Source organism: Phascolarctos cinereus, unplaced genomic scaffold (assembly GCF_003287225.1).
Source record: "Phascolarctos cinereus isolate Bilbo 61053 unplaced genomic scaffold, phaCin_HiC Scaffold_8;HRSCAF=390, whole genome shotgun sequence".
Lineage (NCBI taxonomy): Eukaryota > Metazoa > Chordata > Mammalia > Diprotodontia > Phascolarctidae > Phascolarctos > Phascolarctos cinereus.
In genome coordinates, this window is record NW_027556291.1 from 29484722 (window position 1) to 29773079 (window position 288358).

General features: G+C 41.6%; 3 protein-coding genes and 1 long non-coding RNA gene across 10 annotated transcripts in view; 2 read left to right on the plus strand and 2 right to left on the minus strand.

The window, feature by feature from the left end:
* The first annotated feature begins 3200 nt into the window (after positions 1 to 3200).
* Positions 3201 to 19922, plus strand: LOC110199969 (uncharacterized). The gene is made up of 4 exons (XR_013483642.1): positions 3201 to 3557; positions 7877 to 7984; positions 8808 to 9012; positions 9874 to 19922. It is a non-coding gene; the product is annotated as an uncharacterized LOC110199969 (long non-coding RNA).
* An 11663-nt stretch (positions 19923 to 31585) lies between these two features.
* Positions 31586 to 39969, minus strand: HMGB3 (high mobility group box 3). Of its 3 annotated transcripts, none has more exons than XM_020975010.2 (5): positions 39877 to 39969; positions 36613 to 36770; positions 35634 to 35773; positions 34290 to 34464; positions 31586 to 32046 (listed from the first exon to the last, which is right to left on the minus strand). In XM_020975010.2, the coding sequence occupies exons 2-5, from the start codon at positions 36760 to 36762 to the stop codon at positions 31906 to 31908; spliced, it is 606 nt and encodes a 201-aa protein (XP_020830669.1). In that variant the 5' UTR covers positions 36763 to 36770; positions 39877 to 39969; the 3' UTR covers positions 31586 to 31905. The 3 variants fall into 3 exon arrangements, with proteins under 3 accessions (XP_020830669.1, XP_020830668.1, XP_020830667.1); XM_020975009.2 differs by lacking the exon at positions 39877 to 39969 and adding an exon at positions 39540 to 39792; XM_020975008.2 differs by lacking the exon at positions 39877 to 39969 and adding an exon at positions 37813 to 37912.
* A 42891-nt stretch (positions 39970 to 82860) lies between these two features.
* On the plus strand, positions 82861 to 237207 carry CD99L2 (CD99 molecule like 2). The gene is made up of 12 exons (XM_078148039.1): positions 82861 to 82873; positions 103253 to 103747; positions 182728 to 182772; positions 187254 to 187310; positions 192563 to 192664; positions 197199 to 197255; positions 198666 to 198764; positions 207944 to 208006; positions 223662 to 223700; positions 224728 to 224847; positions 235042 to 235107; positions 235596 to 237207. Exons 1-12 carry the CDS (start codon positions 82861 to 82863, stop codon positions 235658 to 235660), a joined length of 1221 nt encoding a protein of 406 aa, XP_078004165.1. The 3' UTR covers positions 235661 to 237207.
* Positions 237208 to 241039: 3832 nt separating this feature from the next.
* The window catches only part of MTMR1 (myotubularin related protein 1), a 57851-nt gene continuing 10532 nt past the window's right edge, over positions 241040 to 288358 (minus strand). The window contains exons 3-17 of one of the 5 annotated variants that reach the window (XM_020975048.2): positions 285779 to 285802; positions 283542 to 283592; positions 280544 to 280619; positions 279046 to 279140; positions 276682 to 276789; positions 275613 to 275714; positions 275212 to 275295; positions 274131 to 274280; positions 270638 to 270826; positions 268955 to 269140; positions 266124 to 266330; positions 265359 to 265451; positions 262151 to 262264; positions 253215 to 253391; positions 241040 to 243829 (exon numbers count right to left, since the gene is read on the minus strand). In XM_020975048.2, the coding sequence (XP_020830707.1) occupies positions 243665 to 243829; positions 253215 to 253391; positions 262151 to 262264; positions 265359 to 265451; positions 266124 to 266330; positions 268955 to 269140; positions 270638 to 270826; positions 274131 to 274280; positions 275212 to 275295; positions 275613 to 275714; positions 276682 to 276789; positions 279046 to 279140; positions 280544 to 280619; positions 283542 to 283592; positions 285779 to 285802 (1821 nt within the window). In that variant the 3' untranslated portion in view covers positions 241040 to 243664. Of the gene's footprint in view, positions 243830 to 253214; positions 253392 to 262150; positions 262265 to 265358; positions 265452 to 266123; positions 266331 to 268954; positions 269141 to 270637; positions 270827 to 274130; positions 274281 to 275211; positions 275296 to 275612; positions 275715 to 276681; positions 276790 to 279045; positions 279141 to 280543; positions 280620 to 283541; positions 283596 to 285778; positions 285803 to 288358 lie in introns of all 5 variants that reach the window. The other 4 variants (XM_020975050.2, XM_020975049.2, XM_020975051.2 and 1 more) reach the window with 4 other exon arrangements.

Below are 288358 nucleotides of genomic sequence, written 5' to 3' on the forward strand. Positions count from 1 at the left end.
TTAGGGATACCTATCATGATGGAACTGGGGATCCAAAAAAATTTCAAGAGCCTAGAATGATTGGTCAAATTTAATAATAACATATATAATATAGTAAGAGGTGGTGCAGTGGATAGAGTCTTGGATCTAGGGTAAGGAGGACCTGAATTCAAATCCAGTCTCAGGTGCTTACTAGTTGTGTGATGCTGGGGGCAAATCACTTAACCTCTGTCTCAGTTTCCTCAACTTTAAAATGGGGGTAATAATAGCATATACTTCACAGAGTTGTTGTGAGGATCAAATAAGATGATATTTGTAAAAGCATTTAGCCCAGAGTCTGGCACAAAGTATGCCCTTAATTAATGCCTGTTCTCTTCCCCAAGCTTCCCCTAATAAGATGAAATTGAATAGGCATGAAGATAAAGTCCTGCACTTGAATTTTAAAAATCAACTGTGAAAATACAGGATGGGGAGCATCTATTAGGGCATAAAATCTCAACCAACAATGCAGAAACAGCAGAAATACTACATCCTTTACTGACCACAATGCAATAAAAAAATTACATTCAATAAAAGGCCTTTGAAGAAAGGATTAAAAATGAATTGAGACTAAATTAATCCTAAAGAATTGGTAGGTCAAAGAATAAAACATAAAAAACAATAGAAAATTTCATCAAAGAAAATTAGAACAATGAGACAACATACTAAAAACTGTTGGGAAGCAGCTAAAGCAGTCTGGAAGGGGAAATTTCTATATCTAACCACTTTCATCAACAAGAGAAATGAATTGGGCATACAACTAAAAAGACTTAGAAAACTAACAAAGATTTTAAACCCTCAACTAAACACCAAAATAGAAAGTCTGAGATTACCCAAACTGAAAGCCCCCAATCCACTGAACCGATATAGAAAATGAGAAGCTGACTTTGGGAAGAAAACAAAACAAAACATTGATAAACCATTAACTAGTCTGATTTTTAAAAGGGAAAGGAAAACAATCTTGCCAGCATAAAAAGTGAAAAAGGAAAAATCACAACAAATGATGAAGGAACAAAGGAAAGAATTAGAAACTATTTTCCAGATTATATGCCAACAAAATGGACAATTTAAGTGAATAAACAGCTACAAATATAAAATACCCAAATGAATAGAAGAAATGGAGAATTTCAACAACCCAATCTTTTATAAATTAATTGAACAAACCATAAAGTGAAGCCCCAAAGAAAAAACCTCCAGAACTAGATGGATTTACGAGTGAATTCTATCAAACATTCAAAGAACAAGTAATTCCAATATTGATCATCAAGTATTTATTAAATGTCTACTATGTGTTAGGCATTCAGCAGTGGGGGTGCTGTGCGTGGGTAACCTGCAGCCTCGAGGCTGAGGCCCTGAAGTACCGGCCCTTCGAATTCAAACTTTACAGAACAAATCCCCTTGATAAAGGATTTGTTCTTTAAAACTTGGACTCAGTCAGAAGGCTGCACCGGAGGACCTAGAAGGCCACAGGTTCCCCACCTCTGAGCTAGGCACTGGGGATGCAAGCACAAAAAATGAGACAATCCTCACTTGCAAGGAGCTGATACTCTAAGAGGAAACCACAAGTACATATCTTTATATAAATATAATATAAAGTGAATAAATATATACAAAATAAGTGAATACAAGGTAGCTTAGAATGGAGGGCACTAGCAATTAGAGGATCAGGAAAGGATTCATACAGAAGGTATACATCTTAAAGTTAGGAAGAAAGGAGCTGTATGACACAAAGGCAAAAAAAAAAGAATGCATTCCAGGGAAAGACATGGAAACAGGTGATGGAGTGTCAAGAGTGAGGAAGACAGAGAAGGCTAATCTGGCTGGATCACAGAATGCAGGTGGAGAAGTAATGTAGGAGAAGGCTAGAAAGATAGGTTGCATAGGGCTTTAAAAGTTAAACAGCCCAGTTTATACTTTATCATACAGGTAACAGCGGGCCAGTTGGTTGAGTTAGGGGAGGGTGTCACATGATCAGATTTGAGTTTAAGGAAAATTACTATGGTAGCAGTGAGAAGGATGGACTGGAGTGGGGAAACTTGAGGCAGGGAGATCAAAGAGGGGGCAGGGCTTTTGCAAGAATACAGATGATGGGGGGCAGCTAGGTGTAGCAGTGAGTAGAGCACCCGCCCTGAATTCAGGAGGACCTGAGTTCAAATCTGGCCTCAGACACATAACACTTACTAGCTGTGTGACCACAGGCAAGTCACTTAAGCCCAATTGCCTTAAATTAAAAAAAAAAAAAAAGAATATAGATGATGAGTGCCTGAACTAAGGTGGTAGCAGTGTGAATGAAGAAAAGTGATAAATGGAAGAGGTGTTATAAAAGTAGAAAAAGCAGGGTTTGGCAAGTGATTGGATAATGGGAGTGAGGGAGAATGAGGACTCAGGATAATGGTGAGACTATGAACCTGAGACACTGGAAAGATCGATGGTGGTGTCTTCAACAGAAATAAGGAAGTTTGGAAGAGAGGAGGGTTTGGAGGAAAAAATTATATGCTAGCTGTGTGGAAGATATTAGCAAATTTCATCTAGAGGGCGAAAAAAGTCAAGATGCTCAAGAGAAAATGAGGGGGGGGAGAAGGGGGTCCCAGTGCCCACAACTACTGGGGTACACTCACTATTCAACAAAAACTGCTGGACAAACTGGAAAACAGTCTGGCAGAAATCAGATTTAGACTGACACCTCACACCCTAAATCACCCTAACGGCCACATCATAAACAAACGAGAGGTGCAAGGAAGAAAATATTTTTCACTACTGTGGATAAGGAAAGAGTTCATGAGCAGAGGAGAGAATGAGAACAACAGGAAACATCAAACTGACAAATTTGATTACATAAGATGGAAAAGTTTTGGCACAAACGAAATCGATGGATTTAAAATTAGAAAGGAAACTGTTAAATGGGGGAATTTTTTGCCGTACGTCTCATATCATGTATCTATACATATCACATATACACATACATATTTCATACATATAAACTATATTCTATATACTATATATTGACAGAGGCACAGAGACAGAGACAGAGGGAGATATGAGTGTAACACAGCTTTGGGAATACACAGACCACCTAAGATGGAGGCACTCAGGTCTGTTCGAAATGCCAGCACCCGGCTTCTAGGAGAAGGCATTCGCCATTCTCTTACCACGTGAGCGGGAGGGGCCTCTTCCCATTGGTTAAGTAACCGGAAGTGCCTGTGTCTTGAACACTAGCAGCCGGGGACTGCCTCACCCGTATGCGCCACGCGCGTTCTCTCTCCCACAGCGCTCATGAGGTGATGGGCTGGACGGGCCTATCCACCCACGGCATAGGCACGTGACCCTCCCTTCTAGGCCCAAGACCATCCGTTTCAGGCCCCGTGACCGCCCCTTCCAGGCCCCATGACCATCCCTTCTAGGCCTCATGGTCCCAAAAGCCCGGCCTTGTTCTCTTTCATTCGTCCTTTTCAGTTCTAGGTGCAGGCAGTGGCTTCCCCAGAGCCATGTAATCTTGGAGGCCGGATTCCGGGCCAGATAGCCTTCCGCCAGCCCGGCAGGTAAGCCCAGAGAAGCCAGGGTGCCTGGACACAAAAGAGGGTGTGGGGGGGGGGTACTGGGACCTTGGTGGAACTGATATTATATGGGAACTTAATTAAGCTGAGAAACTAATTCCTCTCCCAAGAGACTAAAGTGGTATAAGGGGTCGATTATAGCCTCTAGGTATCGGGGAAACATGTTTGTACATTCTCACTGTAATCTCTAGCTGTTAAGTAGAACTGGGATGGAGAGAACCCCTAAATTTTGGGGCTTGAACTAGTGTCAGAGAGACTAGATACCCCCCAAACCCTCTTCAGGATACTGGAGAACCCTTAGAGGAGGGGTGGAATGTAATAAACCTGGAGGAGCCAAAGTAGTCACTATTACATAAGGAACTGATTCAGAGTTATAAGAATACGAGGTATTCCCCCATAGGTCAAAGGATGTGAACAGATAGTTTTCTAAGGAAGAAATCTAGGTTATCAGTAGCCATATGGGGGGGGGGGAATGCTCCAAATCACCAATAATTGGAGAAATGCAAATTTAAGAAACTTAGGTTCCACCTCACATCCATCAGATTGGCAGAGATGGCAAAAAAAAAAAAGGATGTTGGAGGAATTGAAGGAAAATAGGCACGCTGATGATCATTTGTGGAGATGGCAATGGGTCCAACATTTTTGGAAAGCAATTTGGAATCATGCCCACCTCTCCCCCCCCAATTGCTAAACTGTGCATACCCTTTGACCCAGCAATACTACAAGGTGGGTACCCTCAAAGAAAGAGGACAGGGACCTGTATGGTACAACATTGTTTATAGCAGTTCTTTTTGGAGTGGCAAAGAACTGGAAGCTAAGGGGAAATGGCTCAAAATGGTGGGTGGAATGCTATTGTGCCACAAGAAATGATGAAGTGGACAGTTTCAGAGGAACCTGGGAAGACTTGCCTAAACTGGTTCAGAGTGAAGGGACCCAAAGGGAGAACAGTTTCTATAGTGGCAACAACATTATAAAGACAAACAGTTTTAAAAGACTGAAAAACTTTGATCAAAGCAGTGACCATGAGGACCTGATGAGGCATGCTGCTCATCTCAAGGTGAAGTGGAAGATACACATTTTCAGATATAACCAATGTGGAATTGTGTTTTGCTTGATTATACATGTTTGTTACAAGGGCTTTGTTTTTTTTTTCCAAAGAGAGGGAGGGGGAATAGGGATAATTTTACTCCCCCACCCCCAAAAAAAAGAAAAGGGAAAAAAGGTTATTGGAGCATTTTTTTAATGCACAGAGGAAAATGGAAGGAAGGAATCACAAACAGGACAGCTTTGATACATATGTTGAATTTATTATATACATAGAAAAACAAGATATATGTAGTCAGTTCTACATTCCATCCACTTCTGTTATATATATATGGAAATATATGTTATATATATGGCAGCGTGCATTTTATTTGGTGTTTTTCAAGTTCAGAATAAAAAATAAAATTTGAAAGATCATGCAATTAAAATGAGAAGGAAAACAGTTAAGTGGAGGAAAGAAAATCTTTGCAGCAAGTTTATCGGATAAAGATCTGACAGCCAAGATAAATAAAGTACTAATTCAAGTACATGAGAAGTATATAAGTATAGAAATGGTGAAAGGACTTTTAACAGGCAAATCTTAAGAAAAAAAATAGAAGCTATCAACAAACGTGGGAAAATGCTCCAAATTACTAATCATTAGAGAAGTGCCTGTTTTGAAAACTCTGACATTCCACCTCAAACCTACCAGATGAGCAAAGATGACAAAAAAGGAAAATGACAGTTGTTGGAGGGCCTGAAAGAAAATGGGCACATTGGTCTACGGTTACTGGAGCTATCAATTGGAAAAATGATTTGGAACTATGCCCCAAAAGCCACTAAGCTGCACATACACTTTGATCCAGTGACACACCTGCTAGGCCTGTGCCATCGAAGAGAGAGAGATTCTGTATGTACAAAAATATTCATAGCAGTGATTTTGTTGCAGCAAAAGAGCTGGAAACAAAGAGGGTGGCTATCAGTTGGGGAACAGCTGAACAAATTATGATGTGTTGATTGTGACACAGTGTTACTGGGCTGTAAGAAATGAAGAAAGAGACTGTTTCAGAGAAACCCAGGAAGATTTATTCAGAGTAAAATGAGCAGTAGTAGGAGTTTAATTTATACAGTAACATCAACATGGCAAAGACAAACAACTTGGAAAGATTTTAGAACTCTGATCAGTGCAGTGACCAACAGAGATGATGGACCTAGGGAGCAGAGTAAGACCTACAGTGTTGGATGTCGCCAACATGGGAATTTGTTTTGCTTGACTATGCTTATTTGGAGGATTGTGTTTTTCTCTCCTTGTTGAGAGGAGTTTCGAAACAAAATAACAACCACCAGCATTTATTAAGGGCTTCCTATGTGCCAGGCACTGTGCTAAGTTCTAGAGATATAAAGGAAGAGCAAGTACAAGATGAGGAAGGTGTGGCTTCCTTTTGTTTTGTTTTTATAGAAGGAAGGCTTTAAATATCAGTCAACAGTATGGTATGATAGTCAGAAAAACTAGCATAATCTTACATAACATTAACAAGACTGTATTCAAGACTAGGGAGGTAAGAGTCCTAGCTGCTGCTCTTTTCAAATCAAATAAAACTATAGATGTAGAGCTAAAAGACTTTCGAGGCCGTCTAACTCCTGCCTTTTTACAGATGAGGAGGGAAACAGGCTTAGAGAGGGGACATGCCCCAAGGTTGCATGGCAAGTGAAAGAGATGGAATTTGAGACCTATTCTCCTAATTCCCATCTGTAGCCAGTACCACCAAACCCATGTTGCTTCTCTAGAGCAATATGTTCAGTTGGGGGTGGGGGGGGCAGTCACATTTCAGAAAGGACATTGATTAGCCTGAGTGTGAACAGCATGGTGTGGGGAGGCTTAAAGCCCTGCTTTTGTTTTCAGGTGAATCCAAAGCAGCATAGGGAGAGTTCATTTGGGGTTATTTTTGTACACAGAATGAATGAATTTTAAAATATACCACCCTATTAAATGAAATTAAATGGATTTATGTTATTCGCAGCAGAGCTGACAAGAGAAACACCATCTCTTTCTCTTCTCATTTGGTGGTTAATCATGGAACTGGAACAAGGGTAATTTTGCCTTGGAGGAGGCGGGGGAGGTTGTGCAGGGTGGGTCACTCCACAAAACATTGTTCCTGTCTGCATTGATGAAGTGCTGACACGAAAGAGCATACACTTGGGGATGAGGACTGGGGGTGTTCCTTCAGGGCTTGGACACAAAACTGCCAGGAGTGGGGGGCTCTCTTCGTTTTAATCTCTTCGACCTTCCCCCCTCCAGGCACACATGCACATGGTAAGGAAGATTCAAGCCTCTGTCTTTAATAAGCTCAGAAGACAGTAAATCTTTGTAATGAGAAAACTGCATCTGCTAGACATGACACACTGTATGTGGTCTGATAAATTACACGTGAAATTATCTTTTTGGTGTTCTTCAAGATAAATTTGTCATGCCCAATTTCCATGGTTAATTCAATTCAACTAGCCTTTATTAAGCATACCACCATTTGCTGGGCCTCAGTTTCCTGATCTATAAAATGAGGGAGTTGAGCTACACTGCCCTTAAGGACCTTTCCGACTTGAAATCTGTGAACCCAGTTAATCTTCCAGACTTTAAATATATATATATTTATAGTTATATATAATAAATGTATAATCTGTTCCTCCAACTGCCCCCTCCCTCTTGAACAAAAAAAAAAAAGCCTATTATCATAAGCATGCAGAGTCCAGCAAAACAGATACCCTTCTCTGGGAGACTGGAAGTGGAAGTTTTTCTCTGCATTTTAAGACTACTACCTCTCTGGCAGGAGGTAAGTGATGTGTTTCATCTTCAGTCCTCTGAACTAACAGTTAATCATGGCATTGATAAGAGTTCTCAAAGTCTTTCCAGGTTGTTCTCTACAGTGTTGCCTTTGTTGTACTGGTTCTGCTCACTTCACTCTTTATCAGTTCATAGAGTTCGGTCCAGTTTCCTTTAAAACTATCCATTTTGTCATATCTGGTATGGTAGTATTCCATCACATAATTTTTTCAGCCATTCCCCGATTGATGGGCACTGCCTCAATTTCTGGTTCTTTGTCACCCCAAAAGGAGCTGCTATAAATATTTTGGTACATAAGGGTCCTTTTCTTCAATCTCTGGAGTATAGGCCTAGTAGTGGTTTACTTGGGTCAAAGGGTAGGCATAGTTTAGGGATATTTTAGGCATGGTTCCAAATTGGTGCCACCGAGGTTCAAGGTTCTTAATGTATCTGTGTGTTGCAGACCCTTTGGCAGCAGTCTAATGAAGTCTATGGACCCCTTCTCAGAAAAATGTTTTTAAATCATCGAAGGAAATGGATAAATTTCAATTAGAGGCTAACAAAAATAAAGGTATGATTTTTGTTTTCCTCCTGTCCGATTTCATCAAGTCCCTGAAATATGTATATGAACCCCAGGTTAGGAACTCCTGCTCTATTCAGGCTGTGTCCTAGGAATTCCCCAAGATAAGATTTCTCTTTTTTGTTTTTGTTTTACCACCCCCAAAAAATCTGTCTTCAGAGTGGGCCTTGTTTTTGACCTGCTCCAGTTTGGGGCCAAGATGGAAAGGGAATTAAAGTTAGAATTTCCACCTGGGTACAGCCAGGGAAAGAAGAGGCCCACTCCTCAACTTTCCCCAGAGGTAACTGGCCACCTTCCTGAATAGTACATCCTTGAAATGCTGGATGGGTGCTATGAGAAAAGGACAAGGCCCCAAAGTGAGGTGCTCTCAGTAGCTCTGGCCATTGGCATCAGGAATAGGATGTGACAGCTAAGTAAGCTAATGAAATCATGGGCTTCCAAGAGTAAAGAGGAGATAGTCTTGGACTGACCACATCTGCAACATTGACTTTGACCCCAGATACCACCTCTTGGGAAGTCAGTGATAAGATGGAGAATGTCCAGAGGAAGACAACCAGGGTGGTAAAGGGTCTCAGGTCTGGTTAGTTGAAGGAACAGGTAGAGAGGGGAGTGACTAGCTCTTCATGTGTCTGAAGGGCACTTCTGTGAAAAAGGGATTAGGCTTAGCTTTGCCCTACAGGGTAGAAAGGGAGTCTCTAGTAGAAGCTACAAAGAAGCAAATTTAGGTAAGGCAGACTTCCTAATCATCCCCAGCCATTGGACACTGTCAAGTAGAGGCCAAATGATCACTTACTAGGTTCTTTCTCTGGTATAGGTTGGACAAGATGGCTGGCCTCCAAACTCTGAATTTTTGTGGTACTGTGAATTCCCAGGCCCAGCCCCAATTTTTTCCCTTCATTGAGGAGTCTGGCAAGTAGGACAGTCAGAAAGGGCAGTAGGAAGGGAAGCTGAAGAAGGGATGAAAGTCTGTGGCCTTCCCCTCGCTGAATAAAGGTCCACCCGTGCTTCACAGATTCAAGGTAACTACACCCCTAGGTTAGTCCTATCCAGCAGGAACTGGAAGATAGGTGAGGGTGAACAAGGAAGCATCCCCTAGGCCATTGCCTTTACCCCTCAGTTTACTAAGAGCAAATAGTGAGGTCCTGCTAGGGTCTCTTCTGGCCTCTGAACTTCACAAAAGAACCCCAGGAGGGATTCCCCTAAGGAGGAGAAACTCCCCCCTACCCCCACCCCAGTTCTGCAGGTAGAGAGGTGGTGATGGTTAACTTTAAACTAAGGCTGTTTACTTTTATTTTCACCCAACTGGATGTGAATTGAATGAAAAAGCATTTAAGTGCTTACAAATGCAAGCAAGCAAAACAGTTCCTGCCCTCTAGGAACTTAACTTTCTAAAGGAGGGAAGCTACACAAAAAAAGAAGCTTGGGAAGGGGGGGGGGAAGAGAAGGCCGCTTGGTGGCTTGACTTGGAAATGACCAGGAAGTGACTTTTAGGGCTAAATTAGGTGAAAGCCCTGGGTCTTTGGGCTGAATCCAGGTGGTTCCATTGGGAGGGGCTTAAAGCTGCTTGGTAATTGCTCTTAAAACAATAAAAAGAATTTAGAAGAAATTCCTTGCCCTTAGGTGAACCTTGATTGTAGACTAAGAATTAATTACTGGCACCTAGACATCTTATCACCCAGTTGAGTTAGCCATGGTTTGAGATTTAATAAACCTCCAGCTCTGATCTTTATAATCCGGTAAGGTAGGTGCTATTTTATTATCCCTTTTACAATGAAGAAACTGACTTTTAAGAGGTTAAGTGACTAGCTGAGGATCACACTGCCAGTAACTAGCAGGATTTCAGATCAGGCCTTCTTGAAAATCTCATTTATCTACTACAGACCCAAATCCTCTGGACCCAAACCAGTTTGGGTTGTAATGGAAAAATCTGCAAAAGGGAGATCGGGACAGTGGTGTGCCCTTATGGTGAGGAAAGACCAGCAGAAAGAGAGAGTGACTGAAGAGCTGAGCTGGTCCCTTCCAACATCCGTTTTTGTCATCTTTGCCATTCTGATGGTGTGGGAGGTAAGAACCTTAGAATTTTTAGTTTGCATTTCTCTGGTAATTGGTGATGTGAACAATTTTTAATATGGTGAGTGATAGCTGGAAACCTGTCTGCTCATGCTCCTTGGCCATTTATCAATTGAGGGATGCCTCTTATAAATTTGAATCAGTTCTTTGTATAGCTTGAAAATGAGACTCTGAGCAGAGAAACTTGCTACAAATATTTGGCCCCTAGACTTATCTGTTTCCTTTCTAATTTTAACTGCATCGGTTTTGTTTCTGCCAAAACTTTAATTTTATGTAATCTAAATTGTCCGTTTTATCTTCTGTGATCGTCTGTCTTTTGTTTTGTACTGAACTTCTTATTCCTCTAGCCATAGATCTGAAAGATAACTTCTTCCTTGGTGCACCAATTTGATTATATCACCCTCTGTGTCTATACCAGGTATTTGTTTGAAGCTTCTCTTTAAATAGTGACAAATGTCCATATCACTTTGAAGTCTGCTAAGCACTTTACATCCTGTATCTCATTTGATCCTCACAACAGCCTTATGAGATAGGTGCTACAGGTATTATTATCTCCATTTTACAGATGGAGCAACTGAGGCTCAGAGAGGTCAGTGACTTGGACTTGGTCACATAGCTAGAAAGTCTCAGGAAGGCCTCGATTCCAATCCCACGGCTTACTCCAGGTCCAGGTCACTTCACTGTACAACAATCCCACACTGCCTTCCCAGGGTGGAAGGGCTGGATTTCCACGTACAGATTATATGCATTATCACTCCAGGGCTGAGGAGGTCTGAGCAGGCCTACAAGAAGTGGATGGGCTTGGCGCATTGCTTTTAAGCTTGTGGGGATGCAGACTGACCCAATCTCCAGTCTGAAGACAAGATGAGTGCAAAGCTACATTCAGCTACATACAGTCACAGTCTTAAACTGGTTTGGCTCGGCCTTGGAAAGATCATTCTAACAGTTACCACTATCCCTTGCAGGGGCAAGGCAAACACAGGAATAAGAAAAAGGGCCTCTGGGTCCCTCCTCTTGAAAATCAGTACTCAACCTCAGGCTTGGCCTGGAATTTGGAGAAAAACCACTTTGGTGCTTTTCGACTTTGCCTCCTTTCTTCCGGCCTGGGAGGAAAAAGGGAGTAGCCTTGTAAAGGTAAACTCCTCCACTTCTACCCTTGATCCCATAGCCTCCTAGCTCTGGCTGTCTTTCTCATTTCCTGCATGTGTATCTCTGTGTCTGTCTCCCTAGCTAAAGGCTCCTTCCTTCCCCTGGCCAACAAAGAAGTTCAGGTCTTCCCAATCCTTAAAAAACCTGCTATCCTCTCAAGCTAATGTCCTATGCCTTTCCTCCCTTTTACTACCTAATTCTTAGAAAGGGTAGTCTCCATTCACTGCCTCTACCTCCTCAATTCAATTTAATTCAGCAGTTTATTTTAAAGCACCAGGAACTATGCTGGATGTGGGGAGATACAAAGACAAAAATGAAAACAGTCCCTGCCCTCAAGGAGCTTACATTCTACATTCTTTGTGAGCAAACTACGTGGAGATCAGTAAATGTAAAGTAGAAATGAATTGGGAGGAGGGAAGCACTGAACAACTGGGAAGATAACACTGGCCAGGCACTTGGGCTGGGGATTACCAAAGGTGAAGGTAAGGAACACATTCCAGATATGGGTGACAACCTGGGCAAAGGCAAGGAAGAAGGAAAGGCCTATTTGAGGAATAGCAAACAGTAAGGTTGGTCCAGAACAATGGAAAACCAGCGCACATGCTGTTGCTTTTAACTGCCCAGCAGAGGAGTTTGTGTTTTATCCTCAGGTTACTTACAAGGGGTCAGAAGCCATCTTTTGAAGCCACTGTTCTGTTGAAACTGCCCTCCCCAAGGTCCACTTTTGATTGGTAAATTGCCTGGCATTTGCTCAGTCTTCATCCTCTTTACCTTCTCTGTCATATTTCTATTGAGCAGCCTTTCCTCCTGGCCACTCTCGTCTCTTGGCCCTCTTCCTACCAATATGACCACTCCTCAGTCTCCTTCATGGACTCCTTGGCCTCTTCCAGTGGCGCCAGCCCTTACAGACATGGCCTTAACCCCAGGCTTCTCTTGGAAGTCCTCTACTCTGTATACGCTCTCCCTTGAAGATTTCCTCAAACCGAGAGCTCAGTTATTCACCTTTCTGCAGCTTTTTTCCCAAATTTACATATCGAGCTCTGATCACTCCCCTGACCTCTAGCTCTGAATTTCTTGCTCTGCTCTACATTCCATTGCAGACTTTATCTCTTATCTATTGATATAATCATGTGGGATCTTTTAAATATAATTAATCGTGCTAATTATTTTACTAACTCATTGCATTCCTGGAGGAAATCCAACTTGATCTTGGTAAATCAACCTGAATGTCTCATAGGCCTCTCAGAGGTAACCTGTCCAAAACTGAGCTCCATGTTTTACCTTCATTTACCCTGTCTTCCTCTACACACCAACCTCCAGTCATCCAAGATTGAGAACTCAAAATAATTTCCCCCCCTTCCTTCTCCTTCACTATGCTCCTTTGCCCACCCCACTCTACCTCCCCCTTCCCCCCATACTCATAATCAGTTGTCAGATCCTGCAATTCTACCTCCACAGCGTGCCTCAGAGCTATCCCTTGCTTTGTATCCATAGGGCCCACCACCCTAGCTTAGACCCTCACCACTGCTGACCTGAACCATTGGCAAAGCCTCCTAACTGGCCTTCCCACTTCCAGCCTCTCTCCTCCTCTGTTGCGTCTTTCATGCAGCTAGGAAAATAATCCTTACAGTGAAATTATCAAGACAAGGCAAGAACTGATTAGCTGCTCCACTTATGGTACAGAGAGGGTGCCAGAGTTTGCCATCACTACTGTATTATGCTTCCATGCCAAGCTTGTGATTGCTTTTCTGAACTCTCTTGTTCCTCCTCCCCTTTTCCAAGTGGTCTGCAGGCCCCCCACCCTTGTTCAGCCAGACCCTTACAAATAGCCTAACCAGCCTTCCTAAAGGAGTGGAAGAAATTTTAATTGACATTTTTAATTTTTACATCATTTTACTTTCCACCTATATCCCTTCTCCACCTCCTTCTTAAAACAAATAATTTTGTTAAAAGAGAAAAGAGGAAGAGAAAAAAATAAGCAAAACCTCTCAATACATCAAAAAAAAAAATCTGGTAATATATACAGTTTTCTCCATCCGTCAGAAAAGGAGTGGGAGGTAATGCAATCTCATAGTGTCATCTCCTTTGAGAAAGCTTTCCTATCTTAATTGTTCATTCTCTCTCCCTTCTCCTCAAATTGATGTGAGTATATGTAGATATTGTGTCTCTTCCCAAAGATGAATGTCATCTTCTTGAGGGTGGGAAGGGTTTCATTTTGGTACAGTGTTTAATGGATGCTTATTGATTGGGATGGGTTGAAGGCGGTTCTACCACTGCATTGCCCAAATGGGGTCACATGGCCTTTGAGCTGCCTGCCACTGGCCTTCATCTAGATTCTGGCTGCTCCCTGGCACTTTGCATGATGAGATTGGAATTTCAGATGCTGTAAGCAGCAAAAGGAGGAATCCTCAAGCAGCACCTGGAGATGGGTATGGCATGCAGTGTTGCCATTCACCAGGGATACTGGTACTGGAGAAAGAGAAAATTAGTAGAAAGGTCAGGGAATCTGAAGTTTAGTACCAGCTGTAACATAATGGCTGGGGTGTCTGGGGCAAAAACCCTTCTGTTCTCTGTGTCTGTTTCCTCTTCTGTCTGTCATATGAAAAGGGTTGATCGACATCTCTGGGGCCCCCAGTCCTCCTTGATCCTTTAATCATGCCCTCAGTGTATTTGCCTGACTAAAGTAATTTTCGTTTTTAACTGTTCTTCAGAACAAAATCCTGCAGTTGTGAATAACTCATTTCTGTGTGTGCATTTACGCTTTCCATGTGTACAAAACTCTGGCCTGGCACTGAGAAAGCCAGGGCAGGAGGTCTAGTCAACTTCCATCAGTCAGCTGTGGCCTGAAAAATGCTAGTCATTCTGCTCCTCTGTGGTAGCTCTCTTTCTAGGAGAGGACTGGGCTGTCCTGGGAAGAAGGGAGGATCTTATCCCTGAGATACTTCAAGAAAAGCTTCAGTTCAAATAAATAAGCTACTATGTACCAGGCACTATGTTAAATGGTGAGGCTACAAAGAAAAACCAAATAGTCCCTGTCCTTGATGAGCTTACATTCTATTTTTGGTTATATTTAAGTTTAGAGGGATCCTTTTACGTCTCTGCTTTTTAGAGTCTTTAATAGAAAAGAATGCTGCATTCCATTGGAGACTTTTCTTTATCTATTGGTATGACCCTGTGGTGAGGTTTTTTTTGTTGTTGTTTATATGATTAATTGTCCTAATTATTTTACTAACAGAAACCTCTTTGCATCCCTAGAGGAAATCCAACTCACTCATAGTGAATCATGGTCTATTGCTGTAATCTTGAGAGGCAGTATAACATATTGAACAAAATGCTTTCCTTGGAGTCAGAGAGGCCTGGGTTCATATCCTGCCTGATATATGCACTAGCCGCGTGACTGAGGAGATCGCTTAACTTCTCTGAGCCTCAGTTGCCTCATCTGTAAAACAGGGATACTAATTCCAATAGAACCTGCATCACGGGGTTGTGATGTTCAAATGAACTAATCTGCTTTGCAAATGTAAATGTTAGTTATTACTGTCAAGATAATTATAAGCTACAGAGAAGGCACTGTGTTGCTAGAGAAAGTTTTCTCACCTGGGAGTTTCCTGTACCAGTAAAACCCCAGCTCTGCTCCCTATCCCTGTCGCTACGATTATATTTTAAAATGTTTGCTTCAGTATTCATTAGTGAAATGGGTCTACAGTTTCTCCTTAGATCAAGCTGAAATGGGCCTCCCTACATCTCTAGAGCAGGGGTAGGGAACTTGCAGTGGCCTTCTAGGTCTTTGGGTGTGGCCTTTTGATTGAGTCCAAGTTTTACAGAACAAATCCTTTTATTAAGGGGATTTGTTCTGTGAAGTTTGGATTGAGTCAGAAGGCCACACTTGAGGACCTAGAGGGCCACATGTGGCCTGGAGGCTGCAGGTTCCTCACCCCTGGTTTAGAGGATCCCAGATCTCTGCTAGAATGGGTCTGGGACACCATCTAGTCCAGCCCCTTCATTTTCTAGATGAAGAAGCTGAGTCCCAGAGAGGTTAAGGGCCTTCTCAAAGTTGGCCAACTAGGAACGACCTAGATTTGAAGCCAGGTCGTCTGCCTTCAGAGCCAGTGCTTTATCCATTAGCCACTTCTTTCTGTGGCTTCCAGGGGTGCCCCCTGAGGCCAAGCAGAACAGTTCTCACTTCCTTCCCCTACAGGAAGGCCCTTCATACCCATGAAGACAGTTGATAAATGCCAGGACTAGAGCCCAGATTTGCTGATTCCAAGTCTAATGCCCTTGGGGTAGATGTGATAAACCAGAGAGGAAAGATGCAGCAGCTACAAGCACCAACAAGGCACCTTGGCAGCCACTGCATGAGTATGTTGTCACATGCCACCCAGGCTACCGGGGGCAGAGGAGTCAGAGAACCCCTGGCCCTTCCACCCACACATCCCCAAGTGAACCACAGCATGGGAAAGCACGCAGAGTGATTAGCTAAGCCATGCCACCGCCTCCCCCCCCCCCCAGCTCAGAGCCCATACATTGGCAGAGCCCTGGCGGAATTGCCCGTGCTCAGATTGCCTCCCCCAGTCTGGACTCTCTTGGACTCCTCTGACTTCTCTTCTCCCACCCTTTTCAATTGTCATTGGTGTGTTGTCTTCCTCTGTTAGATTGTAAGCTTCTTGAGGGCAGGGACTGTCTTTCATATTACTATCATCCCAAGTGGGCAGCTAGGCAGTTTGGAATCAGGAAGACTCATCTTCCTGAGTTCAGATCAGGCCTCTGACACTTAGTAGCTGTGTGACCCTGGGCAAGTGAACTTAGCCCTGTTTGTTCCTCATCTGTGAAATGAGCTGGAGAAGGCAATGGCGAACCATTCTAGTATCTTTGCCAAGAAAACCCCAAATGGGGTCACCAAGAGTCCACGCAACTGAAACAACTGAACAACAGCATTCGTCCTTAGTGCTTAGCCCAGTGCCTAGTACTTAGTAGGTGATTTATAAATGTTTCTTGACATTGGCCCTGAGTGGCCTGGAGAAGGTCTGCCTATAAGTTTGCATGTACCCTTCCAGCTCAGGATTTGATGCTCCAATGAAACCTGTGTTTGGCCTAGTCACTTTCTCTGTCAAAACAATCAACTTAATCCTAAAGGAGGGACTTGCCCGACATCAAGTAGTTGGCCCCCAAGTAGCTAAGCCAGGATTACTGGGGCTAGAGCAGCCAGCACCTCCCAGCTTCCAGCCAGGCTAGGCCCCTGGAGAAGATTCTCCCCAGGGCCGATAGGATTTCTCAGGAAAGACTTGGGAACGGAGCTTACAGGGAGCAGAAAGGTGGGATTGGGAGGAGAAGCATGCCTGTGTCCCCTACCTTGAGAAGCCCTTCATGGTGAACCTGCTCAACTTGATTTCTGCCAGACGATTCAGTTCAATTCAACCAACGTTTGTTAAGCTCCTGTTTGTACCAGGTGCTGTACTAGGGACAAACTGGAAAACAGACCCCTCCCTCCAGGAGTTTCTGTTCTAGGTTGAGAGACAAACAGTGAGTAAACTTTTATGAAGCACCTACTACGTGCCAGGTATTCAAGATGCAAAGAAAAGTAAAAGACAGTTCCTGCTCTTAAAGAACTCATAGACTAGTGGGGTGGTGAAAAAACCATACAAGCTATATACAAGATAAATTGGAAATAATCAACAGGAAGGGGAAGGGGAATTAAGAGGAATCAGGAATGGCTTCCTCCAGAAGGTGAGATTTTAACTGGACCTTGAAGGAAGCCAGGAGGCAGAGAGGAAAGGAGGGAGGAGGGGGTGGGCCAGCCATCAAGAATACTCTGAATCCTGAGATAGAATATCTTGTTTGAGGAACAGTAAGGAAGCTGATGTCACTAGTTCAGAGTATGTGTGGGGCTTGTGGGTGTGTGAACATTGGATCATGTGATGAGCTAGCTCACTGGTACCCTTGTGATGTCAGGCGAAATTGAGGAAGCGGGTCTCCCCCTCCCCCCCACACACACATTGGGTGGACCCCCTGTTGCATGGATAAGAATTGCATGGGATGGGCTGGTATGGATGGATACAAGCTCCAGCTATTGGTGGGAACATCTGAGTCAATGAGATTCCAGCTCCATTTGAGTGTTGAGTAATAAGGAGCCATGGAAGGTTCTTGAACAGGTGAGTGACATGGTTGGACCTATGCTTCCAGAATAGCACTTCAGCAACCATATGAAAGATGGATCACAGGGGAGGCAGTTCTGTTCTTTTGGTAAGAGAATCCCCAAGAACCTAGAACTAAGAACCCAAGAACTCAAACTAAGACAGCACTGAGGCAGTAAGCTGGAGACCTGGGTTAGGTGAGTCCCAGCTTGGCTGCATAACTTAAATGCAACTCCCTTCCCCTCTAGGTTGCTAGAAAATGAGGAGGTTAGATTACATGGCCTCTAAGGTCCCTTCTGGCTCTGACCTGCTAGAATTCTATATTTGTAGTTATAGATTTTGGCCCCATTTTTACTGCTTATATGACCTTGGACTAGTCCCTTCCCTCTTTGTGGCTTCATTTTCCTCCTTCTGTAAAATGAGGGGGTTGGACTGGACATGATCTGCTCCAAGGCCGGTCATTGCCAGTTCTGACATTTGGTGGGTCTAGAAGGATCCGCATGTGGCCAGTAGCAGCCAGGTGAAGGACTCTTCACCTTACCTGCTGGGAGAGTCCGGACTGTTAAGGGTTTCCAATAAGGGTTCTCATCCCCATCCCTTGGCTTCCATCACTGAGGCTGCCTGTCTTGGTCTACACCATAGGAAAGTTTCTCACCATCAGAACGAGTGTTGCACACTACATACCAACGGCTTACTATATGAGGATTCTGTAACATGAAAAAACATTCTTCCACTTCTCCAGGGCCTGCCATCTTAGGGTAGAGTCTCACTGGGCAGAACCAGGATGCTCCAGAGACCAGCGGGGAGAGGCCAGGGCCATTGCTAGGACTTCTACTGGAGAAAAGCATCCCAGGGGTCACACAAATGTGGCCAAAATGATGAGAAAAATTGATGGGGGAGGAGGAAAGGCTGGGGCAAAAAGGGGAAAACCAAGAGGGAGGGATTTGGCAGTAGAGGAAGAACTCTAACTTGGAGTCAGCAAGACCTGAGTTCAAGTCCTGCCCACTCTTTAAGTCACACTTATCTGAAGCAGACAGGCTTGTGTAAACACACTTGGCTTAGAAGTACATTGAACTTAACAGGGAAACAAGCAGAAATGAGGGAGAGTTGTCCCTTGGGTGTCAGGACATGAGCAAAAAAAATTTTTTTTAAGTTAAAAAATAGAATTAAAAGGGAGAAAAACAAAAGCAAACGAGTGAGATCTAAGGGCCATCAATTGGGGAATGGTTGAACAAATTCTATAGGAATGTAATGTAATATTATCGCACCATAAGGAAAGATGATTTTAGAGAATGCTGGGTTGTGTGAAGTGATTCGAGCAGAACCAGGGGAACACTGAACAAAGACAAGTCATATTTGTTCAACAAGGTTGGGTTTTTTCCCCATCTTGATTTTCTTAGTTGGGGGAAGGGCTTGGGAGGGAAGCGAGGCTAGTAACAATGATACCCAAATGTGTCACTGCTAGGCCCCATTGTTCCAAATGAATAGAATCGAATGTAGTTCAGAAGGAATCACAGACAAGCAGCATAGTTTTGAAAGTAACATCTTAAGATTTATTATATATTTTTTCAAAAAAGTGAGTGGTATGAAATGGAATTTTAGTTTCATGTGCAACCCTGTCGTGTTCTTCAGTGTGGAAATGCTCATCTGTTTGGGGTTTAAGTTTAGAAGTCTTAGATGCTATATAAATAATAACTAACATTTTGTTAACTAATAAATAGTAACATAGTATTAATAAATATTTCAAAATGCTGTACATTGTAAAGGTAGCATCCTATCTGTGGCAGGCATTTCTGAAGGAATGCCTGGGACCACAAGTGGTAAGTGACAAGACAGTATCTTTCTCCCAAACCCAACTCTCTTTGAACTTGCCTAATTACTGCTGCAGAGTCCCACCATCCTCCCAATTGTCCAAGCTCACACACCTCGATATCATTTTCCACACTCTCTTTCCACCCTCCCAAATCTGCTGCCTGTGGAGTCTACCTTCACCACATTTTTCTCCTTGGACTTGCACCACTCTGGTGCAGGCCTCAAAATCACCTTACGCCTGGACTATTGCAATAGCCTTCTGGTCTTCTGTCCAACCTCCATTTAGCTGTCAGTCTTCCTAAAGTGCAGATTTGAGATTTTCTCTCTCTGTCTCTCACTCTCACTGACTGCCCCCCCCCTTCCTGGAATACTGTCTCACCTCATTTCTGCCTCTTCCAAATCTCAGCTAAAATTAAGGAGGGTTTCCTGATACCGTTCAATGCCTTGCTTTTGTTGCTGGGCTCTAATTTCTCCTAGTTTCTACTTAGTTTCATATTGTCTTCCCACACTATGCTGTCAGCTCCCTGAGAGCATGGGCTGCCTCTTGTCTTACAGGTTTGTAGGTGCTTAATAATTGCTTATTGACAATCTAAAATGTCAAACAGTGTGATGGGAAGAACTCTAGAGTTGTGATTATGTGATCGGGGCTCAAAATACCTCCTTGGCCATTTACTAGGCTTATTAGTTATTTGCTCTCTTAAAGCCTCAGTTTTCCTATCAATAAAATGAATGAGTAGAGCTAAGAACTAATAAGTTACCTAACTCCTCTGGGCCTCCATTTCCTCATCTGTAAATAACTAAGACTAAGTTGCCTGACTTCCCAGGGCCTCAAGTTGTAAAATAAGAATTATGACCAATTTACCCAACCCTTCTGGGCCTCAGTTTCCTCTGATGTAAAAGGGGTAGAGTATGTGTGTGTGTGTGTGTGTGTGTGTGTGTGTGTGTATATATATACACTTCCATGGGAGAAAAGCATGCCAGGGGTCACACAAATGGGGCCAGAAAAATGAGAAAAAGAGATATATAAAAGTCATATATACATACATATACATATGTGTATGTTTTCCAAGCAACCACCCTATGAGATGAGCAGTGCAAATATTATTGATCCCATTTACTGGAGGAAGGCCTCAGGGCCTTGCCATGGTCCCACAAACTAGGTCCCTATTTCTCCTGACTGCAATTCAGTTATTCTGTCATTAACAAACCCCAAGATCTTCAGCATGCAAAGTAGAGTGAGGGCATCTTGGTGATGCCAGCAGTCAAGCAATTCCTCAAGGCAGCCCCCAAACACTTCCAGTCTTTTGAGCTAAGTCATAGTGAAGTAAAGGTGACTAATAATTAACAAATTAATAGTTAAAGAGTTCCCACAGGGTAGCAAAAAGACAGAAAAGGTAAGGCAGGAAAAAAGGAAAAGTTATTGGGGCATTTTTTTTTCAGTGCAGAGAAGAGAACTGGAATGGTGGAAGGAAGTAGAGACAAGCTGGACAGCTTTGAAAGGTACAGGTTTAATTTATATTTCAAAAGTGAGATGGATAGTTTCAGTTGCAATCCTCATTTCTGTCCTATGTATATGGAAATACCCATTCTATATGATATCAACTGTTTCTTCAGGAAGAGCATAGACTAGAGCATGAAGCCTGGCAGGATGTTCTAAGAGCTGTAGCATCTTGCTTAACGTCGGCAAGTGACTCTGAGTCCCAAAGACTGAACCTGTCACCCACTTTTTGAAAACACTTTAGGCATGGAGGCTTCCATAAGTGGAAGGAGGATTCACAAAGTAGATGAAATAAAAGGCTTCCCAAAACCACAAACCAATGAATCAACAAGCATTTATTGAGTGCTAGTCACCACACTACGCACTTGGAACTCAAAGAAAGACCCAAGCAGTCTCCAAGGAGCTCGGACCAAGAGTTTTCTAGTAGACCTTGGATTAGGGCATTGGAGCTGGAGGGGAAGGGCCAGGAAAGGCCTCTCTAAGAAAGTAAGATGAGATGGGAAGGAAGTCAGGGATTCAAGATGAGGGAGCACATTCCAAGGGGCATACCAGTGCAAAGGATGGGAGATGGAATAAAATGTATAAAATAAGCCAATATGTGTAGCATTTGGAAGGAAGTGACATGTAAAAGTTTTTTAGGCTTTAAAGGCTAACTAAAGGACTTCATATTTCCAATAACCAGCCCAAATTTGTTTCTTCTGCTAATGTGTCCTGTTATCAGACTTGTGTGTAAGTTGGTGGCCTGAACTCATCTTGCTGTGAGGACTGTCAGATCAACAAGCTTGCAGATTTCAGGGTCTTAAAAAGTACAAGGAAAAAAGTGTCCTCTTAAAATATGGGCTGGGGTCGCTTTTGTCACCATATCCAGGTGCATGTTTTTAAATGTAGAAGATTGGAGAATAGGAAAAGGAAGGTTTTTTTTTTATTAGTGAAATGTGTTTGTCATCCAAAGCCAAAACCAAACTAGCCTGGAAGAACAGGGCCACTTCAGCACCTCCAGAGCCAAACAAAACATTTTGGGGAGTTTCTGGTCCAATACCCCCCCCCTTAAAATTCCACGTGATTTCTCAGGACATAATGCATATGTAAAAATGCAAGAAAACAAGTAAATGTAGAAGTTAAAATGTTTATTTTTTTTTTTATATCCAGGGCCAAAGTCTATTCACTGGTCCATAGTGAAATTCCCAAATCCAAAGCCCCTACTTGGGAGTGTCTCTGCTTCAGAATACTGAAGTGTCCTGAGTTATCATGGCCTTATGAGTTGCTGTGGAATTCCAACCTCTCCCAGATTAGCAGAATCCCTGGCTTCCTTCAAAGCAGAGCTTTGTCTTTCCTAGATGAGCTTTTCCACACTCTTCCCCCACCCACCACTAAGATTAGTGCTCTCCCCATCTTGAAATTGTCATTGATAACTGAATATACTTTGTGTTCACTTCCTTGGACTAACCCAGGGTTTGTCTTTGTATCCCAAGGAATTGACTCATAATAGGCCAGGAAATCGAATCAAAAACCAACCAGAAATGGTACCATTGTCTCATTTTGGTAGAGAGACAGTTTTGAACTTTGGCCCTCTTTGGGCCACTAGGTCAGGCAGCCTTGGGCTAGTGCTTGCTCTCTGTAAAACCTTAAAATGAGGCAGCATGTTTCCTTGGACCAACTGAAGGGAGTGAATGCAGTGGAATATGCATAAGAAACTGCCAAATGCATGTCCCATTCAAGATGTTCAACTCGACTTGTCCAAAACTGAATTTGTTATCTTCCTCTTCCCCACCTCCCTGTTACTGTTGAGGGCACCACCATCCTCCCAGATACCTAGGCTCACGACCAAAATTTGTTGCTAAGCCATAGTGATTCTACAGCACCTCTCAGACGTCTGCTGCTGACGCTGACCTGAACAATAGCAATAGCAATAGCAGGAGGTTGTTTGGTCCATCCTCCCTTCAGCTGACAGAGAACAAGTGTGACAACATTCAGTTGATTCCAGGGGGCTCCCAACCACTTCCAGGAGCAAATATGAACTCTTCAGCTTGGCATCCGAAGCCCTTCATAGGCTGACCCCCCATACGCACACCTTTCCAGTCCACTTACACTTAGCTCCCTTCCACATACATCCACTGACAGTGAACAGTGACAGTTCCTCTGTTGCTGATCTCCAATTTATTCTGCCTGTATCTTATTTGTACTTAAGTTGTTTGCATATATACTGTGAGCTCCTTGAGAGGGTGCTTGAGTCTACTGCCTTACTGTATCTCCAGTAGGTGCCAATAAATGCTTTTCAGCTCAGTGACAGAATCCAGATCCTCTGAGATAACATCCTAGAGATTTGCCTGAGGCTCAGAGGCAGGATTTGAACCTCTTCTTCTCACTGGGAATCCAGTATTCTTTCCAGACCATTTAATAGATTAAGCAAATGAAGGCCGGAGAGGCTAAGAAGTGACTTACTAAAAAATCACTAAGTTTATTATTCCTTTTTCTTTCTAAGGGATGAAGTTGTTCTCTGTTGCCCATTGCCGGGATGAATCACAAGGAGGCTTGGGCAGTGGCCTAATATTTTTCCGCCCACTAGCCTTTAGAGTAGACTGGGTAGTTTTCCATAATGTCCACACTTTCAGAAGAGGCTTGTGTAACATGCAACTAGTGAGAAACTGGGTAGGTCCTAACAGCAGTTTTCATTTAGATAGTGCTTTAGAGTTCGTAATACTTTATCTTATCCGTAGCCCATTTTAGAGATGAGGAGACTGAGGTTCTGAAAAAAGTGACTTCTCCATGGTCACACAAGTAAGTTGTCAGAGGTGAAATTTGAGCCCAGGTCTGACTCCCAACCTAACCCTAATTGTGCAGCCTCCACTCACACTGACTCAGGTCTATAAACCAGAGCAATGATAAAATGAATCAAAAGGGACACATGGAAACGAAGACATTTTTGTTACTACTTTCACATAATCTCTTGGGAATTGGAACTGAAGTCCGTTTGCCCATAAGCTGTATAAAGGTAAGGCCAGATCTTCTCTTTGGTACCTCCCAAAGTACCCAGGACAATGTGTCCCACCCTGCAGCCACTTCAGCCAATGCTTGTCCAGGTCTCTAGGGAACCGCTGCCTTGCCCAACATGAGCCATCATGCACATCCTCCTCCATGTCCCAGATCACCTCCACACTTCCTTCCTTTCTACTGTGGCTATGCCTTGAAACTTGATTCCTCTGGATTCCCAGTCAAATTGATCAGCTTTTCTTATTGAGACATTCCCTTGTCACTACCAGGCAACTAGAGGCTAAAATGCAAGCATGGGACTTAACAGGCACTTTACTCGCCTATAAAATGAGGATAATGATGGCAGTTGCCTAAATGAAATAATTAGCATTTATTTGGTGACAAGTTATGCAAAGTGCTTTAATGTTATTTAATTTAGCAACTCCATGAGGTAGGTGCTATTATCCCCATTTTACAGATGAGGAAACTGAGGCTGAGTGCTTAGCCTCAGAAGGAAGAACTGGGAACAGCAGAAAGAAGTGGCAGAGGAAGATCAATGGAAATAATTTAGAGCTGTCCCCAAGTGGGATGGGCACCTGGAAAGACAAGTAGGTTCCCCTTCCCTAGAGGCTAAGCAGGGGCCAGATAACTTGTGGTTATGTCATAAAGAAGAATACTGTTTAAGCTTCTGAGGCTTCTTTGAACCCTAAAGTAAGTTCATATCCCAAAAGAAGTTCTCTCTAAACAGAATATGTGAGTATGGTATCTACCTATGTATTGGGAGGAGGTGGGGATTTATACAAGACCTCCTGCTGGATACATAGGACTAGGAGGCTTTGACCTGCCCCAGTTCCACTCTGGTTGGCAGCCTGGTGGCCTCCTGTTCCCAGGAGCTTGCCATTTTAGTGCTGGTTTAACAAGGGTACCTGAGCAGCTTTAACCCTATCACAAATCAGAACCCCTAAGCTCAAGCAGCTGGGTGGTACAATGGGTTTCAACTGAATTCAAATCCAGCCTGAGACACTAGCTGTGTGGCTCTGGGCAAGTCACTCTGCCTACCTCAATTTCTTCAACTGTAAAATGGGGATATGTTATGCTTTTCGGTGAGGCGATCAGGGTTAAGTGACTTCCCCAGGGTCGCACAGCTAGTGTCAAATATCTGAGGACAAATTTGAACTCAGGTCCTCCTGACTCCAAGGTCGGTGCTGTATCCACTGCGCCACCTAGCTTCCTCCCCCCTTTTTAGTTGTGGGATTTTTAAATTTTATTCTTTCATTATTAAGGAAACAAAAAGTGAAGGGCAAAGGGAAGAAGATAGGGTTCCAGGGGCCAGAGCCACCCCATACAACCTTCTCGGTGTCAGGCCAGCGGACATATCCCCATGACGTAATGGTACCTCTGTTTGTTATGAGGATTAAATGAGATAATGGTACAGTACTTAGCCTAGCACTGTAGGCACTATACCGTCATTTATTCCTTTCCTCCTCAAAGGATCCACTAGCCTGAGCCCAGCTGCAGATTACCAATGTGAGCCCTCCCATACCTGGCAAGGATTTTTTTAAAAAAGAAAAATATTACTCTACTAGTATGAAAACACTAGCTTAGTGTTTTCTGGTTTGTAAAGTGCTTTCTCTATCTCATCTCATTTTTTCTCTTTATAACAACCTGATGTGAAAGCGCATGATGCCAGCCCCATGTTAAAAGGCTAGATGAGAGATCGTTTGTGTAAAGCACTTTACAAACCTTAAAGCATAAACCTTAGATACCCATCAGCTAGATGATGATGATCATACAGATGAGGAGACCCGAGAAACAAAGTGATTTGCTCACAGCTCCAATCAGCAAGCTGAATGGGATGTCTAGTTCTTGCCAGTGAGGCCCATTTTTCAACCTGTCTGCCTGCTCCCACTGCCTCTTAACATTCTGCCCCACTGTTTCCCTAGGACCACACACATGCAAACAGTCCACTCCCTTCAAAGTTAACCCACACAAACACCCAGGAAGCTGTAACAACCCCCGAGAAAAAGGAAAATCACCAAAAGCCGAGAGCTACACCATTTCTAGAGCACATTGGAGTTTACAAATACCACCCATTACCCACATGACCTTGGGCAAGTCATCTCTCTCTCTTCATGTTTCCTCAGTTGTAAGGTGAGGGAGTTGGACTAGATCATCTCAGAGGCCCCTTCTAGCGCTGAATCTATTGATTCTCTAACTCATTTGGCAGGTGATGACCCTGAGGCCCAGAGAGGTAACGTCACTTGTCCTAGATCATACAGTGGGTTAGTACCAAACAGGGACTGCAGCTCACCTCTCCTGATGCCAAGTCCAGCCATGTTTCAGAATTATATTCAACTTGAAATGCCCAATTACAAACAGCTCTTATGTTGGGATGGATTCCCAGGCCAGGATCCACCCCCCACCCCCTTTTTCCCCCCCAGAAGTTGCAGCCTTGGATCTAATCCCTACCCTACGTCCAGAAAGAACATGGCTCCCTTGGATGCTGTCCCTGGGGTTTCAGGCCTAGCAGTCAGGACTGCATTGAGAGGCTCCTTAGCCAGATCTGGGGCTGTTTCCCCCACCAGAATCACTTGTACATGGTGGCCAAGTGTCAGTAAATCAACTTATTCACATTGAGCTACACTATGGACTCAGAGGGTGCTTGGGAACCTGACCACCATTTATAACCTTGTTTCTTTGGGGAAATGGGTTCAAGTAAAGGCCTTCCAACCTGAAGCAGGAGCAGGACGAGGCGAGCAATGACAAGCAGGAAGAAAACAAGCTATGGGCAGGACAGGGAAGACAGGATGAGGAATGCAATCCTGCCTTGACTGGCACAGCCTGGAGCTGGAAGGGTGCTCAGTGGCAGCTTCACCTGACCAGGAGTCCTCTCATTGTTAGGAAGTTTGTTCCTCATACCAGCCTCACAGTAACTTCCACCCCTCATTGCTAGTTCTACCCTCCCGGCCTAAGCAGAACAATGTTCTGCCACATAACAGCCCTCACTCAATCCTCATCCTACTTGAATTCTCCATAGCCTGTAACACTATTGATCACCCTTTTCTCCTTGATACTGACTCTCTAGGTTTCCATGACACTGCTTTCTTTTGGTTGGTCTCCTTTTCTGGATCATCGTCCAGGTCATGCCCACTAACTTCAGGGGTGCCTGACAAGGCTTTTGTCCTAGACCTTCACTTCTTCTCCCCTATTAGTTTAGTGATCTCCTCAGTTCTCATAGACATCACTGCTGTTGTCCATGCCCTCTATGGTCCAGCCATACTGACTCACATGCTCACCTCCCATCTCTGCCCCTTTGCACTGGGTGCCTTCCCTCTTCCCCATTCTTGGAATACACTCCCTCTTCACCTCTCAGAGTGGGAAAGTAGCATTTGAGCTTTAAGGAAGTCTCAGTATATTGTATCTATTATTCCTGGAGTAAGGAAGACCAAGTTGAAATTTGACCACAGACATTTTAACTAGCAGTGAGACCCTGGGAGAGTCTTTAACGTCTGCCTGCCTCAGTTTCCTCAGCTGTAAAATGGGGATGATAAGGGTTCTGAATGGCTTCTTCAGTTTGTATTTCAAAGGATATTAATAAGAGCTAATAACAGCATTAGCCCAAAATCCAAGAAAACTAGTTAAATAACTTTATTGAAGATCAGCTTGGCTTTCCTTTGGCTTTTCTCACCCTCCCTCCTCTGCCCCTTGGCTCCTACGTATACCTCCTTTTCCAGATGACTTCAGAAATCCTTTCCAACTCTACATCTATGATCCTATTCCTTATTTACCTTTTCATTTAATAAGGTTTGAAACCATTCAAAGTCTAACTTTAAAATTAGATGAGTACCTGTATAGGTGTCCTTCCCCTGGGTTCTTTTGAGTATGACTTTTCATGGAATGGTCACTGAGCTATAGAAAGAGCTTCATGTCAGAGGTAGGTTACCCTGCCTGTCTCAACAGGAGGAATGCAGAGTTCCCTCTCCACCACTGCCCCTGACCCCATCCCATTCCCCTCTTCTCTCATGAAAAGTCCTACCTCTTCTCCCCCTTCCCCAGTCATTCAAAGCCTACCCCTTTCTAAATCCTTGCTCTATACAAAAATGTGGTTGAACTAGGCAAGCTGAAAGCCCCCATGGTATAGTCAACTTGCTCTTTAAAAGTCCATTTTAAGTCTGATTCTAGAGAGGAAGCATGGGTTAGTGGATAAAGAGCTGGCTTGGAGTTAGGAAGACCCAGATTCAAATCCTGCTATGGAAAAAAGGTTTTCCCCTTGGGGGTAGGGGAGGTGCACACAAAGAACACATAAGTCTTCCCACCTACCTAGCGCTCTTGCCCATGGCCCAGCTCTATCCAACACCAAGGCCCCAGAGTTCACCTGTCTTTTTTGAAGGGGGTGGGCACTGAAGAATCCTAAACCTTTACTTTCAGTGACATAAATACATCAGGAAAGTTTGATTGGGGACACACACACCTCCTTCTTAAAGCAAGGGTTCTGCATTCTTCACTGTTTCCAAATGGCCATGTGATAGTACCCTCATTGAGCCAGCAGTCGATTTCAAAGTCTGTTGCTTTTTCAATTGTGTCTCTGCTCAACTGCACCATCTTCCATTTCATTATGTTGAGTCACAAATTTTTCAAAAACCTTAATTAATCACCCTCTCCCCCAATTCCAGAGTCCTGGTAAGTCAGTAACTAAAGTCCAAGCTGTCAAACCACCACCCGTGTTCCCCGTGGCACACTCACTTCAACAGATCTCTTTTTGGGAAGACTGATTAATAAACTTTATTACAGAAAATGAATGCATCCAAAAAGGTCCCTAGATAGATACACTTTTTGACAAGAACATAAACATGGGAAAGACTTTGACAACAGTTGCTACATTAAGCCCAGGTTTTTTTGAGTGTTTGTTTTCCCCCAAAGATCAGACCTCACTGAGAGGAAAGTAAAAAGAGAAAGGGAGGGAGGTGAGAAAAGCAAAACAGGGAAAGAACAGTAGAGACTGAAGTATTGGAAGTATGTATGGACAGGTTGGCACTGCAAAAAACAATCAGATCTAGCTCCACCCCAATCAAAGCATTACAGAACATAGCCCCAGTCCTAATGGGGTCAGGCAATAGAAGAATGTTCCTCTGTTAAGCAAATGTTTTTTCCTTAATGCCTAGACTAGCTTCAATTTTGAAGAAATCTTAATTAGCAAGCCCCCATCCCAACAGCCACTGCTTAGGTTCTGCCTTTTTGAAATTTATCGTCCTACTGGTCTTCAGAACCCCTCAACACGCTTCCTAAAATACCAGTTCACAGTGAGACAGTTTCCCCAAAACCTAGAGTGGGAATGGGTAGGGAATGAACCCAACTTAAGTGAGTGTTCCATTCAGATGCCCTTTACTGGTACGCCACCCTTCTGCCCTGAACATCCCCCAACAGGCTTGTAGTTTACAGCCTAAAATGACAACTCAAGGACAAGTGGAACAGTCAAAAACCCAATCAAAGGATTCAGAGTTGGAAGGGCCAGGTCATCTAGTCCAGCCCCCCCCTTCTGCAGCCCTGATGGGTACGTGGGGAACTTGCTGGTACACGATGCCTAGGCAAATACTCAGTAAACAAGACTGAAGCACAAATCACAGGGCAAGGCAGAGAGGCCTTGGCTAGCCTTCAAACTAGCTACTGCTCAGATGTTGAACCAGACATGTCGAAATGCCCACCAGGAGAGGACACCTTGTGCCAAGCTGGCGTACGCCCCGTGTCCCACTTCCAAAAAAATGCCTGTGGATACTATCCCCTTGACTTTGTCTACTCCTGAGACTTATACCTTGGGATGAGTTTAGGTCAGGCATGGAAATGGAATTGTGGTACACGGGGGAAACAAGAGACTAGCGGCTTCTTTAGCCCTACATGCCGACCCTTGGAGCTCAATGTCTGTGAGAAGGAAAAAAAAATGAGGAAGGAGTTGGCAAAGATAAAAAGGAGGGCTAAAGAATATGCCTCTAACCATGTACTTGGCACTCAAACCCCTTAATGGCCCTAGATCTGAATTTAACACAGACTGTTTTCTAACTGTTGAAGAGGCTCCACAGGTGACCCCACTGGTCAGAATGGCTCCTGTTCACAAGACAAAACAACCCTAAGCCTTTACCAGAATTGAGGATATAGGGAAATACTGCCCCAGCACAATGGAAAAACCATCAACAAAAGACCATTTGAACAATTTTGGAATAAAGGACCTGGGGGGAGGGGGGAGTGCAACACAGGACCACAGAAAACAGGCCACACCTCTATGCCCTGACTTACAGTTTTCCTGAAAAGTGACCCCCTGATCACACCTTGGAAAGCTTAAAAATTTTGTTTAAGACTCTCCTTCCTGTGAGAAAGGTTCCCTCCATACAAACAGGACACATCAGATGAACACTTCCAATTTTAACCCAATCTGCTGGACTATAGTGCCCTAAACCACAAGAATTTCACCTCTTTCCAGACACTAACATTGTCCATCACCATTCTCAAAACACTTCAGTACATATGGGCCATCCCCCTACTCAACTAACCCCCAAGTCAACTTTTATTTTTTACATATTTTTAATGGTTAGAAGAAGATGAGGGGGAAGACATTCCAATTGAGGGATGAACATGCTGCAGGGTCTCCCTCATAAGTCTTAAGTACCCCCACTTATACAGGAGGGGGTGTCATGCCACAACCCCCACTTAGTGGCCATAACTGCCCTTTCTATAAGTGGTAGCTGACCTGGGGCTTCCTCCCAGAACCCAGGAGGCTTGAGAAGAAGCCAGTGTTCAGCTATGCCATCCCTTCTCTATGACTTGGCAGAGCTGAGAAGTTTCTAGTGTTTCTCTGGACAAAAACTTGAGTACTAGACCAAAACTGAGGGGAGGTGGGAAGGAGACCCCAAAGCAAATTTTTTTTTAAAAAGGCACATTTTAGTACAGATAGCAAATGCATACCCAACTTAACCAGAGAAGGGGGAAAAAAAGTCAAAACCTGTTCAGTGGAATTAGCCTAAAATGTTACTGCCTGCTTTTCGGTATTTCTGAAAGTTCTAACTTACAGGCAGGAGAGGCCAGGAACGGTCACTTTTTCACTCGTCCACCCCATCCAAGTAAGCATAGACTTGCATACCATCTTAATGCTACTCATATATCAACAATATAAATGACAGAGTAGCTTAAAGCAGACACTCCCTTGAACTCCATCAATGCTCAGGTTTGGTTTTATTTTTTTAAACAAGTGGGGGTAGGGGATGAGACAACTAGGAAATATCTGATCTATGCTACCAGACTCATGGGGTTATGGGTCTTCCAAAGTACTGTCTTGTTTTGGGCTGTTAAGTCTGCTTCAAACCCAGAAATTTTGAATGGTGTCAAGTACAGTTTTTAAAAGTGTAATACTGTTTATTTTGCTTCAAAAGACATTTAAGCATTCTAAACATACAAAAAAAAAACCCAAACGTTCCAAATTGTGTTTAAGAACAGACTTTTTTTTTCCCTTTCCTTGCATCACTGCCCTGGCTTTCTGTTTGACTGATACAAGGCAGAACTCTACAGTTTCAATTTAAAACTACTGCACTTCAACTAAAAAGAAAACCAAAAATCCAGACACTTTTCTCATGCCAGCTGACCCCCACCCCCCTTGTGACACCTAAGAACGGGAGCTGGGTGCTATTTCACTATATATACAGAAAGACAACTTACTTTTAAGCTAAATGGACACCCAATGCAGTGTAACTGCAATCTACCCTCACAGTGTAGGCTTTGGGTTGCGGCCCCCCTAGGAAAGGCAGACGAGCCTCATGTCCCCTTCAAGCCTGGACCCCAAGAATCTGTCTAGGGGTGTGGGGTTTTTTTGTTGTTTTTACAAACTATAGATATGTACAGTTTATAACCCAGAATTTTCTAGCCAATAACCATATAGTTAAACACCACCTTACAAATTAAAAAAAAACAATGCCTGAAAACATTTGTCAATGCTTTTGTTTTACACCAACAAGAAAAGTGCACAGAGTGAGGAGAACACGAGAACGCCTTTTCAGTTTTAAAAATGTTTGGAATTATGTACAACTTTGATACAGTTTCTGGGTGCTCCGAGATACCCATGGCCACTTCATGGAAACCAGTTACAATGTCTATCTAGAAGCACTTTTGAGAAGCTACGTGATCAGAAGCCAATTAAACCTAATGAGGGCAATCGACACCATCACAAAGGAGAGGTGTTTCATTTAAAGGTGTTTCCCCTACTCTATGGTATTCACATGGAGACAGAATATGGTACAGTTTCATTCGTCATCTTCTTCATCCTCCTCCTCCTCCTCGTCTTCCTCGTCCTCCTCGTCTTCCTCCTCTACCTTTTTCCGGGCAGCTTTAGCCGCCCCCTTTGCCCCATCGAACTTCCCTTTCGACTTATAATCTGCGACATCCTAGAAGGAGCAGAGAGGGGGCGCCATTGAAATTGACAAGCTCACCACCAGTGGTCTTACTTTCATCCAAGTGTGTGTGGGCAAGGAGCTTCCGAGCTGGCCTGGACCTTAGAGGTCAGTGAGTCAGATCAACCCCCAGCCCCAAACTCACATGCTCACAGGAGCTAAGGGGTATGCCCAAGGTTACACCACAATGGAGCCAGAGCTAAGTCTCAGGCCTCTAGTCCAGGGCTCATTCCACTACACCAGACCCCTTAGGCTATAAACAATCTGGGAGTAGGAGAAAAAAAAACACAACAGTTGTGCCCAACAGCCTTGGAGGAAAAACAAAAAGGCAAACACTACAATAAACCGATTTGCTTGTTAAAGGGTTACTGAAGGATAGACCTCCTTTCCTTCTTTGTAGGGGGAGGGGGGGGGGGGAGAGAAAGACTAACTAAGAGTGTTGAACATTGCATATACTTTATGGGTTAGTTTGACTGCACTGCCTTTCCCCCCAACCCCCCATTTCTTCTTATCCTTTGGTAAAAATGGATGTCTCTCTGGGAATGGAACGGGATAGGAATAGAAACTGGACCTATACCTTCATTGGTATAAGGAACCCCCAGGTGAGGGGGCACCCTCTACCAAAGCAGACTGGTGCCTCCCCTTCAGTTTTTCATCTTTAAGAGAGCTGCCTGGGGCACGGGTTAATGAGACTTGCCCAGGGTCACACAAAAGCATGTATCAGAGACAGAACTTGAACCCCAGTCTTCCTTGCTTTAAGCCAGCTATCTACAACTACACCATACTGTCTTTCATTAGAGATGAAGACAATATGAAAGACAAACGATAGCAATAATTTTCCTAACGATATTGAAGATGACTTCTCAATACTTCAAAAGGAGCTAGGATTTCATGGTGGGCAGAGGAAGTGGGCATACTCCCTCCCTTTTCCCCTTTTTAGGAAAAAGTCTCCACGGGTTGCTGCGGTCAATCTTTGGGTATAAGCACCCCCACCCTCACCCCATACTTGCTTTGATCACTCTCTCTGCCTGTTCATGGCACTGTCTGTAGCTATGAATTTCATTTAGCCTGTCAATTTTTTTATTTGCCCAGATTTCTAATTTAATTGTAGGGAGTTTACGAGTATTAAAATATATTTGATCTCTTTTTCAGAACACGGAAAAACCAAAGCCCCTCAACAGGTGTGTGAACAGCTAGTGTACCTAGTAAATCCCCAGCTATACAGCATTTACAAAAAAGAGGAGGGGTAAAGGAAGGAGGAAGGAATCCCACAAAATCTAAATACAAGTTTCCATTAAAGATCTTATGAGGTCAACCATGTAGTGACTGTGGCTTCAGTGAACTATTTGATAGAAGGCAAGAGACAGGATCACATACTTAAGAACTGAAGGAACCTTAAAGGTCCACAATCCAACACCCCTCATTTTACAGATGAGGAAACCGAGACAGAGATTAACTGACTTGCCCAGGGTCACACAGCCAGTAAGTGTCTAAGGTTGGATTTGACTCTGGTCTTCCTACTCCCAGTCCAGTGCCCTATCCACTACACCAAGCTACGAAGGTAGACCAAGAAAATGCCCCCAAAATGCCCAATTTTGTCCCAAATTCTATCATAAGACTGCTTCCCTCCTATCAGCAGAGAGATGGAGGATACAGTGTACGTTATCAGACTTGCCCAATGTTTTGGAGGTTCTATGAGGTTTGGAGAAGGGGACAGAGGAGAGTCACTGGGAAGTGGCAGTGATTTTTTTTTTTGTAAATGAAACATTTAGGTGGTTTTTTTTAATTTAAAAAGAAAAAAAAAGATCTATGATCAGCCCTCAACTATTTGCTCATAAACACACAAAAGCCCAATTACACAATAACCAGTGAAGACTCTGGCACTGTCCAGGTAAGACCTATGGCAAGGTAACTCTTCTCACATATTGAAGGAGCTTCCAATCCGAAGTTTCTTGGCAGAATTTTTTTTTCTTTCTTTTTTTCTTTTTTGGCCCTGACCTGTGATGTCACAGGCACAAGGCATTTCCTCCATAGATGATGAAGACTGGCAACTTACCTGTAGGTCCTAGTCTCAGAGTTGCCTGGGGGGGCACTGAGATCAGGTGACTGACCCAGAATCACCCAGCTAGAATGTGTCAGGCAGGACTTGAACCCAGGTCTTCCTGACTCCAAGGCCAGCCCTTCTCCACACCCAAGTAGCCCAAGCTCTCCCTGGGCCCGCACATATAGCTTCTTACCTTCTCATATTTCTCCTTCAGTTTGGCTGCCTTATTATTATAAGGTTGCTTCTCATTGTCACTCAGATTGTTCCACATTTCACCAAGCTTCTTTGCCACATCCCCAATGGATATGCCAGGGTTTGTAGACTTGATCTTGGGACGAAATTCTGAACAGAACAGGAAGAAGCCAGACCTTGGAGAAAAAGTCAGCGTGTTTAGTGTTTAGATGAACATTCATGAAAAGCCTGAGCCTTAAAAACAAAACGAAACAAAAACATCCTGGGCTGCAGAGCTCTTGGACCCCCATAATTCAATTCACAGGGTTCATGAAGGTCTCAGGGTAAGCAAGAGATATGCACAAAACCCAAAACACTTCAAGTTGTGCCAGAATTCTCAAAAGGTTCTTTCCACCAGTTTGTTCCCCAGAAAAAAAATCCCATAGAAAGTTCACTTTCTAAATGGCTTAGTATAACTTTCTCTAAAATTGGCTCATAAATGAGAAGACATATACCCTACCTCCTTTGCAGAGGTTAGAGCTTGGGGGGGGGGGAAGGGATCCTCGGTTTTACTGAATTTTTCTCTTTTTAAAAAAATGTTTGTTTTGATTCTTTAATGATTTCATGGTTTCAATATGAAAAATAGCTTCCTGGGAGGGGGAAGATCTAGGGGGGAAAGCAAGATAATGTAAAAAGATAATAAAAATCTATAAGAGTTAGCTTAAGTAATAGCCATCTCTGTAAAATCACAGATTTAAAGTTGAGAAGATCAGCAGTCCAATCTCCTCATTTCACAGATGGGAAAATTAAGAAGCCCAGAGAGTGCCAGTGACTTGCCTAAGTTTATAGAGGTACTAAATAATTATTATGTGGCAAGGGAGTGAAAGACAGAAAAAAAAAGTTTTGCTCTCTAGGAGCTATCTAAACCTCAGGTTGTGATTTCTAAATCCAGGGCTCTCAAACCAAAGTACTGAGCTGCTCACCTGGGCTTCGGGCAGCTCACTACTGAAGTCACGCTTTATTTTTTTTAAGCATAAGAAGGAAAACAAATAGGTCTTCAAAAGTTCATTGTGAACAGTGTGGTATAATGCATGCAGTACTGAATTTGGAATCAGGAAGACCTGGGTTGAAGTTCTGAGACTCACTAGCTATGTGAGCACAGGCAAGTCACCGAATCTCAGTTTCCTTATTTGTAAGGGAAAAGACACGGGGTTGGACTAGGTAGATGACCCCCTAAATTCCTTTTAGCTCTAAACCTATGATCTGTGAACATTTATCATCCATTAACAAAATGGAATTTAAGCAGGAAAAAAAACCACCCTAAGAATTCTGGTGAACATAGGGAAGGAAGGCCAAAGTGACTTACGGTGGCCGTTTAGGTGCATTAGGATCCTTCTTCTTTTTGCCACCTTTTGCTGGTCCGTAGTCTTTCATTTCTCTATCATATCGTACCTTATCAGCTTTTGCCATCTCATCAAACTTGGATTTCTCTTTTCCTGACATAGTCTAAGAAGAAGAAATGAGACAGTCTCAAAAAGCTAGACAGCCATTCCAAGGCGATTCGTTAATCAGTCAAACAGCATTCATTAAGCATTTACTATGTGCCAGGATTGTGCTAATCACTGGAGGTACAAAGAAAGACAAAACTGATGAAGTTAAATGTGGAAATCTCTGATACCAGGTCAAAAAAAAATTGAGGGGCTGAAATTACAGATTTAGAATTGGAAGGACCCTTCAAAGTATTCTAGTTACAGTCCTAATTTTATAGAGGGAGAAAGAGAAGAAGGAATAGAAATGACTTGCCCAAGATTATCTATAGCTAAATGGCAAGATTGGAACCCAGATTGTGTGACTCCAAATTTAGTGCTCCTTTATATGACACCAACCTCTTCCTTCCAGGGAGCAGTTGCAGAAGGGAAGTACAGACCTGGGGGAGTGGATTAAATATTCCAATGGCCACATCAACAAAGTTTCCTGATGGTGTCTATTACACACTGGGGCTCTGCTTGTCAATTCAAGTCTCCTAGGCAGGCAGGCAAAAATTATTTATTAAAGCAATCCACTGTACTCTTAGCTAGAACTAACCTCAATGAAGTATAACAGAGACGCCTAGCCTTGGGGTCCAGAAGACTCAGTTTCAATTCCTGCCTCTAAGGCAGGGTGCCCCAAGGTCAAGTCACTAACCTCAGTGGCCCAGGCACCTCACAAAATAACAGGTGAGTTAACTTATCTGTATCTGTGGAGGGCGTTTCCATACCTAGAGTATATACATGAAAACACAGGTCTGGTTTAAAAAAATTTTTTTTTCTTTAAATGCATTAAAGGAAAACAGTATAATAAGGTACCTTCCACCTCTCCGAACACTTTTTAGAAAACTCTGCAAAGTTGACAGGAACCTCTGGATTCTTCTTCTTATGCTCTTCCCGGCAAGTTTGCACAAAGAAGGCGTAAGCAGACATCTTGCCCTTCGGTTTCTTGGGGTCACCTTTAGCCATGGTGAACTCTGGATAAGATAAATTTTAAAACATGCATCATTGCTGAGGAAGGAGAAACACAGACACCCACCAAAAAAGGCGAGTCAGTTCTTTCAGTTGCCAAGAAGAAAACAATTCCAAGGGAAGGCAGCAATCCTGAAAATAGGATGACTGGAAGGGTTGGGCTAAAATGGGGAACCTGAAAATCACTGCTGACAACCAGCATGGACTGTGATAGCCGGAGCTCCTACTCTGGACCGAAAGTTTCTAAAGATTGGTGAACGAGAAAAACGGGTAGGTGTTTGTGGCATCATCCACCTCGGCAAACTGACTCGACTTCAAAAATCTCCTCCCTAGCTTATTAACAGATAGGACAAAATTAGCATCCATTTGGGCTTTAGACCAAAAATAAGTAAATGAATAAATAAAACTTCTAAAAACAACCCCCTCCCCCCTTCTAAACAGTCCAGAGGAAAGCAAGATTTTAAATTAATGCCAAAAAGCATTTCATATTTTAAAAAATTCTCTACAAGAAAACTTATTTGTAAAAGCCCACAAGTATCCCTTACATTATAAGAGAAGCTTCGAAGTTAGTCACTTGATCTAAAGGGAGAAAAGTTATTTAAAAGGCTGGTTTACCGAGCCGCCCCCCCACCTCCTTTTCCATTCTGCCTCTCCATTTTTCGAACACATTCCTTCTTCAAAGTTTCCTTTAAAAAAAGTAGTGACCCACCCCTCCCCTCAACTCTAATCTTAATCTATCTCCCCTACCCCCCAAGGTTGTCATAAAAAATTAAAAATTCCTATTAGTGCACAATATGGGGGGGCTCTTTGTGGGTCCCCCCCCGTAACAGCTGGGGGCTGCCTGCTCCCCTGGCTGGATATGCCCTGACCCAGTAACGGTAAACTCTACTTGGAGGGGAAAAAAGGAAAAAAAGAGATAAAAAGAAAGAAAAAAAAAACGACAGGTCACCAAGACACCAATAATTCATCTTCCATTTTGTGAAATGCTCCTTGATGAAAGAAAGTCCCCCTGAAATCCTTCCCTCTACTCTACTGGGGTGTTCTTACCCCAAGCAAGGACGCCTGAAAAGGGGGCCCGGGTGCGAGCTCTCGCCCGATGCTCTTACTGAGGAAGTAGAGAGGCTCAGTGCTATTGAGGAATAGAGAGAAGTGGGAGCTGCTGTTCTGGCCCCAGCAGCAGCAGCAGCAGCAGCTCCAGATCCATTCGCTAAAATGGCTTCTCTGCCTGTGCAAGGCTCAGGCTCAGGCAGCAGAGGCTGCTATTCCTAACAAAGCCACAAGCATGCACCCCCAGTGGCCGGTGGCTGGCTCCGGGGCGCCAGCGTTGGGGATCCCCAACACCCTGGGGGCTCCCCAGGCGCCAGGACCCCAGAATAGGCGCCCCTCCAGCTCCCTGGGCGGGTTTGCTGCAGTGGGGATGAGGGGCTCCAGGGACAGACGCTGGTTTGCAGGGTGCCCCCCTCCCCTCCTGCCTAGCGCAATACTCTGTATAACAAAGACTCCTGTTCAGCCATTACACTCTTCCTCGCCAGGGGGAAGGGAGAAAAAAAGTGAAAATCGGCCCCCGATCACCCCCCAAAGACTCCCCAAGGGCTCAAGGCCAGCAGAGAAAGGGCTTCAAGGTGGGGAGAGAAAAGATAGGGGCCCCTTCGGGCCACTGAAAGGTCTTTTCTCCCCCTCCAGCCCTGCACACATCTACACAGACAGCGAGCCACTACACTCCCCCCCCCCATTGCTGCCTGCTTTCTCCCAACGCCAGCCATGTTAATGCCCAACAGCACAAGAAGAGAGCGCAAGGGGGGACCTCTTGGAGAGGCCACCGCGGGGCTCAGGGCTTACCACCTGGCCAGAAGGACGAGGGAAGAGGCGAGAAAGAGGAGGCGAAGCTGGGTGTGTCTGGGGGAGCTCTCCTTATGGGGAGATGAACCCGGGCTCAGGGAGAGGGCACCCCCCCCGGCTGTCCCCATTCCCCCCCACACACACTCGCCCCGACAGCGCACAAGCTTTAGCCTGTCAGATGCTCCAGTAGCGACAGCCATGTTAATGCAGAAGGCTCGGCAGAGTTCCCAGCCAGCCCCCCCCCCCAAGCCCCCAGTACTGCGCACGGCTGGCTGGAGCAAACTGTTAAGTTTCCTCCGCCGGCCAGCCGACTGCCCCGCCTGGGGACAGAGCGCCCCAACCCCAACCTGGGGTGGCCACACAAAGCTGTCCGCACTGCGCCCCAGGGGAAGGTCTGGGGGCAGCGCGGCGCCCTGATTCCGGCTCGCAGACCCAGGGCAGCCTCTTTGCAAAACAGCTCGTCCTACCCCCCGAAAAAGAGAAGGCATGAGAAGAGTTAGTCGCGGTGTAAGGAACTGCATCAGCCATATTACTAGAGGTAGAAAAATAACTCCCAAACGCTGCTCTAGCCCGCATTGACCAGAGAGGAAAGGGGCGGGGGGGACGGCGTGGAAACTGCATCGACACCCCCTCCTCCCGCGTACCCCCAAACCGAGCCTGTTAGAGAACACTCCGCAAAGCTAGACTCCGAACCTTCCCTCCCGGCGAAGCTGCCCGTCCTGTGCTGGCAAACCCTAGGAGCCTGGGGCGCTAAAGAAAACCGCTGCTACAGCTGTCGGAAAACAGCTGGATCGCAGAGCTTTCCCTAGAAATCGCCTCGGACTGCCGGGGCATCGGCCAAGGGCGGGGGACAGAGGAGGTAGGGGGGAGACACAGGAAGAAGCTGCAAGGAGAAGCCCGGAAAATAGGAATAATAATTTTAAAAGTTTAAACACCTGGATTTCTTCCCCTTGCCGATCAGTGAAGAAAGGTAGAAAGGAGAGCCGAGGAGGGGAACAGAGGAAAGTGGCAAAGCAGGGTGGAAAAGAAACGGAGAGGAGAAAAAAGGAAAAGAGAGGGCAAAGGAAGGGGGGAGGGGGAGGGAAAGGGAGGGGGATCGATGCAGCGCCGGCCGGAAAGTTGTGCAGAAGCAGCGGGGCCGGGAGGCGGCGGCAGCGGCGGTGACCGTGGTGGTGGTGGTGGCGGTGGCAGCGGCGGCGGCGGCGGCGGCGGCGGCAGTGGCAGTGGCGGCGGCGGCGGCGGCGGCGGCGGGAGCGGGCTGTGTGAACGTACCTGTATTGTTCGCTAGTCTGGGCAGCGCAGGGCACGACGCTCGGCTAAGCACTCCCCCAACCTCGCGCTAGCTGACTCCACGAGAGCCGCCTGATTGGCTAGCGGCCTCCGCCGTTTAAAACAGCCTCCTCGCCCGGCCATTGGCCGTGGTCCTTATGCATATTAATAAGGCGGAGGCGCTGATTGGGCCCAGTCACTTGGGTCATTCATTCAAAAAGAACAACCCGCCTGGGATGGAAGGCTAAGAAGGGAGTGATGGAGAATAAGATGGTGATGATCAGTAGGAAACCCTTACTGTAACCAAAGTTAGGGTGAGAAAAGTGGTGGTGGTGACTTCCCCAGCCCTCTTGTCGTCGAAGCTTCCCAGCCCCTGCTCCGGGTGAAGGACCCTTTGTCTGTCTCGTCCGGGCGTCCCACTGAGCTCACAACTAACCCGCTGCCCGGGGCCACTCGGACCCTTGGCAGCGTATCTCGAGAGCACGCGTCTTCAGTTTGCTCCGCAGGGCTCAGCTTCTCCTCTGTAGACCCACAGCGAAGAGCCGCGGCCAGCTCTGCACAGAGAAAAGTTTTCTTGCCATTCCAACACATTCGTCTTCCTCTTCTCTTACCTCTGCAGCAGTTCGGATCTGGCGCCACTTAGGGGCACGAGATAGTGAGATCTGATCCCTGGGCTTCCTGACTGCTCCACTCATAGACTTATGAGATTTTCGCACCGAGATCTGACTCGCAGACCGAGAAAGGAGCTTCTTGCCCTCTTACAAGAGCAGGACGCTAGAAAACCCAAATGCCAGCTGCGCCCCAGTATTGCCTGAACCACCTCGAATGCGAAGCACTGATTGTCCTGGTTCCTACTGATTTCCAGTGTTTTCTAAACCGAAAATCACAGTGGATCCGGGAGAAGAGACTAAGGCGTGATTTCTTTGAAAGCTGAAAAAGAAAAAGAGGAGACATTAGGAGAGGAGTGAAAAGGACAGAGTTTGGAGACAAAACGAATGTGAAGAGAGATGGGGCAATAGTTAGTCTCCCCCTTCCCCGCCCCCAAAAAATCCCTTTTCAATAGCACAGTGCAAAACCCAAGCCAGTGAGCTAATTAGGAGTCCTCTCAGTGGACAGATCCACAGAAAAGCTTGCTAAATTACTCAGTCATGGAACTAGGACTGAGTTGAGGATGTCCAAAAGAGCAGATACAGAAAGGAAAAAGCTAGCACCTGTCCCTCCTCAGGACTATTGGGCTCCATCTGCTGCAAGGGTCCTTTGCCAACCCATCTAAGTAAACTCCCGGGAACAGTAACATTTCTGAGGGAATGCAGACATCGATCGAAGTAGCAGACTACCGCGTAGCCACGAGCTAACGTACCGCAGGCCAGTTAGGGATGCCCCACGGAGCAACAACACTGGTCCTCACGTCAGAGTTCCAAGCTATCGGGACTTCAGGGTGGTCACAAGCCTCCCTCATTTCAGGGCAAGTGGTTTCCAGCCTCGTTGGCCTACTTGTGGCTCCCCCAACTCAGCCCTGAATCTCTTGCCTCTTGGGTCTTTGCACAATTGGTTCCTTCCCCCCCCCCCCCCCGCAATGCCTTTCCCTCCACACACTCTGAGAATCTCTGGTCTCTTTGACGGTTCGATTTCTATGCCATCTCGAGGGAAGCTGTTCAGTTTCCCTTATTTGTTAGTGCTTAATTTCTCTTCCTCCCAATTATCCTGAGCATCTGTTTCCCTCTTGTATCTCACTCCCCAGTAAAACATAAGCCTCTAGAGGGCAGAGAGTGGTTTTTCATTTTGCCTTTGTATCCCCAGTGCCAGTTGGATTGAATAGTAGGATTCGTGGGCTTATTCTCTTCAGTCACAGCAGTTTGGGGCATCACAGGAAACACAGTCAGGTGCCTCAGGTCCAGCTATTCTAAGGCATCTCAGCCAAATTGTTCAGCTGGTGGATTAGCAGCTGACAGACACAACAGGCTGGGAAGCCAAAGTCAGACTGGGAGACAATCAGGAAGCACATGATGAGGTCTACAAATGTGGTTCTCCAATGGGAATACTAACAGTGTTGATGAGACAAAGGGATCTTGTTAGATATAGACCGCAAGTAAACAACAAATAGAATTTTAAAAACTGCTGTTTACAGAGCTTTCCAGTCCCTGTCAGTTCAAAGAAGGGGGGAGGGGGGAGGTTAATGTGAGCTTAATTGAATTCTATGAGCAACCACATTTTGCCATAATTCAATTTTAGACTTTCTCTAATTAAGGGTGAATGACATCAGGTCACTTCCACTACTGGTGGCTAACTCTCGGATTCCTAAAGGTATAGTCCCCTTTGGGCAGTAGAGTACTTCCTGAAAGGGATGTCTAATCTCTAATGCAAATCATTTAAAACGCACTTAGGGAGCCTTGCAAATTACAGAAATCCTATAGTAAATAGCAGAGAATACTTTTTTTAAGTGACTAAATTTCCCTTCTTCTGTTTCCAAAAGTAAGATTGTGAAGTCCAAGGAGTACAAATAACCCAGACATTTACAATCTCCTTCCCCCTAGAAGATGCCAGCAAGTCAATGGGTAGCTGGCCAGGAACCCAGACTCACTGGATGAGAAAGAGGCTGCACCAGAGAGACTCTACCAGGTCTCCGGAGAGGTTTCTCCCACCCATTCCCCAATCTCCAGTAGAAGAGTGAGGTGGAATATTGAAAGTGTCTAACCACAGGTTAACTAACTGGCAAGAGGTTCAAGACAGGTAGCTTGTAAGGGGCCTGAGAGAGGTGTGGAAGCCAGAATACAGCGGTGAAAACTAGAGGGGCGGGGTGGGCAGGGAGAAGACTCCCATCCCTGGAAGGAGTGGGTGGGGAGAGCAGGGCTGGATCCAATCCTCAGGCAACTAGGTAGAAAGAACCCAGTGGAACAAGAATATAAGGTAAGAATCCAGTTAATCCCCAGGTTCCAAATCAGAGGAAGACTAAACAGCAAAGCTTCTGAGCTATATATAGCCCCTCAATCTTCCCTGCCCCAGAATTGATTGGTGGCAGGTCAGGGATGGGGTTGAGTGGCTCTAGCAGAGGGACAGGGAGGCCATGGAGTTGAGCTAGGCCAGTCATCCTATAGGGATAGGGTTCAAGAGAGCTTTAGAAACCCTTGTCAACAACAAAAGACTTTAAAGACTTTAGAACTGCTGAATATGATGACTAACTGATTCCACAGGACTCTTACATAAAGCACACTACCCATGATGGATTTAAGATGCAGAAGGAGGAGACTTACATTTTTGGAATTTGTTTGGCTTGACTTATGCATATTTATTACAAGGGCTTTGTTTTTCTTTTTCCATTGGGGAGGGGCAGGTGGGAAGGTAAGAAAATAAATTCATGTTAATTGACAATAAATATGATTGACATTTAAAAAAAAACAGATTTAAAACTTGGGAGTGGGAGAAGGGTAGTCAAGTGAGCACTGGAGCAGAAGATGAGCCCTGGCCCCAACTCTCACACTTGCCTTGTGACCTTCCACAAGTGCCTTCACCTCTCTTGACTCAGTTTCCTCACCTGTGAAAATGAGTATGGTGGGTGATCTCTAAGGTCCCTTGCAGTGTTCTAATATCTCAGAAGCAGCTGTCATTTACTGCTATTTATAGATCTCAACCATTCAGGCTGACAGTTCAAAAACTTAAGTCCTGCCTTCAAGAAGCCTCCAACTGAATCAGGCTGTATCCCCTGTCTACACACCAATTTTGGGAACCTGTAATTGCCTGTTCTCTACTGGTAATACTGGGCAATAGCAGATTTGAGTTTCTTCTCATCCTGCCCCCTGCTCAAGAAGCGGCTTTGCCAACCTCGACATGATTCTTTAAGTACTCACCTGTTGTGTTAACTAATCCCTGACTAATATGAGAGGCCCAGTAGCCCATGGGATAGAACCACATGGAAACTGACATCACCTGAAAGAAGTCTATGGTCTTCCTCCTAGGATCCTGGCTGAGGTCACTTGTGTTCTTAGAATACTCGGACTTTTCCTGGTTTTTTTCTTTTTTTTTTCTCTCCTTTTTTAAGCTCTGAGAAGTTACTTCCCTTTTATTTCACTATCCTGAATAATTCCCTTCCCCCTCCATCTCCCTCCTCCTTCCATCTCCCCTCCCTCTTTCTATCCCCATCCTATTTCCATCCCCTTCCCTCAACTCCCCACCAATGGTTACTCATCTAGTTCTGTCTGTGGTTACCTTGGCTGGCTCTCGGTGAGCACAGTGGGCTCCCAGAACCCCTGTGACTAGCTGGGAGACTCTTCCCAGGCTACTGCTACAGAATGGCCTTGCTGCAGAGCACAGGAGGACTTCCTCAGTGATAGTATTAGCGTTTCTCTGGGAGTCTAAGCTCCTCCTGGGCAAGGACAGTGGTATTCACTTTTCTCTCCCCAGCACTAGAGAATGTTTTCATTCAATTTAATTTAATAAGGTTATATTAAGTGCCTACCGTCAGCTGGGCCCAGAAAGAATGAAAGAATCCCTTGCTCTGTGAATTTACTAGGACTCTTCAGTCAGTCTTTTTCATTCTACCCCTCCCCTTCCCCTTTGTTGGGCCTTCCAGTCCAACTTAACCAATCAATCAGTCAACGCATGGTGATAAAGTACTTCCTCTGTGCCAGGCTCTCTGGTAGGGAGAAAGACAGGTAAGTGGCTCTTCTGCCTGTTCTAAAAGATCTCCCCTTTCTGCCTTATCTTCTTCGGTGCCCAAGGTTCTCCTAGTAAAGACACGACTTCACTGTCTTTACAGAGTCATAAAATGCCATTTTATGAGCATTTGGATTCCTGCTTGGGGGGTAGGAGGGGTGACCCCCCCATACAAACAGAGTCTCAAAGACTTCCCTAGTTCTCCCCAATGGCTTCCCCGGAAGCCAGTCATCCATTATTTATTTATTCGCCTTCCTTTGTACCTCTAGTGCCTGGTACATAATAAGTGCACGGAGCCTGGTATGTAATTAGCTCTTAATAGATGCTCATTGGCAGACTGACTTTGAGTACCAGTCATTCAGCCAACTTCTCAACCACACATGCAAGAATTTCTGAAGTGCTGGGCATTTTGCTAGGCCAAAAGGAAAGCAGTCTCTATCCTGGAGGAGATAGATCCTAACTGGGGAAAGGTACTATGTCCATGGGTAAGTTATTACAAAGTCATTTCTAGGGGGAGGGGGAAGAGGGATTAAGTCAGGCCTCCTGTAGGAGATGGTTTGGGTGGAGTCTTCTAGGGAGTCCAACAGAGACAAGTGAGAAGGGAGTGTTCTAATCATGAATTTTGCATCCTTATGCAAAGGGATGGAGACCAGAGATGGGGGCATCATGAGGTGTGAGTAGCTTGGAAGCCACGTTGGCCAGAACACAGAACAAAGGGGATGTACAAACGTTCATACAGTAAGCCTGGAAAAAATAGGCCAGACCCAATTGTGAAGGGCTTTAAATCCCAAACAGAGATGTTTGTATTTTTGGTAGAAGGAATGGGAAGCCACTGCAGTTTCCTGAGCAAGGAGGAGCCTGGTCAGGTCTAGGCTGTCTGTTTGACAGCTGTGTGGAAGATGGAGTGGAAAGGATAGAAATTGGAAACAGGGAAAGCAATTAGGCAGCTTCCTGACCTCTTCTTCTGCTAAAATGTGACAATGTAGAAAGAGCCATAGACATGCAGCTAGAAAGACGTGGGTTCCAGGGTTAATTCCACCCCCTTCCTGGCTGGGCTTAGATTCCTCGAATCTTAGCTGCCTATCAACAACAAGCGTGCAGAAAACTTCCTGTTTGGGTTTTTTTGTACTCTTCAATGGGGCATGGATAACAAATGTAACGAAAGGATAGTCTTGTACTGCCTCCAAGTTCAACATTGTATACAATGCTAAATTGGGCCCGTAGCAGAGGAGTTACAATATATACCTGTCTTATCTTCTCAAACTTCCTTGGACCGGGTGTAAAATGTAAAAAGAAATGTAACAAGTAACTCATTGGAAAGGCACAGCCAGAACATTAAGTACAGTAGAGTAGGACTGGGGGATAAAGACCACTGGTGGTCTGGTGGTCACAGGCCTGGGCCGGAGGCAGGAGGAACTGAGTTCAAACATGACCACAGATACTTACTAGTGTGTGACCCCAGGCAAGTCACTTAACCTCTGTTTGCCTTAGTTTTCCCAACTGTAGAATGGGGATGATAATAACAGCCCCAACCTGAGGAGGGTGGTTGTGGGAATCAAGAGAGATAATATTTGTTAAAAGTGCTTAGCATATAGTTGGTACTGTATAAATGCTTAATTCCCTTCCCTTGCACTTCTCTTCATTAAAGTAAAGATACATATTGAAAGGCAGTATAGTCTAATAGAGTCATAGATATGCCATCAGAGTACCCAGGTTTGACTCTGGGCTCTTCTTCTTGCCAGCTATGGTGACCTTGGATAAATCACTTTCCCTCTGTGAATCTCAATCTCTTCATCTGAAAAATGAGAAAGTTAGGCTAGAATCAGCGCTTCTTAAACTATGGGTCTCGACCCCATCTGGTGACCCACAGTTTAAGAAGTGCCAAAGGGGTCTCGAGTAGAAAAAGTTTAAGATGCCTTGGATTGCTAAAGCCCCACTCAGCTCTAAATCCTATGAAAAGCATTTAGTGAGTGTCTACTGTATACCCATCCCTGTGCTAGGTGTCATACAAAAGAATAAAGGACAATGCCTGCTCTCTGGAAGCTTATAGTCTAATTGAGGAGACAAAACAGAGAATAAAAGTAAAGAGTCAAGAATAATATTTCAAATGGACAGGGCTTTGAGTATTAACTTTCAAAGAATCCCAGAGGACTCGGAAGATTCGATCCAGCCTTTTCATTTTGCAGATGGGGCCCAGAGAAGGCAAATGACTTGTCCAAAGTCACGCAGCTAGCCAGTAGCAGAGGCAGGCCACCCAGGATCTCCAAACTCCCAGTCCAGGGACTTGTTTTGCTATGGCACGATGATTCCCCAGCGTGGGCTGTTGCACTGTTGCTTAAAGGATGTGTCTTTGAGCCCTTTGTGGGAGCATTTACGCTGTGGAGCTATTTATAATCTATCAGAGCAACAGATTTGGAATCTCAACAACTGACTTGCAGTACTGAATGTAACCCACTTTTCCTCTCTAGACCTGTTTCCCCAACTGCAAAATGGCCATAGGAGGTAGAGACAAGATGACGTCTAAGGACCCTTCCGGTTCTAACATTCCCCTCTACCCTACCCTGTCTCTTAAAACTGGAGGAACTCTGGAAAGAAGAGAAATTGTGGGCAGAGAATTTGGGAAAAACATGTTTTTGGTCAACCTCTTCTAAATCAGGGAACCTCAAGTCAAAAGCTACCAAAAAAACAAACAAATCCTCGTTTCCCCTGGCATTTGACTATTTATGGCACATCTAATCTGCTCCCTTTCCATTTGCCCTAATCTCCTGAATCCTTGCCACCCAACTGGATTTAGGAGGCCCTGCTGTACTCTTCTCTCTGGCACCCAGGTCCTGCTTTGGCTGTCTCCCTGGCTTCTGACCCACTGGACCCTCTAGCTCCCCATTGGCCTACCCCTCTCGCATCCCCTTCTCTGACCTCCTGTCCAGTCCGTAACCCCCTTGCTTTTGCTAGGCTCAACTCTTCAGCCAGCTCTAGTCTGCTTCTACCCAGTCCTGGTGGAGCATATGTAAAATCCACTGCTCTCCAAGGTGCAGCATTCAATGTTCAGTCTGAGTGTAGCCTGAATCCTTCACGCTACTCCTCAGGCTCACTCCTATTGGGCCTGCTTAGTTCAGATGACCAGATGGACCGGAATTTCCATTTCCTGTTCCTCCCTGCCTAACTCAGTGCCTTCTACTTAGCAAGGGTTTAACAAGTTTCTGTTCAGTTGAATTTTGGTGACATGTCCCCTAAAAAGCTTGTCATTGACCCACTTGGTTTCTTATTCAGCCCTGGTGTTTTTCCTTCTCTCCGTTTTCTTCTTGCTCTCTCTCTTATTCCCATGAACCCTTCTTTCTATTAAGTGAGAGTCATAGCTGAAGCATGGCTCATCTTTTCCTCATCCCCATTTCCCGAAAGAGTTTAAGTCCAATTGTATTAATCACTCCTGATTGGCTCTCCCTTTTCTGAGCACAGCCCCCTTCCTTTCTAACTCCTTTGACCTCTTCAACATTCTAATCTGATCAAAAAGTGCTTGCAACAAGTAAGGTACTGGAACTAGAGAGATGTTGGGAAACAACACTGGATGCCTTCACTCAGGCTACATTTTTACTGCACATAGCTACTATGCAAATCAGGAAGTATCCACATGATCATTAGAAGCAGGACAGAACACTAGAACCGAGAAAAATCAAGAAAGGGGGCACAGGGATGTGGCACACTGGATAGAGCACCAGCCCTAGGGTCAGGAGGACCTGAGTTCAAATCCAGCCTCAGACATTTGATACTTACTAGTTGTGTGACCCTGAGCAAGTCACTTAACCCTGATTGCCTCATCAAAGAAAAAGAAAAATCAAGAAAGGCTTCACAAATGAGATGGTTTTTTTGAACTAAGCCTTGACAGAAGCTGGGGATCTAAGGGGTAGAGAGAGAAGAGGGATGGCCCATGCAAAGGTACAAAGGTGGGATGGAATGCCCTGCTTGGGGGACAACATGAAGACCGGTGTGACTGGAACAGAGTAATAAATTAGTGCTGGAGCCGGATCCTGGAGGGTTTTAACTGCCAGGCTAAGGGTGAGGTTTATCCTAAAGGAAATCGTCCTTGAGCAGGGCAGTGATGTGGTCAGATCCGAGCTTCAGGAAGCTGATTTTGGAGAGGAGAGAGGCCGGACGGACGGACAAGGCAAGTCCAATTAGGAAACTGTCTGATAATGGGAATTGCTCAGGGAGGGATTGTTCAGGGAGGACTCAATTGCTCCCTCCCAGTCTATCTGAAATCTGCTCACATTAGCCAATCACAGGTTCCACTTGAGTAGGGCTTTACAGTTTATGAAACGTGTTGAATATATTAGCTCATTCAAGCCTCACAATTACCCTGTGAGGTAGGTAGCGCAGCATTATGCCCATTTTACAGGGGAGGAAGATGGAAATTTGGATAGAGTGGCTTGCCCATGACCACATAGGTAACATGTCAGAGTCAAGATAGAAACTCAGGTCCTCCTGTCTTAAAGTCAAGCATTGATTCCCCTGAGCCGAGCAATTTGCCAGTTTGCTCATTTATCTGACTCTCTGTCTAAGATATTTTCCATTGTACCTCACCAAGGTCCCTGGACAGCTTTTGAACAAAGGCTCCTGATCTTCTAAATGGCCCAAATGTCATCATCCTCCCCTTTGGGAAACTGGCCTAGGAATTTTGACCTCTTCCCTCACTCCCCCTGTTACTGGGAGCTGATTGATTCCCCAAGTAGACTCAGGTCTCCTAGCCATAGAGACGAGACAGAAGGCAGTGCAGCTGGGCTAAGGAGTTAGGCTAAGGCAACAGCTGTTCCCAGGAGTTCCAAGGAGAGCATTTGCCCTTCTTCCATGCAATGCCACCTGTGGCTGGCAGAGAAGGGCCATAGGGGCGCAGGGGTGGGGAACCTGCAGCCTCGAGGCCCCATGTGGTCCTCTAGGTCCTCAAGTGTGGCCCTTTGGCTGAATCCAAACTTACCAGAACAAATCTCCTTTAACAAAGGACTCAGTCAAAAGGCTATACCCAAGGACCTAGAAGGCCACATGGGGCCTCGAGGCCGAAGGTTCCCCACCCCTGGGCTTGGGCTTTGTTGTGGGTGAACTCCAACCGGTCTGTTCAGTGTTGCTATAGCAAAGGATGCCTTGATGGCAAAACTCTGAAGAATAAGGGCCAGGTAGGGCTCATGGGAAACATCCCAGGATTCAGCTTAGAGCTGCATGTCTGATGATGCTGGGTGAACTTCCTCTGCACTTTCCCCACCCCTGTCCCTGAGAAACAGATCTTATAGAAGCATCAGGACACAGAAGTCTGGCTCAGCACCAGCAGCTCTTGCAAAAGGAGCTCTCAGATGCCATAGGAATCCAGTAACATACGATGGAACCAATTGGAAAATGACTTGGAAAACTCTTGGGTGTGTATTAGTACCATTTGTGTATTTAAAGAAAACCAGGGGTGGCAGAAGAAGGGAATAAGCATTTATATGGCACCTACTACACACCAGGAACTGTACTAAGCACTTTACAAACATTACCTCACTTAGTCTTCACAACACCCCTGCAAGATCGATGCTATTGTTATCCTCATTTTGCTGCTGAAGAAGCTGAGGCAAACAGAGGTTAAGTGACTTGCCGAGGGTGACACAGCTCATAGGGAGGTCAAACTTGAACTTCCTGACTCCGGGCCTGTTGGGTCTTTCCACTGGGACACCTAGCAGCCTCTATACTAACACAGAAACAAAAATGAGTCTCCTCTGCATTGGCTCTTCCATTTGTTTTGGGAGAGCAGGCATTCGAGAAAGAGAATAAACAAACACTGCATTGAATTCTTGGGCCTTTCCATAGGTATTCATTGGGAGGGAAGGAAATCATGGCCAGTGCTAAGAAAGAGGCTCTTCTGATGCAATTAGCAGAGTCCCTGTTCCTGCCTTCCAGGGTTGTAAGAGGTAACACGTATATTACCATTCTTCTCACCCTCTCCCCTAAAATAATTATAACTCATGTAGATGGAAGGGCTGGAATATTGGACTTGGATTCAGGAACCCTTGGGTTCAAATTCTGCCTCAGATATTCACTAACTTCATGACCCTAGGTAAGTCATTTCACTGTCTAACCTATAAAGTGGGGTTCTTTCTCCATTAACAACTCTGGGAGGAAGGTGCTATTTTTTTTTTAGTGAGGTTGAAAAACTTAAAACTCTGTATAAATCTCAGTTGTTATTTTTAATAAGACAGAGCATTCCAGGTTACAAAATGTTTTGTGGTTATTATTTTATTTCATCCTTGCAACAACCCTGAAAGGGAGTGGCAGCATAAGTATCACTATGCCCATTTTACAGATGAGGAAGCTGAAGCTCAGAGAAGTGGGAAGTATATGAGTGGCACAATCTGGACTTGAACCCAGGTCATCTGATCTCCAGGTCCAGTGCCTCAAATCTGTGTCCCGCAGAGAAGGGATGTGTCACATGTAGTGCAAAATTCTTTAGTGTTTGACTCTGGAATATGTCTATTTGCTTATGTTTGAACATGGGTTTTCAAGCAATGACTACGAAGACCATGCTTGGAGAAGAGCTGGGAAGCTAGACCAGCTCTTCCCATTCTTTTTTTTTTTCCCATAATCAATAAGCTCCTCCTATACCTGGACAAGTTCTTCCCCATTTCCTTTTCCCCTCCACATGTAGGACAGCTAGGAAATCTCTCAAACTAATTTAAAGCAAAAGCCTTAATGGAGAAGCCCTTGGTCTATTTGGCTCAGACCTTGAGGGGAGACGGGGTTTTAAGGTAAAGGTTTCAAAGGTCTCCTCACTTACTGGACTCTTGGCTGTATGGGGAAGCATTAATTAAGCAAAGGTCCCTTCCAGTTCTCAATCTATGGTCCTACAAACTGGAAAGCAAACTTGGAAATCACCCCTGAGAGATGAGGAGATAGAGAGATTCTAATCTTACATGTATACCTTCTTCCTCTTCCCCGTTCCTGAACAAACTGGGGATGCTCTTGTAGGGAGATGAGTACAAGGACTCTGGCTTGGAGATCAAAAGGCAAGATAATGAATTCTGCCTCTAATATACTTACATGAAATAAAAGAATGATGAGGCCAGCTAGGAATGTAATTTAATTAGCCAGGCAATTAAAAAAAACTCCACAGTTGAATGATAATCCAAAGTCTGGCACAACTAAAATTGATACCTACCTTTTTAAGAGGTATGAGTAAAAAAAATAAAAACCCACATTTGTGAATTCTGTCCTCCCCCCCCACACCTACTTTATTATACCCAGACCTTCCTGAAAGCATTGGATCTGATCTTAAAGAGTCAGTTATCCAAAGTAAAAATGATTTACTTGGTCATAGTACCAGAAAGGGAAATTTTCTATGAAGAAAATTGTGTGTATATGTGTATATTTATTGATCGATCTATTTCCCAAATAATTCCAGTTGGATTTCTGACTAGGTTTCATATGTAGCGTGAAAATTTGAAGTACTTTTAAATCCTTCTTCATATATCTAGGGATTTCAGGCAAAAGCATCTTCTGACCTTTGCTCACTCAACCATCCATTTTATGATGGTGGCCATATTGCCTGATATGAGCAGTTGCTACCAAATAACCTTTCTCTTTACTGTTGGTGAGAACTTTCTGTGGTTATTAGCAGGTGTGTGAGCTATTTTTCTATTACAAATCTGTGGCAAATGCCTGGCTTCAGGGAAGGACCACCCACACTAGACCTAAGGACTTGAATGGGACTAGCCACTTGAGCTAGGAGAGATGTGAACATTCACTGAGATCAAGGCTTCAGAAGAAGCTTCTCTTAGACTAGCTTTGGTTTGGTTTTTTTTTCCCCCAAAGTGCTTTTTCAAACACTATTTCATTTGACTCTCATAACAACCCTGGGAGGTAGGTGCTGTTCTCACCATTTTACAGGTAAAAAAACTGAGGCTCAGTGGTCAGATGACTCAGCCATGGTCACACAACCAGTAAACACCTGAGGCAAGTTTAGAACCAAGGAAGTTAGTAGGAAATCAGAGAGGGAGTCTGGCTTTGGAAAGGGGAAGGTAAGTCGTCTGTCCTTGATTCTTCATCTGTGGAGCCCATGAAGATGAAAGGCAGCCTTTCCTGCCCTTGCAAAAGAGTCATCATGCATAAATCCCTTTGTGATGATCTTGTCCCAGACCTCCGGCAGCTTGGCAGGGTGGCCTTGGCACTTTTGGAAGTGCATGGCAACACTTCTCTGCCTTTTGCATCAGCTTGCTTTCCCCTGTCCATACTCCATCAGCATTATCAAGGCTGGTCGGCTACCACCTCTGCTGCTTTCCTGTGCTAGTGAAAGGCAGCTAGAGAATGGTGCACTCCTCATGGCTATTGTCCACAACTGCTGGCACCCCACCCCCACAGCTCAGCTGCCCTGCCTTCCTTGCTGAGCAGAGAGTTGCAGAGCACATCTATAGGGGAGATTAAGGAAATGATGGTGGTCACCATGGAGGCCACACAGTTCCTGGCCACTTGGGTTTGAAGAACTAGGTCTAGATGCCAGCTTAGAACAAGGAGGTGGTGAAGCCAAATTTCATAGAATGGACAGAACTGGCCTTAACAGATGAATGCCAGTCAGTGAACTTGCTTCAGGCAAACTGACCAGGACAAACAGGTGAAGGGTAAGCTAGATAAGGATAAGGCAAAGCTATCCAATGAAGATTCAATGTCTGGGAGATATGAAAGCTAGGGAAGTCTGGGAGAGTGCCTTCCTTAGCTTTTTTCCCCATTATAGCACACCACCTCCTTGTCCTCATGAGGTAGATGAGTTAGTGTTAGGGGTGGGGAAGGAGGGAGGACCATGGCCAGTCAGGGGGTGTGTTATGGCTTCCTTGTAAAACTAACAATGATAGCAGCTCATCAAAGCCCATTTCCTAGTTGGATGAGGCCCTGGACCTCATGGCTTGTAAGATGGTTATTCCTTTTTATTCCTGGGGTGAGGGGGCTTTTTGGTGAGGCAATTGGGGTTAAGTGACTTGCCCAGGGTTACACAACTAGTAAGTGTCAAGTGTCTGAGGTTGGATTTGAACTCAGGTCCTACTGACTCCAGGGCCGGAGCTCTATCCACTGCATCACCTAGCTGCCCTCATGGATGGTTATTACTTAAGGTAGAATAATGAGGTTGGGCTCTCCAGTCTTTCAAATTCTTGATGTCTTTGAAAGTCTTTGGTTCTTTGAGGAGTAGAACTTTAAGAAGTGAGTATTTGGGCCCCATGACCTCCAACACAAGTACTCCCAAGAACACAGGTATTCAGTCATGGATACAGTTTTCTCTGACCTTGTGACATAATTATCAGTCCTCAGCCTTTTGATATTCTCTGTCACACACACACACACACACACACACACACACACACACACACACACACACACAGCCACCCAGGTAATGACTCCCTAGAGCCTCACTCTCTGTTCTACCAGGAAGAGTCACATGTAGCTTTCTTGTCCTCCCTCCTTCCAAAACACGTAGCTGAGTCACCACATGGGACCACCTGCCCCATCCCAGAGGTGCAGGGTTTTTCTACTTTCATCTAATGTCTACAGAAAGCATCAGAGAGATTAGGAGAGAAGTTTCTATCCTTGTAAATGCTGTTGGTGGTGGCCTTCCTATTTCCCCAGCTTCCAACTGCTGGGCCACCCTGATTGTGGGAACAATGACTCTTAGGGGAATGAATCAAAGACTCCCCCCCAAAATCTTCCAGATGGATGGAGAGGGACCTAGGAGCTCAACTAGTCCAACCACTTTATTTTTGTAAATAAGGGGAGGAGGGAACTAAGGCTAAGGCTCAGACAGGAGAAGGTACTTGTCTAAGGTCACCCATTCACCCACTGAGTCAGTGGCTGAAGATGTCAAGGCAGAGCACCCTTTGTCCTACTCTTCCATTTTCCCTTGTTTGATTTGACTTCACCGTTGTCTCCTAAATAAGAGACTAAGAAGTCTGTATCTCTGTGATTAATTCTATACCTCACACCAGTTTGTTTCAAGAAAGGTCTGCCAACTATGTCAGATGTAGCCAAGTGCCTATGATGTATTGGTTTGCAAGGCACACAGGCTATTAAAACATCCCAGAGCTTGAAGGCCACTACATCATTCTCTCCCCCTCTCCCCACCCTTGGCCTTGGATGGTGTTGGCTTCCTGAGCCCCCTACGTGTGGACTCTCCAATTGAAGTGGCTTTTGGGATGCTCAGAAATATAGATACCCCCCCCAAAAAAAAAGAGGGCCCCAGGAAGAGAAGAGATGGTGGGGGGAGTTTCCCTTGTAACTAGATTTTTTTTTAAAGTACTCAAGGTCAGATCTGCTGAGAGGCCTTTTATGAAAAAACAAAACAAAAACATCTACTGAGCTTTTCTGAGTAAAAGCAGACCTACAAATGGCAGTAGGTTCTGCAACAGAGAAAAGGATTTCCCCTCTCCAGTCACAGCTCAGGTGTAGGCCCCAGAGCTCTCCCAGGAAGAAATTTCAAGCCCAGCCCAGAAGACAGTGGATGGAGGGTCATGTGTGCAGCAAGCCTGGGGCCCAATGGCACCGACAGCCAGCCTGCTCTGGGACAGACAATGGGAGAACAAAGGCAATCACTGGCACCTCATGATTTGGAATAGTGCCTTTCAGAACTGTGGCTCTGTTCCTCAGTTCTCCCTTGGTGGCTTTGAGGACATTGTACCCTGCTTTTCTGGGTGGGGAAATTGTTTTGATCAGGAGTTATTGACCAGAAAAAATCTGGGGGTTTCTGAGGCCTAGTCCAGGGGTGGGGAACCTGTGGACTTGAGGCCACCTGTGGCCTTCTAGGTCCTCAGGCATGGCCCTTTGACTGGATCCAAGCTTCACAGAACAAATCCCCTTAATAAAAGGATTTGTTCTGTAAAACTTGGACTTGGTCAAAAGGCTGCACCTGAGGACCTAGAAGGCCACAGGTGGCCTGGAGGCCACAGGTTCCCCACTCCTAGCCCTAGTCCATGTGGTATAGTGGAAAGAGCAGGGAGACATCTTGGACATCAACCCTTGTTGATCCTGTCTAACTCAAACCTTGGACCCTTCACCTTCTGAGCTCCTGTTTGCATATCCCTCCAAAGGGGATAATAATCCTCACCACAGCCACCCTCCTGTAGTTGGTGGGAGAAAGTGCTTCTTGAACCTTAGCATATTGGTGAAAGGAAAGGCTCTTGGTTGGGTAACCAACTGCTAAGCATGCTTGGAGTGTTCATCTGGACTAGCTGGAGATAAGAGCAGCACTGTCTTCATAACCTCCAAGGCTTTTATCAGGTTGGATCTTGCAATGTTTCAGGACTAGGATTTTTTCCCCCCAGAGATGAAACTACAGTGGAACAGCCAGGCCTTGACGTCAGATTGCTGCTGTTCCATCCAGTCCTTCAGGAAGCACAGGCATCATGGAACTTGACACACAAACAACAAGAAAAAGGCATTAAAATAGGGATCTCACCAGCTGGCAAGCCGATTTGAGCCCAGTTCACCACCTCGGGGTTCAGAGGTTGGGTGGTTTGGAAACCCTGTAGCTTACCACAGGCAGGGGTGGGCATGGAAGATTGTCTCTCTCCACTCATGACTCTCCTACCTTGAGAGCAGCAGTGAAAGGGTCTTCTCCCTGCCAGCTTGGAAGATGTACATCACTGGGACACATATGAGCAAAAGCCAGCTACTATAAGTCAGGCTCTCCGGACATATATGCGTCTATTTCCAAACCCGATGAGCCAAAGACATCTTCGGGGCACCAGGCCGTGATTCATTCCGTCATCGAGGCAGTTTGTAGGAACAAATATAGCGGCTGTCAGTCTTCCCCTTCCAAGACTCTCCATGATCTCTCCTTGTCTTGCTTTTGGTTTTCCTGTTGTCAGAGCAGAGCCAAAGACTATTAGAGCTGAGAGGAAGCTTCGAGGCAGGCCGTTCAGGCCACCAAGAGGAAGAGATGAAGGCCCCCAAAGATAACAAAACAGGGCTATCAGTGGCAGAATCAGGACTAGAACTTGAGTGTCCCAGTACAGCACTTTACCATGCTACCCCTTCTTATGGGTTGGTCCAGCAAACAAACACTCATTAAGCACTTCCTGTGTGCAGAGCCCTTCCATGTCAGGACTTTCCCCATTGTGGTTTTGATATAGCGTGGGTTGACATAAAAAAACTAAATGGGAATTTGGGGGGAGTTTTGTGGAAGCTGCAGATGACACCAAAAAAAGTTCTTTGTCATAGTCTTTTTACTTAACATTGACCTACATATAGCCTATGACCAAATACTTAACCCACATTTTCCAATAAGGTACTGTAAATACCCCATAAAAGAAAAAGAAAAAATTCAGACTTCTCTGGTATGAAGGGAGGGCCAACACATTTTCTGGGGATTTTTCAGATTGCAGGGATACCATGCTCCTAACCCCCTCGATGTAGAAGGGATAACTGTACTGGGAGTGATACAAAATGCAACAAGCATTTAAGACATTTCTAAGTGCAAGTCACATAGTGTTGGAGAAACAAAACCAATAATGAAACAGCTCTTGTCTTGAACAAATTGACATTCTCCTGGGGGAGGAGAAATGTAATGGAGAGGGGAGAGCACTAACAACTGGGGTGGAGGGTTAGGAAAGGGAGCTGAGTTTATATAAGAAAGTCCTTATAGAATTAACAATCTAGTGAGGGGAGAGGACAATGGGCTATGTGAGATCCAAGGTGGTGGTGGTGGGAGCCACAAGGGAGGGGGCATTAAGGAAGGCAGCTGAGGGAAGTGCCATTTGAACTGGGCTTGAAAGGATGAGTAAGGGATACCTAGGTGGCACAGTGAATAGAGCACTGGTCCTGGAGTCAGGAGGACCTGAGTTCAAATCCAGCCTCAGACACTTGACACTTACCAGCTATGTGACTCTGGGCAAGTCACTTAACCCCCATTGCCTCACCAAAAGAAAAAAGAAAAAGAAAAAAAGAAAGGATGAGTAAGATTTCATCAGGTAAAGGAGGTCTAAGGCACTCTAGTCATAGGAAACAGTGTGAACGAAGGTACAGAGTTGGAAAGCACATAGAGAGCCCCCCCCCACTGTATTTGGGGAGGTGCTAAGAGTAATCCCCTTCAGTGATGGTAGAGAATACTTGGAGAGTTGCCCAGGGAAACAGAAGAAAGGGTAAGCAGACATCTCTAACTAGTTCAAAACCAAATAATGCTACCATTTCCCATTGGTTTAGAGAGTCTCTGACTCTCAGTATTCTTCCACTGGTCGAAACGACTGGAAGGAAAAAGATGAGGACTGGAAGGAACAGCCGGGCGTCCTGCTGCTCACTCTGATGACACAGCCGTGACTGTGGCTTGTCAGCAGTCCAACCAACAAGAGGCCTGGAGTTAGTCTTTGCGGAGACTTTCTAAAGAACTCAATTCTCAGAGCTCTGCAGGAGTCCTCTGAGGAGATGACTCTTCTGACTTTTCATGCCCAATTTGGCTTCCCATTGTTTCCTTGAGCAGAGGCTATGGGCATAAGGCTTATCCTTGCCCCTTAGGATGACTTTAGGAGAGCCTTAAGGAATGGAATTGGTGGCTACAGCTCTAAAAAAGGTGACCCAGGCACTAGCCCCACTGGCAGGCCCAGCCCAACCTCAGGAAAAGAGGATCCCTGGCCAAGAGGACAGTGGCTGCATGTGATAGCTCTTCCTTTCCTTCCTCCATACTACTTGGCTTGGCCAGAGGAACAGAGCAGGGGTGCCTCAGAAACATCCAGCATTTTAAGAACTCTTTTGGATATCATGCAGGCTCTGGAGTTACTCTTCAAATCCCTTCCCCAATTCAAACTGGCAGGCTGAGGCCCCAGAGCAAGGCTGCTACTTCTCCCGTGAGGGTGCTAAGGGTCCCTGTGGGGTTAGGGGAATGGCTTTCTGATGCTGTAACTCAGAAGCCTCCACCAGTATGTTTTCTCTAATCTTTATCAATGAGTTAGCCAGATGTAATTAACTTTTAGAAAGGGATATTAACCAAAGTAGTATAGTAAGAACAATGAGCACAACCCCACCCCCCACCCCCCACCCCCAAAGTCTATAACACACTCTCTCACAAGGACATGGAAAATCCAGGGGAAGGCGGTCTCAGATTTAGAGGACAGCTCCTAGAAGTCTTTTTGTTGGAGTCCTTAAGACATTCCCCTTAGGTACAGCGAAGCACTTTGCTGGGCTCTTCATTAGAGTTCCAAAACACAGAGTCCTAAAATGATCTTTCCTCAGGGCATCTAGTTTGCCCTCTGCTCCCAAAGCAGGCAATGCCACCAGTTGGTGGCTGTTGGTGGGATGCTTTGAGGATGCCAATGAGAAATCCAAATCCATCAAGCCTCTGGAGTTCACAAGGTCATCCTCTGGTCAAGGTAGGGGAGAGGCTGGCTCTACCCCTTTCCCCACCCCAAGCCATTTCCTCTCAGAAGCTTTGCTGTAAGTTCTCTGTCCTTCAAGCTGCCAGACATTTGAATCCTGGGTTCTCAACTGGCTTGTTATTTTTTTAGAAGACCCACAGACTGTGACAGGGTGTACAAAAGTTTAATACCTTTGGTTGATTGATTCAGTAGACATATTCTCCCCTGATAAGGGTAGCAGGGCTAGAGTATTTTGTTAGTTACTTTAAGTGGGATGGGGTGCTTAACTGATTGATTGACTCACTTGACCCTCCTTCCACCCTTACATTGAAATCAGCTTTCTAAATCATTTCTCTCTCCATCAGAACAACTCTCACCAGCTCCTAAGAGCATCAGAGCTGATACAGAATCCAACTATATCAGCCTGATCCTTTTGCAGCAGCCCCCTCCCTGAGCAGCTCCCACCCCAGGAGCTGCCCAAGAATGAGGTCTATCTCATGGGGCATCACTAAGGCCCTAAAGGGAGGGGCTGGAGGGAGAGGTAACAGTACAGAAACAGAGCTTAGTAGCCAGCCACGCTTGGATTCCCTGCCTTCAATGCCCCTCCTCCCTACCATACCACTGCTTATTCCAGTCCTTGCCCTTATAAACCTTGAAAAAGTACAAGCTACCCCCTTGGGCTAACTGAGCAAATACCATCTGTAGTTATCTGATGTGGTACTAAGGAGAAAATGCCAATCTTGGCCCTGACATTCTGGTAATAGGCAAGGTATTAGGTGGGATGGAATACCAAGCCATAACAAGGGTGTGTGTAGCGGGGAACCTAGATTTTTGTCCCAGGGTGCCAAAATGCAGAGGCCGCAAACAGCATCTGTTTCTACCTCCTGGAGTAAAATAAACACCTGGGCCTTCCCCTCACCCCATCCCACCCCACCTCCATTTGTGTCTAGACCTATGATTTGAGCAGTGTAAGAGCACTCCAGGGATACAAACTCCTTCCACCAACACAGATTCATAGCTTGCCTATAACTTAGTCATAGAGAATTATTGGAGAGGTGAAGGGCCTTTCCCATGGTTACGTAGCTAATATGTGTCCTAGGCAGAACTTGAACCCCAATGTTCTGATCCAGAACATGCTGGTATCTTGTTAGCTAGAAGAATTCGTTAACTATGAAGCTACCAAATAGGAAGCTTCCTCTTGTCCCACTGGCAACACCCAGGTGGTCCTTTCTTGCTACCTCCACTGTCAGTAGTGACCTCACAATATCCCAGAGCAGCAGCTACCAGGAGATAACCTCTGAGGACTTTTGGATGTGAAGAGTCTTCATAATCTGAGGAGTGCCCTCTCTGGTGAGAGGAAGTGGATGGCAAAGAGATTTGGAGGTGGAGGACTTGGGCTCAAATCCCTGCTCGTGTGACCTAGGCAAATTCCTTCCCTTTTCCCAGCCTCAGTTTCCTTCTCTGTCAAATGAGGCAGGGAGGTGACCTAGCTGACCCCTAAGCTTCCTTACAGTTCTGAGTCTCTACACCTGTGATTGGTGTCCAGCCTCGGGGCTTGAAGGCACTGTTTGGGAAATCTCAGCTCAGACAGCCTATCCTATCATACCTGAGAGCCACCAACACCCCAGAGAGAGAACAGAGGCCTTCTGCCCACCTGCTGATTCGGTACTTTGCTTTAACAACTATACTTTCCTTAGCAGGGAGCCCAGGACTACTTGTAAGATTCATCAATTCCAAGCTTTCCATGAGGCCCCACACAAAAGCCAGAAACCATGTGAGGTTGCTACACTTCTTCCTCTGTCTCTTAATGCTGCATTTATCAGACTAGTGAAAATAACATGAAGAAAGTTGTTCTCAAACTCTTTACCAAGTTTCTGTCCACTTAGCAATCCCTCAATACCTATTTCCAGAGAATCTTCTCCTGACCCCACAAATCACCTAGCCTAGGTTTGGTGCATGAGGGCTGCTCTGTGCATGCCTCTCCTGAATTACAGGAGACTAGAGATTCCGCTAGGATAGTTAGGCCCCAATCACATACCTAAGTGGTATAATGTTCCCAGGATCACAAAACATTGGTTCTGACAGAGATCCTACAGATAATCTTGTCTGAGAGTCTCGTTTTCTGGATGGGGAAACTAAGGCCCATGCAGGGCACAGGATACACAACTTATAGAGGTCATGAGATGAGGGAGGCATACTCTCGGGGCAAGTTGAGAGCCCAGCCCTAGTCTCTCCACACAAACAGGCCCATATGGCCATAACATAGTGCTGGGCTGGGGTTGGTAGTGGTGGGGCTGGGGAAAGATAGGCACATGGGGGTCAAGTCCAAAGCTCCTGAGGCAGCTCTTTCCCTAGTTGGCTAGTTCTAATTGGGAGGACTTTGTTCCTTAATCAAACCTAATTGGCTTCTTGGCAAGCTCTGCCAGCGGCTCCTGCCCTCTGGGGCCAAGGAGAACCAGTTTGTTAGCCCTTTAAATACCAGAAAACAATTATCTGGTGCCTCCCAAATCCTCCTCTGGCTAAACATATCTGCTTGATTGAAATGCTTGTCAGGTGACATGAGATCTCGGGCCCTTTGACCATCCCATTTGCCCTCATGTTCTGTACTGTATAAGAGATGGCTTCCTGATAGAGGGCTCCCGTTGTTCTCACCCGGGACAAGATTTGGCCCAGAGTCTAAGGGAGTTCTGACATGAGAGAAGTTCCTGGTGGCTGACGTTTCTCTAGGTACAATGATCTCATCTGAGCCTCAACCCCATGACATGGGTACTGTGGATATTATCATTATTATTCCCAATTTACCACTTAGGAAATAGCCTCTGTTCAGAAAGGCTGACTTGTCAACAACTACTCAGTGAGGAGGCTTCAGAAGCAATAGACAAATTTTGTCTAGTCTTCCTTACCCCAAGGCCACCACTCGATCTACTTTTTTGAATCTCTGGGGTGGAAAGGGAGCAGCTGGGGGAGAAAGATCTCCCCTTTAAGTGTGAAGTACCACTGTCCTTCCCCAGGACAGAAAGCTCTGTCATTGATAAGCATCTATCAGGCACTGTACACAAAAACTAAACAATGAAACGATCCCTGCTCTCAGGGAGCTTTCATTCTAGTCTGACTCTTCCTTCTCCCTTACCCACCTGCATACCCAAAGAGTTGCCAAGTCTTGTACATTCTCTGCGTGGGTTCAATCATTTTTTAGTTGTGTTCAACTCTTCATGGCCCCATTTGGGGTTTTCTTGGTAAAGATCCTGGAATGGTTTGCCATTTCCTTCTCCAGCTCATTTTACAGATGAGGAAACTGAGGCAAACAGGCTGAAGTGACTTGCCCAGGGTCACACAGCTAGTAAGGGTCTGAAGCTGGATTTGAACTCAGAAAGACGAGTCTTCTGGGCTCCAGGCCTGGCTATCTATCCACTCCAGTGCCACCTAGCTGCCCCTTGTCCATTCTACCTCCACAATATCTCTCTCATCCATTGCCTCTTCATTTATTTAGCCTGACTTCAGTCCCAGTGCTCATCAGCTCTCGCCAGAACTACTAGAATAGCTTCCTCGTTGATCTCTTCACTTCCAGTCTCCCTCTTCTCTAATCCATCTTCCACACAGCTACCAAAATAATCTTTCCCAAACACCACATTACTCCCCTTGCTCAAGAACCTTCATCGGCTTCCTATTGCCTCTAGCACACAATAAGAACTCTTCAGCTTGGCATTTAAAACTTTCCAAAAATCCATCCAGGTGGGGGCAGATAGGTGGTACAGTGCATAACACTAGGGGGCCTTGGAATCAGGAGGGCCTGAGTTCAAATCTGGCCTCAGACACTTGACACTTACTAGCTGTGTGACCCTGGGCAAATCACTTAACCCTGATTGCCTCACCTAAATAAACAAAATCGGTCCAGCTTCCCTTCCCAGACTGACTTCAAGTTACTTCTATACGGTTCTCTCTATTCCAGAAAAAATGACCTACTTGCCTTCAGGTAGAATTGAGGAAGTTGAGGCCCTGAGGGTGGGGTGGAGGGATTTTAAAGAAAGATAAGATTTAGAGTTGGGAGGAACTTTAGAGTTCAATTTATGCCCCTCCCCTCCCCCATTTAGAAATGAGGAACTGAGGCTTGGAGAGGAAAGGACTTGTTCAAGGTCACATAGTAAGTTGGGGGCAGAGGACAGGCCCAGAACCCAGGCTCCCCAGCCAGGGCTCTTTCCCCTGTATTTTTTTAAGAGAGGCTATCTCGGGGCAGCTAGGTGGTACAGTGGATAGAGCACCAGCCCTGGAGTCAGGAGGACCTGAGTTCAAATCTGGCCTCAGACACTTGATAATTCCTAGCTGTGTGACCCTGGGCAAGTCACTTAACCCTAATTGCCTCACAAAAAAAAAGACTGGCAAGTACTTATAATAATAAACTCATTAAAAAAAAAGAGAGAGAGAAGCCACCTCCCTGAAGAATACAGCCTGATATTAATTGGTTCCAGTTGGGACAGGGACTCATTCCTTCACAAGTAGGGAGTGCAGTAGGCAGAGCTGGACCCAGAGGAGCTGAGTGCTCTGGTCTAGCCCCAGCAGCTTCCTCCAGTGTGAAAGGAAGGGGTTAATCCTAGAGATCTCAGATACCCCTTCTGAGCCCCAGGCCTAAGAATCTGTAAGTTGCCCCCAGACCGCCTACTGTCACTTCTCTTTGGCTACTGAACTCCTCCAGAAGTCAAAAGGAAATGTTCTGCTCAGGGCTGAATGAGAGAGACATGGGGAGCCTTTTTCTGGGTGTCTGATAGCCTTGTCCCTGACTCCAAAGTCTTGTAAAGAGGGGACACTGTGTTCCATCCCTGAAATAAGCCAAGCAGCAGCATTTGAAAATGGCCTTCCCTTCTGGCAAAGATCATCAGGCCGCCAGGCCAGGCCAGGCCAGGCACTGGGCCTGATCTAATGGGCCCAGCCAGAGCAGACAGCAGACTAGAGGGGACTCCAACTCAGACCTGGGTCCTTGAGCCAACCCTTTGTCTGCCCTCCCTGCCCTTCCCCCCTTCTTCCTCCTCTCCTTTTCCCTTCACTCTCTCTCCAGCCTCCAACCTCCTTCCTTTTTTCCCCTCCCCCTCCTCCTTAGGAGAGAGAAAGCTCAGCCTTTTGGTCCAGAGGAGGTGGGGGAGGGGCAGGGCAGAGGTGAAAGATGCAAAGACTCAGACCCAAACCCTATGACTATTGCTGCCATCGGAGGGCCTCTCAGGGGACTGGGGATGGGCTCTTCAGTGTAGATATTATCTTTCTAGTCTCCAGAGGGCCATGTCCTAAGATCACAGGATCGGTGATTTAGAGCTAGAAAGGACCTCAGAGGCCAAGTGACCAATTCCCTCATTTGACAGAGGAGGAAACTGAGGCTCAGAGAGGTTAATTGATTTGCCCTCGGTTTGAATCCTGCCTCTGAGGCTTACTAGCTTGTTACTCTGGGCAAATGACTCTACCTCTCTGATCTTCCATTTATCTATCTGAAGAAAGAAGGGGTTGGGTCCACAGCATTTTGAAGACAAACAGAAGCATTTTGATGAGTGCAATGATCAGCTATGATTCCAAGGGATGGATGATGAAGCCTGCTACCCAACTCCTGATCAAGAGGTGGTAGACTCAGAGTACAGAAGGAGACATACATTTTTGGACATGGCCAATGTGGGAATTTATTTTGCTTAACTATGTATCTTTGTTACGAGGGTTTTTTTCTTCTTCTTTTCTAATGGGGGAAGTGGGGAGAGAGAGAAAATAAATGCTTGTTAAAAAATTTAATTTTGAAAAGAAAGAGGGAGTTGGAATAGATGACCTCTAGGCCTCTTCCAGTTCCCAAGCCCATGAGTCCTACCTTTGTCACTGTCCTCCCATGTAAAAATGGGGATTGATAAGTCTTGCACTAGCTAGGTTGTTGTGAGGACAGCCCTCGGCAAGACCTCCTATTAGGTGGTAATGTGATATTGCTCATGCCACTACTCATGATCACTCCTGGCATCTCCCCCTCCCTTGCTTCAGTTGCCTTCCTTCCTCATGCCTGGTTTTCCATGGGGCCAATTATTGTCAGGTGGACCTCTGGCTATCACCGTCTGATCTGACCACCACGGAGCTTTGCCAGAAGACCTACCTCTATCTGCTTCCCAGTACTTAATCTGCCAAGACCCAACTAGCCGTTGTTAGCCAGGCACAAGGGGATTTGCCTCTGCCCTAGGACCGTGGGTTTTGAGTTGGAGGAGTCCTTAGAGGCCATTAATTCCAATACTTTCATTTGAAAGTGAGGGCACTGAGGCCCAGAGAAAATCGATTGGCTTAAGAAGACTCAGTAAGTTGCAGAGACAGAATTCAGACCCAGGACCTTTGCCTCTGAAGCCAACACTCTAGACCAGGAGTTCTTCACCTGGGATCCATGAACTTGGTTAAAAAAAATTGATGACTGTATTTCAATAGAATTGTTTTTCTTTGTAATCCTATGTATTTTATTTTATGTCTTTAAAATATTGTACTGAGAAGGGGTCCATAGGCTTCAGCAGACTGACAAAGGGGCCTAGAACACAATAAGTTAAGAAACATAGCTCTCCGTCGAGCCATGGCACCTCTCCCGAGCACACCCTTGTTGTGCTGCTGGGGTAGGCCTGCTCACTTATGTAGGATGCTGCTCCCAGATAGCTCGCGCTCTCTCTCTCTCTCTCTCTCTCTCTCTCTATCCTCATTCCCACCCAGGCACCTTGGTGGCCCCAAAGGGCCCTTTGAGGCCCCAGACGGGGGTGGCGCAGCAATCTGCAAGCTGGGCTTTGCCTGCTTTCTCCCTCTGGTGGGTCTTTCCTCCCTTGCCATGGACTCTGCAGTCTGCTTGCCCAGACTTGGTCCCAGGAATGTTGCAGGGTACAGAGAGCTAGGAGGGGCACCAAAGCAGAAGCTTGCTAGGGAGTGGGCTCCCTTCCATGGGTTTGGAGGGAGGGGCCCCAAGTGCTCCCCAGGTTCAATAACACAGAAGCCACCCTTCCTGCTGCAGAGGCCAGCCAGGCCCCAATCTTCTTTTTCATTTGGAAGATTTTCCTAGTTTATGGCCCTACCCATGAGAGATACTTCTCATTCCTTCCCTTTATACCTCAGGGTATTTTCAATCTGACACTGGATCTCCAAGTGCTCCCTAGTCATTTGTCTCTCCAAATTCCTGGAGAGTTCCTGACACATCATCCTGAAACAGTAAGTCCCAGTTATAGGGGCGTTCCATCCAGAAAGTTCCTGAAGCCTTGGACTCTGGAAAGAAAGACAATGTTGTCCACATTGGAAACATGTAAGCTGTACCTAGAACCAAGCTGGAAGGTCCACAAACATTTATTAAGGGAGGATCTCATACATGTGGGGCCCTATGCTTGGGGTGAGGGTTGGAGGTGAGGTGGGGGAAGGATGCAAAGATGAAATACCTGTTTACTAAACAATGGCTTTTTGGAGAACCCTTTGCTAAGCACTGGGGAAGATAGAAAGATGAAATAAAACTCAATGCCTGCCTTCCAGAAATTTGTACTATGCTAGAGGATAAGAGACAGAGACAGAGAGAGACAGACCTAGAAACAGAGAGACAGAGACAGAGACAGAGAATTTATTAAGCACTGAGTGCCGGGCATAGTGCTAGGTGCTGGAATACACAGATGAGTAAGTACTCTTAAGTACTTGCTTAAGTACTTAAGGGTACTCACTAACAACTGGAGATAACAGAAAAGTCTTCCTGGAAGAGGTGGTACCTGAGCTGGGCCTCCAAAGAAGAACAAGATCCAAGTTTGGGCAAACTGGAGGTGGGAGGTGGAGGGTTCAGTTTAGGGCCTGGCCTGGTAGTCCAGTTTGTGAAGGGAAACACAATGGTATGAGATAAGGATGGAAAAGGTAGCTGGGAGGTAGACTGTGCTGGGAAGAGCACATGAAATCCCAGGCTAAAGTAGAGTCTGTGGCCTGAGCCCAAAGACGTGTGAGACAATTGGAGGCTGGGAAGATGAGTGGCATCTCTTTTGATAGCCACTTATGGGGCTTGTCTCCAACAATCTACTACCTACTCCATGCTCGGCACAGTGCTAAGCACTTTATAAATATTATCTCATTTAATCTTTCCAACAACCCAGAGGAGGTAGGTGCTATTATTATCTCTATTTTATCGTTGAGGAAACTGAGGTGGACCGAGGGTTAAGTGACTCGCACAAGGTCATAATAACTAGTAAGTGTCTGAGACTAGATTTGAACTCGGATCTTCATAGCACTCTCTCCTCTGCCCCTTGCATCTGTCTCCTTCTCTCTACTAACATTGACACCACTCTAGAGCAAGCCCTTATCACCTCTCACTTGAACTACTGCAGTAGCCTGCTAGCTGGTCTCTCTGCCTCAAACCTCCCTTGACTTCAACCCATCATCCACTTAGCTGCCAATGTGATTTTCCTCCCATCGAGGTCTGATCATGTCACTCCCCTACTCTGTAAACTCCAGGGACTCCCTATTGATTCTAGGAGTAGATGCTATTTCACCTCTTCTTTTTTCAATTTTCTACTTGTGTACATTTTATAATGTTCAAAATTGTTAGTATAGTAGTGTGTGTGTCTATATAACTGATAAACAAGTAAATAAATACATGTGGGAGGGTTGCAAACTTTTTTATTGATATGGGCTTGCAATCAAAATTTAGAGACCAGCTCTTCAGGCAGTGGAGAGCTCTAAAGGTTAATTGGAACAGAGGAAAAAGTATCTATGCCTTTAGTAAGATGATTTTGGCAGGAGGGGGTGCTTATCCAGCAGCAATAATGTCATGACTGAGGAGGTGTTTGCCCCAGGGTGACCCAGGCCCTTTGTTCTGCAGAGCATTTCCCCAAATGTCACTAGAGGATTTCTCTGTAGTGACCACATTTGATTCATTTCACCCTTTAGGCTTCCAGAGCAGGCAAAGCCAACTGCTGAGCCCAAGTACTTAACCAAACGGTAGAGTCTTGGCCTCTTTACAAAGAGGAAGAGAGAGACACTGGGGCTGGGGCAGGCTCTGCCCCTGAGAGGCAGGGTTGGACTCCCTGGGACCTATCCCACACCTAGCTCCATGCAATCCTATAGGAATTTGATGAGTTCCTACTGTGTGTCAGGCACTGTTCTGAGTAGGAGGGTACAAAGGCCACTGAAATAGCTCTGGGGGAGACGGGTAGTGCAGCAGGTGAGCCGATAATTGAATACGAAGAAATGTGAAGGAGAGTACTAACAACTTTGGGGAATGAAGAGGCAGCACCTGAGCTGAGCCTAAAAAAAAAAAAGGATTTTGAGAGAGACACACACAGAGAATGACGTAGAGGTGGGAGGAAGGAGGGAGAGTGTGCTTGCATTCCGGGAATGGGAAGCAGATTGTTCGAATGAATACACGGAGGAGAGAGAGAGAGAGAGAAAAGGGGGGGGCAAGTTTGGGGAACAGCTGGTAGACCAGTTTGGCTGGAATGTGGAATTAATGAAGGGGAGTGACATTTATGGCTCAGTTCAAGTTGGCAAAGTTCTTTACAGGCATCATCCCATCTGAGCCTCACAACAACCATGAGAGGTAGATGCCACAGGCATTATTATGCCCATTTTACAAATGAGAAAACAGAGGCACAGACAGGTTAAATGACTTGTCTACAGTCATACAGCAAGTAATCAATCTCCAGAGGATGAATTTTTATCCATTTCGAGAGAACACTCACATGGTTTCAAATCAAATGTCTATGAGGCCGCTCACAATAATTAGTCTTTCAAAAGAGCATTTGGTATTAGAGGGCTGGGATCCAAATCCTGGCTCTGCCTGGGTGACATTGGTCAAACCACAACCTATCTTGCCTTAGTTTCCCCATCTGTAAAATGAGGGGGTTGGGTGATCCCTAAGGTCCTCTTAAACTCGAAATATATACTCCTTTGATTATATGATCTTTCAACTCACAGAGAGCTTTGGCCATAGGTCAAAAAAGCCATTGGACAGAGAGCAAGTCGCAGCAGCTTGTCAGAGCTGCATGGAGCCAGCTCCCTTGTCCCATGCCATTCCCTCCTCCTGTTAGTCATACCCATTCCTTTTTATAGCTCCCGATCATCTAGGCAGAGTAGACACGGCTGCTTCTGCCTGCAGATAATGAACTTGAGACATTTCCCCAGAATCCCAGTTTCCCCTGAAGACCCAACACAAAGGGTCAGAGAGCAGGGAAGGCAGGGAGGGATGAATTCTGAAGGCTCCCAGTTTGATGTCTTTTAAATATGTGTGCTGAAAAGATCCTTTCCAATTCCTGGAATGTTTGCAAATTCAGCCCTGGATAAAGTATTAGTTTCATTCAAAGTCATGTGTTTCCTTGGAACATTAGCACCCAGTACATACATACTGTCAGTAGATGCTCAAAAGTGTTTACTTGATAAAAATTATCATGGTCACAGCATGGAAGAATGATTAGCAAATTACCAAAAACCCAGGAAAATTCGAAGAAGACTTGGAAGCAACCAGGACATTTTTGTTACTATCAAGTTAAAAGGCATAGGTGCTTAAAAACAAAAATAAGCAAACTTTAAATAATGGGAGTTTGTGGAAAAATTGTCTATGCTTGTTTGTATATTTATAAGTTTTGTGAATGTTTAATATGTTAGAAAAAATTATTCAAAAGAAATCAAATAGTATTCAATTCATTAAATGTTCACCAAGCTCCTATCATGTGCTAGGCACCAGGCTAATTGTAGAGGATACAAAGATAAAAAATAAACTTACTTTATATTGGAGAAAACAGCATGGACACAGAAATAAATACAAAATATACACAAAGTAGTTTGGGTGAGAGACTACTAACAAATGGGGGAAAGGTTTTGTGTAGGAGATTGGGACTTGATCTGAGCCTAGAAAGGAGTGAAGGGTTCCAAAAGGCAAAAGTTAAGAGGGAGAACTTTCCAGGCACAGGAGGCATAGGAGACAGCATGTGAGAAGTCATGTAGTCAGGAGGTATATTGTAATGCATGGAAAACAGCAAGTGGGCCAATTTGGGTGAGATGTTAAATGTGAAGGAGGTATTAGAATATGGAATGGACAAGCAGGATGATTTCAGAAAAACCTGGAAAGACTTACATAAACTGATACAAAGTAAAGTGAGCAGAACCAAGAGAACATTGTACACAGTAACAGCAACATTGTACAATGAAGAATTGTGAGTGACTTAGCTATTCTTAACAATATAATGATCCAAGACAATCCCAAAGGACTCATGAGGAAAAATGTTATCCACCTCCAGAGAAAGAACTGATGTCTGAATATAGACTGAAGCATGCTGTTTTTCACTATCTTTCTTTCTTGCTTGCTTTTTTTTTTGGTTCAACTCTTCTTGCATAAAATGACTAATATAGAAATATGTTTTACATTTTTGCACGTATAACTATATCAGATTGCTTACCACCTCAGGGAGGGGGGAGATGTAGGAGGGAGAGATAGAATTTGGGAATCAAAACTTTAAAAAAATGTTAAAAATTATTTTTACTTGTAATTGGGGGGAAATATTATTAAAAAAAAAAGAATATGGAATTGATCTGAAAACAAGTTGGAGCCAGACTGTGAAGGACTTTAAAGGGCAAACAGAGTAGTTTGCATTTTATTCTAGAGGCAACAGGGTGCTAAGGAAGCTTCCTGAGCATTGGTGTGGTTTGGTCAGAGGTATGCTTTAGGAATATCACTTTGGGACTGATTTAAGCTAGCTTCCATCTGTATGATTGTAAGAGAGATAAATATCCAGAAAGAAGGAGTAAATGACTTATAAAAGATTGAAAGACAAAGCTTCTATTTAGAAGTTCATTTCCTTTATTGTTTTAGGTTATTGTGAACATTGTAATGTTTGAAAGTCATTGCTGAAATATTAGGAATTTTTAATAAGAAATTAAGAAATTCAGAAGTTTCTAGGAAATATGAATCAGGGGTAGAATCTTAAATTTTCTGCATGACATTTTCATTTTTAAATTAAATTAAATTAAAATTTTATCTTAAAAAAATAAAAAGGAATATCACTTTGGTATCTGTGTGGAGGATGCATTAGAGATAGGAGAGACTGGAAGCGTGGAAACCACTTAGGAAGCTGGATATTCCAGACAAGAGGACCTGAACTTAGATGGTTGTGACATCAGGAAAGAAATGGGGACTGAGGTAAAAGATGTTGAGCTAGAATCAATACAGTTTGGCAACTTATTAGATATGGGGATGGGATGAGTGAAAGTGAAGAGGACATGATGACTCCTAGGTTATCACCTGAATGACTGGAAAGATGGTGGTGCCTTGGATGAAAATAGGAAAGTTAGGAGGAGGAGCTAACTTTAGGGGGAAAAGATGAGTTTGGTTTCAGATATGCTGTTTTTGAGAGGCCTCCAAGTCAGATGCCCAGAAAGCAGTTAGCCAATGCAGCAAAACAGAAATTCAGGGCCTGTTTGCAATTGTTGCCAAGGCTATTGTCAGAATGAGGCTGCCTTTGTTCTTGGTAAGATCTTCTGTCTTCATTAAAGGCATCTGGGCCTATATGCAAATATCAATGCACTTGTATTCCCACAAATCAAAGCAAACCTCACCAAATGGGCACAGCCCACAAATGAAATCAGTAGCAAGTCTGAAATAGGGATTTTTTTTTTAAAGAAAAGTGTTGGAGGTAGAGCCAAGATGGTGGGGGGGGGTGAAGAAGAAAGGTAGCAGCTCCCCTGAACTCTCCCTAAAATCCCTCTGAGCACCTTCAAATAATGCCATAAAACAATTCCTGGAGTGTCAGAACCCACAAAAGGATGGTGTGAAATGAATTTACAGCCAAAGACAATTTATAAGATCGGGAGGAAAGGTCGGTCACACCAGGGTGAGAGTGGAGCACAATCTAACACAGGCTGTGCCAGCACACCAGGAGCAGGACTTGGGAGCCACTGAATCTGGAGCAACAGTAGCTGCTTCCAGAGCTCTCAGCCCACAGACAATAAGGGGGTCAAACAACTGCTCAGAAGGAAATTAAGGGGGTCTCTTTTCTGGCACTGAGACAGGACTCTGTTGCTTTGCCCATACTCGGATCCAGGTGGCAGTCCTGGGTGGCAGTCCCAAGGCAAGAAGGAGCACTAGCACAGCAGAGCTTGTGACTGCAGGGGAGCACAGACCCTTGTCAGGGCAGAAAAGAGTGCTTAAGGTCGCTCATAGACCAGAGCACAGGCCAGGAAATAGTAAACACACCTCTCCTTAGATCATACCACCTTGGAAGAAGTGAAAACTTACAGGTCCCTAAAAGTATCTCTGAAAACAACTACACAAAACCCCCTGAAGCTTGGGACAGTGTGCCCTCTACCCTGGAAACAGAGCCCCAATTTAATAAGGAGTTAAAGGTCAAGAAATAGACTAGGGAAATGAGCAAACAACAGAAAAAAAAATTCTGACCATAGAAAGTTACTGTGGTGACAAGGAAGATTAAAACACACACTCAGAAGAAGATAACAAAGTCAAAGCAAGCCTCCAAGAAAAATATGAATTGGTCTCAGGCCATAGAAGAGCTCAAAAAGGATTTTGAAAATCAAATAAGAGAGGTAGAAGGAAAATTGGGAAGAGAAATGAGAGTGATGCTAAAAAAAAATCTTGAAAAAAGAGTCAACAGCTTGGTAAAGGAGACACACACACAAAAAAATACTGAATAAAATAACACCTCAAAAGACAGACTATGCCAAATGGTAAAAGAGGTACAAAAAGTCAATGAGGAGAAGAATGCCTTGAAAAGCAGAATTGGCCAAATGGGAAAAGAGACACAAAAATTCACTGAAGAAAAAAAAAAGCTCCTTAAAAAGTAGAATTGACCAAATGAAAAAAGAGGTACAAAAACTCACCAAAGAAAATAATTGCTTAAAAATTAGAATTGAGCCAATGGAAGCTAATGACTTTATGAGAAATCAAGAAACAATTAAACAAAACCAAAAAAAGAAAAAGAAAAAAGAAGACAATGTGAAATATTTCATTGGAAAATAGATCAAGGAGAGATAATTTTAAAATTATTGGTTTACTTGAAGGCCATGAGCAAAAAAAGAGCCTAGATGTCATCTTTCAAGAAATTATCAAGGAAAACTGCCCTGATATTCTAGAACCAGAGGGCAAAATAGAAATTAAAAGAATCCACCAATTACCTCCTGTAAAAGATCCCAAAATTAAAACTCCCAGGAATATTATAGCCAAATTCCGGGTCTCCCAGGTCAAGGAGAGAATATTGCAAGCAGCCAAAAAGAAACATTTCACATATCATGGAGGCACAGTCAGAATAACACAAGATTTAGCAGCTTCTACATTAAAATATTGGAGGGCTTGGAATACAATATTCTGGAGGGCAAAGGAGCTAGGATTACAACCTAGAATCACCTACCTAGCAAAACTGAGCATAATCCTTCAGGGGAAAAAATGGATATTCAATGAAATAGAGGACTTTCAAGCATTCTTGATGAAAAGACCAGAGCTGAATAGAAAATTTGATTTTCAAATGCAAGACTCAAGAGAAGCATAAAAAGATAAAGAGGAAAGGGAAATCATAGACGTACTAAGGTTAAATTTATTACATTCTTACATGGGAAGATGATACTTGTAACTCATTAAAACTTTCTCATTTTTAGGGCAGTTAGAAGGAGTATATATAGACAGAGGGCATAGGTGTGAGTTGAATATAAAGAGATGATATCTAAAAAAAATTAAAGAGTGAGAAAGAGGAATGCACTGGGAGAAAGGGAAAAGGAAAGATAGAATGGGGTAAATTATCTCACATAAAGGAGGCAAGAAAAAGCTTTTACAGTAGAGGAGAAGATGGGGGAAGTTGGGGAAGAGTGGGTGAACCTTACTCTCATCAGAATTGGCTCAAAGAGGGAATAACATACACACTTAATTGAGTATAGAAACCTATTTTACCCTACAGGAAAGTAGGAGGGGAAAGGGGTAAGAGAAGGGGGGAGAGTGATAGAAGGGAGGGCAGATTGGGGGAGATGGTAGTCAGAAGCAAAACACTTTTGAGGAGGGACAGGGTGAAAGGAGAGAGAGAATAGAATAAACAGCATGAGGGGAATAGGATGGAGAGAAATTTAGCAATTGTAATTGTGAAAAAATTGTGAAAAAAATTTTGAAGCAAATTTTTCTGATAAAGACCTCATTTCACAAATATATAGAGAATGAGTAAAATTGATAAAAATAAGAGCCATTCTCTGAAAAATAATCAAAAGATATGAACAATTTTCAGATGAAGTAATCAAAGCTATCTATAACCATATGAAAAAATATTTTAAATCCTTATTGATTGGAGAAATGCAAATTAAGACAATTCTGAGGTACTACCACATACCTATTAGATTGGCTAATAGGATAGAAGAGGAAAATGACAAATATTGGAGGGGATGTGGGGGAAATGAGACATTAATGCACTGTTAGTGGAGTTATGAACTGATTCAACCATTATTTAGAGCAATTAGGAACTATGCCCAAAGGAGTATAAAACCATGCATACCCTTTGACCTAGCAACACCACTACTAGGTCTGTATCCAAAAAGAGATAAAAAGCAAAAAGGAAAAGGGCCTACATGTACAAAAATATTTATAGCAGCTCTTTTCTGGTGGCAAATAATTGGATATCGAAGGGATGCCAAACTATGCTATGTGATTGTGCTATTAGAAATGATGAACAGGATGCTCTCAAAAAAAAACCTGGAAAGACTTACATGAGTTGATACAAAGTGAAATGTGCTGTGTACAAAGTAACAGCAGTATTGTAAGATGATCAGCTGTGAATGACTTAGCTATTCTCAGCAATACAGTAATCCAAGACAACTCTGAACACCTGATGATGAAAAATGCTATCCATCCCCAGACAAAGAACTGATGGTGTCTGAATATAGATCAAAGTATACTTTTTTTATTTTTCTTGAGGTTTTTTCTTTTGGTCTATTTTTTCTTTCACAACATGACTAATATAGAAATATGTTTTGCATGACTACACATGTATAATCTATATCGAATTGCATGCCGTATCAATGAGAAGGGTGGGGAGGGAGGAGGGGAGAGAATTTGGAACTCAAAGTTTTAAAAATGAATGTTAAAAATGGTTTTCACATGCAATTGGGGGAAAATGAAATACTAAATGAAATTTTAAAAAATTCAAAAAAATGTTTGTTGATAAACAGAAAGAAAAAGGAAAAAAAAGAAAAGTGATTATATTCCCTCTACTGATCACTCACATTTCTATAGGACCTTTGTGTTTGCAAAGTACTTTCCTCATTTGCCAGGTAGGTCTTGCCAGGATTATCTTCAATTTACAAATGAGGAGCTTACTCAGAGAGTTTATGTGATTTGCTTAGGATCACTGGGGTAGTAAGCGTCAGAGATGGGATTCAAACTCCACTCAGCCGATTTCAAGTTGAATGCTTTTTTAGCTTCACTTCGGAGTATTTAAAAGCTTCTGATTCATTAGATGTAACTCTACCTGGTGACTAATAAAGTCTTTCCCTGTAGAGGCCCGTAAGGGACTTGCTTTGATGGGCAAGAGCAATTTGTAAGAGGTACTTCAGTCTGTATATAAATGATCTTAAAGTGGTGGAAGGGATGGTTTTCCTATACAATTTAAACATTCACCTTGCAATCTGCTTACATTATTAGTTTGTAGCATCTCTGAAGAAAGGTTTTGCTCTACAAAAGTAGACTTCAGCCTATTCCCAGGGGAATTTTCAACAGATTTCAAATGAGCGGAATGCCAATTAATGAGCTTTTATCGTATTCAGGGAAAAAATGCCTGGATGCTCAGCCTTCTAGCAAAGGATTTGATTTTTTATGGAAAGGAATGGTCTGCTGAACAGATCTGTGCCAGATAAAAGGAATGGCCCATCTCCTCGGCTTTGGGTGGTCTAAACCAATGAAACACTGGAGGTCTTTCTGTTGTCTGTTGGCTTCAGTACTAATTTAGGATTATTGCATTTCAAAGGATCCTGGTTTTCATGGTGAAAGATAAAATAAAGGCCTTAGGATGTGTGGAAAGAGTGCTAGGTTTGGAGTGAGAGGCCTGGGTCCTGATGCCAGCTCTCCTACCTGCAGGTCTTTGGAAAAATCACTTAACTCTTTGGGCCTCAGTTTTCTCCTCTTTAAAATGAGTGGGTTGAACTAGACTAGGGCTTCTTAAACTTTTTCCATTCTCAAACCCTCAGCACTCTAAATTGTGGGTCACAGACCCCATGAGATTGAGACCCACAGTTTAAGAAGTGCTGAGGGGGACAGCTAGGTGGCGCAGTGGAGAACACTGGCCCTGAAGTCAGGAGGACCTGAGTTCAAATTTGACTTTAGACACTTGATACTTACTAGCTGTGTGACCTTGGGCAAGTCACTTAACCCTATTGCCTGCCCCCCCAAAGAAAGAAGAAGTGCTGAGCTAGATGACCTTGAAGGGCCATTCCAACTACAATTCTCTGCATGATCTTGTGAGTTCCTTCCCATCTGCTCCTAATATGTTACAGTACATGAAAACATTTCATAATCGATCAAGAGCTACAAAACTCTCATTTGATCTTTTAACAGCCTTATGAAGTAGCTGGAGCAAGGAGAATTACTCTACTTTATAGAGGGGGAAACTGAGGCTCAGAAAGGGGAAGTGACTTGCCCTATGGGGAAACAGTCAACAAGTGAGGAAAAGATGAGCAGGTCATTTTCCTGTAAAACAACCTCCAAGAGACTGTCTGAATTGTTCTAATGTGCTTGGAGTTGATTGTAGATAACAGTTGGCTAAAGAAATAGACCACTCAGCACACTGAGTTGACCTCCTGTTGTAAATTTATGGTGAAACATGGATAAAAGTCAGGGTGGGCAGGCCATTGATGGGTTGCAATCTACTCTATTAGAGGGAGTACCAATATTGGTAAGATCACAGATGCACTGAAATTTGGGAGTAGAGTACAGTAATTGCCACTCAGTGCAGTAGATAGCAACGCGATTTAAACTCTATCAGTGGGTGAGATCACCTCTTGTCATTGACTTCCTTGAGGTGGAAGTCCACTAGTGGTATTTCTGGATCAAAAGGGATGAACAATTCAGTTACTTTTCTAGCATAGTTCCAAATTGTTTTCCTGAATAGTTGGACCACCTGCTGTGTATTTAGGTGCTAATCTTCTCACAGCCTCTCCAACACTGACGATTTCTACCTTTTATCTTTGATGGGGAGTAAGTGCAATCTTAGTTGTCATTTGCGTCTCTCTTATTAGTGATTGGAAGCATTTTTTATATGTCTGTTGAGAGTTTGCCTTTCTTCTTTTGAAAACTGTCGGTATTCTTTAACCACTTATCTTTGGGGGAATGGCTTTTAGTCACGTTTGTCTCAATTCTCTGTTATCGTGAATATAAGGCCTTGGTCAGAAATATTTGATAGCCTAGAGATTAGAAAAAATTATTTTGGAGATTATACTGATTAGGTGATTAAGCTAAATTATTTCTGATTTTTCTTTGTCTAGTTTGTGCCACTGATTGATTTTTTAAAATCTCTAACTAGTGCCAAATTGTTTTGATGATTACAGTTTTATACTATAGTTTAAGGTCTGGAAATGCCATTTCCCCTTCATTCCTATTTCATTGTTTCTCTTGAAATTCTTTTTATTCTCTTCAAATTCTTAACTTGATGTTGCTATATTTAATTTTGATATCATTTTATCTAGCTCCATAAAGCTATTCTTTAATAGTTTGGTATAACAGTGAATCCATAAATTAATTTAGGTAGTATTATCATTTTAAATTTATTGGAATGGTTCAACCATGAGCTGTGGATAACCTTCCAATTTGTCTTCCTCTAGTTCTTTAAAGAGTGATTACATATATATTATATAAAGTATATGTATATGTATGCACACACACATCTTGCCTGTATCTTAGTAGGTTTATTCCCAGATATTTTATGTACATTGTTATTTTGATTTAAAATTTTTTTATCCTGAACTTAAGAAATAAAACAAGCATTTCCATAACAAAGTAGAATAAAAAACATGATTGCCCATGAAACTGCAAATCTATTATGTACAACTTCTTTTCCTTTATATATATATATATATACATAAATATATATAATAAAGTTATCATGTAACTTCCTTTTTTTCCTTTCTCCCCTGCCCACAGATGGCTAGCATTAGCACAAATATGTATATATATCACACACATATGTAAAACCACACATTGATATTTTGGGTTTTTTTAATTAATTTATTTTGAATTATCAACAATCGCTTCCATAGGCTTCTGAGTTTTAAATTTTTCTCCCCCTCTCTCCCTAGGATGTTGTGCAATATGATATAGGCTATACACATACATTCCTATTAAACATATTTTCACATTAGTGATGTTGTAAGTAAGAATTAGAACCAATAGGAGGAACCATCAGAAAGAGGAAACAAAACACAACAGAAGAAAAAAAATAGTAAATAGTATGTGTCGATCTTCATTCAAACTCCATAGTTCTTTCCTCGTATGTGGATAGCATTTTCCATCACAAGGCTTTTGCAGATGTCTTAGATCCTTGTATTGTTGAGAAGGGTTAAGTCTATCAATATTAGTCATCACACAACCACACGTTGATGTTTTGAATGGAATTTCTATCTCTATCTGCTGAGTTACGTTAGTAATGTACAGAAAGGCTGAGGATTTTTATCAGTTTATTTTGTATCCTGCTACTTTACTGAAATAATTGTTTTGATTATTATTTTTTTTGAATCTCTGGGATTCTCAAAGCAAAACAGTTTTATTGTCTTATTACACAGAAAGATAATTTTGCTTTTCTCTTTACCTATGGTTATTCCTTCAATTTCTTTTTCTTGTCAGAGATGCAGCTAGCATTTCTAGCAATATATCAAGTCGTATGTTTAAATGAAAGGCAGAATGGTGTAGAAGAAATTATTTCAGAGCCAGAAAGCCCTGCCTCTGCCAGGCTGTGCAACCTGGGCAAATTCTTTTATTCCTATGCTTTTTATGGGTTTTAATATAAATAGGAATTGAACTTTTTAAAGTCTTTTTACACATCCATTGAAACCATTAGATTTTTATTATGTTTGTAATTAACATATCTCTTGTGTTTATAGTTTTTCTAATGTTTAGCTATCCTAATCCTGGTATAATTCCAATCTGGTCATAGCAAGTAATATTTTGACTATATTGCTATAGCTTCTAGGCTAATGTTTTGTTCAATAATTTTGCATCAGTATTCATTAGTGATATTTAGCAAATAACACTAGGCCCAGTTCAAGCATCATCTTTCCTGACCCCTCACCCTTTTTGTACCATCCCCCCCAATCTGAGGTGATTTCTGCCACTTGTGGGCACCCATGGCCCTGTGTTTCGGACTCTTCCGTGCCCCCCACACCCTGCTCTTCATCTCATGTCCCTCCTAGCCAGACTTGGAGCTCCTATGTCAGTGAAAGGAAGATGTGTAGTTAGGGAAATTTACTGTGACCCCTGTACTCCCTGGGCTCAGGAAAAACCACAGAGCTGAAGGCTGCTTCGTCTATGGTACTCAAACAAGGGAAATACCATTTGCAGCTTTCTCTGATCCCTGCCCCCTGCTCAATGCCTCCAGAAGCAACCTGTCTTCATCTACCACTTTGAATGCAAAGGCTTCATGGGCCTATCAAAACTGGAAGGGGAGGGGCAGCTAAGTGGTGCAGTGGATAGAGCACTGGCCCTGGATTCAGGAGGACCTGAGTTCAAATCCAGCTTCAGACATATAACACTTACTAGCTGTGTGACCCTGGGCAAGTCACTTCACTCCATTGCCTAGCCAAAAAAAAACAAAACTGGAAGGGGATATCATTCATCCAACCCTCTCATTTTTTATAACAGGAAATGAAGGACTTGCTCAAAATCACAGAGCTGGAACTTAATATGGCTTTTATCTTACCTCTCTGAGTCCCTGGCTTACTTCTACAACTTGATTATAAGCTCCCTGAGGGCAGGCACCAGGGTACCTTCATCTGTGTCTTACACAGTACCCGTCAGAGGGTACCTATCAAACAATCAATGTTCACTGAAGGAATTAATGAGTGAATGAGCTTCTTGACTGTGCATATTTGTTCCTAGGGTCTTGTTTTACATTTGTTATCAAGGGGAGGAGTCAGGAAAGAGAGAAAATTAATTTTTGCTAAATTTTTAAAAAAGTAAAACAATATTTTCTAACCATGTCTTTTGACCTGTGAGGTTGGTTTCTCTCACTATAGATGGTGCTTAGGAGACCATTTATTCAGACTCCTTTATTCCTTCCATTTCTTTTTCTTGTATTATAGCTATAGCTAGCATTTCTAGTACCACATGTCCAAATGAAATTAAAATGGCGGAGTAGTTAGATGGAGGACTGCAGGGCCACAAGGACTTTTCTCTGCCATATACTGGCTATGGGAAAGGATCCTTTTCAGTTTGGCATGGGTGGGGGCAGAGACTACAGCATTAGTTGTTTTCTCTCCTAAGGGAGTCCCTAACTGCTTCAGGAAAGGACCCTGAGGCTGAAGAGGTATTCTGATTTGGGAGAAAGCCTGCTGGACTTGGAGTCAGTAAAGACATAGTTTAAATCCCATCTCTGACACGTGTGATCATGGGCAAGTCATCTTATTGCCTTGAGCCTCAAATTTCTCATCTGCAAAATGGGGATGAATATATTTGTGCCACCTTCTTCATAGGACTATTGTGAGGAAAATATATTTATAAACATAAATATATTATAAAATATCATATAAATGTGACTAAATCCATGAGTATTTATTAAGCATCTATTAGGCACTGGAGATACAAAGCAGTTCCTATCCTCAAGGAGATTTCTCCCTTTCCTAGGGGGAAACATATAAATAAACACACACACACACACACACACACACACACACACACACACACACGCAGAGGCAGAGAGAGAGAGGTGAATAAAAACAGAATATATATAAAGTAATTGGGGGTTGAGCTTCAAAGAAGGTAGGACTTGAGTTGAGCCTAGAAGGGAACTAGGGGTTCCAAAAGGCAGAGGCGTAGAAAAGAGCTTGTGCAAATGAAATCATGAAGGTGGGAGATGCCTACAATATGGACTGCTTGGGGCAGCTAGGTGGCGCAGTGGATAGAGCACCGGCCCTGAAGTCAGGAGGACCTGAGTTCAAATCCGACCTCAGACCAAACACTTGACACTTACTAGCTGTGTGACCCTGGGCAAGTCACTTAATCCCAATTGCCCAAAAGTAAAAAAAAAAAACCCAACAACAGTATGGACTGCTTGAGAGACAATAGTAGGAAATCAATCTAGAAAGATAAGTCAGAGCCGGGTTATGAAGGGCTTTAAATGCCAAACATAGAGTTTGTGTTTTTTCTTATAGGTAATAGAGAGCCACTGAAATTTCATGAGCAGGGGAGTAACAAGGCCAGACTTGTGCTTTAGGCACTAGTATAATTACCTGTTAATCCCTTTTTTTTTTTTGAGGCACTGGGGGCTAAGTGATTTGCCCAGGATCACACAGCTAGTAAGTATATGAGGCTGAATTTGAACTCAGGTCCTCCTGACTCCAGGGTTGGAGTTCTATCCACTGTGCCATCTAGCTGCCCTGCTAATCCCTCTTTCAATGCCCTGAACCAGAAAGTTCTCTTTAATTGAGGAGCCTCCCATGAGGGCCACTCAAATTCAGAAGGTGACTGCAGCGATGGGGTGCCAGGACATACTTTAAAGCTTAATCTGCATTATTAACATTTTTTTTCCCACACGTTCTCAAGTCTAGACAACCAATAGAACAAGAAATCAAGGCCTGATCTGTAGCATTTGCTGATTTCTGAGTTGTAAATGCTTACACTGAACACTGAACAATAGGGCAGAGGCAGCTGGAGCACACCCATGCTGAATGCAGGCCACCCACTGTATTTGGTCTTAGCTTCATCTTTCTCATGTTCTCATATTCACTAAACCTAAACTGAGTAGCTCTTGGCCAGGCAGTAACCCAAAGTGCTGCCTTTCCTTGGCCTTTTAAAAATCCCACAATGATAGCACCAGAAAAGAGCTTGCAACCCAGGGGCTTCAAATCTTTTTTGTGTCCCATAGTCCTCTGGCAGTGCTGGGGAGCCTGGGGCCCCTTCTCAGAATAATGTTTTCACATGATAAAATAAAATACACAAGGCTCCAAAGGAAGTCAGTCATCCTGAAATAAAGATGTCATTTTTCCCATACAAGTTCATGGACCCCTTGAAATCTAGCTATAGATCTTTTGGGGGTCATTGGACCCCAGGCTAAGAACCTCCTCTGGAGACATCTAGGTTCATTGTTCTAGAGCCCGAAGAGAACGTACAGATGAGGGAACGGAGGCCCAGAGAGAATGAAGTGACTTTTCCAAGGTCATACAGACAGTAAATAATGGAGGCAGGCTTTGAACCCATGGTCTCTGGCTTCAAACTTGGCATTTCCTACTGTACTATGCTGTTCCACATTGCATAGAAATGGAAACTGAGGCTTAGAGAGGGGAAAGTACTTGTCCAAGGTCACACAATTAGTGGGGAAAAGCTGGGACCAAAAGCAGAGCTCTTGCACCCAGGCCACACTGCCCAAAGCCCTGGTATCCCTTTCCATAGTTAGGAGACAATGTGGTGAGGAGGGTCTTGGGCTCAGATTCTGAGAATCCTTCAGGAAAGTGACCCTGTTTGGAAGGAACTGTAGCCAGAGGCCCAAATGTCCCTCCTTTTCTTCACTCCCCACCTCCAGGCATACTCTTTTTCCCTCCCAGTCTGATCCAAAATCATTAGTGGATGAAACCTGTGCTGTTCCCTCAGAGCTATTTTCTTTGGGAAGAAAGGGAAGGGGGAGACATTTGCTGTCTCCCAGTCAGTGCATGCTTGATGAAGGGTTAGGCCTCACTAAAGTGCACCGGTAGGCAGTCCCATTTGCTAGTCTCTGGCTGGCCTTACTTTCTAAGGAGAGATAGGAAAGTGTCCAAACTCAGATCCCCTCGAGCTAGCTTCTGCTTTGATAGCAGAGTGTGAAGGGCCTCTGGCAGTATGCCGGCCTGCGGTAAAGACATAGCTGGTGATTGAGCCGCTGGCGCTAGAAGGTAACACCCTGAGAGAGGAGGGGGCCGCTAGCTGGGTTTCCTCCTTGCTTTCCAGGAAATGCCTCTTTTCTAAGAAGCTCTTCTCTCATCTACCTGCAATTCATGTTGGCTGATGCTTCATGTCCCAGAAGTTCAAAGGACCCCGGAGTTCCAACCCTGTTGATCAGTATAGACACGCCTTCATTCTGTCACTTCCTTTAGAAACTGCTTTCTGCGCCAAACCTGGTGTTTTCTATTGTACTATGCCATTCTACATTGTACAGAAATGGAAACTGAGGCCCAGAGAAGAGAAAAGACTTGTCTAAGGTCACACAATTAGTTAGGGGGGTGGGGAACGGGGAAAGAACCTGGGACCAGAAGCAGTGCTCTTGCCTATAGTAAATTAACATGGCGCTGATATAGTACCGATACCCAGAGAGTCAGATAAACACTCATCTGGTGCAAAAATGGTAAAAGAAAATTTCAAAAGGTCCCCCTCCCTCTCTGTTCTCTTCTATTCACTTTTTTCAAATGACAGAATTTTAGAGATGGAAGGAAACTTGGAGATCATCCAGACCAGCCTTCTCATTTGACTCAGAACCCTGAGTCATTTAAGTCTTAATCCCTGATACAAAAGACCAGATTCACCTTGGTGGGGGGGGGGGCATGGTCTTATTCTCTCAGTAATGATCTCTGTGGCTTCTATTGCCTACATAGGGTTTCCCCTGGGAGCATCAGTGTTTTACTTGTCTCTCTGAGGGCCTTTAGCTCTGCTGTAAGAATTCAGTCTAACAAGACAATGAATATAGAACAGATTTTATTGAATACAACCACAACAAAAACTTAAAATGTAGAACTGGCTCGTAACCAGGCTTCTACTCTCTTCCCCTCTCTGAAGGTCATAGGTCCTACTTTCTTCTAGACCTCTCTCTAGTCTGTGTGACTCATGGTACCTGAAAGGGTTTAGCTTGCTCCTTGGTCCATGTGATTCCCTGCTGTGCCAATCCCTCTTCCCTTTTAGGAGCTCTGTAGATGGTTTGGCCTCCAGGACCACCTCTTTTCCCATCCCTCTCATCAAGGATTGGCGTCTCTTTCTTTTCTTTCTCTCCTCTTCTTGCCCTCTCCTTCCATGTCATCATTTGACATTATTTCTTAGGTACATGTGGTTCCCTATAGAGGTTGCAGGAAAGTGCAGATCTCCCTCAAGGCCCACAAGCAGCCATATTTGTCCTTTTAAGGGCCAAGTCACAGGAGCCAATTCGAAAATGTGAACTTTATTATCACTTGGGCAATGAGGATTCAGAACAAAAAGACTTTGTATCTTGTTCAAGGGATGGAGACTCTGGAAAGGGGGCTTACATGACTCCTCTGCACACATCTGGTACATACTGATGAGGAAGACTGTGGTCCATAAAGGGAAAGTGGCCTGCCAAAGGTCACACAGCAACCTCACTCATAGAGCCAGGACAAGAACTTGGGTCTTCTGAGCCCCAGTCCAGAGCTTTCCCCATTGTATTCACCTCTCCAAAGCCAGATCACTTGGCAAAGTTCCCAGGGATGCAGGTCACTGTCCCTCCCCAGGTAGATTCATCAGGGCAATGGCCAATTGCCTTATGGGTATCACCCAATCACTAGATATCCTCCTTGACTCCTTACTTTCTCTCTTTCTCTCTCCATATCCATTCAAGTTGCCAAATTCTGTCGATTCCCCCTTCAAAATCTCTCTCCTATATGCCTCCTTCTCTGACACTGCAACCACCCTGGCCAGGACTTTGTCACTTCAAACCTGGACTATTGCAATAGGTTGATCTCCCTGCCTCAAGTCTCTCCCTACTCCAGTCCATCCTTTACTCAGCTAGCAAATGAAGCTTCCTAAAGCACAGGTCTAAGCATGTCGTTTCCTTATGCAATAAACTGCAGTGGTTTCCTATTGCCTCCAGGGTCAAATAAAAAATCCTCCATTGGCATTCAAAGCCCTTTATAACCTTCCCTCCTTTCCAGTTCTCTTATACCTTACTCCTCTCCATAAACTCTGTCATCCAATGACTGACCTTCTTGCGCTCTCTCTCTCTCTCTCTCTCTCTCTCTCATACACACACACACCCCCATGACATTTAATCTCCAGACTAGGCATTTCTACTTGCTGTCCCTTCATGCCTGGAACTCTCTTTCTCCTTATCTCTGCCTCCTGGTTTCACCCACGTCTTAGCTGAAGTTCCACCTTCTGCAAGAAGCCTTTCTCAGGCCTCCTTAATCTGCCTTCCCTCTGTGATGATTATCTCCGTTTTATCACGTTCATGCCTCCTTTGTCCATGGACCTTTGAATGTTGTCTCCCTCGTAAGACTGGGAGAGCCTTGAAAGAAGCAGCTAGGGGGCGCAGTGGATAGAGCTCTGGGCCTGGAGAAGGACGACCTGAGTCCAAATTCCATCTCAGACATTTACTATGTGACCCTGGGCAAGTCGCCCTCTGTTTCCTCAACTGTAAAATGGGGATAATAATAGCACCCACCTCCCTGGGATTGTTGTGAGGATAAAATGAGACAACATAAAGTGCTTAGCACAGTGATTGGTGTGTAGTAGGCATTTGATAAATGTTTCTTTCCTTCCTTTCTTTGTATACATACAGTAGCCAGCACATAGTAGGGCCTTAATAAATACTTATTAACTTGACGAGCTAAGTTGGCTTGGCCTCTTCCCTACTGATGTAGGCATTCCCCTTGATACCTCCTTCAACTCAATATATTACCTTTTTGTTTACAGTCTCTTTGGGCAATTTTCCTTGGCTCATCTCCAAGCCAATTTGAATTAACTTTTTTAAGCATGACCCTGTGAGTCACCATATTAAACATCTTCCAGATATTACAAGTTGCCATGTACCCTGCATTTGAGCCATTCATTTGAAAGAGCAGCAAACCCCCCTGCATGCTGTCATTGTCCCTAGTGATGGGCTCAATACATACTCATTGATCAAGATGACAATGAACTTCAACTGGCATTCCAGGTCCTTCAGGAGTGTGGGCTCCATTATTCTTCCCAATAGTGTCACCCAGATTCTGTCTAGCGGACAGACCTCTGGGCCAATGAATGCTAGATCTTATGCTGGCTCCCCAGGAGACATGACTTTATTAAAGATTAAAGAGGAACTAGGACAATATAACCTCAGGACACAGATCTTTCCAATAATTAGAAATGCCCAGAAATGGAATGGGTTGTCTTAAGATGGAGGAAGCTCTGTAACTGGATGTGTTCAGGCAAAGGCTAAATGGCCATGAACAGAGGGAGATGAGCTGGAGTTAGATGACCTCTAAGCAGGGTGTGCTGGTAAATATTTAACAACCAGCTTTCTGAAAATATACAACACACTTTTAAACTTAATCGGCATTATAAACATTTTCTCCATCACTTTCTTAAGTCTAGGCAATCAACAAACAATAGATCAAGCCTTGATTTCTAGCAATTGCTGTTATCCAAGATATAAATGCTCACACTGAAAATTTAACAATCAGGTTGTGCAGTGGATAGAGCATTGGCCCTGGAGTCAGGAGGACCTGAGTTCAAATTTGACCTCAGACATTTGACACTTAGCTGTGTGACCCTGGGTAAGTCACAACCCCAACTGCCTTTTTAAAATAAAAAAGGAAAGAAAGAAAATTTAACAATCAGCTTTCATAAGCCTGTACAAACCAGTTCCAGCACATTCCTGCCTCTAAGATTACTTTTAACTCTGAGATTCTATGGCACTGGGATCATGTGTATAGCAGGGAAAATGATTAGTAATTTGGGATAATCTGAGGAATCATAGATAAACAGAATCTAGGAGTTGCCTCACACCTTAGAGGTCATCTAACCCAACCATCCAGTCATTGCAAGAGGCAGTTCCAACTACAGGCCTTGCTTACTCCTCCTTCTGCGTCTTCCTTCATGTTTTCCAACATGCTTTTATTTGTTTGTTTGTTTGTTTTGTGAGGCAATCGGGGTTAAGTAACTTGCCTAGGGTCACACAGCTAGTAAGTATAATGTGTCTGAGGCAGTATTTGAACTCAGGTCCTCCTGACTCCAGGGCCGGTGCTCTATCCACTGTGCCACTCATTTGCCTCCTTTTTTTTTTTTTAAACCTAATCCATAAGCAGGCCTTGCACAGGGGAACACATAATGGATCTGAAGTTAGAGGTCCTGGGTTTGAATCCTGGCTATGCTGCTCACTACCTGTGCTACCTTGAACAAGTCACTTTTTGTCTTTGGGCCTCTTCCTTTCATCTGTAAGATGGGGCAGTTGGAAGAAATGACCTTTAAAATTCCTTCCAGCTCTGAATCTCTGATCCTATGAACCATCTTTCAAGTCCTTGCTGAAGGTCCCTCTGTGCCATGAAGCTGGTTCTCTGTGATTTCCTTCTCTTCTGACTTCCTGTATTCTTATTGCCTGTCCCATCTGCCTTTGAACTAAAGTGAATCCAGTCTTAGGCAGCTTGGTGATTATTATGACTGTTTTCCACATTATACTGTGAGCCCCTTGAATCCAGGGGCCTTGTCTTGGACTTCGTCTTTCTCCCCCACCATGTCTCCCAGGCCTAGACACATAGTGGGCTTTAATACTTTTATCTGTTGGTCCATTTCTGAATGAAGAACAAATTGTCATCATTTTGCTCACGCAGTTATAAGTGGGTCAATCAGGGCAATAGCTAGGAATGAGGGCAATGTTCTTTTAAAGACATTGGTCATTTAAGATTGAGTCAGGGGGCAACTAGGTGTCGCAGTGGATAAGCACCAGCCCTGGAGTAGGAGGACCTGAGTTCAAACCCAGCCTCAGACACTTGACACTTACTCGCTGTATGACTCTGAGCAAGTCACTTAACCTTGATTGCCTCAAAAAAAAAATTAGGTTGGGAGAGGGTCAAAGCATGGTGTTGGCAAGCAAGTTCTCTGCTTCTTGGAAGGCTATATTTGCACAGGTAGTTAGTGGCAGAGCTGGGATTTAAATCCCTACTCTGGACTCCAAGTTCAATATGGTATACTAAATGGCCAGTCATTAGTGGAATGGTCTTGGCCTTGGAGTCACGGTAGGGACATTCTGAAAGTATCTTTCACAGGCTAGGTCATATCTGCACCAAATTTTGGGGTAATGGACCAGCAAGTAGGGATGATATTATGTAACAGGGATAAAGGAAAGTCCTGAGAATAGGTCCCCCAAACTTACCACATCAGTTCAGCATGGGAAAGCCTGGCTCACTAACTGTTTCTATTCAAGAATTCAACAGTTAGTGAGATCTACAACGTTCTGGGAGCTCTGGGCGGGGTGGAGGGGGCAAGGGAGAGACAAAGAACAGAAGTAAAGTCTCTGCCCCCAAAGTATAGCAAAGTCTAGTCCGGGAGATGGGCATGTCCACATACTTAACTAGAATGCAAAGTAGAATGTGTTAGGTACACAGTAGAGAAATGAGCAGAGGCCTTTTAGAGCAGTGGGAGAGCACTCTGGTGGGGGAAGAATCAGGAAAGTCGTGGAGGACATAGTATGAGTGCTGGGCCTCAAATGTTCAATAGGAAAAGGCATTCCAGGCAGAAGGAAGGGACCCCAGGATGTGAAGACAGAAGTGGGATCTTAGCCTGTATTCTTCTTCTTTCTTCTTATTGCCAGTTACTAATAGCTATGCCTCATATTTGCATAGCGCTTGAAGGCTTAGCCAATGCTTGCCCCCAAAACAGAGTGGAGGCCTCACATCTGGAGACTGCCTTTTAGGGAGGACATTGACAAACTGGCGAGCCGCCAGAGGAGGTCAAAGAACAACAGGTGGTCTGAGTGGTTCCATCGGTCTGGAATGTGTTTCCTCCTCCCCACTCCCTCTGAGAATTTCAAGATTTCTCCCAAAACACTTTGGACACAGGCCTTTCTGGATTCTCTGTCCCCCTCCCTTCCACTCCCCAACCCCCACTAGCCCACTCTCCCCATTGAAATCACTTTGTGCATACTTTGTATTTGCTTATCACTGTACACATCGTGTCTCCTCAGTAGAGAATAGAAGCCCCTTGAGGATAGGGATTTTTATCTTTGTTTTTATGTGTGTTTAGTAAATGTTTGTTGAATTGAGGTTGATTTAAGGTGAGGAATAACTTCCTAAGAGATGTCCAGGGCCTACTTGAGGGGGGAGTGAGAGCCTAGTAGTAGTCGAAGTCTTAACCGAGCAGTAGAGGTCTTAAAGACTCAAAGAGTGGAGGCTGGATGTCTAGTTAGCAGGTTTGTAGAGAGGATTCTTATACAGGACTAGGCTGGACTACATGGATTCTCCACACCCTTCCATAACTTTAAGATTCTGGGATACTGAGGGTGAATGGCGAAGTGACTGGAAATTATGTCAGATGAGGGGTGGTTGAAGGAGTTGGACAGGTTTAACCTGGAGAAGATTTAGGGGGAGACAGAAAAGTTATCATGTACGAGAAGGTTTAGACTCATTCTGTGTGGTTCTGGAAGGTAAGATTGAACAAATAAGGCACTGGAGAGATCATTCCTCATATGAGAAATAGCATAATCCAAGGTGGAGGTGAAAATGTCCATGGGACATCTAGTCCATACATCAAACTCAAATAATAAAGGGGCCACTAAATCATATATAAGGATCCCTGCAGGCCACATATTGATTTAGAAAATCACATATTATGGGGTAGCTAGGTGGCGCAGTGGATAGAGCACCAGCTCTGGAGTCATGAGGACCTGAGTTCAAATCTAGCCTCAGACACATAACACTCACTTAGGTGTGTGACTCTGGGCAAGTCACTTAACCCCAATTGCCTCACCCCCCCCAAAAAAAATTGCATATTATCATTATCTATGTTCTATTGTATTTTTGTTTATTCTGTTAAATATTAATAATTTACCTTTGAATCTGGTTCAGGAGCACTGGGGAATGTTGCCATCAAGTTGGGCCTATGGGCCTCGTGTTTGACCCCTTGGGACGAGATGACCTCCAAGGTCCCTTCCAGCTCTGGATCTATGATTTTATGCTCAGATGGTCACTTCCCCCATGGCAAAGACAGGTTCACCTAAAGCTCATTCAGGCCAAACCAGAAGAAGGGCTAAAAAAAGATGGCACCTGTTGATAGTAAGGTACTAAGGGTGACAAACGGTCTGAGACTCTTTGTCAGTCTTGGGCTCCTTGATCCTCTTGGTTCCTGGTCCCACCCCCCATCCTCTGCTCCCAAATTTCCAGCCACTCTGTGTCTGGAGCCCCACATCTGGCCCTGCATGGTGATTCTGGGCCCTTTCTCAGCAGAGGCCTTCCTTCCAGATCTGTGGCCTCTTCCTGCTCTCCAGCCTTCCTCAGGCTCTCCAGGGCCAGGCCATGGGCAGGCAGGAAGAGTAGCACATTTACTAAATGGGAAGAAAGGAGTCAATTTTGCCCAGAATAATATAGAGTTAATTATACCCATAATCCATTTTTGTCAACTGGAGAAAAATTGTCTTGGGCTTATTAAACTGGACTCTAGAAGTCAGCCACTAAGAGTTCAAATCAGTCTCCCCAAATGGTTATAACTATCTTGTTATTGAATGTTCCTTGACCTAATTCTGCTCATGGGAATCTTTTTGCAGATTTACCACCTTCTGATTAGGATGCTTCAACATTAGGATTCTTTTCCTAAGTACAACACGTAACTCTTTCTTCATTCTCAGGGTATTTGTATCCAGCACTTGTGCATGTAAATAAGGGCTAAAGGGGTGGCCTTCACAACAAGGTGAATGGCTTGGTTTCGTTCAGTGCCTGCAAATCCTATCTGGCTGCCTGTCCTGAAAGTGGGCTCTTCTGTAACCCAGGTGGCCATGCCCTCTACTTTGAGTCTATCTGCCCTCCCACCCTCACCTCAAACTCAGAGGAAAGAGAAACTTGCCCCCTCTTCCTGTTTGTGAAAAAGAATGGCATTGAACATTATTAGCCTTTTTGATCCAGCAGCTTGTAATTACTGCCAAGGGTGGGGTGGGCAGCGGTGTGGAGCACTGGACTTGGACACTGAAGACCTTGAATTGAATTCTGCCTCTATGATTTACCTGTCCTGTGACCCAGACTTACTCAGTCTATCTGAGTCCTTGTTTGCTAAATGGGGAAAATAAACTCTTACCTGCCTACCTTATAGGACTGTTAGGAATGATGAGATGAGATAGAAAGCAATATATAAATCTTAAATAAAACAACAAGCATTTAGCAAGTGCCTACCATGTGCCATGTACTGTGCTGGGTGCTGGGGACACAGACCCAAAAATAAAAAAAAAGAAAGAAATAACCCCTGTTCTAAAGGAGCTTAGATCCTGCAGGGAGAGACGTGTACACATATAAGTATATGCAAGGTAATTTGGAAGGGGGGAGGGAGGCATTAGCAGCTGGTTGGATCCGGAAAGGTCTATGGCACTTGAGCTGAGATTTGAAGGTAACTAGGGATTCTAAGAAGGGGAAAGGGGAGAGCGTTGTATACATAGAGCACAGCCGGTGCTAAGGCAGAGAGGCAGAGATGAAATGTTACATGTGAGAAACAGCAAGAAAGCCAGTCTGCCCGGACCAAAGGCTGCATGAAGGGGAGCATTACATAAGGCTGGAAAGGCATGTTAGAGTCAGGTATGGGAAGGGCTTTAAAAGCCAAACACAGGAATTTGTGTCTGATCCTAGAGATTTTTTTTTCTTTCAACCAAAGACAAAGTTTATTAGAACATACGTCATATTGGGCAGACTCTTTTGTTAAAAATTATCTTGAATTATCAACAATCACTTCCATAAGCTTCTGAGTTTTAAATTTTTCTCCCTCTCCCTCCCTACCCCCCTCCCCAAGACGGCACACAATCTGATATAGGCTATACATATACATTCCTATTAAACATACTTTCACGTTAGTGATGTTGTAAGTAAGAATTAGAACCAATAGGAGGAACCACCAGAAAGAGGAAACAAAACACAACAGAAGAAAAAAAAAACAGCAAATAGTATGCTTCGATCTACATTCAAACTCCATAGTTCTTTCTTTGGAGGTGGATAGCATTTTCCTTCATGAGGCCTTTGGAGATGTCTTAGATCCTTGTATTGCTGAGAAGGGTTAAGTCTATCAATATTAGTCATCGCACAATGTGGCTGTTACTGTGTACAACGTTCTCCTGGTTCTGCTCACTTCACTCAGCATCAGACCATACAAGTCTTTCCAGGTTTTTCTGAAGACAGCCTGTTCATCATTTCTTACAGCACAATAGCATTCCATTACATTCATATACCACAACTTGTTCAGCCATTCCTCAATTGATGGGCATCCTCTTAATTTCCAATTTTTGGCCACCACAAAAAGAGCTGCTAGAAATATTTTTGTACATGTGGGTCCTTTTCCCATTTGTATGATCTCTTTGGGATACAGGCCTAGAAGTGCAATTGCTGGGTCACAGGGTATGCACATTTTTACAGCCCTTTGGGCATAGTTCCATGATCCTAGAGGTTTTAAGGAGACACTAGAGTTTATTGAATTTATTGATGGAGGAGTGAGTAACATGGTCAGACCTATCTATGCTTTAGGAAAATCACTTTGCTACATGGAGGATGAATTGGAGTGTGGAGGCAACCTGTTAGGGGGGATGAGATCAAGGGTATGAATAGAGGGGTTGATTTTGGTGAAGAGAAGGACTACTGAGTAAGGGAAGAGAGAATGGTGGAGAGTCAAAGGGTTTTGAGATGTAGAATAGTGGAGAAGAGGGAGCTCAAGTCAAATGGTCTCTATTTTCTCAGTAAAAGGATGAGGCAAGGTCCTTAGCTATGGGAAGAGGGAGAAGTGTGGGAAATTTAAGAGAAGAGATCTGAAACAACCTCTGTGGGGAGTGGGATAGAGAAGCCATTAGGGAGGATTAAGAGGGTCACCTTGCTAAGAGTGAGGGCCTAGTTGAGATTAGATAACATAAATTTGCAATGGGCCCAATCTGTTTTTGAGCCTGGCTCCAGCTCCACTCAAAAGCACATGAATGTACTGCCAGAGGAAACCAGTTGTGGAAGTAAATTCTGTGCTGGGGGCTGGCAAAGCATGAGCATGGTACAGAGGACAAGGGCTTCAGGAGCAGAGGACAGCATAACATTGAAATGGTCAAACATGAGGTCAAGTTTGGGGAGTGAGAAAAGTGAGGCCAGAGCAGGGGTGAAGGCTAGGAAGGGCAATGAGGAGTGGAAGGACCAGGGCTCACAGTGAGGATGAAGACTAGGTTTAGAAGGAGTGAGGCAAGGAAGAGATGGAATGATAGGAGGGGTGGAGTAAGGACAAGTCAAGGTCCTCACCTATGACAGTGGGAACAGGGAGAAGCGTGGGAATTCTATCCCTTGCCACATTCCATCTCTCCCTATTATATGTGTATACATAATAATAGGAAATTCTGGTTGGAGAAAGATTCCTGATCATGGAAATCTGAAGCTTTAGAATTCTTGATTATGGAAATGGAACAATTGTGGAGATGGTGGAATTGAGGGTCTGAACAAAACTGTGAGTGGCTAGAAATATATTCTTTAAAAAGCTATAGAATTGGGAGTTAGAAGGGACTTAAAAAGAAGTGCCTTTATTTTATTTTGTTGATGCCTATTGTTTCGGCACCCTAGTCCTTCCCTGACATACACCTCTCCATAGCCTCAATGCTTTGAACCTTCTCTTGAAACATTCTTTGTTTCTTACAAAATTTAAGATGTATCAATCAAGTCCATCTGAGAGCACATGAAGCATTTTACAGCACTACCCTACCTTTACTTAGGGAAGAGGGAAGCTTGTTTCACTATTTGTTTCTGAGTCATTACAATCAGGGTAGTTTTTGTTTACATGATTATCTGCTTACTTCACTCTGGATCAGTAGATATAAGTCCTCCCATGCTTCTCTGAATTCCTCATATTCATTGCTTCCTATGGCCCAGTAACAATTACATTACAGCTTGTTCAGCCATTCCCCAATTGATGGGCACCTACTCTGTTTCTAATTCTTTGCTTCCATGGAGAATGTTACTATTGATATTTGGGTATATAGGAACCTTTTCTTTCTGTCTTTGACCTCCTTTGGGGTATATGCCCAGCAGTGGAATCCCCAGGTCAAAGGGTATGAACAGTTTCGTGACTTTTTTTTTTGTTTAGTTTCAAATTGTTTTACAGAATGCAGGTCCCTTCTTTTTGCAGATGAATAAAGAAAGGTTAAGTGACTTGCCCAAGGTCACAAAGGAAAAGTGAGCTCCAGTCCTGGCTCTGTTACCAACTCACTGTGTGACTTTGGGCAAGTCTCTACCATTCCTTGGCTATCAGTTGCCCTCTCTGCAAAATGAGGGGGTTGGACTAGGTCAGAGATGTCAAACAGAGCATATGGCCAGCCCATAATACTCCCAATTGGACCTGATTCAGATTAAAATATAATTGGGTTTATAGTTTGGTAACCCAATATGTGGCCCACAGGGTTTTGATGTATGGTTTAGTGGCCCCCCTTTCTATTTGAATTTGACACCATTGGACTAGATGATCTCTAAGGTCCATTCCATTCTTGTTGGTAAACGCCCTGTTGGCAGGCCTCAGGAACGCTAAGTTAAGAGAAGCAATGGGGCAGTTAGGTGGCTCAGTGGATAGAGCACCAGCCCTGAAGTCAGGAGGACTTGAGTTCAAATCTGACCTCAGACCAAACACTTGACACTAGCTGTGTGACCCTGGGCAAGTCACTTAACTCCAGTTGCCTAAAAAAAAAAAAGAGAGAGAGAGAGAGAAGCACAGAAGTGACCATGAATTTCTCTGCTCACATGAACAAAGAAAGATCTCTCAGGTCCTGTTGGCTTTGTGATATGGCCTGAAAAAAAGAGAAATCCCAGATTAATATACCACTGGCCTCTGCTTACCACATAGTTCTGATTCTTAGATGATCCACCAAGACTGATTAGACTCCTTCACTCCTGCCCATAGTCATAGATTGAGGCAGAGACTGTCAGAACTGAGCGGGAGATTCGACATCATTAGTGCTACCCCTTGACTCTGAAGAGGCTTGATTTTGCTGCAGGGCCAGGATGGGAAGCCAGACTTTTCTTCCCACAGAGCCATGCAGCTCCTGACCTAAACTAAAAACTGTCAAAGACAAACTTGTAGCTTCAGGCAAAGTATACTACTTCTTCTTCTTCTTCTTCTTCTCTTCTTCTTCTTCTTCTCTTCTTCTTCTTCTTCTTCTTCTTCTTCTTCTTCTTCTTCTTCTTCTTCTCCTTCTTCTTCTCCTCCTCCTCCTCCTCCTCCTCCTCCTCCTCCTCCTCCTCCTCTTCTTCTTCTTCTTCTTCTTCTTCTTCTTCTTATTATTATTATTATTATTATTATTATTATTATTTTGGCACCTTGGAGCACTGCAGCTCATTTGCAATGTCTGGCTTAGGGAGAAAAAACCCCAGAAATGTAGGATTAGCATTTCTATGATCTCACCTGCTGATATCTTCAGCTAGCTGCATGGCACATAGATTTCAGAGCAGACATTTTTCAAAGGGATCTTATTAACAGGGGTCTTAATATTGTAACCAAAGGCAAGAGAATTCATTTTTATAACTCATAATTATGAAACAATATTATTCTTCTAGCTTAGAATGAGACATTGTATTTGAAACCACAAAGTCTTACTACAGTGTCTCATATGACATGGAGGTGACCCTGGGTTCTGGAAGACTCATGTGTGGTACCTTCTATCTTGCTGTAAGGGCTCTGAGTATAGTCTCCTGCCTTCTGAGGCCTTTCCTGATTCCCCCAGTTAGTGTGTCTACCTACTTCCTCAGTTGGTTATTAGCTGAGGGCTAATGAGGACAGGGCCTGTTTCATTTTTGTCTTTGTACCACTAGCACTTAGCACAGCACCTAACACATAGTAGGCACTTAATAAATGCTTATTGATTGATTTTTTGTTTTGTCCTTGAAAAGTTTGTTCTGATCCTAACTGTGTTTCCTTGACAAATGATTTCTTTATTTCTTCTGGAAGTTGCTTGTATTCTCTTTATCTTTATAGGCTTGGAGTTTAACTATGTCTTAGCTTGTTAAATCTTGGATTCTTTCTTTTTGAGGTTTTATGGATTCTTTCAGATTACATTTCACCAATTCTGGGAAATCACCTTTGAAATTTTACAGAAATAATGTTGAGATCCGTTGGTTTTCCCAAGTTCTCTTGAATGAATGTAAGGTCTGTAATCCTAAGGTTGCTGTGTCTTGACCTATCCTCCAGGTCTGTCCCTTAGGTATGTGTATTTTCCAGTAATTGGACATCTTTCTGTGGGATTCCATTTCATACTGTACATAATAGATCTGTTACTGCTCCTATTGATATTTTTGAGGTTTTTTTTTATTATGTTCTCCATTTTTGGTCATTTTCTTCATTAATTTCTCTCTTTTTTTTTTGCAACTCAATTCTTACATTATTTTCCTGGTTTTTTATTTTCTTAAAAAAATTATTGCTATAAACTTAAAAGTTGACAAAATAAAAAATGTAAAAGAGGACTATATATGAAATTGTGAACTTCTCTTATGTACAATTGTTTTTTTAATGTATATGACATTTAACCTTATAGGAAAAAGGTTGCCCTGCTTGTCTGTCCCATTAGAAATGTCTTTCTGCTCTCTTTTGTGTATTTTTGAATGCTTCATAGGTACTCTTTTTTCCCCCCTCTTTCTTTCTGCATTGCTCTCATAACTCATCAATGACTCTCCTGCCCCTTGGTTGCAACAGAAGTCTTCCCTTGTAATCAGTAAGTAGAGTCAAGCTAAACAAATCAACGCTTTGGTTGTGTCTGAAAACATAGACCTCTTTTTTCACCTATTGTCATTGCCTTTCTGCTGGGAGATGGGAAGTTTGTTTTATTATATAGATAAGGAACCTGAGGCCCGGAGAGGTCAATAATTCTGAGGTTGCCTGTTATGACTTATCTACCAGGTCTGTCACTTGAGTATGCATATTTTCCAGTAGCCAAGGTCATGCATGTTAAAACTCAAGTGTGCTGATCAAAACTTTGCTCTCTGAACCATCTTTGTACACCTATAATCATTGTTGTAACACAACTTCAGAACATGTTCATGGATCTAGAAAAATCCACATTCTTTGTGTATGTAATAGTGGTGGACATGTTGAAACATAAGGATTTTAAAATTAAACATGCTAAAATTTGAAAAAATCACACTCTGTTGCATTTTACCGATTTCTTCTAATTGCTGTTAAAGAATCACACTTAGCTAGCCAGAGAACACTACCCACTTTGCCTCCTGTAGAAGCCAACAGAAGCCAACACGGCATGGTGAATAAAGAGCTAGAAGACCTGAATTCAAGTCCAGTGTCTGCCATATACTGGGTTGTATGACCCTGGGCATATCACTTACCCTTTTAGTGCTCTAGGCCAAAGGTGTCAAACAGAAATGGAAACCAGGCCACTAAATTGTATATTAAGGATCCCTGTGGGAGATATATTGATTTAGAACCTCCCATAATAACATTATCTATGATCTATTGTATTTTTATTTATTTTGTTAAATATTTCCCAATTATATTTTAATCTGGTTGAGGCTGCACTTGGGAGTGTTACAGCCCCTGGGTTTGACACCTCTGCTCTAGGCAATGGGACTACACATTCTAGGGAAGGTGCTAATCTGCTTTGGGAAAAGCAATTTCTTTTTTTTAAAAATTAATTAATCTATTTTTGTTTTTCAATACTCACTTTTAAAAGATTTTAAATTCTAAATTTTTCTACCTCCCTCCCCTCCCCCTTCCCCAACAGCATGCAATCTGATATAGGCTATACATGTATGATCATATTACACATACTTTCACATTAGTCATGTTGTGAAAGAAGAATCAGAACAAAAGGGAAAAACCATGAGAAAGAAAAAAAAGAGAAAATAGTATGAGAAGCAATTTCTTTATGAAAGGCATTCTCTATAACGATGAAAGCACAGATCCAGTACCTAGTTAATGCCTATCAATTCTATGGCTTATAGTCTAGGAGAAAAAACAGAATAAATTCATTTCTTTGTTTATAAATGTAAACTTCTCCATCACTCCAAACCATGGCCCAGCCCCTTTCCTGGCTCCCTCTATGTGCTGGCTTCCCCCACTAAAATGTAAGCTCCTTGAGGCTGATGAATGTCTTCCTTGCTTCTTTTTATATCACCAATGTGCCTGGCACATAGTGGGTGCTTTGTAAGTGTTCTATCAAAAATTTGAATCAATTAACCTCTCTGTTGCATGTCAGTGATTATTTCTCTCCTATAGAATTGGAATTATTAGGATTTCAAATTGTACACGATATTTGGTTCTTAAGGAGACCTAGTATAGCACTTTAAGGTTTGGAGAACTTTCTTCACGACAAGCCTGTGAGATAGGGAGTACAAGTATGATTATCCCCATTTTACAGATGAGAAAATGAAGGCTCCAAGAAAGTGTAACCTTTAAGTCATTGGTGGATGGGGAAGAAAAATACATTGAACTGGATATTCTTGAGGCAAGAGGGCGACCTAGGCTACAGGCCTGAGAAGAGGATATGAGAGCCAGTGTGGCGTGAGTCACTTGGGATTGGTAGAGACCTTCTTGGTAGAGGCCTTTAGGCTTTGGGAAGCATTCTGCTCTAGGAATGGTGCACCGGCCCTTACATCTTCAGGGCCAAACAAGACGTGAGGAGTGCTCACTCAGGCCCATGGAGACCATTAGCACCAGTTGGGGCAAGCAGAGGCCTCCCCAAGAAAAAGGCCTAAGCTTCAGTGAAGTGGCTTGAATAGGATAAAATTTCAAACTCCCTAAAACATTTTGGTTTCTTAATCTCCAGTAGAGTCACTTAGTTTAGAGGACTATACTATGGGGGAAGGGTTTTCCCCCTCAGCCCTTTGGATCCCAGTAAATCTCAAACACTCTGGTAATTTACCTACCCAATTAGGCTTTGGGATTTGAGGATTAAGTTTGCTCTTGGCAAGCCTTGGGCCTCCCCTCCCCTTCCTCAGGCAAGGATTACCCAAACTGCCAATCTCTATCTGGGGATTTCCCTGACTACTGCTTTATGGCCTAGAAAGTCTTATTAATTCCTCTTATAAACTTCTCAAACAGGAAAAAAAAAAGAAGACAAATCAGCAAACACACTTATACAATAATAGCTCAGATTTCTGTAGTGCCTTAAGGTTTACAAGGGCCTTAAGGCTGACGCTGCTTGCAAGTAACATCCCATTTTACAGAGAAGGAAGCTGAAGCTCAGGGAAGTTGAGATACAGCTGGTAATCGGCAAAAACCAAGTTCAGTAAAGTAGTAAAGCCAGGATTCAAACCCAGGTCTACTGACTTGTTATTTCAGTGTTTGACCAACCGTAGACCATGTTGCCTCTTTCTTGTTCAAGAGACCAACCCACCCTTTCAGTCCTGGGTTCTAACAAGCAGGTAACAATAAGGCTTTCTAATGAATTTAAAAACTGCTCAGTGTGTGGAAAGCTGTGAGAGATGGGTCATGTCTTGAATAAAATATTCTGAGGACAGAAAATTGTGGGGATGACCTTTATGATTTTTCTCCTGTCTGATTTTTATCACATAAGGGATGGGGAGGGAAGAGGGGCCATGTGATGGACACACATTAAAGCAGCAGTACCACCTGCTGGACATAATGCTGGCCTTGGAGCCAGGCAAACCAGGGTTCAAATCCTGGACCTAAAACACATTGGCTTTGTTACTCTGCACACGTCACTTATCCTCTCAGTGACCTAGCCAATTCTTGAGACTAGAAGTTACAGAAAAATTGCTGCTCTGCATGGTGAAGGGTGGATTTTCTCTTTAAATTTTGTTGGTGCTTTTTGTTTTAACACTACAGTCTTCTATTCCCCCACCCCCAAGACCAAGCTGTTGTCAAAGAAAAACATTTAAGCCAAACTTACAGTGACCTTGTATGACAGTGCATGCCACATTCCCCACCATTGGTCTTCCTTCTCCCTCCCCTTTCCTCCTGCAACACCAAAGGAAGGAAGAGAGGTTTTCTCATTGTGATGGGAGTTCTCACACTGGCAGTTTCCCTATAGTGATTAGAGAATCATTGATTTTGAGCTGGAAGGTACCTCTGAGGTACCATTGGTACCAGTCCAATCCCCCTCATTTTGCAGATGAGGAACTGAGGCCCTGCATTCAGGAGCCAAACGAACCTTAGGTCCTGCTCTTCCAGGGGTCAGGCGCCACAGCTTGAAAAAGGCTGCAGAGGAAATTGAGCTGAGACAGACATGTTCCTTGCCAAGTTCCTATGCAGATTTCCTAGGAACTCAGCTGAGCCTATGAAAGAACTTGATAGAGCAGCCTATCCCATTGGGAAACCTTCAAGGCAAAAAAAAAAATTTTGCCCTAGCTGGGTGACATGCAGTCCTTCAGAGGAAGACTAGGTGTTCTGCATTTAAATTTTTGAGCCAATGGAATCATTTTCATGATAATGAGGCCTTGAAAAAGAGAAAAGTCCTGATTCCATTTTATGCAGCAAGCATTTTTTATGTATCTGCTATCTGCCGGGTCCTTTGCCAGTTTGCTGGGTCTACAAAGTCAAAAATGAAATAATTCCTGCCCTCAAGAAACTTATATCATAATAGGAGGGGACGAATGACATTCGTGTAGATAACTAAATACAAAATGTGTGTAAAATAAACACAAAGTCATTTGGGCTGGCAGAGGGCACTAAAAATGGGGATGGGGTGGTGAATGATTTGGAAAGGAGGCATTTGAGCTTAGCTTTGAAGGTACTTAGGGATTTCAAGAAGGGGAGGGTATATGGAGAATAGCATGAAAACCAATTTGGCTGGAATGTAGAATGAGAGAGGGGAGTAATATGAAATTAGTCTGGGGGCAGGTAGGTGGCAAAGTGGATAGAGCACCTGCCCTAGAGTCAGAAGGATCAGAGTTCAAATCCAGCCTCAGACACTTCATACTTGCTACCTGTGTGATCCTGGGCAAGTCACTTAACCCCAAATGCCTCACCAAAAAAGGAAAAATAATTAGTCTGGAAAGATAGATCAGAGCCAGACTGCAAAGGGCTTGAAATGTCAAATAAAAGAGTTTGCATTTTACCTCGGAGGCAACTAAGAATATCAAAATTTCTTGAGCAGGGTAATGACATAATTAGAGGTGATTTAGGAATATATAGTACTCGGGGATTTAAATCTCTATTTACAGCTATACTTTGTCTATTTTTGTCTTCTAGTTCTTTTAAAAAGCATATATTGTCTTCTAGTTTTTTTAAAAAATATATATAGTTGCTATGTTGTTTGGCACATAAGACTACAGAAATGTTAGTTTCCAACCAACTACAACTTTTAAAAAAACCTGTGTTTTTCTTCCTCCTGCTCCATCATCTTGCCGTTGAACGCTACACTTTTAAAGGTGGAAGAGAACTTAGAGACCTTGTAGTGTAATCCTCATTTTGTAGATGAGAAAACTGAGGCACAGAGAGAGGAGGTGACTTGCCCAAGGCCACACAGCTGGCTGGTCATAAAGACAAAACTCGAACCTTCCAGGCCAGTGTACTTTCTATCCTCACATCCCTCCTCCCACCCCAATCTCCTTTGTGTTTTTCTCTGTTTTACAGAAGGGATCCACAGGGGCTGATAACTGTGAGGGAGAGGGAAATGCCACAGATAAAACCAAGGTTATGAAGCTGGTATAGTGGATCGGTGGTGGTGCTACAGATGGAAATGATGAAGTCAAAAGGATGAGCAAGCTCATTTTGGAACATGTGGGGCCAGTGGGAGAGGCTGAGAGATGTGTAGGCAATTGGAGGGGAGGAGGGTGGTCTGGAACTTAGAAGTGAAGAACTGGAGATATAAATTAGGGGGTCACCTGCAGAGAGGTGGTAATTTAAGCAATTGGGAATAAATGAAATTGATAAGGGACAGAGTGTAGAGAGAGGAGTAGGGGCCAATGGGAAGACAGGTATGCTAATTTACTGCTGGTGTGGTTATGAAATGGTCCAACCATTCTAAAAAAACAATTTTATGCAAGAAAAGATACTGAATTGTTCAGACCCTTTGACCCAGAGATCCCACAATTGGGACTGTATCCTAAGGTGGCTATTGACAGCAGAAAGGGACCCATAGGTACAAAAAAGATGTTCATAGCGGAAGTGTTTACTATAATGAAAGCAGGAAACAAAATATGGGTCCAAAGAATGAGGAATGGCTGGACAAACGGGGATATATAAATGTAAGGGCATATTGCTGTGCCCTAAGGAATGAAGAATTCAGACAAACCTGGGGAGACTTGTAAGAAGGGTTATGGAGGGAAGGAAGCAGAGCCAAAAGAACAGTTTCCACAATGACCTCAACCACATAAATAAAGTCAAAGGGACCAGGCAACAAAACCCAGGCCAATTATAGAAGAGTCAACGTTACTACTACACTGTCAAAGTTAAAGGACACAGCTCTCCTTTCTGTAAACAAAGGATGCTTTAACTTGGAGGAAATGTACTTTGTGTTTGTTTATCAGTTTGAGAACGTTCAAGTTGTATCAAAACCAAATGAATCCATACATTTTAACAAAAAGAAAGGCAAAACAAGGCCTGTGCCTTATGGAGCATTGCCAGTATGGTTGGTTGGCAAGATGAGGGAATCAGCCATCTGAGAGAGAAGGAGCAATTACAGATGTGCAAGTAAGAATAGGAGAATGGTGTCATCGAAGATGAAGAAGGAAGGGAATCCTAGACTGTGGTCAATAGTGTCAAAAGCTGCAAAGGGATCAAGGGGGATGAAGACTGAATAAAGGGCGTCAGGTTTGGTTAAGTGGTGCTACAAGACAGAAATGAAGGAGCAGTTTCAGGAGGGTGATAGGGACAGAAGCCTGATTGCAAATGGGTGGCAGAAGATATGGGGCAGAGAAAGCTTTTTGGAGAAGTATAGCAGTAAGGAGAATATGGAGATGGGGTGGTGGTAAGATCAGCTAGAAGGGTCCAGAGAAGGTTTGGAGAGACTCGGGAATGTTTGTAAGTAGATGGGAAGAAGCCACTCTGGACTTCCGTTTTCTCATCTGTAAAATAAAGGGGCTGGAATAGGTGCCAACCAATAGTCCACCAGGGTGAAAGTTGCAGAGAGGCAGATTTATGTTTAATTGCAGGGAAAACTTTCTAGCAATGAGAGCTGTCCCCGAGTGGAATGGGCTGTCGCTTGGCGAGGTAGAGAGTGACACAAGAATAGGGACGCTAGCAACCCTTCTTGGGCTGCCCTCTTTCCCTCCTCCACTCTAGGCTGCTGGGGGCTGGGGTGTGGTTGGAAGGCGCCCCCACAGTGAGACAGACAAAGGCTGCACCACCCCTTCCCTGCCTCCCTCCCTCTCCCTCCCCCTCCCAGCCCCACCCTCGGGCTCTCTGCCGCAGTAAAGTCACACTGCTGAATCAGGCCCTGGCCACCGCCTTCTCCTCCAATCACGGCCGGCCCGGCCCCCGCCCCAGCTGCGGCGCCAGCCCAGCCTTTTAGGGGCCTCCTCTTTGCAGCATTCCGCTCGCCCCCTCCGATCGCCAATCAGTGCAGGCCGCACCCCTCCCCTCTCCCGTCCCGCTCCGCCTCGAGCCCGCCGCCCACTCTCGAGGCCCGCCCCGCGCCGGCCGCGCTCCGGCCACGCGCTGCGTGTGCGTTTGCCCCTGTGCGTGCGCGTGCGTGCGCGGAGAGCCGGTTCGGCTATTCGGGAATCTCGCCTGCTCCTGCCGCCCGCGCCTCCTCCCCTCCTCTCTGGGAGGCGACTCTCCTCGCTCTCCCGTGTCCTAGCGCGCCTCCTGGTCCTCTCGGGCCCCCTCCTCCATCTGCCCCTCACCACTTGCTCCCCAGCCATGCTCTGCGGGGGCCCGGCGCGCTTCCTGGCCCTGGCCTTCACCTCGGCGCTCCTGCTGCACGGAGGTAAGGCTGGCCTGCGGCCGGGTCGGGGGAGGGGAAGGGAGGGGAGGAAGGGGGAGCGAGAGAGAAAGGTGTTCCCTTCCCCCAGTAGGCCGGCCTGCGTGACGTCCGCTTCGCAGGTGCGAGCCGGCCTGGGCCCGAGGGGGGAGGGGCACGTTCGGCCCGCCTGCGGCCAGTCGGGCTAGCCCAACCCGAACCTCTGCAGGAGGAGCGGCCGGCCGCCCAGACTCCACTCGAACTTGGTTAGCCAGCTAGGAGGGAGGGCCCGAGTTAGCTAGCCTGGCAAGTTGGCGGCCCAGCGCTGCGTGTGCCTGAGCAGGCGGGCAGCCACCTTTGGGTCATCGCACCTGCGGAGTTGCGGGGGAGGGGAGGAGGATCTGCCTTGGCCCAACTCCTGGGAGTTTGGCGTGAGTGAACGGGATGCCCGTGACTTTTGTTTGTCTCCTGAAAGTTTTTCATGCTCTGCCACACTGCCCTGCTAGCAGGGCTTTTGGGGGCAGGCGGGTTGGAAAGCCTTGCTTTGAGCATCCCCGTCTTTTCCCAGCAGCAGACAACGACCTGAGTGGGGCCCGTGCGCTCTCTGCGAAAGTACATGCTGCTGCTGCTGAGCAGGCACACCTGTCTTAGCAGATTTCTGTTATTCAGCCGCTGGGAAGAGAATGCACTAGACTGAGTTGTGCTCTTATCCTGGAGCTTTAGTTTTGTCTCTTCTGTTCATGGTGCCACATGTGTGGAAGTTCATTCGTTGCATTGAGGATGCATTCGGGCCCCAGAATGGAAGCTGTTTGGAGAATGAACGAATACAGGCGAACCAGGGCTCTTTTTCTGCCCAATCGACCTTCCTTGTTTTAAATGCGTACAGTCTATAGAAGAAGAGGCTGAGGACTGTAATTATCAAATTCCAGACTGGTTTTCATAACTGTATGGCTTAAACCATTAGTCTTGGGAGGTAGAGAACGGGGCACTGGGCATTTTAAACCAGAGGTTCATAGATTTAGAGATGGAAATAACCATCTAGTTCAACCCTCTCATTTTAAGGAGGCCCAGAGAAGTGAAGTAATTTACTCAAGGTCACATTGGTAATAAGTGGCATAGCAGAGGATTCAGACTTAGGCTCCCGGACTCCATATTGATGCTTGTTCTGCCTTTGCAGGAAAAATATGACTTACCATTTCTTGCGTTTTTCCTCAGTGTGGGAAGCAGTGGATTGGATGCTACCAAGTCTGCTAAAGTGGCCTTAGGTAAAGAAAAGATAAACTGATGACTTGTATGTATAGATGGGCAGAGACTGTTCAGTTTCTGGCTTTAAAATCAGACTTTTCCAAGTTCGTCTGGGCCCAGTTAGGTCACAAATATTTAGAAGCTAAAGAACTCCTACTGGCTGTTTCTAAACTTGGACACTCTCCAAACTACTCTATTGAAATAAACACAGTTTAATAAATACGTGCTGGATCAAATGATCCTAAAAGGTTTCGTCCAGCTGGTTAAGAATCTTTGATCAGATTTGTGAACTTTTTAATTGTTTAACTTGGCAAAGACCTCAGTTTAACCATGAAAATTATCCAGAAGCCTGTGTTTTGCCTCAGGATAATTTAATGTTTAGGCCTAATTTTCAGAGGAAGTTAAGATGAGAAATCCCAGTAGGACTCAGTTCTCAAGTGATTACTGAAGCCAGTCACAAAGAGAATAGCTATATATGATTTGAAATCTGGTCAGGGCCTCAGTGCATGGATACTCGGTTTCAGGTTGTCAAGACTTCAAAGGGGAGGAAAAACCATTCCTTTTTTTGGTCTATAATTATGAGTAGTAATTATTAATTGGTTGTGGTATTAGTTCTGTAAATCCTTTGAGGACGAATTACCAAGGTCCTCTGTGGGCCCTGAGCAAGCCCAGGACAGGTTCTGGTTAGGAATTCTGGAGGCTGAAGTTCAAATGTAGGATGCATCCCTGCTTGCTTTATTTATTGCATATTTTAAAGGAATGAAGTGTTTCTTATGAAGGAGATATCTAGAAAAAGCTGAGGATTTACAATCCTTTTTAAGGACTAAAATTTTAACTCCTTTGGGTAGACATTTCTAAAATGTATGATATACTCCTCTGCTTTCTTAGAATATAAATATTGCAATACTTTAAAAGATACAGGACTTCATCAATGCATATTATAACCCTTTTTTAGTCTTTTGTATGAAACTGGATCTATATTTCATACTGCTTGCTTTTTAGAAGTATATGATCAATTATAAATACTACTTTCAAAACTGCTTGTTTGTGATTCCATCTTTTTTTTTTAATCCCATTTAAATGGGGATTAAAAAAATCCACATAGTGGCCATATCCAAAAATATGTCTCTGTGCCTTGGGTCCTTCACTTCTCTGCTAGTAGATGGGTAATATGCTTCATCATCAGTCTTTTGGACACATGGTTGGTCATTGATCAGAGTTCTTCAGCCTTTCAAAGTTATTTTTATTTACAATGCTGCTCTGCTCTCTATATGGTCTTTCCTACCTCTGTACCTTAGTCCAGAGATGTCAGACATTCCAACCGGATTAAAATGTAATTGAGAAATATTTAACCAAAAAAAAAATACAATAGAACATAGATATCTTGTTAATATGTGGTTTTCTAAGTCACTATGTGCCCTACAGGGATCCTTATGTACAGTCTAGTGGCCCCCTTTTCTATTTGAGTTTGCTAGCCCTGCCTTAGTCTATTCTCTGTTCTACCTGGAATGTTCTACTTCCCCCTCTCCTGACTGTCCTTCAAGAACCAGCTCACATTCAGTCCTCCTCCTCGAAGTCTTCCCTGGTAACTCTAGTCAGATATGCCTTTTCCTGCCTTAGTCATGGTGTAGCATTTTGTTTGTACTTCCTTTATGTATTTACGTATTATTTTATATTGGAGTTTTTATGTGTGCCATTTCCTTCTCTGCTATAGTGTCTGCCGAAGAAGGGCTAATTTCCCTGTGTCTCTCCTTAGTGTGTGACAGGTGTTTTCAAGTACTTAATGTCTGTGGAAGAGAAGTGCATTGGTAATCCAAAAGCTCAAGAAGAGAAAGGCAAACTGTTGTCACTTTGATCTTGATTTTCATTCGCTTGGCTTTGCAAACCAGGGAACTGAGCTCAGCAAACACAAATTTGGTATATTAATACAGTGACTGGAAATGTGATGATCTGTAAGTCATTTTTAGCGTTGAGGGCATTTTTTTGGGGGGGAGGGGACACTTAGGCCACTATATACCTTTTTGGGGTAAAAAAAAAAATCTATCCCCTGGGGACTAACCTTCTGGTCTCTCTGAGTTTCATTGGCTTGGGCCTTGCACAACAGAGGATGCTGGATGCCATTTAAAATTTAAAAAAAATTGTATATGACATTCTTTCCTTATCCCCCACCCTGCCTGTTTGCTGAAAGGAGGTATGTATGCTTCATTATCTGTTCTTTAGGACCAAAATTGGCTATTACCATTATTCAGAGTATGGCTTTTTTTTCCATGTTCTTTTCATTTACCTTATGATAGTCATTATGTATATTATTGCTTTGGTTCTGGTTGTTGTACTTTATATCAGTTCAGGCAAATCTTCCCATGTTTCTCCTTGTTTACTTCAGGAAACATTGATTAAACATCAGCTGTGAGCCAGGCACTGTGTTAGGTCTTGGGGTTTTTTTTTTTTTTGTTCTTGGACCTGTAATTTCATTCAGTTTTTGGTGAGGAGCTTCCCTTGGCACATTCATGAAGCTTAAAGTCTTAGAGAGTTTTCTAGGGCCACTGAGAGGGCGATTTGCCTACTTCTCCATAGACTTGAGTTGTGCCATGCCATGCCATGAGGCATCCCTGGCCTCTGAGTTTATAAAGACAAAGAAGAAAAAGCTCCTGATCTCAAAAAGCTTACATTCTACTTAGGTAGGAGGGAATAACATGTCCACATAGAAATAATCTAGAATACATGCAAAATAGAGTAGTTAGGGGCTGGGAAGTAAAGTGTTGATAATGGAAAGAATCAGGAAAAGCCTTTTGCAGGAGTTGGCTTCTGAGCTCATCCTTGGAGGGATCGAGGGGTTCCACCAGGTGAAGGTGAGGAAGGAGTTACATGTATCCCAGCATGGGGTACAGGCCGGGCAAAATCATGGAAGCAAGAGATAGACTCATGTAGAGAAAAGACAAGTAGACAGAAGCATAGAGTTCTTGGGGAGAGTAATGTGGAATCAGTCAGTCTGGAAAGGTAGTCTGGAGCTAGACTGGGAAAGGCTTTCAGTGCTAAAGAAGGGAGTTTATATTTTGTCCTAGTTGCAGGTAGAGAGCAGAAAACAGTAACCTGTTTAGACACATGATTTAGGAATTTCAGTTTGGCAGCCATGGGGAATAGCCTTTGAAAAGGGAAAAGGTTGGATGGGGCGGGGGAGGGCAGTCCGTTAAGAAGCCAGTGCAGTAGCTAGGTGAGAGGTGATGAACCACATGTGAACCACCTGAATTGGGGTGCTTGGCTCAGTGAGTGTAGGAAAGGGGTTGGATGTAACAGATGGTGAGGTAGAATCAAGAGACACGGCACCTGTTGTTATATTGGGATGGGTTAGTGAGGGTAGAGTACTGTCTCAAAGTACTTTATATTGTCTTTTGTGCATATTTCATATTTACTTATATATGCTCAAGTTATTTTTCCCCCAGTAGAAAGTAAACTCTTTTAGGGTAGGAGTTATTTGGTTTTTGTCTCTGTATGCCTAGGTTAGTACCTGGCACATAGGTACTTAATGTTTATTTAATGAATAAAGAATATTTCTGCCCTCAACAGAAATAGAGAAGGGGTAAGTTTATGGGGAAAGATACTGTGTTTTATTTTGGACCTGTTGAGTCTGAAATGCTTGGAGATGTGGGACGGGAGCTCAGGACAGAAGAGGGCTAGCTATAGAGATACTACATGTAGTCTATATTTCTTATTGAACAATAATGCATCACAAACATAGAACACAATTTGTTCAGCATTTCCCAGCCAGTCAGTACCCACTTTTTTCCATTCTTCTGCTACAAAAAGTGTTGCTATGAATATGTGTATATATATGTGTATGTATATACATATCTATATATATGTCTTTGATCTCCTGAATTGAATCTAATCTTTTTTTTTCTTGGTACCTCAGAGCTATTGTTAGGAACTTCAGTAGTTCATTATAATGTGATACCTCGTGGGGCTGTGGAGGTAGGTAAGGGGATGTGTGTGTGTGTATGTATGTGTATTATATATATATACATACATACAGTTATCCCTTCCATATTGCATCTTTTCTCATTATGGTTTTGATATATCTTGGCCAGCATATGAAATTACTGTAGTATTTCGTATTTCATATTTTTAAAATTTCTTTTTCATAGGGTGTTTTTACGGAACATTGACCTATATATAGCTTATGACCAAATACTTAACCCAAATTTTACTGTAGGGTACTGTAAAACACTCCATAAAAGAAGAAAAAATTCAAACTTCTTCTACCATACAAAGAGAGGGCTGCAGATTTTCTAGATTGGGGGGGGCACCACACCCCTAACCCCCAGATGTGGAAGGGATAATTGTATAGCTTTCTTCCCTATCCTTAAATGGCACCAGATTACTGTCATCTTTTCATATGTCATTTCCTCTTTTGCTTTCATTCTTGGTACTGTGGGCCAGGAAATCAGATTGGGCAGGCAGATCACTTAACATGTCTGGGCCTCATTTCCTCATCTGCAAAATGAAGATGTTGCACTAGATCACTTCTGAGATCCATTCCTGCTTTTAATCTATGATCGTATAATAAAGATTGTTGAAAGTGTGTGTAAAATTAGGTTCTGAGCAAGGACCTGAGAGGCTTTTTAGATAAGCAAAATAGCTGAGTGTTTGAACTCCTTGTTGGCTGGTCATAAACTTTTTTTCTTTTATTTGTTCATTGATTTTTATCAGGTTTCCAGATACAGAGAAATGAGGGTGGAGTTACTTGGCTTATCTATGCACGTGAGGTGGCCTTTGGGTCTTCCCTATTTATGGTTTTCTTTCTTACCTGATTTCTTGTTACAGGTGTTAAAATCACATATCTTTGGACCAGATGGAGTTTAGGGTTTATTTAAATTGATTTTGTCTCACCATCATCTGAATTTAATCTCTTACATGATTGGTTAATTATTATAAACGTATCAACAATTGAGCTATCATGACTTTACTATCATAGCTGTGGTTTGCAGAAAAAATTGTCAGATTGTGATGAATATACTGTTCTTGGAGGAGCTGACACTGTATTCTCAACCCCAGTAGGACTCCTTTGAGTTATTACTAACAGTGGGAATGGCTTTGTCCTAGGCCATCCCCTGGTGCCTCAAAAGTCCCCTTTTGGGAGATAGCTTTTAAGGATTAGAACAGTGTCTGTGGGCTGAGCAACAATTTCTGTGCCTTGTGAGCAGCTTTATATAGTGGAAAGAGTACGGAACTTGGAGACAGGTAATCTGGGCTTGAGTCCTAGCCAGGACCATACTAGCTGTGTGACCGGGACAAGTATCAGCCTCTCTGAGTCTTGGAGTCCACATCTGTAACTTATTTATCCTACCCACTTTACTTGGCAGTTCTTAAAGTGCTGTAGAAATGTGAATTGGTTAGTAGTTTACTCATTTTGCATTGTGGGGTGGGCACGTGCTTGAATGTGTTTGGATCACCTCTCTTATGCTTATCCCAAAGACACAATGCCATCTTCAGGAAACATACATATACATTCTAAAGAGATGAACCAGTACAAATTTTGGCATTCCTGAGTAGCTTTATTCTGAATTACCTTTCCAAATTATAGGCTCCATCCCTCTATGAAAAGAATAATTCTAATGTAAAATTGACTAGGATGCAAGTAATACCAAGTCCCGGCTAAACACTCATATTATCGTGATGACCCTTGGCGCTGGATTCAGAGCAGTGAGGCTTGGGTTTCAGGGTGCTGATTTTGCTGACTAGCTGTTTCCTTGGAATGATGTGAGGAGCAAACTGTACTAGCTCACAGCTGGCATTTATGTAGCAATTTAAGGCTTACTTTTTTTTATATTTATGAGACATGATGGCTTTCAAAGAGCTTTCCTCACGGCAGCCCTATGATGTAGGTAGTATAAGTAATGATGTGTATGTTTTACAGAGAGTGAAATGACTTGGGCCTGGTGACGCAGCTTATATTGATCTCCTGACTGTAATTCCATTGTTCTTTCCTTTCACAAATGCTCAGAGCTTTAGATCTGGAAGAGACCTTAGAGGTCATCTAATCCAGCCTCCCAGGGCAGGTGTAGGTGGCACTGCAGGGGATAGAGCGCAGGGCTTGGAATCAGGAAGACTCACCTTCCTGAGTTCAAATGTGGCCTCTGACACTTCCTAGCTGTGTGACCCTGGGCAAGTCACTGCACCCTGTTTGCCTCAGTTTCCTTGTCTGTAAAATGAGCTGGAGAAGGAAATGGCAAACCACTCCAGGATCTTTGCCAAGAGAACACGACTCAACGAGAAATCCAACCTCCTCCATCAACAGATGAGGAAATTGGGGCTCAGAGAGATAAAGTGACTTGGCCTGACGTCCTCCGGCCAGTAAGAGGTGGAGCTAGGTTTCATCTTGGTTGGGAAAGTACTTTGGTTGTATTGTAGCAGGATCTTGGTTAAATTCATGGTAGTCTTCAAACTGGCCTTACTGCTTCTAGTTTAGCCCTTATCTAATCTTCCTTTCACTTCCTCAAATCACTCAAATGGATCTATGACCTAATCTATTCAAGAATTCCCTCCAGTGATGCAGAACTCTAGCCATCCATGCCTGCCTGTTCTGTGTGACACTCCTGAATATGCTGTCCCGATAGTTTGCCACCGGGCTCTTACCCACTGTACTGGAGGCCTTCCTCTCTTTTTCCCAAATCATGAGGCTGTCAGTAGAGTACTCTGGCCCGCCACCTGTCATTCTTTACCTTTTCAATGTGATCGGCTCATCTTCTCTTTTTGTCATTTATTTCTTGATGACGTCATTTACTCTTGGCTCTCTTTAGAGTTCCTTGTTAGATATGTGTTGCTGTCTACTCATCTACGAGGTACTTTTCTTTTGTTTTTGTGATGCTTATCTTTAGTTCCCTGGAGACAAAAGCATTCCCGGTTCACTGCCTGCCCTAGAGCACCACCAGTAAAATATTTGTATTGAAAAGATGGGCCTTTGTTGTTAGAGGAAGCTTGGGACCGGTAAAAATGCCCTGCAATTCCCCAAAAGCAATCCAGCCCTTTCTTCTCTTTTTCAAATCTGAGTCCAGCTTATCTGTACTATTTATCATATACATATGTCATATGTATCATACACACACACACACACACACACACACACACAGAGAGTAACTATAGCATGCCCATACAGAGATGCATGTTGAAATCTGGACGATTGATGTTTTTCATTCATTGGTCTTTCCTGTATGATGGACAGGCCAAACTCCTTTGAGTGATTACAGATCTCTTCCAGGAGGCTCTGTAAGGTCTTGGGGCTTGATGCAGTCAACAAAATGTCGTCTCTAAACAGGAGCATCTGGAGGAATTTGCTATCCACAGGGAATCCTTCCTTCACCTGGACTGTGCACCGGATCTCCGTCATAGTGGCAAATAATTTTGGTGAGCATACACCTCCCTGTCTTATGCCTCAGCTGATGTCTAATTCCAGAGGGTTATTGATCAGGGTCATTTTTGCTTTTACGTCTTCCAAAGAATCCTGAATGATCTTGGTATATGGATGGGGAGACACCTCATGTTAAAGGAGTCTTATGAGATGGATGTTTTGTTCTGTGGAGTTGAATGCTTTTTTTTATAATCAGCAGTAAGCACAACAATATCTTTCATTCTCTCCGTCTTTTAATCCATTGTGAGATGGTCGAGTTGTGGTCTATTGTTGAATACCACTTGCAGCAAAAGCCTACTTTTTCCCTACTTATACCCTCATTGAGGATGCCTTCAGTCGAGTAAAAATGACCCTAAATGATTTTTCGTAGGTGGGAGAGTAGGCAAACAGGTCGGTAGTTGTTGGTGTTTTCTTGGGTATTAATAAGGTTTGAGGTTTTTTTCCCCCAGTCCTTTGCTATCATCTTCTCCTTCAGATAACTTGTATATTGGTCCCAAATCTCTCACAATTGCATGATCTCATCTGTGTACACTTGATCCAGTCTGCTACTTTCCTCCATCTTTGTTCTCTGTAGTATCTTTTCTAGTTCCTCTGTAAGTACCTCAGGGACTGTGATAACAAGCTTGTTGAAGTGATTTTTGCATATCTTTTCTGTTTTCCTTTTCTTTGTAGCCTTCTTTCCATTTTTATCCTTGAATGCCCTCATGATGATGACTTTGCTTAGTTGGTATTCTTGCCGAAGCTTTCTTTTTACTGGTTTTTACCCTTCACAGTTTCTCTTTCTGCTATGAAATAATGCCACTCATAATTGTCTATTATCTTAGTAAGATTTTTCAGATGAGTTTATATTCTAATTTTGTTTTCCCTTTGGGTAGCCATCTCTCTCCATTCAGCAAGTAAAACAAATATTTGCTGACTAAGGCACTTTTTGGAGGTCTTTGGGCAATTAATTTGCATTAACTTCTGAATGAGATTATAATCAGCATAGATGTCATTTCTATTATCCATTTCCCATTTAAAATTTTTAATAGCTTATTTAAATAATTTAGGGTTTGATCTTAATTTTACACCATATATTTTCTTAATTGTTGATTATAAATTCTGATCTTGGCTCTGACAAGTCAGTGGTTTGACTGCAAACATATAGCTGACTTAGAGATAACTCCCATTTCAATAAGAAGTCTTATCCTGTCATTAAAATATGGTCAGTTTTGTTCTTTGTGATGTTATTTAGTGCTCACCATGTTCAGTGCCCAAAATTCCTTTTTCCTCCTCTCATTTTATATTATTTTTTTCTCAATTACATGTTAATTTTTTTTAAACATTTGTTTTTTAAAATTTTGAGTTCAAAATTCTCCCCTTTTCCCCCTCCACTCCTTCCTCCTTGAAAGCAGTTGTAAGCAATTGCATATAGATTATACATGGGCAATCATGCAAAACACATTTCCATGTTGTTGAGTTGTTTTTCAGTTGTGTCCCAACTCTTTGTGACCCCATTTTGGGTTTTTTTGGCAAAGATCTTGGAGTGGTTTGCCATTTCTTTCTTCAGCTCATTTTACAGATAAGGAAATGGGGTGAAGTGACTTGCCCAGAGTCACATAGCTAGTAAGTGTTTTGGCACCAAGCAGTCCCTGGTTCCATTACAAGAGCAGTCTCTTCTCTATGGTTAGAGAAGGTTTATTATATGGTTTATTTCTAGGACTTGGCACTTGGTACTTTCTACCCCACCCTCTCCAGTTTTGGAACCATAATCAAATCAATACTGCCATTTCTGCTGGAAAGGATGGGTCAGTTTCTTCCAGTTCCACTCCCCATCCCTCCCTGGCCCCCACATCTCTTTGTGCTCCTCTTAGAATTTACCCTCCTTCTTCCCCATGGCACACATATCAATCTGGCCAGATGGCTTAGTAGACCAATAAATAAACAGATACTGGGGTAGATAGGGAGAGACAGAGCAGGAGAGAGAAGAACACACATGGGCAGAGAGGGAGGGGAGGACAGGATGTGAGAAGAGACTGAGGGGCTTCTGAGGTCCCTCTTCTTCCCTCCTCTCTCTACCCTTGCCTCCGTTCTTTGATTCTTCGCTCTGTCCCTGCTCCCTTCTCCCGTCTTCTCTTTCTTTCTTTCTTTGCCCTTCCCTTTCCAGCACCTCCTCTCCCTCAACCACTTTTGCATCTTGTTGCCTCTCCCTCTTATACTTTTTTCTTCTCCTCTTTCCCCATCCCCCCCATACCATGTGGCACCTTCTGCCCAATGACCGACTACCTGGAATTGGCTTGTGGGAGCTAATGGGGTCTTTCCCTTTGTTCTTGATCTTCTTGATTCCACTGCCTTTTTCAGTAGATCACATGGTCTGTAAGTCATGAGTTTTGTCTTCTGAGGGCTGACAGCTTCATCTTTCAGAAATTGTTGAATCCTGGGTTGCTTCCCCATCTTTTAGGCTGGGCTCTGCTGAGAGAATGTGCGCTTATTTTAGAATTAGTCCAGGCTAAATAGGGATAGGAAGTAAAATCTGTTCTGTCATCCCCTCCCCCAAATAAGGCATTAAAAAGCCAAATTGAAGTGATTTATTTTAGCTGATGTTTTAAATGAATTGGATTTCACCCCTCCCTGCCATTTTTGGGGGATTTCCTAGTAGGGGAAAACCTTTATTTAATCTTAGTGAAAATCTTCCCTTAAAAAAAAGTTTGTTGCTTTTAAAAAACATTGCTGTCATCTTGCGGTTACTCCATACTCCCATACTGCACTACTTTTAAGCAAAACAAATGGAACGATTGGCCCCGTCTAATAGTATATCCCACGAGCCATGTGGAGGCCAGAACTGATTACTGCATTAATCTGAGTTCTGCTGTCTTTACTGTTAATTCCCTTTACGTTACTATGGTCATTGTGAGTGTTGTTTTGATTTTGCTGGCTTCACTTGGCATTAGTTTATATAGGAGATCTGAAGTTTTTTTGGAATTAAGTTAAATATTTAAGTGTCTATCATATACAAGGTTTGATAGGCAGTATAAAGAGCAGAGATGTCAAACTCAAGGCTTGCAGAACTCTTAAGTGGTCCCTGTAATTGGGAAAGACAGTGTAACATAGATAATGTTGATTGTGGTTTTCTGAGTCAATATGCAGCCTGCAGAGACCCTTTTTGAGAGACAGAGAGACAGGCTGCTGACAGTACTAGCTGTGACTGAGCGAGGCACAGCCTTTCAGTGACCCAGGCAGCTCTAAGGTCTTATTTTGCTGAGCAGGTGCTAACCTGTGTTGGTTGAGTGAGTGTGTTCTTTTGGGAGTGCCTTATACCAGTGAAATCACGGGTCCTGTCCCCCCCCCCAAAAAAAAATAGTATACAAGATACTGTGCTACACGAGGGGGATAGAGAGAGGACAAAACATAGTCCCTGCTTTTAAGGATCGTAAGATCCTAGGTTTAAAGCTGGCAGGCCTCTGAGGCCATATAGTCCAACCCCCTCATTTTACAGAGGAGGAAACTGAGACCCTGGGAGGCCTGCAGTCACACAAGTAGCAAATAGCAGAGGTGGAATTTAGACCCAGGTCCTTTTGGCTCCATACTGCCACATACTCTCCAATGCAACATGCTACCCCCGTGCTCACAGCGGGAGAGAGAGCAGTATGCTGCAGACGTTTTCCTGAAGGAGATCACACCTGAGCTGAGGCGAAGGAAGACACGGATTCCCAGAGAAGGAGGTGAAGAGGGGAGTGCGTTCCAGGTACCCACTGTGGCCTATGGAAATGGAAGGTCAGCTTCGGGGAGCAGCTAGTCGTGCAGTTTGGTTGGAAAGGGAATAATGTGAAATTAGTCTAGAAAAGTAGTTTGGATCAGGGAGGGCCTTAAATGCCAGGGTAAGGAGTTTATATTTTATCTAATAGTAAGTAATCCGTTCTGAACAGGTGAGTGATGTGGTCGGACCTGTCCTGTTCTTAGCTGTGTGAATGGAGAAAAGAGGATGGATGGAATATATTATGGAGGTAAAATTGACAGGATTTGGCAACTGAATGGCTATGAGGGAGTGAGAAGCCCAGAATGACTCGGGTTGTGAACCTCAGTAGAGGTCCCTCAGTAGAAATGGGAAAGAGTCATCTACATCCCTCAGCTGGCCTACTCCCGAACCATTCAGTCATTACACTGTTTCAAGGTTAGTGAGCCAGCTGCCTTTATGAGTGCTGATTGAATTCCCTTGGGATGGAAAGTGCTAGTCTGCTTGACTAGAGCAGCAAGTGTATTTAATGAAGCCCCCTATTCCTACCTGCTGTAAAGTAAAAGATAAACCTTTGGGACTTTTCACCTAGTTGTAATGAATAAATGTTGGCCCAGTGCCTGGTTTACCCAGGAAGCATTCAATTCCAAGGCACTGAAGAGGACTTCAACAAGAGGCTGGAGGATCACTTATCACATGGGTTGTAGTTGCATTCCTTTTGGTGTAGACTTTGGCCGCTGAGATACCTTTCAACTCCGGGATTCTCTGATTCTGTGAAATGTTTCTGCTTTAAAGCAAAATTGGGTTTTTCCTGTTTCTACTTGGCCTTGGGAGGATGATGTTACCTGAACAAGACAGTGAATTTCGCTGTTTCAGTTGTGCTTTCTCTTTACCTGATGACATCCAGCCTGGTTCTGAGTTTAAGGTGTGTGATACCTCCTTGTTGAACTCTTCCAATAGCATTTACTCCTCAAGAAAGCTATGTCCTGCCCCCATTCTCTTCCCCAACCGTTTAGCCTCAGAAAGAGGGCTTCTTATTCTTCCTTAATTAGAGCTTGCTTCAGGGTTTTAGGCAGATTTGTTCCTTTGAATTTGCTCTGCCTTTTCTGTACCTGAAATATAATCAGAGACATAGATTATCAGAGCTGAAAGGGAAAGGAGGGGGAATAAGCATTTATATAGTACCTACTGTGTACCAGGCTCTGTGCCAAGAGCTTTACAGGTATCTTCTTTGAAAAGGTACTCAGAGATTTGGCTCCGACCCTAGCATTTTGCATATGGGGAATCTGAGGTCACAGAGAGAAAGTGCCTTGACCAAGATTATGTCGAAAGTTAGTGGCAGAGTTAAAACTATAACCTGTTCCATTTGACTTGTAGGCCAGTGTTTTCTCCTATACCAGAGATTCCCAAACTTATTTGGCCTACCACACCCTTAAAAAAAAAATTACTCAGTGCCCCCCTGGAAATCTACTTTCTTTAACCCTTTAAAGATTTTTTAAAAAATTTGTGTCATTTCAAAAAAAATATAAAATATTTTTAAAAAATGATGCACCTTAAATTTAATAATTTATTGTAAATTTGTGGTTTTTTTCCTGCATTGAAATTTTGATGATGCAGTAGTATTGTATTGTATAATAAACAAGTCATTACATGCACGGTCTTCTCAACAATGCACAACATGCCCACCTGCCAGCACTTAGTTATTAAGACCTGTCCTCTGACTTGACCACTGACCACACATTTTGTGTGTTTATTTGGAAAATAATGTAATCACTACGACTTCAACTTTGTTACACAACAGATGAAGCATGTACAAAAGGTCTTTCAAAATTTTCTCCTCTTTCTTTATGTTTCCACTGCTCCCTTATTTTTATTCAAAGCCTCCCAATTGCACCCTAAGCTACTCCTACTCCCACCCCCCCATCTTTCCAGCTACCCAGGGGGTAGTATCACCCACTTTGAGAACCTCTGTACTAAACAGATGATTTTAACCCATAGACTTTATCTAAAAATGCTCTGATTGGATTTCGAAGACCTTTTATCTCTAAATTTTACAAAGCTGGGGGTGGGGCCTGGGGAAGCTAGCCAGTGATCATTCCTTCCATCCTCTGGTTTTCTAGCCCATTGCTTCTCTTGTACTTCTCTGGGATGTTTCCTAATTTTATTAATGTTATTATCATCATTATTCACAATCAACACCTCATTGTCCTGTGGAAGTGATCTTGGGTTCTTGAAGGAAATGCTGGCAGAGTACAGTTTCTGGTAGCTCCTCTTAGAGTTGAAAAGGCTTCAGGTTCCATCCCGGTGGTGGTATCTATCCAGCATGTAAGGACCAGCCTACCTAAGTTAAAAAAGACTCACCACAAAAAGGTTAGCCACCAGAGGATGATTTAAAAAAAAAAAAGTATGGTAATTCATGAAGAACCAGCCATCTACATTTATCCCTTCCACATTGTGACTTTCCCCATTTCTGTTTGGATGGATTGCGTGTCGGCATAAGATATTCAATGGAAATTTTTTGAGAGTTTTGTAGAAGTCATAGACCACACACAAAGGCCAGCAGATGACAGAAAAAGTGTAGAAATTCAGAAATGTGTAAAATATGTGTACACTCTTGTATAATATCAACATAGTTTATCTTTTAATGCCATAATAATTCAGACTTCTTCCTTGGTACTAAGAGAGGACCAAAGCATTTTATTCGGATTTTCCAGATTGTGGGGAGTGCTGCACCCCTAACTCCTGTGATGTGGAATAACTGTAATAAGATGTGTAGTTGTGTTCTGTATTAGTGCCCCCACTGATGATTTCCCAGATGATTTAAAGTATTGTTATCATAGCTGACATTTATAGAGTGTTTTATGGTTTACAAAGAGCTTTGCTCCTCATTTGATCCTCAGGAAAGGCCACGAAAGAAGATGGTGTCATTACCATCTCCTCCTCTCTTCTCCCAGTTTTCCGCTGGCTTCTGTGCCTGCCGCCTTTGCCTCATGTGACTTATGAGCAACTTACTCTGTTGCTGAGGCATCCTGATAATTATACCTTGTGGTGCAGAGGATAGAGCACTGGCCCTGCAGTCAGGAGGTCCTGAGTTCAAATCTAGCCTCAGATACATAACACTCACTAGGTATGTGACTCTGGGCAAGTCACTTAACCTCAATTGCCTCAGTGGAAAAAAAGAATAAAAAAAAATAAAATTATACCTTGTGCATGTGTGCCGCTTGTAGCTTTTCCTAAGTTCTTTCATAGTCACGATTTCATCTGAGCCTCACAATAGCCCCAGGAGGTAGGTTGACTTGCAGCTGATGAGGAAGTTGAGGTCAAGGAGACGGTGACTTGCCTGTAGAGTCCAGCTCTAAGGACTTCTAGCTTGGTGCTGTCACAGAGCTAATGTCTTTGCTTAGAAGGCCCAATGCAGAACTGGCAGAGGAGAATGGCCAGGAGTTTAGGTGCAGACACTTCTAATTTGGGTAGGTGAGTGTGTCCTAATGAGATAGATGAAGAGAGCCTTGAGTTTTCCTTAGGTACCTAAAGCTGTACTACTCTTGAGAGCGTCAGATTTTTAGTCTTGTTTTTTGACCTATAAAATATATCTCTTCCTTGGGTGGAGCTCATGAAACTAGGGTCACTTTAGCTTAGTAATTGAAGGAAAAAGGATTTTCATAGTTTGTGAAGATGAGGCAGCTGCATCTCAGCCCCCTACTTTTTGTGTGTGCAGCATCTGGAGCTGAAGAAAGGCTGCATACCCATGTTTGACAATTAGCTGTCGTGGAATTTTGGAGAGGCTGAGGAATGTAGATACAATTTGTACAAAGAAAGATCCCTGGGGACTTGGGTTCTACTCCTGGTTCTGCCACTGACTTGATATGTGGGCAAGTCACTTTCTCTCTCTGGGCCTCAGTCCCCTCCTCTATAAATCGAAGGGATTGGACTGGGTGTTCCACAATAGGATCACGGATTTAGAATTGGAAGGGACCTTGGAGATCACCTAGTTTCTGTAGGGAGGTGAGGCCCAGAGAGGGGAAGGAACTTGCCCAAGGTCATACAGCTATTAAGTGGTAGAGCCAGGTCCTCTGATGCCAAGTTCCATGCTCTTGCCACAGCAACACGCTGCCATCCCTAATAAGATGATGACCTGGAATCTCCAACTTGTTGTTTACAGGGTGCTTTTTCCTAGCCATCCTGTGGAGGGTCATTCAGGTATCGTCACTCCCATTTTGCACAAGTGGAAATGGAGGTCAGAGAGGTGCAGTGGTTTTGTTTGTTTGTTTGTTTTTTGGCAGTTGGGGTTAAGTGACCTGCTCAGGGTCACACAGCTAGTAAGTGTCAAGTGTTTGGTCTGAGGCCGCATTTGAACTCAGGTCCTCTTGACTTCAGGGCCGGTGCCCCATCCACTGCGCCACCTAGCTGCCCCATGCAGTGTTTTTCCATAGGCAGATGGCTAGTAAGTAGCAGAATCCTGAATTCTGGGCCAGGGCTATTTCTACATTACCACGCTACCGCTGAAGTTCCTTCCAGCTCTTACACTGGGCAGACAGCATATGAAGGGATGCATAATGTTGATGCTTTTAAAGAACAATGCTAAAAGAATAAAATGTAGGCGTGATGGGATGGTGTGTTGGTTTTGGGTGCTTACTGCTTTTTTAGGTTCTTAGTGCTCGAGGCCTTGCACAGAGCAAGCAATGGTTCTTGGTTTGATGATTTTTTCCCCCCCCTTCATCCTGTTAGACACGACTAGCTGAATGACACTCAGTTATGGTGACCCTTCTCCCTAAACCTCCGAGTGCCTGGTTTTAGGGTTGGCCTAGTACTGTGTCACTGTCAAAGCCCAGAAGGTTGGCAGCTTTTGTCTGTTTCTTCTGTGGAAACAATCGAGGAGTATTAGAAGCTATAGAGGCCAGGAGACTAGTTGAAGTCGTAACTCTGCCATTAGCTTCCTTTTGACTGATGGGCAGGAAGGGACCCAGTTCTCTCATTTTATAGTTGAGGAAACAGAGGCTTAAAGAAAAGAAGGCCTTTGGATAAGATCACAGCAGTAGTAAATAAGAGCTTAGACTAGCATTGAGGTCTCCGACTCCAAATCCAATGTTCTCTTTCCATGCCACACTGGGCCCTGGGTTCTTCTCCTTCTAGAGTCAGGGTCTCACATAGGATTGAGAGCGGTTGGAGTGTTGGTGGTGACTGTTCTGTGGCAAGCTGAAATAAGTCATTTGTCTTTGGTGGATCAGTAGCCCTTTTCCTCCCTTCTGTTTTCTTTTTTGTTATCCTCTACCTGTTCCACAGTCTTTGCCAAGGTGTTAAGCCACAAAGAATCAGGTAGGATTCCCTCCCAGTGATATGGGCCTAAAGGAATCATTTGTCCCAGATCTTCCCCCACTTCCTACCTGGCTGCTGGACTACAGCATGCCCCTGCAACTGGTCACCTCCCCCCCCGCCCCCCAGCTTCAGTTTCTTTTTATGTGGTTGTGCACCTCCATTAGACTATAAGCTTTTTGAGGACAGGGACTGTCTTATGCCTTTTGTTGTATCACTAGTGCTTATCACAGTGCCTGGCTCACATAGTAGGTGCTTAATCAGTTTTGTTTGACTCTTACGCAATGTTAGGTGTTTGGAAGAATATCACCTTCCTTGGTTGCTTGTAGGCGCACTGATCAGGGTTGGAAGGTGAGTCACTTAGAGCCTTTGCCTTTATCACAGAGCCACCTTCTTCCTGACCATTCTTATTTGTTAGGCTTTTGCCAACCTGTTCAGTGGGCCCACCTCATATTGCAGAGGGTTTGTGGGGAGAGCTGATAATGGGAGTAAGCAGGGTAGGGAGCTAGTTACCAAGGTTATGTCACATAGAGATGCACATTAGAGGAGGCAGCATGCCTTCCCTTGATTTGAGTCTCAGCTCTGCTGCTGTGCTATCTGTGTGACTTTGGTTTGAACTAATCTTACCATAGCTTCCTTCTCTGTAAAATGCACCTGATAATACTTTTACTTTCTACCTGGGTTATTGTGGGGAACTCGCCGTCTAAACTGTAAAATCCTATAGAAGTGTGAGTTGGTCATAATAATGGTGACAGTGAGACAGGGTTTGTAGGGCTTCCTTGGCAGTCTTCTTGTGTGGTCTTCTACTAGAGAGAGGAGCCTGTAGCCATTTCTCTCCTGCTGCCCTCTCCTTCATCCCCTCTGTCCCTTCTCTCTCCTTTCTCCCCTCTCTTTCTTCATTATTAGAACTTTACTGGGAAGTTCATGGAGGATCTGGGAGACAACATGCACACAAATATAAATAAAGCAAACTGTTTACAGGATAAATAGGAAATAAAAGAGGGGAGGTGCTGGAATTAAGAGGGGTTAGGGCAGGGGTGGAGAACCTGTAGCCTCCAGGCCACATGTGGCCCTCTAGGTCCTCAAGTGTGGCCCTTTGACTGAATCCAAACTTCACAGAAGAAATCCCCGTAAGAAAGGGATTTGTTCTGTAAAACTGGGACTTGGTCAAAAGGCTGCACCCAAGGACTTAGAAGGCCACATGTGGTTCCCCACCCCTGGGTTAAGGAATGCTTCCTGTAGAAGGTGGGATTTTAGTTGGGATTTAAAGGAAGCCAAGGAGGTGGGGAGTCAGAGCAGAGGAGGGAGAGTGTTCCAAACATGGAGGACAGCCAGAGAAAATGTCCAGTGTCTTTTTCGTGGAATAGACAGGAGGCCAGTGTCACTGGATTGAAGAGTACATTTTGGGGAGGGGAGTAAAGTGCAAGAAGACCAGAAAGGTAGGAGGGAGCTAGATTATAAAGGGCTTTAAAGGCCAAATAAAGCATTTTGTGTTTGCTCTTGGAGGCAATAGGAAGCCGCTGGTGTTTATTGAGAGAGAGAGAGAGAGAGAGAGAGCGCGAGAGAGCTGATTCGATCTATGTTAGGAAAATCACTTTACTGGCTGGATTGGGAATGGGTTGGAGTGGGGAAATTTGAGCCAGGCAGACCCCCCCAGCAGGCTATTGTAATCCTGGTGTGAGGTGATGAAGGCCTGCTCCACAGTGGTGGCTCCACAGTAGTGGCAGTGCCAGAGGAGTGAATGAGGTGTATTTAAGAAATGTTGCAAAGGAGAAATCGATAAGCCTTGGCAACAGCTTGAATATAGCGGATGAGAGATACTGATAACCGCAGATCTCTAGGGTATTTTCCTAGAGATCTCCTTTGAAGTTGACATAGAAGCTTCATTCTTTGGATCTGGCTATTCAGTTATTTCTGAAAATGCCTAAGTATACCATCAAGTATCTCATAATTCTCCATCTAGTCCACAAAGGTGGTATGGGAAACATTGTCAGATATTATGTGAAAATCTAGGTAAGCTATAGATGACAACATTCCCTAATCTAACAGTCTAGTAACTGGTGTGACCTGTCCTGGAGGGCACCCTGTTGACTTTATTGTTTTTTTTAAATCATTGGCTTCCTTTTCTAGATATTTACCAAACATTCTTTTAATAATACATCCTAGAATTTTGTCAGGAATCAGCCAGATTCTCCTGCCTCTTCATGTGTTACCTGACATACAGTGAAACTCATTTGAAAGGTGGTTCTTTTATTTGGATTTCTCAGTTCTCCAGTACAGTACATCAGGAGGAAAAAGGGAAGTAGCGCAAGTCGTGGATCCATGTTCTCTGAGCTCACAGTCTGGGGTGGAAGTGGGGGTGTGGATGTGTGCAGAAGGCCAATACATGATGAATTTTACAAAATTATAGTAATATTGAAATAATGTGATTTTAGGAATAGGAGGTAGCTAGGTGGTTTAGTGGATAGAGTGCTGGGCCTGGCTTCAGGAATTCCAGAATTCAGATCTGGCCTCAGACACTTACTAGCTGTGTGACCCTGGGCAAGTCATTTAACCTCTGTTTGCCTCAACTGAAGAAGGAAATGGCAAACCACTCCAGTATCTTTGCCAAGAAAACCCCATGGGCAGTATGGGTTCATGGGGTTATGAAGAGTCTGACACAACTGAATGAACAACAAATGACAGTTTTAGGAAACAAAATCCAAATAAACCCAACAGCGCCCCGCCTCGCCCTGCCCTGCCCCGCCCCGCCTCTGGGTATCTCGATAACAAACAGAGAACCATTTTTCCACGCGGGTCACATGGTAGAATCAAGGATGCACAGAAAAGAAATATTCCAGTAAAATTCTCTGTGCATGTATACAAGTATTCTCCCCCACACATTCACATGCTGTTACAGTGTCTGTTTCAGTGTTTATAGGCTGTAGTCTCCTCTGTGAAATCCAGCCCTCTTCCCAAACCTCAGCTTTCTCCCTATTCTAAATTCCATCGCGGCACTTTGGTTCTGGCCAAATAAAGCCAAAAGATGACCGTGAGGATATTGAACATGAATTCATCGATGAGCTTGGAGTACTGGTCAGGGGATATTGTTGAGACCTCTGCCCTGGCCCCACATTTCATTGTTTTGACTGTGTAGTTTTTTCCTTGGTATCATATAGTCATGAAATACATGTCCTCTGAGGCATTTTCACGGCTCTCTCTGATGCAAACATCCATGGAATGGTCAAATTCCCCATGACAAGAGAATTTGGGGAAGTTGAGCAGAGTGGTTACTGGGGTTACCAGTGCCTGTGATGATAAAACAAACTTAGCTGCAGAGATGAAGAATGAATGAAAAAGTATTGAGGTTTGGCTTTGTAACTGAACTGTGCTAAGTGCTAGGGATACAAATAGGAAAAGTAGCAGTTACTGCTCCCCAGGAGTTTATAGAAAGGAGTCCAGCTGCCAGGCCCATAGAAAGGCCTTGCAAGAGCTAAGGGTGGTGTGGCAGGGCCGATCACAAAGCCTAGGGGTCCTTGTGGTGTACAAGCAGATCAGATGACAAGGTCCAGGGCACATGTTAAGGCCTGATATCCTCTCTTTCACCTTAGTGCCTCCCAGCTCATGCAGGTGGTGTGAATGTCTAGTACAAGGAGGGATAAAGCGAAGGCCAGGCCTGTCCCTCACGTTTTGATCAGCCATCCCATAGTATTTCAGTGTTCGTAGGGGTCATAGGAAGCACGGACTTGGTCATACAAACAGTAGACAAAAGAAGTTCACAGATTGTTCAGAATTTGTGCGGTTTACCAAGGAAGACTTGTCATAGAACTCTCCTGGAAGAGACCTCAAATGCCATGTATTCTAAGCTGTACCTGATTTTGAAGCCCTTCAGCATCCACAACCAATGGCCGTTTGGCTCCTGCTTGAAGACCTTCAGTTGTAAGAGCTCACTACCTCTCAGGATAGCCCCTTCCCTTTGTTCCATACCTTGTTCTTCCACCACTCATGATGTTCTCATGTTCATTTCCTCCCTAAACCTCTTTTCCAAGCTAAGCATCCCCAATGTCTCTAATGATCTTTCGTAAATGGTTTTAAGTACCTTCGTCATCTTGAGCCAGCTCTAGACATGGTCCACTTGGTCTTTGGTTTATCAGTCTCATTCTGCTGAACTGAGCACAGTGTGGTCTAACTAGGGTAGTGACAGTTGGACTAGTATCCTCGTGATTTAAGACACTGAAGTAAAGACCAAAACTCTTTAAAGAGCCTGTGTGTGTGTGCATGCATGCATGCATGTGTATGTAAATCAAAACAAATAAGACTTAGTTTTTTCTTTGAGTTGCTGTAGTAAAATGTAATGACTTTTTTGTTCGAAGCTTCCCCTGAGCATTTTCATCAGTGAGATCTAAAACATACAAGAAAATTCCACTGTCTGATGAAATGGATGGTTTCAGAGAGGTCTGGGAACCTGGGGTATTGAATTCTTTCCCTGCTCTTCTTTGTCTCCTGGCTTTCCTGACTTCCTTCCAGGCTCAGCAAAAGAGCCACCTTCTATTAAGAAGCCTTTCTCAGCCTTTCTTGATCTTGGTGTCTTCCCTCTGGGGTTATCTCCAGTTTACCTTGTATTTAAACTATATTTGCATGTTATCTCCTCCATCAGACTGGGAGCTCCTGGAGAGCAGTGAACCTGTCTGTGACTTTTTGTATCCTCAGCACTTAGCACACTGCTTGGTACATAGCAGGTGTTTAGTGAATAAGTGCTGATTGACTGACTGACCAGCTAAGCTCAAGATCACCTTATCCTCGATGTCCCCTTCCCTGCTGCTGCCACCACCCCCTTCCCCCAGTATGTTAGCTGTGCCCCCAAAGCAGAGCCACATTGAGGATGACAGTAGATCCGGGTGTCGAACTCGAATAGAAATAGATCCAGGCCGGCCACATACTGACTTAGAAAACCACAGATTAACATTATCTGTGTTGTATTTTTATTCATTTTCTTAACCGTTTCCCTGTTACATTGTATACAGTAATAGCAATATTGTACAGTGGTCAACTTCCAATGATGTAGCTATTCTGAGCAATGCAATAATCCGAGACAGTTCTGAAGGACGCACAAGGAAGAATGCCATTCACATCCAGAGAAAGAATTGATGGAGGCTGAGTGCAGATAGAAGCAGAGGTTTTCTTTACTTTCTTTATGTTTCTTGTTTTTTTTTTTTTGGTGTGTTTTCCTTCACAACATGACTAACATGGAAATCTGTTTTGCATGACTGTACATGGATAGCCTATATCAAATTGCTTGTCTTCTCAATGAGGGGAGGAGGGAGGGAGAGAATTTGGAACTTGAGAATTTAAAAAAAAATGAGTGTTAAAAGTTGTTTTTACGTGTCATTGGGGAAAAAATACTAAATTAAAAAAAACCCCCAACATTTCCCTCTTTGTTACATTTTAGTCTGGTTCATTTGGTGGCCAGTTGGCCAGCTCGACACCTCTGCTGTAGAGGACAGCTCCCTCCTGCTTCCTCTTTCTGCATTCTCATGACGTGTGACATGTGGTTTGATAACAAAACACAATGTCGAGCCTCAAGAAGGACACCTAGGATTTTCAGGCCACCAGCCAGCAAGCATTTATCAGGAACCTACTATGTGCCAGACTGGGCAGCTAAGTGGCTCAGTGTAGAGTACCAAGGCCTGAAGTCAGCAAGACCCGAGCTCAAATTTGGCCTCAGACACTAGCATTGTGACCCTAGGCAAGTCACTTCACCCTGTTTGCCTCAGTTTCTTCTTTTGTAAAATGAGCTGGAGAAGGAAATGGCAAACCACACCACTATCTTTGCCAAGAAAACCCCAAATGGAGTCACAAGGAGTTTAAAATGACTGAAACAACTGAACAGTGACACGTTCCAGACACTATACTGGTTGCTGAGGGTGCAAAGACAAAACAGATATAGTCCCTGCACTGTACGGAGGCAGCACGTATGTCTTTTGTTGTTGTTGAGTCACTGCATCATGTCCATTTTCAGAAATGTTGTGGGGCAGCCAGGTGAAAATGTCCAAAAAGCAGTTGGTTATGTAAGACTGGAGCCCCGGAGAAAGACTAGGGCTTGAAGTACCAATCGGACATTACTTTATACTTAATGTCACTTTTGCTCCAGAGGATTTTCACATTTTTTATCTTGTCTAATGCTCATAATATCAGTAAAGTCGATAGACTGTAATTATCTGTCCATACACACACACACACACACACACACACACACACACGAACTCAGGTATCTGTCCATATTTTGCAGGTGAGAAACTGCAGGTACTTTAAACCATTTCCTCCAAGCCCATCATTTTAGGGGTTTGGAAACCAAAGCAGGGGCCAGAGACTTAATCAAGGGTCTTACAGTTCAGGCTAGCTGAGCACTTTTCCTTCTTTCCCTGGCTCCTTTGCAGAAGGACAATCACTTTGGCTTATATCAGCCTCCATCCAGTGAAACACAAAGGGAAAAATGAGATGAACTCAGTCAGTAAGCATTTCTTAAATACCTCTTATATGTGAAGCACTGTGCTGGTTGAGGATGCAAAGGAAGGAATACACTTCCTGCTCTGAAGGCACTCAGTCTAATGGAGGAGACCACTGCAGATATCTATGTACAAAGTATATAGAGTAAAAAATGGAGCTAATCGTTAGAGGAAAGACTAACATTAAGGGCATCAGGAAAAGCTTTTCATAGAAGATAAGAGCCCCACATTTCTCTTTTATGTGGTTTAAAAAAAAATTATTCATGTCTTTTGCTTTCATATCAGTCATACCCATATAACACCTCCAAACTGATTGAAACTTGTCACAAAAAAACTTCAGCAACCGTGTCTGACTGTACATACACACATACATGCATATAAACACATGTATACACAGACACACATACATACACAGACATACATACATATAAACACATGTATACACAGACACATATACATACATAGACACACACACACACACACATAAATTCTTTAACTATAGTTTCTCACCTCTTCAAAGAAAGGAAGGAAGTTTATTTCCTCATCTCTACTCCAAAGCTGAGATGGGTGATTACTGTTACACATTTGACTTCCTTTTTTGTGTTCTTTTCTTTTACGTTGCCTCTTTTTTGTGAATTGTTTTCCTGTTGGTGCTTACTTCACTCAGCCGCTCTATTAATTCATATATCACTTATTCCCCAGTTGATGGGTACCCTGCTACCATAAATGATGCTGCTATAAATATTCTGGTATACACCTGGGTTTTTTTTTCTTTGACTTCTTTGGGATATGTAGTTAGTAGTGGGATGTGTGAACAATTTTGTGCCCTTTTTTTCCTCACATGATTTCAGTTTTCCATAATTAAAAAAAATTTACGGGGCAGCTAGGTGGCGCAGTGGATAGAGCACCGGCCCTGGATTCAGGAGGACCGGCCTCAGACACATGACACTTACTAGCTGTGTGACCCTGGGCAAGTCACTTAACCCCATTGCCTAAAATAACAACAACAAATGTAAACTGTTATCCATTTGCCCAGTGCCCTCCTCCAGTGTTTTGTAATGGTATTGAAGTGACCATGGGTTCTCGAAGGCTGGACCAGTGGAACTTGAGCTTTGGAAAGCCTGGGCATGGCTGTGTCAGTTGTTTGAAGACCAGCCTACCTAAGTTCAGAGAGGCTCTTTACCAGCTTGGCTGCAGGGTGATGAATTTTTTCGCTGTGGCAGTTCTCAAAGACTGTCTTCTAAATCATAATGGCATCAGAGGGAGCACCCACACTGACAGATTCAGAGGTTCTTGAGGCTTTAGAGAAACCTTTATACAAAGCCTTTTTTATTTTGGGATTCTTCAAAGTCCACTGCTCTTTCTACTGTACTATACTGTCTTTTCGTGGTTGCTTTGTTCTCTTCATCTTTCAGCTCCGTGATTTTTGTAGACAGGATGCTTAGGCAGCCCCTTCATCCACACTCAATTCAGATGTCATGGAGAGGAATCCCCAGGTGATGGCCTCATCTGAAGATTTCACTGTCACACTTAGTGATGTGAGCACCACATAGCACCTGCACATTTACTGGGTGCAAAGCACTTGGCTGGCACTTATGATTGAGCTTGATGTCTAGGATAATACAACATAGAGAAATTAGTATAATACAGAATAAACATAGAAGTACAAATCAAGTGCGATGTGAGATTTCAGGGCACGCAAAAGATTGTTCTTTTATGACTGTTATTAGTGAAAATTGAAAAAATCTCTATTGTCAATTCATTTCTAAATATAGTAACTGCTTGTTTGATGGCTTTGTGACCTGACACTTTAATCTAGGCTTCAAGGGACATTTTATTTTTTTTTAAACATTTATTTATTTAAAAGATTGTTTTTGATGCAGCAGGCACATAATATTCAGAGCAGGCCTGCACAACGTATGCGGCTGCAAGCGGCCTGCCAAAGGATTTCAGGAGGTGGCCGCTGCGCACGCTTTCCTGTTTGTCACGTGACCTGAGGCAACCAACCATCATCAGTCAGTGTCTAGTTACCTTTACTTGGCCCAAAGAAGTTTAGCCTATTTTAACTTTGGCCCCAACCTGCTGCCAAGTTGTGCAGGTCTGATTCAGAGCTGGGAAAGCTCCCTCTTGGAATCTTGCCTCAGGCAACTGACTAGCTGTGTGACCCTGGGCAAGTCATTTCGTCTAGCTGTGCTTTAGGTTTGTTGGTTTTACTGGGAGGGAATGATGTTAGGACTTGCTAATTGATGAGATAATAAGTGAGAAATGGTACTTGCTCTCCAGGTAATTCAGTTTGATAACTACCTTTAGAAGACCACAGGGTATAGAGCTGTAGGGACCTTAGATAGAGATTGTTTATACAGGATTTAGAGTGACAGAACATAACAGCCGCTTGGATGTGGGAGCTGAAGGAAAGGGAGTCAAAGAGAACACCACGATTTTGAATATAGGAGACTAAATGAATAATGTTTCCTCTGACAAGAACAGAGAAGTCACTTTTTTTGGGGAAATTTCAATCTTGGATATGCTGGACCTGTAGGTAATGGTGGAATATCCAGATGTTCATAGATAGTTTGAGATATAGGTCTGAAGATCAAGTGTGTAGGGTGTAGATTTGCATAGGGATCATTGCAGCAGCTGTGGGATTGAGTTCTTTGTTAATTCACCAAATTCGGTGCTATGCTATGAACGCTGCACTTACGATAGTTTGTTGTTTCTGGGAAGCAATGTGTGACTAGGATAGCATCTGGATGTCCAAAGGAAAGCTCTTATCCTTAAGCAATATAATTTTATCTTAAAAATGGGTCTTGTGTCCACAGCTGTGAGCAGGGAAATGTTGGCGATTAAATTCATAATTGAAACACATTGCTGAAGAGAGTTTTGGTTTTTGGGTTGGTTTGGGTTTTGAAGGGGGCTTAAGCTGTTTCACAGATATTGTCTTTAAACCCCAGGCTGTAGGGACCTGATTCGTGATTAGGAAGTAGAGGATGTATGTGATCCTTTCTTTCTAGAGATTCTGTTCTGATTGGGGAGACAGGATGAACCCACAACATGATGAAGAGGACACACTGAGGGGTGCGTGTGCTGAGAAGGTTCACCTCTCTACAGGGCAGCTTGGTGGTGTAGTGGATAAAGGGCTGGGCCTAGAGTTAGAAAAACTCAGGTTCAAATCATGCCTCAGACACGAGCTGTGTAACCCTGGGCAAGTCTTAGTTCCTCAAATGTCAAATGGGAAAAATAATAGTACTGACCTCTTAGGGTTCTTGTGAGGTTCAAATGAGATAATACATGTAAAGCACTTAGCAGACTGCCTGGCACATAGTGGGTGCTAAATAAATGCTTTTTCCCTTCTTCCCTTTGACATGGGAACTCCGGATTTTGGCTCTAGGCATTCCTGGGACTTTTACTTTACATCTCCATTTGGTGGGTTCTTTCTTTCTTTCTTTCTTTCTTTCTTTCTTTCTTTCTTTCTTTCTTCTTTCTTTCTTTCTTTCTTTCTTTCTTGTTCTAGTAGATTTGGAAGGTTTTCATTTATGATTTCTTGAAATAGTGTCCAGGCTTAAAAATAAAAATTCCAGGAATCCAGTGATGCTTAAGTTATGACTTTTTGACTTTATTCCCAGGTCACTTGTTTTTAATATCATGTATCTTACTTTTTTTTTGTATTTTTTTTTCATCCTTTGGTTTTGTTCTAATATTTGTTTCTATCTTGTGGAGTTAATCGACTTCTGCTTGGCCTATTCTAGTTCTCAGGGAGTTAGTTGTTAGGTAAAGTTTCCCACTTTTTTCCCCAAGCTATTCTGAAGGAAAATATCCTTCTAATTCTTTCCTCAAGAACTTTTTTTTTTAATTAGACAATTGGGGTTAAGTGACTTGCCCATGGTCACGCAGCTAGTAAGTGTCAAGTGTTTGGTCTGAGGCTGGATTTGAACTCAGGTCCTCCTGACTTCAGGGTTGGTGCTCTATCCACTGCGCCACCTAGCTGTCCCTCCTCAAGAACATTTATTTTTTTTTTATCTCTTAACTTATTCCTTTAGGTCTTCATGTAGCACTTGTGGAAATTGAATTTTTTTTACTTGAGTCACTGCTGGCAGCTTTTATAAAGTTAGTCTGTCCTTCTTTTGGGAGGTTTGCAGTCATTTTTGATACCAGTTGGTGTTTGCTTTGATTTATTCCTGTCTCTAGCTTTAGTTTATGAATTGGGGCTTTGTGCCAGGGCTGAATTCCAGTTCCTTTTACACTTTTGGGTAGAGTGCTTTGCTTTTTTTTTTTCTTTTTTTTTTGTGAGGCAGTTGGGGTTAAGTGACTTGCCCAGAGTAACACAGCTAGTGAGTGTTATGTGTCTGAGGCTGGATTTGAACTCAGGTCCTCCTGAGTCCAGGGCCGGTGCTCTATCCACTGGGCCATCTAGACGCCCTGTGCTTTGCCTTTCTTGGTCTTGCCCTCAATCCCCCTGAGTTCCTGTGCTGACCGCCTCATCTGAGGGTTAGACTAACCTAGATCGCTGAGGTTCATAGCACTGGATTTTCAGGGCTCTCTGTTGCATGTTTGGATAGAATGTTAGGGACCTCACAGTCCCAGGCCATACTAATCTGAGCACTACTGGGCATCCAGAATGATCTCTACTGCACCTCAGAGGTCCCACTGTGGGCTTCCAAGCACTCTGGGATGTACGTGGTGTGTGTATATGTGTGTGTGTGTGTGTGTGTGTGTGTGTGTGTGTGTGTGTGTGTGTGTGTGTGTGTGTGTGTAGACGAAGAACCTTGCAGGCTTACACTTACCTTGAACCCCTTTCTGGTCTCCCTGGGAGGATAATGGGTCTCTTTACCTGTACTGGCACTAGCTATGCTGGTAGCCACCTTTCCTATACCTGTGGCTGCTGGCTGACATTTTGTGTAGTTCTGCTGTGTATAAAGTCACTGTAGTTTCTCATTGGCTTTCTTTGCCACTATTCCATTTTGTGAGAACTTCAGGTTCTTGCCTGAGTAGCTAAAGGGGAGCTGGACAGCCTGTCTCTTCCCGGGCAGTCATCTTGGCCAGAAACTCCAGCTTTACTGCTATTCCTTTTCATGAACCGTGTTTTAGGCAAACTGGACTACCCGCCATTCCTGGAAATTGGCACCCTTCCCCCTCCTTTGTGTTCATATTAGTCATCCCTTATTCCATCTTATCTGGGCCTCTTCCTTCTGCCCCCTTTAGCACTCTTTTTCTTCTGGTATATTGAGCTGTGTTGTAAAGCATGGGGCTCACTTTGTGCCAGGCACTCTTCAGTAGTACAGTAGGTTTGTGATGGGAGGTTTTTTTTTCTGATGCTCCACGTTGGTGCCTTTGGTTTTCAGTTGGTGGAGGTAGTACTGTTGTGAATATTTTGGTTTCTTTCGCATCTTACATAGAACTAAAAATAGGATGCAAAGATGATTTTCTTGGGTCACCTACCAAGATCTTGCAGAATCTGAAAGCAGGTACTCCTAATGCTTTCTTTCATCTCTGAATGGAGCCAGTGCTTACCCTCTTAACTCTTACTGCATGGCCTGGGGCAAGTAACAACCTCATTGGGCCTCAGTTTCCTCCTCTGTAAAATAAAGGAGTTAGAATAGATGATTTGCTAAGGTTCTGCTCCCTTACTTACAAATCTGTAAACATTGTCAAGGTATATTACTTTAAAAAACAACAAAAAATGTAACTTCTGCTGCCCATCAGTGAAGTTCAATATTGAATACATCTCAGAGTTCTGTTACTTTCGTTCGATGGAGTCTGATGCAACCCAATATGACTCCTCTTTGCAATTGAACCATGAAAAGAAATGGTCCTCTTTGGCCTGACTGCGTGACCCTCTTTGGGTCTCAGTTTCTACGTCTATGGACTGAAGTTGTTGGAGTAAATGCATTAAAAGCCTACATTTTCTCTATAAAATAGGAATCCTGTCCTGCCAGCCTCACATAGAGAAATGTCCTCAGCAGGGACATGGATGAGTATTGAATGGCTTTAGTCTGCTTTTGCAAAAGTAAACCAGCTTCCAAATCAGTCAGTTTGTTATAACGTTGGTACTGACAGGAAGGACTAATGCCTGTGTTGGAAGCTGATTGTTTTCCTAGTTGTTTTCTTGTCTTCTAGTTTTCTTCTTGTTCATAATGATTCTGTTACTGGTGCTTGGGTCGACATAGGGTGCATCTGTAAATAGTAACACCACACTTAACTGAGAAGGTATGCATTTAGCAGTATCACCTGTTCAAAACACAGCAAAAGGTGCAGAAGAAAGCAAAAGCAAAAAGGTACTTGGAGAGCCAAAATAGATGGCACAAAGTTGCTCGTACTTTTTATTCATAGGAGAGGTCCTCCCTCAGTCTGTTTGCTCTTAGTTTACACACATTTCTAATGAGCTTGATGATATGAATTCCAAGGCTGTAAAATTAAAAGGGTGCTAGGTAAAATCCTCACTCTTAGCGATTGGAACGTTTTCACAGAAAGAAGTGACAGACAACAGCTTCATGAGAAAGAAGACAGAAGTACTGCAAGACCATGGGAACTAAATCCCCTGCTATCATTTAGTGAAGGGGAAAGGAGTCACATACATCTCAATAGCTATTGAGGGCATGGCTGCATTTTAGCTCAGTACAATAATGAATACCCTCAATGAATTCAGGTCACCAGACTAGGAGAAAGGATGTCCTAGAGTAATGAAAGAACTGGAAAATTTGCCTGCTGAGTCCGTGTTGATGAGCTTTGAAAATGAGAGAGAATAGGACAGGAGAAGGCCAAGTGTCTTGATTTCAAAGGGGAACGAGTGTGGTCTATAGAATGTAGGCCAATGTGCATGACTTTGATTTCTGGCAACATTCAACATTCTCTTTTTAAAGAATGATTGGGCATGTAGAAAGGGGAAGCAATGAGCCAGTGTGGCTTCATAAAGAACATAGCATTAAATTCTTTTTCACCATTTATCAAATATCTGCTATGTTCTGCCCGGACAAGTTCATTTCTTTCTTTCTTTTTTTGGGACAGGGTTATTAGATTGGGGAATGCTATAGACAGGGGTTTTTCTGTCATGGGTCTCTTTGGCAGTCTCATGAAGTCTGGGGACCCCTTCTCAGAATGTTTTTAAATGTGTAAAATAAAATATGTAGGATTACAATGGAAAGATTTTATTTAAATACAGTTATCAAAATTTTTTTTATGAAGTTCTCGAAGAGGGGCTGGGGAGGGAAAAGTATTAATTAAAGACTTTTCTGTGTCAGGCACTGAGCTAAGTGTTTGATCTTTGGTTAAGAACTGCTGCCATAGACATACAGCACATAGATTTGACGGAGGTATTTGACAAAGTTTCTTGTGCTAATCCTTGGGGGTAAGGTAGAGAGATGTGAGCTAGGTAATAGTACATTTAGGTGGATTTGGGCTGAGTGGCTAGCAAGAAAAAAGTTGTTGTTCATCCTTTGTTTTCTTTTCTTTTCTTTTTTTTTTTTGGCTAGGCAGTGGGGTTAAGTGACTTGCCCAGGGTCACACAGCTAGTAAGTGTCAAGTGTTTGGTCTGAGGCCACATTTGAACTCAGGTCCTCCTGACTCCAGGGCCAGTGCTCTATCTACTGCGCCACCTAGCTATCCCCCATCCTTCGTTTTCAAAGAGGACCGATGACGTCTCAGGGTTGTATCTTGACGTGTGCGTGTTTTGAATGTAAGCGAGGCAGAATTGCGTCAGTTTCACTCTCTCTTCCAGAGTCATCAGAGTCCAGTGACAAGACAAAAGTCAGGACGACTGACAGTGGCCCAGGCTGCAGTGGACAACTTTGGCGTCTTTGATGTCTGACCAAGCTCTTAAGCACTCCACAGTGCCTGCTTCAGCCGCAACAAATTGTTCTCATCAGCCCATTCTGCCAGGGGAAGTCTTTACATGCGTGGGGTAGACATTCCCCTAACTCACTGATGAGTTTGGGGCCTGACGATTACCCTCGGCCTGGTTTAGCCTGTCTGCTGAGATGGTTTTTACTGGGGTATAGCCATTGTACACACTACAGCTTCCTGGAGCTACAGGTGAGAGTGGGGTAACAGGTGGACACCAAAGGTGGATGAGCAGCCCTGAAAAGGGCTCAGCAAGCCCTCTCACCCCAAGACACTAGTCTTCTTGCTCCGGCTCAGACCTTTTGTCACTGGTTGTCCCTCATGCCTAGCGCTTTCCCTTCTCATCTCTGTCTTTTGGCTTTCCTAAAACCTAGCCTTTTGCTAGAAACCTTTCCCTGTACCCTTTAATCTAATGCTTTCCCTCTATGACTATTTCCAGTCTATCCCGTTAATACCTTGTTTGTACATACTTGTTTGCATGTTGTCTCCCCCTTAGACTGTGAGCCCCTTGAGAGCAGGGACTGTTTTGTGTCCTTTTTAATATTTCCTTTCATTATATAGCACAGTGCCTGGCATATAGTAGGCACTTAATAAATGCTTGTTGACTTTATTGGCACACAAAGTCAATGCTAGTTAATGTGTTGAGGCAGCCAAAAAAAAGTCCGTTTTTTATAAATTTGACTTAGTTCTGTATACAGTATATATTTGAGAAATGAGGTCTTTGTCAGCAAAACTTGCTGTAAAAATTTTTCATGTTATTCTATTGTCTATAGTACCTTACCTTTTATTTTAATTTTTTAAAACATTTCCATATTAGTCATGTTGTGAAAGAAGAATCAGAACAGAAGGGAAAAACCATGAGAAAGACAAAACAACAAAAAAAGAGAAAATAGTATGCTTCGATCTGCATTCAAACTCCATAGTTCTTTCTCTGGACATGGATAGCATTTTCCATCATCAGTCTTTTGGAATTATCTTAGATCCTTGCATTGCTGAGAAGGGCTAAGTCTGTCAAAGTTAGTCCCCTCACAATGTGGCTGTTACTGTGTACAACCTTCTCCTGTTTCAGCTCACTTCACTCAGCATCAGTTCATGTACGTCTTTGTAGGTTTTTCTGAAATCCTCCTGCTCCTCATTTCTTATAGCACAATAGTATTCCATTACATTCATATACCACAACTTGCTCAGCCATTCCCTAGTGGATGGGCATCCCTTCACTTTCCAATTCTTAACCACCACAGAAAGAGTTGCTCTAAATATTTTTGTACATGTGAGCGCTTTCCCCTTTTTTATGATCTCTTTGGGATTCAGACCTAGTAGTGGTATTGCTGGGTCAAAGGGTATGCACAGTTTTATAGCCCTTAGGGCATAGTTCCAAATTGCTCTCCAGAATGATCCGATTAGTTCACAACTCTGCCTTTTAGTAAAAGGTAGTTTCCCTGTTTATCTCTTTCAGTTAGGTCTACTTTTGCTTTGTCTGAGATCACCATCGCTACCTCTGCCTTCAGCTGAAGCATAATAGACTCTGCTCCAGCCCTTCATTTCAATTTTGTGTGTGTCTTTCTGTTACAAGTGTGTCTCTTGTGTGCAACATGTTGTTGGATTATGGTTTCCAATCCATTCTGCCATCCCCTTCCGTTCCGTGGGTTGGCTCATCCTATTCATATTCACAGTTATGATCACTAACTGTGTGTTTCCCTCCATCCTATTTTCTTCTGTTTATCTTTTTTTCTCTCTTTTGATCATGTCCTTTAATCAAAAGTCTGTCTTGCTTCCGACTACTGCTTCCCCAATCTGACCTCTCCCTTATCGCACTAACTCCCACCCCGTATCTCTTATCCCCTTCCCCTTCTGTCTCCCTGTTGGGTAAGAGAGATTTCTATAAACGACTGAGGGTGTATATATATGATCTTCCTTCTTTGAAGTAATGCTGTTGAGAGTGAGGTTCAAACATTCCCCTCCTCCACCCCCCCATTTTCCCCTCTACTATAAAAGCTGTCTTCCTTTATGTGAGAGAAAATTAGCCCTGTTCTACCTCTTCCTTCCCCCTTCTCCCAATGCATCTCTTTCTCACCCCTACATTCTTTTTTTTTGGAGATCACCCCAATATAATTGACTCACACTCATGCTTTCTGTGTATGCAGACTCCTAACTGCCCTAATAAAGTTCTTACATGAATTACATGTATCATCTTCCCATATAGAAATGTAAACAGTTTAAGTCCATCGAGTCCCTTTTATGTTTTCCTTTTTATGTTTCTCTTTAGTGTAGTGTTTGAATTTCAGACTTTCTATTCAGCTCTGGTCTTTTCATCAGGAATGCTTGCAAGTGTGTTATTTCATTAAGTATCAATTTTTCCCCCTGAAAATTTATTGTATTCAGTTTTGCTGAGCAGGATATTTTTGGTCTTAATCCTATCTTTTTACCCTCTGGCATATCAGATTACAAGCCCTCTGCTCTTTTTAAGTGGAAGCCACTAAATTTTGTGTTATTCTAACTGTGGCTCCACAGTATTTGAATTGTTTCTTTCTGGCTACTTGAAGTATTTATTTTTTTTTGACTTGGGAGCTCTGGAATTTGGTTATAATATTCTTGGGAGCTTTCATTTTGAGATCTCTTTCAAGAAGGTGATCAGTGGATTCTTTCAATTTCTGTTTTACCTTCTGGATCTAAGATATTTGGGCAGTTTTCCTAGATAATTTTTTTCAAATATGATGTCTAGGCTCTTTCTTTGATTATTGCTTTCAGCTAGTCTAATAATTTTTAAATTATCCTTCCTTGATCTATTTTCCAGGTCAGTTGTTTTTCCAATGAGATATTTCACATTGTGTTCTACTTTTTTTCATTATTTTGACTTTATTTTATTGTTTCTTGATGTCTAATGGATTCCTTAGCTTCCTCTTGCACAATTCGAATTTTTAAGGAATTATTTTCTTCAGTGAGTGTTTGTACCTCCCCCCCCAATTTGGCCACCTCTGCTTTTTAAGGCATTCTTCTCTTCAGTGGAATTTTGTGTCTCTTTTACCATTTGGGCAATTATGTTTTTTTTAAGGTGTTATTTTCTTCAGTATTTTTTTTTTGGGCGCCTACTTTTTGACTTTTTTCTTTTTCTTTCTTTTTTTTGGGGGGGGCTAGGCGATGGGGTTAAGTGACTTGCCCAGGGTCACACAGCTAGTAGGTGTCAAGTGTCTGAGGCTGGATTTGAACTCAGGTCCTCCTGACTCTAGGGCTGGTGCTGTATGTGCTGTGCTACCTAGCTGCCCCTTGACTCTCTTTTAATGATTTTCTTGCATCACTCTCATTTTCACCCCAGTTTTTCTTCTGCTTCTGTTATTTGAGGTTTAAAATCCTTTTTGAGCTCTTCTGGGAATTCTTTTTGTGCATTCTACCAATTCTTATTTTTCTTGGAGGCTTTGCATGTAGCTATTTTGACTTCTGAGTTTGTGTCTTGATTGTCCCTGTCCCCATAGTAACATTCTTTGGTCGGGTTCTTTTTTGTTGTTGTTTGCTCATTTTTCCTTAACATAAAGTTAAAAGTCAGAAGACAGGAAGGGCAGCTAAGTGGTGCAGTAGATAGAGCTCTTGCCTTGGAGTCAGAAGAACCTGAGTTCAGATGCAGCCTCAGACACTTGATACTTACTAGCTGTGTGATCCTGGGCAAGTCACTGAACCCCGATTGCCCCACCAAAAAAAAAAGAAAGAAAACAGATAGGAAAAGTTTTCTCTTGTCCCGAGTTTCAGGTTTTTTTGTGCTGAATCTGGGGCCTGTAAGTTTTCAGTTCTTTTAAGGTGGTTTGATATAGGAGAGGTGTGGTCACTGGTTTTGTGGGTGACCATGAGCCCTTGTTTTCTGCCTTACGGCGATAAGTGCTGGTATGCTAGTGCTCCTCCTCCCCCTGGGACTGTGACCTGGAAATAGACAATGCAACAGAGTCCTGTACCCAGTGCCAGCTGTCCCCACGTCCTGCTGTTAGCTAGAGGTGCAGCCTGTGCTGTGCTGTGCTTCACCGTCACCCCAGTGAGACATCTTTCCTGCCAACTTTCTAAGTTGTCTTGGACTGGAAAGTTGTTTCACTCCAACCGTTTGTTGGTTCTGCCACTCCAGAATTCATTTTGAGGCATTATTTTAAAGTTGTTCAGAGGGGGATTTGGGAGAGTTCAGGCAAGTCCTTGCCTTTACTGTCTTGGCTCTGCCTTTCATGTTGGCAGATTATGAAACAGGCTAAGACAGCTCATTTTACTTTTGGGCAACTCAGATTTTTAGGAGGTATTTTTTTTCTTTTAAACTTACATTAAGCTTACATTTGTGTTTCTGTAACTTCTGTGCCCTGCTCTTTTATTCTGCTCTCTGGGTAAATTAAAAGAACAAAAACTTGAGTAGCCAAGGTTTTAAGCATAAAATAAGCTATCTCTGTAAATGACATTGACATTTTCCCCAAATACTGCAAAGACCCTTCTGCAAAACCTTTCATGTCATGAAAACAACAGAATTGATTCACAGCCTCTTTTTTTTTTTAAATAGGAGATTGTTTTTTAAAAAATTAATTTATTTTTAGTTTTCAACATTCACTTTTATAAGATTTTGAGTTCCAAATCCCCCCCCCCGACAGCATGCAATCTGATATAGGCTATCCATGTACAATCATATTAAATGTATATATTTCCACATTAGTCATGTTATGAAAGAAGAATCAGAACAAAAGGGAAAAACCATGAGGAAGAAAAAACAAAGAAGAAAATAGTGTGCTATTTAAAAAAAATTAATTTATTTTGATTTATCAACAATTACTTCCATAACGCTTCTGAGTTTTTTCTTCCCCTCTCTCCCCTTCTCCTTCCCCAAGACAGCACATAATCTGATATAAGCTATACATATAGATTCCTATTAAACATATTTTCACATTAGTGATGTTGTAAGGAAGAATTAGAACCAATAGGAGGAACTACAAGAAGGAGAAAACAAAACAAAACAGAACAAAGAAATAGCTAATAGTATGCTTTGATCTGCATTCAGACTCCATAGTTCTTTTTTTGGTTGTGGACAGCATTTTCCATCATTAGTTTTTTGGAGATGTCTTAGATCCTTGCTTTGCTGAGAAGAGCTAAGTCTGTCAAAGCTGATCATCATACAGTGTTGCTGTTACTGTGCACAGTGTTGTCCTGGTTCTGCTCACTTCACTTAGTGTCAGTTTGTGTAAGTCTTTCCAGGTTTTTCTGAAGTCTGCTTGCTCATCATTTCACATAGAACAATAATATTCCATTATATTCATATACCACAACTTGTTCAGCCATTCCCCAATTGATGGACATCCCCTCAATTTCCAATTCTTGGCCACCACAAAAAGAGCTGCTAGAAATATCAAGTAGGAGATTGTTGAAGCCTGGTAGTAGCCTCTTTGCTTTTCTTTCCCAGTGTGAAGCAGTTGCTATAGTCAGATAAGATCCAGGGTTATTCACAGGGCCTTTTTGAAAAGAATTTTGTGTGTTCAGAACCTACTCTTACCTGAGTGGCAGCAACTTGCCCAGCTATACTTTTCCCCCTGTTTATTGTGATATACCAAGCACATCTGGTTTGAATAACTGCTTTTGAGATGGTTGGGTAGCTGGGCAGATACCCACTGTTCTGGTTGGTGTGCTCAAAACTGCCTCCCCACCAGTCACTTAATCATTGATCCCTAAAGGTGTCCTGTGTCTGTTCACCTCCCTGCAGAAAATAAAAACACTGTCAGCTGTGATTAGCTCCCAATGCATTATTAATACCAGCAATGGCCCAGGGAATTCCTGACCTCAGTTTAACCTATACAATTCTCTGTTTTCTTTATTTGTGTATTCATAATTAACATAAGTGAAAGAGGAGGGGGAAAGAGCAGATAATTCCAAATTGAATTATTTAAAGCAGGATTTTCCATTGGGACAAATACTTGGTTTGTCAGTTTCTAAAGCATATTGAGATTTTTGGCTCTTAAATCAAGCCATTTTAAAGTTATCTCTGATTTATGTAAGAAATTGGACCTGGTTTGTGTGAAATTCATCTAAATAAACAGATGCTATGTTTTGGGGACCAACTTGGTTTTTCTGGCAGAAAAGTCAGTTGTAAGGCAGTTGCAGCCTTCCTTAGTCTTTGAGGCTTCCGGGGAGAGCACCAGTTTTCCAAAATCCTTTATTCAGAAATTCTTCACAGACTGGAAAGACTGTCATATGGAAGTGGGAATGTAACTGTAGAGGGTAGAACTAGGCCTGTGGAGTGGATGCTTCAGGAAAGTACATCTTAGCTCAGTCTAAGGAAGAACTTTCTAAGATTTTGGGTTGGGCAACAATTGAATGGGTGTTCTTGCTTTGTGAAGTAGTTAACTCTCTGTTCCTGGAGGTATTGAAGCAGTGCTTTGCAGCTCACAAACCACTTTGAGCACAGTAAGTCATATTAGGTAGGCTAGTATAAGTATCATTTCCTTTTTGCAAATGAGGAAACCAAGGCTCAGCAGTCACAAAATCTAATATGTGACAGAGTTTTGAGACTTAAACCCAGGTCTTAGGACTTAAAATTCAAGATTCTTTCCACTCTATTCTTCAGCAAGCTGCCAGGGATGTAGAGGGGATCCTCGTGTTCCAGTGTGCTGCGCTAGAATGGCTGTTGTGACTTTGAATTGGTAGGGTTCTAGCCACCTCTTCTGTTGTGCATATAGAGGTGGAAGGTACCTTAGGGGATCCTCTGGTCCAGCTCTGTCATTTAACAGAAAGGTGAAGTAACTTCCCTGAGTGACACAGGTAGGGCACTGAGTAGTGCAAACTGGATTTGTAGCAGATCCTCTTATTACTGAGTCAGAGCTTGTTCTTCATGGCTGGTCGTTCTTTTTCCTTTATTTAAAGTGTGGCCATATTGGGGTATCAGTTCTGGAACTCTGGGGTCATAGGATTTAGAGATGGAAGAAGCTCCCCGGAGGACAGAGACTTTTCCCCTTCCTTTTTTTTTTTAAAAATTTAATTTTTTCCTGTTTTCTCTCTCTCCTGCCTTTCATCCCCCTGTTCCTGTCAGCTCCTCCCTGCCCCCCAAAAAGAATGAAACCCTTGAAGATGTGTAAACATATATCTATTTTTTTTTTGATGAGGCATTTGGGGTTAAGTGACTTGCCCAGGGTCACAGGGCTAATAAGTGTCAAGTGTCATAAGTCAGGATTTGAACTTGGGTCCTCCTGACTCCAAGACTGGAGCTCTATCCACTGTGCCACCTAGCTGCCCTGCATCTCTATCTATATCTGTCTGCAACCTGAATCCATCTCATTCTGTTCATTTCACTCTGCATCATTTCATATATATTTTGCCAGGTTCCTCTGAAGCCGTCTCCTTCATCATTCCCTATAGCCAATAATAATCCATTACATTCATGTACCATACTTCTATAAGTCAGTAATACCATTTATCTCAAAAGGCCTAGTGAAATTCTCAGGCTTGCAAAACAAAATTAATTTTTATTCACTTCAGTTAAAATATATGTATATTTGTACACATATGTACAGAGCAGCTAGGTAGTACAGTGGATAGAGCACACCGAGCCTGGAGTCAGGAAGACTCATCTCCTTGAGTTCAAGTCTGGCTTCAGATACTTACTAGCTGTGTGACCCTGGGCAAGTCACTTCACCCTGTGTGTCTCAGTTTCCTTATTTGTAAGATGAGCTGGAGAAGGAAATGGCAAACCGCTCCAGGATCTTTGCCAAGAAAACCCCATTGGGGTCATGGGGTCATGAAGAGTCGGACACAAGTGAACAACAACAAACAAAACAAAAAGACATATGTACATAAATGCGCTGAGTGGAGTAAGTGAAATAATGGTAGTTTATTGTAGGTTCTTCCACCCCTTCCCTCCAGCCCATAATCAGAGCCATCTTTAACCTTAGCCATTTCTATTAATGGCCTTTACCACTGTTTTCCCAGTCAGTTATGTTTGAAACTGGAATTAATCTGTGACTTTCCTTCTCCCTCAGCCCCCCCAGTCCCCGAATATCTTTTACCAGTCTTTCCTGTTTATTTTTGGGAAGTCTTTTTACATCATCCCTTTTAGCCCTATTTTCATGGTCACCTCTATCATGTAGGCTTTTATTTTTCCCTGTCTAAATGATCACAACGGTATTCTAACTAGTTTCCAATCTTCAGTCTTATCTATCCACTGTTGTTCCAGTAATCTGCCTAAAAATATTTTGTGTCCTTCTTCCCCACTACTCTTTAGATTATCTTCTCTTTTTGCTTCTCTGCTGTTGGGTACCAGCTTTCAGTAACCAAAGAGGCCTCCATCTGGATTTGTAAGATTGGCAGGATTTTCTTTCCTTTCATTGTAAATTACCATGGAACAAACACATCTCGGTGCCAGGTTATGTTGTTTGCATTAGAATGTTAATACTTTCTGGGTTTGTTGGGTTTGTCACAAATTAAGCCGAAGGATGTGTGAATACCATTCAAAAGAGTGTTCCAGGTAATTTGATTTTGTTCAGCTGTTAAGAGAGAGCTTTGTGTCCCTGAAACTGATTAGGTGTTCTTACTTAAATACTTTGAAGTATTGTAGTCCTAACTGTGTTGCTGACTCGTAGTATGACCTTGGATGAAGGACTTACAGTCCCTACAATGTCTAGTCTAACTGTGACCCCTGCCTGATCAAGAATTCCTTCTACAACATCCCTGATTTGACTTAGTTCAGTCTATACTTGAAGATTCTTTAGTCATAGGGAATTCACTATTTTTGAGATTGTTCATTTCTCTTTTAGACACTTCTGATTGTTAAGAAGTTTTTCCAGTGTATTGAACTGAGATCTGCCTCACTAGAAATTGTATCTTCCACCTGGCCCCTGAGCCTCACAAAACAAATCTGTATTCCCTCTTCCATACATATTTTGTAATACTTGAAGGCAGCCTCTTTATCCTTCCGTCTTTGCGCTTCTCTTCTCCAGGCTCAGTATGCTTAGTTTTTTAGCCTATCCTTCTGTGGCCTGGTCTCCAGTTCTATTACCTGGTTGCTGTTTTCTGGATCTAGACTTACTATAGTTTGTCAATATTTTTCTCAAGATGTGGTGGCTAGAACTGAACGTAATACTTCAGATATGATCTTGTTCCCTTTAGAATCTATCTTCCATACAGCTGCCAAAATGATATTTCGAAAACACAGATTTGACCGGGAAGACTGATTCAGTTGACTGTCCATGACCATGCACAGTATGCTGCAGGCAAAAACCTCCTGGCTCCCTCTTGATTCTAGGATAAAATAGAATCTCTTTTGTTTGACATTTAAAGTCCTTCACAGTCTGGCTTCCACTTACAGTTGCATGCTGAATCCACATTACTCTCCCTCGTGAACTTTTTATTTCACTGCTCCTTGTTCATGACATTCACTCTGCACATTCTAACCTGCATACCTGTAATGCTCTCACTTCCCATTTTTATGCCTTAGAAGCTCTTGTTCCCTTCAAGAGTTAACTTAGACGTCACCTCCTCCAAGAGGCCTTTCCTGATACTCCCAGCTGCTAGTGTCCCCAGAAATTACCTTGCATTTCTTTGAATGTGCTATTTAGTTATTCATTTCTCTGTGTTCAGGTTGTTTTCCCTGGTAACATGTAAATTTCTTGAGGTTAAAGACTATTTTCATTTTTTCTATCCCCAGCACCTAGCATAGTGCCTGGCACTAAATGCTTATTGATTGACCAAACTGTTACTGCCTCCTTCTGGATAATACGTTTTTACATGAGGCCTATGTTACATGACTTTAGCCAAACTTCTTTCCTTCTCTGGGTCTCAGTTTTTTCCTCTGTCAAATTTGGCTATTTGATTGAATGATCTTTAAGGTCTCTTTCAGCTCTGGAGTTTCTGTGCTTTTTTTTTTCTTTCCCTCAAGAGAAAGCCTTAATTCAAGTTTATAGGAAGCAATATTCTGAGACCATGCTCTCTAATGGTTTCCAAACGTGTGGGTGGTTGTGTGTGTGTGTTTTTTTTTTCTTCCAGTTTTCTTGTTCATTTACTCAGGTTTGTGAGCAGAGGGAGGCTTTGTATGGATGGTAATTCTTTAAATGACAAGAGGCTTATGGCTCATAGCAGCTTGGGACTCTTCTGTTTCTTGGTAGGCTGGGCCCAAGTGGGGTGTTTGCAAATAGCTAAGGAAATGTAACCCAACAAATGGCCACATACCCTAGTTTGTTGCCGTTTTTTTTTTTTGCCTAATACATGTTTGTTGAATTGAATTGAACTGTAACCTCCCCAGAGATGGTGAGCATATCACGATATTGAGCAGAGTGGTGGTTGTCCTTTTCAAAGGACTTTCATATAGTGTCTGTCATTTGACCCTTACAGTGGCCTCTGGGAGATAGGCAGGCCTGGAGTAGTTATGTTAGAGAAGGGAAGTAATAAGTAGAATGAGGATCAATCAAAGGAACTGAAGATGAATTTAGCTTGGAGAGAAGAAATCTTAGGATTCCTCTCTTTAAAGGGCTGCAGTTGAAAAAGTGAGTGAAAGTTACACGGAGGCAGATTTAAGCTTGGTGTCAAAGAAAGCCTAATTTGAGTGGTGTCCAAGTAGAGTGGACTGCCTCAGTATGTAGTAGGTTCTCCTTGGAAGATCTGTAAGCAAAGACTGAATCATTGATTGCTTACTAGATGTTTACAGAGGGCATTTCTGTTCAGCTGTGGGTTAGATTAGGTGGTTTGAGATTCTGAGTTAGTGGAGCGTTTTAGGACTAGAGCCCTATGTCTCCTGACTGCCAGGCCAAGACTCTTTCTACCATTATTGCATCTTTAATCCCATCAGGTAGAAAGTAGTTTCCTGGAACTCAGTGTGAGCTTGTGCATTAGCACACATTTCTTTTTTAAAAATAATTTTCTAATTGATATATTTTGTTTTTACATCACCTGACTTTCTCCCTGTATCTTTCCTCTTGCCCCTCCTGGAGAGCTATTCCATATAACAAAACCTTTTGTGTTTTTTTAAAGATAAATTTTTATTGATGGCTTCTGTTTATTTAGATCCTCAAAGTTATCCCTAGTTTTCTTTCTCTCTCTCCCTCCCAGAGAACCATTCTGTATAACAATATTTTTTAAAGAGGAAAAAAGGTCAGCACAACTGATCGATATACTGAAAAAGTCTGAAAAACGTGTAACGTGTAACACCTATGAACCTTCCACCTCCACAGGTGGGCTGAGATTTGTGTATCCTCCCCCTATCTCTTCATTTCGATTTATGCCTGATCTTTTTGATTTTGTTACATTCACTTTTGATTTTTGATATGTGGTTGTTTTTTCCATTTACATTGTCGTAGTTACTGTTTATATGTTTTTTTTTTGGCTGTGTTACTTCACTTTTAATCAGTTCACAAAGATCTTGCCATACTTCTCTGTGTTCATCAGATACATAATTTCTTATAGCACAATAATATTCCATTATATTTATGTACCAAAAAACCCCAGATTGCAGTTTGGTTAAGCCATTCCTTAATTGATAGGCATCTGCTATGTTTCCAGTTTTTTGCTGTCACAAAAAGTGTTGCTGTAAATATTGTGCTGTGTATGAGGATTTTCTTTTTATTGATGACTTCCTCGAGGTTATAAGCCTAGAAGTGATGTCTGTAGTTCAGAGGGTATGGACATTTTAGTCACTTGCATAATTCCAAATTGCTTTCCAAAATTAGAGTGTATCGTGGAATATGATGTCAGGTAGTATTCTAAACCTAATTTCTGCCAAGCTGCTTTCTATTTTCTGTAGCAGTTTACATTGGATAAGGCATTTTTTCCTAGGTGATCTGTGTACTTATCAAACACTAGGTTATTGTGTTACATTGTTGCCAGTTGCTGTCTGATTTAATCCATTCCATTGATCTAGGTCTCTATTTTTTAACCAGTACCAAATAATGACTGCTGCTTTATGATACAGTTTGAAGTCTGGAAGTACTGTTCACTCTTTGTCCCTACCTCTTTTCATCTTTGCCCTTCATATTATAAAACTTGTTTTTCCAAATGAATTGTTATTTTATCAAATTCTATAAACTATCCCTTTGGCCATTTGATTGATATAGAATTAAAAGTGTAAATTAACTGGTAATTTTGTCATTTTTATTATGTTGGTATAGCCTAGCTATGAGCACTGAATATTTAAATCATTATTTTTTTTAAACATTTTACTTTTTTAAAAAATTGAGTTCCAAATTTTCTCCTTCCATGTAGTCCCTGCCCCACCCAATGAGAATGTAAGCAATGATATCAGTTATGCATGTGAAATAATATTAGCCATGTTGAAAAAAACCCAAGAAAAATAAAGTAAAAAAAATTATACTTAAGTTTGCCCTCATAGTTCTCTCTCTGGAGGTGGATAGCGTTTTCCATCGTGAGTGCTTTGGAATTGTCTCTGTATTGATAAGAGTAACTAAGTCTTTAACAGTTGATCATCATTACAACGTTTTTCTTATTGTGTGCTGTGATCTCCTAGTTCTGCTTACTTCACTTTGTGTCAATTCTTAAAGGTCTTATGAGGGTTGTTTTTTAAAACCATGCCACTTGTCATTTCTTATAGCACAATTGTATTCTTTCACAGTCATATACCACAACTTGTTTAGCCATTCCCCACTTCATGGACATCCTTTCAACTTCTAATTCTTTGCCACCACAAAAAGTACTGCTATAAATATTTTTGTACATATAGGTCTTTTTCCTTTTTCTTTGATCTCTTTGGGACCCAGACCTAGCAGTGGTATTGCTGGGTCAAAGGTTATGCACAGTGTTATAGCCCTTTGGCTAACAGATACATCCAATGGTACCTTTCAAGCATTAATGCCCAGGCCATGGATTTAAGGCATCAAAATTCTTTGTCTAGTTATAGATGGACCTTTTCTTTTTTCTCTTTATTTCTTCTTTTTTTAATATGAGGCAATTGGGGTTAAGTGACTTATCCAGAGTCACACAGCTAGTGAGTATTATGTGTCTGAGGCTGGATTTGAACTCACGTCTTCCTGACTCCAGGGCTGGTGCTCTATCCACTGTGCCGCCTAGTTGCTCTTGTTATAGCCGTTTGGGCATAGTTCCAAATTGTTCTCCAGAATCATCAGACAAGTTCACAACTCCACCAATAGTGCATTAGTGTACTTATTTTCCCATATCCCTTCTAACATTTGCCATTTTCCTTTTCTGTCATGTTAGTCAATCTGATAGGAGTTACCTTAGAGATGTTTTAATTTGCATTTCTGTCATCAGTAGTGATTCAGAGCATTTTTTCATATCACTATATATAGCTTTGATTTCTTCTTCTGAAAACTGCACATTATATCTTTGACCATTTTTTAGTTGGGGAATGGCTCTTATTTTTATAAAATTGACTCAATTCTCTATTTATTTGAGAAATGAGGCCTTTGCCAAAGAAACTTGTGCGTGCTACAGTTACCCCAAAATAACAGAGATTTTCTAGGTATAAAGTGAAAGATTGATTACGTTCTTGAGAGAAGCGGGCGTCTGCTTCGTCAGGCAGTCCGAGCGAAGCGAGGCAAGGCACAAAGGTCAGAACAAAGGTTTATATAGTCCTAACGCAGAGACACCCACCCACCACTGGCTGTAAATTCCCATTGGACAGGAATTTCAGCCTTACAATCTAAAACGCGAAAATCTACCCCAGAAACAAGGAATCTCATTATAATACTACCAATCCTAGCTATTTTATCCTTATTTAGCATTAGCCATGACCTAATACTGATGTAACAGTACAGATCATGTGTTTCCTAGGAACTTGAAACTTGGGCCTATTCCGGCTAGCGTAACCAACCTTGAGTTTGTAACAGTCCACAAAACTGTTACACTCAGTCCATCTGAGAGATCTCATACTGTTTACATTGTCTCACTCAGTCCCTCCACTTTTATCTTACTGAGATCTCTTCAAAATTTTGTAGCATCATCTCACACACTTTATCTGACTCTCCTTCATTCCTATCAGGATCATCCTGTTCTGATGCTGCAATAGGTACCCAACCCTGTCCCTGCAAAAGCAGCATTCTAGTATTATCAGAGGCAGTAGTAATCATTTTAGCAATGCTATCTTTTACTAACTTAGTAACTAATTGAATTATACAAGGTATGCATATAGGAAGTAAAATAATCCCACTAAAAGCTATTAGCACAAACCACAGGAGTTGTTTCCACCAACTACCCCCAAACCAGGACTACCAAGTGGTGTTAAAGGGAGTTGACCATGTTTGATTTCTCCATGCCCAATCATAATAAGGAAGCCTCAGTTTCCCATTAATACTATTTTCATCTTTATATAGATTTAGTCGCTCTAAGTCACCAAATTTCCTGGGAAAGATTACAGCTTAAACGAGGATTCCCTCCTGCCAATACATGTCTGCAGGTTGTGCGGTAATTAGTATCAGTAAGGTACCTTGCACTCTTACATGATATCCATGTCCCATTAGTGCATTTAATATGAGTGGCATTCCATCTACCTTGATATAGGGAACAGTCAACTTCAAAGTAACCAATCTGGGAGGAATAAGTATACTCACATGTACTCATCCCCAATTGCTTTCCCCTACCCTTTTGATTAATACAATACTTCCCTTTAATTGATTCAACTAGGGGCCAGGAATGTTCTTCAGTCTCAGCCCAAAAACCTGTTTGATTATTAACCTCTGATCTGTTACTTAAGATCCAGGCCGGACTTAAGGGCATGGCTACCCATGGCCATTGCTCAAGCTATTGAGGTCTTCCACAAATCCAACAGTTCTTAAGGTTAAATATTTCCCCTACTTTTTGCATAAGTTATATAAATTGATTCTCTTGTGGAAACAGTACAGGGATGGGTGCAGCAGTAACAGTCACTATAAGCAATGAAAGAAGTTTAAGGATCATGATAAGGCCCACAGGAGGCAGTCTCCTTCGTAGATATAGTTTGAGGTCCTCTCGTTTTTCAGCAGTCCATTCAGATGAAGGAGGCGCCACTGGTCCCAAGAGCTTTTACCTCAAACAGCAAGTCTCACTAATCACAGCTTAAAGCCAGATACAGTTAATTTTGCTCTCATAGAGTTGCAATAAGTAATAAAGATTTACCAGGACTCACATACATAAGAGATTTCACTTAACATCTTTCCTTCTCAAATTTAAACTTGTCCTGGTGTAAAAGCCAATCATTAGAAATAATTTCTATACACTTGCAAATTCTCAGCAAGCTAAGTTCATTGTCTAGGAACTGCATAATCCTAACAAGTTCTTTTCTCATGGTTTCCAGGGACCTTGGCAAGTTTACAAAATAAGGAGAATTGACACAGCCCTCAGAGAGGGCTGATACTGGTGCCCTTGAATGGGCAGAACCAACCCGATAAAGCTGTACACTATCTCCTTCTTTCTACATACAGTAATTGATTAACCCTTTTAGGTTTTAGCATGAAAACAGTAACCCCAAATAACTTAGTTAACAGTCTCACAAATTTCATAAATGATAGCAAAACAATTTTAACTAAAAATTCCCTTTAAAATAAAAACAAAATTTGGAAATTTTATACTTTCTTAAATTACAATATTTAAAAGGAAATGTTACAAAACAAGATCATATAGAATGCCCCAACAGCCAAATTCATTCCTTTTTCTCTTTTCTCTGATTTCACAATTAATTTAACATTCTAGATTCTAAAAGAAATTGCCCTTCCAGCAACATAACTAATACAATTGCTTACTGGATTACATCACATAAGAAAATTCAGAAATATGTAAGCAGTATGTTAAAAACTTAAAACAGACCCAATAAAAAATCTCTCTTTCTTTCTAGACCCCTTTACCAGGTCTAGCAGTCTCCTGGGGCCACTCCCAATCAAGCTTCTTCAAGGCCTAGCTAGACTTCCCCACGACCACTAATCCCTGCCTTAAGAGCCTGGCTCATACTACCCATCCCTCAATCCGGTTGTTAGCTTTAAGAAAGAACCTAACAACATTTTGATTATAAAAAAAAATTGCTTTTCTGACAACACAGATGATACAGTTGCTTACCAAATTATACAATAAAGGAAAATTTTAGAAATACAAACTAAAGTAAATAAAACTTTCTTGGGGCCACATAGTTAATAAATTTCTTAATGCCAAATGTACTCTTAAAATTATCCAAATATACCTTTCTAAATTCAATACCCTTGACCCTTTATATATTTCGTCAATATTTCAGTTCCCCATTCATGTCCACATTTTCTTGCAAAAGTTTCACAGACAGTTTGGAATCACCTATCATAACATCTCAGGTCCGCTTAAAATGTACTGGGCCAGTATTCTAACTATTTCTTTTTGCTTTCCCTCCAGGTAGACACCTCTGGAGCTTAATAATTAATTGATACTACACAGCTTTCTTTTTGAATTTCTGAAGGGAGATATTGAATAGGGCTCTCCCTCCCTCTCTCTCTTGCCAAACGGCTTTTACAACTTTACTATGCATTCTAAACAATTCACTTGTCTCACACAATTTTTACTATTTTTTTCACTATATTTTTTTTTAAGTTTCTTTCAGTTTACTTTACTAACATTCAAATTATGAAAAGCCACTTGACATAACAATACCAACGTTTAACAATTTGCAGATTCTTACATTTTCCCAATTTATCTTAATACCAAACAATGTAATAAATTCTGAACATCACATTTCATTCAGCACAGCCTCTGGCTGCCTATAAATTACCTTTTGTTCCTTTTCGGGTACACAAAAACTTTTCTCTTTTATATAAGGCAGGGAATGGTTAAAGAGTTGTTTTAGCCTGCCTCCCTTTGATCTGAGCACCCTCCTTTCCTCCTTATCTCTCTCTTTTCCATCCACCTTAGGAAGAGAATATTTTCCAACAACTCTTCAAGAGTTTCCAAACCTTTTTACTTTCAAAACCTCTATTCACACTATGCAAATAAATTATACCTTCCTTAAGCTTCCTACACATACTCCTCTCTCCTACAGCTTAAACCTTCTTGCCTTCCTTCTACCTAATTATCCCTCTGATGGACTTTGATTGAAGTCTCTTTAAAACTGCACATACCTTGTTTCTTTGTAATTCTGACCTGACACTTTGAGGAGCCTCCTCAACTTGCTTTTTACCAATCATATAACCTAAATAATAAAGTATATATGTATATATATATGTATTTTTTTTCCCATTCTCTCCCCCATCCACCCGCTCCCAGGAATGCGTCTGGTATTAGGGAGTGGGGGAAGGGGAGAAAGTTACTAGCAGCATTTCAGAATCCAGTTGCAGCCCTTGACTGCCTGGCAGTAAAGGATCAACAACTCACAAACATTAATCACAGACCATCATTCACACAGACACAGACAAACATAGAACAAAATGACAGGGAGAATCCAAAAGCAAGAAAGTTGTCAGAAATCCCCTACCAATCATATAACCTAAATTATACAGTATTATTATTATTTTTTTTGGGAAGCTGGAACCACCGGCCCCTGAGGGGGTATTGCATGGAAGGGGGGGTGGAAGAGACGACAATGGATCCCACCCCTCCTGAGACACTACCTCCCCCTCCTTATTATCCTCTTTCTTCTTAGATTTATTTTCACTCAAAAACGTCCTGCTCCCTGGAAGCCATAAAGCAGCATATATCACTTCCTCCAGGTCCATAGGATCCTTTTCATTCACAAATAAATTTAATTTCTGGCACACCCAGTCATTTAGCCGAGCCATAATAGGGCCAAATCGTGCCACTCCCAATATCCTTATTACCCCAAACAAAACAACAGTATCTAATCGTTTTTTTTATCTTTCCCTTTATACTTTGGCAACTCATTCCAATTACTTAATTTATTTCCCAAGGGACTATTTACCAGTATTCTTTTAATTTCAATCTCTGAGGAGGGCAGCTTGGACTGAGCCTTGCCCATTTCAATATTGATATAACCCCCTCCATCCCGGTTCCTTACGCCCAATCACAGGGGAGTTGCCTCCACCTCTCAGTCACCCAAGAGCCTTCCTATCCGGGGCACCCCTTCCAGAGTCAGTAAATGCTTGACTCAAGGGTCCCCTAGGTGCTCACCTTGGGTCATGTGCACACAAGTTACGTGACTGCTCCGTCTACACCGACTGGTTGGCATTTGCCACAGAGTCCTCTCCTTTACTTTCACCATACACCTAGTCTCTCCGCTTCAGGTCACTTCACCTGGTGGAAGGGGAAGAAATCTCAAGCAACATGGGCTGCCTAAAATCAAGGCAGGGCGTGCCGTCCCAAGAGGCCCAGGACTCTGTCCTTCTACCTGGTCACGTGTTTCCGGCCAACGCACCAAATAATGTGTGCTACAGTTACGCAAAGATAACACTCAGAGATTTTCTAGGTATAAAGTGAAAGATTTATTATGTTCTCGCGAGAAGCGGGTGTCTGCTTCGTCAGGCAGTCTCTGAGCAAAGCGAGGCAAGGCACAAAGGTCAGAACAAAGGTTGTATAGTCCTAACACAGAGATACCCACCCACCACTGGCTGTAAATTCCCATTGGACAGCAATTTCCGCCTTACGATCTAAAACGCGAAAACAAGGAATCTCATTATAATACTACCAATCCTAGCTATTTTATCCTTATTTAGCATTAGCCATGACCTAATACTAATGTAACAGTACAGATCATGTGTTTTCTAGGAACTTGAAACTTGGGCCTATTCAGGCTAGTGTAACCAACCTTGAGTTTGTAACAGTCTACAAAACTGTTACACTCAGTCCATCTGAGAGATCTCACACTGTTTACATTGTCTCACTCACTTGTAAGATTTCCTCCCCTTCCCTCACTTTCTTTCCTTCTAATTTTGGCTATGTTGGTTTTGTTTGTGCAAAATCTTTAATTTCATGTAATGAGAATTATTCATTATGCTTCCTATGATCCTTGCTACCTTTTGTTTGGTCATAAACTCTTCCCTTGTCCATAGATCTGACACGTAAATTTTCCCATGCTCCCATAATTTGCTTATGATATCACTCTTTTTGTCTAAATCATGCACTCACCTTGACCCTATTTTGGTATGTGGTGTGAGATGTTGGTCCATGCATAGTTTCTGCCAAACTTTTCCATTTTTGTGAACAATTTTTGTCAAATAATGAATTTTTGTCCTTAAAGCTTGGGTTTATCAAATGCTAGATTACCATGGTCATTTACTACTGTGTATTATGTGCTTAGGTACACAATCTAGTCCACTGATCCACCATTCTGTTTTTGTAGCCAGTACCACATTTTTTTTTTATGATTAGTGCTTTGTAATATAGTTTGAAATCTGGTACTGCTGAGCTGCCTTCCTTCATCTTTTTTTTCACTAATTCTCTTGATATTCTTGACCTTTTGTTTTTCCAGATGAATTTTGTTATTTTTTCTAGTTCTATAAAATAATTTTTTGGTAGTTTGGTTGGTTTGGCACTCAACAATAACTAAATTAATTTAGGTAGAATTGTCACTTTTATTATATTGGCTTGGCCTACCCATGAGAAATCATTATTTCTCCAGTTGTTTAGATCTGTATTTTTGTGAAAAGTGTTTTGTAAATTGTGTTCATATAGTTCCTGGGTTTGTCTTGGCAGGTAGACTCCTCTAAGTATTTTATATTGTCTGCAGTTATTTTAAATAGAATTTCTCTTTCTGTGTCTTCCTGCTGAATTTTGTTAATCTGATGATTTATGTGGGTTTATTTTATATACAACTCTGCTAAAGTTGTTAATTCTTTCAACTAGTTTTTTAATTGATTTTCTAAAAGCATACCATCATATCTTCTGCAAAAAGTGATTGTTTTGTTTCCTCATTGCCTGTTGTTATTCTTTCAATTTCTTTTTCTTGTCTTATTACTATAGCTAGTATTTCTAATACAATATTGAATAATAGTGATAATGGGCACCCTTCCTTCTTCTGGGTCTTATTTGGGAAAGCTTCTAGCTTACTCCTATTACTGATACAACTTACACTTGGTTTTAGATAGAGAATACTTGTTGTTTGTCCTTCATTCTTGAAGAGGACCATGGCATCAGGAAGGTGATGCTGTGACTTGCAAGTGAATTGGATTGAAGTGAAGGAGGGCTGTGCAAAGTCACCAGCCTCACTTTATCCTCTGGAGCCATCTTTGTCCAGTGGCAAGGTATAGATCAGGACAACTAGAGATGGCCCTGCAGAGAGACTACTTAATTATTTTAAGAAAAGATCCACTTACTTCTGTGCTTACTAGTGTTTTCAATAAGAATGGGAGTTGTATTTTGTCAAAAACTTTTCTGCTTTTGAAATAATCTTACATTTTTTTGTTGTTTTTGTTATTAATATAGTCAATTATGTTTATAGTTTTCCTAATATTGAGCCAGCCCTGCAGGCCTGATAAAAATCCCACCTAGTCATAGTGTATGATCTTTGTGATATAGTGCTATAATCTAATTGCTACTATTTTATTCAAAATTTTTGCATCAATATTTATTAGGGAAATTGGTCTATAGTTTTTTTTTCTGTTTTTGCTTTTCCTTGGTTAGGTATCAATAACATATTTGTGTCATAGAAGGAATTTGATAGGACTTCTTTTTGCCTATTTTTAAAAAAATAGTTTATGTTATATTGGAATTAATTGTTCTTTAGATGTTTGGTAGAATTCACTTGTCAATCTGTCTGTTCCTGGGGACTTTTTCTTAGAGAGCTCATTGAAGGCTTGTTTATTTCTTTTTCTAAGATAGAGTTATTTAAGTATTCTTTGTAGTCTTATCCATTTAACTTAGATTGTCAAAATGATTGACAGATTATTGGGCAAAATAGCTCCTAATCATTGCTTTAATTTTGTTTTCATTGGTAGTGCATTCACTCTTCATTTTTGATACTGATAATTTGGTTTTCTTTTTTAAAAAATCGAATTAACTGATGGTTTTTCTATTTTATTGGTTAATGATGTTGATTTTTGAGGGTTTCTTTTGAACATAGCCTGCAACTTTGCTGAAACTATTGTCTCAACTAGTATCTTTGCTAATTCTCCAAGATTTCCCAAATATACTATCATATTATCAGCTAATAGGGAGAGTTTTATTGCCTCTTTATTTCTTTATGCCTTTAATTTTATTCTCTTATTGCTGTTGCTAGCATATTCAGTACTATACCAAATAGTAGTAGTGAGAGTGAACGTCTTTGCTTTGCACCTGTGTTTTTGTAGCCTTGTTGCTTATGGTGCTTACTTTTGATTTTAGATAGATGGTTTTTATGCCCTTAAAAAAGGTTCTTCTATGTCTATACTTTGTAATGTTTTTTTGGAAAAAAAAGTGTCACTCTTTTTTTTTTGGCATATTTTGAGATGATCATTTGGTTTTGGATGTTTTAGTTTTTAATATGATTAAGTATGTTGATTTGTTTTCTTAATGTGAAATTGTCCTTGAATATCTGGTATAAATCCCACATTGTCATAATGAATGACTTCTTGGATAAATCATTGTAGTCTCTTTGATAAGATTTTGTTGTAAACTTTTGAGTTATAGTAGTTCATGAATGATATTGACCTATGGTTTTCATTCTTTGTTTTATCTTTACCTGGCTTTGGTATTAGGACTATACTTGCATCATTTAAAAGGATTCTGGTAGAATGCTTACTTTCTCATTTTTTGAGAGTAATTTGTGAAGTATGGATACTAATTGTTCTTTTAAAGTTTGATGGAATTCTCCTGTGAATCCATCTGTACCAGGAATTTTGGTTTGGTTTTTTTTTTAATAGTGAGATCTATTTCCTTTTTTTGAGATTTGGTTATTTAAGCTCTCTTTTTGTCTTTCATAATTTGAGTGTTTTGTACTTTTAAAGTTATTCTCCAATTTAATGTTTTCAGTTTTGTTTGACTACAACTATACATGATATGTTCTGATTATTCTTTATTTCTTCTGGTTTTGTTTTGATTTCATCTTGCTCATTTGCTATTTTATTGATTTGGTTTTCTGCCTTTTTAATCAGATTTGCTAAAGGTTTATTTATTTGTCTTTTCAAAGATCCAGCTTTTTTAGTTTTGTCATTTCTATATCTGTTGTTTTCAATTTATGTGTTTCTTTTCTAATTTTCAATATCTCTTCTTTTGTCATTTTTTTTGGCTTTGCCTGTTTGTTTGCTTTCTACTTTTTAAAAATGCATGTTCAGTTTATTAGTCCTCTCTTTTTCTGTTTTGTTACTGTAATGCTTGTTAGGGATATGATTTTACTCCTGAGGACTGCTTTAGCTATATTCTAGAAATTTTGGTTTGTTGTTTCATCATTATTGTTTTTTTGATCCATTCATTATGTATTATTTCATTGTTCAGTCTCCATTTGGATCTGTGTCTTGTTTGTGGCCATTAAACCAGTGACAATTATTTAAAATGTTATGGTCTGCAAAATATATGTTAATATTTTGCCTTTTAAAAACGTGTTTGCAGTATCTGTGTCCTGTAAAACTTTCATGTGGTGCTGAAAACTATGTGTATTCTTTTGTAGTTCCATCCAGAAGACTCCATAAGCCTTTTAGTTCTAGTTTCCCCAGAAATTTGTTCAGTTCGTATTTACCTTTTTTATTTATCTTTCTGTCAGGCTTATCCAAAACTGAGAGAGGGATGTTGAGTTATCCTTCACTGTTATGTTACTATTGATGTCTTTTAGCCAGTAACTGTTTCCTTTATGCATTTGGATACTAAAGCATTTGCTGTGCCTAAGTTTCACTGCTGTTGGTTTTGTTTTGTTTTTGTTTTTTGGGTCTGTGGTTCCTTTTAACACAAGTCTGCACAACCTGTAGCCTGCAGGCAGCAGCTAAAGGATTTCCTCTACATACAAAGGATGTTTTGCTTTACATTTTTTGAAGGCAGCAGGAAATCCTTTGGTGTGGCTTGAGGGACTTGAGGGCCATAAGTGGTGCCCCACAGGTTGTGAAGGCCTGTTTTAGCATAATGTTTATCTCTTTTTATTTTTTGAATGTTTGTCCAACTCCTTTTTTGGATTTGCTTGATGCACAGTAAATTTTTTTCCATCCCTCACAGTTTTGTTTTGTGTATGTTGTTTTTAAAGTGTGTTTCTTGTAAGCAACAGATTGTAGCATTTTATTTTCTTATCCAATCTGTCATTCTTTTTCATTTTAATGGATTGTTTAATCCTTTCACATTTAAAGCTATGAACCTTAGGTCTATATTTTCCTCTTTGTCTCTGAGTTTTTTTTCTTGTTATGATCTCTGCCCCCTCCCCCCATTGTTGTAAACATAGTGCTATGTTTCTTCATTTATGTTAGCTTAATCTTTTTTAAGGTGACCCTATTCCCACTGGCTGTCTTCTCTTTACTATCAAAAACCTCCTCCTGTTTATTACTTCTCTTCCTTGCTTATTACTTTTTCTTTCTTGCTTTTGTCTGGTTATTCAGTTTTTTCACCCCTGGTTTCCCACTTAGTAAAGTAGATTCTGCCTTCTGTTCCTTCTGTTTGACTAGTTCTATTCATTAGTTTTTTAAATTTCATTTTTTTTATGCCTATTTCCAGGGAGGATTTCTCCAACTCTCTTATTATCTGTCCTCTGTCTACTTTCATTCTCGAGTTCATTACCTGTGTAATATTCTCATTCTCATTCTCTCTCTCTCTCTCTCTCTCTCTCTCTCTCTCTCTCTCTCTCTCTCTCTCTCTCTCTCTCTCTCTGTCTCTCTCTCTCTCTCTCTCTCTCTCTGTCTCTGTCTCTCTCTCTCTCTCTCTCTCTCTCTCTCTCTCTCTCTCTCTCTGTCTCTCTCTCTCTCTCTCTCTCTCTCTCTCTCTCTCTCTCTTCCTCATGGAATCAAAACTTCCTAGGTAAACACTGTAAGATCTCCTGTTTTGGCAATTTCTGCCACTGACTTGTACAAATTGTCCTGCAGATTCCCCCTTTTCATTGTGCTTTTCTCCCAGAATAATTCCAATTCCTGTAGGTGACAGAGAGGAGACATCCCTATGGCAGTGGTGGGGAGGGACCTTCTACTCCCCTCCAATTTTGCACTGATCTATGCCCTATCTTTTAAAAAAATTTATTTATTTTTAGTTTTCAACATTTACTTCCCTAAGATTTTGAGTTCCAAATTTTCTCCCCATCCCCCACCCCAAGGTATCGTGCAATTTGATATAGGCTCTACATATACATTCATATTGAACCTATGTTCACATTAGTCATGTTGTAAAGAATTAGAACCAATGGTATGCCCTCCTTTTGGTAGAAGAAGAGATGTTCTGTGAAGGGAGATAGGAACCTTGTGCTGGGTGGAGTCTGGAGAATTTGGTGCTTGAAAAGGTTCCTACCTCCCTTCACAGAACATCTCTTCTTCTACCATAGGAGTATTCATCAGGACCTCCCTCCTACTGCAAAAGCAAGGCCTTCCTCCCTCTCCCCCTTTCAATACTTCTTCACATCCTCATCCCCTTCCTTGCACACTCTTCTTTTCCTGAGGGACCCTCAGGGTCACCTCCTTAGTACTAGCCCTCTTTGAACTGGGCACATCAAACATTCCTCTCTTTAATGCACCCTGGTAATGGGTAATAGTCCCACAAAAACAAAGCACACCACAACCACAAAAATCGCTTCGTGTGTAGGCTGGATGTAGCCAGATTCTGTTCATAATGCCTCCAGCCTGCCTTTGCTTGACACTAATGCCTTCACTGATGCCTTGTCTCCTTGTGTGCATTTAGATAGAGAATCTTCTCACTTGCTGTCTCTCTGGAACTCTGTTGCTGGCCTTGGCTGCTTGCATTTATTTGCTCCTGCATTTCTGTTGTCTGAGGTGTTTGAGAAACAGATGGTCTTTTCGGTTCCGGTTTTCTTTCTAAGAATGTCTCCAATGCCTCTTTAGTAGAATTTTAACAGCAGAATGTTTTGAAATCATTTGGTAAGGGTTTTGATCAGCTTGCTTCTAGGTGTCCCAGGTTAGTACTATATTCATTGCATTCCAGGCCTTTTCTTTTAGAAGAGCATCTGCTTTCCGTAGGCCTGAGTTAGAGCAGTTCTGAGACTGGTTCCAGACCATTCTCATTCAAAGAGGCCAGATGTTCCACTGGCTTCTTAAATGGAAGCTGATACTTGAGCCTGGGTGTGGTAGGGAGCTCTCCTGGAGCCAGTTGAGCCAAGGATAATGCTAACTACATACTTACATGTGCTTCAGGCCACAATAAATTGGAGTGCTATTTTCTACCTTTAAGCCTGAAGGTTCGTTTCGCCTTGAAAATGATCGAATCTGAGACTTTAGATCTTAGCAATCACTTCATCTCATTTCCCTCCCAGTGCAGGTAAGCCCTCAGCAGTATCCCTGACAGTGCTCTATCCACTATGGCATGCTGTCTCGCATGGCTGTCCTTCAAATAAGTTTAAAAAAAAATCCCAGCCCCCCTAAAGTGTCATCCTTTCTATGAGAAGTGCTGCAGCTCATCATCTTTTGCCTCGGTTGGCCCTAGCACCTTTTCCTTGTCTCCTTGTCTCCACGTGTTTTGTCTTTGCCCATTTTCCTTGCCAGATTGGGGTATAGCTGTTAATAAAATCAACAGTTACACTTCTGTGTACACAGTCAAGGGGAGGGGAACCAAGTAGTTCTTGGCATTGCCTAGTGCTTTGCAAACATTGATGAAGCAATCTGGTAGACGGTATTTCAACACAAGACAGCAACCCATCACATAGCTTTGATACACCCTGTTACACAGTGTCCTCTAATGCAGGGAATTGGGCTGGAGCGTCCCCAAAACAAAGCCACAACCACAGTTAACATGCAAAGCTTACCAAGCCTGTGGGAAAATTGGGGGGCAGGGTGAGTCATAGGTGATAATAGCCTGGTTGTATTGAGACTCCAAAATACAGGCAAGTAGAAAGCCCTAAATCCCCTGCAAGTACATTGTGCGTGTGCACCAGAAATGCTTGGCTGGTATCATGAGTTCAGGCACTTCGGTGGGAGAAATAAAGCAGTCTATGTGTAGACACAAACCCTGGTTTGCTTGACCTTTACCTTTTTTTGCTATGCTTTTTGGGGTACATGAAATAGTCACTCAGTTTTGATGGGCTGAGGAGAAGAAAAGAGGCCCTTTAGTATTCTTGAGCTTAATGGGATTGGTACAGCGTCATCCACAAAAGAGAGCATGTGGAAGACCTTACCATCCGTTCAGGATCCCTCCTCTGTTTGGACTGTGTGTAGGAAATCAGCCATCACGATGGGAAACGCTTTCAGTGATAGTACAGCTCTTCTTCTTCGTCTTCGTCTTCGTCTTTGTCTTCGTCTTCTTTTTTTGCTAGGCAGTGGGTTTAAGTGACTTGCCCAGGGTCACACAGTTAGTGTTATGTGTCTGAGGCCGGATTTGAACTCAGGTCCTCCTGAATCCAGGGCTGGTGCTCTGTCCACTGCGTCACCTCGCTGCCCCTTAGTACAGCTCTTCTTTTTGTGCTTCGCTTGCTGTTGATGATGTCAAGGAGTCTTAGTTGATCTTAACATCTTCATGGAAGACTCCTCGTAGGATCTAGCCTTTAAGGCTTTGTTTTGCTCTATTGAGTCAGTATAAATAGCTGATGTTTTTATAGCACTTTAAAGTGTGCAAAGCACTTTATATACATTTGAGTGTCAAAGTGCTATGGGGTAGGTACTGCAGAGATTATCCCCCATTTTACAGATGATGCTCAGAAATATTAAGCAATTTACTTATGGTCACTAAGAGTCAGTGGTGGCATTTGAACCTACAACTTCTCAAAAATAAGCTCAGCACACTGTCTACTTCAGCACATGGTCTTTTGAATGCCCATTATTTTCTCCATGTAGTTGGTATAGGTAGTATGTATGTCTTGGTTCACGTAGGCAACTGTGGTAATGAGCTGGAGCCAGAATTGATGAGTGGCTAGGTTATATTTAGGGAAAGGCATGGCACTTTCTATGATAGCAGGTGGACCCCAAAATCAATCTTTTTACTATTTCTAAATACATTGTAGAGATATCATTTACGGTTGTTGCTGTTTTACATAACTTATATTTTCCAGTGTAACTGTTCCTCCTGTCCTAGAGAATCATTCCTGTAGCAAAGAGTAGAAAAGTGTGTGTGTGTGTGTGTGTGTGTGTGTGTGTGTGTGTATGTGTGTATATATGAAAATCAGCAAAACTAACCAATGTATTGATAAACTCTGATACTGTCTGCAGTGTTCCATACCCATAGGCCCCCACCTCTGTTGTAGTCATTGTGTATTTTTTTTTTGTTCTGCTTAGTTTACTTTGTATTAGTTCATGTAAGTCTTCCCATACTTCTCTGTATCTGTCATATTAACTATTCATTACAGCATTGTATTATTCCATTATATTTGTGTACCAGAATTTATCTAGCAAGTCTCTCTGGAGGATTTATGGAAAACCATGGATGAGAAAGGCATGGAGAATTTAGTATCTGGTATTGATGGGAGGAATACCTATATATACCAAAAAGATTTGGGGCTTATTAAAGTTTGGGATGGAAAAAAAAGGAGGCCATCCAGCTGTCAAAAGTTATTTTTCTTAAGCACAGGTCTGATCATGTCAATCCCCCTATCCAGTAAATTCCTTTGGCTCCTATAATCCTTAGGATCAAATATAAAATCCTCTGGCTTTTAAAACCATTGATAACCTGTTCCTTTCCCTTATCCAGTCTTCTTATACCATATAACCATGTGGGGCATTCTCTCCCCCCCCCCAATCCATGACACTGGATACTGTCTCTTGATTTAGGGATTTTTCACTTGCTGTCTACCATGCCTGGCATTTTTCCTCTCCTCATCTCTGTCTCTTGGCTTCCTGTGCCTTCTTAAGTCCCATGTAAAATCCTACCTTCTACAAGAAGCCCACCGTCATCTTGTGAATGCCTCTTGTCTGTTGATCTCCAATTTATCCTTTATATAGCTTGTTTGTACGTAGTTGTTAGGATTTTGGTTTTTCTGAATTAGACTGGGAGCTTCTTAAGAGCAGAGACTGTCTTTTATCTTTTTTTTTTGGTACCCTCAGTGTTTAGCCCAGCACATGGCAAATGTTGTTCAGTTGTTCATTTGTGTCAGACTCTTTGTAAAACTGTGGACCTTACCGTCCATGAGGTTTTCATGGCAAAGATACTAGAGTGGTTTGTTATTTCCTTCTCTAGTAGATTAAGACAAACAGGTGAGTGACTTGCCCAGGGTCACACAGCTAATAAGTGAGTAAGTGTCAGAGGCCAGTTTTGAAGTCAGGTCTTCCTTACTCCAGGCCCAACACTCTATCCACTGAGCCTAGAAGGTGCTTAATAAATGTCTCTTGACTAGATGGTGGAGTGAGAGGGTGCATTTTTGTTCAGATCACCCAGCATACTTCCCTCACAACAACCCATAAAATGGATCAGATCAAATTATAATTGGGAAAGTGAAAAAGTTACAGTGAATCATTTCTCCAGCCCAGGGCAGGCTAAGCAGACAAACAGAGAAGCCTGTGGACACTGGGATGGGACTGGCCTGCATTGGTGGGAACAGGGAGCTGAGAAGGAGCAGGAATGGGTGCCATCTGGCATCTCTGTTACCCATTGCCCAGTTCTGAGTCACAGATACATGGCAGAGAGGAGTCATCTTGAGCAAGCTGGGGGCCTAGCTGAGTATCGAGCAAGCAGCACGTTTTAGAAACTTAGTTGTACGTCCCTGAGCCCAGATGCAGAGTGGCTACTCAGTTCTCACTTCTTGTATAGCACATAAGCCTACAGCAGACTAACCAGGACAAGAGACCAAGACTAAAGGAGAGCCCGCAGTTCAGTTACTCTAGCCTGTAGACCTTCCAGTGGGCTAACAGTGACTGAGTCTAGAAGTAGCCTACTGAAATTCAACTATACACAAGCCAGCAGACCCAATTTGCAGAGCTTAGACCAAGAGGACAGTAAGGAGACTTCTTGATTCACATGACTTTGGAAGCGCTGAAAACTTACAGGTCCTCAGACTGAGCTGTGAAAGCAGCAGAAGGATATAAAAGGACAGAACCTCAGGCCAGATATCCTTGCCTGTCATCACCCCCCCTCTCCTTGCCCCCTAGAAGTGAACAGAGCCCAGCACTAACTTAAAGTCCAAATGTCCAGAAGCAGGCTGAAAGAATGAGCAAATAAAAAGAGAATCTGACCATAATGAGCTACTGCAGTGACAGGGAAGCACAAGAAACAAACACAGAAGACACTGACTTGAAAACGTACATAAGGAAAGCCTCAAAGAAAATTTCAGATTGTATAAAAGCCCAACAGGAATTCCTGGAAGAGTTAAAGGAGCAACAAAAAGATTTTAAAACCCAAATGAGGGTTATGTAAGAAAGATGTGAAAAGAGAATTAACAGGTTTGTAAAAGAGGTACAAAATCTTATTGAAGAAAACTCCTGGAATATTTGAATTGGCCAAATGGAAGCTAATGACTCCAATGAGACATCAAGAAATAATTTTTTGTTCATTCATCCATTTATTTAGTTTTAATACTGATTTTACAAAATATTTTGAGTTCCAAATTTTCTCCCTCCCACACCCCCTCCCCATTGAGAAGGAAAGCATCACTTATACCTGTGAAGTCATGCAGAACATTTCCATATTAGTTATGTGGCAAAAAACCCCCCAAATAATAAAATACAAGAAACCTAAAGTGAGAAAAGTATGCTTCAGTCTACATTCAGAGTTCATCATATCTTTTTCCGGAGGTGGATAGCATTTTTCATCATGGGTCCTTCGGAAATGTCTTGGATCATTGTATTAATCAGAGTAGCTACGTCTTTCACAGTTAGTAATCTTTACAATGTTGCCATTACTACGTACAAAGTTCTTCTGGTTCTACTGACTTCACTTTGTATTAGTTCATATAAGTCTTCCCAGGTCTTTTTGAAACCACCTCCCTCATTATTTCTTATAGCACAATGGTATTCCATCATAATCATGTACCACAATTTGTTTAGCCATTTCCCAATTAGACATCAAGAAATAATAAGATGAAGTCAGAAGACCAAAGAGAAATGTGAAATATCTCATAGGATATTACCTGGAAAATAGATTGAGGAGAAATAATTTAAAAATCATTGAACTATTTGAAAAAAGAGAAAAAAATTATAGACATCATATTTCAGGAAACTATAGATAAAAATTGCCTAGATATCTATTCTACTTTTACCAGATGGTAAAATAGAAATTGAAAGAATCTATGTCACCTCCTAAAAGAAACCCCAAAATGAAAATTCCCAATATTGAAATCAAAATGCAGAACTCTCGGGTCAAGGAAAAAATATTGCAAGCAGTGAGGAAGAAAGAATTTCAAGTACCACAGAGCCACAGTTGAGATCATACATGATTTATCATCCACCAGTATGAAGAAAAAGTTGCATGGAATATGAAATTCTGGAAAGCAAGGGACCTAAGGTTACAGCCAAGAATGACGTACCAGGCAAAAATGAGCATAATCCTATTGGGTTTAAAAAAATGGATAGCTAATGAAATAGACAATTTTTAAGCCTTCTTGGTGAAAAGACCAGAGCCGAATTGAAAATTTGACATTTAGCTACAGAATTCACGAGAAGCAGAAAAAAGATAAATATGAATTAAAAATCATAAGGAACTTAAGCAAGGTTAAACTGTTTACATTTTTCTTTTTTTAGGCAATTGGGGGTTAAGTGACTTGCTCAGGGTCACACAGCTAGTAAGTGTCAAGTGTTTGGTCTGAGGCCGATTTGAACGCAGGTCCTCCTGACGTCAGGGCTGGTGCTCTATCCACTGTGCCACCTAGCTACCTAACTGTTTACATTCTTATATGAGGAAATGAGATATGTAATTTCCTCAGAACATTTTCATTACTAGAGGTCTTGGAGGGAGTCCAGTTAGACAAAGGACCTTGTGATTCTATTATGTTTGGTTGATCTCAAAAGAAGAATGAATGGATGGGTAAGAGGGATGAACTGGGAGGCAGGGGAAGGGAAATGAACAATGGGGAAAATTACCTCACATAAATGGAGCATTCAAGGAAGAATAGATTCAGTGGAAGGGGCAGTAGAGGGGAGCAAGCCACACTTGAACCTCACTCTCATCTGAACTGATTGAAGGAGGGAAGAATAACCATACATACGTCTGAGTGCAGAAATTCATCTTAGCCGTCCAAGAAGTAGGACTGAAAGAGGTTAAGAGTAGGCAGGGGATGGTGTGGGATGGTACAAGAGTAAGAATAGATTAACGGAGGCAGTGGTCAGAAGTAAAACAGACTCTTAAAGAGGGGACAGGGTAAAAAAGAGAAGGAAAAGTATAAGAGAAGAGGATAGAGAGAGATACCTATTTAGCAGTCACAGCTGTGAATGTGAATGGGATGAACTTAATCATAAAACAGAAGTAGATAGCAGAATGGTTTAGAAACCAGAATCCAACAGTATGATGTTTACAAGAAACACATTTGAAACAGAAATACACAGAGTTAAAATAAGGAGCCAAAGCAGAATCTGTTATGCATCAGCTTAGGTGAAAAAGCCAAGAGTTTCAATCATTATATTAGACAAAGTAAAAGGAAAAATAGACTTAATTAAGAGACATATAAAGAAACTACATTTTGCTAAAAGTACCATAGGCAATGATTTAATATCAGTACTGAACGTACATGCACCGAATGGCATAGCATCTAAATTCTTGAAGGAAATAGTAAAATGATAATAATGGAGGACCTCAGTTTACCCCTTCAGACCTACTTACATCAAACCATAATATTAATAAGGGAGAAGCTAAGGTGATGGATAAAAAGTTAGATATAATAGACTTCTGGAGAATATTGAATGGGAATAGAAAAACATGCTATTTCTCAGCTGGCATGGTACCTTTACAAAAATTGACCATGTATCAGGGCATAAAAACCTCACAGATGCTGGAAAGCATAAATATTAAGTGCATCTTTTTCTGATTATAATGTGATAAAAATTACATTCAGTAAAGATCCTTTGAAGCATAGATTAAAAATGAATTGGAAACTAAATAACTCAAGCCTAAAGAATAAGTAGATGAAAGAACATATCATAGAAACAATCAATAATGTCACTAAAGATAATGGCCGAAATGGGATAGCTTTCTAAAATTTGTGAGATACAGCCAAAGTAGTACTTAGGTGAAAATTTACATCTTCAAACATTTGCATCAATCAAAGATGGATCAGGTCAATGATTTGGGCGTGCAATTGAAAAAATTAAAAAAGCAACAAATTAAAAATCTCCAATTAAACACCAAAATAATCCTTAAAAATTAAAGGAGAAACAAAATTTAAAAAAGTTACCAATAAAGTTGGGATCTGTTTAAGAAAAATTAAGTAGATAAACCATTGGTTACTTTGTTTTAAAAAAATAAAAAGAGGAAAACCAAATTATTGGTATCAGAAATTAAGAAGATGAATCGATAACCAATAAAAGAAGAAATAAGAGCATTTATTGGGAACTTTCACCCAGTTATATGCCAATAAAACTGACAACCTAAATGAAATGAATGAATATTTACAAAATTAAATCATGTTAATAAAACAGGAAATGGGATACTTAAATAACTCTTTCTTAGAAAAATAAATTGAATAAGCCCTAGAGAAACTCCCTAAGAATAAGACCCCCAGGACCAGATGAATTTACAGTCAAATTCATCCAAACATTTTAAGACCAATTCTAATACCATTTAAAGTATTTGAAAAATTAAGTAAAGAAGAACTTCTTCCAAAGTGCTTTTTGTGTGTGACACAAATACAGTTTTGATACCTAAACTAGGGAGAGTCAAAACAGAAAAAGAAAACTATAGCACAGTTTTGTTTAATTTGGAACAAATTTTAAGTAAAATTCCAGCAAGGAGACTACAGCAAGATAGATCATGTGCTATGACTATGCAGGATTTATACCAGAAATACAAGACTGGTTCAATTTAAGGAAAACTATGAGTATAAGGGTTAGTAATAAAAACAATAAAAATTGTGATTATTTCAATAAATGTAGAAAAGACTTTTGACAAAATATGCCACCATTTTCTGTTAAAAATGCTAATAAGTAAAGGAACACATGGAGTTTTCCTTCAAATGATATGTGGTATCTCTTTGAAATCAAGAACAAGCCGTATCTGTAATGGGAATAAGCTAGAAGCCTTTCTACTAAGATCAAGGGTGAAGCAAAGATGTCCACTATCACCATTAATTTTCAATATTGTACTAGAGATAACTGCCTATGGTGATAAAGTATGAAAAAGCAATCAAAGGAATGAGCATAGTCAGTGAGGAAACAAAACTATCACTTCTTACAGATGATGTGATGCTTTACTTAAAGACCCCTAGAGAGTCAACTAAAAATTAAGCAGAACGATATCTTCGACAAAGTTTCAAGATATAAAATTAATCCATGCAAATCATCAGCATTTCTATATCCCCCCACCCCCCAAAAAAACAACAAACCAAACCCAGAAAGTGAAATTCTATTTAAAACAAAATAACTACAGACAGTATAAGGTACTTGGAAGTTTACCTGCCAAGATACTGGCAAGAACTATATGAACACAATTACAAAACACTTCACACAAATAAAGACATTTAAATAGTTGGAGAAATATCAGTTACTCATGGGTGGGCTGAACCAATATGATTAAAAATGCCATACAAATCAAACTACCAAAGAATTACTTTCTGGAGCTAGAAAAAGTTAATGAAATTCATCTGGAGGAAAAAAAAAGTCAAAAATATTAATAGAATTAATGAAAAAAAAATGGGAAGGAAGGTAGCCTAATAGTACCAGATCTCATTCTGTACTGCAAAGTTATAATTGTCAAAACAATTTGGTACTAGGTAAGAAGTAGATAGTTGGAGGCAGCCAGGTGGCTCATTTGTATAGAATGCTGTACCTGGATTCAGGAAGATCCGAGTTCAAATGTGGCCTCAGACACTTACTAGCTGTGTGAACCCCGGGCAGGTCACTTCACCCTGTTTGCCTTAATCCACCAGAGGAGGAAATGGCAAGCCACTCCAGTATCTTTGCCATGAAAACCCCATGGCCTGTATTGGTGTGCTGTGTGGTCCATGGGGTCACAAAGAGTCAGAGAGGATTCAGTGCCTGAAGAACAATAACAGAGAAATAGGTTGATCAGTAGAACAGATTTAAATTCATAATATGGAGAAACAAGTGATCATAGTAATCTAGCATTTGAGAAACCGAAAGATCCCAGCTATTTGGGCAAGAGTGGACTATTTGAAAAAAATGAGCTATTGGGAATATAGCCACTTCTTGCTTAATGTGAGCAAATTTAGGCATCAGTACCAGGGGCCCTGGGGCTTCCATGCCTGGAGTGGGCAAGTGGCCACCCTTTCCACAAGCAGGTGCCTGCCTGCCAGGGAGTCGAATTTGCATAAAATGAATTTTACGAAGCGAGAACTGTTTGTATGGAAAAACAGTTTGGCAGAAAGGCAAAGATCAAATTCTCACACCATATACCCAGATAAGCACAAAATGAGTACATGCTTTAGACAGGTTACTATCATAAGTATATTAGTGAAGCATGAGTGAAATTACCTGTTAAATCTGTGGATCATGGAAGAGTTCAAGATCAAAAAGAGAAAGGTTCAGAGAAAGTAAATTGGATGATTTTGATTACTTAAAAGTTTTTGCAGAAACCAAACCAATGCAACTTAAATTAGAAGAAACACTGGGGGAAAAATCATTGCAGTAATTTTCTCTGATAAAAGTAGTTTCTCAAATATATAGGGAACTGAATCAAATTTACAATTATAGAATCATTCCCCAATTGATAAGTGGTCAAAGGTTATGAATAGGCTCCTTTTAGAGAAAGCAGTAAAAAGTATCAATAGCTACATTCAAAAAATCTTCTAAGTCACTAGTAATGAGAAAAATGCAGATTTAAACATCTCTGATATGCCATGGTCATATACGTCAGATTGGCTAAGATGACAGAAAGGAAAATGACAGATGTCAAATATGGTGTGGGAAAACAGGTACACGAATACTCTGTTGATTGAGTTGTGAACTAGTCTGACCATTTTGTAAAGTATTTTGGAACTGTCCATAAAAAGCTATTAAATTGTGCATACCCTTTGACTGACTGAAGGACAGATACTACTTCTAGGTCTATATCCCAAAGGTATAGGAGCTCTTTTTGTGGTATCAAAGACTTGGAAACTTATGGGATACCCATCTACATTCATTTGGGGAATGACTGAACAAGTTATGGTTTATAAATGTAGTAGAATACTGCTGTGTTGTAATGAATGATGAAATTGTTGGTTTCAAAGAAACCTGAGAAGACCTCTATGAACTGATAGAAAATGAATTGAGTAGACCCAGGAGAACAATTTATGTAGTAATAGCAATATTGTAAAGCTAATCAACTTTGAACCATTTTATATAACTCTGATTAATACAGTGACCCACCACAATTCCCAAGGACTGATGATGAAACATGGTATCTGCCTCTAGATAGACAGCTGATGAACTCAGTGCAGATTGAAGCCTTTTTTCTTATTTCTTTTTCTATTTTGGGACTCACTAATGCAGAAATTTCTTTTGTGTGATTATGGATATGTAATTGGTTTCATATTTCTTAATTTATCAATGGGTGGGGTAAGATAAGGGTGGAGGGAGGTAATTTGGGACTGAAAATAAAAACAAAAAATGAATGCTGTGACAAGATTTCTGTAGAGGTTTTTTTAAAGTTTGATTTGTCTTATATTTGTCACATTAAAGTTTTTATTTAGTTTTTTTTAATATAAATTTATTTATTTTTAGTTTTCAATATTTACTTCCACAAGTTTTTGAGTTCCAAATTTCTCACCCCTCCCCCCACCCCAAGATGGCATGCATTCTGAATACCCCTTCCCCTGGTCTGCCTTCTCTTCTATCTCTCCCCCCTCCCTTCTCTTATCCCCTTCCCCTTCTGTTTTCCTGTAGAGCAGGATAGACTTCTGTACCACATTTCCTGTATTTCTTATTTCCCAGTTGCATGTGAAAACATTTTTTTAAACATGTGTTTTTAAAACTTTGAGTTCCAAAGTTTCTCCCTTCCTCCTTCCCCACCCACCCTCATTGAAAAGGCAAGCAACTCAATATAGGTTGTACGTGTGCAGTTATGCAAAACACTTCCTTAGTAGACATGTTGTGAAAAACTAACTCTATTTCCCTTAATCCTATCCTGCCCTCCCATTTATTCTATTCTTTCTTTTGACCCTGTCCCTCCTCAGAAGTATTTGCTTCTGATTACTCTCTTTCCCAATCTGCCCTCCTCTTCTATCACCCCCCTGCTCTCTTGTCCCCTTCTCCCCTATTTTCCTGTAGGGTAAGACAGATTTCCATACCCAATTGAATGTGTATGTTATTCCCTCCTTAAGCCAAATCCTATGAGAATAAGATTCCCTCATTCCCTCTCACCTTCCCCCATTTTCCCTCCACTATAAGAGACTTTTCTTTTCTGTTTTTTTTGTGAGATAATTTACCCCATTCTACCTCTCCCTTTCTTCTTCTCCGAGTATCATCCTCTCTCATCCCTTAATTTTATTCTCCAGATATGACCCCTTAATCTTCAACTCACCCTGTGCCCTCTATCTATCTATATATACATACATACAATTTTTTTCCTTCAACTACCCTAATACTGACAAAGTTCTCATGAGTTACAAATATCATCTTTCCATGCAGGAATGTAAACAGTTCAATCTTAATAAGTCTCTTATGATTTCTCTTTCCTGTTTACCTCTTCATGTTCCACTGGAGTCCTGTATTTGAAAGTCAAATTTTCTGTTTAGCTCTGGTCTTTTCATCAGGAATGCTTGAAAGTCCTCTATTTCACTGAATGACCATTTTTTCCCCTGAAGGATTATACTCAGTTTTGCTGGATAGGTGATTCTTGGTTGTAATCCTATCTCCTTTGCCCTCTGGAATATTATATTCCATGCCCTGGGTCCTTTAATGTAGAAGCTGCTAAATCTTGTGTTATCCTGATTGTGTTTCCACAGTATTTGAATTGTTTCCTTCTGGCAGCTTGTAATATTTTCTCCTTGACCTGGGAACTCTGGAATTTGGCTACAATATTCCTAGGAGTTTTCCTTTGGGGATCTCTTTCAGGAGGAGATCTGTGGATTCTTTCAATTTCTATTTTGCCCTCTGGTTCTAAATATCAGGGCAGTTTTCCTTGATAATTTCTTGAAAGATGATGTCTAGGCTTTTTTTGATCATGGCTTTCAGATAGTCCAATAATTTTTAAATTCTCTCTCCTGGATCTATTTTCCAGGTCAGTTGTTTTTCCAATGAGATATTTCACATTGTTTTCTAATTTTTCATTCTTTTGGATTTGTTTTACAGTGTCTTGATTTCTCATAAAGTCACTAGCTTCCAATTGCTCTATTCTAATTTTTAAGGAAGTATTTTCTTCAGTAATCTTTTGGACTTCCTTTTCCATTTGGCCAATTTTTCTTTTTAGGGCATTTTTCTCCTCATTGGCTTTTTGGACCTCTTTTGCCATTTGGGTTAGGCTGTTTTTTAAGGTGTTATTTTCTTCAGTATTTTTTTGGGTCTCCTTTAGCAAGCTGTTGACTTGTTTTTCATGATTTTCTTGCATCACTCTCATTTCTCTTCCCAGTTTTTCCTCTACTTCCCTTACTTGCTTCTCAAAATCCCTTTTGAGCTCTTCCAAGGCCTGGGACTGATTCATATTTTTCTTGGAGGCTTTGGATGTAGGAGCTTTGACTTTGTTGTCTTCTTCTGGTTGTATATTTTGATCTTCTTTTTCACCAAAGTAAGATAATATAGTCTGACTCTTTTTGCTGCTTGCTCATGATCCCAGCCAATTACTTGAGTTTTAAACTCTTGTTAAGGTAAGAGTCTGCTTCCAATGTGGAGAGTGTACTGTCCCAAGCTTCAGGGGTTTGTGTAGCTGTTTTCAGAGATACTTGTAGGGACCTGTAAATTTTCAGTTCTTCCAAGGTGGTATGATAAGGGGCGAGGTGTTTACTCCTTTCCTGGCCTGTGACCACAAGTATTCCTTTCTGTCCTGTAACTGTGAGGAGGGGTTTTTCTCCATAGCCACTACAAGCTCCACCAGGCCAGTGCCCCTTCTCACCCCAGGACCACCGCCCAGAACTGTGACCCAGATCCACACACGGGCAAAGCAAGAGGTTCCTGCCTCAGTACTGGCAAAGACATCCCTGCAGTCCCTCTCTGATCAGCCACTGGATTCCCCCTCAGTCTGTGGGTGGGAAGATCAGGAAGCAGCTGCCCCCCCAGGGCCACACTCTTGGGGAATGGAGCTGAGACCCTGCCTTCCTTTCTGACCACCAACAGAAACAGACTTTTCCCACTGACCTTCTAAGTTATCTTTGGCATTAGTGGATTGAGGAGTCTGGAAACCTCCACATCTGCCCGCGATTCAGTCCTCTGAGGCCTGCTCCAGGTTTGCTGTGGCCTGCGTGCCCATGCTGTGCTGCGCTCCCAGCCTGGCGCGATACACCTTTTGATCAATCATCCAGGTTGTCTTGGGCTGGAAATTTGTTTCACTCTGTCTTTTTGTGGGTTCTGCTGCTTCATAATTTGTTTAGAGCCATTTTTTATGAGTATTTGGAGGAGAGCTTAAGCAAGTCACTGCTTTCACTCTGCCATCTTGGCTCTGCCCCCCAAGTTTTTATTTAGTTTTGCAGCATGGTTAACAGAAAATGGTTATTGACTGAGAGAAAGTGTCTTAGAAGAGGAACAGACCTTGAGACCTTAAAAGTCTTCCATGGGGCAGCTAGGTGGCACAGTGGGTGGAGCACCGGCCCTGGAGTCAGGAGAATCTGAGTTCAAATGCATCCTCAAACACATATCACTCACTGGCTGTGTGACTGGGCAAGTCACTTAACCCCAATTGCCTCACCAAAAAAAAAAAGTCTTTGATGTCCTGTAGGAAGAATCTGCTGTCTACTGTCCTTAGTCCTGTACCTCTCACCACCCTCTACCCTCCCATCTCTCTGTCTCTCTCTTTCCTGAAATACAGGCCAGAATTATACCAGGTGTGCTGGCTCAGAAAGAACACTGTACTTTAGAGCTATCCTGGTTTCAATTTCTGGCTTTCTAGTAATTAGCTCCCAGAGCTTCAACAACTCATTTAACCCTCTGGTCCAAGTTTACACTCTTTGTAAAATCCTTGCTCTGTTTTACTGGATTAAACAAGCGACAGAGGATAAAAGGCTTTGTGTGTGTGTGTGTGTGTGTGTGTGTGTGTGTGTGTGTGTGTGTGTGTAATCTGAAGCTGCTTCTTCTTTTATTACTAAAGATGTCCTTAGCCCTATCTTAAGTGGGGACAGTGGCCTTTTAAATTGTTAGGAGAGTCCTACTCTTTTTTTTTTTTTAAAAAGATCTCTTCCTTTTCTGTACTGCTGCCTGTCGCTGTACTTGGAAAGGAAAGTGGAAACAATTTAAATGAATTTTACCTGCGGAATGAATGATAGTATAAAAAAGTGGTCTTTAAAAAAATAGGCACTATATAATAGTTGAATATTTTCTGGGGTTATATAGAAAAGAACAACCTTCTTAACAGTAGTTACTGTACCTAAATCATTCTCTGATTTACCAGGTTTATGTTTTAGTGGATGGTAAATGAAACAAGATTTGATGTGTGAATAACTGAAATCAGAGCTGAGGAATTTTTACTGTTTATTGGCCAAAGTAGATTGTTTTCATTTTCTTTCAAGTGATGTAACTGATTCATCCTTCCTGATAGAGTCTGCTGCTTGTCTCTTACTGTTTTTGGTCCTTTGGAGAACTTCACATGTATTCATTCACCAAGCAGAGGGGCAGCTCACAGGGCAGTCACTCTATCCATTTAGTAGTTTGAATAAGAGGAAAGACATTTACCTGCTACCTTGCAATATTGTTGTATTTAGCTAGCCAAATTGACATTAAAGTACTCAGCAGACTTGAAATGTAGAGATATGAATTTATCCTTTCTCGCTCTCCAAAGGAGCTAGATTAAATCAGCAGTCATTAACGGGATGCCAAAAGCCAAGGGAACGAGGTGATGATTTGGTCTTGGAGTGATTTGTCCCTGGCACCCAATTGACGTGAAGAATTTACTTCAAGACTCTTAAGCTCCCCTAGAGAAGAGCCAGTGAAATTGGGTCCTACAATGTTTTTGTCAGATAGATTTTTTCAGTGATGTATTGGGCATTGTTTCCATGTCAGACAAGAAAGCTCAAAGTATTTTTTGCTTTGATGGATGCTTGTCTGTTTGTTACCTTAAGTTAACATTTTCTGGAGCTGTTGGGATTTAGAAGGGGCAGACTCCTTTCGTAAGAGCTAAATTCAGTTGTACCAGGCTTTTGACTGCATGTTATCATAGAACCCCATTCTTTTGCAGCTTATTTTCGATGGCATTTAAGTACTTTAACAGAGCTTTCATTTCATGACTGTGGAGACCACAGCCTATTCATGCCTTCTCTCTGTGTGCAATTCATGCTTAGGGATTTTTGTTGTTGTTTTTTTGTTATTCCTCTGTACCAAATCTACCAGAAGTGCTGCTGACCTCCCTCGGGGTCTTGTAAAAATTCTTTCAAAGAAAATGGATAAATTTCGTAGATGATATGAAATTGCAAAGCTTCTTCACAAATAAAATAAATGCATCCTGGACAGAGGCAAAGTGCTCAACTGGAGGGGAAAATTCATTGCATCAAATATCTTTAGTAAAGGTTTGATATCCAAGATACCCAGACAAAAACAGAAATATATAAGAACAAAATTTATTCCCCAGTAGATGAACAATAGGTCTTAAAAGGTAAGCTGAAAACCATCAACAATCCTAATAGAGAATCCTCCAAATCATCAACATTAAGGGAAATGCAGATCAAAGCAACTGTAAATCCCACCCCACACCCAGAAAATTAGGAAAGATAATATAAATATGGAAATAGTCAATATTGAAGGGCCCATAGAAAGATACCACAAATACACTTTTAGAGTTTTAAACCTGTCCAGTCTTCAAAGCACTTTGGAATTATGCAAATAAAATGGCCAAAATTTCTGTACCTTTGGGCCCAGAGATTTCACTGGTAAGCATGTAGGCCATCGACTGGAGAGTGGCTACGCAAATTGTGATACATGAACGTAATTGAATGTTACTGTGCTAGCATGATGAATAAAGATAGGCCTGGAAAGACTTTACCTGAACTGATGCAGAGTGAAGTAATCAGATCTGGAAAGACAGTACATTAAAGATTACAGCAATGCAAATGGAAACAACAACTACTGTAAGGCAATTGAAAATGAGTACCACAAAACCATGAAGAAGAGACAGGAGAAGATACCTTCTCCTTCCTTTTTCCCCTCCTCCCTAACAGAGTCAGGTGTCTACTGATACTGAACACTGAATTACAGTGTCATGTTATATATTGTATTGAAAATGTCTTAATCATTTTTGCTAAAGTTCCCTCTCTTCCTTCCCTTTTAAAAAAAAATTCTTTGCTATCAGGGAAACTCTCTAAGGAGGGGGATTAGAAATTGAGAGTTTGCAAAAAACAAGACAACAGCAAAAAATCTACTTAAAAGAAAAAACAGGATTCTACAGTTTTTCATAAATGTACAGGAAGGCACAAAAGCCATTTCAGTACTATTTGCAGAAATGATTCAGTTGAAGAAATAGCAAATTCTTTTACTTTACTACCAGTATGTAGTTTTCTCCCAACATATCCTATGGCATACTCTGGGTAAATCTTTTGCTTTTCTTTCTTTCTGTCTGTCTGTCTGTCTGTCTGTCTTTCTGTCTTTCTGTCTTTCTTGGCAATTGGGTTAAGTGAGTTGCCCAGGGTCACACAGTTAGTAAGTGTCAAGTGTTTGATTTGAGGTCACATTTGAACTCAGGTCCTCCTGACTTCAGGGCCGGTGCTTTATTCACTGCGCCACCTAGCTGCCCCAGTCTTTTGCTTTTCAAAGAAGACAAACATGTTGGAATAAGATAGCTTGTCAACATAGCTGCCATAAAAGATATTCTGGGTATTCTTTTTTATTGGAAGCTGGACATATGCTAAATTTCTTTGAGTGAAATCTCTAACCAGAATTCAAGCCATAATTACCATTTTGATATTTGTTTCAGACTCTGGGTATTAGTGGAAATAACTTGCATGTCTTGCAAAGTAAAAAAAAAAAATCTCCATTTGTTATTCCTGGTCTTTGGCTCAGTATGAATAGATTAGAGGTGTGGATAGAGGAGCACTTGATCACGGTCCTAACATTCTCTGCCAATGGTAGTGGCGACAGGCACAGATCTCTCTTGGTCGTGACCACTTCTGGGTCATCGTTCCCTACCAGTAAGAAGTCCTTGGGCCTGGCCACCTTCAGATTCTCATTCAGTTGCATCTCTAACTACCTGATCCTGTGGTTCAATTTCCAGAGGTTCAACGAGCCCAAGGTCTTTTTGCATGTGACCTTGTTGAGGGAGCTAATTAGAACTGGCTCTACCATGGTCCACACATAGGCCAGGGACCTCACAAGGAGGCACAGGAGCAGTCTGCCCAGATTCTGTCTTTCTACATTTCATGGGAATCAGTGGAGCACTCCACATGCCCATTTGGTATCACTTGTGTGTGCCATACAACAAAGGCTACCGTCTTTTCTGATCACATTTTCCCCTTATACCACTTAAGTGCATGGGTTATCACTAGTAATATACTGTAACCTATTTGTGTCTACCATGTGTTTTTCCATTGGTCACACACAACTTTAATTTCTTATGGATCGAAGTGTTCTAAGATTTATAATTATACAGTATCTCCATGAGATATGGCTGTTCATGCTAGGGTGTGATTTGAAATTATTAAAAAGCACTCCCCATTTTAGCAAATACAGTTCACTACACTTCTTTGCTCTTATTTAGTTTTGGGTCCAAGCATTATGCTGACCCAGGTGTATGTGTTAGATATTTTTCATCCATTTAATTTCTCCTGTATGGATTATTAATTAGGCTGATTTCTTGAGTAATCAGGGATTTCTTCAAAGAGGCCCTGTGATACCTTGTGGCTTAGAACAGTCAGCATGCTGTTATTTCTTAATAGGAGCAACTGGAATACCTAACCATAGAAAGTAGATCTCTTTCCACTGGACCCTATGCAGATTTATTATCCTTTTGCTTTTATGCATTGCTTCAGATTAATAATCAAACGGTCACTGGACAGTTGTTTCTTTGGTTACGTTTATTAAGGAATCTTAATATATATAAGGGACTCTGTGGAGCAGAAAATTTGGACCTTTTAATCCTTTGTGTGACCACAGAGATCATAAAGATAGGGTCTGAGAATGGTTTTCAAAAGCCTGTATGTTCCCTTTTCATCTTCTCTCCAAGGCTGTTCTCCATACTTGTGTAGCTCATCCTCATAAAAGATTTTATGAAGATCAAAAGACAGGCATATGAATCAATAGGGAGGGGAGGTAACACATTTAGTAAGTGCTTAATGTGTGCTAGACGTTTTGATAGGTACTTTACAAATATTATATCATTTGATCCTCATAACAACTCCATGAGGTAGATACTATTATTATTATTCCCATTTTACAGTGGAAGAAACTGAGGCAAACAGGTTAAATGACTTGTCCAGAGTCACACTGCTAAGTGTCTGAAGTTGGATTTGAATTTAGGTCCTCCTGACTCGAAGCCCAGCACTTTATCTGCTGTACCTCATAGTTATCAATGTTCTTTTGATCACTTTTAAAAAATAGTAATATCCATGAATTTTTACGTGCTTTTGGTATCTTTCCCTCCCTGAGATCTTATTAAAAAATTCCTCAGTGCTCTCAGTATTGTGGTGCCTCTTGAATTTTTTTCCTTGCCATTCTTCCCAACTGTCTTCTTAATTGCCTTTTCTACTTCTTTATGAGAGGTAATGAGGTATAGTACAGAGGTATCGCTCTCAAGTTTGATGGGTTCCAAAACTGCCCAAATGAAATTAAAATGTAATTAGGAAATGTTTAACAAAATAAATAAAAATACAGTACAATATAGATAATGAAAATTTGTGGTTTTTTAAATGTACACATGGAGGCAGAGATTAGTTTCGTTTTGAGTTTTGACACCACTCAGTGGATAGAGGTAATAACATCACATCAAGAACTGAGGTGTTAGTGTTGAAATGTGGTTCGTCTGTCCAATGATGAAAAAGTTGTCTTGTCTCACAGATAATGAAAACAGTCATTCCTTTATAACTCATTTCACTATAGAAATATTAAGAACTTTAAAAATTTTCTGCATATTTTTTGTTATCTCTGTTTTTGCAAAGGCAGCGTGGCGTAGTAGACGTTGTGCTGGATTTGCAGTCAGGAATACCCTGGCCTTACATTCCCTCTGTGACATCTACTTAGCGTTGTCACCATGGATAAGGTGCTTCATCTCTCTCAACCTCATTTTTGTCATCTGCAAATTGGGGATAATAATGCCTCTAGAACCCACATGGCAGTGTTGTTAGGTTCAAATGCAATAGTATATGTAAAGTGTTTGGCAAACTTTAAAATGCTATATGATAAAATCATTTGTTGTGAACTTCCTCTTTAAGAAGAAGCTTCTCAAAGCCCTTTGACATCAACCTCCTAACCCCCTTTCATTCTTCTGTGCCTGATAATGAGATTAGATCGTGGGCTTCTATAGGTCATGAACTGTCTTTTGTCTCTCTTTGTATCCACAGAGCTTGGCACGGTGCCTGGCACATAGTAGACACTTAATAAATGCCTATTGCCTGAGTGAGGTGACTCTTCTCCCTTCCAAGGGCAAACCCTCTCATGTGCCCTTGAGTTCATCTTCTCCGCATTTTTTCTAGCTGATTGTAGCCTAGTCAGCTAGCATTGATTAAGTGCCTGCTATGTGCTGCACACTGTCTTAAACACTGGATCAGTCATCCACTCTCTTATCTTCAACTCCTCTCTCTGGGATTTTGTACTGCTTGTCCCCTGTACCTGGAATGTTCTCCATCTTCATTGACATCTTGTGAAGTTCTTGGTTTTGCTTTCAAGACTCAGATGAAATGCTGTCTTCTGTATGAGGTCTTTCTTGGTTCCTCCAGCTGCTTGCTGGTGCCTCCTCTCCCAAGATTCCCCTCTAACTGCTTTGTATATGCCTATATGTGTACATGTGGTTTCTGCTGTTGGATGTAAGTTTTTTGGGGTCTGGTACTTGTTTGCCTTTGTCTGTCTTTGTAGCCCTAGCACCTGTCGTAGTGCTTGGTACTTAGTAGATATTTAACAAAGTGATAAACTGACCATGTCTGATACTGTATGCCTTGTTCCAAACCTGTAAGACACTACTTCTCTACTCAGAGGGGAAAACCATGCTTCACCTCCATACTTCCTCTTAAGTCAGTTGGCCATTTCATCCATTTTGAAGTCTTTCACTAGTGTTGTTTTCCTTGTTATTATCATCATGTAAATTCTTACTCTACTTAGTTTGATCTTCCGTGATTAATACAAGTCTTCTCAAATCTCTCCGAATTCTTCATATTAGTCATTTCTTATAGAACAATATTTCATTACATTCGTATAACCACAGTTTGTTCAGTCATATGTGAGTAACTGAGCACCCAATTTCCTTCTGTTTCTTTGCTCCTACAAAAAGTGGTGCTATAACATTTTTATACCTATGCTTTTCCTTTTTTGTGTGTGTCTTTGACCATCTTTGGGTATTTGCCCAGTAGCAGTATCATTGGGTAAAAGGATTTTCTTTCTAAGTTGAGATAGACACAGGGAATCATGCTCACAGAATTCTTCAGGATTAATAGTTTGTTAAGGACTGTTCCTTCCCCAAATCTGGACAGGTGCTGAGGAACTTAAGTAGCAAGAGATCTTCCTCCATGGTTATTTTCCATTTTGTAGGGATTGATCAGTTGTTTTAGAGCCCAGTAAATCCCTGAAATCTTAATCCTGGTGAGAGACACTGTACATTTGGGTGTCATAACTGGTTTGGGTATCAATGGGAATTTATTCCTCAGTAATGCCCCTTGTAAAACTCATAGTGTAGCCTGATGGACCCCTGATACACCTGTACCGTTATCTATGAAGGTTAAGCCCAAATCTATACAATGAAACGTATCATAATCCAGTATTTTTGAGGCAATTAGTCAAAGCAGATAACTCTCAAAAACAGTAAGCTTAATGATAGGTTGTTCTGGGTTGGTGGAGGGAGCTTCCACTCTGGGAATTCTCTAACCTGATGAAATTGTAAGTTGGAACCAAAAGCAGAATGAAACCCCACAGTGGTGTAGTGCAGTAGTATCAGACTCAGATCAAAAAGGATCTCTGGGGACTGCATATTGACGTAGAAAACCACAAATTCAGGTTAGTTGTGTTGTATTTTTATTTAATTAAGTGTTTCCCATTTGCGTTTTAACGTGCTTCAGTTGCCCTTGGGAGTTTTGCACATCGCTGGGACTGTGGGCCTGAGTTTAACACCTTTGGTTTAGTGGAAAGAATATGGTACTTTGGATTTGAATCCCCGCCCCAGCACTTATTATCTGTGTGATTGGAGCAAGTCATTTGACTTCTCTGAGCTTCTGCTTCTTTGTTTTTAAAATGGAGCTGTTATGAGCAAAGCTTTAAATAGCCACAGAAATAAGAGGTATTTTATTTTTTAAGGAATTTGACCTTAACGTTTTGGATTTCCATTTGTGGAAATGGACATGGGTGGGTATGAGTAACACAACAGGGCATTTTTGGTTTTCTGATCATTTTCAACTGACAGAGAGGATGATAGTAGATGATAGTGACCTGAGAAAACAGGAGGGTCAGGTCAAGGCTGGCTTTTGAGCCTCTTTCCTCTTAGCTGTTATGTAGTTAAAGGGGAAGATTTTTCCCAGAAGATAGGAGGAGTGAGCTTTCAGATCCTAAGATCTCAGTGGGTTAGTCAGGAGTTTGGACAACTCGTTCCCTTTCAAGCTCTTGAAATTTTGTCCTCTTTAACCTAGCCTCCCAATTTCACTTTGCTATTATGTGTGGTCATTGTAAGGGTCCTGGGGGTCATTGATGTAGCTGACTTTGTTCTTCAAAGGAAAAATGAATATTTTGAAAATGAGTATTTTGTAGTTATTTCCTGTAAAACCAGTTAAGCTTATGAATTTTTTTTTTAATAGGAGCTGGGAAGAGTTTGAAAGATGGGCTGGATGAATCTAATCTGGGTAAGTTGCACCCTAAAACTTTTTAAAGACTAATCCCAAAGGTAGATATGTGTCATTTGCTCAGATGATAATCTTGAGAGAAGTCTCTTCAAGTCTGAACTCTGTTTAGCTTCATACACATTTGTTCATATACAGTCGTTCCTGTGATAGGCTTATGAGACTGCTTACATCTCTGGTTAAAGTCACTTTACTTCACTCTATTTAATAGCCTCACAACTTCTTCTGTGAGACTTTGTGTTGAGTGGCACACAGGGCTTGGTCCCCACCCTCAAGGAGATACATTAGTAGGGGGAGTAAGCCATAGATGCAGGTTATTGCATTCTAGGTAGTGAATAATTGTAGTACAAAGAAACTATCATAATTCATTTTAACACAAATTTATGAAGTACCTACTATGTGCAGGGCTTGTTGCTAAGCATTAGAGACATAAAAACAAAACCTAAACAGCTTTTGCTGTCAAGTAGCTTACATTTACCTGAGTTCGGAGGAAGGAGAGTTGATTTCTAGCTGTCACAGGGTCTGCATTTGCATCTTGGACTGAACTAGATGATCGCTAAAGCACCTTTCAGCTCTTAAGTCTTCTGAGCCCCTGTCATCAGTGAAGACTTTGTGGAGCAGGTGACATTTGAGCTGAGTCTTAGAGAATGAGTAAGGTTTCAGTAGGCAAAGATTTACTACACCATAGTGAAACTTACTAAGCGGTAAGACCCATTAGGTTTAAAAATCTTATGGTGCTTATTTTGGGACATACCTAGCCATATAGAACAGGCTGAGCTTAACAAGTACATGTGGTTGGCCAGAACACTAATGCACTTTTGAACAGCTGTGAACTAGTCCAACCAATATGTAGAACGACTTGGAATGATGCCCAAGAGGCCATAAAACTGCATACCTTTCACCTAGGAATACTGCTGCTAGGTCTGTAACCCAAAGAGATCAAAAAGAGAGGGAAAGAACCCAGGTATACAAAAATATTTATAGCAACTCTTTGTCTTGAGAAGGAATTGGAAACTGAGGAATTGCCCCTCAACTGGGGAATGGCTGAACACGTTGTGGTTTATGATCATGATGAAATACTATTGAGCTCTAAGAAATGATAAAGGGAGATGCTTTGAGAAAAGCCTGCAAAAGCTGAAATGAACTGATCCAAAGTGAATTAAAGAGTTAAGTAGGAGAGTACTGGGCTTGGAATCAGGGAGACACATCTTTGTGAGTTGGGATCTAGCCTCAGACGCTTAACTAGCTGTGTGACCCTGAGCAAGTCACTTCACCCCGTTTGACTCACTTCCTCATCTGTTAAAATGAGCTGCAGAAGGAGATGGGAAACCACTGCAGTATCTTTGCCAAGAAAATCCCAGATGGTGTCACAAAGAATTATACGTGACTGAAACAACTGGCCAGCAGTGACAAAAGGAGAACATTGTAACCAGTGACAATTATCTGTGAAAGGCGGAGGTCCTCTGATCAATACAGTTATCCACGACAAATTCAATGGATTCATGATGAGAAAGGCTAGAGAGAACTCACGAATTCTGAGTTCAGATAGGATACTTTTGTTTACTTTCTTTTTCTTTCTTTAACTAATGCATAAATATGAAATATTTTGTCTGACTTCATATGTGTAACGGATATCATATTTCTTGCCTTCTCAATTAGTGGGTGAGGGGTAGAAGGAGAAAATCCGGAACTTGAAATAAAAATTAAAAATATGACTGGAAATAATGATAATTGCCCACAATTACATAATGCTTTAAGGTTTTCGAATTGCTTACATGTATTACCGCATCAATTAAATTGATAGTCTCATGGTGAAGCCCCTAAAAATTAAGAAAAAAGTTGATAATAATTTCTAGATACTATGCCATGTCATGTTCACTAACTGTTGGTATCCTCCTCCAGCCCCCTTGCTAAGGCTCTCTCATGGTCTCTCTTCTCTTTTTCCTCCATACTATTTCTCTTGATCTCATTAGATGCCATGAATTCAATCATTAGATATGCAAATGATTCTTATCTATTCAGTCCTAACCTGTCTGCTAACTTCCAGTCTCACATCTTTTTTTTAAATTAATTTATTTTGATTTATCAACAATCACTTCCATATGCTTTTGAGTTGAAAATTTTTCTCCCCCTTCCTCCCCCCTACCCTCCCCAAGACAGCGCAGCACAATCTGATATAGGCTTTACATTTACGTACCCATTAAACATATTTTCACATTAGTGAAGTTGTAAGTAAAAATTAAAACCAATAGGAGGAACCATCAGAAAGAGGAAACAAAACTCAGCAGAAGGTGAAAATAAGTGATAGCGATTGGACCAGTCTCACATCTTGACCTGGGTGTCCTGTAGATGCCTTAAATTCAGGGTGTATAAAACTGGACCCTTATGTTTTCCCCTCAAACTCTTCCTGACTTCCCTGTTAGTATTGAGGGCAGCACCCAGCCTTGCAAACTGGGTGATACCCTTGATTCCTCATTCCCTTTCACCCTCATAAGCCAATCAGTTGCCAGAAGATAGAGTAAGGAAAACCTGAGTTCATATCCAGCCTCAGACACTCACTAGCTGTGTATGAATCTGAGAATGTTGCTTATCTCTCATATATACCCTCTTTTCTCCCCTGACACTGTAACCATTCTGGTCAGGCCCTTACACCTCAAACTTGGCTTGTGGACTTGGAAGTATAGGCTGAACCAGATTAAAATATAATTGGGAAATATTTAACAAAATAAATAAATAAAAATACAATATTACATAGACAGTGTTGATTTGTTTTCATTAATCGATATGCTGTCTATAGGGATCAGTTTCTCTTTGAGTTTGATATCACTTGTCTAGACTAATTAAGTAGCCTTAGTCTAGTCACTTTGCTTCAAATCTCTCTCCTGTACTCTTGATCTAAACTGTTCAATTGGGTCTTCTCAAAGTATAGGTGTGACTGAATCTTTCTCCTCTAGTCTACTTACACTTTACTCCTGTCCATGGACCCTGCAATCCAGTGACCCTTGCCTGTTGCTTTTTCTCTAACAAGATGATTCAACTTCAAGTTGTGTGCATCTTCACTAATTGCTGCCATGTTGAGATCTCTCCCTCCTTGTATCTTCTCCTGGTTTCTTTAGCTTTCTTCAGGAAGCCTTGTGCCATCCCTCCTAATTCTAATTCCTTCCTTTGGAGATAATTTCCAATTTATACTGTGCATGTTTATTATCTTACTATTTTCTTTGTATATAATTGTTTGCATGTTTTCTCCCCCAGTAGAATGTGAACTCTTTGCTTTTCTTTTTATCTCAGCACTTAACCGTGCCTGGTACACAGTAGGCACTTAATAGATAGTTGTTGATCTGATTTTACTTGGTGGTCAGAAACGTCTTTTTGTCTTTGCTTCCTTCTGAACTTTGCTTTGTATTTAAAAAAAAATTCAGTGGCCCTCTTTTTTGGTATCACTATTGCTAACCACCGGATGCTAACTCGCCTCATCTTCATTAAGGCAGAAAAAGAGAAAGAAAACTCAAACCTCTTGTATCCGACAAGCAGAGCCAAGTAAAGCAAATCCACACAATTGTCTTGTACAAAAACTTAATGTCTCTTTGCACCTTGAGAATATCACCAAGTTGGTAACATGGTTCATCATAGGTCCTCTGGAGACATAGTTGGTCATTTCATTTGTCAGAGTTCTTAAGGCTTTTAAAGTTCTAATCCTAGTAGTGAAGGGAAGGCTTGAAAAAGGCTGCCAAGCCAGTCCTCTTATGCTTGGGGCACAGATCCAAGGAACAAGGCCAGGTGGGATCGAGGCCCAAATGGTTTGCAGGCATATGTCCCCACCCTCAGCCACTAAAATAAAAACAGAAGAGAACAGAGAAGCAGCACCAGGCAATCACTTGGGTTGTAGTTGTGAAAAAGAAAAACAGAGATCAAGCTAATTGTCATATTTTACATATAATTGTAATTTCAAATATTGTGAATTGAATTGAGTTGTATGCCCCCTTAATGGGATTCATTATTCCCACCAGTTGGGCCCTAATTGCATTTATTTTCTATATATTGTATTTTTAATTGTGGATAAATTGTTTCTTCCAGTAGAATGTAAGCTTCTTGAGGGCAGCAACTATTTCAGTTTTGTCTTTATATCCTGGTGCTTGGTAGAGTGCCTGGTAGTAGTGGCTACCTAACAAATAAATAATGGAATTTAATTGAATGTTTGCCTCCTTGTGTTCAGTAGGAAGCTGATGCAGGAGGCTTAGGAGCAGAGGCTCTCCTTGAAATGTGTTCCGTTCAGGTAGCTGGATGGATGTGAGCTGGAGTAGGGGAGAAGTGGCATACGTGGGGGTGGTAGGAAGACTTAGGTGGTAGCTCACTGCCTGGGCTGTTTTCAGTCTGACTTTTGGTTTGGGATAGAGGCTCTCTTGCTCAGAGAATTGAAGCAAGCTTTCCCTTGCATTGATTTGGGTGCCATGACTTGTGACTAGATCTCTTGTCTTATTTTGTAGGTTTTGAGTTGAGTGATGCTCTTCCCACAACCACTAACCCCCCTCTAAAGAAAACAGGTAATTCACCATCTCCATGAGCGTTTCTGATCCTGTTCCTGTTGGTGCCTTAGTAAGACTCAGAATTCATCCAGTGTTCCTGTTTAATTAATGAGCAGACAGCCAGTACTTCTTGTATGTGTGTTGTGCACATTCTCTCACCCATGTCTCTGACTCCTTACTTCCTTATCTTTCCCACATTCTCTCCTCCATTGGAGAGAGGCAGTCACTGTCTGTTGACCTTCTTTTCATTACACTGTTTTCCTGCCTCCTTTCGCATCAGAACCTCTGTCTGCATTGACAGTTCACAAGGTGCTTTCTGGATCTGGTAAAACACCACTCCTTATGACCTGATGAGCCAGAACTCGTAGTTAACTGGATTGTTTTCTGCTCTAGCAGGAGCTTTTAATTTTTTTTTTTAAATTTTTTTAAATTAAAAAAAATTTTTTTTATGCTAAGACATTTTTGGTTTATTTTAACCATTGTTTCAGTTGAGGCATTTAGAACCATGAAACTTAGAATAAGAGGAACATTGTTGATATTCAGTCATGTAGGATTCTTCGTGATCCCCTGGACCATAGCATGCCAGGCCTTCCTACCCTCCACCATCTCCCCAAATCCATCCAAGCTCAGGTTTGTTGCTTCCATGACATTATTTATACATCACATCCTTTGCCTTCCCTTTCTCCTTTTGCCTTCAATTTTCCCCAGCATCAGGGTCTTTTCCAGTGAGTCTTATCTTCTCATTATATGGCCAAAGTATTTAAGCTTCAGCTGCGGTATTTGACCTTCCATTGAATAGCCTGAATTAATTTCTTCAAGTGTTGACTAATTTGATATCCTTGCTGTCCAAGAGGTTGTTTAGTTATGGCATCATAGGATTTAGAGTTAGAAAGGATTTAACAGAAGCTCTAGGCCAGGCCCCTCATTTTGAAGGATGAAGAAGAAGTCCAGAAAGTTAAGAGATTTGACTCTAAAATCACACGTGGAGTAAGTAGCTGAGCTGGGATTTCTGGTATTACTATTTTCTGAATAGAAAGCATGATAAACAAGTATATGTGTGTATACATGCAATAGAAATGTATATACAAATACACATATGTATATATAAAATTCAAACAGATAGTTTAGCCATCCAGAGACATTGATAGAAAGGGTCAAGAAAGAGAGTGATCACTTCTCTTATTTTTTATGTCATATAGTAATTATAGGATTTAGAGCCAGAAGAGACTTTAGAAATCCTCTGCCCCCCTTGTTTTATAGATGAGAAAAGTGAGGCACAGAGGTTAAATAACTTGGCTAACATTGCATAGGTAGTAAGCATCATGATATAGCTGAAATAGCACTGCAGAAAAGGTTTTTTACTCTTATCAAAAATGTGACTAAGTAGGAGGAGCTTTTTAAAAATAAGAGAAGAAAATAAAATATAGAAATTGAAAAAGAACCCAATCAAATACTGACTGGCTGGCTGGACTTTGTCATAAGCTTCTGAATCATCTCTGAATGCAACCAGACCTTTAGTTCCATTGTTAAGCAGTGTCTGGGAAGCCCTGACAAGTTCTTTTTTAATTGTAGGGGGATGCTGTATCATTAGTTGTACTTGGAGGGCCCTATTTCTGGCAACTGTGTAGTGAGAGGCAAAGAATGCTTTCTGATTTTGTTTTTGCAAATCAGTTGATATGAATAGGTTTTATTATTTTAAGAGACCAGCACCTTGATGCAGCGAGTCATTTTTCTTCTTGGAATTCATCATCAGACTCTACCTTTCTCTGGTTTGTGCAGTAGATGCTCAGTTCTAGCAAGTAGCTGTTCACAAAGAGCCTATCTGCAGGCCATTGAAATTATTTTTCAGTTTTTTAAAATGTGGGAAAGCCATGGTTTGTAGACTTGCTGGTCTAGTCATTCTCATTGCTTTTTCAAGTGTAACGCTCCTGCTCAGAGTTTTCACCTCCACCCCAACCCCTGCCATTTCCCTTGATGACTTCAGATGCCCTCTTTAACACCCAGGCCTTGCAGTTCGTGAACTCCTACAACCTTGATGACTTGCATCTTCATTCCACTGCAGTTCCTCTTTGGACTGCTCAGGCCTTTGATCTCATTTGAACCTACAAGCATTCCTTCTCCACAATCCAGAACTATGAAATTAGTCAGAATGTTACTGACTCACCTTGGCAGCTCTTTCCCTCTCTTTCTAAAATTTTTCTTGGCCTTAACCACTACTTTCAGTAACTCTGTCCTACTCTTCTTTCTGTGTCCATTGGCCCCTCTGACCACACATTCTCACTTAAAAATCTTGACAATATGTTAGCCAATTCTGTTTTATTTCTGTCTTCTGCGCTTGAATCCCTTTTTCCCCTTTGTGTTGTTTCTGCTCTAAAGCCCAACCCTGGATTATCCTCAAATCCACATTCTTGAGTCCTACTTGCTCTTACATTAGGCATCACCAAATCATTTGCAAAGCAGATTAATTGCCTTAGAGGATGTGATAGAGGGTACAAGTGGGCCACATCATTTGGAATGTAGACTACACCAAGGGAACAATGTATAATAAGCCTGGAATGTTATGTTGAGGGCTGTATGGAGCCACTTAAGTTTGTTTTGGAGACTGAGTCTCCCTATTTCTCCTGTACTTGAAGTACAACCACCACCTGTTGCCACAACCCCACTGCTGTTTGGTATGGAAGCTTTGACTTTCTCTGTTCCTTAGGTAGCCTGAAGGCCCCTCACTGCTGGGGGCTCACCATGTCAGTGCTTGACTTAGTGGGAGCACTAACCAGTTTTAGCTCTACTGCAGAGTAGAAGTCTTGAACTCCAAAAAGCCCTAGCCTTCCCAGGAGCATAGTTTACAAGCATATGCTACTATTCTTGGCACCACTGAAGGTTTTCAGGTAGAGGATTGACATGGTCAGACCTGTGCTTTAGGAATATCAATTTGGCATCTGTGGATGGCGGATTCCAGAATTGACAATGACCAAGTGGGGAGATGTGGTATAGAAAAAAAATTTAAAGACCTGGCAAGTTATTAGGTGTGTGGGGTGAATGGGAGAGATGTTTTGAGGATGACAAAGTTTGCAAACCTTGGAGATTGAAGGATCATCGTGTCTTCACCATTTATTGGGAAATTCAGAAGAGGGGAAAGGTTAGGGTCAGCTAATGAGTCCTCATTTGGACACACTGATTTTGAGATATCTGTAGGGCACTGAGTTCAAAACAGCTAAAAAATAATTGTTGGTGCTAGACTAGGATTTGAGAGAAAGGCTAGGCTTGAACATATGAATCTGAGATTTATCTGCATGGAGATGATAATTCATTCCACTGGGAGCTGACGAGAACCCCACGGGCAAGAGTGTTGAGAGAGGAGGACCCTGGAGAGCCTTGGGATATGCCTCTATTTAATGGGAGGTATTTGAATGATGATCAACTAAAGAATCAATTAAATTTCATTGATTGAAGAAGAAACAGGTAGAAGAAGAAAGACTAGTATTTTACAAACTCAGGGTCTTTTCAGAACAAATTGGGGAGAAATGTTAAATGCTTTAGAGAGGTCAAGAAGGACAAGGATGAGAAAAGGCCTTTGTGTTTGGTAATCCCAGTTGTTGGTAACTGTGAAGAAAGCAGTTTCTCTAGAGTGATAGACTTGGGAATGAGATGGAAAGGGATTGAGAAGTGAGTAGGTGGAGAAGTATTGGAGGCAGTGAATATAGGCAGCTTCTTCTAGAAGTTTGGCTAAGTGGGGAAGGAGAGATACAGGACTGTAGCTTGAGAGGTCAAGTGATTATTGTTTTTAAAGGCTGAGGCAGTAAGAAGGGAACCAGTAGATAATGGAGAGATTGAAGATTGGGAGAGAGGTGTAAGGATTGTGGGTGATAACGGTTTTTGGAGAAAGGAGGGAATGGGATTAAGTGTACCACAAGAAGGGTTGTTCTTGGCAAGAAGAAAAGCCACTTAATCACTATGGGCTGGAGCAAAGGAGAAGATAAGTGATAATACCAAGGGGTTTTGAAATGTAGAGTTCTTAGCAAATGACTTATTTTCTCAGTGAAGGATCAGGCAAGATGCTCTGCTCAGAGGGAGCCGTGGATGTGGTGGTATCATTTTGTTGGGAAGAGAATAGGTTTGGAATAGCTTCTCTGAGGAATGGGGAAGAGAAGAAGTTAGGGAGGAATATTAAGATTACCTTTATAACACAGATTTGTGGTGGACCCAGTCAGTCACCAAGCATTTATTAAGGGTATATACTATGTACCAGGTGGCAACTAGGTGGAGCAGTAGATAGAATGCCAGGCCTTGAGTCTGGAAGACTCAAGATTGAGTTCAAATCTGGCCTCAGACACTTACTAGTTGTGTGACCCTTGGCAAGTCACTTCACCCTGTTGGCCTCAGTTTCCTCATCTGTAAAATGAGCTGGAGAAGGAAATGGCAAAGCACTCCAGCGTCTTTGCCAAGAAAACCCCAAAAGGGGTCAAGAAGAGTGAACAACAACATTTTAGGCATTCTATTAAAAGCTTGGGGGACAAAGAAAGGCATAAATGCCCTCAAAGAGTTCATGTTCTAATGGGGGACTGTGCAAATAAGAGTAGACGTGCAAGAGGTATACAGTGTAATTGGAAGGTAATCTCAGATGGAAGACACTAATAGTTGGGGAGTGGGAAAAACCAGGAAAGTCCTTTTGAAGAAGGTGGGATTTATGCTGAGTAATGAAGGGCCCATGGGGACACCTGAAAATATATGTGAGGAGGGAGAGCATTCTAGGAGTGGGGTATAGCCAGTGAAGAGCAGAGAAGGCAGATGGGAGTATCCATTGTTGGGTTTGGCCAAGCATTAGAGGCTATGGGACAAGAGGCAGGAAAAATGAGCAACAACAAAGAACCTGACCTACTATGATGACCTGGAAAATCAAGACACAAACTCAGAAGGAAAGGATGTGAAAGTAGCTTGTCCCATTGATTGAAAAGTGGAGGATAATGCACAGTTAAACAAGTGTGTTATAGGGTCAGGACTTGGAAGCAGGAAAGTACGAGTAGAGCAAGTGATGTCAAGATCCTTGGTGAACACTGAATTCCGGAGGCACTTGGGGCACAGAGAACACGAGTAACAGGTCAGGAGGAAGGAGACCTCTGTTTCTCACAGCTGTCATCTTAGCTTCAACCCTGCAGAGTATACACTGTGTCCCATTGAAGTATCCCTGCATTAATGCCTTCAGAGAAACAGAGATATCTCTCATTGTATAAAGTACTGTTACTGCATTTCATTGACCCCTGTCTTGTCTTTAGGGATTGCCAAAGGTTTAAGATTCGACCTGACTGACTCCTTATATGAGCGAATTGAACGACTTAAACGAGGAAGTGGCAAGCCCAATCAGAAGTCTAAGGCAGGTAAGTGGATTTGCTTTCTCTCTAGTTTGGAGTCTTGTTTTTTCAAGTACCATTTACACTTACTTGTTGCCCTGAGAAGACTCCAAGTATCTCTTTGTGACCTTAGGTTAATTTTTGTACTTCTTAGTGCCTTAGTTTCATCATTTGCAGAATAGGGATAATAACAATAGCATTTATCTGGCATAGAGCAGTAGGGTGGCACAGTAGATAGAGTGCTGGGCTTGGAATCAGTGAGACTCGTCTTCAGAAGTTCAAATCTGGCCTCAGACACTCACTAGCTGTGTAACCCTAGACAAGTCATTTAACCATTTTCCTTATCTGTAAAATGAACTGCAGAAGGAAGTGGCAGTCCACTCCAGTGTCTTTGTCAAGAAAACCCAAATGGTATCACAGAGAGTCATATGGGACTGAAAACGACTGAACGTACCTGGTATAAGTAAAGCCACCATATCTTTATCATCTATTGATTTACTGAAAGATTTAGTTGTGCTTACTATTTGTTGGTTATGAAACAGTTGGACACAATGATATCTTATGGGCTTTCACTGGAATCAGTGCTTAGGAATTAGTTTGATTTTAAAAGACAAATCTGTAAGATAGTTTGACTTCTTTATAAGAGTTTAACTTTCCTATATCTCTGGGCTATAAACAGGACTCAAGCTGTCTTACCCTGGAAAGGTGAAGGGGGAAAAAGGAGGATGAGTTGATGTGGTCATAAGATGTTCTGCCTGGTCATAAGCCTAACACCAGACCCCTCTAGTGTAGGTAGGGGGTCGCCTAAAGTAGAATTTTCCCTATAATGTTGATTAACTCAGTGTTTTCCCCATTGTCATGAGTCCTGGAAATCTTCTCATGTAAATCAGGCTGCATGTAAGCCCACCCTTACTTTTGTCATAGACCAGTTATAATCTTAGTTTAGTTTTCATCACAAAATTATTTTTAGCACTTCATATAAACTATTATATTTTTACTATAAAAAGGGCTGCTATGGCTGCAAGAAGCATCCTAGACTTTCCAAGGAGTCTTGGTTCACTTTTTTATTGGCAGCTGCTAGCCTTGCTAATAAAATTTACTGTGCCCAGAATTTTGTGCCTCAGTTTCTCTTTATTACAGATTTTTTATGGTGACAAATTAAAGCTGGAGCTATGAACAAATCAAAGAAAACACCAACCAGTATCAAAAATTATTGCAAATCTTGAAATCCTACCAAAAGAAGGACAGAGTACAGTGACTCAAAGGCAAGAAATGTTGGGGTGAGCCATTTTCCAGCCCAGAGTAACTGGAGAGGTCTGTGACACTGGGACGGGGGTTGGCTAAGAGTGAATGCAGCAGAAACATTAGCTTTGGTCCTTGAAGGTGGCTGTGACAGAGGCAGCAGCTTCAGGAGCTCTCAGCCCAGAGATTGTATTGCATTGGATAAGTAGATTGGATAACTTGTTCGAAAGGGATTACAGGGGACCCTTTTACTAGCACTGGATGTGAGACTCAGTGCTATTTGGGAACTCCATTGCTCATGCCCAGTTCCCAGTTGCAGTTCTAGTACAGAGAGGAGGGCTTAGGGTCCCAAGAGATCAGGTGCCCTGGTGGCAGTTCCAGGGCAGAGAGGAGCACTAGCACTTTTGGCTGCAGGGGAGTGTGGCCTCTTCCTGGGAAGGACCAGATCAGGAGAGCAGTGACTACACTTCTCCTGGGAAGTACTGAATCCTTACAGTCCCCCAGATCTAACCGTGAAAACAGCAGTGTAAAAAAGCCTGTAGCTTGGAATAGTATACACCCTCCCCATTCCCCCCTTCAGGTGAGGAGAGCCTAACTTTACCAGAAAGTTCAAAGTCAAGAATAGGCTTGAAAAATGAGCAGACAACAACAAAGAACCTGACCTACTATGATGACCTGGAAAATCAAGACACAAACTCAGAAGAAAAGGATGTGAAAATAGCTACAAGCAGTGTATGAAAGAAAAATGCAGATTGTACACAAGCCCAACAAGCATTCCTAGAAAAACCTTAAGAAAGAGTAAAAAAGAAAAAAAAATTTAAAAACTAAAAAGAGCGATGGAGGAAAAATTGGGAAAAGAGAGGGATGTAAGAAAATTATGAAAAAAAGAATAGCTTGGTAAAAGAGGAAAAAAAATGCTGTAGAAAATAACACCTTAAAAAAACCAGAATTTGTCAAATGGTAAGAAGGGTACAAAATCTCAGTATAGAAAAGAGCTTTTTAAAAAGCAGAATTGACCAAATGGTAAAAGACTTGCACAACTTCACAGATTAAAAAGCAATCTTAGGGGCAGCGAGGTGGCACAGTGGATAGAGCACTGGCCCTGAAGTCAGGAGGACCTGAGTTCAAATCCAGCCTCAGAACAAACACTTGACCTTTACCAGCTGTGTGACCCTGGGCAAGTCACTTAACCCCAATCGCCTTAAAAAAAAAAACCAACCCAAAAAAAAGCAGCCTTAGACAATGGCAAAAGAGATACAGCTGTTCACTGAAGAAAACAATTCTTTAAAAATTAAAAAAAATTCTCCACTACTGACTTTATGGGATGTCAAGATAATGAAAAAGTAGAAGAAAATGTGAAATATCTCATTGATAGGTGATCTAGATGAAGGCTTTAACGGACCTCTGTGTTGTCATTCTGTGCTTGTCTCTTATATGGATGTGCTGTGCTGCAGCCTACCATATTTCCAACAATTATGCTAAGTTTTCAATTTAAAAACCAAATAGATCCCTTAAGAAAATGGACAAAAGAAAGACTACCTCGAGTGGAAACAATGCCAGGGTGAAAAAGAAGAAGCTTGTTATTATATTAGAATAAAAATTTGAATGGCCGTACATGGAGTAACTTTAAAATAGGATGAGATGTCCGAGTGTCTAATTCTATGGTGCAGAATAATGTAGAACACACTGGTGAAGCAGAAGAAAAAGGCAGAACTGCACCACCTTCTTGTGTTTTCCAATCAAGAAATTAAATACAAGTCTTAGAATGATCCAAATGAAGCTTGGTGGACTAAAGATTGTAATAAGAAACACACTCTTCTTAGTGGAACAGACTCAGCCGAAAGCTTTCAGGTATATTTAAGAAAATGATTGAAGATGGCAATGAAGTAGATAATGAAGAAGCTGCTACTGAAAGTGTTGGTTTGATCACTTTAAAAATCAAGTTCATTTGCATGGTATCAAAGCTCCCAGAGAAGTGGCCAGTGGAGAAGAGGGTGAGACAGCTAAATATCCTGATATTTTGAAGAAAATTGTTGAAAGTGAATGCATATACCCATCAATATATTTTTATTGTACATAAAAGATTATTTTGAATAAAGGATGTCTCCCATAAAATACATTTCTACAAAGGAAAAAATTAAATCTGGATTTAAGGTGTCTTAGGTTTACCTAACATTTTTATTGGAATATAAGGCAGAAGATAATTTAAAAATAAAACCAGTGCTTGTTTGTCTGTCTCGGAATCCTCATGTTCTTGGAGGCTACAGCCATTGATCACTTCCAGTTCTTTGGCAGTCAAATAAGAACGAAATGAAAGATTAAAGCTGGTTTTGAATACTGGTTTTAGAATTATTTTAGCCCATCTGTTGAAAAAAATTGCAAGACAATATCACATTTAAAGCATTAGTGATTGTAGGTAATGTCTCAGGTCATTCAGCTACAATTGGTTCATTTTGTGAGACTATGATTGCAAACATTTGCTGAGATGAGGCTAAAGCTTTGAACCTACTAATGTATTTCTGAAGATGTAGAGAAAGTGAAGGTAGTTCAGTCTATGCTTCTTAAATATTTTAAATTTTAATTATTATGTTTTTGTCATATCATTGATCTAGGCTTATCTTTAAAATATTTAGTAATTTAAGATTTAAAAAAAATTAAATTTTGCTTTCTGCTCTATTTGTAATATACTTGAATCAGAAACACACTTTTCCAGTAAAAATTTTTTTTCGTTGTTTCTTTCCTTTAGTCTGGAGCCAATTGTCATATTTTACATAAGATTGTTATTTCAAATATTATGAATTGAGTTGTATGCCCCCTTAATGGGATTCATTATTCCCACCAGTTGGGCCCTAATTGCATTTATTTTCTATATATTGTATTTTTAATTGTGGATAAATTGTTTCTTCCAGTAGAATGTAAGCTTCTTGAGGGCAGCAACTATTTCAGTTTTGTCTTTATATCCTGGTGCTTGGTAGAGTGCCTGGTAGTAGTGGCTACCTAACAAATAAATAATGGAATTTAATTGAATGTTTGCCTCCTTGTGTTCAGTAGGAAGCTGATGCAGGAGGCTTAGGAGCAGAGGCTCTCCTTGAAATGTGTTCCGTTCAGGTAGCTGGATGGATGTGAGCTGGAGTAGGGGAGAAGTGGCATACGTGGGGGTGGTAGGAAGACTTAGGTGGTAGCTCACTGCCTGGGCTGTTTTCAGTCTGACTTTTGGTTTGGGATAGAGGCTCTCTTGCTCAGAGAATTGAAGCAAGCTTTCCCTTGCATTGATTTGGGTGCCATGACTTGTGACTAGATCTCTTGTCTTATTTTGTAGGTTTTGAGTTGAGTGATGCTCTTCCCACAACCACTAACCCCCCTCTAAAGAAAACAGGTAATTCACCATCTCCATGAGCGTTTCTGATCCTGTTCCTGTTGGTGCCTTAGTAAGACTCAGAATTCATCCAGTGTTCCTGTTTAATTAATGAGCAGACAGCCAGTACTTCTTGTATGTGTGTTGTGCACATTCTCTCACCCATGTCTCTGACTCCTTACTTCCTTATCTTTCCCACATTCTCTCCTCCATTGGAGAGAGGCAGTCACTGTCTGTTGACCTTCTTTTCATTACACTGTTTTCCTGCCTCCTTTCGCATCAGAACCTCTGTCTGCATTGACAGTTCACAAGGTGCTTTCTGGATCTGGTAAAACACCACTCCTTATGACCTGATGAACCAGAACTCGTAGTTAACTGGATTGTTTTCTGCTCTAGGAGGAGGCAGATGATTAGGAGTCAAATGGATGGAAGGATCATTCTGAGACTCAGGGCCTTGTTCTGCAGTTTTAGGAAATAACCCAGCAGTAGCACCTACACACAGGATGGTGCTTCTATCAGGTGCTTCACAAATGTTGAATTGAAGCCACCAAGATTTGCTGTTTAAGTTGTCCATTCAGGTAGCTGGTTTTGTGTTTTCAAACGCCCTGTGGCCTAGTTTTCACAGAAGCAGTGCTAATGGTGCCAGGCCATGAAGGCACCACCCAAGAGTTCAGGTAATTCCTGGGTGTTTCAGAAGTGTGTGGGAACAGTTCTTCTCCATGGATGGCACAGATGAACTAGGCTGAGCAGATGAGCCTGTTTGCAACAAAGGAATAACTTGGGAAAGTGTGACTCTCAAAGGAATAGCTAGGCAGAAGTTGACTTGAGATGCAGTCTGCCATCAGCCATTCATGTAAAAATCATCTCCTGCTATTTTGAAAACTCATCAAAGTCCAGTGTCAGGGCAGAAGTCAAGAGGACTGTTGATGGCCCAGGATGCCGTGGATGACCTTGGCATCTTTGATGTCTGACCAAGCTCTAAGTCCTCCACAGGGCCTGCTTCAGCCTCCTTTCTGACCCCTGGAACAAATTGTTCTCATTCGCTTATTCTGCCGGGGGAAGTCTTCCACGCTTGGGGTTGCTATCCCTTTAACTAACCTTATAGGTTTGAGGCCTGTTGGTTATCTTCAACCTGGTTTAACCCATCTGCTGGGATGGTTTACCAGGTTTGGCCTCTGCATCTGCTCCAGCTTCTTGGAGCCACAGGGGAGAGTTGAGTGAAGGTGGACACCAAAGGTGGATGAGCAGCTGTGAAAAGGGCTCAGCAAGGCCTCACAGCAGAGGTGTGTGCTAGTCCTCTCCAAACACCAGATGCACTCCACTAGCTTTAGTATACTCGTATTTGATAGGAGAAGAGGGGACTGCATTGTATTTTAAGACTCTTATTTGACCCTGTTAATCAGTTTGTCTTTTCCTTTCTTTTCCTTGGAGATTTTGAAGATCTTGGTTTTCACTTGAGCGATGCCTTAGATGAAAAAAATGATGGATTCAATGGTGGTGGAGGCAGGCCCAATCTAAAACCTGGTGAAGGTAAGTGGGTTCACTGGATCTTTATAGGTTTATCTCTGTTTGAAACCACTGGTTAACCCAGCAACATCCAAATTTACTTCTATTTTGATAAACCTAATGATAAATCTGATATGGCCAAGGGCAAGTGGGGTACCTTGGCAGTGAAAGATGAGTGGGATCTTCAATGCTTTTACATGGATGATGAAGAATGAGCGTGCTTCAAACTTTTCTTTCCTTGAAAATATGCTGTATCATTATCTGCAAGGTTGAGAGACTTTTAAAATCTTTTTGTTACCCGTATTCTTATGTATTTGAATGTGTTTTTAAAAACAAGTCTAATATAATATGTAGGAAACATTTCATATTCACATATTGAGTAGGCATGGAGGAGTAAAGATGTAAAGATAGCATAATTGTGCCATTTAATTAAAGGGCTGCTAAGTACCCTCACAAATAGTCACTTTGTCAAGTTGTCATTAAGCATTTGTGCTTAATCGGGATGCACTGGGAATACACAGAGAAGTGAACTGGTCCCTGGCCTTGAGTAGCTGACAGGCTACTGGGTGAGGCAACAGGCAAACAGATATATATATAAAAACGAGCTATATACAAGATAATTAGGAAGTGATTATCAGAGGGGAAGACACCAGAATTAAGAGGGATTAGGAAAGGCTTCTTGGAAAAAATGGTATGTTAGTTGGGCCTTGAAGGAAGCCAGCATAGCCAAGAGGCAGAGATGAGCAGGGAGAGCATTCCAGTCCTATTGGACAGCTAGAGAAAATGCCTGAAATGGGAAATGGCCTTTCTTATTTGTGCAGTGAATACCAAGGATGTTGATGTCACTGAACTGAAGACTATATGTGCAGAGGTGTAAAGTGTAGGAAGACTGGACCTGTGTGTGGAGGGGTGGTGGTGAAGAGGTGACTAGGTCATGAAGGGCTTTGAATGCCTAACAGGACTTTGTATTTGAAATACCGGAGGTGATAGGGAGCCATTGGAATTTACTGAGTAGGGGAGGTCACGTGGTGGTAGTAAGAATGAGACTGGTAGGAGGAAAACCAGGAGAGACTGGTATTCCAAAAGCCTACAGAGAAAAGTGTTTCAAGGATAGGAGGGTAATCAATAGTGTGAAAAGTACAGAGAAACCAAGGAGAATGATGATTGAGAAAAGGCCATTGGATTTGCCAGTTAGATGATCATTGATAACTTTGGAGAGAGCAGTTTCTGTGGAATGATAAGGTCAGAATCACACACATGCATGCATGCACACATACATACAGGCATGCATGCATACATGCATACTCTTGGGTTATGTTTTTCAAAGCCAAATCTAAGATTTTTGTGAAACTGTATACAGACACAGACACATTCATATTCATAGATGTATACATGTACACATATATAAATATATACACAGGTTAAACACACACATACAGAAACAGATACAATTTGAGGTATTCTTATCTCCATGACAAACATACTAATCTTCCATAAATGAATAATTTACTAAACATAGAATCTTTTAAGATATGCTTAAAAAATCAAATATATGTGTGTGTGTGTGTGTGTGTGTGTGTGTATTTTTTTTTTATTTTTTAAAGTAGTAGTGGATCATATCATAAGATACCTAACAGTATTAATAGTTCTTTAAGGTTTGTATAGCACTTTACAAATATGTTCTCGTTTGAGGCATTCAACAACCCTGGGAGAAAAGTGCTATTACTCTTGTCATTTTATACATGAGGAGGCAGAAGGCACAAGAGAGGGTAAGTGGCAGAGTCACACAGCTAGGAAGGATTTCAGACTGTGTTTCTGCTCAAGTTTTTCTGACTCCCAAGTTCAAATATCTACTCTCTGTACCACCTCGCTGCAAGATTACCATTGTTAGCCCTCCTCAACTCAGTGGAGTCTTCCTGCATGTAAGAGTGCACGAACTTCTAATCCTAGTAGTGAAGGAAAGGTGAGAAAAAGACTGCACAGCCAACCCTGTGCTCCTTCGGGTACAGACCCAGGAAATGAGGGGAAAGGAGGCCCAATGGCCAGCGGGCATCTGCCGCTATTCTCAGCACTGGAATAAAAGCAAAAGGTAAGGGCCAGCAGTACCAGGCAATTGCTTGCCTTGTAGTTGTGAAAAAGAAAGAGGAACAGAGGTCAAGACCTAAAGACTCCAGAATCCATGCCAGAACACCATCTGGAAATCTGACCTCAGCAGCCATCTAGTCCAACCCATACCTCCATACCTTCTTCAACAGATCTGCCTGCCAATGATCCAGCCTTTAATCAAGAGCCATCAAAGACAGATGAAGATGCAGCAGCATGTTCCAGTTTTGTATAGCTGTGATTGTCAGGAAATTTTTCCTGATATCCAACTGCCTTTGCCTCTCTTTAGCGTTGATAATAATGTTAAATGACACCGGGCCAAGCACAAATCTCTGTTCCACTCCATCAGAGACCTCTTCCAATCAGTATTGAACCATTAAGAAATACTCTTTCCATGTGTCCATTCAGCTAGTTCTGTATTCACCTTTTCCATAAGTATGTTCTGAGAGACTTTATCTGGGACTTTGTAAGCCACATCTAAGAATGGGGCCATCTGCAGTTGTCCTGATCACTTTCTTGTCACTGGACCTGGGTGGCTCTGGAGGAGAAAATGAGGCTGGAGACTTTGCATAGATCCTTGCCTCCCTTCAGTCCAGTTCACTTGCAGGTCATGGCATCATCTTCCTGATGTCACGGACTTCTTTGGCAACAAAGGACAGAACAACAACATCGAAGAAAGTAAAAGCAGATGTGTTGTTTAAGAAGCCCAAGCATCGCAGTGAAATAGGCATGCTCTTTATCTAGAGAGCTCCTAATCCCAAAATTGCATGACCGTCAAATAAGAGAATAAAGCGGAGCCTGGCATTCCTTCTGGAGGAAGCCATGCTATTCTTTTTGATCTTTGTTTCCTTTTCTAGGTGTTCCTTGACCATCTTGTTGGCAATTGGTTCTAGAATTTTGCCAGGTGTCAAAGTAATGCTCATTGTTTACACATTCCCTTCTTTGTCCTTAAAAACAAACAAACCCAAAAAAAACCCTTAGGACATTCCTTCTTTTCCAGCACTGGGGTACCTGTGCTGTTCTCAGTATTTTAGATATATTTGCCCATAGCTTAACAGTCACATCCATAAGTTCTTTCAGTAGCCATAGATGTAGTTCATTTAGGCTGGGTGACTTGAACAGATAAGGTCAGTTGCATGCTCTCTTCCGTTCTCCTCACTTACCCTGGGTATGTATTTATTCTCTTTGACCTTTTCCAGTTCCAAGGTCATTTCTCCTTCCAGAAAAGAACAAGGCAGAATGAGAAAGGCATATTTCTGATTCTTTTTCTCAGTTATCATCATCCCTCCTCTGATCCCATTGAAATCTACTCTTCCTCAATGTGTTGTATATATTGTTTTATGTTTGACTTTTCTCTTTTCTGTGACAAACTCTGAAAGGTCACTTTGGTCCAAGCCTCATGTTATTTTTCCCACAGCAATCAGTTCCTTTCCTCTTGGTGAGAATCAGGCCTATAATGAACCTGCTCTTGTTCGTTTATCTCCCTTTTAAACGACTAAATTATCATAATTATTAAGCCCTTCTGCTTTGACAGGAAGAGAGCTCTAGGAGATGTCTTGATAAATGAAGTCCTTTATTGCAAGCTCTATATAATTGTCTGAATGCCATCCTGTATGGCTAGCTTGTCATATTCAGCTGTACTGAAAAAGAAACACTTTGCTTCTTCACATTGATATTTTGGAGTTTATATTGTTTCCTGGAGCTTAATGAAAGCTACTGGAGTTGGTTAAGTCAGGGTAGTCATGTGGTCGAAACTTCACTGAAAGGAAATCATCTGTACCTAAGTGAATTACTTTTCCCAGTAATATATAGGAAGGACTAGAGTCAGGAGAGACTTGAGGAAAGGAGCCTATTTGGGGTCCTGTAGCAGTACTGTAGGTAGGGGGTGATGAGTGCCTGTGCTGTGGTGATTGCTCTGTAAAAAGACGTCTGATGTGAGCGGTCTTAGAAAGTAGAAACAGCAAGACTTTTGTAAAAGAGTCATTGTTGTGAACTGATAAATTAGGGATGAGCAGATTTTCATCGGGAGTGTATTTTATAGCATCAGGAGTGCTGTCGACGAGTAACTGTCAAATTATAAGAAGAAATCTGGAGAATTCTTGGATTCTGTTCTCTTAAATACAGTTTATAGAAAATTCTTCAACAACACCTCTGGTAGAAAACAATTCATGAATGAAATTATATGTTCCCTTGTGTGATGTGTTGGATGGATTAGCTCACTCAGGAAGGTTTTTAATTCATCTTCTGAAGTCAAGATTTTCCCTTAATAGAAGGCCCCCCAGAGTTGTCAAAGTAATTTGCTATTTTATGTTTTTAATCTCTAGCAAATCTCTGAGTAGGTTTTAGGGCCCCGTTTTCACACAGAATAGCCTCTTTTGAAGTTGGCGTGAACTGCTCTTCACAATGAGTGAAGCCAAGTAGTTCTGGGATCTCCAGGGTAGACATAAACATGCTGTAGATGAAGGGTCTGTATGCTTCTACACTTGGGTGCCATCTAGTGGAAGGGAAAGGGCAAATACGATGTCCTCTAAAGGCAGAGTAGTGGCATTGAGTGGAAAAGATACTGGCGCCCTCTTTAGGTACTCAGAATCTTCTGGTTGGGGGGGGAAGAATCATCATATTTTTATAATTACCAGTTTAATGAGAAAATAAACTTCTATGAGTAGAAATAAATACGAAATCACGCTATGAAGTCTGTGGGAAATGGCTGAATATCACCACTGCTAGCAGGTCTCAAAAGAGGACTCCAAATGGAAACCTTCTAAATTCTGTCATTAACAACCTTTGAGAAGATTAAAAGACTGTTTTCTAGACAGTTTTAAATCATCTTGAGTTCTGAATTGAAATTTGACTAGAGTTCAGTTTAACCAGTTCCCAAGTGCTTGATGTACAAAAGGCACAGTGCTAGGTGGTGGTGGATGTTCAGTCTAGAAGCCTGAAAAAAATTTTCTGTAGGAGTCATAATGTTTCTTATTTCAGTTTGTGAGACTGTGATTGGGGTAGAGGACCGAAGTGGGGAAGGCCACCCAGGTCCTTTCATTGGCCTTCTCTCATGGTTTTCATCAAAACCGGTCCCTTCAGTTTCATTTGTTTCCCTGGGCTCTACCTCCATCTGCAGTCACTTTGACAGTTCTGTTGCCCTGTTCCCACTGATCTTCGTGTTCTGTTAACACCCTCAATTTATGCCAAATGTTAGAGATTGTAACAGATGTTGGAATATTTTTCACCGAAGGTTTGGTTTTCGCCAGGTTCTGGGGGGGGGGGGGGTTTCCCATTGAAGGTTGTTATTAAGTGGTATTACAGGGGGATAAGCTAGAAGCTTTCCCCATAATATCAGGGGTGAAACAAGGATGTCCATTATCACCACTGTTAGTCAATATTGTACTAGAAATGTTAGCTTTAGCAATAAGAGAAAGAAAAAGAAATTGAAGGAATTAGAATAGGCTATGAGGAAAGAAAACTCACTCTTTGCAGATGATATGATGATACACTTAGAGAATTCTAGAGTCAACTGAAAAACTACTTGAAATAATTAACAACTCTAGCAAAGTTGCAGGATATAAAATAAACCCACATAAATCATCAGCATTTCTGTATATTACTAACAAAGCCCAGCAGCAAAAGATAGAGAAATTCCATGTAAAGTAATGGTAGACAATATAAAATATTTGGGAGTCTGCCTGCCAAGACAAACCCAGGAACTATATGAACACAATTATGAAACGTTTTTCACACAAATAAAGCAGATCTAAATACTTGGAAAAATATCAGTTGCTCATGGATAGGCCACGCTACTATAATAAAAATGAAAATTCTACCTAAATTTATTTATTCAGTGCCATACCAATCAAACTACCAAAAATTATTTGATAGAGTAGAAAAAAATATATAAAAAATTATTTGATAGAGTAGAAAAAAAAGAACAAGAGGTCAAGAATATCAAAGGAATTAATGAAAAGAAACACAAGGGAAGGTGGCGTAGCCATACCAGATCTAAAACTATAAAGCGGCAATCATCAAAACTACTTGGTACTGGCTAAGTAATAGAGTGGTGGATCAGTGGAATAGGTTAAGTATGCTAGACACAGTAGTCAATGACTATAGTAATCTTCTGTTTGGTAAACCCAAAGACCCCAGCTTCTGGGATAAGAACTCACCAGTTGACAAAAACTGCTGGGAAAACGGGAAAAGAGTAAGGCAGAAACTGGGCATAGATCAGAATCTTACACCATCTGCCAAGATAAGGTCAAAATGCGTACGTGATTTAGGCAGAAAGGGTGATACCATAAGCAAATTAGGAAAGCAAGGAATAGTTTACCTGTCAGATCTATGGAGAAGGGAGGAATTTATCCCAATAGAAGATAGAGAACATTATGCAATGTAACATGGATAATTTTGTTTATGTTAAATTTAAAAGTTTTTGCACAAAGCCAGTACAAGCAAGATTAGAAGGGAAGCAGAAAGCGGGGAAACAATTTTCACAGCCAGTCTCTCTGATAAAGGCCTCATTTCTAAAACATACAGAGAACTGAGTCATTTATAAGAATATAAGTCATTGCCTAATTGATAAATGGTCAAAGAATATGAAGACACAGTTTGCAGATGAAGAAATTAAAGCTATCTGTAGTCATATGAAAAAATTGCTCTAAATCACTATTGATTAGAGACATGCAAATCAAAACAACTCTGAGGTACCACCCCACACCTGTCAGATTGGCTAATATGACAAAAAAAGAAAGTGATAAATGTCGGAGATGATGTGGGAAAATTGGAACGCTAATGAATTGTTGGTGGAGTTATAAATTTATCCAACCATTCTAGAAAGCAATTTGGAACTGTACCCAAAGGGCTATAAAACTGTGCATACACTTTCATCCAGCAATACCACTTCTAGGGCTGTATTCCAAAGAAAGCAAAAGAAAGGGTAAAGGACCCACATGTACAAAAATATTCTAGCAGCTCTTTGTGGTGGCAAAGAATTGAAAATTGAGGGGATGCCCATCAGTTGGGGAGTGGCTGAACAAGTTGTGGTATGTGAATGTAATGGAGTGACATTTTTCTATGAGAAATGATAAGCAGGCAGATTTTAGAAAAACCTGGAAAGACTTATATGAACTGATGCTGAGTGAAGTGAGCAGAACCAGGAGAACGTTGCACACAGTAACAGCCACACTGTGTAATGATCAGCTATGATAGATTTAGTGCACCTCAGCAATACAAGGATCTAAGACAATTCCAAAAGACTCAAAGTGGAATATGCTATCCCCATCCAGAGAAAGAACTGTGGAGTCTGAATGGAGAATTGAAACATACTGTTTTCTCTTTTTTTCTTTTAAATGGTTTTTACCTTTTGTTCTGATTCTTCTTTCACTACATGACTGATGTGGAAATATGTTTAACAGGATTGTACACATATAGTCTGTGTTTCAGATTACTTGCTGTCTTGGGGAGGGGGAAATATTTGGAACTCAGAGTCTTATAAAAGTGAATGTTGCAAACTATCTTTACATGTAATTGGGGAAAAAATAAAATACTGTTAAGAAAAAAAGTGATTTTGCGTTCTATGAATATTCAAAATCACTAAATTTCATTGTTGCAAGGTACCTCAGTGACCCTCTCGGCTAATGCATATTTGAAAGGGATAACAAATGGTTATCCAGCTGCCATTTGAAGACTTCCACTAAGAGGGGAACACTTCATCTTTCTTTTTTTTTCTTTTTTTCAATTTTTTTCAATTTTTTTCTTTTTATTTTTTTATATAAATTTATTTATTTTTAGTTTTCAATATTCACTTCTACAAGTTTTTGAGTTCCAAATTTCTCACCCCTCCCCCCACCCCAAGATGGTATGCATTCTGAATACCCCTTCCCCTGGTCTGCCTTCTCTTCTATCTCTCCCCCCTCCCTTCTCTTATCCCCTTCCCCTTCTATTTTCCTGTAGAGCAGGATAGACTTCTGGTACCCCATTTCCTGTATTTCTTATTTCCCAGTTGCATGTGAAAACATTTTTTTTAAAATATGTGTTTTTAAAACTTTGAGTTCCAAATTTTCTCCCTTCCTCCCTCCCCACCCACCCTCATTGAAAAGGCAAGCAACTCAATATAGGTTGTACGTGTGCAGTTATGCAGAACACTTCCTTAGTAGACATGTTGTGAAAAACTAACTCTATTTCCCTTAATCCTATCCTGCCCTCCCATTTATTCTATTCTTTCTTTTGACCCTGTCCCTCCTCAGAAGTATTTGCTTCTGATTACTCTCTTTCCCAGTCTACCCTCCTCTCTATCACCCCCCTGCTCTCTTGTCCCCTTCTCCTCCTATTTTCCTGTAGGGTAAGACAGATTTCCATACCCAGTTGAATGGAACACTTCATCTTTCAAGGCCGCCCATTCTCCTTTTGGACAGCTCAAATTGGCAGGAAGTCTTTCTTGACATCAAGCCTCAAACTGCCTTTTTATAAGTTGTACCCAGTCCTTCTGGTTCTGTCTCTGGGCCCAAACAGAACAACTTCCTTCTCCTTTTTTCCAGTACTTAAAGAAGATTGTGCTCCCTCACCTTCATCCTCCTTTTCTCCAGGCTAAACACACCTGTTTCCTTCATTCAGTCTTCAGTCAGCAGGATCTTGAAGCCTTTACCATCCTCCTGTTTGCCCTTCTTTGAGATGATCTCCAGCTCATCAGTAATCTTTTTGAACTGTGGTACCCAGATCTAGATAGAACATTCCAGTTGTATTCTAACTCCAGGACGTATGTTGTTCAGCAGGGCTGTTACCTACCTGGTAGTTCTAGACCCTGTGCCTCTCTTAATGCCTAAGATTCCAATTGCTTTTTGCCTGCTGTATCAAGTGCAGTCCCCTAAAGCCTTCAGATCATTTTCCAGACAAATTGCTGTCTAGAAGCCCAGTCATGTGGTTTAAAACATTGTGTGCCTTTAAAAAAATTATTTACATCTGTCCCTGAAGAGATGGAAAGAGAACCTTTTAAAACTGTTCCCCCCACTATCCCTTATTTTTATTGGGTGGTTGCGGCGATTTGACGTTAACTATCAGCAGTACAAGGAAAATCTGGCTCTCAGTAATTGCTCTGTTCTTTTTGTCTTTCCCAGGACTCACAGATAAGGATCTAGAAGATATTTTAGAGGATGGCTACAAACCCGATAAGGGCAAAGGTAGGCATTTTGACTCTTCCAACTAAATTGGACAGACCTACCCCTGACCTAATATCATTCTTTACTTCTGTGAAAACAAGACTTTAGGTAAAACATCATGTTGGGGCAGCTATTTTCATAGCAACAACATTCTAAATAGAGGATCTGTTCTTTGGCAGTCAAAATCCAGGCTGTCTTTATGGAGATAGATATTTGCAACCATAACAGAACTGGGTTGCTGACATTATCATCGACATGGCCTGGACTGCTCGGATGGCTCACAGACCCAGGCTTTGTTGACTTGGTCCACCAAACTGACAGTGCAGTCCTTGAGAGGGCATTGGGCATGTGTGTGGGGGTTGGGGGAAGGAAGTGTCTCTTAAGGATCAGGAAAATGGGTAACTCTTTGCTCTTTAGCTCTGTCTTATATTCAGGCTTAAGACTCAGTTGTGAGCTATTGGGGACCTCAGAGGCCGTCTTGCCCAATCTGTATGTGAAGATTCATTCCCTCTACCATATCACAGACAGGTGATCATACTGTGTAATATCCCAGCCAATTCCCCAATTCTCTGGTGAGTTTGGGCCTTGTTTCTCTAAATAAGGAAAGGCTGTTGTTCAAAACTGAGGAAGAAAGAAAGGAACAGAGTAATGGATAATTTTCCTTAATAAAAGAATTCGTTCTGTAGAACTTGGAGTTAGTCAAAACCTGCACCCAAGGACCTAGAGGGCCACATGTGGCCTCGAGGCTGCAGGTTCCCCACCCCTGATTTAGAACCTCTTAAACCTTTGAAATTTATTTTCTACTGTCTTCCTTCATGTTTGAGAAGCAATTTACCTGATGCCACCATATTCAGAATCAGGCTGCTGCTAAAGGCAACCTTCTTTACAGGGAGCTGTTTCTTCATAACTGTGGTTGTTTTAACTGCGAATGATAACAGGATTAGGCTAGACTGGTGTCCTGGAATCAGCTAAAGGACTCGATGGTGGGCCTATTTGACAGTAGGGTTTGATTACGCTATTTTAGGGCACCCCCCCCCCCATTACTACCCATTGAGTTGGGACATCTCTTTGTGTGTCTTCAGCCTCTTGGGAGGACAGTGCCATTTTCTTTACCATCTCAGCTTTCAGGTAAGAATTTCATTTTGATATGAGCTGGGCAGCTGCTCAGAGAAATAAGAAATTGTACCGAAACAATGAGCCCAAATAAAATAACCTGCATTTGTGGTGAGGGGCTAAAGTACACTCTGATTTCAGCTGAGAGATCCAGATGTGTGAGGTCTGGATTATGTTGTGGTAAGAAGATGACTCATTTGGGGGCTGGGGAGTGGAGGAAGAAAATTGAGAAAGGAAATATGATCAGACTGGTGAGCCTGAGAAGGGTCAGTCAAGCCAAGGAGTTTTGTGGTGTTGGGGATTTTTTTCTTCTTATAAAATGTTTAATATTTTTGTTTTTGTATCAGTCATTTCTTGCTATACTCCCCCTCCTGCAAGAATTGAATCCTTCCTTGTAAAAAATAAACACAGTTAAGCGAAAACAACAGATAGTGTGCCTGCATCTTATGGGAGAGGGAGGAATAGAGACAATTCTCACCTTACATAAATTCACATTACACAAATCCAATGTTGTGTAAAGAATTCTAAAAGAAATCCACATTCCAACAGCACACCTATGTGGACTTTACTGTACAGTACTGTGCTCGTGCTGTCTGTTCCTCTCCGTCACCTCAGCCCTCTGTGGCCAATTGAAAAAACCTCTAAAAAATACCCCTCCAAGTGAAAGCAGAAGAGTGTGTGGAGAGACCACCACTGCTGCTGCGGAAACCTCCAGAGCTGGGAGAGGAGCCCTTTGCCCTTTTCCCCCCACCCGCACACGTGTCTGCCCCTACATGTCTGTCTTCTGTCCGTCAGCACTAGGTACTGCTTGTCTGCCCCTGGGCCCACGTGTGTTCCTCTCCTGTCTGTGTCTGGCCCTGTGTGTTCTTCCTCTTGGTTCTGGCCAGGCTCCCACATGGCTTGTCCCAGCCCCTCTGTGTACTTATTCTTGCTCTCATTTCTCTGTCCCCAGCCCCAATATGTTTTGCATTCATGTGTTGGCCTTCCCCTTCCTCCCATCCCCATATCCCACCCCCATCCGTGGACATATTTGCATTATGTCCACTTATATAAAGGGAGAACTGTCTGTGTTAGGCAACCCTATCCCCTCTTTACTTGGCAAAGCAAGGCCTTGACCCTCCTATTTCTGACTGGCCCTGATACTGACTCTCCTCTGTGCTGCATAGTTTACAGGCCTTGTCTTTGCTCTGAGCCCAAGTCAGCAGTGATGCTTCTCTGGGAATGGCTTGTTCCTCCAGGGAAGGCCACTGGCTTTATCACTTAGACCTTGAACGGCTTTCCTGGGCATTTCGTTTCTAGCAGGAGGCTCCAAAAGTCTCTGAGTATAAAACCTCCACATGTTAGGAGAAGGAGTATTAAAAGGGCAAATATTTGGTTTTAGCCAACTCATACTGAGCTCTGGCTGATTTTTCCAGCCGTTTCCAGTATGAACATGCATGTTTAGTCAGACTGAGGAGGCACAGAGGACATTTTTTTGTGGGGGGGGGGAGGCTGTTTGTTTTTCTTTTTATTAGGTTGACATTTTACTGCAGAGAAAAAGGAGGAGAAAGGTCCATAGGGCCTTCCTATAGAATTTATTCATTCAGCATTCATTTCTTCAGTGCCGGCGAGGTTTCTGGTATTGTGTTGATATACAAAGACGGCAATGAAAATACTTCTGGCCATCATGGAACTTATTTTCTCCTGGGGGGAAGCAACATTATCACCGAAAAATAAATCCACAGGAAATACCAAGTAATTTCAGGGATTTGCAGGGAGAGGGAGGATCAGAAAAGGAGGCTCTCTCATGTTGGAGTAGGTACTTGAGGTAAGCACTGAAGGAAGTCAATCATTCAGGAAGCATTTATTAAGTGCCTAATATGTGCCAGGCACTGTGCTGTGCACCGGCGTTACAAGCAAAGCCAGAATAGTCTCTCCCTTCAAGGAGCTCACAGTCTGATTAGGGAGGTGACATGCAAGAGGCCACATAGAAACAAGCTATATTACAGGGTTAATTGGAGGTAATGATGAGAGGGAGGGCATGAGGATTAAGAGCAAATGGAAGAGGCTTTGAAGGTGAGGGTTTAGCAGAGGCTTGAAGGGAGCCAGGAAAGCCAGGAGGTCGAAGTGAGGGAGAGTGTTCCAGGGATGGGGGACAGCCTGGGCAAATGCCTGGAGTTGGGAGATTGGGTGTTTTGTGTGTGGAATAGCCAAGAGGCCAGTGTCATTGGATTGGAAAGACTCCAAAGGCAGGGGGTGCCAGCTCTGAAAGGCTTCAGAAATCCAACAGATGATTGGAGGCTTGATCCAAGGGCTGATAGGCAGCCGCTGGAGCCTTTGGATTAGGTGTGGCTTCCACAGCCACAACTGGACTTAAGGAAAGTCAGTTTTCTAGCCGAGCAGAGGATGGGTTGTAGTGGGGAGAGAGTTGAGGCCACAACCATGACAATTATCTTCGGGTCAGTCTCCCCAACTCTGGATCAAAGTACCAGTGTCAGAGGACTGAGGTGTTGTGAAGGTCCAGTTGACAGGTCTTGGTAACATTATCAAGGGTGAGGAATGAGTTTGAGGGAGCCTGTGTGATTAAGAGGTTGTTGCTGTACCTTTGACAGAAATGGAGTAGTTCGGGAAGAGAGGGTTTGGGTGGAAAGATAGTGAGGTCAGTTTTAGACAGGTTGAATTTTTGAGGCATCTACAGGATATCCACATCTACACATCCACTTGGGAATTGGAGATGTGAACATTGTAGGGGTAGGACATGGAGATAGGAAATGAGCTGGGTTTTGTAAAGCAAGGATTGGAGAAGGGAGATCCTGAAGGCAGCCTGGTTAATTAGGAGGCTGTTGGGGTAGTCCAGGTGAGAGGTTATTCGGGCTTGCGCTTGACTGGCTGTGATGTGAATGGAAAGGAGGAGAAGAACGAGAGATTTTAGTGAGACACTCAGCAGGACATAGCGACTCATTAGACTGACGATTTGGTGCCTCCTGACTCCTCACACATTACCCATCCAGTACCGCCTGCCTCGAACCGTCGAATCATCTCCATCTCTCACTGGATTCCATTCTTTCCATCCTCTGATACTCTGTGTGGACTCAGTTCATAATGCTCAGTGTACTTGTAGCCCCATTTCCTCTTGGCTATCCCAGTGATCATAAAGTCCTGGCTTCTGAAGAACAAATCCTTTCCTCTTCCCCCAGTTGTTTGCTTTCTTATTCCCATCTCATTTCAACCTGACTCTCCCAAGCTCCCACTTTATGTCTGCTGGACTCTGCTATGTTGCCTCCAGGACACCTGCTCCTATAATTAATGAACCTTTTATCGAAAAGTTTTTCTTTTCTCTCTTTCTCTCTCCCTCCTTCCATCTTCTCACTCCCTGAGACCCAGCTCCCTCCTGGCCACTCTTCCAACACTTCATAGGTTTTCTCTTGTTTTGCTGACTTAGAATACTGCTTTCTCCCCGTTACCACTTCCAGACTCTCCCCCTGCCACCATCATATAGGAACCTCTTCTGCTTTGAGGTCCATGCTGTAAATATGATGAAATTCAAAGCCTGATTTCTGTTACCTACCCTTAACTGCCAGGTTGTTCTTCTTTCTTTCTTAATGAGTTCAGTGCCTGGCTCACCATCTTCTGCTTCACCCCAACTCCTACACTCTGTCTCTATCTCTCTTTCTCACACCCAGAGAGATGGTCTTAACCTTGACCTCACCATCACTTATACATGTTCCACTCCTGTGTTGATAAACTATGAAATTCTTTTATGTGATTGACCTTTTACCTCCTTACTATCCCAGGCCATTGTCCCTACTCTGACTTTCCTCCTTTGCTAAGTCTGGCACCTTGGTGAGCTAGTTTAATTCTTATAATAGTGGTGTCAGACTTGAATGGAAGTATCTCTGTGAGCTGCACATTGACTTAGAAAACCACAAAATAACATTCTCTGTGTTGGATTGCATTTTTACATATTTTGTGGAACATTTCCCTGATATGTTTTAATCTGGCATTTCTGCTCTATGGTATTCTTTACTCTGTAATCCCTTAGCCCAGGAGTGAGGAACCTGTGGCCTCGCAGCTGCCTTAGGCCCTAGTCTTGGTAACGCATCTCAGCCCTAGATGACTCCTGTCATCTACCTCTTTCTTCCTATTCACGTGGTGAAGGGAGCTGTGAGTCATAAAATTGTAATGATTTGGTCCACCTGCACCCTCAGTTCTTACAGTCCTCTCTAACCGATTCTCCATTCCACTCACAAGAGCAGCTATTCCAAACCTTCCTGTAGTTCCTCAAGCCTTCCCTGTCCTCCCCCCAGCTCAGTTGAAAACCTTGCTTTCCCTCTTCTTTTCGATGACAAGGCCCACCTTTCATTTGCCAAGGCCAGCTTCTCTCCGGGTATCTTTGATCCTGTCCCGTCTCTTCTTTTCTAGCATATCACCCTCATTCTTTCCTATCTTCAGTATCTTCCTAGCCTCTTTCCCTGCCGTCTACCTACAAATATCCTCTTATCCCCCGTTCTCAAAAACTCCGCTTGCTCCTACTGTGCCCACTAGCTTTTGTTCTGTATCTCTCTTCTCAGCTGAATTCCTTGTAAAAGTAATTTATGCTACGTGTCTCTACTTCTCTTTTCACTGCTTTCTGCACCCATCACAGTCTGGCTACCAGCCTTGTAATTTAACCAGCATTGCTCTCTCCAGAGTTACCACTGATCTCTTAATTGCCGACTCTAAGGAGCTTTTCTTAGTCCTCATCCTTCCTCACCTCTCAGCAGCCTGTGACACTGCTGACCATCTCCTCCTACTCAATACTCTTCCATATCTGTCCAACTGCCTTTGTTCTGTCATCATTTTTGTTGTGCCTGCGCTGTCTCTGTTTTCTCTTTATAATGTCTTACTTGGTGATCTCGTCTTCTACCATGGGTCCAATTATCATCTCCACATAGATAATTCCCATTTCTATGTATCTCTAGTCCCTCGTCACCAAATTCATATTGTACATTTTGGATTGGATGTCCCATGAGCATCTCAAACTTAATGTGCCCCAAACAGCATTTACCTCCAAAATTTATCACTCTTTTAAATTTCCACCAACCCTGTCACTCAAGCTGGCAACCCTTCATTTTCACTCCTCCTATATATTGAATCTATTGCCAAAACCTGTTATTTATCTACCTTTGTAACATCTCTTGTATACATCCCTTTCTTGTGATTCCCATAGGCTCCACCATAGGTCAGGCCTTCATTACCGCTCTCCAGGACTATGGCAGTAGCCTCCTAATTTGTCTCCCCCCCACTCCAGTCTGTCCTCCATTCACCCACTGACATGATTTTCCTAAAACATAGTTCTGATATTGTCAGCTCTCTTTGGCATTTAAGGCCTGAAACAACCTGGCCCCTTCCTCCTTTTCCAGGCTTTTTACATTTGACTTACCTCCACAACTCAAAAACCACTTCCTGAAGAAAATCTTCCTGTCCCTGCCAGCCATTTGACCCTTCTCCTCTTTCTACTCTGTGTGTATCTTGTATGTACCTCTTTATTTACATGTTCTCTTCCTCAGTGTGTAAGCTCCTTCTGAGCAGGGTCTACTTTTGATTTTTTGCTCTTCTTTTATTTCCTGTTGTTAGCCCAATGTCATAGTGCCAGGTGCATAATATGTGCTTAATAAAAGCTTTTTGATTGATTGATTCATTCTGAGCATTAGCCTACTGAAATTGGAGGGACTGGAGAGTTAGACCCACTGCCTTTATAACCACAGTCTGGACAGAGCAGGGCTTTCATCCCTCTGTCTTCCTAAATATTTTTTGTTAATATCTTTTGTTTCTAACCTCATATTCTTTTCTAAGTGAATAAAATGTTTATTAAGTCCTTACTATGTCTCAGATACAGTGCTAGGCACTAGGGACACAAATATGAGAAAGCAAGAGAAATTCTGCCCATGAAACTTCCATTCCAGTGGGGGAAGATAGCACATCCAGGGGGGCGTGGCATGGTTGTGACCACTGGGGTGGAAGCCTGATCTCTGCTCAGATATGGCAAATGTCTCACCTATAGAGCTAGGGGACCTTGAGGGGAAGTCCAGGCTCCCATGGGGGGGCCATGAGGATGATGGCCAGAGAGTAAGTGTGGCATGTTGAAGAGGAATCTAGGAAACGGACTGAGAAGTGGCCATGGAAACCTCCCACCTTTATAACAGAGACAGTCTGTGGAGTGACTTTGTGTAACAGCAGGTACAGAGTTCTACTCCTGCCAGGAAGGGAGGTGTATTTGTTTTTCTCTTCTGTGGGATTGATTCTTTAATTCCAATTATTTGAAATTATTATTATTATTATTACTATTATTACTTTATGTTGCTGTAGTGATTGTGCATATTGGGGTTTTTTTTGTCAAAAATCTGTTTAGATATAAGAATCAAATGCAGTTTCTCACGTGTCCATTTCATTGTAAATGTAACAGAATGAAAACCTACACTGTCCCTCTTCTGAAGAGGTGCAAACATTCATAAACATGGTGTCCAGTCTGGCCATTTGGCTTCTATCTGAGAGTATTCCAAGAGTTTGAAGCATAATATCTTTCCGATATTTTGGGTACTTAGGGTTACACTAGGATATACACATGTATGGCTTGGGTCAAATGAGAACCATTATATCAGGGTCCATTCTGGTCTCCTCTAGACCTGCTGGAGGGAGCCAGGAATCCTTTCTGCCATCAGTCCTCAAATAGAGCCTTTCATGATAGGCCTCTTCTCCCCCTCCTATTAGATCAACAGACATAGAGGCTGAGAATGTGTTGCTTCCTCCAGTGGGGGCAATCTGCTTTCTTTTTTTTTTCCCCCTCACACCTCTCACTTCCCAAGTGGCACCTTCTTGGGAAAAATACAAGACTTGCCTTTTCACTGAACTAGGCCCACGCTCTGCCTGAGGGAGATTTGGAACCCCCAGTCTTTGGGAGCTTGCTAGGCCTCAGTTTCCCAGTGGAGTAGTTATCTATGGACAACCTCAAGTAGAGCTAGGTGGTACAGTGGTTAGGGTGGTAGCTCTGGAGTCAGGGAGACTTGAGTTTAAATCCAACCTCTGACATTTACTAGTTGTGTGACTCTGGGCAAGTCATTTAACCCTGTTTGCCTCAATTTTATCAGTTGTAAAACAGAGTCAATAATAGCACCCGCTTCCCAGGGTTATTGAGAGGATCACCTGAGGTAATATTTGTAGAGTGCTTAGCACAGTGCCTGGCACATAGTAGGCACTTAATACTTGCTTATTCCCTTTCCTGCCACCCCAGAAAGCATTCCTATGACATGCTCCTATTTTGAGACCTTTTTGGCATGGTCTTTGCAGCATCTAGGCCATACTAGTGAAGGTCCAACATGGGCTCACAGAACTGCTTGAGTAGGAAAAAGTTTTTGAGGAGTCAGTAGAGAGCATTTGCGTCTCTGCTCACTTCATTTTCAAGTGTGCTGAAAGTTGTGAGGCTTCTGTTCTTTAGCCAGCTTGTGGCTTCCCCATTGAGTGGAGGCTCCATGGCCACAGCCTATCACATTGTGAGATGAGGGACAGTGGTGATTGGGCCCTTCTGCTGCTGGAGAAGCGAGGGATGGAGTTCCAGATTTGGACTTAGCAAGCTCTGGGGTTGAATCCAACAGAAGCTTTGTGACCCTGGGCAAGAAATTTCATATGTTCAAGCCTTGGCTTCCTCATTCGTAAGATACAGTACCTTTCTCACAGCCTGGTTGTGAGATTTATATAAGATAAAGTAGGCAAAGCACGTTTCAGTCCTTAAAGTGCCATAGAAAGATCAACTATTCTGTGTTATTGTTCTGAGAGAGGGCTTTTCACATCTCTGACGTGATGTAGTAGAGATTGGGAAGCAGGAGCTGGGCCTCAACCTCTGCCCTGGCCAGGGACTCGTGTGATAGTTGGCAAGTGATTGCTTTCCACTGGACCTTAGTTTTTACTTTCTGTAAAATGGAAAGTATGGGACACAACAGATGATATTTTTGTTTACATTTTTTTTTCTTTTTTAGGCAATTGGGTTTTAAGTGACTTGCCCAGGGTCACACAGCTAGTAAGTGTCAAGTGTTTGGTCTGAGGCCGGATTTGAACTCAGGTCCTCCTGACTACAGGGCCAGTGCTCTATCTACTGCACCACCTAGTTGCCCACAACAGATGATTTTTAATGCCCTTTCCAGATAGATGATTCTCTGAAATACTTTTATAAATGCATTCACGATAGACTTAGCGAGCAGGCAAGGATAGGAGGTCCACTGCAGAAGACCAGAGATCTGGAGTTTGCAGTAGTAGATAGGTATGCAAACATAGGTGGTTCCTTCCCACGCCCCCCCCCCCCCGCCAAATGATCTAGGTTGTGTTTTAATTTATTTTGTTAAACATTTAGCACCTACAGCTTCAAATTCATTATTTATTGATTTTTTAGCATTCTTTTAAAATTTTTGAGTTCCAAATTCTCTTCCTCCCTGCGAAACAGTATCTCAGTTATACATGTAAAATGATGCAGACATATTTCTGGGTTAGCCATGTTGCCAAAAAAGCAAGAATAATAAGGAAAGTGAGAAAATTATATTTCCTTGTGTACTCAGAGTTCAGTAGTGGTCTCTCTGGAGGCAGACACTGTTTTGATACAAGGAAACATTTCTTTTGATACAAGGAAACACTTCTTAACAATTAGCACTGTTCGAGCTGGAGTGGCTTGTCTTTGCTTTGGGAGGTGGTAGACACTGAAGGTCTTTAAGGAAAAGGCTCGGTTATCACTCATCAGGGATGCTGTAGGGAGGAGTTTTTGTTAAGTTTGAAGTAGTTGGCCTTTGAGGTCCTTTCTAACTCTGAAATTCTATGATTTATGCTGATGAATCTACACTTATTCCATATGTCCGTGACCATTCTTTCCCCCCCCCCCCCCCCCCCCCCCCCCCCCCCCCCGGTTTTGGGAAACTGTGTGCAGCTGACTGGCCCATAGGGCTCAAACCCTTGGTAGCTCAAGATGGTTAGCCCTCAGCCTCATGCCTACTGCTTCTTCTAGTCAGATAATGGGGGTGGGGAATGGAGGTGTAGAAATTGTAGAGACCTTTCTCAGCTTCTCATAGACTTTTTAGATCAAAGGGAATTTTGAGGTTATCTAGTCCAGTTTCCTCTTTTAAAACAAATTTATGATTTTCATTTCTTTATTTTTTTAAGTCACTTCTAAGTAGATTTGGATCAGTCACTGCCAGGTGTAGTGGTACATACTTCCAGTCCCTGCTCCTGGGGCTGAGTGTCAGCAGGGCTAAGTCCTGCACGAGGCTGACTGATGAGGGCCAGACTGGTCCACACTGACAAGGGAGCAGCGGATCAAAGCTTACAATGTAGGTTTCTATCTACCATTAAGACCAATGTAAGGGCAGTTAGGTGGTGCGTAGATAGAGCACCCGCCCTGGAGTCAGGAGGACCTGAATTCAGATCTGACCTCAGACGCTTGTGTGACCCTGGGCAAGTCACTTAACCCTGATTGTCTTGCCGAAAAGAAAAAAAGGACTAATGTAGACATTTGCCATGAGCAGAGTTAATCTCTTATCCTCCCACTCTGAGACACAGAACAACTTCTAACAAAGTGAGAGCAATTTTTTCTAAAAAGAAGTCTTTCTTGCTTTTTGCATGTATGAATATTTCAAGGCTAGCATAAGGTTGGGGGCCATAGGTCCTGCAGTGGATGGAGTGCCAGGTGTGGAGTCGCTTAACTCTGCCTCAGTTTCCTCATCTGTAAAATGAGCTAGAGAAGGACATAGCAAAGCATTCTAGTATCTCTGCCAAGAAAACCCCAAATGGGGCACGGAGAGTCAGGCATGACTGAAAAATGAGTGAATGGCAAAGCATAGGCTTGGCAACCTAGGGCCGTTGTACTCTACCTCATTGGTTTGATAAGAGGTTTCAAAAGATACCGCTCCTTCGGACTTGTGCAGAGGTAGAAGAGAAGAAATTAAAGAAATCTGCACTTAAAAAATTAAATCCAGGGCTATATGCTATCCACTGCATGAGCATTTAATGATGGTTTATTTTTTAAAATTTCATTTATTTATTTGTTTTTAGTTTTCAACTTTCACTTCTATAAGATTTTGAGTTCTAAATTTTCTCCCTCTCACTTCGCTCCTTCCTCCCCAAGATGGTGTGCAATTTTATATGGGCTATACACGTACAATCATATTAAACATATTTCCACATTAGTCATATTGTAAAGAAGAATTGGAACCAAAGGGAAAAGCCACAAGAAAGAAGAAACAAACAGACAAACAAAAATAGCATGCTTCGATCTGCATTCAGACAACATAGTTCTTTTTCTGATATGGATAGCATTTTCCATCTGTCTTAGATCCTTGCATTGCTGAGATGAGCTAAGTCTGTCATAGTTGATCATTGCACAGTGTTGCTGTTACTGTGTACAATGTTCTCCTGGTTCTGCTCACTTCACTCAGCATCAGTTTGTGCAAGTCTTTCCAGGTTTTCCTGAAATCCACCTGCTCAAATGATGGTTTGTTGAAGTTGAAATGCACACTCTGGGACACAGAGATGAAATGTCCCCTAGCTCCTGCCTGAAGGCCACTCTTGATTTAATAGGAAGTTAGGAAAGATACATTGGTATCTGTGATAAAAAGTAAAATGAAAAAAAAGTACACAGGAGAATTATAAGCCAAGTGCTAGCTGAGGTCTGGGGTTTCGGCATAGAGACAGTTTCACTGGGATGTGTAGTACAGTGGAAAGGGCACTCAGCTAAGGTGTCAAAAGATCTGGATTCTAATCCAGCTCTGACACTTAACTAGTTCCGTGGCCTTGGGCAAATCACTCAGTAATAACAATATGATAGGTAACATTTATAGAGTGCCTAGGCATTTTACAAATATCTGATTTGGTCCTCGGTACAATCCCACTATGCTGTTATTATCTCCATTTTACAGATGAGGAAACTGGGGCAAACAAGTGAAACGATTTGCCCAGGGTCACATAGCTAGGTCTGAGCTGGATTTGAAATTCAATTCTAGGCCCATGGCTCTGCCCACTGTGCCACCTCGATGCCCCTGTGAGTTTATTTCCATATCTTTAAAATGAAACTATTGGTACTTGTGCCATTTACTTGTAGGGATTTTGTGAAGGAAAGTTCTTTCTAAAACTTAAAGTGCCAGAGAAATGGGTGTTATTTTTATTGTCATTTGAGCTGTATTTTAAAGACTGTGTCAGATTTTAGTGGCTGGATTTAAAGGAGATGAGCATGAGCAAAGGCACAAAGTCAAGATGGTGTGCACTGTGGTGAGGGTGCAGGTGGGGGGATGTTGGAGAGCCCAGAGAAGGGAGGGGAGTAGTGGGGGATAGGACTGGAGAGGTAGGGCGGCTCCGTATTTTGTAGAGAGTTTGAATTTGACCCAGATGGCAGTAGACAGCCATAGGAGGGTTTTCAGCAGAAGAGATGTTATCAGATTAGTCCTTAAAGAATATTAATGTAGTGGCAGTGTGAAAGGTGGATTGAATGGAGGATAGAGGTAGGTAGTGAAACAGTAGTTCAGGCAGGTGACCTGAACTAGCCATATGAAAAAAATGCTCTACAACACTAATAATTACAGAAATGCAAATTAAAACAACTTTGAGGAACCACATCACACCTGTCAGATTGGCTAACGTGGCAGGAAAGGAAATAGACAAATGCTGGAGACATGGGAAGAACAATGCACTGTTTGGGGAGCTAACCCAACCCTTCTGGAAAGCAACTTGGAATGATACCACAAAAACCATTAAACTATGTGTCCTTTGTCCTCTCAGTACCACTACCAAGTCTGTTCCCCAGAAAGATCAAAGAAAAAGGACCCACATGTACAAAAATATTTATAGCTGCTCTTTTTGTGGTAGGAAAGAATTGGAGACTGGGGTGGGCGGGGGGAGCAGTTTTGGTATATGATTGTGATGGAAGATTATTGTGCTGTAAGAAATGGCTAGGGGGATGGTTTCAGAGAAACCGGGGAAGACCTGTATGAACTGATGCAGAGTGACATGAGCAGAACCAAGAGGACAGTTGATTTAGTAATAGCAATATTGTAGTGATGATCCACTGTGAAAGATTTAGAATTCTGGTCAACACAATGACCCAGCACAATTCCAAAGGACTTAGGATGAAACATACTATCCATGTCCAGAAGAGAACTAATGAACTCACAAGTACACGTTGAAGGATTCGTTTTCTCACTTTCTTGGTGATAGAGGATGAGGGAGAGCATGGCTAATGTAGAAATTTGGTCTTCATGATTATGCATATTTATAATAGGCTTTTATTTTTCTTGCCTTCTCATTTGATGGATGAGAGGGTAGAAGGAGGGAAAGAATTTGAAACGGGAAAAAAAAAAGTAAGTCTTTGTGCTTCAGAAAAGTAAAACATTTAAAAGGTGGGGGGGGGGGCTGAACTAGGGCAGTAGCAGGAAGGAACCGAGAAGAGAGGATGGATGAATCCCCAAGCAACTCTGTCATCTACCCCCCAAAACATACTGACCATGATCAGGAGAGGAAAAGATAAATGGGGGAAAAAAATATATGAAAAAAACAGACAATCCTTTGTCTAAAGAAACTTTAGAATCCCAGGGCTCATACCTGGAAAACCTAAGGGAAAGACCCCCAACTTTGTCATTAGAAAGAACTGGAATTCAATTTCTGATTCTGCCACTATCTTGCTTTATGCCTTTGAGTGTGTCACTTCTCCATCTGGGCCTCAGTATCCCCCTCAGTAAAATGAGGGAGTTTGACTAGATGATTTCTTATGCTCCTTTTAGCACTGAAATTCTGTGACTGGAGGACTTAGAGGCTCTCATGGAACAGAACAGGGGTTCTGTGAACATACTTCAGCACTCTTTATAACAGGCTCTTGAGTAGTTAGGGGGGCTGACCATGTGGTGTGGCTGCTTGGGGATGCTGTGTAATGGCTTCCTGCCTCTGAACTTCAGAGATTCTTTGCAGTTTGGACAGTTCCTCGCTGAAGGACTAGAGGCTGCTTTGATCTAAAACATCCAGTTCAAAAGCTTGCCTGGATTAAAGTGGTTTTTTTCTTTTCTTTTTCCTAAAGAAAGAGTCCCCTACATTATTTGAATGACTGAATGAAAAAGGTGTTTATTAAGCAGTTACTATGTCAAACCTTGTGGAAACAAAAACAAACAGGACAAATCCCCATCCTTAAGACACTTAATAGCTGAAGACAACGCACATTGGCCAAGCTAAAGTTGGTAAGCAAGAGCTGGGGAGGTGTAAGCGCAATGCAGGCTGTGTGCTTTAGAGATGGCCTGATCCTGGGCAAGAGAAAGTGAAAACTCACCTACAGAGCCCAGGGTCCCAGTGTTCAGGCGGCGTGGGTTGGAGATGACCAGGAAATGGCACCGTGGCCTTGGAGGCTATGGTGAGAGCTCATCTCTGAGGCCAGCATCCTTAGGTTCTGAGTCTTATTGGAGTTTGAAGAGGTGGTATTCATATTTACCCACGGTTGATAGCTGTTTCTAGGGCTGGAGCAAATAGTGAGTTGTGGTCTGTGGGATGCAGAATTGGCTAAGGATCAATTATAGAGGCACTGGCTTCAGAAGAGTGAAAAAAGGTGAGGTAGCTTAGGAAGCCCTCTCGTTCCCTGGAATAGCCAAGGTTTTCCAGGTATTACTCCTTGCCCCAAGTTGACTCAGAACTCCCAGACTTATTTAGCCCTTGGTTTGCATGAGACTAATGGGGTTAGCCCTCTTTTATGGACAATCTTGGCTGGTTAATAGGTTAGAGAATGATTTGTGGAGATAGGTTTTATTTCCCAAGTAATCACTTGGTTTCACTGTAGAAGGCCACCTAATAAATACCTCCTCTCAGTGCAGAAGACTACACTAGTGTGTCCACATTACTGGAAAATCAATTTCAGTCCGAGGGCCTCTGGACTGACTTAATTGTGTCGTCTTAGTACTTGTGAGTCCAATGTTTTTGTTTCCCTCAAAAACCAATCTTACACCCGGTCAAGTCTTCTTCCGTTGGAGTACCTGGGGTTGGTCTTCGAATTGCCGTAGTGCCCTTTTGTACTGTGTAAACTTTGCTTATGTTACTTTGTCAGTGAACTTAAAACCATGAAAGTTAGAACTCAGAGTTCTCAGTCACCTGGAAGACTGGGATTTTGGGGTTCCGGGGATGAGAAATCCTTGGTTGAATGTAGCACGACTATAGTAGATACAGTGCAGGGCTTGAGGTGAGGAAGCCCTGGGTTTATTCCTACCTTTGCTACCTACTAGCTTTCTGATCATGAACAAGGCGCTAAACTTTTCTGGATGTCATTGTTCTTCTCTATACATTAATGTGCAGGTTTTATTAGATGCTTCTGAAGCTCTCTTCCAACTCCAGATCTCTGATCCCATCAGCCTTTGATTGGGTCACAATTTATTAGGTTCTGCAGGCTTAGGGAAAGGGCTGTGTCAGAGAGAATCAGAGGCACAGTTTTCCATCAATCAATATGCCGGTATAGAGGAAGGAGGGGAGAGAATGATTTACAACTGGGGAGTAGGAGCTGAGTTTTGGGAGCATGGGCAAACACTAATTATTACTGTGCCTTTTCTAGGTGATGGCAGGTATGAAAGCAATGATGACCCTGGAGCTGGTAAGTTACTATATGTCTAGATCATGTGTTCTTAACTAGCAGCCCATTAACTTGTTTGTTTTGCAAATATTTTGATTTGTATTTCGATATAATTGGCCTAATTTGTAAACCTTCATGTTTTATGTTATGCGTTTAAAAACATAATTGTAGAGGAGTCCATGACACACAAAAAAGGTGAAGTAGCCCAAGTCTAAATGTCATTCCTTGCCACCCAAACCTTTATTTTGAATAATTCTGATCATATTTGTTTGATGCACAAAACAAGTAAAACAGCTGGTGGAGCTGCAGCAACTGCTTCACACATTTCCTTCTACAAAAACCAACAGATACAGAGATCACTGTGGGAGAAAATCATGTGACTGAGTCCGGATGGTAGACAGAGAGGAGAGGCGTTCCTCCAAAGGGTGCATAGCCCACAGCTCTTTAGTGCAATGAAAGTTTTACAAAATTTAACTGTTGATATAATGAATTTATGTATATATACTTATGGTAGTGAATGATAAGATAGGTTAATAATATATTGTATTTACGCATTTATGACTTAGTAAATTTTTTTAAGTTTACATTCATGCATTATTGCGATTTTCTGCAGCATGCTGCAAATCTTCAAAAATTTCCATTTAATTATCGATGGCCCACCTGCGAATGTGGAAGGATGACTGTAGCTAGTCGGAGGTAGGGATTAGACTGATCTCTGCTTGGTCAGATTGACCTTCCTGACCATTGGACTCGTCTTGAACTGGAATAGGTTGATGTGGGAGGTGGCAAGTCTCTTCTCCCTGCACGTCTTCACTTGGCAGTTTGATGCGTACGAGTGTGGATTCTTATTCAGCCGGGGATTGGACTAAATGTCCTCTGGGTGCCCTTCTAAGTCTGAGTCTGTGTTCATCTGAAGTCCGTCTCTGTCACCAGTCACTGAGCAGTGTGGTTGGCTGGTTTGGTGTCCATAGACCTCGGTGTGGTGGGTTTCTGTGTTTCTGTGCCTCACCTTACCTGTCGGTGCCTCTTTCCATTTTTTCTTTGGCAGGAACAATAGCAGAAACTGGGACAATTGCCGGCATAGCCAGTGCCCTTGCGATGGCACTCATTGGAGCAGTCTCCAGTTATATTTCCTACCAACAAAAGAAATTTTGCTTTAACATTCAACGTAAGTGATTAGAGATGATCCTCTCTTTCTCCTGGAGTTCAGTCTGTACCCTTCTCTCTTCTTGACAACAATGTGTATGAAATGCTGTGAAAGGGAAGATAGCAGTCAGTTGTCTTCCAGGGAGAATAAAGGGAATGGGGCCAAATCACTAACAAATCAGAAGCTGATTGAGACCCAGGGAAGAGCTTCTGGTTTAGTAAGATAATCACTGAAAAGGTCATAGAGGAGCCATTTACAATAGGATAAACGTCATCTTAGGTGGGGCGAAGTGGAGGCTTTCCCAAAGAGAAGGGACTTGATGTGATGACCTTTGGAGGTCCCCTCTAGCTCTGAAAGTTTGCAGTTCTTTTGGGCCCCGGTGATTAGTGGGAGGCAGTGGAGCTCTGTGGCTTGTGGGTAAAGCAGGCATCGGGACAGAGGATGAAGGCCACAGGCCCTGTCTTCCTTGTTTGGAGCAGAGTAGTGGAATACAACAGCAGTCTGTGCTGAGAGAAGTGCTGGCTCATTAAGCCCTGAGCTTTAGGGGAGGAAAAAACAAAACAAAACAACCCAACTCTTCTGTGCTGGGGAGATTAGGGGTTTGGGGAGAAGCCTGGACCAAGTTGGTTTGGAAGGTGCTAACACAACAGCCCCCCCCTCCCCTGGGAGGGAGGGGGAGGGGATCTTCTGATGCAGTGAGCGCTGCCTCAGGAGATCCAGTCTTTGGGGTCACTGTGCTCCGAAGCCCACGGAGAGCTCTCCCATCATCTTGAAAGATCTGCAGTGGCTTTTGAGGTAAGGGAGAAGTAAGTGCTGCTGCAGTTCTTTATTTTCTCCCTTAACCAAAGCTCAGTTTTCAGCTTTTCACCTTTACTGGTCGAGCACGCTTCATGTAGCCAATAGGATTTTGAAGAGTTCTATGTAAATAGCATAGTTGTTGATGGTCTTATATTTTCAGTGGGTGTGGGAGGGTGGGGCCCTCAGTCTTTGCAGGGGGCTGGAGCACCCTAATGTAACTGTTTCGTAACCTCTGAAGTATACGTGCTGAATTCTCTTCAAGAGAGCTATGTCTGTACTTGAGGACACTGTTTTCCAAATGAAAAATTACCCAAGCTGTGAGGGACTGTCATTCCTGTCTTCCTTCCTCAGGCTCCCTGTGGGGAGGCACAACTTGGAATAGAACACCCCCCTCCCCCATCCTGCTCTTAATCCTGGCCTGGAGCTGAATTTCTCCAGCTTCTAGGTGAATCTCCAGGATGCTAGAAGAGCACAATAAATTAGCCGTGTGCCTTTGGGCTTGGGCTTACACTTCTGGACATTGAGGGTATGAAGGTGCATGCCAGGTGTGTGTGCTTGTATTTTGGCAAACACAAATGAGACTGTGTAAGTGGCAGTTTGCTATTGTTTTTCTTACTGAATATACATGTTATGTGTTGAAGGCCAGAACCGAGAAGTCTGGGCCTTGTTTCCATAGGGCCCTTGTGCAGAATAATCTTTTGGTAATCAGTCATAGACAGCATTGTGCCACGGAAGGGTGAGCTTAGCCAAAATGGCATGAGAGGGTAGAGATAGACTCTTTTTTTGCTCTCCCATAATCTTATTATTATTTAGTCTTAAGTGCAGTTGTTACCAGGCAAGCAAATGCCAGGTGTTGGAGATAGAGAGACAAAAGTGGGCCGGTCTCTGCCCTCAAAGAGCTTGGGTTGTGTTGGGGCGGGAGACAACCTGTACGTGAAGGTACATGTGCAAAGTCAATACAAAGTAGTTTGGAGAGGGAAGGCCCTAGCAACTGAGAAGAATTGAAAAAGCTTCATGTAAGCAAAGCCTTCAAAGAAACTCTGGTTTCTAAGAGATAGAGATGAGGAGAGAGTGCTTTCTGTGCATGAGGAACAGCAGCTGGTACAGAAGACAGTGAGATGGGAAATGGAGTTTCATGTGTGAGAAACAGTAAGGAAGTTAGTTTGCCTGGGCTACACCTGTGTTAGGGGGACCAGATTGTGAAGGACTTTAGATATGATCGAAGACAGCTGGGAAGGATGTAGGGTGAAAAGTGCTCTCCATCTCCAGAGAGAGAACCCATGGAGCCTGAGTGCAGATCCAGGCAGACCTTTTCTTTACTTTCTTTCTTTCTTTTTTTTTTTTTGGTCTATGTTTTCTTTCACAGCATGATGGAGTTTCTATTTGATCCTAAAAGTAATAGAGCCACTCTAATTTATTGAGTATGAGAGTGACATCATCAGACCTGTGTTTTAACAAAATAATTTTGCCAGAGGATTCGATTAGAAAGGGGAAAAACTTAAAGCAGGGAGGCTGATTAGGTGAGTGAATAAATGAAAGCTTGAAAACACATTAATTAGACACTTACTGTGTACCAGGCAGTGTGCTGAGTGTAGGAGATACCAATAGAGAAGCCAGACCATTCCTGCTCTCCAGGAGCTCCCCTGCATTTAGGCTTGTAGGGCCTTAGGTCTACCTAAGGTTCATTCCTTACATTGAGCACACTGGAAGAATGTGAGGGCTTGCTGCTTTGATCTGAATTTGTAATCATTCTATGGCCTAAACAAGAGTTAAAATTAGTGTTTGAATGTATGATATGTAAAAGATTCCATTTCTGAAGTATCTCTTTCTTTCAGAGTGAATATAATTAGAGAAGGATAAACAAGCTTATGAAACAAAGTTGTGTATCTGTTTAGTTGTGAGGTTAAAGTCACTTGGTGATTTTAGTAAACTATTATGAAAATAATGCATTTTCATTTGAGCAGTGGGAACGTAGATGCAGTGAAACTGATTTTTAATAGACAATAGAACCTATACAACCAAGTGAATGCCAGTCAGTTGCCGAATATTGCCAGTTCTGCTCCTTAGGGAACTTGCAACCTAACAGGAATGATGCTAAAGCTTATAGAGGAAAAGTGGTGGATTATGTGCCGAGTATGCTAATTAGGTGATAACATGCAACTCCGTCATTCACTACTGGAGATCGGGGAGGAGGGTTTCCTAAGGGGCATGCTTTTGGTTTGTTATGTCTTGTAACAAGATAGCTTCAGGAGCTGACGCCTGCAGCTTGACCTCTGGATTGTATATGGTAACTGTGGGCATCAATGCTTGATGGTTCTGCTAGTACAAGATAGTCCTGGTCATACAAGGGATATTCTACAGAGGTCAGCTTGTTCTTGTAACAGGGAGAGACAGTTTACCTCACTGGGCCCACTTATGAGTCACTGCCAGAGAGAGGGTCCTTGGGCTGGAGGGAAACTGTCAGGGATAGTGTTTCTGAGGCCAGGGAGAAATTGGGGTCGAAGCACCCCGTCAGAATGAGTAGGATTAAGAACATGAATACCAGGAAGAGAGGTAAAGATGAATATGAATTATAAAGAGGATTAATTCTAGTCCTCAGAAAGGCATATTGGGAAATGGTAGGCCCTCAGCAGCCTAGGACATGAAGATTTGTCGACAAACATAAATTATGTCACACCATATTGTAGGCCTGTGTGAGGGGAATCTTGAGGGTATGAGTGTGAGGTTTTTTTGGGTCACTGAGGAAAGAACTAAGTGTCCTAATGGATTTGAATGTGTGGACAGTCCCTCCAGCTTTCTGGCTTGGTGTGGAATTCTGTAGCTACATCTGTTTATTCCCTACCTGATAATTTGCAGTGGTGGTAAGGTAAGCGTAGACCAGGGAGACTTCCTTTTGTTGACTTATGTGCAGGTTCCACTTAGAGGCAAGTAGGTGGTAGAGTGGATAGAACATGGTAGTCGGAGCCAAGAAGTCCTGGGTTTAATTGCAGCCTCAGACATCTACTAGCTATGTCTGTTTCCTCACCTATAAAATGAGGATGATTAATAGCACCTATTCCCAGGGTTGTTGTGAGGATCAGCGGAAGTAATATTTGTAAAATATTTAGCATAAAAAGAGATTTTTGTAAAGTGTTATGCAATCTTTAAAGCATTGTATAAAATGTTATTAGCTGCTGCTGCTGCTACATATGACTACTATTGCTGCTGCTGCTGCTGCTGCTGCTACTGTTACTACTACTACTTCTGAAGGCAAGACTTATGGCCCTGGGCAAACTCCTTCCAACCCTATATATTTGATCACATGACCATTTAATGCTAACTCTCATCTTAGGCACTGGGAGCGATTCTTGGAAGCACTCATTACCTATCAGCTTTTAATTCTGTTAACTCAGTGTCCCCTGACATTGGTTTCTTCTATTACCTTTCTTACCAGTGTCTAGTTGCTTCTAGGGATTCCTAGAAAATCCAGAGATGGCATGAGAGGGCCCCACCTCCAGCCAAAGTACATGGAACTTGCTTGTCTGTAGTGTTAAGGGGTCAGAAATTGGCCTACCTTGTAAGGGCTGCTTGCTCTGTTTCTTGGAAAGCTAAGGGTTCTCTGAAGACTCTGTTCGCCTCAGTAGTTCAGATTCAGAGTTGCTTTCAGTGTGAAGTGGCCTCTTTGGTATTCTCTAGACTTTCGCAGCAGCGGGATGGTTGGGAGTTTGATGATTGGTAGAGGTGTGGTTATGCTGAAGAGAAACCCAACAGTTGCTCTCATGGGGAGGGTAGAAGTGGGATGGTGGCATGGCTCCCACTTTGGAGACTCTTGCGAGCCTCTGTTTCTAGAACACTTAAGCCTAGGACTTGAGTTTTCTAGATTCAGGTCATTAATTCTCTAGTTCTAGATCTCTAGGTCTTAAACTTTAATAAACCTGGACCTAGGCTTTGTTTTTCATGGGGGGTGGGGGAGGATCTTAAGTTATCCAGATCTGAGTTGAAGTATCTAGGTTTCTAAGACTATAAAGGCTAGGAATTTAGTTCCTTGATCCTGTAAGTTTCTCGAGTCTCTAAATCCCTAGGTTCCCTAAGTCTCTAAATGTTAGAGATTGTAAGACCTAGAAGAAACTTTCATCTAGACCTAGAGACAGTGCTTTAGTCTTTAGGTGTGTACGGGTCTAGGTATCTCCATTTATGAAATTCTCTTTCACTCTCCCTGTTTCTATCTCTCTGTCATTTTAAGTCTCTTTCTCTCAGTTTAAATAGCTCTCTAGCTAGCTATCTCCATTCATATGTTTCTCTCACCACCTCAGTCAGCAAGTATTTATTAAGCATGTGCTTAGTATTAGACATACAAAGAAAAGCAAAAGCAGTCTGCCTGATACACATTTTCACATCTGTTTCTTCCTCTGTGCATCACGGTCTCTCATCTTTATATCTACATTTATCTCTACCACTTTTTAGATAGATCTAGATATTGCAGTCTGTATCTCTAAATTTTATATGTAGCTCTTAATCTCTTATTTTCATCTACTCCATATATTTCTCCTCTAAACCTCTTTCCCTGAGGCACTGCCCTCCAGTTCCTGCACTATCATATCCCTTTGCCCCTTCCCTTTTATTTAAGATCATCACACCAAAACAAAAATTAATCCCAGACCCTTCTTCTTTGACTCCCCTCTATGGCCCTTGCTGATACTGTGGTTCTCAGGGCAGGCTTGTATCATCCCCCATCCACATTAGACTGCAAACACCTCATCCTTATTCAGGTTTTCTCTAATTGCCCACGTGTTTGTATTTCAAAGTTTCCAGCAGAATGCAGGGGGCTGAGGGGAGCCAGGAAGTCAGATTAGGACTCTTGTAAAATCTACTCAAAGGAAGAAACCAAAATTGGTGAGTTTTTAGCGTGCAAACTATAAGGCTGTGCCCTTCAAAGAAAATTACTGATTTCACATGTATGCAAAAAAAAAAATCCCAAGAAGTCATATTTAAAACAGATATTTCTTCTATTTAGAAGTCTGCTAAAATAAGGGTTGCATCTTGTGGTTTTCAGTATACAATAAGTGGATACAATCCCATGCAGGGGCATTGTGTCCATCAACCAGCATTTGTCAAGTGCCTATTGTTTGTCAGGAATTGTACTGGGCATTTGGGTTACAAAGACTAAGATGAAAGTGTCCTTGGCCTTACATCGTTATCCTGGGAAATGACAAATTATATGGAGGAGAGAGGGGAGTGAAGTCATTGCACCTCCAGGACAGTGGGAAAAAAAGGGATAGGCATAGAGACATAAGGATATGTGTGTATGTAGGGTGTTCTGAAAGTCTCAGTGCACTTTTGGGACACTGTGTATACATACATGCATTCATGGAAATAGGAATTTAAGATTTATATCTGCACGAGAAATATCCACGTTAAGATGCTAAGGAGAGAGACCTCAAGATGTACAGATCAATGTGTAGGTCTGTCAAGTCCGAGATGTAGAGATCTGGAGCTAAGAACTACAGACGTAGACTTAGAACCTTTGAGAGAGCGAGCTGGTAAGTGTCCACAGAACCGTGGCATCTTCATAGTTATTTGTCCTGGGGGAATTTTTGATTTCTCCTAACCCCTTCCCTCCCAGTGAGCTACCTCATATCATGAATGTTTTTTGAAAGAGAAAAAAAAGTCAGTAAAGCTGATCAATACATTGAAAAGATCCAAAACTTTATGCAATGCTCCACATTCATGGAGTGGGGGAGGTGTTTTGTCATAGCTTTTCTTTGGGGCCATGAGTTTCGTTCTTTTCAATTCTGTCAGGTTCATTTTGAGTTGTTTTGTGGTCGTGGCTCTTTTTCCATTATCACACTCATTGTTTTTTGACTCTGATTACTTTGTTCTGCATCAGTTCATTGTATCATGCACAATCAGTGTAGCCATTCCCTAATCCATGGGCATCTCCTTTGTTTCCAGTTCTTTGCTACCATAAAAAGTACTGCTCTAAATGGTGTAGAGGGGACCTTGTTTTAACATTGTCCTCCTTGGGGTAGGCAAAGGGCCTGGACATTTCATTCGCTTTGTTTGCCTGATTCCAAGTGGAGCAAATGGATTGTTACATGTTAGATCTTACTACTGTGCTACTAATCAGTAAAACAAGAGCTTGGCACATAACTTGTCTGCCCAGGCAATGTGAGGGAAGGGGCGCCAGAATGGTCTTTATGTCCCTGAAACGTCTAAGTCCATGGTGGACAAACTGTATTGAAACTTTTCTTTTGAATTATTTAAAGTAATAGAAATAATTTTTCTCCTATGTCCCTGCCCTTCCTTCTTGGAGGAAAAGAAAAACAAAACCCTTGTAACACAAACCCATTTGAAGTAAAACAGATTGCCTCATTCTCCCCTGAGTCCACCATCACTTTGTCAGGAGGTAGGTAGCATGCTTCATCAGCAGTCCTGGAATCGTGATTGGCCATTGCCTTGATCAGAGTTCTGAAGTGTTGTTACTGTATAACTTGTGCTGCTCACTTTTTGGACTTTTATCATTTCTTACAGCGCAAAAGATTTCCATTACATTCGTGTGCCATCTATGAGTTATTCAGTCATTCTGTAACTGGGTATAGCCTCTTAGTTTCCAGTTCTTTGCTACTACCAAAAGATCTGCTGTTTTGATGTGCGCACTGTTTTATGACATTGTGGCCATAGTTTCATAGTGCTTTCTAGAACGGCCGAATCAAGGCCCAGCCCACCAGTAGGCTAGCTGCAGCATCATTGGCTGTGTTCAGTTGAGTCTGTGACATAGAACGCTTCATTTCTCTTTTCACTTACCACCACATTTTTGCTTCATAATTTGGCCTTAAAGGTTTTGTAGTATCAAGTGCTGATGCTTAATGGTGCGGACGATGTTTCTGTACTCATGATTGGTCTTCTGGGCATTTTGGACTTTCCAAATAGTTGTGTGGCTTTAGATTTTGAAAGGCGGGGGAACTCTCCTGGGCAGTTTCTCATATTTAGCTCAAGGATAACTCACACATCCTGGGAGATGGCAGGATCCTGACAACAGCCTTGCAAGAAGCTGTATTATCGAAGAATGGGGGGAGGAAACAAAGGATCTTTTAGCAAAACAAATTAAAAGTAACAACTTCAAAGGAAATGACTGATTCTTTACATGCAAGCAAAAAAACCTCCCCCTCTGAACTATGTTTAATCTCAGCGTTTATTCTTGCAGTCTTATGTGGTAGCTTTGTCCATTTACTAAAGGCTTACTTACAATGTGCCAGGCACTGCATAGAAAGGCAAAATGAACATCTGTGATGGCAAGCAGCAGCACTAGGACTTTGAGAATGTGCTGGATAGGAAGGTCCACCAGGTATTCCCGAGTGAACCTAAGGTAGTTTCTGGGGGCACTGGCAGAAGCCTGAATTCTGCAAGTAAATTGGCATACAACAACAATAATTTCTTAGATCCCAGCAGCCAAAGAAATCACTTCTTTTTTGCCCAGGAAAGAGAACAACACAGAGAAATAGTAAGTCATGACACATTCAATCAGTGACTTTCTTGGGAACTCAGTCTGTTTTGCTGATCGAGGTCTTAAGTCTTTGTTCTAGGGTTGTAAGCTTTATGCCTTATCCCCCGACGCTGCAGAGGGTGAAGGTAAAGATGATGCTTTGGCTCTTGCTTCCCTTTCTCCTGCTTAATCACTGCTCCACCCTCCGTCCCCCACCGCTGTTTCAAAAGCACAATTTCTTCTGTTGCAACCACGTTCTTCCTGTGCCATTTTTTTTTAATCCATCGTCTTTTGAAAAGCATTTGATGTTTGACAGAAAGGAACATCTCCTTGGAACAATGTACCTGGAATGATGTGTGCTTGGGTTGAGACAAGGAGAGATCACTATGGGGAAGAGGTTTTCATATCCTTCCAGGTAAGGGCTGATGGAGGAAGGCAGTATCTGACTTGGATGTCATAAGACGTTGCCTCTTTAGAAAAGACAACAGCACCACTGCCTTCCTTCCTAGGTACTGGGAAGATTGCTGGAACTACTATTCTAACTCATCTGAGGGGAGAAAGGGAACAGGGTAATCTTTTTGTCCAAGGGGATGGCCTAGGCACAGTGGAATGTAGGAGGAGTCTGGTTGGTTCTTCCCTTAAGCAATTTAGGGGTACCAGAAAGAGCCAAAATATTGTGCTCAGTTTGCCAGTCTAAACCTGCCATACTTAAGAAGTAACTAGCTCACCAAATGCATCCTTTGTTGCCACCTGGACCAAGATTTGCAGGCCCAGATTGCACTGAATTTTTCTTCTTTCTTGAGCTGCCATTAGATAAGGGAAGGCTAATAAACTAAATAAAAGTGGAGTTTTAACGAAAGGCAGGGAATTAGATCCCATTTTCATTTCCATGTGCAGGGAAAGGGCACTTGATAAGATTTAGGGGCTTTTCAAATCCAGCCTCAGATACTTGACGCTTATTAGCTGTGTGACCCAGAGCAAGTCACTTAACCCCAATTGCCTCACCAAAAAAAAGGGGGGAAGGGCTTTTTGAAAGGAAGCTGCTAGAGAGAGAATATATTTTGGTAGGAATTTGCCTTCAGACTTTAAAGATGATAAGGTCACTATCATCTCCCATCAGTAGCCTAAAAAAGTCCAATATCAGTGCACTGGTTATACTAGTTAGTACTAACTTTTCCCACGTGGCCTCCATATTTGTTAATTTGCAAGCATGTTATTAGACAAGATTGGTTTCCCAGGTTACCTGTTGATAGGATATGGCCTCTTCCTTTCAGAGCTGCTTTCATTTCTTAGAAACTTTGTGGAGTGAGCCTTCCTCTACAGTGTAGGCCGATTTCATCCCATCTTCTGGACCAGTGTCCTAGACACCGTGTTCAGAGGATACAGCTCTTTTTGACTCCTTTCTAAAAAGGCAAGAAATACAGGTTCCCAGATGGGTCACTGGGCCTGTTGCCAGAGAAGGGGATGTGGTCTGAAGAAGGCCCAGATTTGGGGGCAGCACTTTTTGATGCTGATAAGTGCAGATGGGGATATGAAGGCAGCTCTTTATCACTGATAACCTTTAACTGTATGTTTTGTCACCATTTCCCAATGAATCCCACCCATGACTCACTCATATTACCATTTGGCTTACCTCCCTCACTTCAGCTATGTGCCAAGCATGCTTAGCCATGGAAACTAAAGCATTGAACACTGCCTGAAACAGATTGCATAGCTCCTGTCATTTGGAATGTCTCTTTGAAATAGGACACCTTTAGAATCCTACTTTTAATGAATGGTCTATTTGGGGCATTCAACCTTGATTATTATTGCTTAAAAAAATCATTTGAATTCTCATTGTCCTCATGTACCTGAAGGTTTTGAGGAAGCCATGGTTTTTTAATAGAGGAATTTGGTCAGTAGTTTTTCATAGTTGGCTGTTTCCGTGACTAATTCTCCTTTCTTCTACTACTTAGAGGGTGTCAATACAGACTATGTGAAAGGACAAAGCCTGGAAGGTGTGAGCACTGAAGAACCTCAAGGTGAGAGCTTCTTTGTTGCATTCTGACAGTCACCTAGGCTTTGCTTTGGAAAACTCCGCTTTGTCTCTTCATTCTGTTGCTGAAAAAGCTGAGGGGATAATTCCTTCCTTTAGTGTGAGATGTTCCTGACTGGTTAGAGCAGTGAGTCTATAAACTTTTTTGACTGAATATCCCATCAGTAAATAAAGAAAAATTGAGCATGTACCTCTAATGTATGTTAGAGTTGTTTGGATTAAAATTACATATATATATGTACTAATAATTACGAGAATCTCTTTTTGGGGGGATAGATCAGAAAAGAACACCTTTTTGCTTCACCAAAATTAAATTATATATAATTAAGACACATTGTTCTCAACCACAAACACCCTGGATGTTATGAGGTGTACGCAGAAGGAGAGATTGGGCTAGACAGGGAATAGAGATAATACCTATTTCTTCTCCTTCACCTCTAACCTAACTGCTTCCCTTTTTTGGTCTTTTCCTAGTTAAATATTCAGCATTGCAAACCCAATCTGCAGAGAAACCTTCCCAAGAGACTCCGAAGATCTAACTCCACAGCAAATGCATACATGTACATTTCAAATGCTTGTAATTTTGCTTATTTAATTTGGATTGAAAGCTGTTCTCCAGCTCTATGGAATAACTGGCTTCTTATTGACAAGCTTTTTTTGGTGGGGAGGATTTGGTTATTTATGTTGGGCTGAAAAAAACTTAATGTTAATATGTTTAAAAGTGATGGGGTCACAAAAGTGTGAGATAACTGGCCTAGCCTCTCATGGAATAGAAGTGTCTAAGAGGAAGGTTGATGAAAACCCAGGGAGATTTATTCTAGCTCCTTGGGACCACTGGCTCCCTTGTACTCACAGACAGTAGTTCTCCCAAGGAAGTCCAGGCCTATGCTTCTCTAGTGCAGTTGGGAAATTGAAATAAAGTACTGAACTTAGGTAGTCAGGAGTGATATAGAAATAGAACAAGGGGGAAAAAAACCTCAGAAACTAAGCATAAGAAAGAGATGCAAATGAGCACTGAGGTCACTGAGTAGAGTTAGAAATATCCTACTACTAGATATTTATTTCAGGGTACCAAACCTGGGCTTTTTTCCCCCTGAAACTTTGAGGGGGTGGTCTTCAGCATGTGCAACCTGACCCAGCTCTCTAAAAGTGGAAAATGTAGGGTTTTTTTAAACTTTCCCACCCAAGAAAACTCAATTATAGAAAAATGTCTGTAGCATTAATTATTTACTTATGTTATCTTGTGACAAAGATAACATTACCTGCTAGTGTGTGGGAATGTGCTTATGTCCGTGAAAGAGCATGACTCAGAAACAGCCAGGGCTACACACAGACAGTGTTGCCTAGTGGACAGAGAAAGCACCACGGTTTGATCCCCTCCTGATCTTTCTTTTCAGGAAGAAAAGCCACACTTCTTTTTGAGAGCAAGAGGGGATTGTTGTTCGTTTTATTTTGGAGAACATACCCTTCAAGCCCATGAAAATTAACTAGCAGAAATGGCTTTCTTGGCCATTACTTAGAAAATGGAATGCACTGGTGTAACATTGTAATTGTCCTAGGTCCTGAGCACGTGTCCCAGGGGCAGGACGCAAAAGTCTTTTGTTATGTGTTTGTCAAGTTGAAAGAACTTGGGGTTCTGGTCTCCACTGGGCCTCTCTGTGACTTGGGAGAAGGGTCAGTATTTCAGTTTCCTTCTCTACACAGTGAGAGATTTGAAATGATCACTAAGGGTTCTTCGCTACTCAAGATATGAGACCTATTCAGAATAGGAACAAAGTAGCTTAAAATTGAACTATCAAGAGATACTTTAGAAGTAAAGAAAAAACATTTTGTAGGGCAAAAAGAATGAATTCTATTTGCATTGAACCTCTAAACGGCATTCTAGCCATGCTTACCTGGATTGGCATATCCACAGTTCCCACACAAGTTGTAACCACTCTGTGTTCCTGTAAATATTTTTAAACTAGTCTAACAACAGTACTCTCATATAAGAAATGTCTTGTGAAACTTTTTGGAAGTCCTTTCTTAGCTTTAAAGCTGTGTTGAAGAATACTGTGTTAATAAACACAAAGAAATTGTTTCCTTCCATGTGGCCTTTTTCAGTGTGTTTTCTCATCCTCCCCTCTTCCCCTCCCTTAATAAGAAAGGGCATTCAAAATACAAGTTCAGTTCCTCAGTGTTTTTCTGACTGGAGGGGGCTTGGGTCCAAATCACCAAGAGCAGCTGAAAACAGCCTCAGTCAGCTTGATGACAGCTACAGTTGTGTGTGGGGAAACCATCTAGGGACTGTCACAGCAGGCCAGTGGAGAGATGGCAACCACATGTGAGGCTACAGAATTGACAACTTGTCAACCAATGGCAAGTGCAGGTGAAGAGTCAAACATGACTTCAAGATTATGGCTAGTGATACCTTTAACCGAAATTGGTAAGTTTGGAAGAGGGGGAAAGGAAGCCAGCAAGGAGCTGATGTGTGACTGATGTTCAAGAGAAAGATGAGGGCTACATAGTGATGTTGAAATGATCCTTGAGCCCTAGCAAACACCCAAACTAAGCAGAAGATGGAGAAGGATCTTGCAACCAAGGAATTATTTAGAAAAGAGCAAAAATAAGATAGGACATGAATGAACCTCTAAAGAAAAAAAAAACAAAACTCAGGGGCCAGGTGGATTAATAAGAAAGTTCTGTCAGATTTCAAGAGCGGACCAGCAAGATGAGGATGTTACTAAAAATCAAATGCTAATACCACCATATCAATCATATCATTAATCAACAACAAACCTGCAGCGAGATGATGAAAGATAGGGGAGAAGCCCAGTGATGGGAAGAGTTTACAGCTGTGTGGGGAGAGACTCGGGTAGTACAGGTTGATCAATTCACTGCAACAGGAGTTGTGGGGGAAAAAACCCCCAAATAATGAGGAGTATCTCCATAGCAGTAGAGGCACTAAAAAAGATATTTGAAAACTAAACAAGTAAATTTAAAACAAAATGCTGTGGAAGGAAATAGGGCAGGAGAGAGTAGAACACAAGTTCATGTGAAAGGAGCTAAGCTAGAGACTGAATATGTAGAAGTAATCTCATGTCTTCCAAAAAAAGAACTGAACTTGGAGTCACAGGAATGAAGTTCCAATCTCGTGCTATCACATTACCATTTATGTGTGATTGTGGGCAAGGCCCCTAACCTCTCTGGTGTGCACATTCCCTCATCTGGAAAAAAAGGGCACCTATCCCTTCCAGGTTCACGATCCAGTGAACAGTCACAATAGCATCTGCAGGAAACAGTAAAAGAAAATTATCCTTAAGTATTGGGGGTAGGGAGAGGAGGCAAATACCATTGTTAAACTCTTGAAAGCTCAAGTTAAAATTACAAAGGAACATAGTGTTTAAACTTCAGAATTTCAATTCACATCACGATTCTGAGATAGCAGTCTTTAGCTAAGAAGGAAACTCAATTCAAATAGCCCAGTACTACTACCATCTTTGAGAAATAAAAAAGTTGAAACTAGACTGACATTCTGAAGATGGAGAGATTAGATTACACCTCCAAAGAAAATATTCTACAGAGCTTTGAGTCAAACCATCAATTTAAGAAGATGGCCTTTCAACAAAAAGGCATGCAAAGCCCCTCCCCCCCCCGAGTGTTTTGTTAACAATGAAATCATGTCAAGATGTCCAGGTAGAAAAAGATCCAGGAAAAGCGAAGGAGGAAAGCTGGACATGCATTCCATCATATGTTTTAAGAGTTTCTTGTGGGGACTGTGCAAGAGGAGAAGAAAAAACACTAAAGGCAAATGCTGTTAGGAGGGGGAGCTGGGACTGGCATATGTTGGGTTCTGTAAAACAACCCTTCTCCAACCAATACCTGCCCTAAACATAAAAGGCCACATCACAGGAGAAATTAAGAGACTTCACAATCATGCCAGGGGTGAGAATTCTTACTCACACAAGGGGTACAGGTAATCAGAAAGGAAAATTTCAGGCACGTGAAATTTAAAAGCTTTTACATGAACAAGAGACAAGGAATAATAAATTATGTAGATGGGGAAAAATATATCAAATGTCACTGATATTCAAGATACACATGGAATTAACAGGTATGTTAAGTCTTATTCTCATAAGAGCCATTCCTCACTAAATAAAAGGCCAAAGGATACAAGAGAAGCATTTTCAAATGTGTGCCACTCACGAGAACTCACACACCAAAGCCACTATGATTCCCGAGCTAAGTCTTAAGGAGTTGCTTGAGGCCATGGAGGTTAAATGGCTTGCTAAAGTCACACAGACTTGTCAGGATGTCAGGAGCTGAACTTGAACCTAGGTCTTCATTCCACAGCCAACACAGCATTTTATCCAGTATAACAGACTGTCCCTATAAATGGACATGTGAACAAATGGCCCAAGTCACTAAATGAATAAAACAAATGCAAATTCAAACAACTCTACAGTTTCACCTCACACCCAATTAATGTGGCAGCAGGAAAGGAGATAGGGAGATTGAAGATTAGCGAAATCTGCTAGAGAAGAATCAATATAGAGTGGTTATGAGAAGACGGCACTCACTGCTAATGAAACTTTTAAACTGGTCCAACCATTCTGGAGAGGAGGAAAAGTCTGATGGAGTAGGTCAAGAGCTGAACTTAAAAAGCCAGGGAGCCCTTGTTTCCAATCCTGCCCTTGCCCCATCCTGGTTGAGTCAACGAGAACTCTTCTGTGCTCCAGGCAGTTCTGTAATATAATGTGCAGAGAAGAGGCTAATCTTGTGAGAAAACTGATATGAAGTAAAATAAGCACATCCAGGAAAACAATATATACAATGATCACAATCATGTATGTAAATGAATGCTAAGGTGTTCTCACTAAACGTGACATGGAAAGAAAATGATTTAGTTGGGGCAGCTAGGTGGCACAGTGGATAGAGCACCGGCCCTGAAGTCAGGAGGACCTGGGTTCAAATCCAGCCTCAGGCCAAACACTTGACACTTACTAGCTGCGTGACCCTGGGCAAGTCACTTAAACCCAATTGCTTGAAAATTTAAAAAAAAAAAGATTTAGTTCCCTGCCTTTGGTACTGAGATGGAGGACTGCAAGTATACACTGCTAGTTGGGTACCTGGTTTTGTTCAGCTGCCTTTTCTTTGTTACACGAGAGGGTTCAGTGGGGATTAGGGGCATAGTATAGCAAAAAATGAAATCTAAGAGATGATAAAATGTGTAAAAAAATTATTATTTTCCTCCATCACTATTAAATCATACACTCAAAAAATGAACTTAAGATTTCAGTGTGGATATTTGCATTCTCTTAAAAACAACAATTTTCCTGACAGTTGACCTGGGCTTAATTCTGGCATCTCCAGTGACATTTAGGTACTGAATAATATGCATGCATGCGTGTGCGCAGCTCCCCCCCCCCCCCCCGTTGCTGGGGAGATAAAATGAGATACTGTAGTAATGCACTTTATAGACATTAAGGCACTGCATAAATGCTTTCCTCATCATTATTATTAGGGGGATTCTGAAGTATGTAAGTCCTCTGAGCTTTTCTGATCCCTTCCTATACATTCTCACAAGAGACAATATTTAAAAAGGAAAAAAAAAACCTTTCAAAAAAAAGAAGTTAAGTGAAGCCAAAGTTTGTGGGGAAAAGATTGCCTGAACTCTTTCCACTGGGGAATCATTTTACCAGGGGATAAACAGTGCACATAAAGCAGTGCTCTCTGATCCAAGTTTAGCTTTAGCAAACAGGGAAATGATACAAGGACCAGGAACTGAAGATAAGCCAAGCAAATAAAATACCTGTTAGCAAAGGTCCTTATCAATTTCAGTCAAAACAGACAAGACCTATGACAAACATAGTTCAAATACTATTTCCCCCTAAAGGAATACAAACCAAAATACAGTTAAAAAAAGAAAAATGCAAAAGTTAAGCATGTATCAATTTTAATACTAGAATGAAACTTTCAGATGAGGCAAATACAATATGGTACCAGTTTTAAAACTTTAATTTTACAATTTTTTTTTACTATCATACACCTAAAAATAAAATGGAAAAGTAATCCCTCCTATAACAAGATGAAAATTCAAGTGCTTTTACATACAGAAGGGAAAAAAAAACCCAAAAAGGCTCTGTTGTGCTTGTTTCAGATCATTAGAAGCGATTTCCTGAAGACTAGAGGTAACCTTACCTAGACAGTTACCTTGGAGCTGGGACGTGCTCAGAATTCATGCCCTGGCCTTACCAGGGTGGTCCAAATGGCCAGCTGGGTGATCCAAATGGCCAACTAGCTGGTCCCTGCTGCAGAAGAGGGCTAGGAAGGAGGCAATGCAATTCTCCAAATTCGGTTCCTCCCATCAAAAGGCCAGCATATCTAGTCGATAGTAACTAACATACCCGATTAAATGAGCTGGTTTTATCAAAAGGGCCATTTAACCTACTCTACATTAACAAGTCTGCTGCAGCTGTATGACTGCTTCAAATTCCAGGAAGGGAAAAAGAGGGAAATGAATTTTTAAAAACATTTCCATTCATCATCATTTTAAGTCTAGAATAACAGACCATTGAAATGAGGTAAATACAACATGGTATCAATTTTAAAACTTGATTTTTAACAATTTTTCTTATTATCATACACCGAAAACTAAAAATGGAAGAAATAATTCCTTAGCTATTTATCTACTAGTTCAGTAATCCTTTATACTTGGAGAGGACACTCATGTTTTCTGGCTGAAATAAAGCAATAATTATCCTTAAACATACCATAGACAGTACAAATTAAGACCACGACTCTATCCAACAGTTAACTGGAATACTTTTTTTCTTTCGATCTTAGTACGTTTCTGGCACCACACTGGAAAAAAACTTCATAAAATAGAAAATCCAAGATACACATAGGAAGACTTTTGGGGACACCTTGTATTTTTAAAAGCTACGCTTGAAACTTATTGAAACATGGCTATTTTTCAGCTATTTAACTGCAAACATTAAAAAAAAGTAAATTCTCCAAAATGAGGTCACCATAACATCATTGTTAATGCACAGTAATTTTAGGCCAACTAAAGTCTCCTGAGGGCAGTTAATGTTCTCCTTTTGATAAAGGACGGCTCATCTTTTTGTTCTAAATTGGTGATGTTGGTTGGAGTTCTGAGTTCTGTCCATAAAACTACATTTCCCTTGGGATGATGAACAGGTATTAATATGCTGGCACATGGTAGAAACCTACAGTCTCAATGCTATAAAACATATGCCATGTAATAGAGCTATAGACCTAGTACATACAATCAATTGATTAGTACTACATTCATGGAAACCCTGATTGAGCCATGACGCTCCAGGCCAGGAAGTGGAGCTACATGAGGTAACTATACACAGAAAACTCCCCATAAATGAAATGACTAATTGCTTTAGTGGTTGAAAAGGAAAAACAAAAAGAAACTTTTTACGCCCAGAGTCTATGCCTGATGATTTTTTTTAAAAAAATAACAACATGTAGTAGGTAAGAAATAAACTCAAGAAAAGGTATTCCAATAAAATTAGAAATATTTGATATAAAATATATACTAAGAAAGTAATAATTTCAATTTAAAGGAATCCAATCAAACAGATAATATTAAAAACAAAATTAACAAAGTCCATGTTCAGCAGTTTGGAAATGCAGGAAACAATGTACAACCATTGATATTCATGCAAATAAATAATACTAGACTGGTGTGCATGTTGCAAGACTTAAAGTGCTTCTATGCTATTGATATATAAATTTTTGAGGACCTGATCCAGATGTACCATATACTCTAAAAGATTACCATGAGATTTAACTAAAATAATTTCATATACAACAGATTCATCTGACACCTTCACAAGGAACGGGAACATGTCCATAAATGTGAAAAAGGATTAAAAGAATTGGCTCTTAAAAACAAATCTTGTACATGTACATCACTTGGAAAGGCTTGTTCCCTTCATCAAGGAAACATCTTAGCACAAATGTAACAATGTCTTTTCTTTCCCCATAAAATACTTAAAAGTTGGTTTAAGTTTTATCAAATAAGTTAGAGAAATCACTTAACTGGCTGACACATGATCTTTAGGTACAAAATGTCTTGTTTGTAATGCATTCACTTTTGAAAAACACCTTGAAGCTGCCTTCAAGGTAAGCATGACAGTCCATTTGTACTGGCTTCTCAAAAGCTGCCTAAGGCATAGTGCTTTCTCATATAATCAGTCTGATAGACAGGATCCCTTTAAAGATCGAGAAACTGTTGGCGATTAAAAAGTAAGTCACGGTTGCTCACAAAACAGAGTTCCACAAAGATGTCAAAACAGCCACACAATCAATTATTGAAAACACCACAATAGAGAATAAAGAACTCTTAGCCTAAATATAAAAAGACAAAATTCTGTCCTAACAATTACAAAACCCCCTTTTCACATCTGTGTGTATTTTGTGGGGAGTGGGATGTTGATGTTGACAGAATACTAAGATAGTCTCAGAAGTATATTCTATGTATGGATAATCCCATTTTAAGAAGCATTCCTGGCTTCCAAGCTATATCAAACAGATGTATGTACTGGAGTGACTGAGTGGGAAGGCGAGGGCCCTCGATCCGAAGATGATGAAATAGAGCGTGTTGCAGCTTCTCGCTGTAAATCTTCCACCCTCTTCTGAAGCTCTGATCTTATGGCAAGCAGCTCCTTAAGATTCTGGTGAATTGGCATCTGGTGAGTCATAGAAACAAAGTTAGGCTTAGTAGACATTATGAGAATACTATTTAACATTATAACTACATTTTGTTTTGTTTTCTTAACCCAACACGATGACTATTTGTGAGGCAAAACTCTCAATTAGAGAATAGCCTCTTCTTCATATACTTTAAAACATGCACAGTGAATTCTCTGTCTCCCAAAATCAGAAATTTGAGCTGTAGGAGCTGTATTTAGAATGCTTGTCTATAGGAATAATAGAAAAGGATGAGAACACATAAAAGCAGAAGAAAGAAATTTCTCTTTCTTTTTAGATGCTATCAAAACTTACTTAAAGTCACACTAAATAGTCATAATAATGGAAACAGTAATAGAGCACATTCAAAGCACATTTTGTGATAACATTCCCCCCTCATTTCTAGCTCTCTTGGTAACATGTGCATGACACTATATTTTGTAGATGTTTAAAGGAAAACTGGCAAAGTAGGTTTTTGAAAATCAAGGTGAAGAATAAAAAAGAAAATTTATCTTGCTATACATAAGCACGATAAATTTAACCTAGGTGATGAAAATGACGTATGATGCTTCAAACTCTGAATAATGTAATTTATATATGAATATATCTACTTAGATATTTTAGAATTTTTATTTAATTTTACTGATGAAATATGTTAGTTTCATTTTATACAATGAAATCGTTGTCTTAGACATGGAATTGGCAACTTAGCAAAAAAAAAAGCTTCAATAGCTTAACATTAAATTAGATTAAGTTTGAACATTTCTTCCTTCAAAACCAGAACCAATGAGAAGAGTGTCTAATCTGGATCAGATTCTCACCAACTGGTTACTGGTGTGGAAAGAATGGAACACTCCCTGTTAAAATATGTGACAGAGAGAAGGAAAGGAAAGCCAGGCCTAGCCTGCCATGAATTCAGACTTAGGCATTTCTAAGCATTTAGAGAAAAACTAGAAAGGTGCCATGACCTAATAGTTTATAAGGGAAGTCATGATAGGAAGCCCTTAAGGTACATGATATTAGAAACAATTGTGATGAGGAAGACAAGGAGTCATCTAAAGAGATCTGGACAGATGCACAAGTTGCTCATGGACAAATGGGAAATTTTAAGACACATAAAGACAACTGAAGTAAGAACAGACAATGGATGGTAAATATCAAAGTATAGTCCCATCTTGTAAGAAGAGTATACCCTGCTCAGGGTGATTCAGGCTGTGATAATGTACCATGTCTCAAGAGGAGACTAAAGCTCCTCAATTCTCATCTTCTCTTTTCTCTGGATGGGCAAGGACAGAAAAAATGGGTACCAGGAGTTGATATGGAAGCTAAGTAGGGGAGAGTGAAAGAGATATCCGTAGATCAAGGCTTCTTAAACATTTTCCACTTGTGACCCCTTTAGTCGCGGCACCGTGACACCCAGTTTAAGAAGTGCTGCCCGAGATGAGCAGAAGGGGGAAGAGAAAGAGAGGAAAGAGAATGGCCATATACACAGAGAATTTCTGGCAAATAATCTATAACTTTTTAAAGAGATAGTGAATATCCAGAAAAGGAAACACACAAATCACAGAACCTCAGACCTGGAAGAGACCTCACACATGGACTAGCATCCATTACTCGAGACTTCTAGGCTTTAACAACTCACCCCTGCGTCCATCCAGACTATCTTGTTATCTCCTACACTGCCATGCATGTTTTTCTCTGCCTCATATTTTTCCACCTCTGACTTTGGGCACAGTAATCAACAGAACCACTGCACTGGGATGGGTGTCTCCAATGAGGGCCTCCTGGATTACCTCAACATCCCAGTGTCTCTCCTGCCCAATCACCGGCTGTCTACCACTCCCCTATAAATGGTGTCTTCCCTTATTAGAATGTGAGCTCTCAGAGTCTTTCTCTTTCTGTATCTGTAGCAGAGTTCCCAGCACACAGAAAGCACTCAGAAATTCTTATTTGTTCTCAGTCTGCCCCTTGCAGCTGGGGCCAAGCAGAACAAATGTAATTCCCCCTTCCCATGCATGATACACAAGGCATATTCTATCACCCCACGTCCTCTGTTCTTCAGACAAAAGATCTCTCTCTAGTTATTATTTAAATCGATCCTCTTATGACCCAATCTTGAGGCCCTTTACCATTCTGACTCTCCTCCTCCGGATGGTACACCACTTTATCAATGTCTTTCCTACCTTATCCGCAATTTCTGGTCTTAGAGAGCTGTCTAGAACATTGCCAGGTTAAGTGACTTGCTCTGGGTTCCCGTAACCACTGTGTGGTAGGGATAGGACTTGAACTCAGGTCTTCCTGGCTTTGAGGCTGGTACTGTGTGGCACACTCTCATGATTTAAATACATATACATATATACATACTTTGAATCACAGAATTTCCCAGTCCAACTCACACCTGAGACTCCTCAGTCACAAACAAGTGGCCATCCAACATTCGCTGAAAGACTTCCTATGAGGGCAGTTCTACCACCTCCTCCCTCTTTGTCCCCAAAGGCTCCCCTAATTCCACTGCTGGACAGCTCTAATTGTCAGGAAGCTTTCCTTCTATCATGCCAACATTTCCCTCTTTGCAACTTCCACCCACTCACCGTTCCTACTTCTGTTTTCTGGCCACCAGAAAGAACAAGTGTAATCCCTTTCACATGGCAACTCTTCCAGTACTTGAAAAAAGGCTCTCACTGTTCTTCTGAATCTTCTCTTTATCCAGGCTATCTTCAGTTTCTTCATCTGATCCTCCTATGACGTGATCTCCAGGCCATTCACTGTCCTGGCTGACCTCCTCTGGATACTCCAAGAGTTCTGTGTGCCAGTCCCAGGGCATCTTTCTTCCTTTCTGCCCACTCCAAACATAACTGTCAATATGAGGAGTCACCAAAAAAATACTTCAAAGGGAAGGCACAAGTTGCTGCCTTTCATTTGAATCTACTCAAGGACAATTACTCTCATAAAACACTAAGGCTCACTGTTTTTCTGTAGGTTTATATCATATTTGGTTTTCCAGAAACCAGAAACCAGACCACAAAAGAGTAACTATTTTGAATTCATCACTTGATTTAGATTACACAGCAGACAGTTCAATAAAGTTTCTATTGTGATTTAAAAAGACAATGTTTTTCACCACAGCTCATTTACCATTAACAGGGAACCCAACACAAACAGAATCTATCTAATTCAAATACACTTTGTTAAATTAAGTTTCAAATTCCATCCTCACTCACTGAGATACTGTTTAAATGACCAGTACTGGGGAAGTCAAGGAGTCTGTGAAAAACGTAACAATAATGACAAGGAAAGGAGAACTAAAGCCAAGCTACCTTCTCGCCCTGTCATCTTTTCCTCCAATGGACGCATCATTGTTACTGTTGTTCAGCAGTTTTTCAGTTGTGTCCCACTCTTTGTGACCCTTTTTAGGTTTTTTTGGGCAAAAATACTGGAGTGGTTTGCCATTTCTTTCTCCAGCTCATTTCATAGATGAGGAAACGGAGGCAAACACGATGAAGTGACTTGCCCAGGGTCACACACCTAAGAAGTGTCTGAGGCTGGATTTGAACTCAGGTCTTCCTGACTCCAGCTTGAGCAATCTATCCACTGAGCCATCTAGCCACCCCTTTTGAATACACAGAGCACTTTATTGGTAGTTCCACTGTAGTACTTATAATTATTGTTATACACTTCTTTATGTCTTTCCTTTTTGGTTTGTATTTGTATCCCAAATACTTAGTACAGCATCCGGCACACAATAGGCATTTAATAAATGCTGGACACCTGCCCCTGGCTAGACTTGCAAGCTCCTCGAAGGCAGAAAAAAATGCACCTTTTGTCCTCCAAAGAGTCTAGTGAAGTGCTCTGCACGTACTTTAGGCATTCAGCAGTTACACAGTTGTAGCATAAATGGCAAGCTGGTCACACGAGCTCTAGGGACCCTTCGGGCTCTATGATTCAGTTAACTTGTACCGAAGTATTCCAGCACTATACAGGGTGGCCCCCAAAGTGTTAGAGCAGGTTTATGCTATTAAAGCTTGAACATGCTCCAAGACTCCGAGGACACCCCGTATGTAACACATTCTCATCTTCACTCCCTTTCGTACAGTACCTTTCCTCTGAAGCACTAAAGGGTCCATAACCGTGAAGCATGCAACATTTTCATCACCAAAACTAAAAAGGAAGGAAAGGAAGTTCTTGGATGTGTCATGGGCTCCAGTACGGAATCAGCTAATGGTAACATTAGCTAACATCTCTAAAAACCTGACTAACATGACTGAGAACTAGGCCATTCTTAAACAAAGTATGGGGCTAGGTAAAGTCAACTTCCACTGGCCTAGAACCAAAACAGTTCTACACATAATAGAAAACGGAACAGTTAAGAATAAAAACATAAGCAAAAAGGTAGGAGTGGGTATGGTATGATGTGATTTCAACTACTCTAAGATCAATCATGAGCAAAAAAAAAAAATCAGTTCAGCACATCTATTAAGTGTCTCTCTGTACAAGGTACTGTGCTAAGCACTAGGGATTATAAAAGAATTGAATTTCAAAGAATTTCTGAGTTATAGAAGACCTCCACGACCACCTAATCTAACCCCACACCCCAACGTCAATCCCTACTACAACAAGTCCAAGTGACAATATTACCAGTAGGCTGGCAACCTAGAGACAAGATAAAGAAAAACACAAAATGGCCCTTGCGCCTGGCAGGCTGCCTCCTTCTTCTGCAGCAACAACATTTAGTTTGGCTACTCAATGTGAAATCCTTGTCCAATGACCAAGGAATTAGCATACTACTGTGGAAACTAAAACATCAAAAGGGACAACAGAAATGAAACCAGAAGATATAAGTAGGTTGCACCTAAATGGAAGAAAAGATCATAGGTTCTCAGAGATACAAACAGAAGTTGACAGGACTTCATGTTATCAAGTACACAAAAGCAACAAACATTTCACACAACTCATCATCATCTTATCTTACGGTGCTCATGATAAGAGCAAGCAAAAAGGCCAACATGAAGATAGTCATAGCTTTTATACTAACCTCTGTCACAGAGGATGAAGCAGAAAAATTACTGAAGAACCCAGTAAGAAGCTCCAAATTATTACCCAACTTATACTTTGATACTCAGTGACTTCAGTGCAAAGGAGGGCACAGGGGACTATTGGAAAAATATGGGTCAGGTTTAAGCAATGGAACAAAAAGGCTTGTAGACAACTTGGGAAATTCACATCTATATATCATGAATACTACTTTTTTTTTTTTAAAGGCAATTGGGGTTAAGTTACTTGCCCAGGGTCACACAGCTAGTAAGTGTCAAGTGTTCGGTCTGAGGTCACATTTGAACTCAGGTCCTCCTGACTTCAGGGCCGGTGCTCTATCCACTGTGCCACCTAGTTGCTCCCGTCATGAATCTTTCTTGAAAAAAGACAGGAGGCACTGGACATTCTGAACAATGAATCAAATCCCTCCAAAAGCAAATTGACAACATCTTGACAGAAAACTACTGGTTACCAACATGAGTTCTTTCAAAATCAGCTATATGTGTAGTCAAGACTGCTGATTTGTGAGAGCACAGAAATCAAAATCAAGATCAAAGACTAGGGGAAAAAAACTGCTCAATTAAAACAGTCATAATTTTGACTAAAGGTAAGAACTACTGATATTACAAAATGGGAAATGGATAAAGGAGCTGATTAGACCATAAACATTTCTTAAGAAAGCTTAACCAGTAAAGAGTAAATAAAAGTAAAGAAACTGCCACAGTGAGAACCAGAGAAACCTAGAAATTGCCTCAGGGCCAGAAACAATTGATTTTTGACACATATCCCATTTAGGTGGCATAGTGGCTAGAGCGGTGGGGCCTGGAGTTAGGAAGACCCAAGTTCAAATCTGGCCTCAGACACTTACTGGCTGTGTGACCCTGGGCAAGTCACTTCACTCAGTTTCCTCAGCTGTAAAATGAATTGGAGAAGGAAATGGCAAACCACTCCAGTATCTTTGCCAATAAAATCTTGAAAAGGGTCACAAAGAGTGGAACATGACGACTGAAACCACTGAAAAACAACCGATATGGTAGCAGAGGCATCATTGGTTTAAAATATAAACTTTCAAATTCCTATGTAGGACACTAGGAAAAGATTTTCAACAGTATTGCCTTATAAAAAAATGACAAGTGGATGATAGAAATACTGGCATAAAGCCAGATCATCCTAAGAGCATTCAAAGATCAAATGTAGTGGACAACAGATGAAAATGGGAAAAGATCTGTCCAGCTAACTATAGCTAACCAGTTGCTCCATCAAAGACACTGGCCCCATCATAACTGAATTCCAACATCATGGACTCCAACATGCTATAATGTTCTGACTGGAACTATGACTTCAATGGTATAGCAAACCTCTATATTAATGCAGAGCTGCATCGAGGTTTGCTTGAGGCACTGAGAAATTAAACAACTTTTCCAGGGCCTCATAGCCATTATAAGTCAAGAGGCAAGACTTGAACCCAGTTCTTAATTTTGAGCACAGTACTTTATCTGCTATGCCACATGCTTCTCAAGGCACTACAACAAGAAGTATAAGTGGTACTAAAGGAAAGAGAGAGTAAAAATATCTGAACTGTACCTAATATACATAGAAAAAAAAATCTGTGCTAGAAAGCAGCAGTTTGGAGGGTGTTGAAAAATTGATTCTCAAGTTATCTGAAAGAGAAGGAAGAGACTGAGTGATCTGAAGATATCACAGGTATTATTACTATCCAAATGTCTACTGAGCTATGAGAGCTCAGAATAATTTACCCTTGTATAGATGACATTATTGAAGAAAATAGGAGAAGGGAACAGGAAGAATTTCACATATAATATTCTATCTACCACAAACCACATCTTTGCAGTCACACAACTGACTGAAAGATATAGAGCTGGCCTGCCCAACCTGCAGCCCAAAGGATTTCAGGTGGCTCACAAAAAATGTAGAGGAAAACATCTTCATATTTTTCACGGGCTGCCCAAAATCTTTTGGTGTGCCCGCAGGCTGCTTACAGCCCACAGGCCATAATTTGTGCAGGCCTGATATAGAGAATACAAGATCTACCCTAATTGTTTAACTTTTTTTTTTAAATCATTTGATTCAGTAGATCAAAATGCAGTCTTAAACACTTTTCACTAACAAAGTGTCTCATGTATATAGTAAGAGAATTAAAGTTTACTTATTGGATCCAACAGAGAGAACTTTGATGACCTTCTGATTATTTATATAAAGTGAAGTATAAACCAATCAGAAATATGCTGCTGTCAGGGACGACGTTGAGCATTAAATCCAAATGGCAAAGGCATTTCCTACCGATAGTGAGGTAATTTGTTTGCAAGTAATATTGTGCTGGTTGTAATAAGTCCCGGAATATTTCAGAGCCTTCCAAAGAATATTCATAATCACCCAAAAACATTTGACTTAGCCACAGAGGAAAAATTAAGAATTCCTGTTGTCCTAACTGGAATATGCAGCGATACAGTCAATCTTTAATGCTGGTCTATCATTCACATATCTAGGACAAACATCACGGGTGGATAATTAAGTGGGCCCAGATATGGAGAGGAAAAAAGAAAGTGGGCTGGATTCCAACTGGGAAACTGAACAATGACCCCAAGATTCTCCTTTAAATACCAACGTTCCTGTGGAAATGCTATAGGTTTGCCAATAATAGGCTGGCACAATCTCTAAAAAATCAAAATTGTGGATCACCCAAAGGGCAATAGAGTGGTGCATGGGGAGAGTAATTAGATTGTAGCATACTGCCAACAATGAATTACGTGCAAAAAGTGTCATAAAAGATCTCAAAAGACACGAATGACAAGAAAAGGAGAGAGGCTGGCTATGTGATAAGAGTGAGGGATAATCAATCAGTTGCTTGTATGTGTCACTGGTATCTGAATAACATGAAAGGACTTGATCCTAGCACGTTTCATGGATCCATGAAGAAGATATGGACAAGAGCTGTACAAAATGGAAAGGCATGGGTAGATTATAATCCATACCTTTGAAGGCAGATCCACACTGATTAAATCACACACTAGTTGTGTGACTAGCCTCGGTTTCCTCATCTGTAAAATGAGCTGGAAAAGGAAATGGCAAACCAGTATCTTTGCCAAGAAAACTCCAAGTGGGATCATTAAGAGTTAGACAAGATTGAAATGACTGAACAACGATGACACCAAAAAGATACTGATATATCTTCCATACCTGGGGAGCCCAAGGCCAAACAAAGGGAAAGATGTGTGTAAGGAAATTAGCTTGTTTATAAAGACAATGGTAATCGAAATTCAATTTGTGATCCTCTTGTTCCCCCACACACATAAAAATGAAGGAGACAAGAAAACATAGGACACACATCTTAGCATGGGAATAGACTGCAGGAGGGCTTCAGGACCCCAGAGTGGCAGTAGACAAATAGCCTGAAATTAGCACACTGGGACAGTTGGACTTGCTGGGGTTGTTTATCCCCGAGTTCACCATTATTTAATTTTTCTGTTACCCTGGGGCAAATTTTAAGTGTATAAGAGAAGAAACATCTTTCAATATTTCTTAAAGCCAAGTACTTGTTCTGTGAATCACAAACATACTGCCAAATTTACAAATTATTTATACAAACTTGTCAAAACATTTCAAATATAATTGTTTCTCTTTATGATGTCTTTTATATGCAGATATGCATATCTGAAGTACTCAAATGCTTTATGGATTGTTCTCTTCCCACCCTTCACCTCCTCTAGTGGACAGCATCGCACAAAGCAAGACAATCAGAGTTCAAGTGCAGTACCTAGTAAGTGATGAATATGTGTTCTATACCACTTCTATAGGAAGAGAGGGCTTGGACGAGAAAGCAGAGAAATCAAAATACCTAAGTGCGGTAACTTCAAAAAAACCTAACAGAATAGTATAGATCCCTGGTATAGAGTAAGAGAATTAAAGTTTACTTATTGGATCCAACAGAGAGAACTCTGATGACCTTCTGATTATTTATATAAAGTGAAGTATAAACCAATCAGAAATATGCTGCTCTCAGGGACGATGTTGAGCATTAAGTCCAAACGGCAAAGGCATTTCCTACCAATAGTGAGGTAATTTGTTTGCAAGTAATATTCTGCTGGTTGTAATAATGCACTCATAGCTACTGAAAACAACAATAACGCTGAGATTAGTAGATGAAGTGTGACTTGGTACATATCAAGAGCAATGGAACAAATAAAAGATCACTCAAAACTGGGAGAAGAGAAGCAAATTTCCGCCATTATTATATGTCAATATAATATATGTCATATATCCTTTTTTATACTATTTTTACTGGAGAAACAAGAGAAATGGTTTTTAAAAAAATCAACAAAACATCCCAAATACCTGAGGTCTCATTCGTGGATTCCATCGGACATAATAATTTACCCACAATTCCAAATGATTCAGACTAGCAACAGGATACAAAATGTGGTTTTCATAATTCACATAGAAGGGATTCGAAAACTCATCCAGTTGGCTGTTGATATAAGACCATAAAGATACAGTTTTTGTATTCACACCCTAGAAAGATAAATGAAAAAAATAAATTTCTCTTCAACATTTTCATGATATGCACAAGAATTATTACTAGTTTTACTGAATAAGATCAGAACAATGAAATAAATGAACACCTCTAATAATCATATAACAGTTCAAAAGCATGCGAACCAGGACATACAAAGACGAAAAAAGAATATCCCTCGCCTTCAAGGAACTTACATTCTAATGGAGTGGCAGGAGAGAGGAGGAATACAAGATGTAAACAGCAAGGAAGTAATTTAAGGAGGGAGAGAGTGAAATAAAGAAACCACAAAGGAGGTAATACCAGAGTTGAACCTCAAAGCTAGTGATTTAAGAGGTGGAGGTGAGAAAAGAATGCCTATTTCAAGCAAGGCCAGATTGTGTAGGGGCACAGAGACAGAATAGCAAATACAGTGAACAGCCAGTATGCCCAGTTGACTGGATTGTAGATCACACACAGGGGAATTATATCAAGCATCTAAATGCAGACAGGAGCTAGATTTTAGAGAGCTTGAAGACCTCCAATGGCGGTCTTCACTACCTCCACTACCTCCCAAGGTGACTAGTCCACTCTACTTTTGATGAAATCACATTAGTAGGAATTTTTTCCCTGATAGCAAGTCTCAGTCTTTCTTTTTGCAACTTCTACCTAATCTTGGTTCTGTTCTCTGGAACCAAACGGAACAACTTGAGTTCTTTTCCATGTGACAGTCTTTCAGATACTTGAATGTAAGTATCATGGCCCCTGAGTCTTTTCTTCTCCAGGCTAAGCATTCCCACAGTTTTCCAACCAATTCTTATGGGTCTCAAGGGCATTCACCATCTTGGACATTCTTCTGTGAACATTCTCCACCTATCAATATCCTTTCTCAATGGCATTGCTCAAAACCAAGTACGACACTCTGAGGCAAAGTCGAGAGAGGGCCTATCACCTCCTTATGCCTGGAAGCTCTTATGGGAGCCTAAGATCACATTAACTTTTATTGCTACCACAACACAATGCTGACTCATATTGACATTGCAGTCCACTAAAACTCTCAGTACTTTTTATAGCTATTACTAACCATGTCACTCCCATATTGTATTTATAAAGCTGATTTTTTTGAACCTGTGACTGGCTATGGGGAGGAATAAGGACAAGGAGAAGGGGGATGACTATGAAAGTCTGAATGACTAGAAAGATAGAGGTGTCTGTCCTCAACTGAAACAGGGAAGATAGGTAGAGGGGTGGCTTTTAGGGGGAACATAATAAATTTCATTTTGTTCATGTTGAATTTGAGAAACATCTGCAAACCTATGTCTTAGGAATGTTAATTTGGTGGTTGTGTGGAGGATGGATTGGAAAAGAGATATTTTAAGCAGGGAGAACAACACAGAGGCAATTCTAATAGCCTTAGCGAGAGGTGATTCGGGCCTGTAATGGGGCCGTAGTCAGTGGAAAGGAGTTTAGTGTTCTCCTCAATAAACAAATATTTTTATAGCCAAAAAATAATACAAGAGTTAGGACTGTGAATTTTTTGCGTTTTTGCTCTTATGTTAAAGCTAAATGGCAGAATGAAGGCAGCCTTCTATTATGGGAAGGCAAAGTTTTTATATAATCAGGAAAGCAAAGGTATTTGTGGGGAAGGGGACATCCTTATCCAAGGCTGCAAAAACTTTCCCTAGTAAGGTCAAATGTAATTTAGTCCAACAAATTTTTAAGTAATTCATACTGTGTGCAAGACACTGTGTTATACACTATTTAATAAATGATTCCTATTTTACTACAGTATGTTATTTGGAAAGAACATAAACATCTGCACTGAACTGAAAATATCACAATTGGTTAACATGGCCTCACTAATATTTTATTTCTTTAGAAAACAAAACAAGAAACGCAGAAAATAACTTGTAAACTTGGTGTGCCTTTTTTTTTAAATGATGCACAAGATAAGTTACTATTAAAACACAGATTAAGGAAAAAAACTAAAATATTATTCAAAACTAAAAATAGAAAGTCAAATAAACAATTGCAGTGAATTTATTTCGGGCCAACCAACTTGTCATTTAAGAGACACAAACAAAAAAGCATTTTATTCTGAACTTCTCATTTTTTGGCATTCAATGAGAAATTACATTTAATAAAAAAAAAACCCAGCAAACATAAAACCATTAATTTCATGTTTTAGAATTTTAGTTCCTCTGGCTTTATTTTTAGATTTCTAATTCCTTTTTCACAGTATGAGCATCTCTTTCTAGTTCAGTGAAGGAGCTTTACAACATTGTTCATCAGTTTACAAAACCAGTTTAGTAACCATGAAAGTAATAAGCAAATATTGAGCTCCACCTAGTGGGACCTAAGAGTATTTGATGGGTTTTTTTTTAAGAGAACTTACAGAGCTGCCAAAGTTACCCACTACAACAGTTACAGCTCTACTCAGAGCAGAATTCAGTGCACGATGAGCCCATCTTGGATTTCACATTAAGGGGTTTAGTTCTCAAAACACCAAGGAATTGTTACTGGCAGCTTGAACTGTGGCTGTTCCACAATATTAGACAAAGCTTCAGATTTGTCCAAAGGAAAAACTGAAAACAGGCCACTAGAAGTATCAAAGACAATACAGCTAGTCATCATTTAAAAAAAGGAAAATATCTATGTCAGGGGTGGGGAACCTGAAGCCTTGAGGCCACATATGGCCCTCTAGGTCCTCAAGTGTGACCCTTTCACTGGATCCAAACTTCACAGAACAAATCTCCTTAATAAAAGGATTTGTTATGTGAAGTTTGGATTCAAACACCTAGAGCGGAAGTGTCAAACTGGCAGAGAAGGCCCAAACCATATTAAAATGTAATTGGGAACATACAAGCAGAGCCTACATCAGACTGTACACCATCTAGGGTGGGGGAAGAAAATTTAAAACTCAAAATCTTATGGAAGTGAATGCTGAAATTTAAAAATAAATTAAAAAAAAAAGTAATTGGGGAATGTTAACAAAAGAAAGAAAAATACAGTACAACAGAAATAATATTAATTTGTGTTTTTTAAAGTCAATTTGTAGCCCTAGGGATCCATCTTTATTTGGTCTAAAGAATTGCAAGCTATTAACAACCATGTGAAATATTGTTCCAAATCACTAATGAGAAATGCACATCGAAACAACTCTAAAGTTTCTCTTCACACACTGAGCAAATTTGACACACATGATAAAAGATGGGAAAAGTCAATGTTGGAAGGTCTGTACAAAGACAAACATGCTCACACACTGTTGGTGGAAATGTGAATTGGTCCAACTAGTCTAGAAAACAATCTGGAATTATGCTAAGAAAGTGAGTAAAATGTATCCTTTGACCCAGAGATGCCCCTGTTAGGTATATATCACCAACTAAGTCAAGGATAGAAAGAACTGCCCCATATTGTACCAAAACAATTATAGCAACATTCATTGTAACAGCAAAACACTGGGGGGAAAAGTATATGCTCATTAATTGGGGAATGGCTAAACAAACTGTGATAGATGAATGTGACAGAGTATTACTGAACCACAAGAAATGATCAATATGAGGAACTTAGTGGGGCATGGAATGACATAGAAATGGGTACAAAGTAAACAAAACCAAGAAAATAACATTCACAATGACTAGAGCAATGTAAATTGAAACACCACCAATAACAAGGCCCCCAACTGCTATGCAACTAAAATGACCAACTCTGGCAGTGAAGAAGAGTTTAGAATGGGCCTCCTTCCCTTCTTTTCAAAGAGGAAACGCAGCAGATGTTTCACACTTGATTAAAGCGTTAATCAGTTTTAATGAACTGCTTGTTTTCAAACTCTTTTTGTTATTCGGGGGTGGGGGGCTATATTGGGAAACTGAAGTGATAAAAAAAAAACCCAACCCCAAAATAACTAATAAAATCTTTTTTCAACCTACCACTGATGCCTTTCCACTGCCCAGAGGATCAGAAGACAAACTTCTTAATCAGGCAGTTGAGACTCTCAACAGGCTCTAATCCTGCCTCCCATACTTCCCTTCATCCATTCATTTCAGTCGAGCTCTCCACAGCTGTCCCTCATTCTCGCCCTTTCTTGTCTTCTTTCACGGTTCAGTCCACATGTCACCCACTCTGTGAAGTCATTCCTATCTCCTCCAAGTTGTTAATGCTTTCTCCTGCAAATTCTCTTATACTCACACTTAGAGATTCTATGACAGTAGAGTCTAAGCTCCTCGAGGGCAGGGATGGTTTCACTTTTGTCTTTAATAATAATAATGATAGCTACATTTTTATAGTGCTTTAGGGTTTGCAAAGCATTTTACAAAAGTTTTATCCTCACAACCCTGGAAGATAGTTGCTTTTATAAGCCCCATTTTACAGATGAAGAAACTGGGGCAGATGTAGGTTAAATAACTTGCCAAGGCCACACAGCTAGCACGGATCTGAGGCTGGATTTGAACTCAGGTCTTCCTGACTCCGAGTCCAGCACTTTATCTATTGTGCCACCTAGCTGCCTTTGTAGGAGAATAGCTACACAGATGAGGTCACAGATCTATAGACACATTAGGGGCCCAAGCTGGCTAACTAACCTTCATTCCCCCCTCCAGGCTCTGCTTCTGTCTTTCCAGACTTTGCCACCATACCTCAGCTGCTGACTCACCTCGGACCTTCCCTCTTCTAACCCTGGAATATCTTGGCTGGGCCAGTCCTCTCCTCCCACTGGTAAATTACTCTTGGGGCCTCCATTTTAGGGAGGAGTCTAGGCTGGCCTACTTTTATTCCTCTGCTGTCTCAGCCTCTGATTTTACAGACTTTTGACACTCCAACCATCCCACTACTTTTCAGCTCCCTACCGTGTTATCCTCCCCCTTGAGAACATGATCCCTCTCCTTGAAGACAGGGATTGTCTCTCTTTTTGCTTGTATTTGTATCCCCACCTCTTAGGACAAAAGGCTAGTTGCCCTGTCTTGTCACAACAGTAATCCCTAATGCTCAGCAGGGTGTTTGCTGCACTGAATTCCCCCTTTCCTCCTAGGTTCTGCCTTTGGGGGCCAAAGCAAAACAAGTTTAATTTCCTCTCTCCTGTGATGGTCCTTCAGACACTTGAGAACAGCCAGCATGTTCTTCGGAGTCTTCTCAAGGTTAAACATTCCCAATTGCTTCAACTCACCTTCCAATATAATGATTTGGAAGCTATTCACTTTCATAATTGCTATTCTTTGGACACTTCCCAGTTTATCCAGGGCCTTCCTAAAATATGGCATCCAAAATTGAATACATTCCTCCAGGTATGTCCTGACCAGGTCAAAGGGCAGTGGGCACATCCACTTCTATCACTATATGACTGTTAAATTCCTTCTATCAGTGCACAACTCCTCTACAACTTAGGAGATGATCTTTGAGAGATGCTGTTACCAAAAAGTTACCAAGCCACCTTGTGATGAGGCTCCTTAAACACAGCTAGATAGGTCCCTGACTCTCAGACAGAGTTACTTAGGGGCCATTTCATTTCATTAAGACTTGCCATAGCTTGTGTTCTTCTCGTGCGGCTTTTGAGAATCCAGGGTCATTTCCATGCAAGGTATCAGATGATAATTTATATAGAGGGCAATACCTAAACGTAAATTAGTTAGACCTTTCCCTGTGGAGACCTCCAGGCAAAGTTCAGTGATACCTTGCCCATCCCCCTCCCCATCTACTGCCATTTCAAAGGGCAAATTCACAGGATATCAAAAAGGTAATCCAAAATCAAAATCAGTAGCAGGACAAGTCATTCATAGGAGAGGGTAATTCAACTGAATAAAACTGAATTTGACATTGACCAAGCATCCATTAAGGGCAGTGCTTTATATTAGGCACTGGGGACAGAAAGACAAAAAATGAAAAACTCTCTCTGCCTTCAAAGAACTCAGATTCCAAAGGAATGTAGAAGAGGGCAAATCTGGACATGCCGAATTCATACAAAGCAGTCGGCTCTCTACTGAAAGAAGAGCAAGGGATGGTTAGGGTCAGGTTCCTTAGTGCCCTCACACTGCCAAGACAGGTGTACCAGGCCTGCTTTTACCCAGTGTCTGAAGGTGAAATTTTGCCACTTGTCTAGCACTCCAGGCACATACCAAGTTGGGGAACCATTCTAGAATTGTTCTGATCAGAACTTCGATATGAAAGGATTAACTGCAGTAGGTCCACATATGTTAGCACAATCAGGAGAGACTCTCAGATAGTTGCCAGGGGCTGATGGACTGCACGGCTGATTAGTTTGGTTAAAAGTTATGGTCCAAAATGATTCTGGGGAGCTTCTACTGCATAGCATGTCAAGATCATTCGAACACTTTTGGTTGTAAGAGAAAGATGAAAGCCCTCTCAAGCTTTTATTATTTTCAGAATCAGAGAATCGCAGAGTTGAAAGCAACTAGAAGACATCTATTTCAACCCAGACCTGAAAAAGAATTCCTCTCTGCAATACACCCAACAAGTGATCAAACCCGGTCTTTGAAGGCCTCTGACGAGGGGGAACTAACCTCCCACTTCCAAGGGTGACCCGTTTGATTTCAGGCTAGTTCTAATTGTCAGGTAGTTGTTTGTTTGTTCTTTTCCTGACCTCAAACCTACATCTGCCTCTTTGCAACTTCCACTCATTGCTCCTAGATGTCCTCTGGGGCTAAAGAGAACAAGTTTAATCCCTCTTTCATACAAGAGCCCTTCAAATACTTAAAGACAGCCATCATGATTCCTAAGACTTCTCTTCTCCAGGCTAAACATCCCCAGAGTCCCTTCAACTAATTCTCCAATGGCACAATCTTACGGCCCTTCACTACCCTGTTACTCTCCTTTGGATGTTTTCCAGCTTCCTAAAATGTGGCATCTAGAACCAAACACAACCTACAACATAGCCTGGCCAGGACCAGGTACAGTGCGAATATCATCGAACTGCTACCAGACCGTAGGCACCTCTCGGTGAGGCCTGAGATCACATTAGTTTTCTTGGCTGACACAAACCATGGTGAAATTGCTCTTTAGAAAAGTCCTCCCCATTTCCCCACTGGGGAATGGTTTGTCTTTGTGTCTACAGAAGTTCATCTGGGAGCCCTCCCAATTCTTTCTGGGCTGACTTCTCCTGCAGAACTTTACTCTATCAATGGTGACCTACCTCTCCTTTCCCTGAACCTTCTGAAATCCTATTCTCTTAAGATGCAGGCTTCATGGCAGACTTCATGTATACCTGGCTTTCCTTGACCTTTCTGCTTTCCCTTCCTTTGCCCAAAGGAATAAAAAAGAAGTTATTAATTAGATGACTCTGTGTGTGTGTGTGCTGGGGGGGAGGGATAAAGGTATTTCAGTGACTACAAACGAGTATTTACTGCACTAGAATCAGCCTTTGAATATAGTCAGATATTATTGATCCCTCTCTGACTAATCAAAGAAAATAACAATTAAATCATAATTTATATTGATAATGGCTATGCTCTCATCTTGCTTCTCTAGTAGGCACTGTTCTACTGTCAATTCGTAGAAATATGAAGTGGTTTGTGCTTTACTGTACAAACCTTTGTTCACACTCCACAGAATAAGCCAGTAGAAAATAACTGAATATACCTTTATCTTTGGAATTTGTACCTTATATGATGCTACTGCACTTCACCATACAAGATGCTGAAAAAGCTTTGCAAGACATTATTCTTAACATCACTGAAATGCTTTCTGTAGCTGACAGGATTTAAGAGTAACCAATAAGAGACCAGCTATAATAGAGCAATATACCACTAGAATGACAGTGATAACATCCTTCTTTTGCTTTCTATTACTGAACTGGACATTAAAGGCTCTGGAAGAGTACCAAGGATATTTAAAGCTAATGAATAAACGATTCATTTGACATTTCTGCAGAGTAGGAAAGTTCACTTTCCTTACAGAATATTTTGTCTTCAAATCTAAAGCTTTCTGTTGTGCTTAAGTCACTTAATATTTTTTGTTCAGTCATTTTTCAGTCATGTCCGACTCTCTGTGATCCTATTTTGGGGTCTTCTTGGCAGAGATACGGCAGTGGTTTGCCATTTCCTTCTCCAGCTCATTTTACAGGTGAGGAAACTGAGGCATATAGGATGAGGTACCCAGAGTCACACAGCTATTAAGCATCTGAGGCCAGATTTGAACTCAGGAAGATAAGCCTTCCTGACCCAAGGGTGGGCACTCTATTCACTGCAGCACCATCTAGCAGACCCTCACTTAAAGTAGTCACTTTTAATTCAGGAAGATTGTTCATTTAGCTTATGAAAATACCTATGCCATTTTTCCTCTCCTTCCCCCATATTAGCTCACTTCTGTGATTATGATCTCAGAAGGGCTAGGAGTTAAAATGCAACTCTACACCATACCTGGCACCAGCTTCTTGACCATACCTGGCACCAGCTTCTTGTCACAGGTTTGATGGCAGAGAAGGTTAAACTACTGGCTAAATTAAAGTTCTTAGATAATCCATTGATTTTATTTATTCACGTACCTTTCTGCTAAGTACCATGGAAAATCCCTTTGAAATAAAAAACCCTAAAATCATACAAGAAACGGTTATGGTCATCTGGTTCAACCCCTTGATTTCTGGATGAAGAAACTGAGGCCCAGGGAAGGTAAAGTCACTTGGCCAGGGTCAAACAGCTAGTTAGTGAGAAAGTCAGAGGCAGAACTCAATTCTCTTGACTTCTAGTCCTGTATTCTCTCCACTAAAGCCACCTGACTATAAAAACATCTGGACGAACATCATAAACATAAAATAAAAGTAGGGTATCTTTACCTCTTTTAACCGTTGTTGTTCACAGTTGCACAGAAAAGTCCCAAAAAGACAACTGTAAAGGTGATCCAAGATGGTAATCAAGAAGAGTTCATTGAATTCAAATGCTGAAGGAAACTTAAAAGAGGAGGAAACATCCGGTTTAGATTGCAAGCACACAACCTAAAACACAACCCTATCAACTCTAAAACATGCTCAGCCATAGTTTAGCATCTGACCAAAGGTGAACAGATGGTGCCTATTTGGTGAGAAAGGAAGCCCTTTGTCCACTCAGCTCTGTTGGCTTTTGACAATTTCAACAAAGAATTGGAAAGTAGGTTAGGGCTTGCTGATAACTTTAAACAAAGAAAAGGTTCAGAGCACAAAGAGATTTTGTTTAAAACCTCCCAGGCAATAGTGAATTGCATTAGTCAGTGTGGTGATAGTGCACTTGGCCAACCTGCTGCTGCTTGAAGTCACGGGCTGGTACAGTGCTCGATGGCCTTGACACTGAAGTCGGGCTCCAACATTTATTTTTGCCGCTACCGCTTTTTATTACTGCTTGCTTTATGGGGGTCTGAGTAAGTTCTTACCTACCCCCACTCTCCTGCAGCTGGGTGTTTGAACAGCCTGGCAACCAGTGTTTTTGTGTTACCTAGACACACAAAGATCATGGCAGGTGGAAAAAGGGTCCTCAGAGGTCAGCTAGCCTGACCCATTTCTCAACAGGAATCCTCTCAGTGGTATCTCAGACAAGAGGTTCACCAACCTCTGCTCAAAGACCTCCAGGGATAATATGTTGTGACTCATAGTAACACACAAAGTAAGACGCACAACAACTACCATCTGATTGGGGTTTCACTATTGCGGAGATGGCAGAATCAGACTTCCCTACCTAAAGAGGTGACATTTGAAGAAACGTGTCCTTTAGGTAATTTTTGGAGGCCACGTTGCCTTGCTCTGAGGTTGAAGACCTGCTGTTTCCCCTTTTCGTGGGCCAATATCCTTTGGATCCTGGCCTGCACCTTTTCTGCGGTGTTACTGACTACTCAGGCACCTGTAATTAATTCTGTGGCACTCTGAAAACACCCTTTAGTGATATAAAGAAATAGTAATGAAGTTAAAACAATGGGAGGGGGAGTCCCAGCAGCTGATCATTGTTGCTCTGCTCTCTTCCCCTCAAAAGATGCTTGATGTTTATTTAAAAGCACCTGACAACAACATTCACTATCTTTTCAAGGATTAAACAAGACCCCAAGTCAGAAGTTTATATTGCATTTGTGTACATTAGTAAAGTTCAGTTTTCCTGACTCTCTGTAGCACTTAACTGAAAAGCAAAGACCCTGTGGCAGAAAGGCTCGGGGGCTGGCCTGGGGTCAGGAAGAGCTGGCTTCAAGTCCTGAGTCTGGAGGGTCCTGGCTGTGCGACCCTTGGGAGGTCACTGAACCTCTCGGGGCTCCAGACAACCTCCAAGATCCTAAGCTCCTGCTCTGCAGCTTAGGATCTTGGAAAGAAAATCACATTTTCTTTTCATCATTAGCGTGCATCTTAACTTGCATAATTCATTTGACAGATTATTCAATAGCCAATTAAATATATACATAAAATTTAAGAAGCAGATGCTCCTATTACTCCATGGTGTGCCCAAAGTCTTGGTGCAGTTTTAAGCTTTAAGAGAGTAAAAACAGTCTTAATTGAAATATTTTCATACAGGGCTTCTGGATTTAAAAATCAGCTAACAATGATTTTTAAAAATTAATTATATTCTTATTGCAACTATATTAAGGACAAATGAACGTGTGCAAAACCAATACAATCAACGTAGAGTTGTCCATTCTTTGTCCATCACTGGTCTGAAGAAGTCACAGGAAAACCTGGCCCTGGATCACCCTCCAGCACCTGAATCTGCAGTTAACTGGATTTTCTTCATGCTGGTGTCTAGCACTAATGGAGATGTTCTTTACACTAATCCTGAGCTGCAGATGCTGGCATGTTACAAATAAAAGCGTGGCCAGGAGATGGGGTGGGGTGGGGGGGTTTAAAAGAGAAACATAGAGTGAGGGAGAGAGAGAGAAGGACCCTAAAGAGCATCTCCTCCAAGTTCTGGGGCTTCTGAATGCTCTGAATTTTGAGGCCTTTTTTGGTCTCCTCTTGTTGCTGTCATCCTGCCTACGGGTTTTCCTCCTTCTTATTCCTGCTGCTCTTCTGATGTGTCATTTATAGCACGTAAGCTGGGAATCAAACAACTCAGTCCGTTCGAATAGTACATAAAGAAAGAGTAAACTGGTTCTGAGGGAAGCATTTGTCTTATAAACAAAGCCCATGAAGGATGTGAAATGGATTTTGCTTCTTCCGAGGAAAATCTCTTTGCTTACTTCTGAGTTCTGGGCCATATTACAAATTAGGTTGCCAGAGAAGTGACCTCAGGATAAGTGAGTTTGTCCCATAATTTTATTACTTTTAGTTTTTATGGCAATAATTCAGGGGAGGGATTTCCATGTATTTGTATGAGCAGAGGCTTGGGCCATAAAGAAGGTTAGAAGACAACCTGATGGTGCAGAAGTGGTTGGGGACATCACTGGGAAATGCACATGTGCCTTTTAATTTAGCAATATCACTACTGAGCATACACTCCAAAGAGGTCAAGGACAGAAGGAAAAGACACATACATACAAAAATGTTTATAGAAGCACTTTTTGTGGTAGCAAAGAACTGAAAACAATGTAGTAGTCTACCAATTGGGGAATGGCTGAGGAAACTGTGGCATGTGAATGTGATGGAAGATTGTGGTGCTTCTAAATGAATATGAAGAATCTGGAGTCTTGGGAAGCCTTGTATGAAACTGAAGCAAAGTGAAGTTAGTAGAACCAGAAAGACAGTTCACAAGAAACCACAACATGAAGGAAAACAACTTAGAAAGACGAACAATTGATCAAAGTCATAAGCAGTTATGACTCTAGAAGAATGATAATAAAACAGATCCCCCACCTGTTGGCAGAAAAGGTATAGAGAGAGGACAATACACATTCTCAGAGAGCGCTCTGCTGAAATACAATCAAACTGAGTGAAACAGGATCAAAAAACCCCAATCTTTCCATCAACGAATACATAGAGATCATCTTAACTCTACCGGGGAACTTCACTGAAAAGATAGCTAATCTTCAACCTCATTATAAAATATCTCAATCAAAAGACCACACATATTTGCATGATACTTTCTAAAGTCTCTTACCTGTTTTGTCATTTGCCAGACACAATCAATAAACTGCAGAAATATAGGAGATCTATCAGCATCTGCATGGTTGTCATCACCATGGCCTACTCTCTTTTAAAAAGAAAAAGAAAAAAACAAGCTACATATATATATATATACACACACACATATTAGGATGTATAATGGAAGTAACTTTTTTCTTATTTGGGGACTTTTCCAGTCTCTCTATTATGTCCTAGGATGTTGATGTTTTGTCATTTCCTTTCACACAAATGAGGTAATTAAAGAAATATGCATATGATCAACAAGCTTATATGATTTAAAAAATGTTTGTAAGGCCGGCCACCTGCAAAGGACATACATAGAGGTCCTTCATCTACATCGACTATAAATTGGCAACTGATTACATAAACACAAAGTAACTATTCGAAAAACTTTTAAAAGCTCCTTCTTTTCTCGATAGTACTGACAATCTGGGAGAGACCCACAATCGCTTTGCTTTTCACTAAAAGACAAAATGTCACCTTTGAGTTCACTCCGAAGCAAAGCCCGGTGCAGACTCACTACAAAGAGCTAGCGGGTTCCTGGATATTTGTTTAGAAGTCTGCTATAACTGCAATGAGGACACAGAAGGAAGGTATAAAAACATCCCATCAGAAACACTATGAATTTTGCATTTCATGTTATTCTACTATAGTAACCCACCATTCCTAGTATAGAACAGGAAATATATTGAAGATGATGACATCACAGCTAACTAGTAACCAAGTGATCTCAGCTCACCAGTGCAAACCTGTGCCCAAAGCTTGTCCACTCTTTTTCTACAAGGGCCTCAAATCCTTGAATGGTGCGGTAATAGCTGTCCAACATCAGCATAGCCAGAGACGTGAGCTGTGCAGTTCGATCCCAGCCATCACTACAATGTATCACCACAGAAGTTTTTCCAGATTCTATTTTGTCAGCAATTCTTACTGCTCCAGCAAGAAGCATCTTCAGAAAAGAAAGCAGACACTTTTAACACCTTTTAATAAAAAAAAAATGTTTCACGTCCATGTTAATAGGAATGCAGGCATTCCAAACCTTCTCTTCACTCCTCAAGCCATTTTCATCATCCCCTTCTCCAATTCTTCTAAACACAGAACTTCACCTAATATTTCACTGAAAGAACTGCGTTCATTTGTTTGAATTCCTTTTTCTCTCTAATTCCAGACTTTAAATCACCTGACCATCCCTATTCTTGCCTCCTTTTCTCCTGTCTCAGGGGATGCGGCGGCCCTTCTCACTTAATTAGCTGTCTGACCTTGGATAAAGCACTCAACCAAACTCTCTAAGCATATATACTTGCCCGTAAAACAGGCATAATAGTACCTACCCTCACAGGGTTACTTTGAGGATCAAATGAGGTAATGTAACGTAAAGCAAACCTTAAAATATTAAGTGTGAGCCGCCATCATTATTATGATTCTCTTTGCCTCTCTACTTGTGCCCTTGAGCTGATTCTCTTTTATCTTAATCATTCCCCTTTCTCTGAATTTTCAACCTCTAATCCTTCTCTGATACCCGCCTGCAAAAGAAGTGTCAGTAGTCACTTCTTGCTTTTAGAATAAAATAGCTCCTGTTTGGCCTTTAAAGCCTTTCCCAATCTGGCTCCTGCCAAGGCTTCCAGACTGATTCAACATTACTCCTCCTCTCCTACTCTATGCTCCTACTTTGCAGGTTCCATGTCGCTGAACTCGTAGCTCCCTTCAAGGCTCAGCTGAGTTAGTAACTCCTTCAAGTGGCCTCTTTTGATCCCTCCCCACTGTTTTTTATTATTTCTGTCCTGCAGTTCTATATCTCTAAACATGCTCTAACCCCTCAAAAGAATATAAGGGTACAGGGTAGGGGTGGAGAATCTGTGGCCTCAGGGCCACATGTGGCCCTCTAGGTCTTCAAGCGTGGCCCTTTGACTTAATAAAAGGATTTGTTCTATGAAGTTTGGATTCGGTCAAAAGGTCATGCTTAAGGACCTAGAGGGCCACATGTGACTTCGAGGCCTGCAGGCCCAGGGTGTAGGGCCTGTCTCACTTTGGTATCAGTATCCCCACAGCACTTTAAAGTTCGCACAGAGCTTTATATACATTCTCATCTGAGTATCTTGGAAACACTATGATAACATCCCTATTTTACAAACGAGAATATTGAGGCTAACAAAGTAACTTGTCCATGTTCACAAAGCTTTAAAGTGTCAGAGGCTTTCTGAACCCAAGTCTCTCCTGACTCCAATTCCAACACTGTTGACAATGACATGCTGTCTTAGGATGGTTATGTTAGGATAGCATGTCATAAGATATAATTACTAAGAATTCATTATCAATTAAAGAGTAGAGTATCTAGAATCTTAGCACTGTAAGGGAACTTAACGTCACTTAATTTAACCTTTAACCCAATGCATGAACCCGCCCTTCCACATCCCTGACGAGTAGTCAGCCAACTTCTCCATCTGAACATCTTCAGCAAAGGCAGCTGCCTACTCTGCAAGGCAGGCCATTTTAGTTTTGATCAGCTATATGGATGTACTTCCTAATAAAGATAGCGAGCATAAAGCTGACTCCTTGTACTGCTGGCCCATTACTCAGTGGTTTTTCCTACATGATAGTTCTTCAGATCTTTGAAGGTAGCTTACTGTATTCTCCCAGTCCTATCTTCTCCAAGCTTAACACCCCCAGTTCCTTAAACAACCAGCCAAATGAATGCTTCTTGAGGGCAGACACTGCTCATTTCCTCTGTCTGCCTAGCAGCTAGCAAGTGTCTGGCCCAGGGATGGTGCTGGAGAGGATCCCTCAGACATTAACCTACTCTGAAGGTTTTTGTCCTGGCTTATTATTGTCCTTTTTAGAATGAGGTGCCCAGAATTACACATTATAGCTGATGGGTAGCCTGAGACACAAACAGCAGCCGTGCTACTACCTTTCTGATCTGAGACACTAGGCTCCTCATCACAGGGCTCTTCTTGGCAGTCACTGTTGACTCTTTGGTTCAGTATTAAATCCTTGGATCTTTCTCACTCCAAGTGCTGTCTAGCCACATCTCTCCTGTCCTGTCCTTGTACAGCTGATTTTTTTTTAAAATCCAAAATTAAAAGGAATTGACAGACACGCACACATGCGTGCAAGCACGCTTTTTACTTGTTTCCTCAGTGTTCCTTGAGGACAAGCCCCGTTTCCTTTCTGAGTTTGTGTCTCCACAACAGCCAGAGGAGCCTGTTTGTTGGGTAAGCTGGGAGGCATGCTGAGGGAGGAGAGCTTGAATCCTGGTTCAGCTACTTATAATCCAAGTCAAATAACTACTCTAAGTCTCAGTTTCTTAATCTTTAAAACATATGGTGGACTACATGATATATATATCAGGTCACTTTTCACTCTAAATCCATGTTGTCATTTAAGTGACAACATCCCTGTTCTGAAGCACTGCCTCTGAACACCTCTTCCTCCACCCCCAAGGACACATCAAGATTTCTGTTCATAGAAACAGAGGAAAAGAGAGCCCAAGAGATACATTCATCTGTAAGATTAACACCAACCTAAGGCCACACAAAATTTTAACGGCACAGTTTTGAGACGTAAGTTCTTTACCCTTATATATTCCAGCCAATGTGTTGCATCCACGTTGGATAGCCACTTGGCCTCATCAATTGAAGGATAAACAATTTCTTTCAATTTCCGTAATGATTCTCTCATCACATGAATATTATGAATTTCCAAGAATATCAGCTCAGCATTTGGATAGGCACTTTCACTTTCATATCCTCCACCTTTTGCCTGTTTAAAATAAATTAACATGCTGGTAGTTTATCTAGACTTTCTCATTTCTGTACAGAAAAAAATATTCAAACTATTCACAGAAACGACTGGTACCCTACAGTCTCCCAAGGTTTGTTTTAAAACAGTATTGTCAAGTGAACCTTCTTTTTTCAATTCAATAAACATTTATTAAGCTCCTACTATGAGCCAGGCACTGTGCTAAATGCTAGAGATACAAATAAGAAAAAGGGACAGCTTCAGTCCTTAAGGAACTTACAGGCTAATGGGGGAAGACATCACACGAGAGGAAGCTGAAAATTAGAGAAGGCACTAGGGAGTGCTGGGCCCAGGTGGGGCATCTTGTTCCATGGAACAGAAGCCAAACAGAACAGCCTATGGAGAATGGAGTTACCAGAAAGGTTGTGAGCCCTCTATAAAGGAAGGCATTTGGAGGAGTTTCGTACTCCACCCTGTAGCCCTAGAATCAGAGTAGATAGGAGGCTGAGGGAAGTGGGAAGGTATAGCATATCCAAACCTGAGTCATTCTTCACAGTGATGAGATTTCAAATGAACAGCTTATCTTAGCAAGAAGGGGAGGACATGTCCAGTAGAGTGGAAGCCAGGCAGAGCTAGTGATGGAGAACAGACCTTTTTTATGAAGAACCCCATGTTGATAGTGCTAAATCTGTGTTTGGTCTCAGTTTTCCTGACAAAGAAAGGCTAAAGCCATTTGCAAATCCAGGTCAAACTTCAATATGGCAGATGTGTGACACAAAATCTCTTCAGGGTAAAAAGATTTCCAAGCTCCAGCCAATGAAACAGATTTCAAGTAGTTTTGTTTTGTTTTTTTAATTAAAAAAAATTTCAGTACAACAAAATAATCTGGAGAACACTTTGGTTTTTTTTGCAGGGGAACTAAAATATACCTGTATTTTCTAATTATGGACTCCTTTCTATAATATATCTGTGAGAAAGGAGTCTCAAGCAGAAAGACACAGCATCCAAGGGGAACACATGTTTAGAATACAAACTCAATCTACAAAAAGCATGGCTTGAGACCCAGCTGTGCCGTAGCTAGAAAGCATCTATAGATAAGAGCTGGCAGAAGGAAATCTTTGGAAAATAAGCTATGAAGGTCGAAGTTGCACTTTTTTAAAAAAATGCCATTGCCTCAAGCTCATTTCAATGAAATAATTATTTCATTCTTAGGACATTCACACCCTTTCTAGACATGTAATTAGTTGGTACAACAGATGAGATTTCTGCCTATGGAATCACTTTCCCAAAGTGGTAAAGAGGAAAAAAGAAAAAAGAAGCCTTATTCTGTTGCATTAAAAGTACAGATCAGAGACTAGTGTAAATATGGGGTCAAAATCTGCTGGCTGCTCAGAGTGCCTGGTGCCCTAAGAATGGCTCTATCTTTAAGGAGGAGAGAACTCAGTCATTTACAAAGCATACATTTTTCTAAAAGTCTTACTTTGAAATTACATTTCTTAAGCAACTCTAATAACATACCTTGTTAGTATCAGCAACACTGTTTTGTCTGGCATCAAAAATAATAAGTTTATGTGACTGGGCATTAGCGTCCATAATCGTTTGCAAGTATTTTTCATCTTCTTTGCAGCGTTTATCATTTGGGCCCACAAGTGGCTGGCTGCATCGAGTAATTGTTGCCTGACTCTCAGGATGAATCCAGGACAAGACCTAGTTTGTTTGTAAAGGATACGTGTCAGTATAAAGAACTGTAATAAAAGGAATTGTAACTTCCTCCCTTCCATGGACTCTGCAATCCAGTGAAAATAACCCTCTCGGTGCTCCCTTGCACCAACCATTCCACCTCCCAATTCCACCTCCAGTCTTGTCACTAGCTATCCCTGATATCTCTAACTCTCTCCCTCCCTCCTCATCTCTACCTCCTGGCTTCCCTGGCTTTCTTCAAGTCTCACCTACAATAGGACCTTCCAAGTCTTTGTTAATCTTGTTTGCCCTCTGAGACTACCTTCAATTTAGCCTGTGTGTGTGTGTGTGTATGTATGTATGTATGTATGTATGTATGTGCGTGCGTGTGTGTGTGTGTGTGTGTGTGTGTGTGTGTGTGTGTGTGTGTATATATATATATATATATACATACATACACATATATAAAAAATGAGGCAAAGTTTTCTGAGAGGGTGAGGGGAAAACATATGCAGAGAGGTAAAGTGGAGAGTGGGATAGCTGAGTTGATAAGGGAGGTGTGGAAGGATTGTCTAAGTAGCAGCGAGGGCCCAGTTGAAATTGTGTAGCATAAATTTGTAGTGGATCCAGTCAAAATGGTTGTGTGATTTTCTCCACCTACATTTAGCAGTATATGTGTAGGAGTGAAGCCAGTGAATGGCAGGAATGATCCAAGGCTGAAGCTTGGCAGGGTATAATTGGGGATACAAAAAAGGGGTGAGGAACTCAAGAGAGGAGGACAGTGTAAAGTTAAACTGATTCACCAAGAGGTCAAGATGGGGACGAGAGAGAGTGGGCAGAGTAGGAGAGATGACCTGGAAGAGAACTGAGGGGTCAAAGCATTGGAAGTCATAGTGTGGATGAAGAGCAGGTAAGGTAAGGCAGAGAAAGAGGTAGAGAAAGCCAAGAGATTGTGTTTAGGTAAAAGGATGGATATTTCAGAATTCTTGAATACGGAGGTAGTACATTTATGGGTGATGGCAACATCAAGGATATGACCATCTTTGTGTGTGGCTAAGGTGGGGTAGAGGAGTACATCATGGGAAGTGAGTAAGTTCAGGAACTGAGTGGGGTTAGGGTGCTGAAGGGAGAATCATTATGTATGTTAAAGTCCCCTATTATGAAGGTAGGAGTTGAGGAGGGAAGAAAAATTGTAAAGCAGGTACTGAACTTGCTGAGGTTGGAAGGCATGGGACCTGGAGATCTATAGATAACAAGTACCAAGATTTGGTTTGGGTGGTAGATATGAATAACATGGACCTCAGAGGAGGAGGAGAGATTAGTGAGTGATGAAGAGATGAGGAGAACTTGGAAGTGGCAATGGGGGAGCAAGGAGCATTCCAACCCTTTTCCAACTTGACTAATGAGCTGAAGGGAATGAGAGGTGTAGTCAGTACTGGAAAGGGTGGCCAGGGAGGCTATGTCATTGGGGTGGGGGGTGCTAGGCTTCAGTGATTGCTAGAAAATGAAAGGAGTAGGAGAGGAAAAGATTTTAAGATGAAAGGAAGTTTGCTGTGTATGGAACAGACATTGCAGAGGGCACAGTGAAAGGAGAGGGCAGGGAAGGGAATAAGGAATAAAGAAATGGCGGATGGGGGAATAAGGTTGTAGATGATAGGATGTGTGGGTTATGACCAGGTGCGAGACTGTTCATCAAGGATGCTGGAGATCAGATAGGAGGCAAGCACAATGTGAGATGGAAATGGGAGACCACTTTTCATTCCTCTTTTCCTTTCAAAGGCTGGATATTAGGCAAGAGATGAGTGCAGCAGGAGATGGAAGATGAACCAGCACGGTAAGACATGGAAGTCCTGCTCTCCACCAACTGTGTAGCTGGACACAGAAGGTCCAAGGTCAAAGGGAACATTGCTCCTCTTTGCACCAAAGGCTCTCCACATGTTAGGCAGATCAGAAGGCAGACGGCGCCATACGCAGCAGGAGATGGAAGGCGCGAAGTCAGAGCAATGTGTGGCTCCTCTTTTCACCTGGGACTGGAGATCAGGTGGGCACAGGGGAAAGTTGCATTGGGACAGCATATTTTTCCCAACAACATAGACCTTAAACTTAACATGCATGGAATACTCTCCTTTGTCATCTCTGCCTCCTGGTTTCCTTCAAGTTCAAGTTAAAATCCCACCTTGCACAGGAAGCCTTTCCTCTGTTGATTATCTCCAATTTCTCCTCTTATTTGTTTGCATATAATTGTTTTCATGTTGTTTCCCACATTAGAATGTGAGCACTTTGAGAGCAGGGACTATCTTTTACCTTTCTTTGGAACCCCACTCCTTAGCCCAGTGCATGGCACATAACAGGAGCTTAATAAATGCTCCTTGACTGACCACCTCAATAAAAGCTATAAGAAACCGAGGCCCAGAGTGGTAAAGTAACTTACTCAAGGTTACCCATGTAGTAGGGTTACAACTTACTTTTAAAAACAAAACCTACACATGTTATACTTCCTAAAGGTGAAGAGGTAGTTAAAATCAATGTTACATTAAGTCTTAGAGCTAAAAACCTGGAGTAGCTTGAATCAAGTTGGACTAGATGTTCTCTAAGAAAAACCACAAGGTGTGCTAACAACCTCACTAAGACTTTGCTCCCTTTGGACCTCATTAGCTTCTTCTTTTCACTCCTAACTTAAATAATTTTTTTTCCCAAACACTAATATATAGGATCAGATGGGGTCAAAGTGAAAAAGAAGTGTCTATGTCCATTCTATCTAAAACTTATCCAAATGTCTTACTTTTCCCCTTTCTCTCTCATGGACAATGATTTGTAATGATGCTGAAGGCAAACTCAACCTAGCAGTTCACTCTTGGTTGCTATTTTCTTAGTTAAAGGTCTCCCCCTCATGTAATGACACCATATGCTTATGCAGCATTCTACTTAGCAGCTGAGAAAATGTATTTTCTCCAAGATCATCCTTTGACTATCAGCCATAAAAAATTTTAACATTCACACTCACTCTTTCCTATTACTCATTTGCCCCCTTTTCTATTATTTTCTGAGAGTATCACCTTCTGGACAGTCTATCTGGCAAGCAACGAAAATCACCTTCATACATACAGCGGCTACCAACCACCGTAATGTTGCATATTATAATTGTGATATAATAGAGCCATAAAACAATTGTTAAGAAATAAAGGTATGTTAATGAACTGAAGCTCATTTTCTGACTTTCTCATTTGTTCGACAACTCGCCTATATCCGCTCCCCTGACTATTCAACCACATTTGTCAATTTTCACAGGGAATATGGATTCATAAGCTAATAAGCCTTTATGTTTACTTACTGGAACTCGGCCTTTTGCTCTAAATGCTGCTACCTTGGTGAGGTCATCATCTTTCACACTAGTTGGCACGACAATAATAGCAGGATATGTATCACAAAGCTCATAGCTATTGTTTATTTTGGATATCTTCCAGCTCTCATTTGGTAAACCCTAGGGGTTATTAGGGAAAAAAGCAAGAAGCATTCAACACAAACCACATTAGTCTCTTCTTCTCAATGTAAACCTATCGGGGCAGCTAGGTGGCACAGTGGATAGAGCACTGGCCCTGGATTCAGGAGGACCTGAGTTCAAATCTGGCCTCAGACACATAACACTCACTAGCTGTGTGACTGGGCAAGTCACTTAACCCCATTGCCTAACACCCCCCCCCCAAAAAGAAGAATCAACGTAAACCTATCAACATCTTGCTTATCATCATTATTTTAAAGTTTAATACTATTAATAATTTTTATTTCATATAATCCATTTTAAACCAACCTAAGATCTTAATTAAATGAAAGAATTTCTAAGCCATACAGAATTAAATTATACCATAATCTACATTTCTTAGTCTACACAAAAAATGCTAAACTAATAACATAAGATGGAACAAAAGGTTGTAAGGATAAAATGTAATCAGTTGTATACATTTTCTGCATATCCATTTGTATGCCTTTAAAATACGAACTTTTATTTTAGACACATATACATGGAAATCACTTTAGAAAGTCACTGTGAGGAAAGGGGGAGGGGCCCTGCATCTGGACTGAATTATCTATGCTAAAATCCAAAAACTTAATTTGTCTTTAGTTTGTATCTTCACTTATGAACCCTTGAATGACAAAAAACTTTCACAGATTTGAGTTCAAAATTGTCTTTCTTAATCTACCTCACTCTGTGGCAAAAGGAGTGGTAAGTAGGGTATATCAATAGATGGGTATAAAAAGGCAAAGCTAAGAAACTAGACTATCTAAAACTGATTATTCACATCCTGAATACAGTTGATAACATCTTATAAAATATTTTCTCCCAAAAAAAGTATAAACAATTGTTTTCAGTTTAAAAAAAAAAATATATATATATATATATATATATTTATTACCTGTCTCTTATATTCAGATACTGGATCATAAACTTTCCAGCCATTAGATGGAAACTTTTCTTTATAGTTGAATGCAAATAAAGCCTGAATCAAAAAAACACAAATGTTTCTGTTTTTCCATACTGCCAGACACCCCATCTTAAAAATTTTCATTGTGATAAAGACTAGATTTACTAAAATTCCAAATTTAAATGTATAGAGTTTGAAGTAATAAATTGGTAACCTTACTCAAATAATGTAGTACTGATACATTTCGAGTATTCTAAGAGAAGAGAAAATTGACCTTATTATGTGTCAAAAGTCAAAGTAGCAAGCAAAAGTAAGGCTGGAGGATTCTAGAATACTGGATTCCTAAATCCCCACCAAAAAGAGTATAAGATTGCCAACTTAGATATACTCACTTGCCCATTGGAAAGGGGAAAGGCATATCTGTTGAGATTTTCAAATATCCCCAGCTTACTCTGTTCTTCTTGTTTATAGGCAAGTCGTAAGTTTCTCATATCCTGGTAATCACCCAAATGCATACTTCATTAGACAAATATAAAAAAAGCAGTTATAAACAGTTCTCAAACTGATATTTGACACTAAAAGTACATGAAGTTTCTACTTAACCCACAGAATGAAAGTCTCAAGTACAGCTTAATGAGAATTCAACAGCCAAGATATTAAACACAATTTTAAAAATATTTTTAATTTGTGGGATTTTTAAGAGATACCTTATCGATCTTCCAAATAAGCTTTTTTATGATAAAGTGTTGCCCTGCAAATAAAATCCTTCCTTTACTTCACTCTATGTACTCCACTCCTTGCTGTTTCTTACATATAACCCTCCATCTCCTGACTGTGTTCCTATTCATTTGCCCTCTTCCAGGCCTGGAATGCTCTACTTCCTCACCTCCTCCTCTTGGTTTTTTCCTGGCCTCCAAGTCTCAACTCAAATCTCACCCTCTGCAAAAAGCCTTTCCCAGTCTTCCTTAATCTCAGTGCCTTCCCCTTGAGACAATTTATTCTCTAGGTATCTTTTTTTGGGTGTGTAGCTGTTCCCATTTTATCTCCTCCTCTAGACTGGGAACTCTTTGAGAGCAGGAACTGTTTGGGGTTTTGCCCTTCTTTGTATTCCCAATAGTTAGCATGGTCTCTGACACATAGTAGGTGCTTAATAAATGCTAGTTGATGCATCTTATTCTAGAGAAAAAAATGTTCTCATCTGCACACTCCTTTATTTCTTTAGGCCTGAACTACGTGTTTTTGGGACTTAGGATATAGGACAATACTAACTTGTATAAGGCCTCTATTAATGAATAAATGAATAAATAAAAAGGTTTAGGTGAGTGTGTTATTGTGAAAGTATGAATCATGAAGCAATCTTAGAAATGTCATTTAACATTGGTAAATGAAAACCACTAGTATCTCTCAGCTTCCCAAGACAATAAAGAGGCTTCATTCATTTAATATTTCATCATATCATACCTTGCAAACAATCTCTATGCCACAAGAGTTATCTCCATGACTCTGTACTCCAATCTTTTCAACTCTGCTTATCACTCCAAGGGGAACGTCAAGGATAAAATGTGGATCCTAAAATTTCCAAATGAAGATAAATGCATTTCAATGTCAGTCAAGAGAATTTTCCATTTAAAATTTCCACTGAGTGAAAGATGTTTTTACTTCCATCTCTCTTTGACTTGGTTAGGGAGTACTAGTATGCCATACCCATGACTTAGCACTCATTTCTCCCCATTTTAGCCAATTTTATTTGAAATTAGTGGAAGTCCTAGCAGTTGCAATGAGAAAAATATTAGAAGGATTGACATTGGAAATAAAGTGGTCAAAGCATCATTATGTGCATATGATATGATAGTAAGTCTAAAAAAGTCTTACTTCAACCAAAAAAATAGCAACAATAAAGGACTTCAGCAAAGACTCAAAATAGATTACTGCAAAGAAATTTATTTGTATGCTTACATATCAGCAATGAAGATCAAGTAGTCGTCATAAAAGTAAATTCCATTTGTTATAACAATAAAAATGGTCAAATATTTGAAAATTAACCTACCTACAAAAACTCAGGACCTTTATAAGGATAACTACAAAACCATAATGAACAAAATAAGGTACTAAAATAACTGGAAAGACATTCGATGGCCACAAATTAGTCAGAACTATCACATCAGATCCGTGATCTCAATTTGGGAGTTCCCTCCAACAACACATCCACACCTGGGTCAGAATAATCTAACTAAATTGCCCACACTCCTCAAATTCTTTGAATACTCAATTCAATACCAAACAAAATAGCAAGTAGTTTTTAAAGTTTTAGGTGAAAAGAAATCCATTAACAAAACAGAACCAGACATCAAACCAAAAGCATACAAAATATTGGTGTTTAGTAAAATACAGGGGGGGAAAAAACCTGGTATGTAGGAAAACTGGATAGCAATTTGGTGGGAAAAGGATTTAGACCCACCCCATACCTCACATATTTCAGTGAATTCTAGATGGGTGACAAACATGAAAACAAAATAATGTACTTGTCTCAACTGAAAAGGGGATACGACTTTTTTTCTAGTCAACAAATAGAAGCAATTATTAGGGAAAAGATAAGTGTATTTACTACACTAAAATAAAAAAAAGTTTCACATAGCAATAGGTAATAGATTTAAGAGGAAAAATGACAATTAGGAAAAATATTTATGGCAAACATGACAGATAAAATTCTATCAATAAAAGGAATTGTTAAAAATTTACATAGGGTAACTTACATAGTGTATATGGTCAGAGATTATGAGCAATGTTCTAAGAAGGAAACATGAATTGCTAATAATCACTTAAAAAAATTAATTAAAACCTGAAGAGATACAAATGACAACTTCCAGGTACTCTGTATCCACCAAATTAACAAAAATATTTTAAAATGAAACTGAATTTTAGCAAAGTGGTGGAATAACAGGCCCATATACCTGTACTAATCAGACTACCTGGGCAAGGTAGTGCATATTTGTAATCCCTGTTACTGGGGAGGCTGAGATAGGTAGACAGGTATATCTCTTGAGCTCTGTAGTTCCGAGCTGTGGTGGGCTAAACTGATCAGATGGCTACACCAAGTCCAGCAACAATATGGTGAGCCCCTGGGTGGTACAGAAGGATGACACCCGGCTGCCTAAAGAGGGGAACTGGCCCAGGTCAGAAATGGAGCAGGTTAAAGCTCCCATGCCAATCAGCAGTGACACTGGGCCTGTGAGTTCCCAATGCACTTCTAGCCTTGGTGAGGTACAGAGACTTGGTCTCAAAAAATAATAATAATAATAATCATAACCTTTGTCCCAATACTCCATGGTTGGGAATATATCCTAAAAATGTTACTGAAACAAAAAAATAGTTATCTATTCAAAGATGTTCAGGTAAGCATTATTTATTATATACTAATAGGCAAAAAACTTTTTGGAAGCAACCTAAACATCTAGTAAGAGGCAAATCATTAAATAAACTGGGGTTCATTAATTAATGCCATAGAAATCCAATGCAACTAAGTTTAACAAGTATAAAAAACAAAAAGAGTCTGGAAAGGCCTTTACAAAATAATGAAAACTAAAAAAAGCAGAGCCAAATGATTATATGCCATGACCAGGTAAAAGTGAAGATGAAAGAATGGACAAAGTACCCTAATGGAGGCTTTGAGGGAGTGACTGAAAAGTTATGACATTTTATATACTCAAATTAATTTATGGAATGTAATTATGGATTAAGTTTATAAAAATTTTAAAGACAGTGCTACTTTCCCTTTCTCTCTAGAATTTAAAATTTGAATGTAATTACACATTTCTTAAAACTTACCCTTTCTACATTTTTGAAGTACATCTTGAAGTCAGTCACTGTCAGCGTTCCACTAACTGCTCCCATAAATGGACAGATATACATGACATCCTTAACTAAAAGAAAGAAACTTAAAATAGCATCTATCGTTGGAGACATTTATGCTTCAATAAATTTTACCATCCTCAACAACAAAATCAATACTTATGGTTTCAGCTTTATGAAAATTCATAGTTCTATAATATTACATGACATAATGGAAATAGTTGCCTCAACAGGTGTAGTGTTGCAGTATGTACTTCAATAATGGAAGTCTTCTAGTGGTGGCTTGTAAAAAAATGCTTCCAGTTGGACTAAGTGACCTTGGAAGTCCACTACCTACATATGATCTGCTGCCAAATCCTATTGAATTTACCTTTGTAACATCTCTCAAATACGCCGCCTTCTTTCCTCTGATACTGCCACCACCCTGGTGCAGGTCCTCATCTTTTCACTCCTGGACTACTCAAATAGCCTGTAGCTTGGTCTGCTTGCCACAAGTCTCTCCCCACTCCAATCCATCCTCCACTCAGCTGCCAAAGTGATTTTCCTAAAGCAGAGATCTGACAGTGTCACCCTACTCAAACTCCAGTGGCTCCCTATCACCTCTAGGATCAAATAGGAAATCCTACGTGGCATTCAAAGCACTTCCTACACCTTCCAAGTACTCTTAGATCCACCGACACCGGTGAACCTTGAAGTTCTTCAAACAAGACACTCCCATCTCTCAACTCCGGCCATTTTCACTAAGCGTTCCTCACACATGGAATGCTCTCCCTTCTCATCTCCATCCTCTGGCTTCCTTCAAGCCCCAGCTAAAATCCCACCTTGTACAGAAAGCTTTTCCTAATCCCTCTTAATTCTAGTGCTATCCCTCTGTTGATTATTTCCTAGTTATCCCGTGTACAGTTTGTTTGCAATTTGTCTCCCCTACTAGACTTTGAGTTCCTTGAAGGCCGGGACCCCCTTTTGCCTATCTTTGTATCCTCAGCACTGAGCAAAGCATCTGGCACACAGCAGACATTTAAGAGATGTTTACTGAATGTCTCCATGAATAAGAGAGCAATTTCATAGGATCTTATATCTAGAGCTGGAAAGGACCCTAGAGGTCATTGCATCTAATCCCCTTATTTACAGGTGAGTAAACTGAGGCACAGGGTTATGATAAGGGGAGAAGAGGGTGCTCCTAGTAAATGGTTTCTATTTTCTCAATAAAGCACAAGGGGAGATCCTTACGTCTAAGAGCAGGAGGTCAGTGTGGAGAGAAAAGACATCATAGAACACTATAGTAACAATGGCCACAATAACAACACTACAGGTAATTTAGTTTACTTTATAAAACATAATGAAATAAGCCTGTCTGGTCTTCAAGTCCATCCCACAAAACGGTGTCATCCATGCATGTCAGTAAAGTGATATTTCATTTTATGGCTGTCTAGGACTAAGTATGCTGGTGAAATGCAGTAAATGCTATGCTTACCAATAGCTTTGATTGATTCCCCAGGAAAAAGTGGTGCCTCCTCCATTTGGGCCAGCTTGTTTCCATCCCTCAGAGCCTGGCAAGAGAAAAAAAATAAACAGGATTAAACCTCCTCTTCCTTAGTCACACAGGAAGCAGAACAGCGCTCATCCCATTTGTCAAAGCATAGCATCAAAACACAGGACATTACACTGGCTATTTCAATAAGACGTTACAACATGTTGAGACTTCACAGTTACGAATACTTTGAAAAGACAGGCAGACATGAATGATAACTAGGGACAGGGACTGGACCTGTGGTTTCATTAGTATGGGTAACCCCCAGGTGAGGAAACTCCCTCTACCAATGCAAGCTGGCATCTCCTCTGCAACTTGTAATCTTAGCTGACCACTCAAAGAGAAATGACTTCCTCAGGGCCACACAATGTACATATGTGTGTTTGTATTTGCGTGTGTGTGTGTGTGTGTGTGTGTGTGTGTGTGTGTGTGTGTGTGTGTAAGGCAGGACTTGAACCCATGTTTTTCTTGCTTCAAAGTTGGCTGTCTAATCAACTATGCCATGCTCCATGCTGCCTCTGTGATGAACAAGACAGTCAAGGAAGTTATATGCATGATTTGATAGGGCAGAAATTAAAAAATTGATCTATTTTTCTGTAACATTAAATGGGAAATTTAAAATAATTGTTTAGCCAAAACAAATTTGATGGAGTTTCCAAGCAATTCATAAAAGATTTCAACATATTTCATTAGGGTTCCATTTTTAAAGCAACCTAAACTATTTCATACTCTCTGTGATCGTTCCCCTCCAAAACCACAAAATATAGGGAAGAAATGCCAACTACAGCCTCAATTCCATGCTCAATAGTCAAAAGAAATGTTTCTTTGCTGCAGAGGCAGATAAAGTTATAAAGTTCTAACAAAATCTACAGCTTAGAAATAATCTTTTCAACTATCCCAGTACACTAAGTTTCCATTTTTCTTTCAGTCTTGTTTTTACTTCTTTTCCTCAAAGGCAATTCTTAGGTGTTTCTACTGTTAAGAAAGTGACGAGCCCTTCAATACCTAGAAGTATTTAGGTAACAATTCATAGAACCCACTTTCCTCTCAGCTATCAGTAGACATAAAAGGTGTAATTCAAAAATGTGAAATAAATTTTTTAAGTATCGTAAAAGGAGGAGCTTGTATGAACACTTTTCAACATGTTAGTTTTGAAGAACACCAAGAAATATCCAGAGTTTCCCACCAGACACATGTGCTAATAAAATTTTGATTTCTGCAACTGATGTCATGAACTGGTAATTGATTTTATACTCCAGTAATAGAGAAAGTTATTTTAATCAAATATTTAATTTTAAACTACTCTGAAATATTTTACATTATTAAACTAAATTAAGTCACTCAATATCACTGCATAAATGTGTTAAGAATAAATGTGGAGTGCTTGCTTAAATACAATTATTAACAAGTATTGCTTATAGAGCAAAAGTGAGTTCAGCTTTATTGAACTACAACCTTTCAGGGGGCTGTGAATAACTTTTAAGGCTGAACTACACTGTAGGTCACACCAAAATGTGACAGGACAGATGCTTAAAAGCCATTTCTGTATATAAAAGGACACCATGAGGAAATACAGTAGATGGAAAAGGATGGTGATTTTGGAGGCAATTGTGAGAGTTCACCATACCCTTTTAAGAGATGTGCCACTGAGAAGACTGCTCTATAGACACATGCCCGGGACTCATATGCAAGGGAGGATTTTCTACAAGTTACTATGCCCAAGTTAGTTAGAAAAGTACATACACATCTATTTGGGACGCTTAACATAAGAACGTGCCTTTGTGAGACAAATGGCAAGGTAAACATCCCATTACTAGTAAGTAAGCTAGGAAGTACTTTTAAAATGATGAAAAATACACTGCCAAAACTGAAACGAAATAAAACAATGACATAATGACAATGCTTCAAGATAACTCCCAACAAAAGGTTCAATTTAAACATCAAAGAAGTTTAGCTTTAGGATTTTAACTAAAGAGCAATTAGAAAATTGAAGTTTTAGTACACATGCAACAGGAGATTATAAACAAAACTTACACTTACTAAGTGCAGTGGAACCCCTTTAGAGAACTTATGCCAAGTGTTCTATGAGGCTTTTAATTACGTGAATCTGTCATTATTTTGGTTCAATGGACAAGATTTGACATGGGGTGGCCCCAAATCCACATGCTCTCTATTGTTTATCATGGTCAGAAAAACTGGGTTTTCAGGCTAATCAGACTTGCCAGGCATGTCTTCTTTTAGACCCTGTTCCCTTACCTGGAATTTTCTGCACAGCCAAATCCTACCTGTTATCCAAAGCCCAACACAAGCTCTACCTCCTCCATGAAGGTTTGGTTGCTTGAATAGTGTAGCGTAGCATGCACTGTTTTATTTTCTCCTCGAAACTACTATAGAACTTCTACCCAATTTAACGTTTAATTACAGAGTCTCTTGAATTACTCACTATTATTTCATCCCATTAAGGATGGAAAGTCCTTGGGGGTAGGGACTGTGTCCCATAAGACTTTTGTATATCTCTCAGTGCCCAGTCTACATAATAGGCACTCAACTTTTGGACTGATTAATTCTGATGAATAAAAAATGTATCCTATATGCCAAATATGGATTACCAAAAACAGGACAGCCTACATTAAAACTATAAGGAACCCAATTAAAACCTCTTCAATCATTCACTAGGCACTTCAGGATCTTGAAGTACCCAAAGGTCATCGTTATAAGTATGTATCATTAAACTGAGGAGCTGTGGAAGTTTCCAGTGAAAAATCTTAAGACATATCTGGATTGGTTGTGTTTATAATGGGGTTCTACTGAACTTAGAAACGAAAGGAAGGAGTAAGTATATGGGACAATGGTTCTTCAAGTTTTGCCCTTCCAGAAATCGAAATTAAAATGGTTAAGCACAGGATCAGTAGCTACACAACAAACAAGTCAAATTTGCCACCTGATCAGCTCCAGCTTCAGAATGATAGCCACTGTGTCCGTCCTGAACCTCCTGCTGAGCATCAGATGCATGGACAAGAACGCAGGAGAGGAAAAGAGAGAAACACGTGCAAACAAATAGGTGAAAGGACAGAATTTTTTCCCCCCAAAAGAGACAGTATGAGTATAAAACTCAGCACCTTTCACAGCTTTGTAACGCACAAAATTTCCCCCCCCTCGGAGTTAAAGACCCAGTTTGATGGACATACTTTGTAACATCTGTCTAAAATGGAGTAACTATTCTTTACTGGAGGAGGGTAAAAGAAAAGGACAAACCTACACTATGGTTTTCAAATGACATAAAGAATATGCTCTAAAAAAAACACACACATAATTCCAGAATAAAGAAAATGCAAAGTAATGGGCACATAACATACTCAAAAATAGATAACAGAGCATGCTATGAAAGCTATGTAAAGAGGAAAGTCATGCAAAAAAAAATATAAAAGGAACCCAAAGAAATTTGTTTTTAAAGATCAAAGTATACTTAAAGTGTTGCCTATTTGCATAGGCACACAGCTCTGCTAGTAGCAGCAAACTTTGCAGAAGATGTATATACATGCCATCTACCTGATTATGTATTGTGTATACTGCAGAAGTTTTTTTGAAAATACATTAAATATTGCACATTAAATGTTTCTAGTCATGACAACAGTATATCACAAAGGAATGATTAAAAGGTCTAATTTACTTTTCTTTGGTAACTCTTTCCAATTGCTTTATGAATAGCTTACATTCCCAATATGATCTCTTCACAGATCAACTCTTTAATTAAACAGACAGTATGAAGAATGTAAGTTTATAATCCCTTTAAAAGTGATGTCAATTCTATAAGGTCAAAGAACTTTAAAAAAAAAAGGCAGTTCTTTCTACCATAAAAGAAAACTTGCTTTCACTATCAAAATTGTGCATCTAAAAAAATCGATTATCCCAAAGGAGTTAAGTGTTAGATGGATTTCGTATTTCCAAACCATAAGCCATACCAGCACATATCATGACAGCTCTGACACATTTTTACCCTTTGTCGTTAGTTTGAATTTAGTATGAGGGACAAACCAAAACCATTCAAAGTTGTACAACATATTTCCATTTAGTCAAAAGCTTTAAATTTTCATCCTTTAAAATATAAAGCAAAGTAGAATTCTCTTTTAATGACGTTTCTTCAGAGGAAAATATATGCCCAAACACATCCCTCCCTACCCCCAATACACAACAGCACTTCAAAGTCCATGCAATTATGAAGACCAAATAAAATCTTGTATCATAACAATATGTATCAATAAAAGAAAAAGTAAACATTCTCATTAACTAAAAGGCATTTTTGCTGGTGGGGAAAAAGAGAAATCATGAAAAACCAATTAGAGTAATAAGAACTTGAAATGTTAAATTTTAAGTTCTTACTTCACCTCCCTATACAAGTTGAAAACAATCATTAAAATGGTTAGATTATCCAAATCCAGATAATTTTGAGGAGTGGAAAGGAGATTAACTTTAAACCACTGTTGCTAAATTTTACATTTCTCTTCCTCTCCATTGTTAAATGTAAACAACTTTAAGATAATAAGAAAATGCATGCACATTACCAATCTTGTTCCTGTTTTATAGGTGTTCTGAAGGGAAGGGGCAGGAAAAGGATGGAAAAAACAAAACATACTCTACTAAATATACTCACTACTAAAGATATTCCCTACTAATTGATATTTCCCCAAAATACTAGTTGAGGATACTAAAATTACCCTCAAAATCAGTGTCAAATGAATCCAACGATTTGACATGTATTAGCCCAAATCAAACCTTTATTGAAATCAGCTACAAAGCCAACTTAATCCTTTTTCTGTAGCTCAGTTATAAAATAAGGATGACACAATAAAAAATAATAATACAGTATTCTGCAGTCCTGGGCATGCACACCCATTTGGTCAGAATTGATGTAATAATAATCAGCAAGTAGCACACATGTCTAACAACTTAAATATACGACTTCACATATACTGGCTTTTATTAGCACATGAAACATTGTAACAAACAAAGCATCTCTATTGCAACATTTAAAGCTAAGACATAGCAGAGCAGATTGATCTGATTAACTCATAAAACTGTTGATAATATAAAAAACACTAAAGAGACTTAAATTTTCAATAAAGCACAAAAGACAAACAGGTGGGAGGCCGATCTGCTGAAAGGCAAATGTATCCTTACCCTGATGTCAGGCCTCCTGAAAACCTGTTAGTTAAAATACAGAATGTCATCAGAATGTAGAGACATACCAGCAGGTCGGGCAGTCTATGAGGGAACAACATACTAACACTGTACATAGAGAAAGAAAATCCAACTTCAGAGCACCACCCAATTCAATTTAGCACCTATGTGCAAGGTACAAAGACAAAAGTGGAGCTGTTCTGGTCCTCAAGGACCTCCCATTCTCCTGGCATCCTTTTCATTCACATCTGTGATCGAATTAAGGTCACATCTGTCCTAGGCCCAAGTAAACACCTGATTTCACATCTGCACCCCTTCTAACAAAAGCTATTTCAGGCAGTCCTCAGCTTAATTAAAGCTGAGTCATGTCTGAAAAGTTCATTTGTAAATTAGTGGAACTCAAACTATATTTTCCCCATAGACATAAATATATAAAATATTACAGCAGTAGCTCAGAAACAACCATTCCCCCATGATATAAATTAATAATTCGCTGTAACAAACATTTATGGACTACCTACCATGGCATTCTATTGGAGGCTATACCATAGAAACAAAAATGACCATCACATGGTAACTCTGTGCAACCTTGTCTTGAGCTGCAACTCAAAATGCCAAGAATAGATCTTGGCTGAGGCTCCTGGGATAATAAGGAAGTAAGTGGGAAGGGGTTCCCAAAAGTAGTGGAGAGATGAGTCCCTGTCTTAAGCAGCCAATCCGATGTAAGAGATATTTCACGAGTCATCCGTTCAACAATTCAATTCAATGAGAATCCATTAAGTGTTTACTACATGCTAGTACTGTGCTGGCCCAGAGGATACAGAGGGGGAAAAAACTGAAACCGGCCCTGCCCTCCAAGAGCTGCGATTCTCCTGAGTCAGCAATAATGTTTTTGATGCAATGCTCCAGTGGAGTGGCAGCTACTTGAAGCCACTACAAATTTTCAGTAAGTCATCATCAGAAGCACATTACTAATGCAGGGAATCACCCCGAGAAATGAGACCACATATCCACTTGAGTAAAAACTTTAGTGTTGGGCAGAGTTTTAAAATTCTTGTCCCCCATTTTGAACTATACAATTTTATGCTCTGATTCCTACATGTTCAGTGAAAAACTCAGCAACACCTGTTTTGAGTAGCTTAATGGTATTACTTCTGTTAACTGAAGTAGATAACCAAGAAGGATTTAAATACTAAAAAAGATGATATGACCATAAAGCACTGAATTCTTAAAAAATTCTATGATTCTAATATCTGCAGTCATTAAAGTATCTTTAATTGAAGCTGAACTGAAGCACAATATAAAAAAAAATCCAATTTACTTAGCCTTTTCTATTTCTTAAGTATTACTTAAAAAAATATAGGCCCAAGGACCATCTCTGTTGTCTGAGGACCAGCCTAGCTGAGAGCACAGAGGCTGCCCACTAGGTGATGAATGAACTAAAAAAAAAAAAACAAAAAAAACAAGCCAGCCTTTGGTCTTTTTTAGTGGCAATGGAGCTAGAGAGCATAGCAGAAAAGGATGCTAAGAAGCATCTTAGAGAGTCTCCAAACATTAATTTAATCATTAGTCTCCTATATGTGTGATCTTTGTCTAAAGCCTCCAAAGTTGTCCCACTACTTAGACCTTATCTACATTGACAAAGAAATTGCAACTGAATAGAAGGACGGTTCCCAGACATTCATCTTAGGTAAGTGAATGAAGTCATTACTTTCATGCTGCAATTCAAGGTTCAGAAGGAACCTCATCCCACTGGACACTCGTGGTCTCACCTTGTAGATTACCATGAAGAGAACTGAAGCATACTCGTCAGTTGGAGTTCCCCAAGGATGAAGAGGTAGGGCAATTGCAAAGACAATCCAAACTAAATTAACATAGACCTTGATAAATGGGGCTTTGATGGGGAAATACGGTGTGAGATCAAAAAAGCAAAGAGCTCAAAGGCTTGGGGACTCCTCAAAAGCCTTATACATCATGAAGACATTTTTTCAAGAAACAAAAGGAAATAAAGCAGCAAGGAATGCATTACATCACACACAGAAAATGAAACTGACTAGATCTGAATGACGCTAACTAGGACTTGCAGAGTGTTTTAAGGGTTCTGGGCACTGTACGTATGTTCTCTCATCTGCTACTGTCACCCCCAATGTACAGAGGACATGAGAGGCAGTCAGGCAGAATGCATAGGGAGGTGGACTTAAATCCAGGAAGACCAGGGTTCAGGTCCTGCCTCTGATACGTACATACTTCTTAGAGCAATTCTGAGTGCTCTAGGAAACTCTCCCAGACTATAATTTGCAGAAGAGTTGCCAACCTGCATTGGTAGCGGGCACATCATCACATGAGAGTTACTCATACCAACGAAAGCACAGGTCTGGTCTCTATCTTTGTCCTCTACAGGAAGGAAACTGAAGCTGACAAAGGTTAAATGACTTGCCTAGGTGACACAACTACTAAGTGTCTGAGGTAGGACTTGACTCTTGACTTTAGGTCTAGTGCTCTGGTTGTATGTCTGCTCCTTGTATACAGTGAGGTCATCAACTAGTTGGAGCAAAGGTCAAAGTAAATAACAACAAAAAT

Bases quoted from the DNA above. Each gene is read 5' to 3' on its own strand.
- HMGB3 (XM_020975010.2), bottom strand. From the start codon at position 36,762: ATGGCTAAAGGTGACCCCAAGAAACCGAAGGGCAAGATGTCTGCTTAC. The intron at 34,465-35,633 runs GTAAGTCACTTT...TTTTTCTCCAAG, and splicing joins AATGCACCTAAACGGCCACC to GTCTGGCTTCTTCCTGTTCT. The intron at 32,047-34,289 runs GTAAGAAGCTAT...TGCTCCTTCTAG, and splicing joins TGAAGGAGAAATATGAGAAG to GATGTCGCAGATTATAAGTC.
- CD99L2 (XM_078148039.1), top strand. The intron at 208,007-223,661 runs GTAGGCATTTTG...TGCCTTTTCTAG, and splicing joins CAAACCCGATAAGGGCAAAG to GTGATGGCAGGTATGAAAGC. The intron at 224,848-235,041 runs GTAAGTGATTAG...TCTACTACTTAG, and splicing joins ATTTTGCTTTAACATTCAAC to AGGGTGTCAATACAGACTAT.